The sequence below is a fragment of the Rhinolophus sinicus genome, chromosome 1 (assembly GCF_057876585.1).
Source record: "Rhinolophus sinicus isolate RSI-liver-muscle chromosome 1, RSI-T2T, whole genome shotgun sequence".
Lineage (NCBI taxonomy): Eukaryota > Metazoa > Chordata > Mammalia > Chiroptera > Rhinolophidae > Rhinolophus > Rhinolophus sinicus.
Window position 1 is genome coordinate 183,419,404 of NC_142501.1, and position 288,358 is coordinate 183,707,761.

At 34.9% G+C, this 288,358-nt stretch overlaps 3 protein-coding genes across 9 annotated transcripts; 1 reads left to right on the forward strand and 2 right to left on the reverse strand.

The window, feature by feature from the left end:
- Positions 1 to 2,789: 2,789 nt before the first annotated feature.
- TBCK (TBC1 domain containing kinase) lies at positions 2,790 to 181,919 on the reverse strand. Of its 5 annotated transcripts, none has more exons than XM_019738922.3 (26): positions 181,625 to 181,919; positions 174,059 to 174,279; positions 163,855 to 163,927; positions 133,939 to 134,053; positions 132,454 to 132,527; positions 127,446 to 127,587; positions 121,992 to 122,052; positions 120,835 to 120,896; positions 120,537 to 120,598; positions 119,321 to 119,469; positions 118,016 to 118,154; positions 115,763 to 115,862; positions 110,183 to 110,232; positions 109,876 to 110,005; positions 108,779 to 108,877; positions 106,726 to 106,788; positions 106,104 to 106,230; positions 104,490 to 104,540; positions 103,045 to 103,128; positions 94,246 to 94,331; positions 78,416 to 78,452; positions 77,193 to 77,354; positions 62,314 to 62,489; positions 38,578 to 38,753; positions 27,407 to 27,566; positions 2,790 to 7,354 (listed from the first exon to the last, which is right to left on the reverse strand). In XM_019738922.3, exons 2-26 carry the CDS (start codon positions 174,249 to 174,251, stop codon positions 7,244 to 7,246), a joined length of 2,682 nt encoding a protein of 893 aa, XP_019594481.3. In that variant the 5' UTR covers positions 174,252 to 174,279; positions 181,625 to 181,919; the 3' UTR covers positions 2,790 to 7,243. The 5 variants fall into 5 exon arrangements, with proteins under 5 accessions (XP_019594481.3, XP_019594479.3, XP_019594480.3 ...); XM_019738920.3 differs by having other exon boundaries at positions 7,092 to 7,354; positions 119,315 to 119,469; positions 181,625 to 181,764; XM_019738921.3 differs by having other exon boundaries at positions 7,092 to 7,354; positions 119,315 to 119,469; positions 181,621 to 181,746.
- A 198-nt stretch (positions 181,920 to 182,117) lies between these two features.
- On the forward strand, positions 182,118 to 216,422 carry AIMP1 (aminoacyl tRNA synthetase complex interacting multifunctional protein 1). 2 transcript variants are annotated; one of them, XM_088792346.1, is made up of 7 exons: positions 182,118 to 182,251; positions 191,227 to 191,360; positions 193,397 to 193,510; positions 195,383 to 195,544; positions 198,514 to 198,725; positions 206,665 to 206,833; positions 215,512 to 216,422. In XM_088792346.1, coding segments are annotated over exons 1-7 (960 nt in total). In that variant the 5' UTR covers positions 182,118 to 182,249; the 3' UTR covers positions 215,679 to 216,422. The 2 variants fall into 2 exon arrangements, with proteins under 2 accessions (XP_088648472.1, XP_088648473.1); XM_088792347.1 differs by having other exon boundaries at positions 195,491 to 195,544.
- A 3,628-nt stretch (positions 216,423 to 220,050) lies between these two features.
- GIMD1 (GIMAP family P-loop NTPase domain containing 1) lies at positions 220,051 to 234,792 on the reverse strand. 2 transcript variants are annotated; one of them, XM_019738885.3, is made up of 3 exons: positions 234,678 to 234,792; positions 233,019 to 233,413; positions 222,367 to 224,028 (listed from the first exon to the last, which is right to left on the reverse strand). In XM_019738885.3, the coding sequence occupies exons 2-3, from the start codon at positions 233,409 to 233,411 to the stop codon at positions 223,768 to 223,770; spliced, it is 654 nt and encodes a 217-aa protein (XP_019594444.2). In that variant the 5' UTR covers positions 233,412 to 233,413; positions 234,678 to 234,792; the 3' UTR covers positions 222,367 to 223,767. The 2 variants fall into 2 exon arrangements, with proteins under 2 accessions (XP_074178820.1, XP_019594444.2); XM_074322719.2 differs by lacking the exon at positions 234,678 to 234,792 and having other exon boundaries at positions 220,051 to 224,028; positions 233,019 to 233,438.
- Positions 234,793 to 288,358: the final 53,566 nt, after the last annotated feature.

Below are 288,358 nucleotides of genomic sequence, written 5' to 3' on the forward strand. Positions count from 1 at the left end.
ATACACATGCCATTTGAGGGGAAAGGCATCAGGGAGGAGTTAAGGTTTCACCTGCCCCTGTGATAGCTGATAGCTGAATCTCTCCTGTGCTCTGAGAGCAACAAAAACATGACCTGGGGCCAAGGCGTGTACTAGGAAGAGGGTCCGTGTTGGGAATGACAGCCTTTGAAGTTGTCAGTGGGACCCTTTTATGATTTATTGGTTTTCCTTGGTTATTTTTATACAACTAATTTGTACCAGATATTTAATTTAGCATTTTGTTCAGATCCTAAAAATCATCTTTCTGTTCTAGCTGGTAAGTATTCAAATACACACCCAATAATACACTCATAAAATTTCAAACAGGCTTTACAACAGATGCCTAGCAGCTTTCTAATGTGCTGGGCAGGACTAGCTACTGGAAGGGCTAAATAATTGCAATAAATAATTTCCTATTAATTTATTCTTCTTGATTTAATAGAATTAATTTGGCTGATAATAATGAACTTTAATTTAAGTTTTGATACTACTTCACTTAATTGAAAAAGACAGTTTTAAATTCATTTCAGAATGTCATACCATTATTTCTAGGACACTTAACATAGTCAGCTTTTGCTTGAGCTATTGCCATTTTATGGGATAGTTTCTGTAAAAGTATGTAACATCTTGCTGTATGTAAGTTATGTAAGTCACCACTGAAATTGGTGCATGGAATTCATATTAAAGATGATATTTCCAGAATTCATAGTAAATGAGTGGATTAAGATGGAAATTATTAAAATCATCTCCAAATTGTTTCATTCACTTACACATATACAGTTTTAAAAATGTGTGATTTATAAGTAAACATATTTTGGAATACGTGCTTAAATGCCCAGGCAGCACATTTCATGTCCAATAGGTTTTGTAAAATATTAGTTAACCAGCAGTCAGATAAATATCTACAGGTATATTTACTTCTGAAATATGAACTAGTCCTTCTCTATTACCAGGGATGCTTTTAGACTCAACCTGGTTAGGATTCACACTAGTTAATGTAATGTAAAAGGGGGGAGGGACATTTTAGAAAATTACCTTGTTACCAGGAAAACATTCATCTTGTACCTTTTTTAGGTGCCAATTAGTGGCATAAATCAAACAACTATTTGACATTAACAATAAGACATGTTGATATTTAAAAAAAATGTTACAAACACAGATAAACAACAATTTAGGGGGACTGTACAGCATTGAGTTGTAGTAGCTCCCATATAAGGTTGAAAACTGACTGTGGAAAAGTAAATAACTGAAACTTATCTCCTAGCTCTGAATCTGTATTTTGTGATAACTTTTTCTAAACAGAGGTAAATGGATAAATCCCTGGAAATGGATTCTACCTGATTATAGCAGTAGCTCAGGGTAGGTGTTCATCCCAAGGCAAATCTCAGGAAGGCCTATGCAGAACAGTCATGCTAGGGTAGGTGGGGGACAGGTGTTAGGTGCTTTACTCTGTCATCTTGTATTGTTATGTGTAATTAATAACGTGTGAGTGCAGAGGTTGTTTTTAATCTTCACTCTTCATAAAAATAAAACAAAAGGTTCTCCTTCTTGGTGGCACATCACTAGGCAAATGACCCTCTGCATCCTTTGGCCTCCATCCAGTAGTCCTGTCCTCACATGCCTTTTAGATCCTTAATGACCGACTGACCCTACCTGGAGTCCATGGTAATGCATGCAGGGCACATGGAATTATTAATGATCTTAAAGATAATTTTAAAAAAGATATGCTATCTGACAGGTAATAAATTATCAGGATAGTTTATCACAGAGCATATAAATAATTTTGTTAAGTTAGCAAAGGAACTCAATGTCCTCTCTTTCTTCTATTTTATGACAAATAGCCCTAGAAACCAGCTACCCCCCTCCCACCTCCTGCTAGTTTTCCCCCTCGGCTTTCCACAGAGAACGGGAAGGCTGACATGAGGACTTCCCCAATCCTTAGAGCCCAGCCCCTGACTAAGACGAAGAAGACAAAGGTAAAAGGCCCACTTTGACCCTGCATGCCAAGGATTTGACTTGTAGACTGAGACAACATGGTTCTCTACCAGGCAGGTGTTTTCTGGATAATGTTGTCTTAGAGGTGAAGAAGTAGCTCAATCCATAGCAAAAGATCCTGAGAACAGTGGTTCTCCCCGTAGAATGGATATTAACCACATTGGTTTTTGGAAATCTTTACTTTATGGGAGAAATGGTAGGGTGGTAAGAGGGTCATCTGCTAGGAACCGATATGAAGTGGCACCTCTACATCATAGAGTGAACGGTGAGCTTAACCAACATTTTCAGTGCTTTGCTTTTGTACCATACACATCAGAGAACACAGGGACTGACAAAGTTGACCTGTAATAAATGTGCAATAGCTTGAAATTGGTGTCGTTTACCTTCTCTATCTGTATGTGGAAAGCAGAGAAATAGACTAGGAATCAGGAAAGCAGAATTACAATTTTGGATCCTTTACTAGCTTTGCGGTATTGGCAAAATTATTTAACTGTTACTGTTTGGAATAATGAAGTTTGGATTAGATGAACTTTAAAATTCCTTTTACCTTCATGATTTGTACATCCGCTCCCAGCTCCCAACACACAGACAGTAGTACTATTTTCAAAAGTTGAGTCTTTTAGTGTGGCAGGAAGCAATATTTAGAATCTGATCTAATGCTTTAAATGCATTTGTTATAGCTCCAAATTTAGTCTTAAGCCAGGACAGGACAGTGGTTTAACCTCCACCGCCCAGGGGATTAATACATAATATCCGGGAATGTTGGCGAGACGTGCCTTGGTACCCATCCATGCAGTGTTTATTGGTCATAGTGAGCATTAGAACAGAGCAGTATTACTGAAATGCTGCAAACAATGTACACTGAAAATAGGTCCTCTGAAAGGGATTAGAAAGGATATTAAAGAATATCAATCCAGGAGGAGACATTAGGCCTAAAAGTCACAGTAGAAGTTACAAATACCAAAATCTATCTATAGAGTCCTGAATTTGCCAACATCCAAATTTACACTTCATGCGACAAGAACTTTTCATAAGACATTAATAAGAAAATTAGTCAGAAAAGATATAAATACATACAGCTTTTTAAAAATATGGGTAAAATTTTACATAGCTTATTTACAATATGCACTACTTCTAATATTAAATGAGATAAAACTGGATGACAAAATCTAATGGTTGTGTGAGAGTAATTGCATGTGCTCAATTTCTAGTGTCAGATAGTTAAGGTTTGTAACAATTCCTTGTTATTTTTCCACATGAAATCTAAGTTGTTAGTTGTAAAGGGCATTTGGTCTTGTGACTAATCACCCAAACAAAAATTTATCATAAATATTGTTTTGCTTCCACTCTTTGGCTTAATGAATGTTCATCCAGAAAAATGCATTATTTGGTTAACAGTAGGCACATGTAGAAGCAGCATGTACCCTAATGAGATGACTATTTATGATTCCAATAGAGTGAAACACCCACCAACCCTACGGCTGTCAAGGCAGCAGGACGTCTTTCCCCGTATAGTGGATTTCACCGGTGAGACCACCGCCTAAGATCCTTTAGAGAGGCTGTATCATACTATTGATATTAATCTCTAAAGAAGTATTTTTTTAGTAACTATTTGGAGCAGGAAACAGAGGAGTCCAAAAAAGATTGGGCATCACCTGTGCTTTCCAAAAGTTCTCATTTTTAAATAGCCAGATGAACACCTACCCTAAAGCCTGTTCTAATTTGGAGACTTACCCCAGCCTTTCCCTTGAACATCTATGTCTGTCTTCAAGAGATTTGTCTTCCTTCACTCAGAACACCAGGTCATGACAATCTCCCCTGTAGCTTTCCTGATTTGGTGGGAAATTCTTCCTAGTCATTTCATGGAGCAGAGTTTTTTGTGAATGTCACTTTGTAAAGTAGTCTTAATACCTTCTCCCGACTGGAAGGCCCAAAGCTGTGTCTTCCATACCTACTCGTATGTGCTGTTCAAACCTCAGCTCCTAGAGCCAGTGTTGAGATCTGATACCCAATGGGCCTGACGGTGTTTCAGTTCCTCTTCATATCTGACATCAAGGAATTTATTTCTCTCAACTTTGGTAAAGTATTAGACATTTTTAATATTCTTTTTGAATCTAATGTTTCTGTTTTGGAAAAGCAATGCAACTAACTTAGCTTACCCTGTTGCTGAAAGTTATTTGTTCCCACAACTAGGATTATAGAATTTTAAAGCTGGGTGAACATTAGAGATCCTTTCTTCCCTCAGGGAACTGAGATTTCAATTTTTTTATATTATCATCGGGTGCCAGATAAGTGTGGCACTTGAAGAATAATTACCTGGGTTGTTTTAATTTTTTTCTATTCATACAGATTCTAAAATCTCTAAGCTAGAGATTTAACTCAATTTGACATTTATCAAACATATTCAGTGCAGTGGGTTGCTGAAGATAACAAGTTATAAATTATGGTCTCTGACCTTAAAGGAGCTCCTATGTTAATATGGGGCCCAAATGTGAACAGAAAATTGCAAAATGATGCAATTAGTCTATAATTACAAGTATGAATGGAATGGTTTGCTGGAGTTGAGGCTCTTACTGCAGCACAGGGAAGTCAGAGGCTGGAGGAGATGCCACTGGTGTTGGATTATGAAGGATTTGTGTGTGTGTGTGTGTGTGTCTGTGTGTGTGTGTAGGGCTGGTAGTGGTAGTAATAGCATTCCAGGCAGAGGGGAGAGACTGGAGATGCCAGAAACAAACAGTGCTGATAGTGATAGTGTAAGAGTCAATGCTATAATAAAAGGACCTCTACAAATCATGGGTTATATAGGGTTTTGTTCTTTTTTATAGAGAGAGGTTTAATTCAATAAATAGTTGTTGACTTCAACTTTGTTGAAACCACCTGCCATCGACTAACACGCCCTGCCTGTAAACATGGCAGTGATCGTATGCTCTTTCTTATTTTACTGTTGAGAAGATTTTACTGTTGAGTAGTCACAATTTGAATGTTTATAGAGCTTCCATTTTTTTCCAAAAGCCTAACTGTATCAAGTTTTGAGAAAGACAAAATGCAAAATTGTGATGGAGGCTGCCTACTATTATCTTCTCGGAACACTCAGGTCTTCATCCTCTTCTACTATCTAATTACCACCCTGTTCAATCCAGATCCCCGCCCCTCCATCCTTCCCTGCTTCCTCAGTAAGGCAGAGTTAAAACTCAGAGCCACTGTTTCCAAATGATCATCAGAACTGCATTATGACTATGAAGTAGATAAGTTATCAAGGATTAAAGGAAAGGGCAGGAGGATTTAATAATATTTCCCTAACCAGGGTAGATAATGGTCCAAAGATGTTAGAGACACTGTGGTAAAATTTTGTTTTCTCATTAATTATCACATTTTTTCTTTATATGTTGTTTGTATGGGGTTCATAGAATGACATAACTACTGAGTATGTTAGTGTCTTGCACATAGTAGGTATTCAAAACATATTTGGTGAATGACTACAATTTAATTGAGCAAAACAAAACAACGCTGCCCCTGGGACAGCTTGGTATCCACATGAAAGAATAAAGCTGGCTACCCATCTCATTCAACATACAAAATTTAAGTCACAGACCTTAGGAGAGGTTAATAGGGAATGACTGCTTATAGGAACAGAATTTCTTTTTTGGTGATGAAAACGTTCTGGAATTAGAGTGATGATTGCACAATCTTATGAATATAGTAAAAACCACTGAATTGTACATTTTAAAAGATGAATTTTGTGGTATGTAAATTATATGACAATTAAAAAATAGATGCAAAACCCCCAAACAAACAACAACAAAACCAGAGCCCAGAAAGTTGAACTGAGGCTCTTACTGAGATGTTCTGCCTATGTAGCCCCAGCACTGAAGAGGAATGGATAGACCCTGTTTTAGTTAAAATAAAAGTGAATAAAAGATGTACTGTTTTTCAATAATTCTAAGACGAATATTTTTTTCACATTTCTGAAATAGGAATGCATCTTATAACTGATGAGTCATAGTTTATTTGGCTGCACTTCTTCCTTCAGTACATAAAATTGTGGTATGTCTTAGATTCAATGAAGTACAGTATTTTAAAAATAACGTGGCAGAGGCTGCTAGCTATCCTTCAATACACACAGTAATAATTTTTTTTCAGAAAGACTGTATTCCTAGTTTTCCTTAGAGCTAGGTGTGGCCATCTGTCTAAGTTCTGGCCAATGGTATGTAAGCAGAAGTAATATGTTTAACTTCTGGTTTGTGCCCTTAAGGAGAAGAAGCATGTCCTCCCTTCTCTTCCATCTTTCCTTCTTCCTTATATTTCATTCCTTTCTTCCCCACCCCCTCCTCCTTCATTTCCTTCCTTCTAAATTGCACATGTGATGGTAGGAGCTGAGCAGCCATCTTGATCCATGAGACGGAAACCATGTGTTGAGGGTGGTAAAGCAAGGAGAAAAGATACCTGAGTTCTTAACGATTACAAAACCAATACACTAGCTCTAGAGTGACTATGCAAACTTTTAAGTGAGAGAGAAAGTTCTAGTTTGTCTAAGTCACTCTTATTTTGTGTTTCTCTGCTACAGGAGCTGAACAAATATTCTAATCTGAATGATTTCATGCTTTCATTTTTCTGGAAGTAGACTATTATACTTTCTTCAATGGGCTAAATTCTTCTCCCTCTACACACACACACCCTTGTCTGGGCCAAAAATGAGTTACCAAATGTAGCATTTACCTATAAGGAATGCATTGTGAGTAGCTTTTCACTTTTCATTACCATGGAAAGATGATTTTAGTCCACATATAATCTATATTTCTAAATAATACCTTTGTTGGGACTGTCTGTTCAGAGCAATGGAAGACAGCTTTCTCAGTGCAAGTGAGATTTCTTGATAACGCTAAATCTGCCGTGTCAGCTGAATTCCTCTGGCTTTGTGTTGCAGTGTGCTAAAAATACATGATCGGATTTCACTGTTAAGAAAATTCTTTCAGCACTACATGTACAGTCAAGTTTGTTGCCTGAATAGCTGAACATTTGGGTCATGAGACTTAAAATGTGTCATGACAATGCTTCATGGAAATGCAACCGTCTGGAAGTCTGGTTCTGTCTTAGAGTGGAAGGCTGTGGGGAGCTGTGCCATGGAGAACTGTGCCGTGGGGTGCTGTGCCATGGGGAGCTGTGCCGTGGGGAGCTGTGCTGTGGAGAGCTGATGCCCTTTTGTCCCTCTGGCAGCCATACTCTTGGTTCTTCATATTTGAGGAGATGGGACGGTGAGGAGGCCTGTTGGCTTGATCTTATTAATGCCACCATCTAGAATACAGATTCTTGGGTATTTCATCTTCACAAGATGAGATGCAAACTGAAACAAAAAAAAAAAAAAAAAAAAAAAGGCCAAATTTGTAGAGGCTATACAAAATTTGTATTTCTCCAATCCCATAATTTCTCAAGCTGTGTGTGGAAAACATGACTGCTTCAATGATAATATTGCTGACACGGTTTCATCAGTGAATTGTTAATTTGATTTTTAATAGAAATTAAATCACTCATATTGTTGACAAACAACTCTTGATGCTAGGAAATAAATGTGTCTCTTTGGTTCTCTTTTAAGCTTGTTTGAATAGGCAACACATATACATGGTAAACAATTCAAACAGTATGAAAGAGCATATAGTGAGAAGTAGATTACTCCTACCTCTGTTCTCGGTCTCCCTCTGGAGAGGTCATTATCATTCCTATTTTTCATGTACCCTTCCAATGATAGTCAAAATATTCTCAAATCTACATTGAACCACTTTTGATATTATTGCCAACGTATTAGTTATTACAATGCCATTACAATGTCCCAGCGAGGGCCTATGAACTGGTCGTCATATGTTTTGGAGCAGCACAATGTACAATTTGAGACCATGACTTGGAAGGAATTTGAAAGCCTGATCCAAGAAGTCTTCTAGATGTCTAGCAAAACAGGACTGTGAAGAGTTACCGAGACATACACATATCTCCCTGACCTGGTCCCTGTCCACCCACCCAGGCTCACGGACTATCCAATCCTTTCTCCATTACTTGTACTTTATGACAAAGCTGCTATGCCCCTGATAAATGGATCACTTTAGGATTCAGGGCCTCTGGTTGTGCAGGTCACCCTCCACTGGGAACATGCTCCATTTCCCATCAGCTCCTGGGCCCCCTTTAGTTCCTTCTCAAAAGCCCCCTGAACCCCCAACCCCATCTGCCTAATTTCTACTTATTTCCCTACTCAGGTACTTCCTTCTCTGGGAGCTAAGTCTCAATCAGGAACCCCTCTTCTCAGCTCCCCCAAATTTCTATGCATAGCCCTACCTTTGGCTGACCACACATATGTAAATTGCCCATTTAAGGGTCTGCTTCCTCTACCAAACTGTAAACTCCCCTAGGACTGTGAACGTGTTCTCTTTCTTTTCACCCCTACTGATGGACACATGACAGGGGCTCAATATACGCTTGTTGAACTGAACTGTGACAAACGACATATAACCTGGGGCAAAAGCATGAAGCAAGGAAGGTTTCCTTTGGCTCTGGCCATTCTGTCTCTATTCCCTCCCCTTGGTGGTATCCTTTTCCTCCCCTTGGGTATTGTGTCCTCACGTTCTTCGCGATAACTTCCTCATAATATGACCTCAGATTCTTCATAAAAAATGACGAATATCTGCTCACAGTGCTCTTGCACCTTGAGAATATTTGAAGCCTAATACTCGGTGAAGTCTCAAGGCAGCAATCTAGACTTTATGGCTCAAAAGAATTAGCTGGGTGGTTTGGTCAGGATATGTTCTAGGCCTCGGCCCCAGAGATTCTGCTTTATTGTTCTGGGGCTCAGGAATGTGGTACTTTTTCGATTGTTGGTTTTCCATAAACACCGCTAGATGATTCTAAAGCAGGTAGTCCATGGACAGTATTTTTGAAAGGTCTTAAGCCAAAAAAATAAAAGTCTTAGCATACAGGTGGGATAGACGTTGCAGCACTGGGATCTCAGCACTCTTGCAAACAACTCACATAAATGGATCTCACTACTGTGTGACCCCACTTATCTTCTCCATCATTCTCTGCAGTGCCTTTACGGAGATTTAAAGGGCTATTCACATTTCAGATCCTATACTCTTTTCAAGCCACAGAAGGTGTCTTTAGTAGTAATTAATGTTGAAGAAAAATACGGCAGCTGTATTTCAAAAGGTATCAGGTAACCTAGAGTGCCAACGTGAGCTAGTCTTCTCCCTGTTCTTCTCGCTGATGCCTCTTTGAACCCTGGCCCTGAAGAACAGCGGCACCCATTCATCTGCCCGAGTCAAGTGCAGACGGCAGACTCTGGTACCGTGTGATTACCGAAACATCTTGGCTTCCTTCTCCCACAGGCGGCAATGCAATTACCATGTAGGCCGGAATGCTCAGATAAACTTACCACCACTCAGAAGGACTTGTGGATAAGCAGTCTTAGCGTTCAGTACATTCGAAACACTGTAGAAGTCAGAAAATGAGCAGGGAAGGACTTACTGTACATTTAACTAATCTCTCTTAAACTCTGCTGTGGAGCCAGAAACCGTTCCCACTGCTATTGCAAGGAGGGGCCGAACTACGAGCCTGCTGTGGAGCTGGAAAGTGGTCCAGGCAAAGCAGCACATAGAGCACCTTGGAAAAATCAGGGTGCTGCTATGTGCGGGGTCTGGGGGAGAAAGGAGAAATAGAGGACGAGGACATGACAAGTTTCGGTGCCTTGAAAAAAAACGCGCGGGCGTCCTTAAGTAAAGGAAGAGCAAACGATGGGTTTTCAGGTGAAGAGAGTTGCACTGCTCGTGTTTCCAACTGTCCCCATTAAATACTGGCCCCAAACGGTGCGCCTGTCTTTTCCACTCCAGAAGCAACTCTTCTCCATCTATTCGTTCATTCGCTCATTCATTCATCAATCAGACAGTTCCCTGAGTACCTACTACGTACCAGGCACTACTCTAGTTTTTGCAGGGCTTATAGTTCAGTGGAGGAAATAGTAACAAGCAATATCAAGTGGCATGGATGGTTATTCTGAATTTAATGGGGATTGTGGGAGCTCTTCCTACCTGTCCATCCTCTCTCACTGACACTGAAGGGAATGAGGACCAGATGTGATGGGCACAATTGTTTCATTGATCAGGTAGGGTTCTCCATGGCTATAGCTTGACACGTTAGGGAGGAAGAAAGGGATGGTTTCCAGCTTGTGAAAAAGGTCACATCGCTCCTGGAGAAGGTATGTGGTGGGACAGGGGATGACCGGGCATGAAGAGTTCAGGGTGTCATCCATCTTTTACTCTCCATCTGGCAGGGCTTCGGCAGTTTTATTGAGTAAACACACAGGGCGCTGGGCTTTGCTGGTTAAGGGCCTTGTGTAAGCTGCAGCTTTGGGAGAGGCCTGACCTCGAGGAGAAATCACAAACCTAGACTTCCTGAGCAATCTCCTTGCTGGAAGTGGCAGGATATCACATTGGCCCAGTGGTTATGAAGTCACCAGCATCATGGGTGCTTTTAGTAAACAGTGAAACTCAGGCCACTCCAGACAAGTAATAAGTGGAGTGTTTTAGGACGGAGCGCCCGGTTCAGGTTTTTTGTTTTTTCCTTTTTTTTAATCCTCCCAGGTGATTCTATTGTGTTGCTAACATTAAGAATCCTTTTATCAGATAATGGAATTTATTTGCTGGTCAGGTTTGTCTGGGCCCTCAAACTACACTTTTTATAGGCATAGCACTGTGTGGAGAGCAAGTTACTTTGTACAAAGAAGCTAACATGTTCCTAGGGCCGGGATTTGTGAGACCAAGTCCCATGTGGACAGCATGGGGTTCCTCAAGCTGCACAACCAACTGAGCCACAGGGCGATGCCCCACTGGAGCTGGCAGGATGTGGTTTGAGCTGGGACAGCATCTGGGGGCTCAGACTGCAGGGCAGCTGCACCACTGGTGGGTGGTACTCCTGGGTGTCTCCCGCGTGCAGCGGGCAAAGTGCTTGCATTTTTCATTCCTCTGGTCTGTAGGTTCTGTTGGGGCCTGGGTTGGCACATCTCAAAGCAGCACTGTCTGGCAGTGGCAGGCCCTCATGAGTGCCACTCCATCTTGTTCTCTCTTTACCTGGCACTTAGCCTGGACTAAGAGGCTGGCACGTTTGTCCAGAGGAAGTCAAGTTGTACGAGTGAGTGGAGGAAAAGGATTTTTGATCTGCCACAGAGCAGTGCAGGTTAACCTAAGCCAAGACATTCATGAAAGGCTGAGGATAGGTAAGGTTAGAGAGGAGCACACGACAAGATCACGCTGCTTGTCACTGGATGTCCTAGGACACAGGTTTGGCTAGAGCTCACAGTAGCAGCAGGAAGCTAAGGAAACGGGGCTTCTGCACGCCTCTGCAAGGAGCACACTACAGGACAGTCCATTTTCTTGATGTGAAGCTTTGGCCTTGTGAGTTTTAAGTTCATATCTGTGCCTGGACAGCTGGCATGAATTGGCTAGCACCTTGGCAAAGCTCCAACTGAGCTAGTCTTCTTCTTGCTTCCATTTATTTGTCCACTCCTTCCCCTGACCCACAACGGAAATACAGTATTACTTTTGGTTGGGCATGGAACCGAGTGAGGAAACTGGCAATTATCCTATAATAAGCAGCAGTAGTAGTTTCATTTTCTTGGTTTTATGGATGTGAGACTGATGCTGTATTAGTCTTAACTGTCCTCTTCTGTACTCATCTGGAATAGTGAAAATATGATGCACATTTAATAATTCTGACACTGTGTGGTTGGGGCTAGGCTGATACCTCATGCAAATTATGTACCTATTTCTAAGAGTTTGGCTAGGCAATTCAGACATGCGTATTTTAGATAAGAAATAGAATATGGGATGATTTCTCCATCTAGGCTACAGTGTGGCCGTGGGTTAATATAACTCAAGTGCTGTCTTGTCCTGATTATTTAAGAGATTTCTGGGGTCATTAATAAAGGTCTGGTTCATTTCAACTGCCCATCTCAGTGATTCCAATTAGAAACATAAGAGCTGTGACATAGATTAGTAGGAAAGAGGTAGGAATGATTTATGAAATATTCCACTGATCTCGTCCCTCGATTATCAAAATATAATTTTGAAATGTCATTTTTTCTTTCAATCTTTATTGTGTTCCTCCCATAACTGAGTACGTTTTTTTCTGTATTCAAATATTTTATAATTAACACACTGATGTTTATTTTCTTAAGAACATTACATAAGTTTATTTTCTTAAATCAACCACGTAAAGGAACCCTGGTGCACTGTTGGTAGGATTGCAAATTGGTTCAGCCTCTATGGAAAACACTATGGAGGCTCCTCGCAAAACTGAAAATAGAACTATCCTATGACCTAGCAATTCCACTTCTGGGTATTTATCCAAAAGAAATGACACTTGGATCTTGAAGAGATATCTGCACTCCCGTGTTCATTGCAGCATTATTCATAATAGCCAAGGCATGGAAACAACCTATGTCCATTAACGGATAATGGATAAATAAAATGTGAGACACACACACACACACACACACACACACACACACACACACACGTACACACACAAATATTATTCAACCTTAAAGAAGGAAATCCTACCACTGTGATCACATGGATGAAACTGGAGGACATTATGCTAAGTAAAATAAGCCAGACACATAAATACAAATACTGCATGATTTTACTAATATGTGGAAACAAAAATAATCAAACTTACAGAAGCCGAGGAGAATGGTGGTTGCCAGGAGCAAGGGGCCGAGGGGGAGGAGGTGGGCAGATGTTGGTCAAAGGGTACAAAGTTTCAGTTATGGAAGATGAGAAAGTTCTGGAGATCTAATGTACAGCATGGTGGCTACACTTACTATGCATAACAGGTAGAACAATACTGTATTGTATACTTGAAACATGCTAAGAAAAAAAGAAAGAAAATGGTAACTGTGAGTGAGTGATTGAATATGCCAATTAGATTGCTTGTGATTATTTCATAACGTATATGTACTCATATATGAAAACACAAAGTTGTATACCTTTAATATATACAATTCCTATATGTCAATTATACCGCTTTAATGCTGAATAACAGGTACTACATAAGGTGTGAGACCAGTTTTCGTAGTAGTAATATCTAATAACAGTCAGGCAGTGGCTGTCTTCCTGATTTCACTCACAGAAGTAAAAGCAGCAGCAAGGCAAAACCAGGAAGGTGAACACAAGGTCAGTGATCCTCTTACACCCTAACACAGGCACTTGTGAGTAGAAAGGAGCAGAACAGGTAAATATCTACACACTGGAAAACGGTTAATTATGCGATAACCACAACAATAAAATGGGAGGGTTTACAAAACAGTCATTATGTAGACCAGGCTTTCTGATCCATGTTTATTTTAAGGATAATTATTCTAATGGTGTGTGGGATATTCAGAATCCATGCTATGGTGTACATTAGTCTTCTACTCTTGGAACCAATCTTTGAAATTACGAAATTTGATAGTGTTAAGATTTTATCTTAAAAATATTTTTAACAGTTTGTGTAATGTAAGGGAATATATAAATAATTGTAGTGCACTAACTTAATGTGTTTTCTTGTTTTAATTTTTTGTTGCCTATAGTTTCTGTCTCCATTTCATCTCTTTCCATTCTCTTTTTACTAAAAAAATGTACATACACACACACACACACACACACAGACACACACACACACACACACACACACACACACACGAACACAGACAAGAATGGTATAATGAGCCATTAGGTAACTAACACCCAGCTTCAAAACTGTAACTCGTAGCCAATTTATTTCCTTTATTCCTCCCACCAACTCCTCTCAACCACATTTATAGTTTTGATGTAAATCCCATGTACTATTTAATATATCAATATGTATCTTTCAAATAATAAAAAGACTTTAAAAAATATATCCACAGTACTATTATCATACCTAGAAAATATTAACAATAATCCCTTAATATAATTAGATATTTAGTATGAGTTCAAATTTCCAATTACTTCACAAACATCATCTATCCATCCACCCATCATTCAATTTTCTATATTTACAATTTATTTATTTTCATCAGGATTCAAACAAGGTCCACACACTGTGACTGATGGATGGATGTCTTTTAAGTCTCCTTTAATCTACGGGTTTGTGCTTTCTATCTCTTTTCATTTCTATTCCCAGGTCTATTCACCACACAATGTGAGTGATCCTTTAAAAATGAAAGATCACCTAACCTCTCTTTTCAAAGCCCCTTAATGGCCTTTCATTTTATTCAGAATAAAATCTAAAGGTCTTTCCATGGTCTATGAGGTCTCACATGATTTGCAAATCTACAAACCCTTCTTTCATCCTCAACCTCTCTCATCTCATCTCCTGGTCTAAGCTACTCTCACCTCTTACTTACAAGAAGATTATTGCAGTACCTTCTTGTCTGATTGCTTTATCCTTGTGCCCTACAGTATTTCTCTACACGGCAACCAGAATGATTCTCTTAAAAAGTCAGATCATATAAAACCCTTTGTTCCCCATATTCTAGTGGCTTTAAATCTCACTCGGAATCAGGACTTCACTGATCACGTTATAAAGAAAATAAGCCACCAGAGCTCTTTTCCCTCATCCTACCTTACTTTTCATTTTAGCTTTTATCACCACTTGATGTATGTGTTTTCTTGACTGTCTCTCCCAGTGTACTGTAAGCTCCATGCAACCAGGGACTGTGGTTTACTTATTACTGTTCCTACAATGCCCAGAACACTGTCTACTACATAGTATTTGTTCTAACATCTGCTCAATCACTGGGTCATTCGTTGAACAAATACTTTTTGAGCATTTACTGGGTGTCAGGCAGTATGGTAGGCACAGGTGAATCAGCCTTACTCCCAGTGGAGGAGGTGGGAAGGACTTTAGGGCAAATAGGAAGGGATCTATCTCACTGGTGCTGGTAACAGTCAAGTGCTATCTTCTTTTAACCTTTACTAACAGGGCCTTCACTCAACTCGTAGGAGTTGAAAGAGGTAAGATGAATTTTCAAAATGATGTTTTTAAATGTCATCTATAAAAAAACCCACATTTACACAAAAAAGTATTGATGATGAAGCTGATAAATATAGAAATAAAAAATAATAAAGTGTGATAATTTTAATGTAGAAGTCCACAGCGCAGCCAGAGGAGAGACGTTCTCTGCAGTTCATTTCCACCGTTAAAGAACTGAAGGAGCCGAAAGACTTGGAAGAGGATGCAGTGAAAGTTTCACTTCTACTCTTGGTAATTTTTAGTGGTATGTGGGCCACTCAGGAGGTATGTAAAAAAAGATAAATTAATATTTTAATGTGCGATATAAATTTATCTTGTCTCTTCTAGTGTACTCTCTTATGTGTAATTCTAACAAAATGTCATGACAATTAAAGGAAGAGGATTTAAATTTTTTAAAGTATATTTTTTGAATAAAAATAGCAAGAAAAATAAAGATGATATCTGCACATGATATCCCAGCATAATATAAGTCCGTGCAACTTGTATTCAATTTTTTGTTTTGTTGAAGTCCTAATAATAAATATTTTTCCTTACATGTCAAAATGGTGTTTTCCTTTCCTTCCTCTTCCATTTTCCTTAGACCTCTAGTTTTTTTTGTTGACTTCCTCTACCAATCATTTGCCCTAAAGCACTTTTTCTTATTATAAGCTAGTTTATAATGGAGACAATGGCTTTTTACAATTTATTGAAGCAAGTATGTTATATCTTTTAATGGTCTTTCTATAATCTCTTGCTGAGGCTATCACCTGGAATTTGTCTTCCTTTCTAGAATAATGCCTTTATAAGCTCTTACATTTAATTATAACAAAGAAAGACCCTACATCATTTTTCTGTATTGTAGAATACTAAGTGTTCATTTCATAACTAAAGGATTCTATGTATACACATCTAGTTTTAACTCTCCTTTGAATGCTAGTCTGAACCTCTAAATGCTTGACTGACATTTTATATTGAGGTCCCATTAGCACTTCAAACTCAGTATGTCCAAAATTCATCATATTCCCTACAAATCTACTTTATTTTCCTCTTCCTTATCTCTGTTAAAGGTATCAGCAACCTCCGCCCAAACATAATCTGGGAACTTCAAGGTTATCTTTGAGTTAAAACAAACAAACAAACAAACAAACAAACAAAACACCTCTTGTAGTTTCACATTCAATTAGGCACCAAGCCGTGCCAGTTCTCTCCGTGATTTGTCTTGGATCCATTCTTTCTTTTCCTTCCTTTGTTCCTATTCCATATGAGACCCTGATTACTCTTGAATTAATTCCTAAGTGGTTCCTGTGCTTTTAGTTTTTCCCTTTCCATTTTACCTGGCACTCTGCTGCCTACATGGTAACGTCATGGAAGACCCTCAGGAAATCCTGAGACCTCAGTTACTGTTGTATAAAGCTTTTTTTCCTTCAGAGGGCTATTATCGTTAAGCAAGGTGAGTCAAGATCTGTGGATCCCTTCCAAGGAATAGCTTGCTTATCTGGTCAGTAAGGACCTAATATATAGCACCTAAAAGCTCTTACTGAAAGTTTCATTTTGATAATATTAAGTCTAACATTTCTTTGCATTTTGAGGACAAAAGAAATTCTTTATTTTAGAACTATACTTGCTTATCTTTCTATAAATACCTGAATATAATGGTTAATAAGAAGGTTATCCTTTAGTGTCTCAAATAAGGTAAGAGACGATAGTGACAGGATGTTACTAGAGGCAAAAAGCAGTGGGGCCACTTCTCCAGTCTCCTTTTGCAAGTTGCAGAGCTTCAGCTATCAGCCTCAGACAAACCCCTTCTGTTGTCTTTTCCCCACAGCCCTCTGAGCTTTGCTAACTCTGGGGGCTTAGAAACTATTTAGAGTGGGAAATTGCAAGCTTGAGATAGAAGGTCAACATAAAGGTAGACTCTGGGAAGAATCTAGCATTGAAATAAACTGGGAATGTAGGGAGAGTACAATTCTTAAACTGGTCTCTGGTTCTTGGTATTTTAAAGTTTCTATTTCATTGGGATCAAGGACAAAAGAGAGGGAAGACACTTTCAAAGTAATTTTCCAAATGACTTTCTAAAATACAGCTGATTGTGTCACTTTCCTTCTTAAAAACCTTTAATAGCTCCCCACCACTAAAATGTGAACTCCGCAGCATGACATTCAAGGGCGTCTATAATCAGACTCTCCTATCTGGAAACAGCCCTATCTGCAGCTAAAATGCTGTTCCAAGAAGCCCTGTGCTTTCCAGTCAGCCTGTGCTACTTCCTTTGCCTGGACTGTTCCTTCCTATGGTCCTCCTCCCAACACTTTTCCTTACTGAAATTCTACCCATAATTCAAGGTCTAGGTCTATTATCACCTTCTCCATGAAGCTTTATTAATCTCTCATTTAACTGGAAGACATTTCTTCCTCTTCATTGATTTTCTAGAGCTTCAATTATAAATCTCATATAGCACATGCCACATTCTTCTTCGAGTTTTAATCAGTTGTACACATATCTTCTTAACTGCAGTGGAAGTATTATGAGGGCAACGGACTACGTCCTTGTCGTTTGTTTCCTCACAATAGATTACATCATGTAGGCACTCAGTGTTTGTGGTCTTGAATTAAACTAGTTGACACTAGTAGTTTTTTCTTTTGCCTTCCCCCTTTTACCAATTCCTGCAAACGCACAGTTGACTGCAAACTATTATTTTTCACGTGTTCATTCATTAACTTAGCCATGAATCCAACCATTAAATATTTACTGAGTGCTTACTACCCGAAAGGCCAGGGGCTGGGGGTACAACAGTGAATACAATACAATACAACACAATCCCTGAGTTTAGCTGGAGATGCAGATAAGAGAACAGGCCATCACAATGCCCTCTGACAAATACAACAGAGAACCATCTTATATGGTTGTGCAAATTGGGCTCTTGAGTGTGAGAACGGGAAGAGGGGGTAAGTGGAGCATGAAATGTAGCCCATCCTCTCCCCAAGCTTTGTGCCCTTACAAGGTGCTGTGTGCTTCCTAAGGAAGGATGGGTTATTGTCTAATGCACACAGAAGCTCTATGTATGATAGTGGTCCCAATGCAGAGGTTTTCTATGAGCACTTGAGAAGGGGACTTAGTCCCAGACGTGAGGAGTGAAGAAAGCGGCCTTTATAAAGAGTTCCATATAAAAGGCCTTTCAAGCAAATGGGAGTTACCCAGGTGAACAGAGTGGGAAGAATGCTCCAAATAGACAGAAGTACAGAACACAGTTTGTGCATAAGGAACTATAAGTAGTTAATTACGGCTGAAATCTAAGAGGGTGAGGGGAGAGCAGGGTGGGATGAGCTTGGAAAACAAAGCAGAGTCCAGATAATAAAAGGTCCTATAAACCATGATTAGGGTTTCTGTCTTCCTCCCTCCCTGGCTCTCTCCCTCTCTTCCTCTCTTTTTTTAAATATTTATTTATAAATTTATTGGGGTGACACTGGTTAGTAAAATTATATAGGTTTCAAGTGTACATTTCTATAATATATCATCTTAGGGTTTCAATTTTCTTTTTAAGGCAATGGGAAGTCAGAGAGGCATTTTGACAATGATCAGATTTACTTTTCAAGAAGTTCACTCTGATTGTAGGGTAGAACCGGGGGAGGGAAGGGGGCTGCAGGCAGGGACAGTGTACACTTGCAGTAAGACAGGCACAGATACTAGTGACCTGATGGAAGACATTTGGGAAGGGGGATGAGAGAAATTCAGACCTAGTTAACAGGGTGATAAGACAAACAATGCTTTCTATATAATGTGTTGCTAATAGTTAAGAAGATGAGAGAATCCACTATTTCAAACAGCCTGGGTGGTATGGAAGAAAGCATAGGAACTTTGTAGTTAGACCGCACAGCGTTTGAATCAGGGTTCTGTCACTGGTTAGCTGTGAGATCTTTGGTAAGTCACTTAGCACTTTTGGCCTTAGGTTCTTCACCTGTTAAATGTGTACTAATAATGCACTTGAATGGTACACTGAAAGTGGTGTTGGGAGGATTCAACTAGATATCATGTAGAAGAGCGTGACTCATTGTAAATCCTTACTATAGGTAAGTTTCCTTTTTTCTTCTCTTCCTCCTCTTTCCTTTCTCCAATTGATCCTTCAATAGGAGAGCCATTTACAACGCCTTGCCATTGCAGAGATTCAAATTTAAAAGGCAGCTGTGTTCCCAATGGGATGTAAAGTAGGGCTTTACAGTGTTCATGGTAAAATACAGGGGGTGCCAAAAATGTATACACATTTTAAAAAAGGAAAAAAACAACCCATATTAATTGTAATACTCAATATATACCGATAACAAGAAATGAATGCAAGTCATGCTTGACTTATGCCATTACAAGAGGTGCTCAAAGTGGTTACCATCAGCGTCCAGACACTTCTTATTGCAGCGAACTACTGCTTGATCATAGATAACATCTCTTAAAATGTGTATACGTTTTTTTGGCATCCCCAGTATTTATAATGGAGCAGTGACATATACTACTGAGTCTTACAGTTGACTGAGTCACATATACTTTTGGCAATCAGATGAAAGGTAAGAAGTGTCCTCTGTCAAAAAAATGGCAAATACGAACAATACTTTATATATAATTTTAATTAATTCAGAGACCTTCTAAAACTCATGATGGACTCTAGGTTAAAAATGTTTTCCTTTATACTAATTCATTTAATATTAAAATTTATGGTAGTTGATAGTGACCTAGTGTTTATGCATGTGGCAACTGGGATCTTCCTGTAGATTTACAGATTAGTGTTTAACAATAGCATATAGTGTCAACAAGTCCTCCCAGGAATGGCTACCTGGAAATTTTTTAAAGTCGACGTTAAAAAAATAGGAGAAAGCAATTTTAGATATCACATAAAATGTGTTTGAAAATAGTTGTTATTCTAATAAAAAAGTATACTGGCTCATATTAAAGGATAGCCTCTTTGATAAAATTCCACCATTTAATACCATCAGGCATCAGGAGCTCGAAAGAGCCCCCTGGTACATTTTCCTTTGATCTGTGATAGTTGGGACTAGAATAGCAGCAACAATCATTCATTAACTTCTGTTTACACTAGACAACCGAGAACAGTAAACCCATACTGTGTCCAAGCCACTAGTCCTATTACATACAGTATACTATGCTCTGAAAAGAATGTATACAATAAAAACTCAGATTCAAAACAGTTAGAGCTGTGATGGATCACAGCCAAGTCCAAACCTCTGTAGGTCAAGCCGGAGGGTGTCTGTGGTTCGTTTTTTATCAGCCACAAACATTCCTGTGGTAAGTAGTAATTAATTACATGGTGGGCTGTGGAGGGCAGGGTGGGTATGAAGAATAACACGTACTGAGACAAAATAACTTTCATCCAGTGACAAGTCACCAGTAGAGGTGCCAGAGATCACAGGATTGAGGCGACAACTTGGCAGTTTTTCCGGGAAATTGGAAATGAGCTCTCTCCATCTTTTAAAAAACTGCTTATATACAAAACACCTCTCGTAAACATGTTAAAGAACAGACAACCAAAGTCCAGATTCGGTGTTTTAAAGTCCCCTTTACTACAACTCCTACCCCGATTTTTATTTCACGTAACTTTTGAAAAGCTATGAGAATAGGGACTCTCTGGGACAGGTTTTAGTTCATGAGTCTGTAAGTTATTCCCCATCACTTACCAAATGCAGTTATGTAGAATTTTCCCTGTTATGCCTCATATGATGTCTAGTGTGCTCAAGTTGCATTAATGTCTAAAATGTTTTCTTATAATCTGACATAAACCCACAGACCAAAACATTTGCTGACAAGAAGGCGAGGAGAAGTCAGGAAGAAAGCCAAGTTTCACCACAGCCAGTGCTTATAGGTCTAACAAGATAGGGAAAGAATTCCTTGTATATTTGGAACTCATAAAGGACATTCAGTTCCCATTATCAAAATGCTGAAGGTACAATTATAAAGAGGCCTAATACATTTTCTGACAGGTAAAAGATCACATAAAGAGTGCTTTAAAAGTACTATTAATCTGAAGAACTAGGCAGGTACTATCTGCAGCCCAAGAAGTGTACTATAGGGACGACACATACAAGTATGCTGGATTGGTTTAAAAGTGTTTTCAGAGTCATTTGGTTCCCTTTGAGCACATGGAGTAGGACAATCTCTGAAGCCTGAGACCAAAAGCTAGAGAAAGAGCTTGAGCAAAGAGAGGAAGGAGACAGGACTAGAGAGAGAAAAGGGACGGAGAAAAGGGATCCAGGGAGTGAGGGGTGGGACGAGAGAGTGGAAGCCCCACATGACTGCATGCAATACAAATTAACTTGCAATCTAACATCCAACAGGCTAAATAACTTGGGCCTCTAGGGGAGTGTCAATAAACATAACTAGACTATAATTTTAAAAAATAGCTGCAATGTCATGATTTGCCTATATAAATCTGATTATTTTCAGTTGAAAATCAGATGTAGCACCTGGGTACTACATTTTAAATTTAATTCTTACATGCCATGTGTAGAAAGCATCAGCCACTCACATTCTTTAGTCACAGAATCTTCACAAAAATTGTCTCTTGTCTAGGTTTCTGAATCAAATGTTAATCAGAAATATATATGCTTTGCTCTTTTTTATTTTTGTTTTTTGTCTTTTTTGGAGGTGGTTTGCTTTGTTTTGTTTTAAAGGAAAGAATAATAACACCCATGGATTATTACTTGCCATTGGCTCTTATGTTTTCAGATGAATATTTATTTTAATGACATAAAAGTACTGAGTTAACGTCAAGAATATTAACATTTTAAGGGTAAAATCATCTGTTCCTAATATTTTCCAAAGAACTGACAAGACAAAGTGAAAGTCAAAAATTCCTTCAATTTCTTTCCTTCATGATAAGCTATCGAATGTGACACTGGCCGAGACGAAATCTAAGTGATCTGATAACCACAAAGTATAATATAGATAGAGATTTTTAAAGTCTTATGAGTTTCAGTGACTAACAAAGCAATATGATGTTTAGTTACAGTTTTTCTTAAGGACTCACTAAAGGTAGAGAAACACCAGTTGGAGTTTCATTTTGTTCTGGTGTGTGTTATTGGCCATTTTCCCGTCTGAGAACCATCACTAGCTCTAGAGATGGATCCCACTACATTATTTTCCTACAGGGGAGACAAAATAACTAACACATTAAAGCATGCTATGGTGCTAAGTCATCATTCTTGCTAAACATGATAATTTACTTCTAGGAAAGAGGGGAATTCACGATGGTGTTTTGTCAATCTGAGATATATGACACTTTGACCTTAGCTTGGAAGTAGGGTAGTGTGAGTAATGGTTGCCACGAGTATCAAAACAAACCACACATTTCCCGCTAGACAGTAGTTGATTAATGTTAAAAATCAAAATTTCCTTTAAATCTGAGTCTGCTGCTCAAGGAATAACAACCCTTTTATGGGGTCATGATATGGATAGTAGACTATGTCTGCCCCCCCATTGATCTGAATCATTGTGGCCTTCTGTTCAGATTTATACACTTGCTCTCTGAGATTAACTCAGCACAGTTCAGTTTTGTAAGATTTTTTTGTTTGTTTGTTTTTAATGAAGCTTTCTGTATATATCATGCTGGCAGGTTTTCTTTCTATGCCCTGGTGATCTAATTCAGTTTAGCAATTGAAGATGCAGTGTCTCATGTGAGTTTTAAAAAGGTGATTGTCTGTAATGAGACAAGAGTGAGACCCTGACATGCTTTTCATTTAAAATGTGACACAAAGCTTGAACTTACTTTATCCTTGTTTCGACACAAAGGTCATCCTACTCCCATCAGCCCTACCAACAGATGCAGTCTATATTTGTGTGGCTTGTCAAGTTAAACTTGGTCATACAGCAGCAAGGATCAGCACAAAATCTGATCCGCCCTGGAGCAGGAGTACGCATTTCAGAGACTCAGGACTCCACTCACTCGGTACTATCTGACCGTCATTGATGCTTATATAACTTTGGTCACAAAATATCTGGATATGTTTGATTATGTAACAGCTCACTATTTAACCTGTCGGATAAGGTGAAATAAAGATTAACTGACAAGTGATATTTAGAACTTAATTCTGGCACAGGGAAGCATCTACATGGGACCCTAATTAAACTAAAATCTTTGTAGTCCTCCTTTCTTTGTATTTGGCCCTATTCTGGGAGGAAACAATGTTTCATCTCAATAAGAAATAGCAGATTCTAAAGATTTTCTGATGTATTTAATGGGGAAGCTAGGCCAAATACAAAAGCCTTGTGAAGGTAATTGTAAAGAAACCATCTTATAGCAATAAATTGCTAATCAATTGTACTTACAGGAAATAGTTAATGAATACATAATTAAAACGGTATCATATATCTTCTGATTATCATTATTCAGGTACATGAATAAGCAGTATTTCTCAGATCTGTTCTGTATGCTGTGTGATTTTAGGCAATATATTCAATACAATTCAATACATCTGGTCATTGTAGAGTATATCTTTCATATTTGTATTACAAAAGTCACTCAGGTCCTAATTTGTATGTCACATGGGAGACTTTAATACTGTCTCATACCAGACAAGTGGTTCATTGACTCTTCCTTGAAGTTGTTCAATGATATTTTACTACTTGTTAAATTCAATACTGAGAGCCGTTTTGTTTTATTGAGTTGTATGCTATTTTATTTAATATTTTAATTTGTTGGATTTTCAGTAGCTCATTTCCCAGGTATCAAGAAGATGTAAAACTAGAAAAATTACAATCAGTGCTGACTGTTTTGAAAACAAAAAATTCCCAAGTCCAAATATGAGTTTGAAATAAAAATCATCAACATCTGCAAAGATAATTTGTAAATGTACTGACTAGAATTGGCACCTCTGCTTTCTTTCACAGCATTCAACTGTGGCTTTCTTAGTCTTTTCAAAATAGGACTCTGCCAGCTGCAATGCACAGATTTCAACTTAGAAGAAAAACTGCTACCTGTCTGGAAACAATGTTTTTTGTTGTTTGTTTTTGCCTTTTTTTTTGTTTAAATACCCACATGGGAAAAAGATGAGACCTGATCAGAACTGCCCTTATGAAAGATTTTCCATTACAATCTGACCAAAAATTGTAGAGCTCAAATGAACTGGGGAAAGTGAGGTAGTCTGAACACATCAAACCCTGTAACTTTAAAAATATCAGGGTAAAATATATATAACATGAAACTTGCAATTTTAACAATTTTTATGTACACAATCCAGTGCCATTGAGTACACTCACAATGTTGTACCACCATCACTACTAGTTATTTACTAAATTTATCATCCCAAACAGAAACTCTGTACCCATTAAACAAAAAAACTCCCATTCCACCCACCGCCCAGCCCCTAACAGCACTAATTTACTTTCTGTCCCAATGAATTTGCCTATTCTCAGTATTTTATATAAGTTGAATCATAGAATATTTGTCCTTTGTGTTTGGTATATTTCAACTTAGCATGTTTTCAAGGTTCATCCACATTGTAGCATATATCAAAATTCCATTCTTTTTATGGCTGAGTAGTATATACCACATTTTGTTTATTCATCTGTTGAGAGACATTTGCATCGTTTCCACTTTTTGACTATTGTAAATAATGCTGCTATGAACACTGGCATACAAGTATCTGTTTGAAACCTTGTTTTCAATTCTTTTGGTTATTTACCTAAGAGTGAAATTGCTGGCTATATGATAATTCTATGTTTGCATGTTGAAGGAATTGCCAAACTGCTAAACTATTTTCTATAAAAGTTGCATCATTTTACACTCCCCTCAGCCATGCACCTGGGAGGTTCTAATTTCTACACATCCTTGCCAATACTTGGGTATGAAGTGGTAGCTCACTGTGGTTTTGATTTGCATTTCCCTAATGACTAGTGATGTGAAGTATCTTTTCATGTGCTTTTTGGCCATTTGTGTATCTTCAGAGAAATGTCTTAAATGTCTAAATAGTTTCCCAATTTAAACTTTGCTGTCTTTCTGTTGTTGAGTTGTAGAAGTTCTTAGTGAAGAGATACATAACTAATCTTTGTGTGTTAATTTTGTATTCTGATATTAAATCCTTATCAGATACATAGTTTACAAATATTTTCTCCTACTGTGTGGGTGACAAGGATTGCTGGCCACCACCAGAAGCTGGGAAAAGGCTGGGAAAGATTCTACCTAGAACTGCAGAGGAAGCATGGCCCTATTAACACCCTGATTTCAAATTCGCAGCCTCCAGAACTATGAGAATAAATTTCTGTTGTTTAAGTCACCCAGTTTGTGTTACCTTTTACTGGAGCTCTGGGATATTAATGCATGTTCCAATTGTGATATCTTTTATTTCTTTTTCTCGCCTAATTGCTTTGGCTAGAATTGCCACCAATCCTTCTCAAACTCTTCCAACAAATTGAAGAGCAGGGTACACTTCCTAATGCATGCTATGAGGTCAGTATTATTCTTATACCAAAGCCAGACCTTGACAGAAGAAAACTGTAGACAAATATCCCTGATGAATATTGATCCAAAAATCCTCAACAAAATACTAGCAAACTGAATTTAGGAACACAGAATTACACACAATGACTAAGTGGTATTTATGCTAGGAATGCAAGGGTAGTTAAACATATGAAAATAAATCAATATACCACATTCATAGAAAGGAGGGGAAAAAACACATAATCATCTCAGTTGGTACAGAAAAAGCTTTTGACAAAATTCAACACCACTCCATGATAAAAACATTCAATAAACTAAGAAAAATAATTTCCTCAACATGACAAAAGGGACATACGAAAAAATCCAACCAACAATACTCAGTGGTGAAAGACTGAAAGCTTTTCCCCTAAGGACAGGAAGAAGACAAAGATGTCTGCTTTTGCAGCTTTCATTCACATAGTACAGTTTCTACTTGCTTTCAATGTTTCTGTGAATGAATGGGATATTAGAGCTGCCTACTCTGCCATTCTGCTGATGCTACTCCCAAACTCTAGAACTTTGATACTATCATCACACATAAAATAATACTTAAAATTCACATTTTATACTATTGTCATACATAAAGTAGTACTGGAAAATAAATTATTGTTATTTAATAAATTACATCAAGATATTTAGATACCATGGCTTTAATTCTAAAATGTTCTCATTTACTTAAAATTGAACATTAGTCATTTATTATATAGACTTTCTCTGAAATGAGTGCATTTAGATTGTACTGTCAGACACTAGATATAGTTATATAAAAGAGGGGTGAGAGAATTACGACTTATAAGTAATATCATTAAATAATATGATAAATTAAATGTCATCAGCCAGGATGACCTTCATTTGGTGTCAAAAGCCAATGCTATACCGTTAGCCCTGTACTTCTCAGACAAGGATTACTAGATGCTTAAAATGGCCCAAAGTATTAAAGTAATCATCTGACTACATTTCTGGATTATTCTATTTATATAGACATAAAGGAATATACACATTTTCTCTCCACTGCTGATTTCTTTGAGTACATTTTTCAAAGTTTATTTCTTACCTTTCTTTTTTGTCCCTGTATTTACTCTGCCCTGGGAAGTGGAGTGATTTATTTCATTGGTAAATTTGGAAAGGCTCAGTCCTGCCATTCTTTCTCTTGGGAATAAGCTTCCTGCAGGGAGAAAACCACCCCTGTTCCTTTTCCAGGAGCACATTCTCACCTCCTTTAGAAAAAGGGCTGTGCTTGTTCAGTGTTGCCTAAATCTAGATATGTTCTTTAATTCTGGGGCATTTGGGAGCAAACCCATATGGCTCCCATATGAAACCATATTCTCCAACTTGTCTTTTATTAAAAAATGAAGGTGATATTTTTGACCTCCATATGCTATTCTTTGTTTTATTTTTCAATTTGCTTAGAACATAGCCAGGGAAGAGGGAAGCCAACTCATTCTTTCATATACTCCTCCCATCTGAAAGTTGATATCCTTCCTGAATTCTCTATTATCAAAAAGCTTTGAGTCTACAGTAAACAAAACCCCCAAATCCAACAAATGCCACCATGACCAGCTTTCAGAGTCTCTAATGAAGCCCCACTGTTTTTATCAGATAGAGGGAATTGACATTACTTCTTTGCAATTAAGGAAAGCAGTTAAAAAATAAAAAGAACACCTTAGGCTCTTAGGCTATTATTTGGATTTTTCTAAGCTCACTATTGATCTTGATGCTGCACACTGAGGAAGAAAACCTGAATCCTTTTACTGGGAAAAGGTGGACAGGCTCTTCTATGTAAGAATGTAGACAGATCTGCAAAGCTCATTTGTGGCCGACTTCTGAAGAAATAAACTTTTAGACCACCTGTTACGGTAGGCAGGTGATAATGCATCATTCCGTGTCTAGGACACTTCTGAGGACACTTACCTCTGCTGTGTGCTTGGCCACGTGCCCCACGATGACAATGACCTTCCCTTTGAAGCTCTGGAGCATAGCCGTGTAAGGGCCCTGGGTGAGCTCCCCTTCTGTGGTGAATGCAGTGCTGAATGGAATATTGATGCTGCCTGAAATGTGGCCCCGAATAAAACTGGGAAGGAACGTTTAAGGAAAACATTTATTTGTGTGCAGACTTGAGCGTAAGAGGGAAACTCACAGGGGTAATTGATTCCCAGAAGATAGTACCATTAAAATCAAACACAAATGGAGACCAGACTTGAAAATTCCCTGAGCAGACAAAACCAGTGTAGTCCTACAAGTGAAGCTTATTTAGCTTCTTTTCCAAGACAAGTGAGGCTAACTTGACCTGGGTCACTTCTTGCTTATGCCTCTGAAAATCAGAAGGGAAACTTAAATTGTTCCCCAAACTGATAGGAGGTAACCACTAACCAATTCCTTTTCATTTAAGAAAATTCTAATCCTGTGACCAAACACTGTGAAAAATAAAGTCACTGTCTTCACACTATATAAGCTGCTTGTAACAATATGCTTCTGACCCTCATTCCATGCTTTGGTTTGCAAAGTGTCTTTTTGGTGTTTGCACAATAAACTTTTACTAATTACTATGCCAGTAATTCACTGGTTTTATTTCTGGTTTTCTTCTGAACTTTTAACATTTCTAAACAACTTTCCATGCTCACATGAATATTTTAGCTACACAAAATAAGGCACTTTTAAGGAAAAAACCCAAACAGTTAAATGTGAAAATGTAATGGAAAAGCGAAAGGAAGAAGACTGCCCAAAGATGTGAGGAAGACTTTCTTGATCAAATGAAGTATTGTGAAAGTGGTCAGGATGCAGCAAATCAATGGCAATCTCATTGGTTGCACAACATTCATGCTTTGCAGTTCATTACTACTATGATTATCCTAAAGCTCTCAAAGTAATGTAGCCAAATGGATATTTTCAGATATAATCTGATACTGCAAAAGCCTATCGACTTTGGGCAAGCAATTGCTAAATGGGGCTCTATTTAGAACTGTTAGAGGTCAACAGCACTGATTGGAAACACTTCGGTTGTTGGTTTATTTCTCAAGTCAACTTAGCTGACATTTCCATTCTTTTCAATTTTATGGTCTCTAAAGGGAGCGATGTTTTATTATATTTGCACTTTAGAAGCACTCTGATGTGTTTTTTTCACTATTGCTTTTAATTTTGGAATGAAAAGCATGTATTAGCTTAAAATATTTAGAGCTATCTTAAGATCTTAAAGAAATAAAAAAAAATATGCCCTCCAAAGTAATTAAACAGATGATTATAGAGTCTATTAAAAGGAAGACATTCTTAAATATTATTATTTATCAAATAACTTAAACAAAATAACAACAGTGAAAACGGTTCTAAAAGAGATGTATTCATTTGGGGAGGACAGGGAAGATTTTCACTGAAAAAGAAAGTGATGGCCAAGTAAAAATTTGAAGAATTAATAAAAGTTAATTAGGTAAAGGGATGGAATGGAGGTGGGATAAGGTGGTGGAAAGAACAAACATTTCGGGTAGAAATGTTAGGCTTATATTGGAAAGTCACACGACCAATAAGGAGACATGAGTGAAGGCTACTGCCAGAGGAATTTAGAGAGCAGAGTGGCATGAGATAAGACGAGCCTGGAAATGGATGCAGAGGTCAGACCATGCAGGGCCCTATAGATCATGCTGCCAATATTGGTATTTCTCCTAGAACAATGAAAATCAGAAAGTGTTTTAAACAGAGAAGTAACAGATCACATTTGCACTTGGGCAACAATGTAGAGAAAGGCTAGAAAGGGAGTAAAGACTAGTTTATACTAAGTCTGGGCACCTCCCTTAACAATCACTAACGATGACCACGAAGGGATGCTTATGTGTTCAACAAAGGTATTTCCCCTTAAATTTTCACTCTAGATCCATTCTTTAAAAAATGGAAAAGTCATAGAATTTTAAAAGCAAGCAACTAATATTCTTTCCTCAAACTCATCAGTCGTCACTGTAGAAGGGGGAACATTATAATTATGTATCGATACTATGACAGTTTCTTAACTGCCCCAATTTGTAGGTTGATCTTCAGAGTACTACATCCCTCTTTCTGTTTCTCTTTCTCTGTCCTTAATGGAGACAGGAGAAATTTGAGGCGCCTACTCTCAAGAATGATGGTGGAGATCGATCACATATATTTAAAATTTTCTAGTCAGCTGCTGCTTCATCATTTTTTCCTTTAAAACATTTGGCATTAATAAAGGACTACAGACGTTCTGAAAAATGAAAAGAGAGCTAGGATAAACATTAGCATCCCAGTGTACATTGTTCAGTTAGAGCCTTTTAGAACAGACAGAGAATTTATGATCACGGGCAGATCATCCTTGGATTTCATCAGCACTAGTTTCTCAAACATTTACAATTATTCAGTATTTTCAACCGCAGTTTTCATGACCAGTAATAACTTCGTTCTCAGCATATAATTACTCTGGTGGTACTTTTATTTTCAGTAAGAATATACTTTAAAATGAAAAAAATTTGATACCACAAAGAGCGTAACAACTCAAATATTCTCAGCAAATGTATCTACATCTGCCTGTCGGAATCAGTTTCCGGAGAGTTTCTGTGTTTATAAAAGTCCTTATCAACTGTGAACATTTTTTTCTTTCTAGTGTTTTCACAGTAGCAAAAGCAATACAAACCTATCCTAGTTAAACGCTATAGCAGACATGTTTTGGTTGCCTGCCCACCGTCAACTAATGACTGACCTAGATGAAAGGGTGGCCCAGGCTGTCATGTTTGTATCAGATAATCCTGCTGCAAACATGACTGACAGCACAGCAGGGAGTGGGAGGGTGAAGGTGGATATCTGATGCAGGCTGAGCCAATCAGGTTCTCTTCTTTGAAAATCAGAAATAAAAGAGAAAAGGCAATGCTTAGACTGTTTTAAGCTTTACAATGTAAAGTCACATTTGAGTGTCTCTATATATGATGTGTTCAGCCACATACTGGAAAATTAGTGACTATGGAATAATAGTAGTTATAAAAGCACGAAAGCAGCCAGTTAATATGGCAGTCACCTGGTCAGGTGTTGGAACAGAGCTGTTTACTACCCTGACAGCACTCTGTGATATATGCTACTAAACACGACTTTTCTCTGGGAACTTGTGACCTAACCCTGTCTTGCAGTAAGCTGTTCCCCTTCCCAGAAACATACCACGCAATCCAACATTCCATTTGGCAGATATTACCAAAAGCATTCAAGCGCGCTCTTGTAACAGAAATAAATGTTCACATTAAACAAAATCTGGTAGCTCAATGTACAAATAGATCAGAAAAAGTACACTTTAAAATTTTTGTGACAAAAGTTGGACTATTAGAACAATATTAACTGGTTGGGATGATGTGTATTATCGTCTAGGTTTCTAAAATATGAAGACTTTCCTATATTCATATGTCAGTCTCCATAACAATACTGCCAGTACCGTGTGTCTCCAAAAGCAAGACCTAACCTGACCATCAGCTCTAATGCGTCTTTTGGAGCAAAAATTAATATAAAACCCAATATTATATTATATTATATTATATTATATTATATTATATTATATTATATTATATTATACACTATATTATTATTATTATTATTATATAAGACCTGCTCTTATATTATATTAAAATAAGGCCAGTGTTATATAATATTATATTATAAAAGACCCTGTCTTATATTATATTAGAATAGACGGGGTCTTACACTAATTTTTGCTCCAAAAGACACATTAGAGCTGATGGTCCGGCTAGATCTTATTTTCAGGGAAACACAGTAGATGCACCATACTATAATCAAGCAGACAGAAGAAATATCAGTTCTAAGAATAATATAGGTACATTGTACAGGCAAATTACATAGGTAAATGTTCATATTCCAGATAGATTCTTTACTTTACAAAAATATTTTAAAATTCTATTAAAATATTTGATGGCTCAAAATTCAACAAAGAAACAATCTCCTGTTTTTTCTAAATCATAAGAGGACATAGCATATTTGTTGGGTACCACATTTAGTAACATCATACCTCTAGATACAAAGCACACCAGCATTTTACCAGACCACTTAAGAAGGTATCACACCTTGTTTGCTATGTTAACTAATTATAATTAGTGGAATAGAGCCAGTGGAATAGAGTTTTTAATTCTAAAGACTATACCTTTAGAATTATCAATAGCCACAAGGGAATGGGGAATTAAACCCATGGTTTCCTCATATATAATGCAACTAAATAGCATTAATTGATATAAAAATTATATCTCTAGATATTATTTTTCTTTGCTAAATCTATCATTCCTTTCTTTGAATGGCATCATCATCCCCCAAATCAGTCTAAAACTTCATTTTTGTCATCTCACCAGTAGCAAGGCCTAACATTCTACGGCACACATTCTACGGCATCTTCCTGTCTCTATTCCCGTTACCACTAGCCTATTTCAGACACTCGTTATCTTGAGCTTTGATTATTATAGCAGCTTTCTGTTTTCTCCATTCTTATCTTTTCCCCTGGAAGTCTATTTTATTCACAATACTGCTAGATTAAAAATTTAAAAACAAAGTTCTGATTATCACATCCCTGTTGAGAAACGTGTCTATAGGACAGAGTCCAAATTTCTCAGTTCAGCCCTCTTGAATAGGACCTAACTACTTTAATTTCAATCAAACTGAATCACCAACTGTTGCCAGTGTATGTTCTGCCTCCCTCCTATAGTTTTCTCTGCTTAAATACCTTTTCTCCATAATTGAGTGTTCAAATATTATCTATCCTTCGCGTATTTCCTCCATAAGTTTCCCTTCCCACAGTATACGTACATCTCTGATGGCAGCAATTTGATCTTCTATAAAACATACTAATATACATAACTTCCACCAAGACTTAAAACAATTTATAAGAAGGACCTGTATTTATCTCTTCTATGAAACTTTTACAATGTGTATGTAATATAGTGCCTAGAATACATCTTACATTTTGGCTGAGTAAATGAATTTCAGAACTGTGCCAAAGCCAGAGTAACTTGTGTCTGTGACAATGACGTTAAACGCCTCCTGGCCTTCCAAGCTGCTGGCGCCACTACCTATCAACCTATCAATACTTGAAGCGCCACGATATAGAGTTCTCTTTTGTCAATGCATAGTAAGAGAAAAGGGAAAGAAACAGCAAAAACAAAACAAAACAAAAAAAACAAGTCATTTCTCTGGGTTTTTCTCCAGCAGAGGTACTGACCCAAAGGGCCCAGTAAAAATGGTTAATTTTAGGGCAAGTCTAGAGACCTCACTCTTTGTGAGTAAATATGAAGGGATGTTTATGCACATTTAATCTCTGGGTGATTCCAGCCTTCCGGTCTTGCCTGCACTGTTAGCACCACTCTCATCCTTCCTCCACACTGCACTGATCTAAAACACAAATCTGAGGATGCCGCTTGCCTAATTCAAATTCTTTAATACTTTCTCACAGCCCTTGGAATAAAAGCCAAACTTGTGAGCATGTAAACATGGAGAATGTTCCCATTCTCCATGCAGCTGCCTTTGCCTTCTCTAGTCTCACTTCCCACACGCTAATACTCCAGCAATGCACATCCAGTGCTTGTAATTCCTTAATGTGTGCTCCTCACCCTGTCTGTGCACCCAGACAGTATGTTTTTTTTCAGTCTGAAATGTCCTCTCTCTCTTCACTGCTGGGGTAACTTCTACTTGTCTTTCAAGGTGCACATCGAGCATCACCTGGCTTAGGTGCCTTTCCGTACATTCCCAGGGCCCTCTGGGTATGCCACACAGGACATTTCACACTGTATTGTGATGATCTATGCAATGTGTCTACGTCAGCCACAAGACTGTAAGCTCCCGGTGAGCAAGTCTCTGATTTAACTTTGTTTCTCCAAGGTCTGGCACAGCCGGTCCTCAAACAGGCACTCAGGACCTGGGCTACAGATGGGTTTCGGAGCAAACAGGAGCTCTTTAACAGTGACTGTACTTCTCACAACTATTAGTCCAAACAGAGGAGACATTCCTAGCAGTGGCTATTCAACATGCCCACATTATACCAGATCCATTCAAATATGGGAATACAACTGAACAGAAATTTTAATTCTGGTTTCAATGTAGACCCAAATGGGATGGAAAAAAATCTCACGAAACCTCCTTATCTATCCTGTTCTGAACCCTATCTCTCAATTATTTTGAAGAAGTTTTTAGAAATTAATTCTTTAGGACACAGACAAGAGCAGTATTAGCACTTACTAAGGATGAAAACGGGGTACAATAATGAAAACTCCTGAGTGTGTGTTTTTCAAATTTAAAAATTTAAGCCTGAGGTTGTCATTCCTACAGCTTCTATTATTAAGGAAAAGTAGGAATTTTACAAAAAAAGGTGCAAAAACTCAACCTTGATTTCAAGCAAATGAGAATAACATCCCTTCCACGTATTTGTTTACAGATAACATCAGTTAGACCTATATTTATATGACTAAGAGCACTCTTAATATGAACTTCAGGCGATTTGAAACATTTAGAACTATTAAAGAAAACAACACTTTGGCTTTTATACTGTCTTTGAAACTATTAATATTAACATTACTGATGAAATTTATGTCACAATAAGAGAACTATTTTTATTGCCTCTTTAAAATATACAATTATACATTGTTTGTTCTGAAATCCTTGTAATGTATTGAAGAACAAACATAAACTGATTTTACTTCTACCTAGATTAACACTTCATATTTCTTTCTTATAAAACAAAAATAAGATCTCAACAAAACCTTTGCTTATAAACTGTTCAGCTCTAAAGAAAGAAAAAAAGGTGTTACAGAGTTTCTTTTTTTTTTTTTTCCTCTACTGTATAGGACTACATTTTATTAGCAAGGGAGACATGAAATCATTTAAAAAATATGCTAGTATTAAATATTTATTCATTACTTAGACAGGTAAAGTCACATAATATCAGAGTTTAATTGCAAAGATTTACCTTGGTCAGAATTAAGAGTTACTCTACAAAAATGATTCCTTTAAAAAAATATTATGAGGATTTCAATAGGCTTTAATTTGTTAAGTTTTAAAACACCAGCATCTTAATGATACTTTTTGGGAAATTTTAATAAAAAAATTTTTTTGAATGTAGTCATTCAAAAGAAAGAACATTTCTAACATGCTTCCTTCCTCACAGTATTCCAACTTTGTTTTCAAAAATTTAACATAGTTCAATTTTCCTTAAGTCTTGGCTGTGTCTGTGTAAAGACAACTGTTGGTAGATTTGTTCACTTGGGATTAGAACCCCTATATATTCAGGCACTGAAAGTAATAGCTGTTTGTGTGTAAGACTTGAAGGAATGTGTACAGCCTCTGAACACACAGTTTGGAATCAATACATGTCTCATTCAGTCACTAATTTATATTAACTAATTTGTCTCAATTTTGTTCATGCTTAACAGCGCTATGCAGAAACAAAATAGCCACTTGCATAAAGCTTAGGAGGGCGTGCTTGGATCTACCAACTGACAGTCGCACAGCCTTGGACAAATTGCTCAGCCTTTTTAAGCCTCAGTTTCTTCATCAGTAAAATAGCGATATTAATAGCATATCTTAGGGCTAGCACCATGCTTGGCCCACTGTGCTTAATGATAGCTATTATTAGAAGTCAATTCAAGTAAGGCATAACACTACGCCATATACATTTGCATTTTCAACAGGACAGTAGAAAGTCTTAAGTCAACAGCGTAAATCTCTAACTGTAGATTTTCAGGAAGTAGTGATTATAGGTATCTGAGGAATTAATGGCATGTTTTATTAGTGACTCTAAAATCACACTGCAGAGCTTTCTGACCATCGCATACGTCCTGTTGGCTTCAGTGACTTTATTGCTCCTGACTGCGTCTCCTTTTGCACTGGTCTCCTTCCTGGTGCAAAACGGCCAAGCACGTTCATGCACGATGGTCTTTGCCCTCGCTCCTCCTTCTGCCTAGAACGCTCCTCCCTGCATCATTCAGCGCCTACCTCTGTACATCATTCAGCTCTGCTGCAATATCACCTTTTCTCAGAGGCCTGGTTGGAGTGCTTTATCAAACCTGGCCACTCTCTATCCTTTACCCTGCTTTATTTTCATGTATAGCACTTATTGCTATTAAAGATCATGATTGATACAGTTACCTCTCTAATGAAAATGTAATTTCCATGAGTGTAAGCAATCTGTCATTTCGCTCACCAACAAACCCTCAAAATCTAGTACACCAACTACTGACCAGCACGTACTAAGACAGCCAGTAAATACTTGTTGAACGAACAGATGTTAGATTAGATGAATGCTTGTAACTCTAAATTCTGATTCTATTGATTTCTTTCAAGTACTGTGTTGCATCTGGGTTTAAAGGAGAAGCCTCAGAAGTCACTGGATCACTTACAGAATGCCAAAGGGCTTCCATATTGCCAACTGTCTTTCTGTTATGACTGTGAATAGCGCAGGTAAGAGAGCGTGGGGCCCTGTGTCTGCCATCCTGCTTTTCTCCTGATACAAATACTTTCTGGGAACTTCCTCAGTGCCACCCTGCTGCTGGGGCTACAAAGATGAAAGGACATGAGCCCTATCCCTACCTTGCTTCTCTTAACCAGAGATTAGTCCCCTTGCTGATGCATTGTTTGTAACAGACATTTGGCATGTAATACATACTTGTAATGTCTTTACTATTCATTTATTTTCCAGATAAAGTATTTTTATGTTTTATAGTCCTTATACGAAAAGGAACTTAGTGAATAAGAACTATATATTTATATCTTCTTCTTAAAAAATTATCCATGGCACTGTTGAGAGTAATATTTATTATTTGGTCTTAATGATTATGACATCTAAAAAAAATCAAACATCACATTCTAACATATTAATTTGAAGCACTAAAGTTATTTATCTCTTCATTACTATGCATAACTTTTTAATTCTCCAGCTTTTAATTCCTGGAGAACAGGATTTAAGATTAATAGAGTTAGAAAGAAATGTTACTTATTTCCTCATAATATAATTGAATGAAAGAGACCATGAAAGGTCTATGAGGTTTCCAGCTTTCGAAGGCCATAGGTAGGTAGTTCAGATACATCAGTCAAAAGGGATGTTAGAACCCACAGCTCTCTATTCTTGATACTAGAAGAGACTTAATGATAACTGATGACCCTTGGAAAAGAATTTAGCTTGTGGATTCTCTTAAAGCATTATGATTGATAAACAGGTACTAACATTTGCTATCTAGACCAAAGTAGATATGTGGCAAAATAAGAAGATACTGGAAGGAAAAAGTTAGGAATGTTGTGAGGATAAATGGCCCAACTTTAAGAATACTGTGGTTTTAAAGCAGGCTTTCAAAAGGGGATTTAACAAATTTCACACGTTGGGTTCTTCAGAGAGTCACAAAAGGTAAATGACTTCATTTTCCTTTCTTCATTCCCTTGGACTCACTCCAATTCTAAAGTAGCACGGAGCAATACTGATTCTCTCATTTAGCCTGCAACTGGAGATAGTAAAACTACCAAGGCAGACCTCTGCCTGGTTCCAACTGCGAACCAAGTATTGTGGAATGACATAAAGACACTCCTTTGTTAGGTGACTCATGCACACGCCTCAGAAAACAAAGCTGGGGCTAGCAGCTTTGCTTTCTACTGATCTATTTATATTTATCATGAAGAAAATAAGGAGAGCATAACAAAAAATCTGACTATGAGATTTAGAAAAGCTTGGATTAAATGGCACTTTCTATTGTGTGTATTTTAAAATTTCAAATAGTTATTTCTTTGAAAGAAAATATCAAAAGAGTGGTGAGTACATGAACTATTTTAATTTTTTAGCAATAGTCTTTAAAATTAAAATAGGACACTATAATACTACGCTTTTTTGATGGTTTTATGATAAACTATGACTCAAGGTTTAATAAAAAGAAACATAAAGTTAAAAATGAAAAGTATTTTAAGCTCTTGAAGTAACAGATAAAAACTTCTAGAGCAGAGGTCCCTGATCCGTCAACTGGAATTTAATACTTCTTTTGGGAGTCCACTCACCTATTCTGCTAAGGAACTTCCAGTATCCCTGAAGCCCTAACAACCAGAGATATGAACGTTTATACTCTGTCTAAACTCAGGGCTTGTATAGCTTAGTTAAAATAGAAAGCACTAACTTTTCACAAAAAGGTGGTGATATATCATTTGAAACAGTGGACTCTCAAATTGTATTCTCAGTAATCTAAAATTCTATGAATTGCTTCAGGAGTTTTGTAAATGTACAGTTTGAATTTCGTTTCAATATTGTGATTAAAAATATGCACATGGGAATTTACAGCCAATTTAGCATATATAAGTAAAACCACCAACCAGTGAACCCTCATTTATAGTTAGTAAATGCTATAAATGTTAACTTGTGAAAATTAATTATAAAAGTCTTCATTTATATTTCATATATTGAATTTCAAAGAAAAAATTATTTTTAAAGAGAGTTGCTCTGTTAAAAACAAATCTGAAAATCTGACAGATGATGAAAATAAAAGAAGACCATTTTGTACCTGTTTATATTTTACTGCCAAGCAAAATTGCCAGAAACTACAGTACATATAATAGTAAAATGTCAGTAAAAAATACTTTAACATGTTCTCAATAAGCCAATATTTTGAAAATTGTAACAAATACAAGTTTAATGTTAAGATGTGGCAAACTCTCTCTAGTCTATGAGGTAGACCAGGTAAGTACTTCTCATCTTTGCCAAAATTGTATCTACAGCAGGAAGGATTCAAATGCCTCCAAGAACAATATATACAAAAACCAAGAAAATATCCCAATATTCTGGTTTTGTTTGGAAAACATTTTAAGGTCTCTTGTATGTAATGTTATTAGGTTGGTGCAAAAGTAATTGCAGTTTAGAAGGTTAAAAATAATTGCAAAACTGCAATTACTTTTGCACCAACCTTATATTTTATGAAACACTATGCAAGTCTTTTCTGGCATCCAGTTTGAGAGTTACCAATTTGAATTTAGAGGAATCTCAGATATGTTCACTATTTTTACCACATGTCCTTTAAAAGGAAAGGAAGCAATATGAATACGGCAGTACCACCCTTTAAAACCACACGTGTAAAGGATACTCTTCACTATTCCGGATGTCAACTACCAGGAGCTTTGGTTTACTGGACTTTGTCTTCTTGGTGGGTGTTTTGAAGTGGCCTGTCACTGTGAGCTCACACAAGTCAATCAGATCTTCTGCTGAAATCCGGGGTGAAACCTCTGACTTTAGGTCATTTAATGGGATGGATTCTCTTGACTGAAAGAAATGTATAAACAACACAAAAATTGAGAATATTACAGAGGACAAATTTTAGACAGTATAAAATAGCTTCAGGCTCTTCATTCACATCAATCACTATAGCATAAGGGAGAACAGGAAACTATCTTGCAGTCTACTGTGGAACTGTATTCCTTACTATTGAGGTTTACTTTTTGTACCAGTTGCACATATAGGAAAGCATTATTCTTGTGCCTACTACAAGCTCCTGGCTCAAGTGTGATAGAAACATCTGAGAAAGATTTTTCCTTATGAGGGTACTGTGTATCTTTAAAAACAGCTCTTTTAAGCACATTTATTTATTATTTTTTTAAAGTATAATCACTGTTGTCATGAATCACATTAATTACACTCTGGCAATATGACAAATTGCACTGTAGCTCAGTATACATACTAACTAAAGAAACTGGTTCTAATACATGTATTGGACTTCTATACAATAATTTATGTTATAAATAAATGGTTGAGTGGAAATTAGATTGTCAGAGATGAATGAAGAGCAACATAATGCTTTCTCGGATAGTAAACCAAATTGATATGAATCTTAAGCTGTGCAGGAGGTAAAATCAGACTCCAGACTATCAAACCGGTGTGCTAGTCTAATGTGTCTGTTATCATGTTTCCCCGAAAATAAGACCTAATCGGACCATCAGCTCTAATGCGTCTTTTGGAGCAAAAATTAATATAAGACCTGGTTTTATATTACATAAGACCTGATCTTTATATTGTATTGTATTGTATTGTATTGTATTGTATTGTATCGTATCGTATCGTATCGTATCGTATCGTATCGTACCGTACCGTACCGTACCGTATCACATCACATCACATCACATCACATCACATCACATCACATCATATTATATTATATTATATTATGTTATACCTGGTCTTGTATTCAAATAAGATTGGGTTTTATATTAATTTTTGCTCCAAATGACACATTATTGCTGATGGTCCAGCTAGGTCTTATTTTGGGGGAAACACAGTATATGGCATAAGACTGATTCAGACTAAGGCCTGTTTACAGTTATTCTCCATGTTATTTAGTAGGCAGAAATGTTTTCTCCCCATAAAAGGCTAGGTAACACAACTCAACTCAATTCAACATAGATTTGTTGAGAACCAGTAGTCACAATTGAAAACTTATTTAACATAATTTGAGAATTAAAAACTTTTAAAATTCATTTGATTGAAAACATGGGGATTCAAAAGAAAAAAATTATATAGTTAATAAGTTTTCAAAATTGAGTTTAACTATCTCATTTACTCATTTTCTCTCTTTTCTAAATTCCATTGTAGAATTCCACATTTAGAATTTTCAATTTAGAATTTCTAGGCAGGAGAGAATAAAGCATATGAATCACTAATCAAACATACTTATTTTGAAAAAAAAATGTTTTCAGTTGGAGTTTGAATGTTAGCTCTTATCCTTCAGATTTCCCCTATGCCATAAATTCCTTGGTGGTAAAGCACTTGTTCTCTCACTTCATTATCTTTAAATAGAAATGGACATTGCAAAGCTTTCTGGGTTTTGGCACTTAATAAAAAAAATAGGCATTACGAATTTTAATTTTTTTCATATTAGGAATTAAAGCTACTTAAACATTCTGAAATTAAAAGTGCTTCAGAAAGCTTACAGAGCTTTCAAATCAGCAAGGAATGCAACCAATGCTTCCATCTCCTTTTTCATTAGGTTACAATCTCTATAGGTATTTTTCCCAGCCTTCACACCAAGTCGTACATTTAGGAAGATAAAATAAAGAATTTCTGATTACCCTAGTTCTGTTTTAATCATTCAGTGATGAATGCACATTTCAAACAGAGGTTTCATTTGAATGAAAGGTGTGCCATAGCTGATGAAGAGGATTTGACCAAAGTATCATTTATGAAGAACTGATTTAAGAAAGATTTGACCTTGGCATTGGTTCCAATCAAAGGCATCATAAATGAAGAGTTTTTCAAAGAAGAGAGCAATTGCTATGTAAATGGTAAGAACAGAAGGAGGGAGGGATCACTGACAAATCCATAACTTTCCAAACTTTTTCCAAACTTTTGCAAGTATGCATCAGTAAAGAATTTTAATGTAATGCATACACGATCCTCTGCAAATTTTAGGATATTAGTAAATTAGATTTTGGACAAATCTTACTACTTTGCTGTATGAAGACAATAATGTTAAAAACTACAAAATGTAGTTTTTCTTTCAATAGTTTGATATGTGATTTTACTATTGATTGTATAAGTTTCACTTAGAGGCATAAAAATAAAACTTTCTTTGTACAAATTTTATCTCATTTAGCACCACTGATATTGACATTTTCCCATGTGATGCGGCTTTCATATTCATGGAACTTTATGGACAATTTAGAATATAACTATAGAACGACTCTGAAAACATTATTAATTTACCAACTCTGCCCAAAAACCTTTATATACAATGCATATTAAGTTTAGATGTCCGAGTATTAGAACCAATTTGTCTGAGAAGTCCTTTTTTTAAAAAATCATATTCCATTGCCAACTTAGAGTCAGAACTTATTTAGCAGTGTTACTGACAAAAATCATTTCCCAGTAGAATGGGCGCTCTGAATGACTATCTGGATGTATTAGTGAGAATACTAACCAAGCACGCAAACTTTGGTAAGAAGTCAGACATTTTGCTGTGTCCACTAAACTATTGGGAGAATAATTCTGTTATGATTCTTAAGAGTGTGAAATTGTAGACTTTTAATGAGAATATGCCTGTATACCCTTATGCTGCATATGTAACCAACAACTATAAGGGTCTAACTATATATACACTTATGTTTCATATGTAAAATCCCCTAAATAACTATAAAGGCATTTTAACTGTGAGAATGCACGGCTGACATCTAGAACATTTCTCCCATATTTTCTGTCATGGATTCTGGCACTAACTAACTTCAACCTAGTTACCCAAGACAGAAATCTGAAAATCATCACAGACACTTCCTTCTTCCTTATTTCCATCTAACATAGCCCCAAGTTCCAGCAAAACATCTCTCAAATCTATTTCCTGAATCACTGCCCTATTTCAGGGCTTTATCATCTCTTACATGAACTATAGAAGCTGTCTGTTGCTCTCTCCATCCCTTTATCTCTGCTTCTCTCTCTACCTCAAGTCATCCTTCTAATCTATCTTCCAAATGCCATTTGAGTTAAAAATAAAAATCTGGTCAAGTAACTTTTATAATTAGAAACACCTCAGTGGTTTCTAGGCAATGACAGAATGAAATCCCAATTCCTTAGTACAGCACAGAAAACCTTTTATGGACTGATCTATGTCTACCGCCGGCAGGAGATCAGAGGCTTTACAGTCAGACTACCTGGACCCAAAGCTTGGCCACCCCACTTATCACGGTGTGACTCTGGGTATGGTATGTAACCTCTCTGTCTCATTTCTTCATCTGTAAAGTGGGGGAACAGTTACATGAACCCTCCTGGGCTTGTAAGGATTAAATGAGTTAATCTATATGAAGTATTTAGATTGGTGTCTCTCACACTGCAAGAGTTCAGTGAGTGCTTGCTATCTTCACCTCTATTCTCGCCCCTCACCACCTTGTATTGTATGATTCGGCATTAGCAGACTACTTGCCTTCCCACAGCACAGTGCCTTGTCCGTGTTATTTTCTTTGCTTAGGATGCAACACCTTGTCCATATTAGGAATCCCCGCTCACCTTTCAAGCATCAGCTCAAACATTATTCTCTGCAAACAAAGCCTTTATTTTTAACTCCTGACAGACTCATTTAGTTTCTCTTCTGTGTCCCCACAGGTATCTGTACACATGTTTATTATAACGGGATTATTCGTGTCCCATTAGACTGAAGGCTCCTCAAGGAAAAGGAAAATGGCCTTTACTCCTATTATTTCCCCAGGACCCAGCACACTACCACACACATAAAAGGTATTAAAATATATTTGTTGAATATAAATGAATTAAAATAATATTTATAAATCTTCTATTACTTTTCTTGAATAACTTTGTGGTATGGGGTATGTATGTACTCCCAAAACAACTTATGTATACTTCCATCATAGTAATTATTATATTTGTGATATATTGTCTGTTTCTCCATTTGACTTACAATCTCCCTGAATGCAGGTTCTGTGCCTTTTCACCTCTTTATCTCCAAAAGCTAGCACAACGTCTGGCACAGAGACTGTTAATAGCTATTTAAATGTGTGGGTAAGTAAAATAAAATGAATGAATGAATGAAAATATGATTAAATATTGCTACAGAGCAGAATCTATTCTTATGTCTGGATTATTAGACTAAGTCTTCAAGGAGGGCAACACATCAGATTCTCTCTAGCCTCTGGGCACTGTGACGGTTAACCAAGAACACTGAAATCTGTATCTGCCTCAGTAATTTTTCACAGTCATCTTCCCTTTCCTTAGCTGAAAATTGAAGATGACAGTTGCTACTATATAAAGCTTGCAAAATATACTCTAATTAATTGAAAGAAGTTAGGTGAATATAAAGAAGGCAAAAACTAAACAAACACAAAAACAAACTATCCTTAGGAAAATAGACAAAATCATTTAGTGATAATAAATATATTAATGAAAGGAAAAATAGACAAACACTAGAGTTGACGTTTTGGGGAAAATCAATAAAACTGGAAAATCTGTATATGAACTATATTATGCGTGATTAGAAATGAGAAATGAGTATAAACATGCTTTTACATTCTTTTTCTTTCCCATTTCTAATTATACATAAAGAATATAAGCATGTAAAATATTTGAAAATAATAATATAATACTATGTACAAGTCTATATTATTAAATTGATTCTATATATTCCCAAGAGTAGAAAATCTGAATATACTTGTATATCTATAGAACTAAGTTGAACTGAAAAGAATGATATGTGGTGTGTGTACGACTATTTAAAAGTCACAGAAAATCTGAATAGACTTTGTAAACACAAGTAAAATTTTTAAATTTTCAAATGATTACTTTGAAGAAAGGTGCCCAATACATTTTTTTCCCCTAATTTTTATGTCACTTTCAAAAACAGGGAATCCTTATGCTATATTAACTATTCCAAGGCAAAGAAAACACTGAAAAGTGCCCCAGGCCATTTTATGAAACTACCTTAACCTAATACTTAAATCTGACAAAGATAGCACTAAACACACACACACCCCCCCCAATATTCCATGACTATAGAATGAAATAGCAATTTAAAAAAAATGAAATACTATGACAAAGTAGAGCATAGTCTAGGAATACGGATGGTTCAATATTGGGACAATTTAAAAAATAATTAATCATCTTTAATCAGTCAAAAGGTACAAAGTATGTAATCATCACTATAGGTGACATAAAGCCATATATAATAAAACTTTACATTTATTCCCAATTTTAGAAAAAGAAAAACTCACGGTAAAAATCAGAAGGAAAGTTAATTAGAATGGTGAAAGATGTTCTTTAAGACAGATTTTCTTTGTCTCAAATATTTGGCATTCTACTTGATGAACCACAGAGGCAGACTTATTAAAATAAAAATGCAGAAATATAGGTATCAGCATTATTATTTATTATCGTTATGGAAGTTGCTATGGAAACAAAAAGAAAAATAAATAAGGGTATAAATACCGGAGAAGAAGAAATAAGTTATTATTTACTTTTAGATGATATAATAGTGTTAGAAAATACAAAATAATGGGGAAAAATCCAATGAAACTCGTAGGAATTTGGTAAGGTTTTAGTTACAACATACATACAACAAAGTCATTAGCTTTTCTATATGGCAGTAGTAGCAAGTCTGAAAACACAATGGACAAAAAAGCTTTCACTCATAACATAAAAATATTCCTCCAAAATAAAATATTTAGAAATAAGTGGATTACATTTAAAGAAAACAAAATATTTTTGTGGTGCACATTTGAAAAACTGAGAGACCTAAGATGTTATGTGGAAAGATTCAATATTACAAGAACTTTATTTTCACTCAGAGCAATGTATTAATACATTACAATTTTATGAAACTCCTGAAAAGGATCTTTTTTTTCCCCACAATTTTGAAATATAAATTCTGAAGTTCATTTGATACATTAAATAGGTGAAAATATAAGAAAAATATTGAAAAATAATAAAATACATCATAATATATCAAAACTATAAAATTAACACTGTACGGTACTGTGCCTGAAGAGACTAAAAGATTAACAGGACCGAATAGGATGCACAGAAACAGACTCAAAAACATACAATGTATTTGATAAGAGAATAGGTACGACGCCATGTCAAATCACTAGGGGAAAGGATTTATTATTTACACGATAGTGTTGGAGTAACTTCTTAACTGAAAGAAAATAAAATTATGTTTCTACCTTACACTATACAGCAAAATGATTTATAGGTGTAACAAAGAATTATGTGTAAAAAGTGGAATCACAAAAGGATGAGAAAATGTATTGTTGTTTAGAAATATTTATAAACATACAGGAAAAGGTGAACTTTTAAATAAGATTTATATATGTGAAAAATAAAAACTTAAGATCCATTTATACAGAGGGTGTAAAAAACTGTATACATATTTTAAGAAAGGAAAAACATGTTAAAATAGTAATACTCAATATATATATCGATAACAAAAGATGAATACAAGTTATGTTTTACTTCTGCAATTACAAGAGGTGCTCAAAGTGGTTACCATCAGCGTAATTTTAATACAGTTTTTTTCCCTTCTTAAAATGTGTATACATTATTTTGGCACCCTCTGTATATAAAGAGCTTTTAATCAATGAGATAAATCAATAAGAAAAAACATCTGCTTAGTTAAAAAACAATGGAGGAGATGTTAGCATATACTTAACAAAAGAAACAAAACTAGGTAATAATGCTTTTTTTTTTACCTCACTAATAATCACAGAAATATAGAAACATATTCACAATCACAGATATACTACAAGGAGGTAAGTGTTCTGATGGCTTCTGTTTGCCCTTCCAGATTCACTCTCCACTGCTTTCCACCTTGCTCTCTGCTCTAAGAGGCAATCTTTGGACTCCATCCAGAGGGACCCTAGGAGCTCTGGCTTTCAAGTGGGTACAAACAATAGGGGCATTGAAGACCTTTATTTCCCTAGCTCCCTACCTGAGAGGTCACCTTGGCCTGGCTGTATTTGTTGATCAAAGGTTCCTCTCAAAATGGCCTTCTCTACCTGCTTCTCTTTATGTTCCGGTAACCTCTTTCCGCCTCATCCCTTTCGGCCTTTGGGTAAATATAGGGCTGTAACTACTAATAGCTATAATTTGCTGCATTATCTCTTGTATTTTTGCCAACATTCCACTATTATCTATGTAGTTATATTTTTCTGTAAATAAAACATTCTTGAATTATCCTACTTTAAGTGTACCACCTTTTGCTGTTGGTTGAATACCGACAGTAAGGGTGTAGGGAAGAACTCTAAAATACACATTTTAAATATTTGAATCAAAATAAACTTTCTGGAGAAGCAAATGGTAACATGTATTAAAAACTTTCAAATATGCACAGCTTTGTGTAAATATGCACAGAACTTGTGGCATATTCACTATTATAAGTAATCAGATGTGGCACTGGAAAACATGTAGTGATGTTAAAGAAAAGCAATCAAATCACTATTATTCTTAAATTAAGATAAAACTTAAAAATTATAAAAAAGAGATCAGCAAGCGGGTAGGCTTTCATGCATTAAAGTTTGGAAAGGTGACACACAAAAGTTAATACAGACAATTGGATAAACATTTTTGATATTCACTGAAATGTTTCATTGGTAAGGACGCCTCTCCCTTTTGCATGAAGAAATATTTGAATAAACTTGTTTGTTCATCTCTTCATCAAATATACTAAGAATTTAGAGAAAAGGGCCAGTTGGCTACATGGAAAATATTTAATATACTTTTCCAAACTTCTAGTAACACAAATGTAAATTGCGTCATCATCACTAAATAATTATAATATTTTTTCCTAGTTTAACATAAAAGTGAAAATCATTTAGTAGATTACTGCCTAAAATGGCTGGTATTTTTCTTAGCAATAATTTTGTTTATGAGTAATATATTTTGATCCTGCATTCAGAATCAACTCCATATGTGATCATACTTGTAATATATGCACATCAGTAGGTTAAAAATAAAACAACAAACATCCCTCCTTATGGATGAAAGCAGTTTTCATATAATATGCTAGTGTGTGTGTGTGTGTGTGTGTGTGTGTGTGTGTGTGTGCATGCATGCATTTAGGGGTAAATGAAAGAGAGAGAAAAAAATCTTAATATAAAAAATTACCTCTTTAAGGCCATTTGGAAATCAAGGATTCCAAAATATATTTACAGTGCACCTTGGCATGAAGAAGGCCAGTGTGGGGCCTTCGGGAGATACATCATAGATTTGATAGTTTCTGGCAGCTTTTGAGTGTTTTTCCCAGGGACAGGATGACCTCGGAATGTCTATACAATAGGTTCTTTGCATGAATTTAAACTCTCTTCACTTTAGAAATAACGTAACATTTATTAAATATCTACTTTACAATTCAGGAACTTAAAATAAAGCAGCACAGACAGTGACATACATTGTATGTATTTTTTATAGAGAGGGATCTATTTGAATTTTGAGCAAAACTAATTTTAAACACTATTAAATTTCACTGAATAATCGGAATCAGAACACTAAGTGGAATACTTAAAAATAATCTAAAAGAAAGGTGGAATATGAATCAGAAAGTATAAAAAACAAAAGTAGGCTGCTTACGAGGCAGGGAAGATCACAGGACTAACCATGCATTAAATAATGTGTGCTTTAACACAATAAATGTACGCTTTCTCTTGAGGATAACTTGTGAAATTCAAATATGTCTTTCAAGTGACATATGTTTCTAGGAGGGGGTTTAGATCAATGTAAACATGCAGATAACTCAGAGCCAGGTACATCAACAGCTTAAATTTCTTACTTTCTCTTGTATCTAACATAGCAAGCAATAGAGCCTTGCCCAGAGAAAGTCCTCAAGTGTTTGAGAACTAATACATGCATGTGTAACAGGATGCTGAGTGATGCTGTGCCTGTGTTGAGACAAAAAGGCTCTAATATGCTACCAAATAATAGAAGCTACCAACAAATCTCCAGCAACTCCTCCAAGACTAACTGAGAAGGGACAGAAGTGACTCTACTACTTCCAACTATCACCCCACCATCCCCTTTCCTCTCAGCCTATGAAAGGACTTTAGTAGGGGGTGGGTATCAACTCTATAGGGAATAGTGCTCAAGACAAAATGTATCTCCCTTCCCATCCCATGGGGTAGAGGAGCAAGTGTTCCAGGACACTCAAATGTCCCCCTCACAAGGCACATAAAGGGGCATGCCCAAGACAATCATACGCAGAGACTGGGCATACCTCCAAGAAGGCGTGGCCAACATTCGTTTGGAAGTACAATGTATGTCTGCTTACACAGAAGACTAATTCATCTGTTGTGTACTTCTCTGAGCAGGAAAGAAGTCGGCAGACATGGCAATGCTGACAGAGCGGGGAGTAGACACTTACCTTCTCTGACCTTAAGTTCTTAAGTTATGTAGTGAGAATAATGACACTTGCCTCATTTACCTCATAAATTTACTCTGAGGATCAATTGGTATAATAGATATAAAAGTGTAGACTGTAGATCTTTATATCTTTATATAAAATAAGTTGTCATGAAAAGTCGGCTCCTTTGTGAAGCAACTTCAATTTCTTGATAAAGTCATCTTATCATGGTCTAAATTTCGAATAAATCATCAATTAATGAGTATTTAATGAACTAGCCTGTGCTGGCCATCTCTAGAGAGGTAAAATATCAAAAGTGCACAATCTGGTTGGAAAGGCAAGACTAAAATAAACAAACCGGTAATAAACCTATACAATAACAACAGAAAAGATTATGTAGTGCTTACCATGTGCACTTGACATACATGAATTCAAAATTTAAGTCTCACAACAATCCCAGGATGTAGGTTTCATTATTTTGCTTATCTTATAGGTGAGGAATCCAGGCACAGAGAGGTTCAATAACTTACCAAAGGCCATATATCAGTAATTAACTGAGCCAGGGTTCAAATTTGGTCAGTCAGGCTCTGGAGTATGAGCTCCTAACCATATTATTATACTGCCCCTATTGTAAGAGTTCACGTACGGAATCGCAGGTACATACTATGATAATTCAGAGAAAGGAAGAAAAGAATATGGGCAGAAGTAGGTAGCAAAACATAGGTGGAGTAAGTGGGACTTGATTCAGAAAAATCAGTAGGGTTTAGAAAAGTCGAAAAGAGAAAGAAGTGTGTTGCATAAGTGGATTATTGTAAAAGTCCTGAAGTGTGAATGCTGAGCAAGGAAACACTGCACAAAAATTATTGAATACCTACTAGGTACCGTGCATTGTGCGTGGGACACGATCATGAACAAAACAAACATGTTCTTGTAGAACTCACAGTCAGAGGGTGTGAGAGAGATAATGGAGAGTATTCTTACTGAGCTGAGTACCTACCCAGGGATTGGAGGGAAGTAGCACTGAGCAGGTAACGGGACACATCATGAGGCTCTGAAAGACAGAGAAGCTCGAGGATGTAAGAAACAGAGAAGTACTGTAGGATTTTTGAAGGAATGTGTTGCATGGGAGTAGCAGTATCTTAGAAAGATTACTTTGCTGTATCTTAAAGGATGAACTAGAGATGGGGAAAATGACAAACAGAAAGACTTGTTAGAAAGTAAATTTTATGAAGATCTAGATTAAGTGACAACACTGGAAATTGAGAGCTTTGCTCTATTCATTATCTTCTTTTTTCCTTCGGTCTTTCCCTTTCCATGATTTTTCTTTCGCTTACAAATACATCTAATATTCTCCCATCCACAGTGAAAGATAAATTAAAACAATAAATAGTAAATAATAAAATTACTCTCCCAGGGGTGGGCGCTTCCCTAGCTGCTATGCCTCTACCTTCTCATCTCTACATTCTTCTTCCAATTCACTCCTGAACCCACTGCAACTTGATCTCTGTCATGATACAGAAGAAGGAGTAGATCATTGTCCAGGAGAAGGTAGACAATTTCCAAAGACTTCTTTGAAAAGGTAACGTCTGAGTTGACCATAAATGGATGAATAGGAAGGAGTTTGCCAAGTAAAGCCCTGGAGTTTTCATGCATATTCTGTGGGAAGAAATTCTGTCAAACACACTGGAAAGTTGTTTTGATTCTACTTCTAGGTACGCTTCATAAAGCCTCTCATTTAAAATCCTTTCCACTTTTTTTCAATTCACCCTGGTATGAATGAGACAGAAATTTTGGTCATATTATTCTCTATTTGAAAGAATTTCTAAACGTTTAGTTTCTCAGGTTAATAGCTCTTGTTCCATACTGATACTGGTCTCTTCCAATACATCATGAACAGGAAGTAGGACTTGTTTGTATGTACACTTCCTCTGCCTAGCAGTCTAGAACTCAGTAGCTATTCAGTCAAATTGGGTGTATTAAGGAAAGTTAACAGAAGAAAGAAAGACAAAAGACAGGGATGAGAAAATGAAGAACATGGATGACTAGGGGGAAAAGAAGATAGTAACCGTGACAGACAGTAGATAAAGGGAAGACAAGTTCAGATTTAGATACGAGTATGTGAAACTGAGGTTACATAAGGGCTACCAAGTGGAAGTGTTGAGAGTGCAGTTAGAGACAGGAACTGGTATTTCGGAGAAGTCCAGACTACAGGATCATATTTTTGGAATTATCAGCATAGTAATTGCAGTTTAAGTCATGAAAAAGAATAAACAATTTGAAGAAAAAGGAAAAAAATCCTCATTTTAGTCAGCAAATCCATATATTATGCTGAGAAAAATCTTAAATTATGTAAACTAACTGTGTTTCCCTGAAAATAAGACCTAGCTGGACCATCAGCTCTAATGCGTCTTTTGAAGCAAAAATTAATATAAGACCCGGTATTATACAATATATTATATTATACCCAGCATTTTATATTACATTACATTATATTATATTATACCCGGTCTTATATTAAAATAAGATCGGGTCTTATATTAATTTTTGCTCCAAAAGATGCATTAGAGCTGATGGTCTGGCTAGGTCTTATTTTTGGGGAAACACAGTATTAACAAGGCTTGGGAATATATAAAGTTCAGAGCATTTAGGGCAAAATCCATCAATTCTCATTTTTCCACACGTCTATAATAAATCGACTCTTATTTCTTAGCTAGATATTTCAAGCTCATGTATGAGGGCCAGGCTTTTGCAAATAGCACAGACTAGACATTAACTATCATTCTCAAGGGAGTTTTAACAAAGAAAAACTACCTTGAAAAACTACCAATTTAGAAAAACATTTTTATCCATATAAATAGTCTCAGTGGCATTTTGATGTTTTCATTTCTGCCTCTTGTTTTTAGAGAGAATAGGGAGAGGTCGCTATTTCTAACATATAGAAATATGGCATCTAAAATGGAGTTTGAAATAAAACCGTCATGCTCTGGAAGCTGCATACTACAGCTCTCACACCAGAGAGTATTTTTCTCCCTCAAATATAAGAGAGATAATGTATATGAATATGAAACCCAAGGAGTGGTGATAGAAGTTTTTTTCAGTGATTAGGCATTTTATGCTAAAATTTTCACAGATGTGCCCCAGAAAAACTGTGTAAGCTAAATTTCTGTAAGACAGTAATTTTTCTCTTTGGTATACAATATCATTTTGGAGATATTTCATCTCTCTAGGCCTCAATTATCTCACGTATAAAAGGAAGGGGCTCAGGTAGATATCTTATGTTTATTTTAGCTCCAGAACTCTATGACCTTATTTCTGATTAATTTTTTTCAACTGGCAATAGGTCCCAAAACTCTTGCTTACCTCCTGGGACAAAAGTCAGAAATCTGTACATAATGCTTAATGACACCAGAAGAGTTTCTACTTAAAGAGACTGAAGAGTGATTCTAACTGTGAGGTGTAGCAAAGCGTTGTTCATAAAGCATGACATGCTTAAATAAACTTAGATCAATAAGAACTTATGCGTTTCAAAGACAAGTAGCTGGAAAATATTTCATAGTTTAAATTGGTTGAAGTAAGAGCAGAAGAGATGGAGGTTACAGTAAGTGAATCACTCTCATATCAGTGATTTATGGGGCAAACACAGGGTCAACAAGGCAATGCATGTGGGGAATGGTGGAGGATGCTACTGTAAGTTTCTGGAAATAATTTTCGAAATAAAACCAGAACCTGATAAATTTCCTAGGCTGAGTAAACAAGATGAAAAAGTTAAGACAGCAGCTCCGCTCAGCTGAACTCCTAAAGATATAATTTGTGGTACCTTCCTTCTGGAACATAATAGAGCTGCTATTCCACATAGAGAGCTATGATCAGCTTTCAACAGCAGAGATACAGGGAGTAGAGTCAGCTGGTGGCTAAGAGGTCACAGTATTGTAGTTAGTCCACTTGATATTTTCATCTCAAACTGTAACTTTCCAAGGTCCAGTTCTTATTTGAATTGGGTTGCTGACTTCATTACCATTCTCTCTCACCCTTACCCTTCTCCTCATACACTGAAGTGATAAGCACTACCATTTCTGCTCAGGTGGTCCTTGTCACTTGGGAAATTCTCCCATCACTCCCCTCACTATATAACAAGAGGATGTCAAATAAACAACCAAAATATTCTCCGGCTGGAAGCTTCAGTGAATCCCTGAGGAAGAAAGTCTGGAGTTCTCCCTCTCTCATCCTTATTGCTGTGCCAACGACAAGGTAAGCTCTTTAAAGAGCTTGTGATATTAACTGCTATTACGATGATTAATATCTGGTGGAATGTTCAGCTAATCCCATGCACCAGCCAACCATTTTTATTTTACTTTGACTCAGATGTCCCAAGTGAAGGGAAATTCTGTTTCTGCTAGGAAGATAGAAGACTATTTAAAATCAAATGATGAAGATTCAATTGTCTCTAATATGGAATCATTTATTTTAATATACTATACACCATCTCAGACAATTCTTAAAATGATAAAGATACTGAAGTATCAATGTCCATAATGTATTTAGTTGTATTTCAAACTTCTTTCACATAAATGAAGAGATTCTGATTTTAATGAAATCAGAAAGGTTATATACATGACACAATCAACTTACAGCCAGAGATCATGTAGATGTACTTAAGTTTATAATACAAAATACATATTATGGAATATGAACTGATAAATCTGAATGGATCCTTTCCACAATGTTTAATTGGTTAGTACCTTTTTTTTCAGATTTTCTCATTGAAAATAAAAGCATTTGAGGGATGAACTAATTTTTCAATTCATGTAAGATCTGACTGGAGTTTTGGATTCTGAAACATAAATTGAACATGAAGAAATATAGATTTTTTTATAAGAAAATGTAATCAATTATTTTATGTACAAGAAGTCTGTTAATTGTGACAGCAATTACAACTAAAATCACCTATTATACAATACATAAATTACTGTAATATTTTTTTCTAGATATATTCTATTTTAAGCTTGTTAAATTTTAAAAAATGTCTTTATATACTCCTTTGGCTTAACATAACTTAATATGCAATAATAACAGTACTCTAAGAAAAGGGAAAATATTCAATAAAGGAGTTATAGGCAATATTTCTTGTGGTGAGGTAAATCCTTAAAATACTATACAGTGACTATAAATGTACAGATATATTTAAACAATTATATACCGTATTATATGCCAGGTGTACTCAAAAGTTTTGTTTGCATAGAAAAAAAAAATAGATATTCTATTGCAAATCCAGTTGATAAATTTATTGGTTAAAACACATGAGGCTACTTTAATTGAAATGATAATAATGCTATAAATGGTAACAATATCATAAAAAATCAAGAATTAACAAACAAATAACAAATGAATATAAAGCTACAGTTGGTACCAGCCTTTCAGGAAAGGTAATTTAAAAAGTTGCTTATATATTATTAGAAATAATTATCTCTTTTCCAGTCAATAAAGATACAAAGAATTTCTGGGTATTTTAAATTCAACTAAAATTTATTTTTTTAACTTTGCCTGGTAAATTCTCAGTAAGGTTTCATTGCTCTTCAAGTCTAGTCAATTTTTTTCTTAACCCCTTCTCAGAATCACAGGATTGCCCATTCTATGAATTCTTGAGATATTCCTTCCCATGGGAGCAACGACTTTAAATACAACTCTGGCTTAAACTAAAATTTGGCAGTTTCTGATAGAAGTGATACCCTCTGCATAAATAGAAATTAGGACAGAGCCGAGATTTAGAGCTGGTTCCAAAGCTGAAACATAATAAAAAGACAGACCTCAGGAGTCATGGCTTATTTTAACTTTCTACTGAATATCAGAACAACATGTTGAAAAGACTGATAAAACTTTTTGAAATCAGAATGTAGGATACTTATCTCTCAAGTCAAAAGAGAGAAAACATTAGAGACAATCTAAGTATATGATAAGGATGTGCACCATTACCATTGTGATTTAACACCGTTATGGAAATTATGTAGGTGAATCAAGTAAATAATAGAAAGATATAAAATGTACAAAATTGGAAAAAAGGCAAAATTATCAAAAATTTGCAATTGATATATAACTGGAAAATCTGAATAAACTGGAAATCTATTACAAACAATGAGAACAATAATGTGGCGATGATAATGATAATGAAAACTTGCAGAGTGTTTAGTATGTCTCAGCAGTGTTCTACATATATTATTAATTCACTTAATCCTCACAATCATACTATGAAGTATTTAATATTATAATATCTATTCTATGAACAACAAGGAAACCGATCACATAGCTGGTGTGGCAGAGGAGAGATTAAAAAATTCACATCTGCATTCTTAATCACAACACCCAATTGCTTGCAAAATCAACAATCTATCTATCTATTTATCTATCTACCTATCTAGCTAGCTTTTTCCAGTCAATAAAGATACAAAGAATTTCTGGGTATTTTAAATTCAACTAAAATTTATTTTATAGCTAGCTAGCTATAAAACATGTAAATATATTGAAATAAAATATCCCAATAATAATAGCAACAGAAAGGTTAAAATAGGAATAATCCTAACAAGAAATATGCAAGAAAACTATAAAACGCTACAGAGGAACTTAAAAAGAAGATATGAATAAACAGAAAGACATACGCTGTTTTGGAAAAACATGAAACTCAATATCATATGTCAATTCCACCTAGTTATTAGTAAATTGAATTCAGTAACACTATATATACCAACATTTTTTTTTTTTCAGGGACGAGAAGAAAAGGACTAATTCTATAATTCATGTAAAAACATAGTACCAAATGTATGATATAATCATAATTTTAACAATCTCTTTGTAGTAGAAAGGAAATAAACTGAAACAGATGAATATAACTAAAAAAAGAATTCAGACGAATATAAACACGTGAGGGTCTAGTTTATCGTAACAGCGTATCTAGAATCAATGGGAACCATTTAATTTATTCAAGAAAACCAACTTTTTTTTTAATTTTTAATTTTACACTCCCGGATGGGAATATTTCTATCCCTGCTGGGTAAAAACCAACATTTTATTAATCTTAAACTAATCCAAATATTTTTTGATAAGTATAAATGTTTAAATTCTATTAAGTTGTCTGTAGGACTCTACTTGCCTACTCTTTGCTAAGTGTTTTACTTCATTTTTAATTTCTTCAGGATTTCTGAACAATAATCTGTAATTGAGATTTGATGTATTTTGGAATTATTCCAATTTAGTAAGGCTATTTGCTCATTTGGGCTTTGGGAGGAACGAAGAAAGAAATAACCTTTAGCAATGATTCCCTAGAAAGTGTGAGAATGCTGCAGATAAAAGCTGTCTTTTCTTTTTTCATTATGCACCTGTCTTTGTTAAATTCTGTGTTAGCCCCTGTATAAATCAGGTTAACAAACTGAATTTTTAGTAATAGGTTTATTTCTCAAAAAGCATGGCTTATTTATTTATTTATTTAGTATATTTTATGGGGTATCCCGGGAGAAGGGTTGGAGTAAACAGGACGTTTATACTTTGAGACTGTGAAAGTTATCAGACTCACTGAATCCTGTGTATAAGAACTGTGTCTGTTGTTGCTAGCCTTTGTGTAGAACTGTGCCAGAATCCATTTCTCCTTAAATGTCACGGAATGTCACCGGTACATGAAATGACATCCCTGAACTTTGAGGTTGCATAAGGGAGATCTCAGTACAAGACCCCAGATATTCATTAGCAAGTTGGAATTGTGCTATCTGTGCCCATCGGTGTTCACAAAGAAAATATATTCTATAGACTTACTGGTGAAAAAACACTGCTACAGGAGCTATCTCAAATCAATAATGAATTAAATCAGGCTGCAAAGGAATAAAAGCTGTCACCAGCATAACCTTCCTAGCAACTGCAATGTGGATATGCTAATGCTGTGTCAAAGCAGAGTCTGATGTCTGTAGGGACCTGCATTGTCTTAGATCAGTTCAGCTGCTAGCTTGGGCCAACCCTAAATAGGATACTCTACCCTATATCATGAAAATTGTTATTTTCTCCAACGATGACAAGAACTCATATTTATTTTCTTCTTTTGTGTTTCCCATCAAGAACTCTATCCCTAACATCCTCCTACCCAAAACTTTTAAAACCTCTCTTCTCCTTCCCAGGACCACCCTGTACCCCCCACCCCCAAATCTTCCTCAATACAACACTCTAGAAATTTTCCAGTGTTCATTCAGTTGTTACTCAATTTTTGTCTGGCTCTGGGTATTTTTCTGCCTGTTTTACTTGCTGTGTTTACAGGGAACTGCTCATTTCAGAACAAACTTGTGCATGACTGAAATCTGTTCATTCAGAATAATAGCATTTACTGATTTGATGATTTAGGATAAGAAGACCCAGGGATTTCTATCACTCAGAGGAAGAAAACATCTTAATGTGCAACTATGAATTTTGATTTGCCAGAATAACTTCAGAAAAAAAGGGGTAATAGTAAATGTTTAAAAATATAGTGACAAGATATATAACATGTAAATGTTTCAGGCTTCACATAGCTCAAGTGAAACAATTAGATTTTTTAAATGAGAAAAATATGAAGGGACACAGAAAAAGCAAGGATAAACATGCATCACTAATTTACAGTTTCTTGACCTGGAAATAAAGCATTACCCTTGAGTGATTATATTCCATTTATGTATTTATATTATTTCATTCTACAAAGGATTTGAGATTTTGGTTCAGTTTACCCTTCCAAACAATCTAAAATATATTTTTCTCCCTTCCCGATACATTATTTCCATTTGCCAAAATAGTTTTCTGGCATGTTGAATTAAATTATACCTAAAATTTGGAACTGATATACTGTGGGGAAGGAAGTTTATATAAAATGACAACAATTTTGCTAACTCTGGACTTCAGGGGCTGTTTTAAGTGACATTTGAGAGTAGGAAATGAACAGCACGGTGGTAATGGCACAAGGCTGGGGCAGTGCAGGTTTTCTTTCCCTTCGTTTGAACCAAAGCTCTGTTCCCAGCACCTTTCCTCAAGAACCCTCCATTAGCAACGTAGGAAGAAGCAGTTCAAACACACACTGAGGACTGAAACCTCTCTGTAACTGTAAAGCCCTGAACAAATTAAATTACCATGGAGCAGGTGCTCAATAAATGTTTTCTGAATGAATAAAACTTAGTGAAAATTCTCTTAAAATGATGAGAAAAGGTGAAAAGGAAAATTAAAGTTTTTTAAAATCATTATATTGCTCTTGTGTTTCCTTAATCTCTACCAACATTTCTCTCGCTTCTTTACATTATTTTCTCTTGAAGCAAAATTGTTCATATTTTTAAGTTTTCAGGAGGGACAACAGTATTTTACTTTCAAGTCCTGATGCTTTCCATGTTCTATGACAACTGTTTATATTCACATGTACTCATATATTAACACCCTGTAATTATTACTTAGACACTACATATATTCTGGGTTGATTTAATAGGGTTAACTTTTACTGATTTCAAAAGAGAAAACATCATAAAATGTTAGAAGGGAACATAAGTTTTTGAATCCTGGATTAATTTCTCACTCTAATTTATTTCCATATGAATGAATAGCTGTTGAAATTCCAGTGTTCAAAGTCAGTATTTCTGATTAAGAACAGCTTCCACTGTGGTTTTTATTTGCATTTCTCTAATGATTAGTGAGGTTGAGCATTTTTTCATATGTCTGTTGGCCATCTGTATGCCCTCTTTAGAAAAATGTCCCTTCATGTCTTCTGCCTATTTTTCAATTGGGTTATTTGGGGGTTTTTTTTGGTGTTGAGTTGAATGAGTTTTTTATAAATTTTGGATATTAACCCCTTATCAGATGTATCATTGACAAATACCTTCACCCATTCAGTAGGATGCCTTTTTGTTTTACTGATGGTTTCCTTTGCTGTGAAAAAACTTTTTAGTTTAATGTAATCCCATATGTGCCACAGGGATACGTAAGATGGTTTGGGGAATATAATCAATAACATTGTAAAGATTTTGTAGGGCATCAGATGGGCACTTGTCTTATTAGGGAGACCACTTTATGGACAGTGTAGATGCCTGACCACTGCACTGTACATCTGAAGCTGAATAATAGCGAATGGCAACTGTAATTCTTTATATATAAAGAATTACAGTTGACATTCGCTATTATTGTCACAGGATGTATCCTGTATGGTCACAGGATGTGGAGTACAGCATAGGGAATAGAGTCAATGGAATTGTAACAGCTGTATATGATGTCAGAGGGGTAGTAGATTGGGGAAGGGGGGTTAACACTTTGTGAGGGGTGTAAATGTCTACTACATTGTTTTGTACACCTGAAACTAAAAAAAAAAAATAAAATCATGGAATAAAGAAAAAGGAACTGTTTTCACAAAGCAGAACAAGAAGAGATGGGGGAGCCAGGGAGAGAGATTTACAAGAGGGCTGGCCCTTGGCAGTAAAGACAAAAGTAGAGGCTCAGAGAGCGAGCAGGTGAGAGTGCTGATTAGTCAAATAGGTGGTGGTTTGGGTTCATGAAAGGAACTTGCTGATAAAGGTTAATGATAATTAATAACTACAAAACAAGTACATTTGTATAAAAATACACAAAGAAATAATACGCAAGGGATGAACACAAAAAATAACAATATAACCATAAATATGAATGTGTTATCATTGAGTTCCCCACCCCTCATTAATAAAAGAATCACCCTAGGACCTTAGGAAAAACACAGATTCCAGGACCAAATCCTCAGAGACTGAGTTACTAGATATGTTTGTGGAGTCTCAATTACGCATTTTTAGTAAGTATTACAGGACATTTTAAAGATCATTTTTCAGATATATTGCTTTATAGGAAATAAAGTAAAACACTGATTAACTAGAATTAGTTTTTCGTTAATTCATTCAATCAATATTTATTGATTACTAGGTACTAGAAGATGGCCATGTGGCTAGAATGATGCCTTTACAAGTTAAGGAACTGCAAGGATTGTTGGCAAACACCAGAAGGTAGAAGAAGTAAAGAAGGATTCTCCTCGTCAGCCATCAAGGAATGCATGGCTCTGCCAACATCTTGATTTAAAACTTTTAGCCTCCAGAAGTGTGAGACACTAAATTACTGCTGTTTTAAGTAAAGAAATAAAAATGATTATGCTAGCCGAAGTTTGAAGAATGGATTAGGGAAGAACAGGAATTGACGTAGAAAACTGTTGTAGGAAAGCAGGCAAGACAGGACCGAAGTGATGGCATCAAAGACAGAGAGAAGTGGGCAGATTTATAAATATGGCCTTTTGATTGATTGAATATGGATGGAGAGGCAGGAGTCAAGGATGAATCGAGATCCTGACTCGAATAAGTGGGGGAATGATGGTGGTGCTTACTGATACAGGGAACGCTGGAGGAGCAACAGCTTTAGAGAGGAAAGAACATAAATTCTTTTGGACATGTTGAATTAGGGGTTGCCTGTGAAACAGCCAAGTGGAGTGTTATGTAGGGATCTCCTAGAGCTAAGAGAAGTTTGAGCTGGAGCTAATAACTGGAAGCCATGGCAGCTGTATGATGCAAGGCATACAGCACCGACTAATACCTGTCTTGTGAGAGAACAGAAGGCGTACACAGGACCCTGAGGAATGCTATATTTAATGACATAGAAGGGCAGGTGAAGACAGTAAAAGATATTGAGTAGAGGTAACAGAGAGTAAAGAAGAAGGATTGGGGTGTACCAAAACCCCAGGAAAAATAATGTTTGAAAACGAGAGACTAGTTAGCTGTTCTGGATTCCCAAGAGATCAAGGGAGAGCATGATTGAAAAGAACAATTTCTGACCTTTGTCAGAGGAATGGAGGAAGTAAAATACAAAGTGAAGTAAGTTTATGTGTACAGATAATAGAATGACTTAGTCATGTAAACAAAAACCTACTGTAGAATGATGATATTCTCTGTTTATATTTACATGTAATTGAGACAATAATGTGATATTCTTGCAATCACCTATTCCCGTTTTAAGGATGCAGGGATACTTATCACCAAGAATTTAAGAATTTGTTTTGGAAATTTTAATGCAGGTCTCAGAGATGAACAGCGAACTGAATAATCTGGTAACCTCATGATCATGGGAACTGGATGAAAATTATAATGGCAGGCTATTATAAATGATAAACAGAAGGTAAATTATATGCAAAGAAAACAATCAGCTATACTATTAAACACTAAAAAAAATGACAAGTAGTATGAATTTAAAAACAGTAATCCTTTTCCTACAAAACTTCATTTTCCTTAATATGTTAATAGATACAGCTTTTCCATATGATTTTAACCCAGCCAGTCCTTAATGAAGTGTCTGATTCTGACAAAGTACTCAATATCAGCTGTTTGCTTCCTGAACTTTCGAAACAAGTTCTCATCAGCTCTCTCCAACTTGGAGGACTTCTCTGTCTCACAGAAATAAAAAACCTGACTTAGCTTAGAGAAAGATCAAATATATTCTCCTCTGAGGATCAGCTCTGCGTAGGAATGACTGTTCAGAGCAAGATTCCTTTTTTAACATTAGAAAGACTCCAGAAATCTTGCTTGTGTAGTTATTTACTGTCCTCTCAATCAACCAAGTTATTTCCTGCCAGATTCAGACTTCCACTAACACCGTTCTTCTAAGTATAAGGACTCATAATTAATGAAAATAACAGAACTAAGAAAATCAACTCAAGTTCATAGAGTTTAATAATATGCCACCCTGGCCTTGCCATTTCTTTTGATCATTTGTTCTGCTCTCTTCCTTCAACTACTTACATAGCCTCATTTTATAAATACGAAGTCATATTTTTTCCCCATGATATTTACTGTAGAGTACAACATATTTTTGAAAGCGCTAAACTCATCATTTAAATAAAATGTCAGAAAACATAGATTAAAATTGCACACACAATATGTTGATATCACTAACAAGAAGAAAAGATCGCTGGTAGGCTTAGACTGTAGATCTCAAGAAAGGTATATTCAAAGTAAAAGATAATTAAATGCATGATTAGAATAACTACATTAAGTTACTTAAAATATAATTACAGGTGTATTTTAGAACTCCTTTATTTTATTGTGAATAATTACAACTACCTAGGTTCTTTCAACTTTTTAAGTACTTAATATGCACAGTCACAAGCCAGGTGTTATCACAGATCTTAGCGCCTGCATACCTAACACAGCAGAACGTTAACAGTGGAATTCCAGAGTGTGGCAAGTTCCCTAATTAGCAGAGGAAATGTGACCTATTCTAGTGAACGGGCTCGTAACCAAGCACAGTATGCATTGGAAAGAGCAATTAAAACAAAATTAGATGAATATGCAATATTATTTTTATTTTCCATACATTTTTTATTAGGGTGGTGTCGACATTGCTCATGGTGATGAAAAAGAAATTATTAACCTCCTTTACTTATCTATATCCTATCTATCTTTCAACTGTTAGTTGAAATAAAATGACTTAATAAAGACAATAAATATCTAGTATGTGTAGGGCACTGTAAAAGTGATGGAAGCTTAACTTATTAAATGTAAGGCATCTAAAAATTCTATATACATATTAATTGAAATTCAATTTAATGGAAATATTATAGTAATATCAGAATGTTTGAAATATATGAATTATTATAGCTGAAAGCTTAGGTGACCATATATATAAAGCCATATTTTTAGAAAAAATAATATTGCTAAAAAACATGAATGGCATAGTTTTTCAAAATGCTATTTCTTCTCTCAACCAACAACCAGTAAAGTGCACATTCGTATTCTATTAACAACTCAGTCTTTCTCTGTTTTTATAATTCTTCCCTTGCTTCTTTAATTCTCTCAACATGTGACAAGTTGATATATAAACAGATACTACAATTGCATAGAAAAAAGCTATGTTAAAAGGACATAAGTGGTGATATTATTATGAGAAATGATACTAGAGTATATATCCATTTTAACATCTACCTTCTTTTAGAGTTTGTAAATGAAATCTGCAAATACATACCAGATCTGTTTTAGGAGTATCTGGACACTCGGTAGAGAAGTAAGGTGTTGAACTTCTGACTCCACTGTTCTCAGAAGTTGGCTTTGGAGGTTGAGCATGCTGTCGGTAAGTAGCACTTTTAGGAGTCCAACAAAACAGGTTGATAGATTCTCGCACACAGCGTTCAATGTCAATTTCTAGATAAAAAAATTTTAAAAAGTACACATGTATATGGAATTTGGATTGCTATGTTTATGAAAAAACAAACAAACAAACAAAAACCACAATCTTTCCTACATGCATATAGTCAAATATGGCAAGGATGGTAACTAATTAGTAAAGGTGCCAGTAAAAAAAATAATGGAGCGATCACAGAAAGGTAGTAAAAATTCAGTAACTTGACCAGGATGAAGGTGTTTATCATGGACTAGCTTTTCCTTATTTATATTCTTAAAATTAATAAATGGCAGACATTCTTGTTTCCTCTGCAAGAGTCCAAGTGTGTCAGCTCAGATAAACAATGGAGAAAAACATTCTACGTGCTTTAAATTACAAAATGATAAGCTCCCAATTTCTCTTTTTGAACTGAGGAGCTTATACATAAAAGGGAGAAGGTAATAGGCATTTAAGTGCATTCTGTGGATGGTTCATGAGTCATGCACTTAGAGTAGTCTGCCTTTTGTAAGGAGGACAATCCTTGGGGAACAGAAGGAGAATGGATGCTTGCTGAGCATCTATTACGTGACAGGCCTTAACTCATTTAGTTATTACAATGACTCTTGTAAACAGGATTGTATCCTCCCTCATTTCTGTTGAAGAAACTAAGACATATGGAAGCTGAGTGATGTAATATGTTCAGTGTGTTATTAGGAGTATAATGTCTGAAGTTACTAAAGGGTATAAGACATCTTTTATTTCCCAGTTCATTTAGATTTGGGGTATGGCCAGCAGGTCTGGAATGGTGAGTTACTCAAGTACGCATTCCTTTATATGGTATTAGTGACATTTGTCAGCTTCACAGTTGGTTACTTCCATGGCTACACAGAAGTCAGATTTCATCCCCCCACATGCTATTCCTAACATACTGTGCTTCCCTGAAAATAAGACCTAGCCGGACAATCAGCTCTAATGCGTCTTTTGGAGCAAAACTTAACCGGTTCTTATATAATATGATATTATATAAGATCAGGTCTTACATTAATTTTTGCTCCAAAAGACGCGTTAGAGCTCATTGTCTGGCTAGGTCTTATTTTCGGGGAAACACAGTAGTACTTAAAACAGAGTTAAACACGTTTGAGACATGGGTCTATTTATTTGAGCAATGGCCAACAGAGTGAAATGCATTTTTTTAAAAGCTCTGTAACATTATCCACTTGATATTCCACAGAAAGGACACAGACATCAAGTAGAAGGACAATTAAATTTTAAGATAGGTTCCTTTACTCCACTTAAGAAGGAAGAGACATTCTCACTTCATTTTAGAAAATTTCCAATTAATATGGTTAAGGTAAAAATTTGCAGCTAAAATGAGAAAATACTATCGTCTTAAAAAACATTTTTCTATTTAACACTTAATGTAAAATCTCCAAATGAAAAGAATTTTGGACCACAGATTTTGCACCTACAGTGCTCAAATCAGTTTGATACATCTGTCACCCAGTAAAAACCTGAAGTCAAGTTAATGGTCCAGATCAGAAGTTGTAGTTCAGTCCTTAAATCACTGGCAGGGAGAGAAGTCATTTGTATTTGCTTCCAAAACACCCTACTGATACCATAAAAGGTTTACAGTGAATCTTGAGAATTTACTGGCGTCCACCCCAATTGCACCCTGATTATTAGTACTGGCAGATATCCCACACTCTATTCGCTTTACCCATGCCACCTCTCTATCTCTAAATCCTTTCACAGCACTTCATCATAACCAAAATATTATGCAAAAGTATTGCGTAAACTGTACATTAAATATGCAATAATTCATTAAAAGCAATCTCGTGCTGGGGCACTACTGTTTTCTATCTTGCATTATAATTTTGACAAAATGCACTGTGAATAAAGCATGTACCCTAGATTATGGTTTCCTAGGTTTAATTTTACACTCCATGAAGTACTTTGTGACTCTGATAGAAACAATGTCTCTAAATTTTGGTTTCTTTATCCTCATCTATTACTATCCTAACTCTCAGGAATAGTGATAATAAACACTCTGAAGAATAGTGATAAAATAATAAAACATACACCGTATTTCATTTGGGCACAAATAAGTGGGAAAGATGTCTCTCCTGAAGCCCTCTGTTCTCTTGTTTTAATGGCTCTGACTGCTTTCTTGATCTAGTGAAGAGCTGTTGTCCATCTCTCTTCACCATCACCTAATTCCTTTTGGCTGTCTCCTATATTTGATCTTTAATTTTGGTAAGACATTATTTACGACTTCTTGATTTACTCCAACATTTTGGTGAAATACATTTTCCAGCAACTTTGAAGAAAGCATATACAGATGGCAAATTACTTTGGAATTTTCCATGTGTTTTAATATATTTTTTTCTGCCCTGGAGAGCTAAACTAGTCCTAGCATTCTAGGGTTGAATTTGTTATGAAAGGCAGTGCACCATTGTCTTCCTCTGACAATCTGATACAATTCTGATTTGAGATCAGATATATGTGATTTCCCCCTTTCTGCACAATTTTAGGATCCCTGGTCTTCTGAAACTTCATAGTGATGTACGTAAGCATATATCACTTTATGTGCTAGGCATCTGAGGGTCCTTTTGTAATCCTTCAGTTAAAGAAAAGTTTTTGTTTGACGTCTGTGATTTTTTTTCTCACTGTTCTCTCTTCTATTAGAAAAATCTTGAAATACTGAATTAATTTTCCAATAATTTTGCTGTTTCCTATTACTTTCCATATGTAATTTTGTTCTATTCTCTGAGGTATTTCCTAAACTTTATCATCCAACTCTTTTATTATAAAATTTCCACATCTTTTTTGATTTCCAGTACATCTTTTTTGTTGTTACTTAAAAAAAAAATCAGATTTTTTCTTAATTGTAGTATCTTCTCATAATTATGTTTCTGAGGATGTTTATTTATTTAGTTTGTCCTGGTCTGCGTGTTTTAGTGGAAGGCTTTCATTATAGGTTTGGTATTCTATAACTCTACATATTTAAAAGAATAGCACTAAAAATTATATTGGAAGTTTTGTATATATGGGCAGGGCTTGTTGACTGGTGGATTGATTCACTACAGAGTAACTTGGGGACATGGTCATTTGTTAGAGGACCCCAAGTAAATTTCTCCTTCTAGGGACATTCCATCTCTCCAGAGAATAACTCTCTGATTTGTCTAAACTAATCCTTGTCAGCATTCTGGGAACTGGCCACGGATGGGTCTGAGGTCGGAACTATACATCTCCTCCCTCCTGTTCTCTGCTCTGCTGTTGATTCCAGGTCTCAAGACTCTTAATTATATAACTCCAAAGAATACCCCTCCAAATGTACTGTTACCCTTGGTCATGTTTTAGTAACACTTGTAAAAGTAAAGATATTTAAGCCACAATCATGAAGACTGCCGTCGTTTCTTTCGACCAATTTGCTTACTGATGTAATTGCTTTCTACCTTCCAAATATTTGGTGGCATTTCTTGTCCATTAGTGCTAGTCTTGCATTCTTTATTCTTAGAATTATACTTTTTTTCATTTCTTGTCACTTCAATGATGTTTCAGAAGGGAGCAGAGATAAACATAGGTGAATAATTTGTCATTCTTAATTAGAAAGGTTTCAAACATTAGAGAGTCTGGTTCAAAAGGGGTGGGAGTGAAGTTAGGTGATATGTGTGGTAGGCTTGAAGCCTCACCCCCTTTTTCTAGCTCTTGGTCTGCAAAGTGGCCAAAATATTTGCTCAGAAAGCAGTATAACAGTGACAGACTGTAAAATAACAATGACACACTGGAAAGAACATTGACCTGGGAGACAGCATGGTCCTGGTTTGAATTTCAGTTCAATTACTTATGAGTTGTATAGTTTGGGGCAACTCATTTTTCTGCATCTCTCTTCTCAATCATAAAATAGGGTTAATATGACTTAATTCCTGCTAATGTTATGAGGTATAAATAAGACTATTCCAACACATAGTAGGAACAAACACAAGGTTTTACAAACTTACAGATATACAAAACACATGAAATATTTTAGCATTTCAATTGGAAAAAAACAAAAAAAGCAAAAGCTTTAGGAGCCCCTCAGTCTTCCTTCTTATCTTAAACACACTCGGAATATAGGCTCATTTTCTATTTTGCACTTGGTAGATTTCTCTTTAGAAAGAGATTGTCTTTTAAAAAACATTCTTTTCTACCTTTCAAACTCCAAATATTTCTACTATTTTTCAGCAATGAAAACTAATGAGCTATAGAATTATGAGCAGGGATGGAGGAAAAGGTTTGAAAAGGCTACATACTCTATGATTCTACCTATATAACATTATGGAAAAGGCAAAATTATAAAGTAAAAAGATCACTGGTTACCAGGGTTCAAAGGGTGACGGGAGGGGGGAAGAGGAATGAATAGTTCAAATACAGGACATTTTTAGGGTGGTGAAACTGTTCTGGACAATACTGTAGGGGTGAAGACATGATGTTACTATGCATTTGTCAAAACCTACAGAACTGTTTAACATAAAGAGTGAACCTTAATGCAAACTACGGACCTTCGTTAATAATAGTGTATCAATATTGGTTTGACAAATGTAACAAATTAAAGCAAAATGTTAAATATAGGGTAAATTATGAGCAGGGAAGAGGAAAATATGGGAACACTCTGTACTACTATAGCATATGCTCAGTTTTTCTGTAAACTTAAAACTGTCTCCCACAAAATAAAGTCTATTAATTAAAGAAACAAAAAACAGGAACAGGAGTGACATCAGGAGAAATGGCAGAGTAAATAGCTCCAAAGGCACTTCTTTTTAAAGAAATATTTTTTTTTCTTTCTTAAAGAACTAGTGAAAGACGTTAAAAATCTGAAATCTGTAATCATATCATCCCTGTATTATACTTGATTTACCTCTTGACTGGGATAACAAATAATGTTTTTTCATCCACATGCAAAACAAACTCCATTGTCAAAAAATACTATCTATAAAAAAAAATCCTCTTGCATTTTACTGAACATAAAATAGAAATAGAAATGGATTTGGAAGAATGAAAGTATTAATAATTTTATCCTCAATCTGTAATCATGTAACAAGAGGAGCCACTGAAGCCATTTTGGAATATCTTAGTTTACACAGGACGTTTAACATATTGGGCAATTTGACTGAAACATTTCCTTTCCCATCTAAAACTCTCATCTGTAGTTAACAATAGTACGATATTGTTTCATACTACCATTGGGATAATAAGGTGATGGCTGTTTTTGTGAGTCAGTAGGGAATAAGCGACCAAGAGAACTCTTAAAGATAGGAAATAAATGATTTTGTATATCCAAACCACAACCATAAAACATGACTTGCTTAAATAAGAGAAGATAAGTTGTAGAGATGGTTTTATATTTAAAATGAGTTAAATTTGTTTTTTAAGAGTCAAGTTTATTTGCTGTTCACTGATAGGGGACTCACACATGTATTAAAAGAAATGGCCGGTATTTCACTTGAGGGTTTTATCTAACATCAGGAATTGTTATTTTTGTAGTTAAAAATGAGCTTCCCAGGAAATCAGAACTGAACTGATGAAGCTACTAGACTGAACCACTTGAAACTGCTCATGTGGAACTGTTTTGACCTACAAAAAACTACTTTTGTAAACAAATAATACATTCTCCTATATAGTAAAAAGTACTGGATTTGAACTCAAATGCCCGTTACTAACTTATATAATGATAAGCATTCAAAAACATCACTGTGTCTCAGTTATTTCAAGAGCAAAATTGAGATAAGAAAATCTACTTAACATAGTTGTGATATTTATTCAAGATAAAAAATGTAATAACCTTTGTAAACTCTAAAAGTGATTCAGAGTTGTTATAACTAGAGATTACCTATATTGCCCATTTACTGGGGTTTAGTCTTACGGACACTGTTATTAATTTAGATAATACTTTTTGGATGAATTGTCCTTGTTATAAGCTCCTTTTCAGATTCTTAGTTCAATTCATACTTTAAACATCATAAAGATCACACACACACACACACACACACACACACACACACACACACACACACAATCTCCTTGTGCTTCCAGCAGGGAGAGTGAAAAAGTAGCCATTTTAAAATATGCCCAGATAATTCTGTTCTCCCTAACAAGGCCTGCCCTCAAGGGAAACTATTTTACCAGAGCCTAAGTGACCTGGGGGACTGGAAATACTTAATTCCAGACTCCTCTAGCCTTCCTGTCTCACAGGCACTAAGAAGCACTTGTGAAGGTTACAACCCAGGTACACAGGGTTGATAAAAGACTGAGACCTAATCATAGGATAATAGAACACTTTCCCTTCCCTACACTGTACTTACACATCAATAGGGCTCCCGTATAACAGTGGAATATAACTGAAAGAAATGCATGTCTCTGACCTTATTTAAGAAGGAATCTCTAGGGAAACCCAAAGATAACAGGGGAGACAAAAAGAAGGATATCAGAGGAAATTTTAGTCTCTGAATAACCTTCAAATTATATTTATCATTTCATCACTCAAAATCTCTCAGCTTCTCAATCTAGGTACCCATAAATATCTTAAGCACACATATATAAAACTTCACTCACTATCTTTCCTAGTACCATGTCCACTCACCTATTCGCTAACTTGCTCCCAATCCCTACCTAACATCCCACTGGATTCCAAATACTCTTGATTCTACAGGGGAATTCTGAGAGGGAAGTTGAATTTCCTCACTCAAAAAGTTAAAGAAGCCAGTCAAGTAACTTACTAGAACCAGGAGGTAATACCACATATAATTAAGATAACCCAAGTTACAAGTGTCGGCCACAATTACAGGATACTATTGGATCACCTTCAAATAATTATGCATGAATGCTCTGGGCCAGAACAAAAAATGATACACCAGCAATAAGATGAATTATTAACTATACACATACATACACATACACTTATTATACACACATTCCTAGTAGGAAGTCAATAAATATTTGTTGAATACGTGAATGGATATACTTTAAAAACACAATCTTGGTTATGTAGTCTAAAGGGGAAAGGGTAGTACAGTATGTTACTGGCTCCTACTTTAATTCACTCAGCCTTTCAAATCCATGATATGTGCATGACATTACTGGCACATTTTGCTAAGCACCTATCATCTCTGCTCTTTAATGCCTCTCACAATGAAATGAGAAATAAATAGGAAATGCAATAAGCCTCACGATATATGGGTACAGTTTTCTATTCTTAACATAATGGTCTTCATCATTTAGCAGCTGAGCCTGTAGATACTAGATGCAAAGCAGCTGCTGTTGATAACCACACACAGCGCACTTCAGAAAACAGAAAAATGCAGCAGCTTGGAAGGTTTAGCACCAGGTCAGTAGCAGCCATCATTTCTTGTTTTTTCTTTTACACTTAATGGTGAATCAGAAACAAAGCAGGAGTCTGATTTATTTATTTATTTATTTATTTATTTATTTATTTATTTATTTATTTATTTTTGGCAACTAGAACCTTGTGATCAAGTTCAATAAGGATTTTTATTATGACTGATAAATATTTGTATTGAAGGACTGAAATAGTTTGAAGTTTTCAAAGTAATTAAATGCATTTTTTTGGTAATAAAATCCTAGTTATTTGCTTTATGTTACATAATATTTACTAACTAGCCTATAAATACACAGGCATATTATCCATCTTCTTTTCCTCTAGTCTGTTCTATGAGTTTGTTTTTTATTGTTTTGACTCAGCACACTCGCTGCACACTTAGAGGGGACATGTGGTAAGAAGTGTTATTTTTCATTCTGTTGAAGATCACTATTTAAGATAGGCAGTACATCAGATGATTTTCAGTTTTCTATAAACTTATAGGGCTAGGTAGAGGAGGAAGAAGAAATGGTACCCATGAGTATTATACATTATTAAAATACAAACTGAATATCAAAAAAATATGTTAAATGTCACTTTTAAGTATATTTTGGTTTTTATATTGTAAACTTGCACTATACATCAGCAATATGTGTAGGGGAATTTTAAACATAGTTTCTGACTTTTAAAGGATTTTGAGGTTGATTATTTTAACATACTTCAAAAGTGAAACATTGTTTGTATATTTTAGGTGTTTTATAAACCTAAGACACATATAAACACTCAACAAACAAAATAAACAAATCCCATCATTGGTATCTTGAAATTCCAATACTTAATAACTGATCTATAATAACGATAGATAATTTTTTAAGTGCTGGAAAAATTCGGAAAGCAGAAACCCTTGTCAATCACGAAGCCAGCAGCTGTCCTACAGAGAAGAGCCTTCATATCAGATTCCGGAAACCTTGGGACCAGGTTTAGGATGTCTCAGTACTCTAATCTCCTCTCAATTTTCAAGGTAATTCTGATCGACCCTGACCTTACTTTGCATTACCCTTCCCAGTTCATATGAAATCTTTCCTTTAACTTTATAAACTATTTACACATTGCAAAATTAGTGGTATGCTTAAGATCAACAACTAGATCAGTGTTGTGAGAATTCTTCCAGCTTCTTAGAATTATCTCACAACTTGAGTCTTTACCATTCTACTGGCTTTGTGTTTTCCATGAACATTTACTTTTGGCATGGAAGTCATATATTCTCACATCTGTTTTTAAAATTTCCCCTTTTCCATAAGATATGCAGTATCGCTGTGCCTTACCCCAAACAAGGCTGACATAAACTAACGAGATTTTGAAAATCGATTTTCACAGCTTTTACTTCAGTGACTATACAATCATGGCAATAAAAACAAATGAACTACTCTCTTACCTATCCTTAACCAATTTTGAACTATTAGTTATTTAATATTGCATCTAAATTTTAATGTTAACATAATTTTATGGGATTGGTGGGGGAAAGGAAGACCATAGCTAAAATCTCCATATTTAATTTCCATAACGACTGTCCTTTTGCAATTCCATGAAGATACACTTAGAAATAGATATGCATTAACATTCTATAGGTACAAGCTGAAAATGTGAATAATTGACGGATTCTCGGCTTCAGGAAAAATGGTATCAAATCTCACAGGACTGAAAATAAAAACCTTCATGGAACAACTGTGTACTATTGCTGTTCTACTCTTTCACCAAATCAGCTCTCCACTCTACATCTGGCTAAAGGCAGAAAAAAGGAATCATGGGCAACTACTGGGGGCACTTATATTAACTTTGCTTTGCTCATGAGAGGGCTCCTTGAAAGTAATGAACAGAAACCAAAATGCTCAACAAATATCAATATATCATTTGTATTTTGGAACCTGATGTTATTTTCAGCGATACTTTTCATTATCTCAAAAACATTGAAAAGAAAAGAAAATATCTCTACAAAGCTATTTTTTAAAGTATCACTAATGTGGATGAAAGATCCTACGTGATTACTCTCTGTCTACCTCTCCATTCTCTTTTCTAGCCATGTTCCCCTTTGCTCTAAGTACTCCGCTCCAGTTCCTTGAGTTGTTTGGCAGTTTTAAACATTTTCTTCCCTCTGTTTAGAAGAGTCTCCCGTTTCTCCACTCCCCAGTGTCACTTAATTAACTTTCGCTATTACATCACTTACTTAGGGAGGTTATCTAATTCCCCCAGACTCAGCGGGCGACCCAGTTATAAAGTCCTATTGCTTTATGTAGTACTCATTACCATTACAACTAGTTATTTAAAAAGGGGTCGCAAAGTATAGCCTACTGGCTATAGTCAATTATGCTTGGCTCAAGTTTTACAGTTTTCAAAAATCAGGGCCACTGTTTACAATTGGGAGATTATAATATATATTATGGTAACCCTATTTCATTTATATTTATCCCTAAATGATAGAAAGAAACTGTTCATTGAAAACTCAGGTCACTTCTCACCACCCTTTTCTCCTTTGCCACCCCAGGGATTATCAATGTACCTTAAAAATCTATGGAATTTTATAAATTGAATTGAATTTCTTCCTCATTCTCTCATCAATTTCCAATTCCAATAATGAGGGATGGCTTTAAAGAGTTTGCCCATTTTAGTACTTTGCTCTGTTTCTTAGTTTTTATACCTTGCCTCATCTTCCTTCAGTCCTAACATATGTGTATATTTTTTTTGGGGAAAAAAAATGACCTGTATTTCTTATTACAGATCTTAGGCAATGTGGCACATAACTGTGTTGCTCAAAAAATGTACTGCTTTCATAAAATATTCCATGCTATGCTAAATAATGAGAAAGACTACATTACAAAAGTGCAGCCAGAACAGATAAGTATATTTTCCTAGCTACTTATGGCACTAAGACAATATTTTTGACGAACCTGTGAAGTGTTACATACTAGTGAGATGCTACCAGTGTGTTTCATGTATATTGAAAATGATTCCTATTGTAACACATGCAGGTGACACTGAAATAAAACCTTCTAAAACTTTATTTAAAACTTTTAATTTCAATTAAGCATCTGTAATGAAACATACATCACACTAATATACATTAAACTAAGATTTTTCAGCCAAATGCTAATTTCCTACTACAAACAGGATTTGAAACCTTTCATATGTTGGAGTCCCTTCAGTATACTCAAGATTTCCTTCTAATATAGTTTATATATACATATTTCTGTCTCTTAGTGTTAAGTAACTATTTTAATCTATAATAATAAATTAAGTGTTCTTCCACACAGATTTCCCACTTTCTTTCTATAGGTTCTCTAAGAAAAACTTCCCTCCTGCTTTTAAATATCCTTATTTTTGAAGATGCTCAGGGATACAAAGATAATCATTCTAAGAATTTATTTCAAGCATCTATAAGAACATAAATATTTAATTAATTTTCAACTGTACAAAGGAAATGCACCAACAAAACAAAAAAGCATTTAAACATTTCAAATGCTATTACAAATCCACTCTAAAATTATTACCATTTTGATTTTACTCAGATTATCATACTCATCTTTAAAACTGCTTGGATGTAGGCTCAAAAAATAAAAATAAAGAATTAGCCACATGGACACTACAGCAGTAATATCACAGACAGCAGGCTGAAGGCTCACAGACCTCATCCTGCAATTAGACTTAAAGGGTGGTAACCTTGGAAAAATGTTCTCTTGACACCAGTGGCCAACATCCAGTATTGGATGGTGCTATGAAAAACTCAATATTTTTTCTAAAATACCCTGCCATTATTTTTAGATTGAGAAATGCCAAGTGTACTGCTCTCAGAGTTATTTCCTCTAGTACTAAAATGACACACATACCAATACATGTCAAGAAGTTTTAAAAAAATTTTGTAGCACTACTTGTACTTCCTTGGAATGTAACATCACACTATATCATCTACAAGGGAACAGATGTTGGGAACAATTTTTGGCAAAAATAATGCCATTCTGTGTATTCTCTCTTCAAGAATTAAAGGGTTAGCATAAAATGAAGAAAAGGAGGAAGGAAGGAGAGGGAACTTATAAAGACTGAATGTTACACATTCTTTACATACTTAAAATATTAAACACTACAGGTACTTTGAAAAAATAGTTATGAATACTTGGTACCAAGTTTTGTGTCAGGTGCACTATGTATATTATCTGTAGTGCGCCCCATAACACTAAAGCAGCTATTATCTCCGTTTTACTGAAACTTTCATAATGTGTAAGATTCTCTTTCCAGTGAGATTAAAAACTTGTCCAAGTTTACAGTGATACTCTGTGCCAGAGCTGGGATGTGAACTCCCATCTATCTCACTCTACAGGCGACTCTTTTAGCAGCAGAACGACACTGACTGTTTCCGCATTCACGCAATGAAAAGAGAGATTCTTCTTAGTCATAATCTACTCTTATCATTGAAGGCTTACTGAGGTAATTCCTCAATCGCTTTTGCTAACAAGGCAATCAATATGATTGATATCTACCCATTTCTATAATTTATAGAAAAAGCCAATGGGGTGATTGCCATATTTTTGCTACCAACAGGAAAGCATGTCACGATAGAATGGAAAAGGTGAGGAAAAGCATAAAAATAATGATGATGATGACATTAATGATCACTTACACAGCATTTGGTCCCTGCCTGGCACTGCTCTAAGTTATTTAGATGTATTGGTTTATTTAACGCAACAACCCTACAAGGTAGGTACTATTATCATTCTCCTATAATCAGAGTTAAGGAAACAGACACAAAGACGTGGAGTTATGTGCCTAAGGTCACACAGCTGCAAGTGACAGAACCAGGATCTGAAACTCAGGTGATCTGGCTCCTCATTCCATGTTCTTAACCACTCGGCTACTGGGTCTCTCTTTGTAGAAAGAAACACCTAGAAAGGGCATCTTTTCAAAAAGCAAGCCTATTCTGTTCACAAGGTTACCAACAGTGGTCTCCATCATATTACTGTCAATAGATGTTTTGAACAGTGAATTTGCAATCTACTTCAGCAAAGAATTTAGTTAAATTTGTTCTGATTGTTTACTGATGTTGTTAAACTCAGTTAAGTGGGGATTTCAGTAAAGTAGATCAGATTCATTGAATGCAAAATTGATGTCTAATCCTAACCTATCTTTATCTACAAAGACTGAAGAATTAAAGTGAAATATAGACTTAATCTATCATTTTTTTTTTTGTAGATTTAAAACATCAGCTTTTTTCTTCCAAATTATGTCCCAAGAATATGTCACATAATGCTTTGCTTAGAAAAGGCACATTTAGTAAGTATGCTTGCATGTGTATTAATCTGGATTCACTTTTTAGGACTTCCCATGACCACTTCCCAGTTCCTTGGGCATCAAGCACAGTTAGGAGACTCAATATGATGAAAAAAGACATCTCTTTAAATCTATTTGGGAAAAATAACCCAAATAAGTGCACTTTGGTTAAAAAAAACAAAACAAAAAACAGATGTACTTAAGGGCAAAGTTTGCATTAAAAACCTTTTTTTGTTGTTGTTTTTTTGTTTTGTTTTGTTTTGTTTTTTAAAGTCACATTTTTCTTATAAACTTTTTCCTTCCCCAACAGGAATCGTATGTAGTGATCAAGTAAGTGAGGAGCCAGAATAATGGCACTGAGCATCAAGGCAATTCACATCAATAGAAAGCATCCTACTGTCAAAAGTACATAGACTTTACCTTTTCAATGAATAAGTCCTAAAAAACATATATTCTTATTTCTGATTTGATAAATAATGATTTATTTTAATGAACAAGCAGAGTTATCACTAATCTGTCTATAGAATACAAAAACAGATTCCCTCACCAATGTTTAATTGGAGTATTTATGTACAAAATTGAAAAGGCATTAAATCTGTTTGACTTGAAAATGCACAATCAGAATTCCTAATATATATATTTTTAGAACTGACCAGAAAAATTATTTTAATGCTAATAAATCATTCTCTGTTTACTTTGACAAGTTGGAAATAACAGGAAAACATGTGCAGGGAACAGACAGTATTCTTAGTTTAGAAAACTAACTTCTTTGTTACTGTTCAACACAAAAAGAAAAAAAAAAAAGAACTTGATTTTCATAAAGAATCTCCCAGAAAAAAGTAATATGAGAACTAAACTATTATTTGTTCATACAAACATAATTTAATTTAATTTAAATTTGATAAGACAGAAAGCTGATGGTGGTACTTTTAATTTGGGGGAAGAGGGAAGACGTTTTAAGTAAATCTAAGCATTTTTGTTATTTCCCCAAAAAGGATGATTTTTAACAACAGAGAATGATGGAGTACCAGATGGAGATAATCCACTAAAAATAAAAATTGGGGTAGGCTGCAGGTTTATCATTCCTCTTGAGAGTGCTTAATAAATATATAATCTTAATGTACCTTTCTTTTGTTCTTTGGCTTTTAGGCAAATTTATCTTTAGATGATTTTAGTGTGTTTATTATCAGCAGTCACTTGTGCCTGCCTGAAAATATAGAGAACAGCAATGAACTCAACAAAAGGGTTGGAACCAATGAAATTCTGTTTGAAGAAAATACAATTCTTCTACCTGAAAAACACTTTGGTTTTTGTAAAATGTAGTTTAGTTTTTTTCTTCCATAGATTGCTATATCCTAGGTAACCATGTTGCTTTCATCTTTCCAAGTTGAAGCTTAGACCATAGTTGCATTCCACATTTCTGTATGTAAGCATTCAACCCCTAGATTTACAAGTTTCTCACTTGTGAATACAATGCATAGCTTAACTTACTATCCTGCAGTATAGGATGTTGAGTGTCCCTGGAGTATGAAACACCCTTCCAAGACAGTGTTTCCTTTTCTCAAACTGTCAAGTTGTTATCAAGGAGTTATGGCTTGGAGAAAGCAAAGTTCCATGGCAATTACACCTTTGTATGAAAATAGATTCTCAAACAGTTTCCCAAGTGGCCTATATTTACTATTAGCTGAAGATAAACAGGTCCGTCCTAAGCAAAATGGCAAACATGGCACTGCCCCTAGCTCGTGCACCCTTTTGGTGGCATCACTGACATGAAAGTAAACCACAGTGACCTAGAATGACCCAGTTTTGTATTTATTAGGTTGGTACAAAAGTAACCGGTTTAAAAGCTTAAAAATTATTGCAAAACCCGCAATTACTTTTGCACTAACCTAATACAATGCTGGGGCAGCAGAAGAGGCAGTATTCAAAGGAGGGAATCCAGAGAGGAATGATGAGGCTCAAGCAGAAGAGATTCTGAGGGCTTGGATGATTATTTGTGCAAATTGCAGTAAGAATGTCTCATTATCTTATAATAAATTTCACTTAGTGATTCTATTTATTTATATATCAATACCTGGTAAATCAGAGAAGAGAAGAATGCACTCATTAAAGCCATTAGCCAAAAGCCGGTCCCGTAGCTGCTGAAGAATTGCTACTCCGATACAGAATGGGAAAGAGGAATTCCCAAGTAGCAAGGTATCCCAGAGGTGGAAAATTTTGTGCAGTGGAAATACATCTGTGAAATGACAAAATATACAATTACAATAAAAAGTGCTCGCTTTGGCAGCACATACAATAATTACAATAAAAAACAAAATAATAAAAATTAAAACAATAAACAAGCTGCTTTATTACACAAATGACAATTACGTTATGATCAAAACTATTATTTAAGAAAAATGCTACCAAACTGTTTTTAGAAAATGTTTCTTTGTCTTTGTAAAAATATTGCTTTCTTAAGCCATCTTAAAAAAACTGATAATCAGATTGGTCACAGAGAGGACATTTTCTAACCTCCATTATGAATTTTGGTATAGTTGTTCCTTTGATTTATTCCTAGAATTTTCCAGTTATATTATTGTCATAAGTTTATTTACGTAGATGAACTTTAGTATTGTTTCAGATTTGGTACTGTTGCATTTCTATTGCACACTCTAAATAATTGCTTTATTAAACTCACATAAAAATCTAATTAGCAATTTTCTATTTTTTGCAGCTTTCTTTCATTTAACAATACATAGATATCTTTCCAGGCTAATGCATAAGAATCTACTTCAAATATTGTATTCCATTTAGCATGTGTATATATTTAAGCAGGATGACCACACGTGTTAGTATTTATAACTGATTAAAGTATTACACATTCATATAATCTGTGTAATTTCTAGAAGGATTCTACTTTAGGAAATAACAAATGTATTAGTTATTAGAGAATCTCTCAAAATTAAGCCCAATTTGGTTGTAAAAGTTACCTTCTAAAACTTCATACTATAAAGTTTTACTATACTATACTATAAAGTAAATACTATAGTTAATGTTAATTTCTTTTTTGATAGAGGACAGAGATTTTATGAATGTCACAACATGTAAGATAGCTTTTCATCCTATATAATACTCTTTTTGATATTCAGCAGTCAAAACAATTGAAATTCTTTTCTACCCAACTCTATTACATTAGAATTATATAAGGATGCTTATGTAATTAAACCTGCTGATACTATTGTAAATATAATATACTGGGAAACAATGGAGCTGTCCTTTTGCTAATATCAAAAGAAAAGGGAAAATTATACTTACGAGTAAACATAGTGAGAAACCAAGGGATGGCATAGAGCTATGAGAAGAAAAAGGGATAAAGAGGAGATAAAAGCGAATTAGAATCATTATATATAAACATAATAGTAAAGAAAGGTCTATGTTTTGATCTACTCCATTGATTAAAACATAAGAGAATGTAGATAATTATAACTATTATCACATATACTCTATTAAATAATGATACCTATTACGAATGCCGAAGATGACTCTTACGCCAAGGATTATTCAACAAAATGTCTTCATTTCATCACAGGATACACTCAAGATTATGCCTAATCCAAACACAATACAAGCATGCTAATTTCAAGGGTGCACTTTTCAGGTTGTACAAAAATATTCCTGAGATTTAAGTGGTCCTCATTAGTGTTAAGTTACCGTTACTAAATATTTTTTAGATTTGGTGAGATGATAATAAGTGTCCAAAATGTCTCAAAAAAGGTGTAATGAAGCATATGCTTTCTGCTACCACTTTCTATTAATAAATTAAGAATCTTCTTTAATAGACTAAAAGTAATAAGATCTAGGAGTGAAATAATTTGGTCCGTTATCTGACCGACAAATTTATTTTCCTAAGTTTACTGTCTAGGAATAAAAAATACACACACACGCGCACACACACACACACACATACACACACTTTCAATTAATTTTGTGAAATTATGGAAGCAAGAAATCATTCTTAATTTATAAAAGTAGAGTAAACATCTTTGTCAATAGCAAGTATCAAAAATCAATAGTAACTTATGGAAAAAATCTGAAAAAGCTCTAATTTTATTGTATTTTCAGTGTCGACATAGGCTATTATTAAATAAAGATATCTGTACTACCTATAGGGTTTAGACATATTCTTTCAGCATTTGTCAATTATGAATTTATGAGTAGAACTGCATATGTCTTTTCATTGCACACAATTTAGTATTTATATCTAAATGCCAGTCAAGAACCGTTAAGTAGAAATATTAGGTTGATGCAAAAGTAATTGTGTTTTTTCAATTATTTTTAACCTTTTAAACTGCAATTACTTTTGCACCAACCTAATACTTTATTCAAACCTAAGTACTGTATGTGAAATAAAGCCCATTGCTCTTCACAAGATCATTTATATATGTTGATACATTGACAGTCCCTTCAAGTGACATTAAAAATGGGAAAACTGAGGAGTACAAAGATATATGTCTTCCCTGTAAACAGTATGGACTGTAGAAAATAATAAAATACAACAAAATTCAAACTTTTCAGCCTAATTTAAGTTTAAAAATAAAGTCAGTAGACATTAGTTTCACCACTAATATTCAACTTTTATTTCTTTTAAGGACATATAATCAATCACATTTCTCTCTACCCTTCTGATCAAAGCCAATTGTTTGTCATTAAGAGTCTTTCTCAATTATTTCATCAACTAGCTAACAATTCATTTTTCCATATACCGAAGAAGACATGTACATAAGGAAACTACACACAGAGGGGAAAGAACCACTTGAAAGAATCAGAGGAAAATCTTGTCAGGCTCACACAAAAATAGGAACAGTTTATCTTGCCACAGGCCAGGATGAAAAACAAACAAACAAAACAAACAAACAAACAAACAAAATATCCCCAGTAATAAACAAGGTATCAGTGTACTCAAAGGGTATTTCCTTAGGAATGGGGCTATGTTATGCTCTGAAATTATGCTGCCCTGGTGTCACTTAATAAAACTTAAAAACAAGCCTTGAAAAGATCAAACTATGTCAACGTGAGTTAACTGCATCGGAAAATAAAGCCTAAGAATACTTGTGCGAATATAAAAATATCCAGTACTCAACAAAGTAAAATTCCCAATGACTAGAATCCAATAAAACATACCAGTAGTACAAAGCAGCAGGAAGAAAAATGACCCAAAGTGAGGGCTAAAATCATTCAATCAAAATGAACAGAGAACTGACATACATATTTATAATTGTAGGCAAGACCATTAAAATACTTTTATATCTGTATTCCATACATTCAAAAGCTAAGTAATGATTGAACATGTTAAGCAGACATAGCAGACACAAAATAAAAACCAAATCAACCTTCTAGAAATGAAAAATGTAATGTTTGAGATAAAAAAAACACTGAATGGGATTAAGAGCATAGCAGACATTGAGGAAGAAAAGATTAGTGAACTTGAAAACAAAGCAATAGAAAGTATCCAAAATAAAACAAAGACAGAAAAACAACAAAGGAAAAAACAACAACAACACGTCCTGTGCATCAGTAAGCAACTTCAAGCAGCTAAATATATGTTATTGGAGGTTCCAAAGGAGAGAAGTTGGGAGAGGGAACTGAAAAATGAAGAAATAATACCTGAACATTTTCTTAATTTGAAGAAAACGATATACTACTAGATCCTCAAATCTCAAGAACCAGAAGCACAAGAACCATGAGGAAAACTACACTAAGACACATAATGCTTAAATTTATAAAAATCAGTGTGGTAAACACAACAATCTTATAATGTAGCTAGAGGAAAAAAGACATCAATGAAAAGAATGTTTTCTTGTTGAAAACAGTGCACAACAAATGACAGTGGAGCAAAAATTTTAAGTATTAAAAAACCCTCAAATCTTTCAACTTAGATTGTATGCCCAGCAAAAATATCTTTCAGAGACAAAGGTAAAATAAAGACTCTTTTGCACACACAAAAGCTGAAAGAATTCATCACCAGCAGTTTCCACACTACAAGAAATGCTGAAGGAAGTCCTTCAGGCAAAAAGAAAACTATGAGATGAAAATCTGGATCTACATAGACGAATGAAGAGACTCAGGAATTATAAATATGTGGTTAAACAGAAAATACTTTTATTTTTAAAAAATCTTAAAAACTTGACTCTTCAAAGCAAAAAATAATTTATTGTGGGGCTTATAACACTTGTAGAAATAAAATATAGGACAACAATAACACAAATGCCAGGAGGTGAAAATGAAGGTACACTGTTGTATTTATACTATACATAAAGTGGTAAACTACTACTTGAAAGCAGACTGTTACGACTTGAAGAAGTATAGTGTAAACCATAATTTCTTAACCTCAAAACTATTCACATTTTGGGTTAGATAACTCTTTTTGGCAGGAGGGGGGGAGTGGTCATTGCACTTGGCACTTTTAAGATTTTTTTTGTAGCAACCCAGCCTCTACCCACTAGATGCCAGGAGCACTCGCCTTGTTTTGTCAAAAATGTTTCCAGACATTGCCAAAACTCCCCTGGGAGTCAAAATTGCCTGTTCAAGGACCACTGTATAAATCCTAAAGAAATCAGTAAGAAAATACAACAAAGAGTTATAGCTTACATGCTAACAAAGGAGGTAAAATAGAATCGTACACACAAAAATATACAGTGAATCCAAAGAAGGCAGATAAAAAGGAAAAAAGAGAACAAAGAACTGATGGGGCAGATAGGATAAAAATAACCAAGGGCAGATTTAAAGGCAACCATGTCAATAACCACAATGGTTCTGTGGCGGGTGATTTCCAGTGTCAACCTGACCAAGCCAAGGGGATGCCCAGATATTTAGTTAAACATTATTCTGGGTGTGTCTCTGAGGATGCTTCTGGATGAAATCAACATGTGAAGCAGATGACCCTCTCTAATGTGAGTGGGCCTCATGCAGTTTGGTGGAGGACCACTATACATATCCTAAAGAAATCACTAAGAAATTACAACAAAGAGTTATAGCTAATAGGCTAACAAAGGAGATAAAATAAAATTTGATGGAGGACTGCACAGAATAAAAGGTGGAGTAAAGGAGAATTCACGCTCCCTGCCTGACTGCTGGATATAGCAGAGAACAAAGCAGTTTCAGCCTGTAAGGTGCTTACACTTCATTAAGAGCAGTAGATGTTCATTACATGTTCTCTCAGTCCACTCCAATTTGATCCTTGCCTTCCACCTCACCACCCAAACTGCTCTTATTTTGGTCATCGAAGATTTCCATGTTGCTAAATCTAATGGCCAATTCTCATTCTTAACCTTTGTTTATCAATCAGCAGAGTTTGACATAGTTGACGACTCTCACCTCCTTAAAACATGCTTTCCCTTCAATTAGCTTCTGAGACATCACATTCATCTCATTTTCTTCTTACCTTTCTGACTGCTCCTTCTCTTTTGTTGGTTCCGCTTCATCTCCCTGACTTAAACACTGGTGTGCCCCGTGTTCGGTGCTTGGACCTTTTCTTATTTTCTCCAACTGATTCACAGTGTGAAAACTCCCATATTTATAGCACCATCCAGACCTCCACCCGAATTCCAAACTCATTATGTCCAAATGCCTGCTCGACATCTTCACTTGTATGTCTGACATATACATGACACGCCCCAAACTGAGCTCCTGAGACTTCCAAAATCTGTGCCTCCAAGTATAGTCTTCCACATCTCAGTTAAGAGCAACTCTATTCTTCCAGTTGCTCAGGTGAAAAATGCTGTGATCATTCTTGACACTTCTGTCTCCTGCATTGTCCATTTGTCACCAACAGTCCTGCTGGCTTTATCTTCAAAGTATATCCAGAATATGAAAACTTCTCACCACCCCTGCTCTCAACTTCCTGATTCAAGCCACCATCATCTCTTGCCTAGATTATTTTACAAAAGCCCATTACTAGCCTTCCCAATTCCATAGTTACTCTCCTTGGGTTTCTTTTGTCATAGATGCCAGAGTGATCTTGTGAAAATATTTAGATCTCAATGTGTCACTTCTCTGCTCAATACCATTCAGTGGCTTTCTGTCACTGACCCTGAAAGCTAAATCTGCCCTGTAAAACTCTATGCAACCTGGCCCTGCAATGACCTCTTTGACCTCATCTCCTTGTTTACTGGGCTCCAATCACACTGTCTCCTGGCTGCTCCTTCCACATCACTGTCATGCTTCTACCTCACGGCTGCGGCACTTGCTGTTGCTTCTGCTTGGATGGCTCTCTTCCTCAGTCCCTTAAGCATTTTTTCAAAAGTCATTTTTTTCTGTGAGGCTTTCCTAGGCTACCTTACATAAAATTAAATTCCTCCTTCACCTGAGCACTTAACATCCATCTCGCTGCTTTAGTTTTTTGTTTTCTCTTTAGTACTTACCACTCACTACCTAACATAGCATGTAGTATACTTATCTTCTTTATGGTTTATTCCCCAGTAGATTTTAGATCCAACGAGGATAGAGATATTGTCTGTCTTTTCACTGATGCACCTGGGGTCTAGGAAAATGCCTGGCATATAATAAGCACTCAAACATTTGTTGAAAGAATGAGTGAAATGTATAATCTACCCAAAGGGATAGATTAAAAGAGTCAATAGTCATGAGCTTCTACACTTTCATGAAGAGTTTTCAAAAACTATCAAATAATGAGAAACTTAGTTAATTTTCCTCACTTAATACATGTTTAAAAATGCTTCATATTAGTCAAAAGTATTGAAAAAATCAAACTTAAATTTTAAATGAAAAAAAATAAATTATATACCAATACTTTGACAATTATGAAAAAAGTTATTAAAAACAAGTAAAATGAAGCATATTCAATGATATTTGAAAATAATTCTCATTAAATTAATTTATTTAATACAAAAACTCCCTGGTGATCATCAGCACCAGTCACTTCTTAAATTAAAGTCAGACCAATAAATGGTAATATGTTCTGTGAGACTGTAATGGCGGTTTTATTCTTTCTATATTTCTCCCTTTTAAAATTTTAAGTGATGTTTTCATCTTAAATAATTTCTTGGAATATTGGTACATCTCTATAATACAGTCTGCTACACAAAAAAAAAACCCAGCAAAATAAGATAACATTGAATACTACTAGGCTGGTTCAGGTTTTAATTTTTAAAATAGCAATTAAATAATGAAATATTTTATTACAAATACAAAATATATAAAAGCATCTTATCAAATTAGAGACATTATCAACTATTTTCTGATTTAAAGTTAGAAACTTTAAATGAAAAGAAATCATACATGCTTTGACTATTTTCTCCAGATCATGAAATTATGTATGCTTGATTTGGCCTACTGCTAGTGTGCTAAAAGAGTCAGCTGAGTAAATACTGCCCCCTAGCAATATCAAAAAAGAATAATGATTTTATGAGGTCTTTCCCTGTGGGTTGGTAATGTCAAAATTAGAAATATCAAGGAAAAACAAAGGCAGGAGGCTTGCTAATTTGATTGTGAAAAGCAGAAAATTATGGCTCAAAAACTTGTCTATAAAAATGAAAAAGATTAAAACAGGAAATATTTCTTACAAACTCTAGATGAGTCTCGTGTCAAATGGATTTTTATTTACAAACATATTGTGCTCTCTTTCTCTCTATATACATATAATTATTATTACAAAATTATTGTAATAATACAAATATTACAGGAACTGAAAGTCAATCAGTTCGTTCTGATTGACTTTCTTAATCTACCTTCTTATGAGCGTACTATATTTTCTGTTTACCTCAAGTCACATGTTATTTCTATATTTTAATTACTATAAGCCACCTCTGTAAAATACATATTAACCATTAGTTTGATGCCTTGCAATGATTCCCTGCATTAAGGAAATGTACATCTAGCCATTCCAGAAAAGGATGCCTGAAAACCAGCACGTTTTCAAAGCAGTAGAGACCATCGTATATTTTTGCAAAACTTGAAACTCTGGATTTTGTGATCTGGTAGTTATATAACTCTTTTAACCTTTAGGATAGTTGTAAAGATTATTTAATGGATCTAAAACACTTGGCAGAAGATGTGGCACACATCAGACGTAAGTATATGAGTTACAATTATCATTCTTAATAACAATCCAGAAGATTCTGTAATAGCAAAGTATTTTAACAACCCAAAGTTCTGAGGTAACCTCATGAAGCCATCTAACAAAAAATACATAAGTGTTGTCAAAGTAAGGAGGGTAGGGATAGAAGGTAAAAAGAAGAGAAAGTTCAAAGTGTGAGTGCTCAGATGGTATCTTAGATGAATTGCCTCAAACACAAGAATCAGAGTAAACAATAAGTTAGCCATTCAGTGGGAAAGACCTCATCACACAATATTTTGTAACATAAACCTAAACCATCCTGTTTTGCTAAAAGATGTTGAGAGTAATCTTTAAATAATATTTCTGCAACAAAATTTTATACAATTTAAGTGGAAAAATGCCACAGGTAGGTGTGTTTACAGTGATGGAAGGAAACCGATTGGTTAGAATGAAAAAAAAAATCAATAGATTTATCATTCTAATTTGTATCCATAAATCTAAAAATGAAAATATTTTACAATTATGGGACAAAAAAGACAGCTCTTTTCCAACAAAGTTACGAGCCCTGTCAACGTTTTGTTTTGACCATGCAAATATAAGAACCAGAAATAAATCAGAACCTATTAGAGAATAGGTATCTGAAATATGGAATCAGTCTTTACAAGATAGGTATGCTCCAGGTTTATGCATGAAGATGCGCAGTAAGTTCAAAGGATATTGAACATTTTACATATATCTACTTTCAAAAAGAAGAATGTATAGAATAAAATTTTCAGTTTGCTATGTTTAAATTCTTACTAAAATTTTTAATAAAGTTAGTTTTGACCATGCATTTTACTAATTCTACAAATTATTTTAAAAAATGACTTAAACATATAAAAATAATTAAAATGATCCATTGGCCCAGATGGTAAATGGCTAATTTTCTTTTCCTTGTATATAAAAGGTTATATTAATTACATTTTTTGCAAAACAGTAATTTCCCTAAAAGGACAAAAAGGAATGAAATAAAAAAAAATAAGTGAACTGCATAAATATCTTTCTCTTTTATTCTTGACTTATACTATTGAACTGAAAAACCATAAAATAGAAATTAGTAATAAAATCAGTTGGATAATTTAATGGTTCTGAGATCCATGATCATTTTGGGGAAGAATTAGCTACACTTCCAGAGTACCTTTCAATTATCTCACTGAACAAAAAAAAAAAAAAAAAAAAAAACTTTTCAAAATTTTCAAAAAAAAATTTTTAATGTAATTTACTTTGCATAAGAGACTGTAAAATATACTATGTAGCGCTTTCTGAGAGATCGAAAAGTATCTTAAACAAGCAAATAAAAAAGGTTAAAATTTAAAGTCGTGAGTGATAATCTTACCAACTCAGACAAACAAGAAAGTCTTTATCGTTAATAGTATCATATCTCCTCCCACAAAGTATTCATTAACTGTGGAAGCAAAATAATATATCCATTAGAGCTTGTGATATAATGCTTTTCTAAATGTAAATCATATTAATGTAACCAAATAAATAGTGCAATATGATCAGACTCTAGTAAGTAAAATAACACCAATAATGGTTAACCCCTTAACACTTACTGTATACTTGGAATTGCATTGAACAGGTTGTATGTATTATTTCATTTAATCATCACAATAATCCTATGAGATAAGATTTATTACAATCAACATTAACAATAAGAGGACTGTGGATAAGAGAAATTAACTTAAGTATTTAGCTAGTAAGCTGAGAGTCAGGATTAGAACGCTGGCCCATTTGACACCAGTGTATAGAGAGTGCTTACTCTCTATACCTGCTTTCCCAAATCGTGGTCAGAGATCCTTGGAGATCCTCAAGACCTTTCAGGGATCCATGAATTCAAAGCTATTTTCATAATAAAACTAAGATGTTTTTTGCTCTTTTTTTATTATATTAACATTTGTGCTAATGCTGCAAAAACACTGGTGGATAAAACTGTTGGCACCTTATTGCAAATCAAGGCAGTGGCACTAAAGTCATATCCTTGTGAAGAAGTAAAAAATATTAATGTCACTAATATCTCTTTAATGTTTCATGAGACAAAATGGGAAGAATGCATAAAGCACTTGTGCTGTGTACTGAAGTACAATGGTTGGTTGTCTTGAGAAAAAGCCCTTGGACAATCATTTGAACTATGAGTCAATGTAGGTACTTTGTCAAGAAATAGCATTTTTTATTTGAAAGAATGACATATAAACAATGATATTTTTTCAGGCTTGAATATTTGGCCAACATTTCTAAAAAAAAAAAAATGAAGTTAGTCTATCATTTCAAGAAAAATTGCTAGCTGTCAGATGAAGATCGGAATTTTGGAAAAGTGTATCTGCCACTGAGCTTGGCAGCTTCCCAATACTTAATGACTTTTTGGATGAGATCAGTGTTGATATTAATGAATGTGATTTTTTGACATTGTATAATGAAATATTTCATAGTTGAAAGATCTACATAATTCAGTGAACAAATATTTCCCAAATAACCAATGCATGACATCACAAAAGTATGCATGAGTAAAAGAGCCATTCAAAGTGCAAGATAAACTGATGGATTTGAGTGTAATAGACTATGAAAATTTCCCTGATATGTATGACTTTAGATTGTACATTGCAAACAGGCTTTAAGAAATTACCATTGTGTGAAAAGGCCCTATGCAACTACATGTCTATATAAAGCCAGATTTTCTACATACACTTCAACCAAAAGTGTATTACAACAGATTGAATTCTGAACCAAATGAGAATCCAGCTTTCTCCCATTAAGTAGAGATTGCAAAAATATAAGACAATATCACTTTTCCATTACTTTTTGTTTTGAAAAACAATTTTTTTTTCAGAAAAATATGTTATTTTGTTTGGCATACAATGGTTTTATTATTGTCATTTTAAATACATAAATCTTGTTAAATGTCTCAGTAAATTTTTAGAGATACCGTGTTTCCCTGAAAATAAGACCTAGCCGGACCATCAGCTCTAATGCGTCTTTTGGAGCAAAAATTAATATAAGACCCGGTATTATATAATATATTATACCCAGCATTTTATATTACATTGCATTATATTATATTATATTACACCCGGTCTTATATTAAAATAAGATTGGGTCTTATATTAATTTTTGCTCCAAAAGACGCATTAGAGCTGATGGTCCGGCTAGGTCTTATTTTCGGGGAAACACGGTATAATCCACACAAACAAAAACTCCTTGGGATCTTTGATAATTAAAAATGTAAAGATGTATTAAGACCAGAAAGTTTCAGAACCACTGTATAATGCTATACTTCCTTTCACTTGTCTCTCAACCAGTATAAGGATGGATGCATTTGATTGGAAATAGAGTGGGGGGCATTCATTCAAGTAAGGAGTCACTGAATCGGGAAACTTGCCGGATTATTTAATTTGAATGTATGTGTTCTTAGAAAAAAAGGTACCAAATATTACTTTATCACCTCTGTGGAATTAGTCAGCCTTTGGTTTCTAAGATTTGGGCCCTTTTTGAAAGGTAATTAAGCTCTACTGTAAGAAAGAGAGCTCAAGAAGCCATATGTACTCAAGAGCCTTACAGAATTCAAAGTGAGTGGAATGGGGCTAGGACTGATGTCAGGGACAGCAGAGCAGCAGCAGACAGGACAGATGCTAGTGCTCCGCAGATGGGCTAGGAGAGGTTAGCGGGGACTCCTGTTATGGTAGGTTTTAAATAGGGTGCACTTTCCTAATGTATCCTGTAACTACATCTTGATAAAATCTGTAAAGCTCATTCATTGTCAGCGGTCTCCTCTTTAGATTAGAAGCTAAAATTTCTTTATGTAACAATAACATGAAGGCCAGGAATGAATGAACAAATGAACAAATGAATAAACAAGACAAACAAATAAATACATACATATTTCTGAGCAATCCTTTCACATTTTCTGTTAGTACAAACTCAGCTGAATGTAAGTTTTGAAAATGATAGTGATCAGCTTTTAAGCAATGAGAAAAGCAGCAGTATAGGCTCCATTAAGACTGCAGTTAAAGGACAATGATTTTGCCAGCATACTTGCTTATCACTGAATTTGTTAGCTTTATCTTTAGCAGTGACAGTAGGTTAATAAAGCACATAAGAGTACTGAGATACAGCCCTTATCATTTCTCTTAAGGGGCAGCTGACAACTTTTCATAATTTGCAAGTTGAATGCTATTCATAGCCTTTCAGGAAAAGTCTCTTTAAGAATGAAGCAGCATACTTTCCTGTTCCTATCTCAAAGGCCTAGTATATTTTCAGAGGCAGAAAGATACACCAAGACAAAAATGATGAAAATCACCCTGGCCTCAATTTTGCCCAATACACATTACTCACCCTATTTACACGTAAATCACATAACTACCATGACACATACAATCTAAGCATCACATCAGTGCACAATATTCCTAACTATTCAAGCTTCAGCAATGTTCACTATTCAGAGTTCTGTGACCCAGAACTAATGGAAAGGAGCCAGAAAACACAATCTTTCTCCTGCAATGGGAGCCTGCATTTCAATGATGGAAGACTAAGGAGGATTTACTTTGATATGATTATTTTACTGAGCAGGAAATTCAGTTTGGGATCTTATTACCAAAGTGCCCACCCTTCCCATTGATGAGTCATTACTCGTATTGTTAGTGATACAGAATGTCCCCTAAACAATTATTTTCAAGGTAGACAATGAAGACACCAATTCAAGGCAAGGAGGGGGAAATAGGAACACTGCACATACAGACTAACGAAATGTTATAAAAATATATGATTACAGAGTAAGAACAATGTTTGAAAAATTCTCCATTTCTTCACCCTCTCACTTTCATCACACTCTCACACTATTGTCAACAATCTCTATATTAAAAAATAAAATCTGTTTTCAAAATTAAATTTAAAAAGTTTCAACATTTTCGTATCATCCAGACTTGAGGAATAGGCTAACAAAACAATAAAACAAACAGAACACAGGATGAAAGATTTTCAAAAAGCAATCTTCCTATTAACAATTTAACTTTCTTTGTTAAATATCTTTCATTTGCCCATTCTCCGTGACAAGAGAATAGCTGTAGAAAAGGGAATTTTCTCCAAGTTAAGATATACTTTCAGTTCCTTCATTTCTCTTTGTTTATTCTAGGATTTTCAATAGTGACAGAACCATTCCCTAGAGAGTGTTTGGAACTATATGTAGAATCATTTTTCAGAAACACATACAAGCATTTGATTATTACAATGATTAGGGGATTACTGCAGGCAATCAGTGTGGGGGTGGGAAGGCATGGATGCTCAGAATTTGCCCTGTACTGAGCATTCGCATCCCACAGGCAACTGTCCCCCATCCCACATGACTTCTGAATTCTCATAAGACTAACCACACTACATATAAAAACCAGTATTACTTTAATAGTAATACCAGTATTAAAGAGTTTTTACAAGAAGTTACACAAAAATGTCACAGAAATTATAGGAGGGATCATAACAGAGTGACGCATAAATACAATAAGACATTCTATCAAAATTATTGAATAATTAACTCACCTTGTGTAGCAGTACATTTAACAAATGTATTCTCCACCCAGATTTAACAAACATTTTGCCACAATTGCTTCAAAAAATTTAAAATCAAAATGATATATTATCAGTAGAATAGAAGGCTCCTTTGCAGCACTCCTCAATTTAAATTCTTTCTTTGTAAAATTTATGTTGCACTTTCTATAACTTCTGTAAGAATTCTTTTCTAGGTGGAAATTATAAATATTACATTCCACATTTACTTCTTCGTCAATCTAGGATTTATTTTTATGTTTGGTGTGGGATTGAGCTTTGATTCCCACTTCTTCTCCATAGAGTTATCTAATTGTATCAGGGCTATTTATTCAATAATCCTTTCTTTACAGATCCTTGATTTATAGAGCCGTCTCTGTCACATACCAAGTTCCATATATATGAGGGGGGGTATTTTGTGTTTTCTGTTTTATTGGTTTATATTAATATTGCTATATTAATTTTCTTTTGATTAATATTTACCTGACATATGTTTATCTCCTTTCTGGCCAATATCTTTACATTTTTATGTTTATCTTTTATATATAGCATATAGACAGAGTTTTAAAAATATCTGAAAATTTCCTTTATTAGGCAATCTAACTAGCTTACATTCTTTCTATGTTCTTTCTGTTTTTACAGGATTGGTTGACTTTTCTTTGTTCCACATATACCCCTTGTTCTATTGGTTTAAAAGTTATAGATTATCTTTCTATTCTTTTAGTGATTACCATTAAAATTTTAAAATGCATTCTTGTACTTCTGCATTTCTTATGAGCAGAGACACTCACTGCCCTTTCTTCTGGATTATTTTGTCAAATATGATTTGAATAAAAATAGGTTTGGAAAAAAATAATCTCCTTTTGCAGCAAAGGACAGGTTTACTTACAGCTTGGAATAAAAAGATTGTGTTTTTCTCTCTTCATGGCAAATGGAAGGCATGCTTACTGTCAATTTTTTTAAAATTCAAATTTTCTAAGCTCAGCATTTGTCTCCTATAATGTAATCCACTGCATATGCAGGTATCATCTGAACCCTTACTTTGTCTTCATGGGATTTGGGGGCAAGGGGAACCAATACAAATATGTTTACGTTCATGCTGCTTGCTGTGCTGTGGTTAATAAGTCCTTTGTCTATCACCCAGGAGTCTCGTGTTTTCTGCCAGTGCCCACAAAACAGTAACAGGCTCATTTATGAGCTTTTAAGGAAGGTAAAATCCAGTCCCAGATCTGAAAGGACTCCTGACTTGATGTCTAATTAAAATGAGCATATTGACTTTACCCTTACACAATGAAAAAAACATTAGCACACTAATATGGGATACTGAGTTTATTTCCATCTTGCTATTAGCTTTTCCCAAATCAATTTTACATAGAAATATTAAATAGTCATTGTTTAATTAGATTCACAGACTTCTCAGGATTAGATGAGTGGTTTATTTAAAGAGGGTGGAGCAGCGCTTGGCACATAGTAAACACTTGATATGTGTTCACATTACTGTATTTTAAAAATGTTTTTTGCTCACTGCTGCTTCTTCCACCATTCAATTTTTATGAATAACTAAAGCAAAGATAAATTATTTTTCCTTTTGTGATTCCTTTCTTAATGCCATCTGTATTCATGAATATGTCTAAGGATTTAACAGACTGTCTTTATAATTCTATACATATTTTTCTACATAAATGTTTTCTGTCAATCTATAATATTGACTGAACCAATGTACTTTTCTGTTGATCACTGAACACAATTAGGTGCTTTCAAAAAATTTTTTTAAAGTAATCTAACCATTACCAACTCAGCAGTTGGCACCTCTATAATTTCTTCAACTCTAACCATAAGATTTAATAAAATATTATCTTGGATTATATCTCACATTTATAACACAAAACAAGAAAGTTGCGAATATATAAAAATGAATACTTTATAGGAAAATATGTATACTGGTTAAACTTTTTACAAGGTTTTCATCTGTATCCATAATTATAATAGGGCTTATCCTTATTTGGTATCTGTTTGTTTTGCAATCTGTATACATTCTTCTTGGAGCCTTCATTGAATAAACCATGTATTAAAATAAAAGGTGTTTCTCCATAACCTTAGGAGCAAATGACAGTATATATGTTAAGGATGGTTACTTTAGGCCTGATGGTCACATCACAGAGAGTTATAGCAGTGAGTAATGAACTAGGAATAAGCACACCTATGTTTTAGTCTCCATTTTCCCAATGGAAAAATGAACCAGACTGGAGGCAGAGGGTTGTCAAATGATTTAAATTAAATTTTGAGTTTTGTGACTAACTACTTTTGTTATCTTCTCAAACACTAAATTTCTTATCTATTAAACAATGAAATTATCTGCTTCATACACCATACAAATTGGTTTTGAAAATCACATGAAATAACATCTATGAAAATATTTTTAACTTCAAAGAACTCTGCAAGTATTTATACTGTGTTACTGTTAACGATTTAAATGTATTAATGGAATATTAATATTAACACTTTTCAGCCTTAATCTTGACCATTGATATACCCATCTCTGGATATAAGCCTGAAGAGGAAAGGCATGATGAGGAAGCATAGAAGGTTAAGAGGGAGTAAGGAGCTCTCTATCTCAAAAAACATTTTTGAGGTTTACAAAAAAATTACTGGAATAATTACTATATTCCACCTTCCCCTGAAAAAAGGCTTGATTCTGCAGATGAGTAACAGGCTAAGCTGCACCCCGGCTAACCTTTGCAAGTCAATCTGACTTTTAGCTTAATATGGACTATAGAGATGCTAATAAAGTAAGCCAAAGTCTGGCAAAGCTCCCAAGGTAACACATCAAGCAAGCAAAATACAGAAGAAGCTACTTAACAATTTACTAAGTTCAAATTTCCTAACTTCTTCAAACATAGGCCCGAGTATCATAAAACCCAAGTGAAAACCCACAGCACAGTTTAATATCACACTAACCTTGATGGGTTTTCCAAAATAATTTGATCGTATCAAGTATGTTAAGAAAAATAAGGCATTTTCCCTTTACTTAAAGGGAGAATATGGAAGGTATTCACACAGACTTTATAACAGAAGGCTGTAATTACCCTGTTTGCCCAAAAATAAGACCTAGCTGGACAATCAGCTCTAATGAGTCTTTTGGAGCAAAAATGAATATAAAACCCAGTCTTATTTTACTATAAGACTGGGTCTTAATATAATATATCATATCATATCATATCATATCATATCATATCATCATATCATATAAATATAATGTAATATAATTAATATAATACAATATAATATAATATACTGGGTCTTATATTAATTTTTGCTCCAAAAGACGCACTAGAGCTGATTGTCTGGCTAGGTCTTATTTCCAGGTAAACAGGGTAGTAGCAGGAACTTGTTTTAATATGGACATCTTATGACAACAAAGCTAAAAACAGCACTCTTTTGTGCTGCCAATTACTGCCTTATTTTTTATTTCATGTTAATTAATGCACCAAGTACTTACATCTGGAATAAATCCAATCTCATTGAGATGATTGCTCAGCTCTGGGTCATGGAATGCAATCATCTGAGAGAACACAGTCAGATACTCTGAAATGACAATGAAGTTTAAGACCATTATTTTTACACAATACCTCAAATATGGACATTAAATTCACAGAGAATAGTTTTATTTACATTTTGAGAGAAATTTAATTTCTCCATGAAGAAAATATGCTTTAATAGGTAGTGCTCTGCTTTGTTACCATTTTAATCACTTACTGCTAATTATTAAACAAATATGCCAACAAACTAGGATGCAACTTATTTTCTACCTTCAGAGTTATCAGTACATTTCTTAAATCAAAATTATACACATGATAAATGAATGAATGTTTTCCTATTAATTTCCATAAATACATTTTTTCTAGTGATATTAAATCTTGTATTTATTTTACGTTCAGAAAGTGTAACAGAAGGAACACTTTATTAGCAGTCACAAATAAAATAACTATGCCTCAAATTTATTTATATATAAATGTATTTGTTCCAGTTCTAACTTATTTCCATCTAAGACTCTGTATTTGGCATATTAGAAATAAGAATTAGCATCACGTTAGTCAGAAAATAGGCATACAGTATGTAATTAAATATTGTTGATTCTAATCCTGTTCTAATTAATAGGGTTCAGTTGGAATATGGGGAATATTTTCTTATTTTTTCCATTCTTTCAACAATTTACTATTATTGTCAATTTACTCACTATATAGTAAACAATATACCTATAATAATCTACTCAGGGGCAAGTAGCCATCACTTTTTACATATTAAAAAATTAAAACGTATTTCAATAAGCCAACTTTTTATCTTTTTGAGACTGAAATGACAATAACCCAAAGAAAGTTTTCCCTTAATTAATAATTTTAACTCCTTCCTTCAATAAAGTTATAGATCTATTTTTTCAAAGCAATTATTTGGTGAAAATAACCTCCAATGTCTGACTTTTTTAGTTTTTAAAGTTCTTTATTTGTAATATTTCAAGAAATAGTATAAAATCCTCGACAATCTGTTAGTACAAGTAGCCTTCCCCTATTTTCCTCAATTAAAACTTTGCTTCTAATGACCACAATGTATTTTATAATTATTTACCTATAAGCAATGCCACATATTTTACAAAGAGGAACATCAAATTAAAAAAAAAAAAAAAAAGATAAGGAGATACTGTATCCAATACGGCAACAAAACTCCATGTATTCATTGTCTCACCTTTTCCTCCAAGACCGAAAAAAGGTACAATTTACATCAGCTTCAAGAGTTACAATTAAAGTGAAGACCCAGGACAGATTCCAAGGCCCCAGGAAACTTTGGGGTTTAACTTTACTTTTATTTCTCCTTCCAATTAGTGATGGTATGTTTTGATGTTATGTTTATGATCATAATTTACCTAGAAGTCAGAGGTATGTAACAGCAACATTCCTAAGAATTCAACTTTGTGTTGATGAAAGCATATAGTTATTCACTTTTAAGGCTTGATTTTAAACCAGAAAAGCATGGCTCAGGCCATTTTCCACCGCTATAAGTAGTAGGAGGAACTTGTTCAGATATGGACTTCAGCTCCAGTTTACTAAACATCATTCTTATTTGAGCCTGATAAAAGAGAATTACTACGTGGGATCACATGGCCAATTAAGGATCCACTGAAGAAACTTAATCCATCACAAAAGCATTTTCTTTGTGTTCTGCCGAAAACTGATGGCTGGATTTAAATATGTGTTATAAATAACACACAAATAAATATGTGTATACATTTATTTTATATATTATTATATACCATATGTTATTTAACATATGTAAATGTAAGTTAAAAGACTGGCATAAGTTTTGGCTGCTCAGGCTAGGCTTTAGGATGACTTATAGTATGGCTTGTTATATTCAGGAAAAAACCTTACTTTAAGGAGGGATAAAATAGAACCGAGGAAAACAGCACTATGTCATATTTCATTGTCATTTCAAAAGTGCATATAAAAATTCCCTAGAATAAGTTAAAAAAATGACATGCATACGTCCTTTGATTTGTAAACCAACCTTATAGAATTTAAGCTACAGAATAAAAGACCAGTAGTCAGAATAAAACAAAGGATTCTAGAGCTATTACACTGACTCTTTTAAGATGTTCACAAAACACTTTAATTGTGATTTATAATAAAGATATGCATAGGGAGTATTTGAGATCTTACTCCCTGGCATATGTTGCCAGTTTGGCTCAAATGAACTCTTTTAAAAAAAATCAATCAATCAATCAGTCAATCAATAAAAAGATATGTATCTAGAGCCATAAAATAACCCCCAAAATAATATTTTCTAACTTATAGGTGATCTATGTAAGGTTAAATGCTAGTTGTAGTTGTTTTTTTAAATCAAAGTCTTTATGCAATATCCCCTTAAACCTCAAGTGAAGCTTAATGCTGCACTACTGTGCAAAAGCATGTCTAATGTAAATTTCTTTGTTTCAATGACACTGTATACCTTTTAATTTTTTGCAATGAAACATAAAGTGAAAATAAATTTTATTTTTTCCTTCTAGTCTCTCAGTATTAAAAAATCTATTCCTCTCTTTTAAAACAGTATCTTTATTTATTACATATTTTAAAACAACAATCCCCAAATAATTCAGTGTAAGGATTTCATATGACATTATCATATTTTTGTGCAGCTACTTATAAATAAGGCATCTGTTTGTATTTCAAAAAAAAAAAAAATCATAAAAAAATAGAGAGAGGGAATTTCAGAAAGTGCCACATATGGGTATCCTTATTTTTTCCTTTCTGGCCAGTCTTTCTGCTTTCATTTTCTTAGTTGGGGAAAGGTGGAGATGAAGGCTGATGGTCAACACATTTAAAGCAAAAGCTTTCCTTTGCTCACAAATCAGAAATGGCAGTCTCAGTTCTATATTTATTATTTTCCATCAGGCTGATACTTTATCCTGAAGATAGGGAGTATAAATAAGTATGCAGAGTCATACATCGCTTGTCAACTAAACTGTGCCCCAAACAAACCATTTGGTGACATTTACTCAAAGCACTCAAAAGAAGTCAGTTATTTTATTCTAAATGAACCCAAATTAGATTATTTTCCATTACAAGGTTTGTCTGCTATAAAATTTGGCTATTGTCTAAAGCCACAAGAGCAAGCATCAACCTTTATATCAACATGGGAAGAGGGGGTTTCAAAAGAAGAGAAAGGAAAGAGAAACAAATCTTTAGGGCTACGTTTGTGAGCCATTTTCTTTTTGGCTGACATACCCTGCTCTGGTAAAAAAAAAAAATCTGCAAGCATATTCACTAAGTACTTCTCATAATATTTCTAGTAAAGGTAACAAAACATTTTCTGTCTCAGGAACAATCTTAGTCACATGATACAAGACATTCTTGAAAATGGCAAGACTGTACATTCAATGCATTCCCTACCATTTCCCAATATCCTACCATGAAAGTCATTCATGACAAAGATGTGCATCAAACTGGAAATGTATAATGCACGGCTTTTCCAAATACATAACCCTTACAGGGAAGTTGCATATTTTCCCTCTCTCTTTGTGACCATTATATGAGGAAGGCGTTTTGTATTATACTCACATTTGACAACTGGACTTTAGATTTTGATGCCTGTTCTCCTTTCTCCCTTCCCCTCAAAGGTGTATTGAATGTCTATACGTAGTGTGACCATACATCCATGTTTACCTGGCAGAGTTCCAGCTGCCACCTATAGACTCATTGCCTGATGAAGTCAGTGTCCCTTTTAACTCTCAAAAATAATCATATTTAGTTTTATAGTCATCCTAGGTATAGGTGGCACTACATTAAATGGAACATCATGGTGAAGAAGACGCTGCCCTTGGCCTCAAAAGAATTAGATATGCAGGTAAACAAAAACTTGCAGAAATTTTCACCCATTTTATTTCCCATTTTATATGGTATCTCCCTCTATCTTTCCCTTTCTGACTTATAGCCACCATATTTTCCAATGGTCCAAATGTGAATATGATTTGGTTTTATAAACAGTACAAGAATATGTTTAATGTTGTGCCAAAATTCCAATGGTTGCTTTGGTGAACAAAACACAGTAGAATATCTTCAAAGAACCATGTAAAAGTTTTACAGGTCAGTTTTCTGGATTGCTCCCTTCTTAAGTGCAAAATGATGTTAAAGTACAATTGGGTTTTCCACAAAGGATTAGTTCCCTTTCATAATAACTAAATGGCTGCCTCTTTCTTCACTGTCCTAAAGCTGCCTTTTCTTTCTTCAGTAGCATAAAGTATGTCTCTCCTGCAAGTTACAAGCCAATTTTCCAATCTCCGTATTCAATATATTCCTTTCAAATCCCTCCATCTTTTTAAATCTGGTACATCTTTTTAAAATGGTACCCTAAGGTTCTGAATCTTAGAATAATTTTAGTAATCTTAGGTAATTGGGAAGCTAAAACCCTGAATTCTTTAATTAGTATGTTATTTTTTAAAGTTCCTGAGTGGTGGTACTTCATCAACTCAATAGCAACACTGTAAGGTATAAGTTAATAGTGACAACAACAATGAATATTAATTTAGGCCAGAAGTAATTAAGTTTATTATTTTCTATAAAATGTCTGCAGATAACAAGTAAATAGCACCATGGTTTAAAAAAAAAACAAAAAACAAAAAACAAACAAACCCAGGATATCTTCATTAAATAGATAATTTTTCTCTCATCAAAAGAGGCAAAGCAGTTTAGAGCCTTATAAATATGCAAATCCTATATTTTATGAGACTTTAAAATAAAAAAAATAAAGTTCTATTAGTGTATAATTATACAACTTATTTTTTCAAAGAAAATTTAAAGTTACTATTGAATAAAGAAACTTTTGATTTCTGTAAAGACAATTATTTGGACTAAATCAATATGCAATTCTATAATTAGCTATTAATCAGTTTCATAGGGTATACAAGTTTTCCAAAACTTGGGGGGAAAAGTGCACATGTTTTATTTATGTCAATCAAAATTAATATTACTTTGAAATTTAAACCTTAAAATGCCATTAAACAAAATGGTGGAGAAGGACAAAGAGGGAAACAATAAAATGAAAGCTGAATATTTCTAATTCCAAGCCTAAAACAAACATTTTGAAGAAAAACAAACCACTGTTCTTCAATAGTGAGTGCACTGTTTCAGCTCCTTCAGTAATCCATCCCTCTCTTTCCAACTCTGTGCACCAGATTAGACTACTGGCTGTTTTATCAACTCACTTTCATGTTTTTACTGCAGTCCTTGTCCTTGTTCTCTGTCTTAAAAATGTTATTCTCCCAATTTCTCCAAATTCCTGCTCAAATTTCAAATTCACCAGTATCTTCTCTCTTATGAAACCTTTCCAGACATGCTACTTATTCCCTTTGCCTCCAACAAAAGTAAAAGAAAACCAAAATCAGCTCTTCCCACTTCTTTCTCTGTGCTAATCCAGTAATATGTCTACTTATCTCACTGACTTATAGTTATTTTCACATTTATTTCTATGAAATCCCTTGGAAAAGGATTGAATGTTATTTACCTTAAGAACCTTGATTCCTTACGCAGTGCCTGGCACAGTCAGCATAGAACAATTATTTATTGAAAGACAAAATTATTGAAACTATGCTTTTTTTTTTTCTTATAGAACATATAGTGTCAATGTAAAAACCGAACAAGTGATTTAAAATACCATGTCTATTGTTTCTTGGGAAAATATGCATGCAATGGTTTTCATCATAATATCAAAGAACATTTATTATGGCTTAAAAAAGTTTAAAAACTAATTACCAATTCAAAATTTTAAACACGAATTTACAAATGTTATAACTGATAAAGTTATTAATACTTAGAAAAATAAAACTTAAATAAATTGGAGAGGTATTTTAGTTATAATATTGAATATTTAAAATGCATTGCTGATTAATCAATCAAAGTAAAAAGAGTCCTTTTTTCTCACAAATTAAACAAGATCTTATCTTGTTTATTTGCATATTAACCCTTTTAATAGTGTACTAAAGAAGTTTGTAATTATTTTTAAAAAGTGTGAAAACTCATCTTTTTCATGTTGAAATAATAGACATCCATCTGCAATGTGAAACAATTATTGGAAAAATAAAACTTTTAAGAGGTAAATCATTACTGAATTTTAAATTAGGCTAGGCACTATGCTTTACTAGGGGCCTGACAAATTTGGAAAAAGGTTATTTCCAGGCTTTTATATATGAAAGTTCAATTAATACTACTAATTCATATTAGCTTTAAAAATAACAGCATTATGTTGCTGGCATATTTAACAGAGGATTAAGGAATCACCTTTTGTGTTGCACAAATAGTAATGTGATTATTTTCTACCTCTAATCTTTTCAGTTTGTCTTTGGTCACTATTTGATAGATTATTTACATTGCACATAGCCTTTGAAATCTCCTGGTATCATCCAAGGTGTAATTAAATCTACTCATTTATATTTTATCAGCACAAATAGTTTACTGCAAACTCTCTAATATCATGCAATAATGGGCTTGACAATTCACTCAAGGGCATTCTGATATGGGGGCAGAAGGTAGGACACGTAATAAAAGTGGAGCATGTGAAGACAGGTTGCTGAGGGGCAGACTTCATGTTGTAGCATACTGGTGACCAATCTTAATCAACTAAGCTACCTTAGGCAGGAAGGAACTGGGCCAGGCCACGAACCCTCAATTCTCCTGTTGCCAGCATACCCCAGGTATCTGGTCCTCCCCATGGGGGTGAAGGAGGTGTGGGGAGGTAAGAAGCTCTCTAGCTGCCAGGCTTGCAGGTGCTACGAACTGAGCATGGGGTCCCCACTCCAGCCCTTGGCTGGTTAAGGCCTACAAGAACTTGGGCCTTCATTGCAGTATCCTCAGACAGGAATTACTGGAATCTTAGAATATACTATTCATTCTATGATAAACATCACTGATAAGCACCATAAGGAAACTATGAATAAGTATGGAACACATCCCTACTAGCAAGATGCAAGACACACTCTTATAGGGCATCACTTCATAAATTCTTAGAAGATAACATTGCATGACTCTTGAAATTGGATGGCTTTACAAAATTAACCTGCAAGCAAGAACAACTTCCTCCCTAGAAAACATATTCATCCTTGATTATAAAAAGTCAAAGCAAAATATTGTTGCCCTCTGAAAAAATTCTTCAGTTAATCCTAACTTTATATAAGTACATATTCTAGGAGAGTGCAGGAAATTACGCATATTCATTTCAAACCAATCTTTCAAAATACAAATATAAATCAATAGCACTTATGTTTCAAAACCAACAGAGACACTGGTTATTTCTATTTCTCGCACCTATCTACATTGTAGACACAAAGAACTGTGAACATGCCTTGATGTGCTTATAAACACAAACACAACATTTTAAAAACAGTTTTAATTATTTTTCTCTATACTTCAATGTAAACGATGCTGGAAATAAAAATGTTTTTATGTGCTGAGCTATTTATTCATATTCTTTTCCTCCCAGCCTCTTTATCTTTTTCGTCTCCATTTCCATTTCTACTTCCTTTCTAGTTATTTTCCCATTATATTGACCTCTGATACTCTAATTTTATACTCATTTCTAACTAAGTAAAAATATTGCTAATTGAAACCTCCCTTATTCAGAATGTTAGATAAATCAGACATAGCCTAGTTTTCCTGCTTCATCCATAATGATGTAAATATAAATAAAACAAAGCACTAGCTTAAAGTTGTTGAAAATTTAGAATTAATAAGACATAAATGTATAAATAAAAAGTCTATATTTTACTTCATTAAAATGAAAGTAATATCTGAAAAGTGTCATAAAATTGGTAAATGGGGAGACTGCATGACCAGCTTTGTGGTCTGTTCCAAAAGAAATACAAAAGTATAAGAAAATTTTCTGCCCTCAAAACATTTAGATTCTTGTTGAAAGACATAAAACAACATATAATGTCATGATAATAATATTAGCAAAACAACTGCAATGATAGCAAAAAAAAATAGTAATGAAAATAAAATAGTAATTATTATTGAATGTTTCTATGTATCATGCATTTACATATTTTATGTTTAACTTTTACAAAAATCTTTATTTTAGATAGTAGAAAAATTATACCTAGCAAATTTAAGTTACTTGCCCAAGATTACACAATAAGTAACAAAGCTTAAATCTGAAACTAAGTTTGCTTGATTCAAAAGTGTATATTATTAATGTTGTTACACTACTTCCAAAAAATAGTTCAGAAAATTATACTAAAAGTTTGTGGCTAAAGTGTCCTGCAAATTCAAAAAAGGGTCATGCTATGACTTAGATTCTAAAGGAGGAAGGATATTTTAGGAAAGTAGAAGACAGAGGAAGAATATATTGGGTGTTCAAACATGAGAAATGAGATGAATGAGAAGTGTTTTTAATATCCTATTAATTTACACAATTAAACATTGTTTAAACTTTTTTACTAATTCATAATAGGCTTGCTCCATGGTGAAGCTTTTTGTGGGCAATTTTAATTGTGAGAGACAAATAGCAGGACTTATGTTTTCTTAAAGTAGCACACCTAAATTTGAACTGAACTGAGATCAGATATTAAAACAGTCATTAGAAAAATACCATAATTCTTTGTGGACTTGGAGGAAAGACTAAACTTAATGATCTCTTCATTGGTTTTAGTGAGGATGATCACCATATTTTATTGGGTCAAAATTGTAAATTCAATTGAATATTGGTTATTTGACATAAGTACTTTCCCTTAAAAAGACAAGGAAAGACGTTTGCTTACCTTGTATTACATGTGAGTTGTCTTTCAAGAAGAAGTTATACAGGTATTTGGGAATAAAAGCAGACATACACGCATAAGCCAAGGCTAAGAAAGAATAAGGCAAAGGTATGTAACAAATTAGTTAATGGGGTACATGACCAGTAGTCATTCACTCACTTATTACACATTGTTTGACTCTACTATTAAACAAGAGTTATGTTAATAAATGCTGGGAACACAAAATTAAGGGAAAAAACAGCCTGCTCTTTAAAACAGAAAATATTTTGGACAATAAAAGATAATCACCAACTAATTTTTAAATTTCAAACTACTGCAGAAATCATTATCTCACAATAATAAAAACCTTTACTAGCTGAACTTTATAATTTTTTAAATCTCTAAACATGGTCATTATTAACGTGTTATATAAACCTCAAGATTCTTAATTTTTGTTGCTGCAAAGAAAGAGTCTCAGAACTTGGATTTAGGAACACCAGTCATAAATTGTTCTTTCAAATACAGATTGCTTACTCTTCTTGAATCAGTATGCGTGGTAACAGACTATGCCTAATTAAACATAGCAAATTCCAGTCTAGATAATAAGCAATGATATATAGAACAGTGCATTTTTAAACCAATTCAAATTGTAAAATTTTAGTTATCTGGAATTATGCTATCTGTACCCATTTCCAGAAATTTATGCAAAATCTGACATGAAACAGAATTTGAAAAAAAAAATGGAGATTCTGAAATTGAAGCTTCTAAAGATTCATACTACGTATGGTAAATACTTTCTATATGTGATGTCATTAGAGATTTGAGTCAGTTAAGTTTAACAAATATTTACTGAAAAATCAACTATAAAAAAAGACATCATAACAGGGGAATAAAAAAAATAATCTTTTAAAAAAATACCATAAAAAAGCTGCTAACCAAAAAGAGGGTTCTATATTAGTATATAACTAGAATATAAAATACAAGTATACAAAACATTAATACATTCATGAATACAAAGTGATGGGTTTAGGAGGGAGAATAAGAAAATTTTTTAGTACAGAAATAGTGGTTGAAATTATAGGCTTTGGAGATACAAGACCAACAGCAATTTCTTTATAAATTGTTTACAGTGTATACATAGACTAAAACTAATCTCTAAAGATGTCAAAGTTTTCTCCAATGTTTCATAAAAATGGTCACCAAAGTAGACAAATGTATTAGAATAATCAATTGTATTGTCCACAAATTTCTAGTCATTGGTTGTTCACAACTGAAACGCTCCAATAATTAATTCTTCACATCCTCTAAAATTAGTCTAACAGATTATTTCACAGAAATTGTATACTCCCTAGGAGTATATCCTAGGAAGAAAGCAAGAACCTTATAACAAACAGAAAAACCTTTCATGTTTTAATAAAATATTTTAGAATAATATGTACCATGATTATTTAAATGATAAATAGGCTTACCTTCATTATTGAAATTTAAATATAGGAATGGAGCACAAAGTGAGTCAAGACCTGACGGGAGGGAGAGGTTGTTAAAATAATTTAAATAAACATAATTCAATTGAATTGTGGATGTATACCTTATTCAGTTCTGTGCACTACCTTTATATAGATTAAGCATGATAAACACTACTCATCCAGAAATATATTCTCATGGCTTATTGTGGGGAGTAACTGACAATGAATGGCACATAGTACATGCCCAATACAAATCAGCTATTATTATCATCAATATTATTAAGAGTTAAAGAGAGAAACGTATTAAGAGTTAAAGAGAGAAACGTATTAACAGAAAAATGTAAAAATTATAGAAGGTTTGGGACATAGTCCCATCTCTGACCCAGTGTGCTTTGGCAATCACTTAACACCTCCAGGCATATTTCCTCATCTGAGAGGAGATTTGTCTTAGATGTTTTTTTGGTATCATGAAAAAAATCCTTTAAAAATTGTGAAGTGAAATATAAATATATGACATATGCCTTTTATTAATAATACTGCTCATATGTTGTCACGTTGAAAGAAAATACTTAAATCTATCTATATTTGTTAGGAAGATATAGAACTATAAAATGGACAGAGCTAGGAAAAATAATAGCTTCAACTTAAGTTTAGCCAGAAATAGAGAATTAAAATATTTTTTAAAATACTGTTCATTACAACAAATTCAAATATAGGACTGGTGGAATGAGTTTCTCATTCATGGATCTATCAATGACCACAAAAGTAATGAGAAAGATAAAAATCAAGGGTATGGAACATTAAAAATATATTTTTTTATAGATAATAAATAAACAGTTTAGGGTGGTATCCTATTCCCTAATTTCTAATAAACATGTTAAGCATAAACTGTAAATCATTAAATGGTGAGAATATTAACTAGGCCCAAATTATTTATGGTATAAAATTATTTTATTATTTTTATAAGCACTGAAAAAAATGTACCCACAAAAATTACAATCACACAAAATACTCTTCCTACTTTTCTAATCAATGTAATGACAAATTGTCTCTTTAAATATCATGCATTTAAATGATACCTACTAGGCATTTAGACCAAGTTTAAAAAAAGTTCTCATATAAACCTCTCAAAAATGGATCATAGCTTTAGCGTTGACTTTCTGAAAGCCAAGGGTGTTCTGATATTTTGTTTTACCGTATATCCCTGAAAATAAGATCTAGCAGACAATCAGCTCCAATGCGTCTTTTGGAGCAAAAATTAATATAAGATTCGATCTTATATTACATTATATTATATTATATTATATTATATTATATTATATTATATTATATTATATTATAGAAGACCGGGTCGTATAGTAAAATAAGACCGGATATTATATTATATTATATTAATTATATTATAAATTATACTGGGTCTTACACTAAAATAATACTGGGTCTTACAGTAAAATAAGACTGGGTCTTATGTTAATTTTTGCTCCAAAAGACGCATTAGAGCTTAATGTCCAGCTAGGTCTTATTTTCAATGAAACACGGTAATTTTTAAAACTGTTAGTCATGCAACATGCTCCTAATACTTCAAAAGGAGTCTTAAAAATTGGAAAGTAAAGTTACCTTGCCAGTACACAAGATCAGGATGGGATACTACCCAGGCTTTTAATACCCGCCTAAATTTTGCATGACCTTCTGGTGACGATAACAGTTCATCATACTGATGGCACCGAGGAATATCCACTTCAATCTGTAAAATAGCAAAACAATAAGGTAGAACTGTAATAATAGAGATTGTAATAGAGTGATCGCCAATAAACCCAATGTAAGGAAAAGGAGAGACTGTATTATAAATTTCAGAATAGACAACCTAAATAATTCTGATGTTTTATTAATACTATGCAAACAACAAAAAGTTGTATACTTAAACAAGGAAAACAGACCATTTCTTTTGAAAAGGTATGTATTAATAGTTTCCAAAAAAACTTCCTTTACAACCAGGTCTAAATAAAGGGCAAATTCTTCAGTTAAAAAAGTACAATTATTAAGAAAAGCTACTTGGCCTAAATTCCTTTAAGGAACAGTTCTAACTCACTAATTTATCAGTACAAGAATCATGCTGATACGATATGCATATGATAGCTGCTGAGTATTAATAATAAAAGGAAAAAAATTCCTCTTCCCTTTCTAAAATGTAATATTTAGCAAAATTATCTTAAGCTGTTTAAGAAAATTTAAGCCATACTTGTCTATCTGTAGGAATTGGAGTATCTTTATCTATTGCATCATACTTGGCATGAATAGCCCCCTGCAAAAAATAAGAAAGGATAATATTAATTCATGACATCTTGGATAAATTATTAATTTAGGCAAAATATATTTATTATAAATCCACCCAATTATTGATAGACACATTAAAACCCAAAGTACGGGTGGCCAGATGGCTCAGTTGGTTAGAGCGTGAGCTCTCAACAACAAGGTTGCCGTTTCAATTCCCCCATGGGATGGTGGGCTGCGCCCCCTGCAACGAAAGACTGAAAATGGCGACTGGACTTGGAGCTGAGCTGCACCCTCCACAACTAGATTGAAGCACAATGACTCGCAGCTGATAGGCCCTGGAGAAATACATTGTTCTCCAATATTCCCCAATAAAAGTTAATGGAAAAAAAAAGAATCTTATATGGAAAAAGATGTCTATTATTGACTCATATTTCATACAAAAAAAAAAAAAAACCCCAAAAAAACAAAAACACCCAAAGTATACCTCTTAAAAAAAAATTTTCTACATTTATCTGTGATGAAAGTCTGTGACAATTTGGCATTTTGTTGAGGCAGACATTTGAATTATACACACCAGAAGACAAATGTGTTGGATGAGTCACTTAGCTAATGAGTATGCTTAGCCAAAGCACATAGCCTCTGCAGTACAACACAGCCGTATTGCTCCCTATTCGCATTATCTCAAGCATCGTAAATTTCATGAGGAAATTAAGAGAAAAAAAATTGAGGGGGAAACAGAAAGAGCTATGCCACAATAAATTTTCCTGTTAAAGTTGGTAATGAAAGCAAAAATAAAATGGGATTGTTTAAGGAGTGGTAGGTCAGCACTGGGAAGCAGAAGTTTGAAATAAATGAAAGAGTGGAATATCATGTAGTTACGGAATCAGGGGACTAAAGGAATCATTTACAGTTATACTGTTACAGAAGGAATAACTGAATAAACTACTTCAGATTTTAGACATGTTCAATAGGGCTAAGCATGGAATAATTCTTATTACTCTGGTTTCATAACGATGTAGAAAGAGTCAGGAATTTGGGGTTCAAACTGTGTCATTACTTGCTGTATCAGCTTCTCTGGTACATCTACTTCATGACAGATTTGGACAACCTGAACTCAGTCCTCCTGAACTTCAGCATTACATGGTTCTAGAATTCTAACTATTAACGTATGGGATGGAACAACAGGCATTCTTCTAAAGCAACCACCAAATCAAAGATGTTTGTAAACTCTCATCAAAGGAATCAAGAATAAAGAACATTTTTTAACAAGGAGTTGAAAAGGATTAAAAATAGTTGAGGGAATTCAGGAAAAAAAATGCCTGATGGATATACACAAGATATTGATAAGAGAATATGTGACGGCAGGGTGACAAAGAAATTTGAAATGAAAAAATCTGGCCAGGATTCGGCCTATTATCATGACTGTTGTCACCAGAGTTCTCTGTTAGCACTGCAAGTCACCCTAATGATTTTGTGACCCTTCTGCTTTCCTCGCTGCCACAGATTAGGTGTTGTAGAAGACAAGTAGCTGTTTGTCTTGGTAGCATGGTTCTTGTGGGATAGATGTGCTAAAAAGCACAAAATTATATTCATGAATTTTGACAAGGCTCAAATTAGAGTGGAAGGTTTATCTAAACATAGACAGAACTACTTATGAATAGGCAATCCTACTTCTAAATAAACACACTTTATAGGCAGGATAATACACATATAACTAGTATATATATATATATATAGTTAAGATATTCTGATATGAAAATTAGTAATCAAGATAATTTTTATGAGCCCCATTTAAATGAAACATTAAATAATATAAATCTAAGAAGCCTTCAATTATATTTTCCTATTATTTTCCTCTATTCCTTTCACTTAAAATTGCCAAATATTCTTAATGCTCATTTTTTCCTGTGCTATTGTCTAACAACTTAAAAATATATATTTTGAAAGCACTTTCCTTCTTTTTCTTTCTTTCTTAGCACCACCATGTCCAACTTCCAACCTTCTCTTTTTTTTCTTACCTCAACTCCCAGGAGAGCAGCCCAGGTTAAACCTCTCATAAGTGGAGGAATGTCAACTCTTGCTTCTTTCCAGATTTGATTTTTTTTATACGGATAAGCCTACATATGAAAAAAACATGAAAAAATGTCTCAAATTACCAAGTACTATCTTTTAGTTTGGAAAGTCCTGAATATACACCAGTGATAAAATTGAAGGTGATCTTCAATAAATTTCTAAGTATCTGAAATTACTTTGGTGTTAGTAATACCTGTAAGTTGGCAGTAGAATGGTTCCCTATAGTCTATAAATCTTGTATACAACAAAAGAGAGGAGCTGTTTCTACTGTTTCTAATCATTCCTCTCTATTTTGTGCTTTGAAAGAATTATGAATGAGTCATTTGGAGAATAATATTACCAGCCTCATATTGGTTAAATAATGTATGTATAGCACTTTGTAATATATCTGGAAATGTAGAAATTATTCAATAAATATGTTATAATTATGGCTACTTCTATATTTTTGCACATAAAGGTGTCCTTTTATAAATTTGTACTTAAGGAGAGAGTTCTACAAAAGAATTATTAGGACAAAGGGTGTGGATGCTGTTACAGCTTTTGATATACACTTCCAAACTGCTTTTTACAATGTTTCAATCACTTTACACTCATTCCAAAGGAATGAGAGTTCCAATCTTAATACACCTTTGCTCACTTTACTAATTTGGTTATCAAAAAAGCCTATTTAATTATTTTTGATTCCTAGTGAGGATAAATATTTTGAATAGATTTACTGACTAGTTCTATTTCTCTTAGGTTCCTTATCCATTTTTCTGTTTCAGTATTAGTGTTTTTCCTGTTGATTTTTAAGTGTTCTTTAAACAGTAAGGATATTAATCTTTTGTGTAATATGATTGTGCATATGTTCCTGCATCTTGTTTTTACTTTTTAATTTTATGTACTATGAACACGTATCATTTTTATAATTACACGTTAATCAGAAAAGATAGGTCATAAGAATTACTCTTTTTATGATATCAAGATTCCCAAAGAATTAACAAGGCAATATAATAAGGATGTACGTGGGCTCTTGTAACACTTCATATTTCGGAATCCCTACCTTTAGCAGCCTGTCAAAGAGAATTATTCTGTTCAGTTGGTACTCTGTGTCCCTCTCTCGGATGATTAAAGGGAGGGTGGCAGCTGCAGACAACTCATTATTGCTATTCGAATGAGGTAAATTAGACTGGCTGTAAAAGAGAAACAAAAGCAGAAAAATTGACAAAATGTACAAAATTTTTTTAAAAACACCATGTTACATGTTCTTTTTAGAAAGTACTTTCCAAAGAAAATAGTTAAGCTTCTTACCAATCTGACATAAACAGAAAAGGAATATAAGTGTAAAAGGAGACTATATATATACTTACTCATCTTCAAGTAGTGGGTAAAATGCTTCTCCACCGACATCTTTCAATCTCTGTGAATTTAAAGAGAAAATATTTATGTATGGGGATTTGAGACAGAAACACCGATCTGTATTTAAAAGGAAAAATAATGTAAAAATCATGAATGTATAAAGGTACCAAGAAAAGTATAAAATACAATTTAAAATTCATTCCTGTTATAAACATGCAAATATACTATACCATTAGTGATTAAATTTAGCTGTGAAGACTAGATTTTTGTATTTTGATTTTTTTTCACTTGCAGGTGTCTCTTGTAAATGAATGTCAGACACCTACTATGATATTTTCCAAATACAATTCAGAATTACTAAAATTAGTATAAAATTTAATAAATAGATAAAATATTTTTAAATTACATGTTAAAAATGTACTTTTTAAATACATATCGCTTAATTTAAAGCTCAAGTTAGACTTATTTTTACTTCAACATTAATACAAATTAAGACAGTAAGGTGCTAATAAAAAGGATTCAAAGAAACTTCTCACATCATACTTTGAAATGTATGATTCAAATGCCTAATAAACGATTGATAAAGCTCAATTCTCTTAATTACTTTTTTTCACAATGTCATTATAATCAATGTTGCTCCAATAATAACTTTGCCAGGATAATAAGTACTATTTAAAAACAAAAGAAGGCAGGCAGTCATAAAGTAACATCTTAGAACATCCTAAGCAGGGTATTCATTTAAGCAGGGTGGTTAAAGTTAATGCTATCTGGCCTGCTGCTCTGCTCTTCGGTTCACCTTCCAACTTGGAGGCAGAGCATCTTTTCCTGTGGGAACTGACACTGAAGTTCAAGTTGTGTGTATAGCGAGCACTGATCTATTGATTAGAGTCATTGTGCACTCATCCATGAGTTAGTCCAGAATTTTTAAAAGCCAAAGAAAAATCTTACCCAACAATAAAATCTGGCAAACACTGGATTTCTGCTTGGCTTCTCTCTAAAATTTGACATGCACTTATCCTATTTTGCTTTAAACCGTTATTTCTTTCATGGATTAAAATTCTAAGCAGAAAAATAATGTTCCCCCAAGTTTCACTGTATAATTAATATACATACATTTTTTAAAGTTTGGGTTTTACTATCTTGAAAGTCATAAATATTAACTTTAAGTATCTAGTCTGCTTTTTTACTAATTAAAAATTTAGCATATTATGGGCAAAAAAGCAAAATACTTATACAGAAAAGTATATGGTAAAAATGGATACTTGGTTTCCATATTATTTTTAAAATCAGCAACATTAACATTTTTTCCTTAATATTTATAGGAAAAATATTTTAAATTTCAAGTGAAAATATAAAACAGTTGAGTAAGTTAAATTAAAGCCTTGTTTTCATTTAACTTGTATTCACATAATTTGGATTATATTTAAGTTAAAGAAACAAATTAAGAGTAAAATCAAATCAGTTAAAACTGTATATTTTAGATGTAATTTACTGTTTGTTGCCTTGTATTGCTATTTATTTTTTCCACTATACACATTCTTTCTCTTTAATGAGATTATAAGTTCAATGTATTATGTAGTAATAATTACATATATTATTTTCTATTGCTGGCATTATGACAGATAAAAGAGATTCTAATACCCTCCTACTATACAACATGAAATATCAAATGACAGAAAAAGCCTTAAAAAGTAAGGAAAATACAACTATCTGAGACACAAAGCTGGGCTTAGACAGAAAGGAGGTAAGCCAGCACTAAAGCACACGGATAACCATGCCTAAGGTTTTAAAGCACCATGGGACTAAGCTTTGGACACCTGATTAACAGGTAGACAGACAGGGGGACACCATGTTAAATCCAGGTAAAGAAAGAAAGGTGTGTTTATATATATTTAATTATAGTTGACATCCAATATTATTCTACTTCAGCTTCATGTATATAGAGCAGTGGTCAGACATGTACACAATCTATGAAGTGATCCCCCTGATAAGTCCAGTGCCCATCTGGCCCCCTATGTGATCTTTACAACATTATTGATTATATTCCTCATACTGTATTTCACATCCCCATGATTACCAATCTGTACTTTATAATCCCTTCACCTTTCCCCCCTTCTAGTCTTTGATGTGGGGAAGAGAAATACTCAATTTCAGCTCCTCCTAGCCTTCCTGTCTCACCTAAGAAGATAGGGAGGGAAATGAGAAACATATGTGAAGGTCACAGCTCAGAGACACAGGCTCACGAAAAGACTGAGATCTAATCACAGGATTAAAGAACACTTTCCCTCCCCTAAATTACCTCCCTATCAATAGGGCTCCTGTGTAATAACAGGGGAGTATAGCTAAAAGAACAACAAGCCTCAGACTCTACTTAAAAAAGTCTCTAGAGAAACTCAAAGACAACAGGGGAGACAAGAACAAGAACACTTGAGGAAATTTCAGTCTCTGCCAGAAAAGCTACATGAACACTAACTAAACAGCTAGGTGAACAGACAATCTTGAACTAAAGGCCTATTTACCACAGTTCCTTTTACTGATACATCATGCCAGGTTTACAACAAAAAAATTGTAAGGCATGCTAAAATGCAAAAAACGATATTCTAAAGCGACAAGGCAAGCTTTAGAACCAGATTCACATATGGCAAAAATTTTGGAATTATCAGACCAGGAACTTAACTATGATTAATATGCCAAGGGCTCTAGGAGAAAAAGTAAGCAGCTTGCAAGAACAGGTGGGTAATATAACAGAGAAATGAAAATTGTAAAAAAGAGTCAAAAGGAAATGCCAGAAGTGAAAAAAAAAAAAAAAAAAAAAAGACATGAATCTCTCTGATGGATTCATCAGTAGACTAGATATGTGAAGGAAAGAGTCAATGAGTTTGAAGATACGTCAATAGAAATTTTCTGAACTGAAATACAAAGAGGAAAAAGAATGAAAAAAGTAACAATATCCAAGAAGGATGAAGCAATTAAAAAAGATGCAACCTATGTAACAGGAATACCAGAAGGGGGAGAGAGAAAGAAACAGAAGAAATATTTGAAGTAATAATGACAGAAATTATCAAAATTAAACAAACACCAGAAAGCTCAGAGAACACCATGAAGAATAAATACCAAAACAAATAAACAACCCCCCCAAACCAAGGCATATTATATTCAAACTATAGAAAATCAAATATGGAAAGAAGTAAGAGCTGGGGGAGGGAAAAGGAGTGGTGGGGTAAACCTTACCTATAGATGAACAAAGATACAAATTACACTGGACTGTTCTTCAGAAACCATGCAAGTTAAGAGAATAAAGTGAAATGTTTAAAGTACTGAAAGAAAAAAAAAAACAAGCAAACAAGAATTCTGTATCCAACAAAATTACCCTTCAAAAGTGGAGAAATACATTATTTGTTGGACAACAAAAATTGAGGGAATTTGTTGCCAGTAGACCTGCCTTGAAAGAAATGTTAAAAGAAGCTCTTCAGAGAGCTTGAAAACACATAAAGAAAGGAAGAATGTTAGAGAAAGAATAAATGAGTGCAAGATATCTTTTATTTTTCTTATTGTTAATTGATCTAAAAATAACAGTTTGTTCAAAATAATAAATCAATGTATTTGTTGAAAAGCCTATGGATAAGTGAAATGACTGACAGCAATGTAATACGGGATGGAAAGAAGGAAACAGAAATACAGTGATAAAAAACACCTACCCTGCATTACCCAGGAAGTAGTATAGTGTTATTTGAAAGTGAACTTCTATTAGGTGTGAATGTATACTGCAAATTTCAAGGAAACCACTAATTTTATTTTGTTTCTTTTTTGCTTTTTTCCCCCCCTATTAGTTTCAGGTGTACAAAACAATGTAATAGTTACAAATTTATATCCATCACAAAATAATAAACCCTCCCCCCAATCTACCACCGCTCTGACATTGTATATATCTGCTACAATTCCATTGACTATATTCCATATGTTGTACTCCACGTTTTTTAAAAGAAGTATAATTGCTATGGTAAAGATGAGAGAAAATGGACTCATATAAAATAGTCAATTAAAACCTGAGAAAGCAGAAAAAGAAGTGAGAGAGAGAGAGATAGAGAGAGAGAAAAAACAAATAGGAGAGCAAGGAATTCAGAACCAGTTACACACATGGCAGATATCAATCTAACTATATCAGTAACTAGTTTAAATGGGAATGGTCTAAATCCACCAATTAAAAGACAGAAATAGTCAGTGTGCATGAAAAAAAAAATAGGATCCAACTCTATGTTGTCTATAATAAACACGCTTTGAAGTCATAGATAAGTTAAAGGTAAAGAGACTGAGTAAGACATACCATGGTAACATTAATTAAAAGATAATGGAATAGCTGTGCTAATTTCAAACAAATCTGACTTCAGAGCAAGAAACATCATATATACACATACACACATTCTATTTATATGAGCAACAATAACATATCTCAGGAATAAATTTGATAACTGATATATAAACATTAAAAAGAAAATCATGATATAAAATGAAGTAGTAATTCTATATCATGTTCAAGAAATAGGACTCCATATGTTAAAGGTATTAATTTTCTACATTTAACCAAGAAATTTTCAATGCATTTCCAATCAAAATCCTATTTTTTTATGAAACTTGATAAGATGATTATAAAAATCATAGAAGAGCAAGATGCTAGAGCCCCTTGTCCATCTTGAAGAGAACAAATTGGGGATCTTTTCTTGCTAGACATCAAGACCTCATATAAAACTATGAAGTAAGAGGGTGTTCAGAACAGAAAGTCCAGAATCATACCCATGCATATATGAAAGAGTTGATACTGTAGATAAAAAAAGCAGAGTAAATTATTTAATATGTGGTGCTGAGACAACGAATTATTTCTTATGAATGAAAAATGATATTAGCTACCTACCTCACCTCTTACTAAAAAAGAAAAATAAAAGTCCAGGAGGATTAATGGACTAAATATGAAAAAAATAATATCTTTAAATCTTTCAGAAGAAAATATAGAAATACATTACAGAAAATATATTTATAACCTTGGTATAACTTTAAATAAGTTACAATAAGCAAAATATATCACATAAAACATATTTAACTATAAAGAAAAACACTGATAAAATTAAGAATTCTATTCACTAAAAACACCAACAAAAAGTTAAAGGAAAAGTCACAGATTACAAAGATATTTGCACTACACATAGCCAACAGAGACTAATGTATCTGGAATACATTTTCAAAAGTCCTCAAATCAGTGAGAAATCACTCAATAAAAAATTGGCAAAAGATATGAACTAGTCATGTGAAGAACAGGTAGCAAACAGACAAAAAAATATGAAAGAACTCACAACTGCACTATAATAAGGGAATTAAAAATTGGTATTATAGCAAAATACCCTTCCATACCTTTTAGAGAAATAATTTTTGGAAAATTTGATACTATGTGTTACCAAGTATACGGAGAAATGAAAACCTTTATCCAATGATTGTAAAAAGATAAACCAATAAAACCACTTTTGTGAACAATGAAATAATGCATACATAAAAAAAACAAAAACAGATTTGAAGCAAATTTGCCAAAATACCATTCTTACATTTCTTAGCTGGCATAATGACAATGTCACAGTGGTATCATCTAATAATGAGCTTCTATCTCGACCTTGTCCAAAGCTTTCACCATCTTCAAAGAGAAAACTGAAAAGATTTTTAAAAATATTATTCAATGAGCATACAAAATCTGATACAGTGTTTCTTTTAGAAAATAAAACTGTATTCTAAATCCTCAATCACTTCATTAAAGAAATAAATTTCATGATGAATGAGTTAACAAAAAATACATAGCTGCTGGCTGAAAATTCTCTAAACAATTCTCATTTTAAAATATATGCTGATTTGATAAGAATATAGTATATAAGCATAAAGCATTTTGGAAATACAAGAGTAGAATTTACACTCTATTCAGGCAGTTTCAATGCAAGAATAACTCTCTTGACACAATGTACGAGGTATAATCAAACAATAAGGTGAATGTTTAAATAAAAAAAAGATTATCACAGTGAAAGACACATTGCCATCAATACTCCTCAAAATACTCTCTTGCTTCAAACACACTTATCTCATTGTCCTTGCCACTTTCTGAAGCAGTTCTGGAAATCTTTCGTGAGTGTCTTTAGTTGTGCTGCCTCGATGTCCTGAATCCTTTTGACTTTGGGGAAGAGCCAGAATTTGCATGGTGCCAGATCTGGTGAATAAGGTGGATGAGGACACACCTTAATGTTTTAATTTGACAGAAATTGCCATACCAGAAGCGATGTGTGACACGGAGCATTGTCATGATGGAGGATGATTTATGCCACACTTTAAAACATGCTTTCTCTCAACCATAGCTCACACCCAACTGACTGCACCAAACAAGTTGAAATTTGTCACACACTGGTGCTAAGGTTCCATGTGCCGTTTCCTGTATTGAAAGTCCCTACCTTTCTACTGTGGTTTGTGATCAAAACGGGAAAGGCTCCGTGTTACACATCGCTTCTGGTACAGCAATTTCTGTCAAATAAAAACATTACGGTGTGTCCTCATCTATCTTATTCAGTGGATCTGGCACTGTGCAAATTCTGGCTCTTCCCCAAAGTCAAAATGACCATGAAAGGTAAATGTTTTGAATCGATTCAGGACATCGAGGCAGCCATGACAGCGCAATTAAAGACACTCACAAAAGAGGACTTCCAGAACTGCTTCATAAAGTGGCAAGGACGGGATAAGTGTGTTCAAAGAGAGGGGGAGTGTTTTGTGGGAGATTAATGGCAATGTGTCTTTTACCGTAATACATTTTTTAAAATTTAAACATTCACCATAGTTTTTTATCACACCTCATAAAAGTGATCCTGAGAATGTTCAGATGAGTGAAGAATGAGAAAATCAGGAAGAAAAATTATAATGATGGTAACTTCTCAGGAGAAAGAATATTGAATAATGCATGAAGTTTACTTAGTATTTCAGAAAATTACTTTTGAGAATTTATATATCCTTCAAACCATTTATTCTTGGAATTTCCATCATCTTACTTCCTGATTTTCTACTTAATTCAATATGTGAGCAGTCCAACTAAAGTTAATACTTAAAAATTAGTTTAAGGCGAAAAAAGTAGATAACCAATGGTCTATACAAATCATTAACCACCAAATTTAACATATGATGAGCAGATTATTTCTAGTTAACTATAATACACAAATCTAATGCAAAAATCTAAAATTAAAATTATAAAGTATTGGTGGAAACTAGAGATTCAGGTTCATTTCTTTATGAATAAATATAAAGAACAATGGAACAGGAAAAACTTTGTCCCTTAGGGCTGTATTGTTATTTAACTTCCAATCCAACTTATAGGATGATGTCCAGGATCTTACACAGTTCTGTAGATTTTTCTCAACAGTGACTTAGCTGCAGAATGAGCTCTAGGACAAGCAATGAGACCATACAATACACTTACATTTACAAATATAATTGGAAATAGAACATGTTTTTCCTTAATAGGCACACTAGTTGATTAAGTCTCTTGAATATTACTATTCTTTCTGACTTTTACATTTTTAATTTACTGAACATCAATTATTACAAGATATTCCAAAATAATAATTTTACTTCAAATAGAGGATAAAGCAAATTATAAAAAATAATGTTTAATACAAATATTGATGGGAATTCTGCAATTTGATATTTCAACTAAAAATGTAAGGCATTAACTTCCTCATTGCTTGCATAATCACTTAGTTGAAATGTCTACCAAAATTTTTTTTTAAATTATTACTAGATATTTTTCGTTTCCAAAATTTTTCTTTGCTTACTTGGGAAGTGTGCAGATAGGTGGTTTGGATCGAATGATTTCCTTGTTGACAAGTTCTTTTTCCAAGTCACCTCCAGCTAAACACCAAAGGTAATACACTTCTTCAATAGATCTTTCCGCCAAGTAATCGCTGTTTATATCTATTAATGGCAAATTAAAGAGAATCATAGCTATCTCACTTTCTGTTTTTATTAAAAGGCAACAGACAATAGCTGATAATCTAAAAAGGTAAAAACTGAAAAACATGGTAAGATATCCTTTACAATATTCATACTATAAAATGCACTGAGGATGAAATGCAGATATATATATATATATATATATATATATATATATATATATATATATATATATTGGATATACATTCAGTTTCTTTGAGGAAAAGTTAAATTTTTACAATTTAGGTAAAAGATACATGGGAGGTGTGTGTGTGTGTGTGTGTGTGTGTGTGTGTGTGTGTGTGTGTATCAGGCTCTATGGGAAAGGAATAGGGCAGAAAAAAGCACATGGGTGGGCAATCAACACAAACTGTCTCGTCCTTCATGTCTTAAGTTACTTGCTGCCTCTTCTGAAAAGTCTTTCTTGATGTCTCAGGCAGGCTATGCTTCCACTGTGCTATGTCCATACTGACCTCCATTAGTAGTAATTGTGTGACTAAATCTCTGTCTGCCTCCCCATTTGGCATGAATGTTACTTGAAGATACAGTGTGTGGAACATAGTAGGAACTCAATAAATATCTGACTGACTGAATGTTTAGTCACCACTTCCTGCCATGACTTAACTCATAACTTTTTAGTGTAAGAGTAACTTACTGGTGTCACTAAAACACACATTCTGAGAGTTGTAATTTTCATGGAGAAATAAAAAAAAAATTGATATTCTCTTAAAATGTGGAGTATAATAGTATTATAATACTTCCTATCAATAGTATTATTTTTAGAGATCATTTATAATAAATTATATATAATGCAATAAAAATGTTGATGTAACGAAGAGCTGATTTAAGCATTAAGATTTGAGATCAAAATAGGACTTTGCTTTACATCATAATTTTTTTTGTGGTGCTACTTCTCTTTGATTCTTAAAGTTCTTGCTCTGAAGTAATTTAAATTTAAAGGATTAACATGTTAGGTTCGCTATATTTTAAGCACATCCAGAATTATCTTTTAATTCCAAGATAAGTGTCCATAAAGTCATACTAATGTATTATATATATTGTTGATAAATTCCAAACTGAAACTAGGATAACGGTACTTCCTTTAAACACAAAGCTTACATTATTGCCTATGCTTCACGTACCATTACCTTTACACAGCTGACTGATATCCTCAGGCAGAGTTAAATCAGCACATCTCAGAGAAGAAGAAAACAGACTGGCAGGTTTGATAAACGGAGTGTATAAAGGTGCCACTTCACTGAACACATTGTCCTGCATTAATTCATCTGGGGTTGGCCTTGACAAACACATTTGAAATACAGAGCACGAATGAAAGTCATTAAAAATGTCCTAGAATAATAACACAGATTCAAGTGGACAATTAAAAATATTAAATATCTCATTAGCAAGGAATATAATATAGCTCTCTTTGGCAGAGTCTAGGAGAGTTTCTATAACCATCAAGTGACTGTAAGTAGTAAGATGAATTTTTTCGCTCTGTTGTGCTTTTTGCACCTTATGATCTATCAAAATTATTACATATGAGCAGCTTCATTTTTTTTTTTTACTTTTAGCTTGACAACCACGTACCCATTTTACTAAATATCTTAAATAATAAAATTGAAAACTAATTATACCTCTTGGCTTTCTTCCTATTCTTTTAATTTAGTGTAGCATATTTACCCCAAACTATGCTTTTAGTATCATTGTCCTGTTCCTAACACGCATTGGTAAAGATGTTTGTCTAAGGACAGATTAGAACACATTATCTTCAAATATTATACATTTAAGGGAGTTCAGGGCCAACATATGGCTAACAGTGACATAATCAAATGAAAATAAATAATAAAACTCCTAAGAAATCCTTTTACAATCAACAATTGTTAGCTTACCTCACCACTTATTCAAGTTCTTTGCTAGAATACATATTGTCAAAAAACTTGTTTTCATTTCTATTCAATTCTTTGAGTCTGGGAGGAATATGTACATCCACTCCACAGTTGAGCTAAGTTTTTAATTGGAAGCTAGGAAATGAGTTAGTGACTTCTTTTGGTATATTCCAGTTTTCTCACTACGATTTACTTATTTTTTTCTTCTTTTATTAACATACGTTAAAGCTATTAGGTTGATGCAAAAGTAATTGTGGTTTTTACAATTATTTTTAACCTTTTAAACCGCAATTACTTTTGTACCAACCTAACGTAACTACCAGTTATGATACTGAGGTCAATTATATAGTACTATATATATATATATATATATATTCTTATTTAATCCTTTACTATTATAACTAACTAGGAAAAAAAATCAGCTACTTATATGTTAAAGATCTCAGTGTAATCCCAAACTGTTAATAATATTGACCTCTTGGAAGGGTGGAAGGTGAGGCACTTCTTCAAAAGATCTATCACATTTTCAGGTAGCTCCTGGTAAATAAAGAGAGAAAAAAGCTAAAGTGATCCATTTTAAAAATATGTTTTACTCAAATGATTGCTAATCTAGGGTGTTTTGATTTTTCAAAAAGTCTTTATTTGGACTTTATCCAAATTTATATTAGTGTTTCACTTTGTGAAAAAGAAATAAACACAGCTTTAACATAACCTGCTATTGGATTCCCAAAAGGGAAAATAAACAAATTTTCAATAACAGATTAATAACAAACCTTTATAATGTCCAGACAACCATGCTCTTCAGCCAGAACTATTATATTGTCATCTACACAGTCTATAAAACAGAAAAATTTTATGATTAATGCTCCTTTTTTAATTTATCAGACTAACTGGGTACTGAACTCTGATAATTTTTTTAAAATTGTGTAATGCAGTTTGGGAACTTCTAATATTAAAAAGCTTGTGACTTTTTAAACTTTCCTTATGTATTTTGATAAAAATAAATACTTTAAACACTAAATACTAATTGAATCACAGATACTGAAAGATAGCAGCTTAAATTTAAGTAAGATAAAGCAGCAATTCAAGGAGGTAGATTGGTACTCTATACATATATTACTCTTTAAAAAGACTGATTTTTTCAAGATTATTAATTTATTTTTATTATATACAATTAGGGGAATGTACACATATTTCTCTGAGGATTTAAAGTGCAAATAGTCCGTAGACCACATTTAGAAATCCCTGAGACTCTTCCACAGAGCTAGTATCAATCAATGTTATGCAATTTCATTTATAATTCATTATTAGTTAATATTAATTAATACTATTCTCTATATATTCTTACTTGCAAACCATATTCTCCTATACACCAATCTGTCATTCTCTTACATGAAGTGCTCTATCAGTGTTTTTCTGTCCTTTTTTACCACACATGCTTAATTTATTCCACTCTGAAGTAGATTACACAAATTTTTATAAATTTGAATTATAGATATTTGGATCTAACATACATGTAAAATATGTGAGCTTTTTATAAGGAAAAATAAAACATTCTTCCTCAGTCATAGTCAAACAAGTCATTAAACAGAAAGCTCAAAAGTTAAAATATATTGTCTGAAGGTAAACTGCTACAGAGAAGTATAATTTCACATTCTCATATTTTGATGTCACAAGTTTAGTTGGCTAGATCATGAAACTAATTTTATATCCATCCATGTTATTCCGTGGTGAATAAGGAAAGCTCCATTATAATACTTCAGAAGTCACTTAAGTTGTCCTATTAATGCTTACCACTGATCATGAGAAAATTGAAGAGTGAGGATATTTCAGTGTATTCACTATTTTAGACACATTCTTAGTGTGTATGATTACTAACAGTCACTAAAGATTATATTTATAGTTGAAAGATAAACTGTGTGACACTTACCCAAGGTAAGCAAGAATTTTAATCTTTCAGAAATATCCAAGCTCTGAAATAATTTTCTTCCCTAAATCAAATGGGAAAATAATTCAAGTTAACATTTGCATCTTTTTTCTAGGGAGATTTTTCCCCCCAGAGCTGAAAATGATTTTATCAGGTACTTCTACTTATTTTCAGAGGTTTTATAAGATTTTTTAAAGTTAGTTCCACTAAAGAGAAATTATTGGTGACGTAATGTTTTTTTTCAAATGTTGCATAATATTTCAATTTAAACATTTCATATATCTATGGATGATTACATTTTAGTTTGACACCAAACATTGCTACTTTTAAATAAATGACTCATTTTTTTCAATTATAGCTGACATTCAATATTATATTAGTTTCAAGAGTAGAGTATAGTAGTTAAGACATTCATATAACTTCCTAAATGATCTCCTGATAACTCCAGTACCCATCCAGCTCCACACATAGTTATTACCATATTATTGACTGTATTCCCTATGCTGTACTTTACATCCCTGTGACTATTTTGTAAGCATGTTAGTTTTAGACCCACATCCTTGAATGTCTAGAGGGATTCCAGGGTAGCAGGACTTATTTGATTAGCAGTCCAAGATTCTTTCTGGGAAAGATTCGTATTACCCTTTCATCTACCCAACTAACTCTTACTTACATATTATGATCCAGGCAATCTGTCATCTCTATTGAGAAACATTCCATGAACTCCTTCCTCCTCTCACAATGTCTCAGATAGCCATACTTTGTGCTCCCATAACACCTGGCTTATTTCTTTATTTTAAGACACGCATACTGTATTTTAATTGTTTCCTAATTAGTGGGCTTCAGATAGCTGGCTCCATGGAATGAAGTCTTGAATCAAACACTTATAACTTCAATGATTATGTGTTGAGCAACTATCGTATGTGCCAAATTTCATTTTCTACCACCATTTATATAATTTGGGCAAATTACTTAACCAATTTGAGCCTCACTTTACTCATGTACAAATGTGGAATATTAACTGTACATGCCACATAGGTTGCAGTGAGGGTTATTTAATGTATTAAAAAATGCTTAGCATTTTTTTGCACATAGAAAATGCTTCATAAATGTTGAATATTATGTTTCCCTTGTTATAAATTAAACTTATATGATCCTTCAAATAGACTTAGAATGAGAAAGCTTAAGAAGATAGGCCGGTCTTTATGTAGAGAAAAAGAGACTCTGATTTTTTTTTTTTAATAAAAAGAAAAGAAATAAACTTTCTCAAAGACTTAAGAAATTAGAACTACAGGTAAAGATGATTGAAAAAAGTTTCCCTTCTCTCTTCTCAATCTCTTACACTGTCATATTGTCTAAAAAATTACAATCTTCTAAAAGATCAATATATTAATCTTCTAAAAATTTTGATTTCAACAATACTTGTATCGTGCTTAAAATTTTAAATGGCCCCAATATTTTATATGACTAAATGTAAACTCAACTTAGTATTTAAAGTCTCCTAGGTTATGGCTTCAACACATCTTTTCAGTCTAAAGGCTTATTTACTATTTATCTCCCCTGTGGTGAACACAGCACACACATGCTGTAGTTAAATTTGATTACTTGCAATACAGTGAACACACTCTGCCTTTTCAGGCTTATAGGCTTTGAGTCAGGTTATTTCCCTACCAGTGATTTTTATTCATGTCTATCAAAATTCTATGTATCATTTCATTTTCACTCCTGAATGTCAATTTTGTGAGTTAAAGCATTCAAAATTCAAAATTACTTTCTCCCAGCACTTCATTGGCATTGTCCCACTGTTTTCTTGCTTCTACTCTGCTAAGAAGTTAAGTGCCAATCTAATTCTCATTCCTCCTAGGCAGTATATCTTTTCACTCTGAGAGCTTTTAAAATTTTCTCATTAACACTGATAAAGACATCAGCACTTCGTAAAGGCAATTTAGTGTTTTGGTTAAGAGTACAGCTTTGGATGCAAATTAATAGGTACAAATTTGCTCAACTACTTACTATTATGAAATAGATAGGTTGCTTAACCTCTCTGTACCTCAATTTCCTAATCAATTTCCTTAATTTCTTTGTTTTTGTAAACTAAAACAAAACTAATTAGATAAACTTCATAAGACTGGTGTGATAATTGATTGAGATAATAGGTGAAAACATATTAGAAAAATACCTGCCTCTTGATAAGTGCTCATTAAACGCTACCTATTGTTTTATTATTGGTTAGCTCTTAAAAGTTTAGAATAGGACTTGTAGATATTGGTTTTTGTTGTTGTTTGTTTTTTTTTCATTCCCTTTGCAAGGTAATTAGGGGGTTCTTTCAAACCATGGACTTTACTCTCTACTTCTGATATTACTGTAAGACAGGTAATAGAACATCTGAATCTATCTTCCCTGTCTTTTAAAATTTCTTTTATATGTTCAAATTCTTTATCTCTTTGTGTCATATTCTAGGAGAATTACTCAATTTCATCTTCTATGTTCAGTCTGTCCAGCTTACTATGATCTCTCTATTTACTTCTTTATTTCAGTAGTATATTTCTCTCTTAAAACTCTTAGCTGGTTGTTGTTCTTTTCAGTAAATATTATTGATTCATAGTTTCTATACTTGTTTCATGAATGGAATTGTTTCTTTTATCTCTTAAAGAACATGTATATTTTAAAGTCTTCTCAATGGTATAAATTCTTCTTTTGTTTATTTTTTATTGTAGAGTTCATCTTTAGATGTTTGGTGTTTTTTAGAAATGTACTCAGTTTTTAATTCATTTTTTAACACATCTTTTGGACAATGGAAACTTCTGGGTGGCAGAGTGGCTGTACTGACTTTCTGGTGATATGCCAAGAGCTTCCTAGCAAAATTGTCTTGGTAAAGCTTTTCACCTAGTTCCTTAGAATGTCTAGTGAACCCAAAGTTTGCTGTGTTAGTATTTTATACAAATCTAAGGGTTTGATGAGGGAGAGGGAAATTTAGGCTTATGTTCAATTTGCTATCCTTAAATGAGATTGTTTAAACTTTGAGTACCACTTAAAATATCATGAAGCCATGTGACGGAATTAATATTTCCTTTCTTGGTATTCCACAGCTCTCCGTTTATCTTCAAAGTTTATGGATCTGAATTAAATTATAAGTTCTTTCACAATGTGTTTATCCCTTGTTGCATTTGTCATGATGTTCTACATACATTTGTTGAATTGAATTACTCATATAAGACATACGCAGATCATTAGTAAAAAGTTGAGGTGTGGAGCCGGCCCGGTGGCTCAGGCAGTTGGAGCTCTATGCTCCTAACTCCAAAGGCTGCCGGTTCGATTCCCACATAGGCTAGTGGGCTCTCAACCACAAGGTTGCGGGTTCAACTCCTCGAGTCCCGCAAGGGATGGTGGGCAGTGCCCCCTGCAACTAAGATCGAACACAGCACCTTGCGCTGAGCTGCCACTGAGCTCCTGGATGGCTCAGTTGGTTGGAGAGCGTCCTCTCAACCACAAGGTTGCAGGTTCGATTCCTCGAGTCCCGCAAGGGATGGTGGGCTGCGCCCCCTGCAACTGGCACCTGGACCTGGAGCTGAGCTGCACTCTTCACGACTAAGACTGAAGGGACAACAACTTGAAGCTGAACTGCACCCTCCACAACTAAGATTGAAAGGACAACAACTTGACTTGGAAAAAAAGTCCTGGAAGTACACACTGTTCCCCAATAAAGTCCTGTTTCCCTTCCCCAATAAAATCTTAAAAAAAAAAAAAGTTTAGATATAGGTGATGGTAATAAAAAGGAAAAGCTCTATTCTTCACATTTACACTTAGGTATACTTCACATTCACATTCCAATATAATTTTTCATTTAGGCTATGATCATAAACAAAAATGAGATTTATTACCATTTCATACCAATGAAAAGTAAGATGGTCTAGACAAAGGATAGCAAAGAATAAAAAAATCTGGCATTTTCTATTAGAAAAAGCAGTGCCAATATGTAAACTACAAATGTTATTATGAATAGCTTATTAATCATAAAAGCTAACATTTATGAACTGTTCTCTTATAACACCCTGTATTAAGTACCTTACATAAATTATTTCATTTAATTTTTCCAACTACTTTACAATATAGACACTATTACCATTTATAGAAGTGGAACACAGGCCTTGAGAAGTTAGGCTAGCTACCCTAAGTCACAGTTATACTTTGCAGCATCAGAATTCAAACCCAGTTCTTTGTGACTACAGAAGCTTGTTTCTTAACTATTATGCTTTACTACCTCTGATGTTGAATTAATTCTTAAATACACAAAATGAGAAAAATAGTGTCAATTATTATTACCAATTCTTAGATATGGTAAAAATTAATGATTTAATAGGTTCAAAGTATTTTTAAAATACATTGGAAGACAGAAACAATAGATAAATTAAAATTTCTGCTACAAAGTAAAGTAGACAAATTTGAGAAATGCTATAAGAGGAGAGGAGAGCAAAGAAGACAGGGACCTGGGACTGGCAGGTATTTGGAGGTAGGCTCAACAGACTGTTAGTTGTCCCTCCAAAATTACTGTCATCTTGGACATGACAGATTGTTCGCTGTCCCTCCAATTCTACTCAACTTTTTTCTCAATATTTAGGTGTCCTGCTAAAGACTACATTTCATAATCTCTCTTTTACCTATATGTGGCCACATGAGTAAGTTGTCACCCAAGAAAAGTAGAGTTGATGATTGGAACTTTTCGATCATATTCTTAAAGACAGTTACCATGAACTCACGCTTCTCCTTTCCTTATGGCTAAAAAAAGGTGCTAAAGAGAGAATTCTGGAAACCAGATGTTGAGAATGGTGGAGCCATCCCTGGTAGCCTAGGTTTCTGCACGGCATTACGGAATAAAGCCCACACTACCTTCGCTGGGCAATTACATGTGGGAGAAAAAAAATCTATGTTCTTTAAGCTATTGAATTTTTAATTCCTTTGTTTTTAATAGCAGTTTGTCTTTACCTTAATAAATACAAGTATAGAAGGTATCTGGGGAAGGCCTCAAAAAGCCAACATACAAAATGAGTTTTATGGGAAACATAAGAGGAGAGGAGAAGGTATTTAAGACTACCACAGAAGGGCGCAACAGCATGAACATGTCAAAGAATGTAAGTTAATAATTAGTACAGTGTAAATGTTTTATACTTAATGTAAGTGCAAATATTTCTAGAGACATCAAAATGATATTTACACTTGGTAAAATTTACATTTATAATAAGTAAAAGTGTATACATTTCTAGAAATACCAAAATAATAGGCAAATTCTCAAACAGGATTTTTTTAAAAGTCCAACTGAGAACTGAGCTGTTTCTCTTCAGATCTAGTCAATTTGCAAAGCAAAATCTTATTATTACTAAGTAGTTTTCCTATCCAAAAATATTATTCTAGTAAACACACAATTTTATTTCTATTAGTTTAATATTTACTTATACATACCACACAAAGCTCAAATAAAATGATTCCAAGAGACCATACATCTGATTTGGGGCCAGAAGGCAATGGTTTTTCACTTGGCACATGATTAGTGGTTTTGAAAATTCCTTGTGCAATTACCTCAGGTGCCAAGTATGATGGATACCTATAATGATATGTTAGAAAGATAAATAATTACTATGAACTACAAAGGGGGTAAGAAGTAGTAGTGCATTTTATCTTAGAAAATATTACTTATTACTTTGAGTAGCAGGAATATCAAAATCTATAAAAATATATAAACTGAAAAGACTCTCTCATTTCTGTATTCCAGTCACTCACAGATACTTCTGTATATATAAACTTGACCACCCATCACCAGTGTCCCACAGGCAGCATACCGTTTGCATTACTCTGTACACCTTCTTTTCACTTAAAAGTATGTTTTAGAACTCATTTTATAGAAATAAGTATAGATTTGCCTAATTCTTTTTGAAAACTGCTAATAATTTTATTGTTTTGATGAACTTAATTTATTTGACCAAACTTCAATGAAGAACATTTTGGAAGTTCCATTCTTTCACTACTACAAACAATGCTGAAATTAACATGTTATAAACATTTCGTGTCCCACAAATTTATGTATAGATGACAAATTCCTAGATGTGGCACTACAAAGTCATAAGGTATATGCATTTTAAATTTTGATATATATATCTCCAAGTTGCCCTTTCAGGTGGCATCAATTTATATCCTCATAAGCAATACATGAGAGTGACTATTTCCCTGTATCTTCACCAATGTAAGTTTTTTGAAAATTGCTTTAGTAGATATTGAGTAAACACAAAAGAAAGACTATTAAATATGAATAAGGTATAAAGAATAACGTTTCAATGAATACCCATGTACCTACTGAGTAGTTTACATAAAGAACATCTTATTATCACTAAAGGTCTGTCTGTGCTTCTCCTTAATTGTGTCTCCCTGATATCCCCCCAAAGGAACAGACAGTTGGAATTTTTGTATTTATAACTTCCTTCTATTTCATTATAGTTTTATTGCCATGTGTTTGTATCCCTAAAAAGCAAACTGTTTAGTCAAACATATTTCTGAACTTTATGTTATTGGAGAGAATTCTTTTGTGATTTGCTTTTTTAAAATCAGCCATCACTTATTTGAAAGAATCATCCATATTGTTGCAGATAGCTGTAAGTCATTAATATTTACTTCTTTTCAGGAATATATCATATTCATTTATCCATTCTAATGTATTTAAGTTGTTTGGTATTTTTTATTTTATTAACAGTGTTGCTCAGAATACTACGTAGAAAGAAACAAAATCTGAAAAGAACCTAAACACTCCTGAAGAGAAATTAAAGGGTCTGTGTGTGTGTTGGGAGGGCTGGTCTTAGCAATCATCAGTAATTATTATATGATGTTACAGACTTATAATAGGATGATAATGTTCAATAATTGGAACAGGGCACAATTGCTTATCCTACAGCCACCTCTTCACACTATAACAGCCAATACTTCTTATTTACATGTCAAGTACAAGTCAATTAAATCAGAGCGTATAACTTAAATTAAAATGGGCAAATTAGGCTTTTTAATTCCTTTTCATTTTAATCCAATAATGAGGGTGATCTTAATATCTTCTTTTAATTTGTCCATGTATTTTTCTCATACACAAATTTGTATTATGTCATTTTACCCTAAGTTATCATACTGCTCTTCTAAATGAATGTGTGATATCTCTGGAAATGGTTGAAATCTACTGGGAAGAGCAATGGACTTGATATTTTTACTAATGTTCTAATTTCAGTTCTACTGCATGTTCTATATATCATTTGGGTTTCTTAATCTGTAAAATAATGCCGACCTCATAAAACTGTTGTAAATACTAGTGAATACACATACATTTAATAAAAGTGGAAAATGTGACACAAATGCAATGCTGTACTTTTATCATCACCATGATACATCCAGAAAGAAAACTGTTCATTTTTAATCCTGATTTCCAGCACATCTAACCCCCAAAAATGTTAGCATGAGTAGTAAAAAGTAAAGCAACACTATCGGTAAATTGTTACATCTAAAACTTCTGACTGGTGATCTCTAGAAACATAGAGGTAACCCTTGCTCCCAAAATTATAATGTCTTGTCCAATCAAGGACTGATTATGTTAATAAAAACAATAAGCCCTTGGATTGTTTTTCTAATGTAGATTATCTCCTTTTAACATGTGTCTCTTTTTTAGCAGAGCATTTTAACACTCAAAGAAAATTACCAGAACCTTGCTCTATGACTGGTGAGGTAAATATAAGTGACTTTCATCATCTGTTTGATGTTTTAACAAGGTATTAAGCTACTGGCCCGCTAAAATGAAATGTACAATTTCTAACTCTACAATATTTTGAAACAGATGTTAACATTTTACTTTGTTGTTCCTTAATATTTGTCTTTTGAATCAACTACAAGCTTCTTCTGGTGTAAATATTTTCTTTCATGCCTTAGCTGTTTGATCACTTTATTTTTCCTGGCTAATGTTTCACATTTTGCTCTTTGATACTTTCTGGTCAGACCCTTTGGGTCTAAGACTTCAAAGTAAGCCAAACCAAATGGCAACATAAGACCAATTCTATCCAAGCATTTTAAATTCAAACCTAGTTCTTCAAAAATGCTTGATGTGCTTTAAGAAAAATCACTTCCTTTCTTCTATTTATCACCAAAACCTAATGTACCTTTAAATAAAATGTAAAAATTAAAGTAATTCTTGTTTATATTATGTTTTCGGAGTTCTCTCTCATACAAATTGATTTAGATAAAATGAAGAAGCAGCAGCAATCACATGTACTACAGCTCCTTAAAAGCTATTTCAAAAGGCAATTATCACATATGATGAAGATATTAGAGCTTTACTATGAACTTATTTTAATTGTATTCAAAAGTTTTTTTGAATCAAATTGTATAGTCTATTTTTTTATATAAAATATTGTTTTAGTGGTTGTGAAAAAAACTGTTTATTGCCTAGGACCACAAGTTTTGGATATGCAAAACTTTAAGATTATGAATTTATCTACCTTAACAAACAGGACATCAAAACAAAAAAATTCCCATTAAACCATGAGCTTCTTAAACACAGGAACCACCTTATCTATTTTTGTATAGATAAGCAACCAGAAGAGAAGCTGTTCAATAAATGTTCTCTTAATAAATAAAGGAACCATCAGTTTTTCCTCTATATCTCTGAGACTATTTCTGTTTACTTTGCTCATTTATTCAGTTCTTTAGATTCCACATATAAATGAGATCATATGGTTTTTGTCTGGGAGGGAGGTGGGGATGAGGGAGAAGGTGAGGTGATTAGAAAGTACAAATCGGTAACCACAAGATTTCCACGGGATACGAAAGATAGTTTGGAGAATATAATCAGTAGTGTTGTAAAGATTTTGTGGGGTATTTGATGGGCACTTGTCTTATTAGGGAGACCACTTCATGGATGGTGTAGGTACCTGACCACTGCAGTATACCCCTGAAGCTGAAGCTGAATAATAATGAATGTCAACTATAATTTAATATATGTATATATGGTCATAGGATGTGGAGTACAGCGTAGGGAATAGTCAATGGTATTGTAACAGCTATATACGATATCAGAGGTGTAATAGATTTGGGGGTTATCACTTTGTGAGGGGTGTAAATGTCTATTACAGTGTTTTGTACACCTGACATTAATTTAAAACACACACACACACACACAAAATAGAGGAAGGAAGGGAGGAAGGAAGAAAGGAAAGAAGGAAAGACTTAAACAATTAAGACATTAGCTATGTCCTAACAAACAAAATATTTAGGTAAGAAACCTACAATCTAACTTACAAAGATAAAAGGATAATTTGTAAATGAGGCCTTTTTTAAACATCTAATTAAGTTTTTAAGCAATGTTCTACTACAGAAACACACTCCATGATTCCAAACCACAATTCTCAGTAATGGTGTGATAGAACTGATTTTAGAACAGCCCAAGCAGCAAAACACAAATGGATATTACTGAAAACAGCCACACAACAATTGAAATATCTGATTAAGGGCTCTAGATTAGATAATGGTATTGTATCAGTTTTAATTTCCTGGTTTTGATAATTGTTTTGTGGTTAAGTAAGATAATTCCTTACCTTAGGAAATACAACCTGGAGTATTTAGGGGTACAGGCCATTATATGCACTAATTACTTTTAAATGATTCAAAAATATATATTTATACACACATACATATACTCATATGTATGTATAAGAGAAATGAAAGAGATAAATGCTAACATTTGGGGAATCTGTGTGAAGGTTGTACAGGAATTCTTTGTGCTATTTTGTAATTTCTATGTATGTAAAATAATGTCAAAATTAAAAACTCAAAAATTAAAAGAATCATAATATTAAAATGTTTAAAAAGCAACTACACAATAAATATAACACAAAAATTTACATCAAAAGCATACATTTGAATACAGGATGAAAAACACTTTCATTCCTTTCTTGGAGGCCAATATAAACTGGATTTACATATCAGAAGTGAACAAATAAACCTCTCAAACACAGACGTTCAGGTATAGCATCCATCCCATTACCTCTGAAATCTACAGTGACTCAACTTGAGTCTTAATATACAGTTATAACTCAGAGAACAGGGAATAAAACTCAGAAACAAAGATAAATAATATGAGAGTGATTTTTCTCAGCCTTTTGAGGAACACCCAAAAATTAATTAGTAAGCAATATAAGGTGAACAAGAGCAATAATCTGTCAGTCTCTTTGCCAATTCAATGAAAGATCAACATCAGGGAACTTTTAGATGCTGGGAAAAAGTCATTGTCTACTATTTTAAAAGTATACAAAAAATGAAGGTATGTTAATAAAGAAAAGTTAGTTGTATGTCAAAAAGTAGTATCACTAACAATTAACAAAACATGCACTTTATCAAAAATTACAAAGTTTAAGACAGAACTCAGAAAAAAAAGAAAACATATAATCACCCAATTGGGAAATCAACATCATCTCCGTGGGCTGTCATGTGATAAAGTCCAAATTTAGCCAATTTAACATGTCCCTACAAAAATAAAGGAAAAAAAACCACTATGAAATATTTTAATGTTAATGGCAGGGAAATTATCATTGCACATTTTATAAGTAAAGAAACCATCACATACTCAGATACATTAAAATATATATAGATATATTAATTTACCATAATTTTGTTAACAACTATTTGCCAATGTCTGAAGTCCACTTTATACTTATGATAAATGCATATGTGCGTATACATATATATATGTATATGCCCACATATATGTATGTTTGTATATATATACATACACACATAAAAATTGTTTGCTGCTTATATTTTCCAAGCTTTCTGACAAAGGAGAAATAAAAAAAATTTTCCTTGAATCCTTGCTTAGAATATTTTGCCATAATATTCACAAAACATTTTTTTTTCAGGGAGTTGCAACCCCATTGATAATGTCATAATTTAATTCTGACGTAAGAGTTCTTAACTTTAAAAGATCAGTTCCCAAATCATCAAAATGTAACTAAATCTGTAGATGTCCAACAATTATGGATATTGAGAACAACCATAATTACCACAAAAGTGAGATTTTTCATAAAAGGTAAATGTAAATTTTATAAGTCTTAATGTTTTCCCTTTTTAGATGTTTAAGAGTAAAAAATTTAAGTTGATTTTAAAATTGGTTTTGTTTTCTTTTTCTCAGAAATTTATTTCTCAGCATTATAAAACATTTATATTTTAAAACAATTCAGACTGGTTAGATACTCTACTACCATTAATATGAAATTAATGAGCACCATATTGTCTTTTATGATTTTTAATATCTTAGGGTAACTGTACTAAAAGTCTGGAAGAATAAACCTACTAACAAAAAATAATTCCCCAGAAAATATTCCCTCAAAACCATTTTTGTATGTTTATGAAAAAGAATAAAATTATCATTATTCCTGAAAACATACCACCTTGAAAGGAAGTAGGTGTTAACAGCTGGGGAATAAAGAAGATAAGAAAATGAATGGGGAACAAAATAAGAGGAAAGAAGGAAGAAGAGAATAAAGAAGGGAAAAGACAATGCAGTTGTGCTATGAGACAAATATTCTCTACAAGTAGAGCAGCTTTCTTAAGATGAAAGCAGATTCAGAGAGGTGGATTAAGAAGCTACAATACATATCTTTTAGAAAATGAGTGAAAGAAAAAACAAAACATGATGTTATAAAATGACTGTTGGGGAAAAAAAGAATAATGCATGTAAAAAAATATGGATTTATATAATTAAAGATACTTGTTTTGTCCTAACAACCACAAGTATATTACTTTCGTAAAGTCTTTTCATTAAGAATATTCTTAAAACATATTCTTATCCTTTTATCCCTCTGATTAAGGGGCCTGCTTTCAGTAGCTTTCAACTTCAAATAACAAACAAATATTTAATGTGTTACTTGGCAATTACCTTTCGGTCCAAAAGGATATTATGAGGAGAGAGTGCCCGATGCACTATACCATGTTTGTTCATATATTGCAAGCCTTGGAGGATCTCAAACGCTATGCACAAAACTTTTGAAGAGCTTCAAAAAAAACACAAAATGTCACAGATCAATCACAAAGCCAATACAGAACCTATTTTAATAAATGAAATAAGGTTTTGTGACAAAATTCAGTATAGACAGTGTGCCAAAAAATGTATACACATTTTCAGAAAGGAAAAAACTATTAAAAAACTGTAATATTCAATATATATACCAATAACAAAAGATGAACACAAGTTACATTTGACTTCTGCAATTATAAGAGGTGTTCAAAGTGGTTACCATCAGTGTCCAGACACTGTTGGTTACGGCGAACTACTGCTTAAGCAACATTGACCAAAGTGTCCACTTGTACACATTTTTTTAGCACCCCCAGTATTTTTACTGTTCCTCTTTTATTCAGAGAAAATAGAGTCTATACATTTTCTAAAATACACACTTATACATATTTTAGGTTTTATGATTACAACAGATTTGATCAAACAAAGATTCTACAGTTTCCAAAAAGCTACTCTAATAGTATATTTGTTCTTTCCAGGACAAGAGTTTAATTTTGGTGGTATGCAACTGGCTATACGTTTGGCTTTACCAAATTATCAGGAAAGTTTTGGATATATGGCAGAACTAAGTCAATGAAAACCATTTATTTTGCTTAAGACAAAAATACCTACACCCCCTGAAAAATAGCTACATTTTATAGTAGATAGACATGATCTTACTTTCTATATCAATCCATAAAGCAACCTACGGTGATTTATGATTAATCAAACGTTTCTCTGTAACTCTATCCTATTCCCTCCAAGCTACCTTCCACAGGGCTGCCCCATTTCTTTCTTTCTCTTTCTCCCTCGTTCTCCCTCTCTCCATTTTTTATTTTTTAATCAAACATCATTCATGTAGGGAATTTGGAATAATACAACAGAAAAGTACAGGAGACTAATTCAAATCCAACTGCCTTCCCACCAATAATAACATTCTGGTATAGATTTTTTTCTACATATTTTTTGATATTTTAAATTAAGACATTTAAAAATTAAATTAATATTTGCAGGGGACCATTAAAAGTAATTTTTAAAAGACATACAAATAACAAGACAATACTGGATATAAAATGGAATTACTAAAAAAGTCCATTCAAAAGCAGGCAGAATAAAGGAAAAAAGAACAAAACAAATGGAACAACTAGAAAACAACTAACAGATTTTAATTCAGATGTATCAAGCATTATATTAAATATAAATTATGTAAACTCTCCAATTAAAAGATAAGGATTATCAGAATGGGTAAGAATTAAGACTCATTTACATTTAGGCTAAAAGAAATCCAAATGAAAAGATATAAATTAAAACTAAAAAGATGGGATAATAGATCACTAATTCTCATGGGCTTGGGTAGGGGGATGGGTTGACTACAAAGGAATAGGAGGAAGTTGTGCATAATGGAACTTCTGTTCTTGATTTTGATGATAGGTACATGACCACATTTGTGCAACTGACTTTCTGCAGGTTTGAACTGTATATCAAAAGGATAAACTTTAAGGTATATAAATTACACCTCAGTGAACCTGCTCTTTAAAAAAGTAGGCTGAATAACATTTTTTTTTTTTAAGTTGCAATATGACTCCCTCCTCTCCTGTCATCCTACTTGGCCTTTCCAGAGGTGACCACCATTAGCAGTTTCTGATTTCATTTATTCTGGTGGTTAGACTTTTATTTAACATAACTAACTTCACTATGCATAATGATATAACTAACATACTTTTACAAGTTTCCCATGTTCCTTTCCCAACTTCTGATTCTGTTTGTTATGTTATTTTTAAATTATCAAATTTTGTAAGTGAGGTAAAAGAAACCTGCACTTCTTTCTTGAAGGCTAAACAAATAAGTAAATACATAATATGACATATAATGATTAAGTGCTAAGGAGAAAAAGGAAGGAACAGAAGAGACAATTTGGGGTAGCAGTTGGCTATTATATAGTATATATAGTATGATCCAACAAGGCCTCACAGAGAAGGTAGTATTTGTGCAAACATCTAAAGGAAGTGAAAAAGACATGCAGCTCTCTGGAAATGTATGAGTCAGGTAAGTGAAGGGTGAGAATGCACAGCAGTTCAAAAGAGCACAATGAGGCCACTAGGAGATGAGGACAGAGAGGTATCAAGGTGCCAGATCTCGTAAGGTCACTTAGGCCACTGTAAAGCCTTTGGCTTTTACTCTGAGACACATGGGAAGTGACTGGTACATTGATGTCCTACAATTAGTAAATATTCACTGTAGAACTAAGCAGAGAAGAAAATATAAACCATAGCTCTCAAATGTCTCAGTGATCAGGATTTTCATGGACACAATAACTTTAACTATTCATGAATATTATTTTTTTATATCACATTCTATTGGTGTGTTTTTTATTTAGCTAGAATACATCCATGAGAAAGTTTTGCATGGCGTGAGGGGAATGAATAGGACATTTTTAAGTATGGCATGTCTTCAAATGTCTTATTCTTGCCCTTAAACTTGGAAAGAATTTCCCCATTGTCTTTGAATGCTCGTTATTAAGGGTGAAAAGTCTAATAACATCAGTCTGATTCTAATTTTGTTGTAGATACCATGTAATTCCTCTCTGGAGGCTTTCAGAATTGTTTTTTACTTATTTGTAGACATAAAATTTTAGCCTAGTATGTCTATCATGTGTGGGCATTTGTGCAAATAAGCATCAGCATTAACACAGAAACACAACTAAGTTGATTTGTTATGTCTTTCATTTTCTCCTTCTACTGTATCTTTTAGTTGGAACTCTTGGTGGACAGATGAAAATTGGATCTATTTTCTAGATCAACTTTCTGTTTTATTTTCTATGAACATGGTCTTTAGCCCTATGTATTCTATTATTTAATCTCCAGAATCTCTCTTCTGTTCTCTACTTGTTCCTTTTAACAGATCCGGTTCTTTGGTTATGGATATTATTCTTTGGAGTTTCTCTGAGGATAGGTATTAGAATTCTTTTAATTCAGGAAGTAAAAAAGTAAGTTATCTTCATTTCCTTTGGGTGTTTTTTTTTTTCCTCCCTTGGCTCTCTTTCAAACTATTTTTTTCCCCCTCAATTTTCTGGTAATCCCTGATTGGCAGTCACATTACTATTCATAAAGATGCTTATTGAAAATGACCTATAAACTATTCCTTTTGATCAAATAGTTTCTCCCATATTAAATAAAGTGCCACATACACAACAGCCAGTTTTAAGCAAACTGGAAATGTGTGAAACAAGAGCAATTTGGAATTAACAGTTTTTATTAACATTCTCAAAAAAAATGAATCAACCATGTAAAGGAAAATATTCCAAAGTTAAAAACAACTATAATTACATTGATAAACGTGGATATGAAAGAGTGCGAACCCTTTCCTTATTAAAAACAAAGAAAACTTTCCTTGAGGTTGATTAACGAATAAAATATAAGCACCCAGTTTTTTTTAGCTCATTTGGCTCTATGGTATGAATCAACTCTAAAGTAGTAATTTTTCTTGTCCTTGTTTTCTTGTGTTCTCTCTCTCTCTCTCTCTCTCTCTCTCTCTCTCTCTCTCTCTCTCTCTGTCTCTCTGTCTCTGACACACACACTTCACAAAAATCTTATAAGCTGATGTCATATTCAGTCGTGACACTAGAGGGCCTCAGTTGCACACTACTTCAATACAGAAGTTTTTCTTATGAAAATTAAAACCAAACTTTTAAAGCAATTTTTCCATCAAATCAGTTCTGGGATAGCTGAACACAGAAGATTACATGTTCTACTTTCTCTACTTGTTTTTGCTAATTGACTATAAGATATAATTGGAAGATATTTGCATGTCAAACAGCACATTTATGCTACTATCGAGCTAATGAGGATATACATTGCAATAATTTTTAAAACTTTAAACAGAAAGCTGAAGCTCATGACATACCTTTTCTTAACTATTATTTGAGATGATATATAAATTATCATTAATGGACTCATACTCTTCAATTCAAATCAGACAGTAAATCAGATGTGCTTTCTGCCTTTTTGTACTTTTAATGTTTAATTTTAAATTTTAGTTTAAAACACAAGGTATAAAGAGGGGAAAAGATGTTATTTTCTACAATGAGAACAAGGAATCGGTATTTGTGGAATTTTACATGCTTATTTGTTTTTAAAGCTGTACTTTTTTTTCTATTGGGGAAGGGGTACAGGACTTTATTGGGGAACAGTGTTTACTTCCAGGACTTTTTTCCAAGTCAAGTTGTTGTCCTTTCAATCTTAGTTGTGGAGGGCAAAGCTCAGCTCCAGGTTCAGTTGTCGTTGCTAGTTGCTAGTTGCTAGTTGCATGGAGCACAGCCCACCATCCCTTGTGGGAGTCGAACCAGCAACCTTGTGGTTGAGAGGATGCGCTCCAACCAACTGAGCCATCTGGGAGTTCAGCGGCAGCTCAGCTCAAGGTGCTGTGTTCAATCTTAGTTGCAGGGGACGCTGCCCACCATCCCTTGCGGGAGTCGAGGAATTGAACTGGCAACCTTGTGGTTGAGAGCCCACCGGCCCATGTAGGAATTGAACCGGCAGCCTTTGGAGTTAGGAGCATGGAGCTCTAACCGCCTGAGCCACCGGGCTGGCCCCTAAAGCTATATTGTTTAATACTGCAAAGAACTTGTATCATGAAATAATTTTAAGAATTATTTTGAAGTAGCTAATATAATTATAATGCAACAGCAAGGTAAAAGAATCATATGACTAGTAGTAGTTAGTATGTTACAGTTTAATTGAAAATGGACTCTAGAAGGAGAGTTAGGTTAAGAGGATGTAATTCACACAATTAAAAAGAAAAAACGATGTTAGCAGGGGACAAGAAGACTTTGTCCTACACAACTCACAAGTCAGTCTTGTTAATAGAGAAATCTGTCACTTACTTACCTGGAAAATGAAAATTCAACTTCAAGTCATAAAATATTCTCCTTTTCAAACACTTAGTTACTGTTGTTACTCACAGAGACTGAGAGGGTAGCATTTACTTTACCATTGTCCCTGACAGTCAGGAAAGTTTAATGAGCATAAGAATCTTTGGTGATTATAAATACCTAGATAAGACCAAAAGGCAGCTTTCAAAGCAATATGATTAATAAATTCTAATAAAGCGAGAACACATTTTAAGATACTTTTTCATTTATACTCAAACACATCAATTAAGTGTCTATTAGCTGCTTAGTATTGCATATCAGACCCCTGCATTTTGAGGCACCATGGATACAAACAGGAAGAATTGACCGCCACAATCTAAAAGCCTTTGGTGTAGTTGGTAAGACAGATTTACAAACTGATAATTTTAATACAATTAAATACAATAGAATTTCAATAGTTTTAGTTTAACAATTAAGTTAGCAGATAAGAATTAATCACCTTTTCTCTCTGTCTTATGAGGAAAAGAAAATATGAAAATTTATTACATTGGTGAGGCCAAAACAGACCTACAAAAGTCATAAATCTTGGGAAAGTAAGATTAAGAACTAAAAGAGAAAAAAAAAATCACTACCACCACCACCAGAAAGAACAAATGTTGATAATTTCTAGGCATGAGTCAGCTTGGTTGTATTTAGATTGTGAACATGAAGTTTGACTCTATTAGGTTAGTACAATACCAAGTATATTTTGCTTATCCCTTTCCACATGTATTTCAAAGGAAATTTACATTGTATGCTTCTGATTCAATCATCCCTAAATTATCTGTACTTGCTTAGCTTGCTTGGTTAAAACATATGGAGGCCAAAATCATGGGTTTAGTGTGTACAAGGGTTGATTAGCCTCACATGTTTATAGTCACAGATTTTCATCTAATTCCAGCAAACATCTTCAAATATAGATTGCCACAATGAGACATTGCTCAACCTCTCTTTACTTAAAATGTACTGATTTTAAACTACAATCCCCTGTGCTTCTTTGTTCCGCATTCCCGAGGACCTACCTGCTCTTTGTCTCAAGATCTTGAGACCCCTGTTCTGTAAGCCTCCTTTGTTATAACAACCAGCCCTTTTGTTTGACATCCTTCTTTATTCTAGAGCTATTCTATCATTTTCTTTTTCTTTCCTTTTCTTTTTTTTGAACCAGGATCCTTAATGGCTTGTCATTCAATGACTTTACCCCTGGTAGAATTGCACGTCTCTGCATTGTGGCAGGTAAAGGTTGATGGGCTTATTAATTTTATGGTAATAATTTCTGTACAGGTTCTTCTCTCACTACCTTGAAGCAGGCTCTAGCTTATTCAACTTAGAATCTCTATGCCTATGTATCAATAGCGCCTATTAGGTAGGTGTTCAATAAATATGAATCAAATAATAGGTGTTCAGTAAATGTATACAATGACATTATATGCTGATGCAAGAGGGTACAGATAATTAGATTAAATCCTTCACCACTAATGAAATAACAGCTCAAAAATGTATATCATACTAGCAATAAATCAAGAGTGTTAACTTTATTTATAATAGTACATAATCCTTTAGTAAGTCAAGAAAACATAAACTGCTCAAGTTCACACAATGGCTATCAAAAAAAAGTACTACTCATTTGCTGAAAACACACCTCTCCTTCTAGTCTCTCTTTTATACCAAACCATGGTATAATGGGTAAAAAGATAATCTTATTAATATCTGGCTAAACCTGTGAATTAGACTAAGTTGTTAAAGACAGACTCCTGAAATCTATTTTTCTAGCTCAAAGATACCAATAAATACTTGTTAGTATTTGGTATTTGAACTGCGTTCACATTAAATATAATCTAGGAAAACTTACAGCTTTATTGAGGTATAATTGATACACAAAAAACTGCACATGTTTAATGTACACAATTTGATTAACTTAGACATATGCATACACTCATTAAACCATTACCACAATCAAGGTAATAGACATATCCATCATCTCCAAAAGTTTACTGTGTCCCTTTTTGGTGTGTGTGGAAGAATAATGAATATTGCACATATATATATACACACACACACATATACACACACACGCACACATATATACATACACAAATATATATATGTGTGCATATATATATATGCACACATATATACACACACACGCACACAGATATACATACAAACATATATATATGTGCGTGTGTATATATATATGTATATATAAACACTAAGAAAAAAATCAGTGAGGGGGACTACTCTGTTAGATTTAAACCGCACCATACAGATTCTCTTTTACAACCCAAATGTCCACTGTCAGACGGATAAAGAAAATGTGATATATACATACAACAATATTGTTTGGCCTTAAAAAAAGAAAAAAAATCTTGCCATTTGCGACAACCTGGATGAACCTAGAAGATATTATGCTAAGTGAAATAAGCCAGGACAAATACTGCATGATTCCAATTACATGACGTATCTAAAATAGTCAAACTTACAGAAGCAGAGAATAAATAGCATGGTGGCTACCAGGGGTTGGGGAGAGAAGAAAATGAGAGTTATTCAATTGGTATAGATTCAGTTATGCAACACGAGTCAGTTCTAGCAATTGGCTATACAACATAGTGCCTACAGTTAACAACTGTGGACTATGCACTTACAAATTTGTTAAAAGGGTTCGCCTTATGTTAAGTGTTCTTATCACACGGAAAGATAAAAAAGGACACAAGAAAACTTTTGGAGGTGATGGACGTGTCTAACATCTTGATTGTGGTGATGTTTCATAGGGGAATGCACATGTCCAAAATCATCAAATTATGTACACATTAAATATTTGCAGTTTTCTGGTATTGTACCTCAAGAAAGATGTTAACAAAATAATGAGAATTCCTATCATCCTGAAGCCATCAGTTCTTTTTCAGTATTTGCAATGTTTCCAAGAAGAGATGTTATTCAGATTGTAAGATATAGAAGCCAAGAAAGAGAATGAGAGGTCAGGGTTGCTAAGATAGATTTGGAAGTCATTCACATATAGGTGGTAACTAAAACCACACATGCTATTTCCTCTGAGCTATAATCCATGATATTTCTAAGGGCCACTCCACAAGCCAAAATACCCACAGTGTCAGCAAACCAAGGGAGGAAACACAGTTCTGGATTCTATGAGTTCAAGATGTTCTTTCACCTTATAAAACATGATCACTCCCACAGAAATTTTCCTTTTGGTCTAAAACTTTTCTTGCTTGGTATCAGCCCGAGTTAAAATGTTAAGGGAGAAGAAATACAGACAAAATATAGTTAGCTACTGTGTGATTTAAGAAACGGAGAAAAAAAAAAGATTCATATTCAGATAATAATACAACTGTGTAACTGTCTTATCTACAACCTAAAATCTCCTCTATAACTTCAAGACAAAAGAGCTCAACTAGCATATAACTTTTAATGATTCTTTCATTCCAAAATTTGAGATGGGTATTTTCAGTGATGCACTAATAGCTTTGAGACTCTTAATTAGCCACTTATCACTTATTAAATATTGTTAAAATACCATAATATTTAACAGAGCAATTTTTTCTAAAGGAAAAGAAAAACAAGAAAGATTTCGGAATTCAAAAAGGAAACAAATAATTCATTTCACTACTGGGCACACATGTTTTAGCCTGAAAGCACACCCATCCATGCTAAATTTAGGAATTTATTTGCCTCAGATTCAGATGTTTTGAAATATAAGTTGCACTCATTAACTACTTACCTAAAGATTATTTTTCAATAGGTCTAAAAAAAAATCAGTGCAGCTATCTGTAAGTTGTGGAACTCGGTATATTTTACAGTTCAATTCTCACTACAAAATAACCAACATTGAAAGCTATAAATGTGTAATGTGGCTAATTCTCAATGGAATACAAATAAATTAGGTAATTAACTTCCCAACTTGAATACTAGATAACTTTCCTTTCTCAGCAAAAAATTAATTTGATAAATCAAAATACATATGGAAAGCATACTCTAGTGCTTTGAGGTTCAGACATAAAGCCAGGAGACTCTGCCACAGATTTGCTATGCTTAGAGAATGTTGCAACTTTATCCCACCTCAGTTTGCGAATTTATAGAGTGGGAAACATAACACCAAATGGGGCTAAATGGAGATCAATGAGTTATTTGTGGTGCACAGAATTCTAATCATCTTAAAAGCAAAACAACAAGCAAACAAAAAGTCCAAGCGCCCCCCTCAAAAAAAACAAGGTCTTTTAATAAACTGTATAATACAGTAAGTCCTCACTTAACATCAGTAGGTTCTTGGAAACTGTGACTTAAAGCAAAACGATGTAACAAAACCAATTTTCCCACAGGCTACTTGATATAAACAAGAGTTATTTCCTACAGCATATTTCTGGCCACAAAAACATCAGCAAACTTCTAAGTAAAGACCCAAAACACTTCTAATATTAAACATCAGAGGGGTAGTAGATTGGGGGAGGGGAGTTAGCACTTTGTGAGGAGTGTAAATGTCTGTGACATTGTCTTGTACACCTGAAAGTAATTAAAAAATATTGAATAAATGTGAGCTGTATATCCATTTAAGAAAGATTAATAAAAACAAGTAAGCTAATTATTTCCAACCCGCTTATTCCAGTGAAGGGTCACAGGTGGCAGGAGCCTGTCCCAGTAGCTCAGGGCACAAGGCAGGAACCAACCCTGGAAAGGATACCCTTTCATCCTTCTGTTTTTATTCTCTGTGAGAATAAAATCACCACTTGCTAAGTAGAATTAGAGGATCCTGGGGTAAACTGTGTATTTCTGCCTGATCAAAGTTTTCTTTTCCCAAGCAGTTTCAGTATCCTGGCACAGAAACTCCAAAACCATTTTTCACCATAGTTACTGACACTGGCAGTGCAAACGCACTGGGTAGTAAGTCCCACTTCCCATGTTCTGGCAGCATTTGGCTATCACTTTTCTCTAAAACAGAAACTATGATGGCTCACATTCGGTTGGATCTCTACCCTAACTCATGCCAAAGGTTTGTTTTTTTGTTTTTTAATTAAATGTATTTACATATTACTATATGAACAAAGAATGACCACATTTCTATTACTGCTCAGAATTTTGCTTTGAGAGCAATTCACATTTTGTTGAGTGGACCAGCACTTTATAATGTTTTAGGCTATTTGTCACTCTACCCCCAACCCATCACAACAAATGCTGAATGGGAGAGAGCCTGTAGTTTATTTACGTGTTTAGTACAGTGGTTGCGTGACATAGTGCAACCAAAAGTTTGTCAAATGGAAATGTACAGTTCAATAATGTATTGGTCTGTATTAAGCAAATTATAAGAAATATGACTGATGAAAATTCTCTACTTATACTTTCTATTCTGTTTACCAAAAGTTGGGGTAACACAGCGATCCATATATCAATCAAAGAATCCAAAAATATTCAAATGTTGTTCTTAACTAATTCTATTGACCTTGTAAGTTTCTATGATACATCTGTAGAGAAGGCAGAATAAGGGAAAATTTAACACTTTATTAGCTGGGGTTTTGTACCCAAACTTAACGTAGAACTTGGGAGTTTTGCTTACTTAACTACATAGTCACTTTTTTCCTAAGCCAGATCACCAGAATGAGGCAGTTCTGTCTATTTCTCCTAATCTTCAACTAGAGACAAAGGTTTTAAGACTATGATTCAAAGAAGATCAGCCATTTCACCAAGTTATAGAAAAAAGTAAGAAAAAACTTTTACCCATAGAATCCCATAATGATCCCAGAATACTGTTTATAATTTGAAGCACAGTAATCTTTTACAAAGTCACACAAACTATATTAATGAATAATAGTATTAGTTGATATACTAATATGTCCATAGCCTCATCCTTAGAACCTGTGAATATTACCTTATTTGGGAAAAGAGTCCTTGCCTATAAGGAGATTATCACGGATTATCCAGGCAGGCACAAATTCCAATGGCAAGTGTCCTTACAAGAGAGAGACGCACAGAGGAAAAGATACACACAGAGAAGATATAAAGGAGAAGATATAAAGATGGAGGCAGAGATTGGAGTGGTGTGGCCCCAAGACAAGGAAGCCAAGGAACGCTGACAACCACCAAAAACTGAAAAGTGTAAGGAAGAATTCTTCCCAGGAGTCTCCCAAGGAAGTGGGCCTTGCCAACTTCTGATTTCTGACTTCTGGTCTACAGAACTGTGAGGGAATACATTTCAGTCATTTAAAGCCACTCAATTTGTGGTAGTGTGTTGCAGCTGCCATAAGAAACTAGTACAGTTGGTTATAAAAATGCGCATGACATCAAGGTGGTTAGTTTTTCACCATCATGACATCATTATGACAGAGCAATTCTTCCTTCATATTTTCTTTAAATTATCTTTAGATATAAATTATGTACAAAATATACACTCATTTTACATGTACTAAGTTTTGACAATTGTATACATCAGTATAAGCACTGCTATGATAAAGAAACAGAAAACATTTCCATCATCTCAAAAAGGTTCTGTTTAAATAATCTTCTCTTCCCAGCCAATCCCCACATCCTACCGATGGCTTTAAGCAGTAATTGATCTGTTTTCTATCACTAAAGATTAAATCTGTCTTTTCAAGAATTTCAAATAAATGGGATGATGCAGCATTATTTTGTGTCTAGCTTTTGTTACTCGACGTTCTGAAGAGTCATCCATGTTGTTGCCTACATTATGAGTTGATTTTTTTTTTTCAGTGCTGAGCAATATTTCACTGAATGGATGCCATAATTTGTTAAAGGACATTTTCGCCTTCAGAATTTTAATAGCTAAACACAGTACAGTATTTTTACCAGAAAAGCTGTGGAGACATTTAAATTAAAATTCACAAGGAAATAAAGAATACAAAGTCCTGAATTTTGAGGAGTCTCATATTCTTAAAACTGTCATGATGGGAAAACAAATGAAAATTTGTGGGCATAAACTAATAAAAAAGGACATTAAAACATGAAAATCAGGATCTGGTCTTTGTCTAAAAGATATGTGGCAGATTTGGGAATGTACAATCATTACCATGGTGATTTTGAAGCACTTTGAATACAGATTTGACACTCAGGTAAATGCTGTAAAAAACAGATACAGTTGTTTTTCTTGTGGCCTATCACCTAAGAAAAACAAGACCAACAATGACAAAATGTCTAGCTAGTGAATAAACTAACATATAAATAGAGATAGTACAGCTAGATACTAATAGCATGCTCAAGTCAAATGCACTGACCAGACTGCTGTAGAAGAGAGCTAAAACTTTCACTGATTTAGATGATGACAGCAGAGAAAATCACTCTCTCTTCAAGGCAATCTCGGAGGAATTCGTAAGTAGGGTATCAGTCAGTCTTCACATGACCATTACTTTTTCATCCTAAGTCACTGTCTGAAATAGTAACCTATATTCAAGACTCATCGTCTTAAACAAGAGTGTCCCACTCCTACCCTTACAAACCATTTTATTAAGAAAATAGGGAGGGTACTCTCATTGCTCTCTGATGCATGTTTTTATACTTACCTTTCCAAGTTCACTTCCTCCACCTTTCCTCCCGTGAACACTCTGCCTCTGCTTTATTTATATGTTTGCATATCAATGACTTTTTATACATGCTGTTTTCTCTGCCCTTCTATCTGGTTCACTTGGTTGATACTTAGCCATCTTTTAAGATTCAACACAAGCATTATTTCCTTAGTAAAACTTTACTGGATTCTTCTGGCTATGATAACTCTGTCTACCAAGATAACTTGTATATACTTCTCATATGCACTTATTTAAAAATGCTATACTGTCTGTGTTTATGAGTTTTTGGTTCTTTGTTTGTCTTGCTCCTTTGTTGTTTTCAGCTTTAAATCCCACATGTCAGTGAACTCATACGATTTTTGAGTTTTTCTGTCTGATTTATTTCGCTTAGCATAAAAATCTCAAGATCCATCCATGTTGTCACAAACGGCACTATTTCCTCTTTTCTTATGGAACTTCATATTTTCATCTCCAGATTCAGTAATACCTAGCCCAGTGTCTGGAACATATACTATGTACTCAATGAAAAAGTATGGAATGACCGTTGAATAAATTAGTCATAATTTAAGTCGTAATTGGTCATCATAAAAAGGCTGCAAGTGTTCCACAGACAATGCTTATTGATAATAATATCCAATAATCACTACAGCAGTTATAACGACACTATTACCACTACTGCTACTAATAGGAAACACTTGGATAGCTTGTACTAACCAAGTGCTATTATAAATAATTCACATCTATTAGTTTATTAATTCTCCCCACTCTCCCAGAAAGTGAGAAACTGAAGCACAGAGGGGTTAAGTAATTTTCCCAAGTGAGTAAATGGAAGAGCTGAGATTCAAACCCAGCCAATTGGTCTTAGAGACCATGTCCTTAGCCTCTACACCATACTGCCTCTCAGTGTTTAACTGCATGGATGGTGAAGTCAAAGGAGATGACATGAGCTCTAGCTATAGCACTGTGACAAGTAATGATAAAGTAAATGCTCTAAGCCTCAGTTACCAGATCTGTAAAATGCAGTAGACATTTATTATTTCCCTCCCTGACATCCATGCTCCCTTCTTCCAATGATAACTTAATTTTACATTTCAGGTTTTCCATCTCTCTCCTACACACCTCAGCTCATATGTTCTGACTTTAGGAATGGAAATATGACTCAGGCCTTTGTCAATCACTTTCCCCTGGCTTTAGTAATTGTTCTTAAATTAGTCTGATTGAAAATCTTAGGACGTACATAGCAACCAACAAAAATGGCTTGCTCCTTTCTGGAACACTGAGGATAGGAAGTTAGAGTTGTTATGACTGCAAAATATTTTGCCATCATTAAAGGAGAATCTGAAACTCTTACAACTTACTAGTTGTATGACCAGGGAAAAATTACTTAACTTCTTAGATTCCTCATAGGAGCCTAAGATTCCTCACACATCAAATGGAAGTAACAGGAGTAAACTATATCATAGAGCTCTTATTAGGAAAAATAATACCGTATTTTGCTGTGTATAATGCACATTTTGCTCAAATTTGTGAGGGAAAAATAAAGATACACATTATACATGGGTAGTACTAATTCCATATCTATATGTTTTTAATTCTTTTATTTATGCTTATGAGTTAAAAGTGTAACTCTAGAAATCAATAACAATATCCGGATGCAAAATAATACCCTGGAATACGATCATCGGTTTTGTTGAACTTACCACAAACTTGCAACGATGAAGTGTTCTTGGCCTTCTATGATGCAGAAATATCGTAAATTTATTACCGGTACAAAAAATTTCTCGTACCTCGCATCTGCTCTTGTGTTTTGCAATTATTTGTTACATAACATTTCTTGTACCATAATATGCTAAAAAATAAATGCTAGGATTCCTTTATAATAAAAAAATACCTACACATAAAGAAATTTAAAAATATGAATTAAAAAACTAAAACAAGATTTTTTCCCCTGAAAGTTTGGGTGAAAAATGTGGGTGCGCATTATACACGGGAGTACATTATACACTGCTAAATACAGTAATCATTGTAGAATGCTTAGCACAAAGTTATTGCCACAAATTTTGGCAATTATATTGTTGTCATCATCATTATTTTTTTCAGTCCTTCCCCTTTGAGGTCCTGTATAATTTAAAGAAATCATTTCTAATTTAAACATTGTGTGTTTGCATAAATAATTGGAATAGGTGGCTGAAACGGCCAAGATGGAATAAGAACTCACGAATCCCAAGCATATTTTTGTGTACTATATGAAGTTTTCATTCCTCCACTCCAATTATCTTACAAGAGAACCCACTGTGCCATAAGTATAACAATAGATTTTGGTCATAATGAAACCAGTTTTCCTTGTTTCCTTGTCTGCCAAAATGAAAGGCCTGGGTTCTCTGGTTTCCAGTTTGATCAAGATGCCAGAAAACAAAGAAATCCTCACAAAGCCAGCAAGGTAGTCTGATAATTAATGACAAGACTCATTGAACTTGGAAATTTAAAGCAGCTCATCCTCTCAAAAGCCTATCTACTTTTTGAACAGCACCAACCACAAAGGCAGGTTCTGGAGTACTGGTACTCAAAGGCCACAGTGAGAAGAGGTCCTCAGACGCACGATTCACTGTTTATGCTATACCTTGGCCATGGCTCCTGACGTTCGAAGACAATTCCATGTTCTGGAAACCTGAGAGCACTCATTAACTAGGCCCACTAACCTTAAAGTTATGCGTGAAAAGCATGTGCCAAGTAACTAGAACATAGTATGTGTTTAATAAATACTGTGCCCCCTCCTTTTCTCTATCCCTTCTGTTTATGAATGATATGATTACATGTTTTAAATTTAAAAGTGTCCCACTTAAAGAATGTGCCAAAGCTCTTAAAATTGTGGCTAATGTCTTTAACTTAACTCCTCATATATCATTTCCTCACTTATTACCAAATGTGTAATAAATCCTATTAAAATATGTAGGGAGAACTCATTTAGATAAAAGAGCCCTTAACAAAAATTTGCCAATTAATTATAAACATAGTTTTAAAGGCTAACATTTAAAAAGAGAAGAGGAAAAGTTACAGATCTAACTACCATACCACTGACCATTGTCTTGATTAGTTTCTATTAAAGTTAGTCCAGTTCTGTTAACAAATCTTTTGACAGAATTTTTGACATGTCATCTGCTTTTGACACTACAGATAATAATCACTTATGTGCTAAACTATACAATGTAAGTATTACCTCAAGGCTTTTTAATATTCCTCAAAAAGCCTTTCAGGAAATATTATCATAGATTAACAATAAGCAAAAATGGGCCTCTCTGTCAAGACAAATAACTGCTTTGAGAAGAAGACACAAAAAGCCAGCAGTAGTCCTCCCTTCTTAGCCTGAATGCTTTTAAGTGAACTAGATATAGCCTTTCTGACATTGCAGAGAGAGGTCCTTTTACTTACTGATGACGTGACCTTCCATCCAGAAACAGCTTCAAGTTTGAAAGAACTTCTAACACTTAATTTTGCCAAAACCAAAATCATTTTGGATAGCACAGTGACAACCAGACAAATAATTGTAAAGAACACCTTTTGACAAGTTAACTCCTTTAGGTACCTGGGGGATAGTTTTGCTATTTTGACAAGTTCACACAGCAGACTTCTCAAATTTTAAAATTTTGTGGAGGACACATTTGGCTTAGTCTATGAAAGAGAAGGACAGTTGACAAGTTCCACTCTCAATTATGTTTTCAAACAAAGATAACTTTTCCCATGTTTTACTTTGCTTTCCACTGGAGCTCAAATCAAGTACTAATCCAAGCAATTGATGAGATACAGTCTTGCTCTTTCAAAAAAGTTTTGGCCTTTGCCAGCAATATGGCCGCAGCCTATCTATATCCATGCAGAGACAGGCTCACCCTCCAGTCAAAAATATCTGTCTTTGATTAAAACATTAAAGAAGTACTTATCATCCTTGAAAACATTGGCTATGTCAGTTTTCCAGCTATCTTGTCTGAGATGACCACTAGACAGATACACCTTTTCTGTAGCATAAGCCCCCAATTTGGTGATTTCTGGTACCTCGTCTACCTAAAACAGTTTCACATCTAAGTCATAGGGACTATAAGCTGGTGAATCCACTCTAGACCTTAATATTATTCAAAGACTATATTATATGGTCATTTTCTGCCTCATTGGATCACCTGATCTTCCAAGAGGGAGATTTAATCTAATACACTTAAGAAAAAAGATGGTAAGCAGTTTGGATGATTTACTGCTAAATAAGCAACATATTCTAATATTTTATTGCTGATATTTTTATATTGGCCTTTTTTTCTGTGACCTTGTTAAACTCACTTATTCTTTTAGATTCCTTAGGATTTTCTACATAAACAACCACATCATCATTGAATAGAAACAGGTTTGCAACTCCTCCTCCTCTCAATTCCTCCTCTTCTTATTCTTTCTCCTCTTCTTCTTCCTCCTTCCTCTGTTCCTTCTTATAGTCTTTATGCCTTATTTCTTTTTCTTGACCTATTTCATGCTGGTATTCTTATATTCTATATGCCTACGCTGCTTGCATTTTTATATACTAGCAGCAAACAGGAAATAAAACACAATTTTATCTAAAATTGTATCAAAACATAGGATACTCAGGAAAGGAATAAACTTAACAAAAGCAAGAACTTTACATTGTAAACTATAAAATATTGCAGAGAGGAATTTATAAAGACTTAAAAATTTGAAGAGAAACATGTCCATTTATTGGAAGACTCAATATCATTAAGATGTCAGTTATTCCCAAATTGATTCATAGATGCAATGCAATCCGAATACCAACAATTATTTTTAGAAACTGAGAAGCTTATTATAAAATTTATGTGTAGATGCAAACAACCAAGGATAGCTAAAGCAATCTTCAAACAAAATAGCAACATTGGAAAACTTGTATTTCCTGACTTCAAGATTTACAATAAAGCTAGAGTAATTAAGACACTATGGCACTGGCATAAAGAAAATAGATAAGTGAAACAAAACAGAAGGCAAGAAACAGACCTACACGTACGTGGCCATTAAAATTTTCAATAAAAGCACCAAAGCAATCCAATGGGAAAAGGAAAAGTCCTTTAAGCAAATAAAGCTGGAACAACTACATAGCCATATGGCAAAAACTGAACACGAGAACCACATACAAATATTAAATTGAAGGAGATCAAAGATCCAATATAAAATATAAGACTAGAAGGAAACATGGAAGAATATTTTCATGTCTTGGGAGGAGGCAAAAGTTTCTCAGAAATAATACAAAAAGCAATAACCATAAAAAACTGATATATTAAACTTCATCATAAATAATAACTTCTGCTCATCAAGATACACCTCAAAAAATGAACAGAGAAGCCAGATTGGCAGAAAATATTTGTAAAATAGATCTAGCAAAGTATGTGTATGGAGTATACAGAGAATATACAAAAATGCCTATAAATCAATCATAAAAAAATAACCCACTTAAAAATGGGACCGAAAAATTGAACAGCTATGTATGTCATGATATGAATGGCCAATAACTACTGAGCACTTAACATCTTTAGTCATCATGGAAATACAAATCAAATTTACAATGAGATACTACTACAAGGTGTGATAAAAAAAATATAGCGAATGTTTAAGTAAAAAAAAGTTTTACAGTAAAAGACACATTGCCATTTATCTCCCTCAAAATACTCCCCCTCTTTCTGAACACACTTATCCCATCATTCTTGCCACTTTCTGAAGCATTTCTGGAAGTCCTCTTTCGTGAGTGTCTACCCTGTTTCGCCGAAAATAAGACCTAGCTGGACAATCAACTCTAATGCGTCTTCTGGAGCAAAAATTAATATGACTCAGTCTTATTTTATGTTACATTATATTATATTATATTTATTATATTATATAAGACCTGGTCTTATATTATAGTAAAATAAGACCAGGTCTTATATTAATTTTTGTACATGGTAGTTGTTCTGTCATGGCTGCCTCGATGTCCTGAATCAATTCAAAACGTTTACCTTTCATGGTCATTTTGACTTCGGGGAAGAGCCAGAAGTCACATGGTGCCATCTGGTGAATAAAGTGGATGAGGACACACTGTAATGTTTTTATTTGACAGAAATTGCCATACCAGAAGCGAAGTGTGACAAGAATTGTCATGATGGAGGATGAAACCGTTTGCCCATTTCTCAGGCCATTTCCTACGCACATCATTTCTTAAATGCTCATAAAGACACTCATGACAGAGGACTTCCAGAACTGCTTCAGAAAGTGGTAAGAACAATGGGATAAGTGTGTTTGAAGCGAGGGGGAGTATTCTGAGGGGGATTAATGGCAATGTGTCTTTTACTCTAATAATTTTTTTAAAATTTAAACATTCATGATAGTGTTTGATTACACCTCATATATTGTCACTACAGTGGCTAAAAGAATGAAAACGTCAACTGCTGGTGAGAAAATTCAGGTAGAGCTCTCACACATTGTTAGTAGTAAGGCGAAAGGTACAATACTTAGAAAAAAGGTCTGGTGGTTTCTAATATTAATCATATACCTACCCTAAAAACTATCAATTCTGCTACATATTTACCCAGGGATACAAAAACATTTTGCTCACGAACACAAAAAAAAAGACTTACCAGAACTTGAATTATAATAGCTCAAATCCTGGAAATGTCCCAGATGTTCCTAAACAGAAAATCGCTAAAAAAACAAACTGGTACATTCATAAAATGAAACACACTTCAGCAATAAAAAGAAATGAGCTATATAATGCACAAAATCACATAAATGATTTCTAGAAACATTAGGGTGAGTGGAAGACGTCCTACACAAAACAGTATATACTGTATAATTCTAAATCTATAAAGTGCTAGAATAAGCTATACTAATCTAAGGTGAAAAAATAAGAAAAGTGGTTACTTCTGGGAGTTGGGAATGGGGTGAAGGATAAGGACTTACTGAGATGGGGCATGAAGGAAATATCTAGGATAATGGTTGTGATCTAATTTGATGTGTGTTTGTATTATACAGGTATACACATTTGTCAAAATTCATCAAATTATACATAATTCGTTACATATATTCCCTATCCCAAATCCAGTCTCCTTTTTTTCCTCACCCGAGCCAGCCCCATCTCTAAATATAGTGCATCTAATATTTCACTAAAATTTTCAATTGAGGATGCATTTGGCTAAAAACCCATGTCTCTACTGGAAAATAACAGGCCTTTTACATCAACATATATACAAGTTCTCTGATCATCTTTTTTGTACATGGACAGTGAAGTACTTCCCTCTCCCCAATGAGGATTTTATTTTAATAAACACAGAGTTTACTTTACTCTTGATAATTATTCTGGAAAATAGCATACAATAAAGTTTGAGTTTAAACTTCATTACATTTTGATTTTCTTTTCTGAAGATACCTGGCAATTTGAGTGACTCAGAAAAGTTTATGAATACAGAGGCTAAACATACTGGGGTTGCCAAGAAAAAAGTATGCACATGACTTGTATTCATCTTTTGTTATCGGTACATATTACTACAATTTTAATACAGATTTCCTTTCTTAAAATGTGTATACATTTTGTTTGGCATCCTCTGTACTTATAATTGTTGAAAGGGTTCACGTTGCTCAATTAATTATTTCTCTTTTTAGAAACTGAGGTATAATTAATAATTTGAAATGTAGATTTAAGTGATGAGAAAAGACTTTTTAGTACTTGCCTGTATAAAGAATGTGGAAGGCAGAATTCTAAAGCTGCCCTCCCAAGATTCCAGTCACTTGGGTGCTTAATCAATCACTAGCCTATACACTGCTATGAAGGGACTCTGCAGATGGAATTAGGTTGCTAGTAAGCTAACCTTGAAATAGGGAGATTACCCTGAGTTTTCCAGGTGGGCTCAATGTAATTACATGTGCCCTTAATATAGAAGAGCAAAGCAGAAGGATTAGTCAGAGAGTGACAGAAGAAAGGGCAGAGAGCTCAGAGATTCAAAGCATCAGACAGACTGGACCTCCTGCTACCAGCTTTAAAGATGAAGACGGGGGTCCACGAGCCAGGGAATGCTGGTGGCCTGTAGAAGCTAAGAACCACTCCTGGCCAACAGCCAGCTAGGAAATGGGTATTTCAGTCCTATAATCTCATGGAACTAAATTCTACCAACCAAAGTGAGCCTGGAGATAGGTTCTCCTCTGCTGTATCCAGAGGAAATGCTCACATCTTGATTTTAGCTTTGTTAAACCTAAAGCAGAGAAACCAGCCAAGCCCAATAGACCTCTGTCCTACAGAACTATCAGATAATATATTTATGTTGTTTTAAGCTGCTAAATTTGTGGCAGCAGAACATGATTCATGAATTGCTGGAAGTGGCTATAAAATCTACTTTAATACCTCCTCAAAAAAGAATCTCATGAGTTTCAAACCTTGCACATTCCCCAAAAGTGCCTATTGTCCTGATTGGTCCTTGTGGGCTCCTGGAAATCATGCTCTTGGAATGTTCTGATAAGAGGGTTTTGCCCATTTGAAACCTGAAACCACTCTGGCCTGTCTAGATAGTTTGTGCAAACAATGTGATATGCTGAACACTTGTTTTCCTTCTGGGTGGTCTGGAGCATCAGTAATTGCAGTCACACAAGCACTATGTGCCTTTGTCACCAACCCCCAGCAAAAACCCTTAACTCCCAGGCTCAGACAAGTTTCTCCAGTAGACCACCCTTCACACATGTCACAATTAGTTGCTGGAGGAATTAAGTACATCCTCTGCAACTCTCCTGGGAGAGGACGCTGGAAAACTTTATGCCTGCTTTTCTCCCTTCGGTGCCCCACTGTTTTCCCTTTGTTGAGTTTGCTTTGTACCCTTCTGCTATAATACAATGAGTATAATGTAACCACTTGTACTATGACGTCTGAGTCCTGTGAGTGCTTCTAGTGAATCCATGAAGCTGGAAGTGGTTTTAGTGACCCCGACACACTACAGTTCCCACCATCTCAGCCACAATGACTTAACTAATACAAACAAGAACACCAAATATCACACTTGTTACAGACTAAAAACTTTCCTAAATTTTTAGCAACCAAACTGTGGTAGGCAGAATTCTAAGATGGTTCCTAAAATCTTTGCTCCCTGACGTACACCTTGCATAATCCCCAAGACTAAGAATATGATGGGTTTTACTCCCACGATCACGTTATGTTATATGACACTGTTCCTTTAAGACAGGGAGGTTGTCTACGTGGACCTAGCTTTATCAACATGAATCCCTGAAATCTGGATCTAGACAGTGGAAATAAGAGATTCCTGGTATGAGGGGATGTGATGTGAGGGAGATTCTCCACTGCTGGCTCTGGAGATGCAGATAGCCTTCTAGGAACTGACAGCAGCCCTGATGGACAGCAATCAAGGAAATAGGGACCTCAGTCCTGCAGGTGCAAGGAACTGAATTCTGCCCAAAACCCAAATGAGCTTAGAAGTGGGTTCTTCCCCAGAGCCATGAGAATGAAGTAAAAAAATTTGTTTCCTCTAATCATTCTATTAAAAAAAAATATTTCCAAGGAAATAATTAACAAATTACAAAGACATTTGCCATCATACTTTCACCAAAACTTATTTGTCTGGGAAACAAAATTATGGCACATGCTTTAAAAGGAAAATAAAAGGGAAATAAAATTCAAACTGCATGACTAAACTAAAAACAATTATTGCATTCAACAGTTCATTTACAACACATTAACTACATGCAAACTCTTATATTTACAACTTTAGGAGATAGAAACATGAAAAATTACAGCCTACATATGAAAAAAGTATGGTTAATTAAGGAGAGGAAACCATAGCTCCCTTAATTTTATAATTGCAGACAAACAATTATAAGCTAGAAGGGGAAAGGTAACTTACAACTAGAGAGATACAATATAATGAAGGAATTTGGAGAAGAAAAATACAGTTTATGCTTTGGGTCAGTGGTATCGTATAGAGCAGGGAGGGGTGTCCAAACTGCGGCCAGCTGGCCAACTGCGGCCCGCAATCCATTGTTAATTGGCCCGCAGCAAATTCCAAAAATATATTTAGTTTACTTAAATAAACCAAGTGAAGCAATACGTACTTCACCTCGAGTGAGTGGCCCGGCTGTGTGTGTATTTTACTGCATATGGCCCTTGGTGAAAAACATTGAAAAAAGTTTGGACACCCTTGGTACAGAGGGATACAGAGGTAAGCGACCTACTTGAAGAAGTGCTATACCTTGTGCCAAAGAATGGAGATACACTTGGGGCAAAAAGCGCAGTCTTCTTGGGATATTTCAGTTCTCGGACACTCAATCTCCTCGACTATATATTGGTAACAATAAAAACTACTTGTACAATGTAGACACTATTTGGAAATAATTTAGAGAGCTAGATTGAAGTCATATCTTATGCTTACAAAATGCATTCCTCCACACACAGAACATGGAGAGCCACCAAATGCTTTTGAGCAAGGAATGGACTGATTTTTAAAAATATTTATATAGTAGCAGAAAGTAGGGGTGATTGGACTATGGAAAAACTAAAGGCAGGAAGACCAGTTAGGAGAATGTTGTTGCCATGCAACAGTCAAGGTGTTTGTTGATGAAGGCCTGAACTAAAGAATGCAGAGGACAGCAGAGATGCCAGAAGTATCACCAAGGCTGCGTTAATGATACTTGACAACTAACAGGATATAGGATACAGGAGAGGGAGAAAGCAAAAGATATCTGCAAAATTCCAAGACTGAGTGAAGAGCATCTTTTGGTGTTATTTTCCATCTTTAACAAAACAAGTAAAATATACATCAATTATGTAAATCTCTAAGTTACCTGACTACACTGTAATCCTTTCAAATGCACTTTGAACTAGGGTCCTTGAAGGCAGAAAATGCAGGAGTGCCTCAACTTCCACTGTCAGATGATTAATCTAAAATAAGAATACTACTGTCTTTCTGATGACTATGACCTGTGACTCGTTATCCTGCTCTGGACTGTATGCTACAACGTGTTCAAAATTCTTGGGAATACCTAATTCAGTGAGTAGGCAATCTTTTAATAGGGGCAAATAAAACTTACTCATCCGAGTTAAGTCAGATCCTGTTTTCCATCAAGCTAGTGAACAGCTGCAGACATAGCCTGCTTTCCATCAAAGTCTCCATGTATAATCTTGCATTGCTGATCGTTCTCTGGTAAATTTTCAAAACTATAACCCTAAAAACATGTGACAAACTACATTTTATTAAAGAAACATGCCTGCACTACTCACCCAATCTTCACTTGCAAATTTAAGGACAATGAAGAAACTTTACTGCATGTGCCAAAGTTCTGCTGAATATCTGTCCATGAACTACACTTGCTGGCACTTTCACAGATTAAGCAAAAGTACATGCTCTGAATAACACTAACACAAAAGGAAAATACTTTCCAAATAGCACCTAGACTTAAAAGGCAAACGATTTCCTCATGCTTGCTTTAATAGCAGTGATGAAGGTGAATCTCTTTTTTAACGTTCTCTGGAAAATGTTTCAGAGAGGAGTTGAGATTTAAATTTCTCCACTTTTCAGCATCTTGAACCTGGCTCTAGGGTAGCAATTAAGCAGATCCACAGGCACCGAATATGAGATGACTTCAAACAAATCTTCTAAACACTCTATTTTCTTAAAACCTACTGGTTATAGGAGTTAATTGAATTCCATGCCTCTTCGTTTCCAACAAATGATTTTGATCATTTAACTGAAACTGGAGAGAAATATTGGCAAGATCGAACTCTGGCACAAGTAGCATATAAAAGCCACTAAAAGGAGAAAAGCATTCTCCAAAAAACGAACTCCTCATATTCAGGCTTGAATAGGCTCAAAAAAAAGAAAAAGAAAAAAAAAATCAGTGAGAAGCTTTCTCTTTCAGACAGGTTAGCAAACTATCCACACGAATAACATTACTTTATAAAAGACTCAGTAATACCTCCAGGTCATCCATAATACAAAACTATTATTTTATTTGGCTAACATGAACTCTCGAAAGAGTTTTATGGCCATTAAAATTATAAAAAGAGAGAATGTTTAATTTTCTAGTAGGATCTGAAACTGCATGATAGTCTTAAGCTGTAATATATTTATAATACAAATTACTATGTTTTAGTACAATATTACTTACTTCAATGATATTAAATTTGTTATGAAAAAAAGTTAGTGAGTAAACTGACAGAAGAGTCCTCTGAGTTTCTCGTTTTTGTTCCTCTACTCCCCATCAAACCAATTTTACAAAAGATTTAAACCTTTCTTCAAAATAAACCCAGAAAGATACACACTTTTAATGATGTTTAAGCTCAAACAACTAACTGCAAATAACTACCAGACAACTAGCAACCTACAGTTCTGCAACAGTTAGAGACAGATACACAAGTAAAAATCATGGATCTCAAATTGCAACCCTATCTATACACATTTTCTGTTTACCTTGCATTGGCCTTTCTTACAGGTGTAGGGTGCTTACTTTTGGCAGTAGGGGAAATAACTGATTTACAAGCCATAAGAACATCTCACTTTCCATAAACAGGTTATAGAATTAACTAAAATTGCAGCACATCAACTCTGCACATGAAACTTGCTCTGTTACTGGAGATCAATGTAATCCAAACACGTGGAAATTCAAATAGTTTTCCACAAAGCTAATGTGGATGGATGGATCAGGTAACAACTTGGAACCGAACCGGACAGATTCATTTCTACTAAAGACAGTAAGTGCTGAATGTTATATTCTAAAACGAACAAGGAAAATACTGAATTTTAGTCTATTACCAGAATGATGAAAAAATAGAATTTATTTATAAAAATTCTTATATATCCTAATTGAAAACATATATATTATATATATATATATAAAATACATACTATATAGTACAGACTCATAAAAACTACTGTATGCTGTATTTTAAATAAGTGAAACACTATTACAAAATGTAAATGGCATAAAAGAAAACATGAAATTTACATTTATTCCCATTCATGTTCATCTTCCTGCTCAAAGAATATGCTTCCATCTATAACATTTTATCCCCATGAAGACATATACAAAGGCATTGCAGACAGGTGGCTTCTTTACACCTTTACACTACTGAAACTATTGGTGTTTCACTGCTGTGAGATTTATCATCTCTAAAACACAGATAAAGAATGATGATGAGCACAGAAAAATAAAACATTTCATGAGATAATGGGTTTAGTCTTATTGGCAAAGTAATATCAACTGTATTCTTATATAGTACGATTGAAAGTTAAAAAAACAAAATGCTAGAGTTGAGGTAAAATTGTGGTCACACAGCAGCCTAGCCATCTGGACCCCCAACCTTTCCCTAAGGAAAGAAGAAGTTGTGGGACTATGCCTCTCTGGGATTGAGTTTATAATATCCTGAGTCTCTCCATTTGGTCTTCAAGAGAAGGGTCTGCAGTCAACGATGAGTAAGATTCCTCTCGGAAGGGACAACTCCAGCCAGACAGGACCCCCGTTGAGACCCCAGTGAGCTGTTATAAGAAATAACAGGAGGGAGCCTTGCCCCTCCTTCCTCTTGTTCTTGTGGGAAGCTGCCGCTTGCCTCTGCTACTCCCTCTCACCTTATTGTGAGAGGGGCCCATTAGAGCAATAAGATCAAGCTCTTTCTGCTCAGCTCATGGGACAGTTTCACCGCGAGAGGCTCTCTCCCCCAGGGTGGTGCATACCGCGCCTTAGTCATTTTGGGACAATATGCTTCGGCTGCTTTGGGACAAATAATTGGGTTTTGAAATCATTTTTTTGAAATGGTGTAAGAGTTTCACAGACCCTGCCTCTAATCATGTGATACTCATTGTTTGTAATCAATAAATACTGTCAGTGACCTGATTCGGGGCTCTAGTCTCTTGAGGCTGCGAGTCCCTTGGTCCTTTGTGATTTAACTGTATATGAGTCTCTGTCTTTTTATTATAGTTTAACCCTCACCGCCTCCCTCGCCTTCCCACGGCTTGTGTTGTGCAGGTCGCAACATAAAATGATGAAAACTGAAATTTGTCTTTGGAGTTAACGCTTCTTTCCTGCTTCAGTTCTTTTAGTAAAGTAAAGGAGGGGCATATATGGGCAGAGAGGAAATGTTGAGATCAGAATGAAATCCTACAGTTAGACCACCCTGAGGACCAGAAAACTACTCTAGTTGTAGCTTAGAGTCCTTGGGAATGGCTGGAACATAAGAGCGTGTGTAACATCAATAGTTAGAATGTACAGCAATTCCGATAGCAGCACAGCTATGTCTACGAAAGGCCTATTTCACCTCTAATACTTGTGAGTATCCCCTTAATGATCTACCCTCTCTCTCTTCTTCCTTTCTTCTGCCCCAAATACCTTAAATGAATACTAAATAATTTTAAGAACTTATTTCTTACAGTAAGAAAAATTAGTAATTGTTTTTTCAGCTAGTGTTAATGTTGGCTTAGCATCTCACTCCTAGTTTTTTGAAGTACGTGTATGATCTCTAAGACCATACCTCTAAGACCAGCCTCTAATGGTCCCCAGAGACCCCTGATTCATGGGGTTCACATTCTTGTGTAGTCCCCTCCCACACTGAGTGGAGTTAATGGCTGGCCTGTATCCGGTAGGATACTGCATGAACTAGGATACTGCATGAACGACACTGTGTGGTTCCTGAGGCTCGGTCATAGAATGCATTGCAGCTTCCACCTTGCTTTCTTTTCACTCTAAGAAGCCAACCACCATGCTGTGAGGATGGCCAAAAGGCCTGTGGGAAGGCGCTCAGGCAGGGAGGAACTAAAGCCTCCTGTCAACAACTGGCATCACATGGCTGAGCTATCTTAGAAACAGAGCACCCAAGTAAGCTTTCGCATGACTACAGCCTCAGCTGACATATTGACTGCATCCTCAGATCCTGAGCTAGAACAAGGAAGCTAAGCCATTGCTGAGTTCCTGACCCAGAAAATCTGTGAGGAAATGCTTATTGTTGTTTTAAGCCATTAAGTGTTGAGGTGATTTGTTAAGAAGCAATAACTAACTCACACTATTTCTTCTTACAGGAACAAAGAAATGCAAAATATGCCACTGGATCAAGCTTCCTCATTAACACGCTAATATTGTTGGCACATAAGGAATTTACAACTCAAGCAAAGTAAATAACTCAACAGGCTTTTTAAATACTGAAGGTATAATTTACATAGGAGAAATGCATTTTATGTGTATATTTCAGTGAGATTTGACAAATTTTGCAAGAACATGCACCATGTAAGTAATACCTTGATCAGGATGTAAAAAATTTCCATTACCTCATACAAGTCCCTCACGGCTATTTTGAATCAGTTCTTGTATTACTCTTCCCCCCCAACCCAAATCAAGCACTGTTTTTATATCTACCATCATGGATGAGTTCTAGAACATCATGGATTGTTCCAGAACATCACATAAATGACTATAATCCTTGTGTCTGGCTTCTTTTGCTCAGCATATTTTTAAGGTTGGTCATGGTGTTGCATGTATCAGTATTGTTGATTTATATGCCCTGATCTGTTTACCCATTCTCCCACTGATGGGCATCCGCGTTCTTCCCATTTTGGAGCTACTGTGAATAATGTTTCTGGAAACATTATTGTGCAAATATTTTGGTGCACATGTATTTTTCCTTTCTGTTGGTTAAATACCAAGGCAGGGCTGGGACTAAAGTGAGACAAATGAGGTCAAAATTTGAGCAGGTCCTCTATCTAGGAGTGGGATTGTGGTATCATAAAAATAGATGTTTTTATAACAAGTTAGCCTTTTATACTAGAGCAGTGCAATTTTACACTACGATTTGTCATGGGTTCTCCTGTTAAGAAATCTACCATTTAAATAAAGGGCAATAGTAGGTTTATATATTAGTAGAAGAAACATAGAAATATATACTTATAAAAGCAATTGGTCAATATATTATCAGATACAATGCATATTAAATAAAATATAAACTTGAGAATTCCTTTAGACTGATACCTAGATCAAGTAAAACTCCTTGTTTTACAGATAAGGAAAACAATGAAGAGAATTGTCCAAACTGTGTCGTTAGTTAGTGACTTTTTCATCATACATACTAAATTATAAATCTTTTTACAAATTTAACCTAGGCTCAGTTAAAATTCCTAGATGAACCCATGGCTATAATTGGTTTCCAATCTTGATACAAACTTAACCTTGCCTAAATTAAAATAAAGTGTTTATTTTTCCATAAAGATATGGCTGAAATTGTTTTTCAATTTTAAGGTCACCTAGCTTTCACAGAAAATTGTTCACAGCATCAGTGGCATATCAAGTATAAACTTCTTTGGTGAGCAAAGAGTAATATGGTCTTAAAAAAATAAAATCAAAGATTTGTGACATGCAAAAACTACAATTATAAAAACATATTCACTAAATATAGAGAAAGTCACTTTTATTACCTATGTCAGATTAGACTTTTCTAAAAAAGGCAATGGTATACTTGATATCTGTATCTTTCATTTCAGAGACTACTTAAAACCACACCATTTAAAGTCGCAAGGAAAGCACTTTTATTCAATTTATTTGTTTTGCTTCCATTAAATTAATACTATTTAGTAAGATACACATTTGTTTTCTCCCATGGAAAAAATTTACTTTCATCTAGAATACAGCAGTGTTTAAAAAGTATTAACCGTCAGGAATATTTCTTTAAATTAGAACTGATATTTATAATCATATAAAGCCTCCTGGAAAGCAGTTTTCATTGGTTTGGTACTTTATTCATTAAAGAAATATTTTTGATGATTTTAAGATATTTTCAGAAAATATGTGAAGAAGCTAGCTCATTTAATAGAGTATTAGTAATAAAATTTAGAAACATGCTTTTATTGCCAAGAATGCCTAACATAGAAAATTAATTTACTGAGTCACTGAAATAACTGAATTTAAATTATATCATTAGCTCCCCCCCAAGCCATGCTTATTATTTTTTGCTCCTCTTCAACATGGCCTTTACTTAACACAGCTCACTGTGTCCCTGGGAATGCCAGTATCTTGTGATAAGTTACCAAGTACTCCTCTAAGGAAAATACTCTTAATGTCAGCTAGAAAAATGCTTAGTACTAAAAAGATTTCAAATTTTCACATATATCCTCTGTAGGAATTTTTTTTTATCTAGTATTTTGGAGAATGCCTACCTCACAAAAGTTGACAATGTCAGTGATGAATTTCTATGAGGCGCTTGAATTAAATTTCCTAAAATGAAAATTTGCACCTGTATTTTATCATTAAATGAGTAACAGAAGAAACAAAAAGCCTATAGTATCTAGTTAAAATGCCTTTTTGTTTGCCAATTTCTGCTTTTCATTTAAATTTCCTGTTATAACACAGTACCTCACAGGTTTCCTTTCTCGAAGTAAGTCTTCTAGACTCTGTTCACAGTGTTCGGCCACCACCACCAGTCTCTCTGAATAAAGAAAACAAATCCACTTTATATTTGATTAACACATTTTAATAACAAGATAATATACCCCACTAAAGATATTAACATACAGTACAAATGGTATTTTAGAAGAGCTTTTCAAACTCCATATTAATGACACAATTATCAAACATATCAATGTGTAATAGAACAAGACATTAAATAACAAGTTCTTTTCATCTTGTATTTTTCTGTAGAGATTCTCCCATGCACATGCAGAAAAACAGATGGAAATGCTTACCTTTGGAAAGAAGAACTCATTGTTTCTCTGACACAGGCTAGGAGAAGGAAAAGTTTGGATGAAGATATAAAGAATTTTGAAGGGAAGGGAAGGGAAATTGGGAGCTAGGGACAGACTGTCTTGACAGCCTGGGTCCAACACAAGGTCTGTGAAACTGAGTTCAGAAACTCGAGAAAAGCAGAAATGTTCTGAATCATGACTATGGACAAAGAACAGAAAATCAATTTGGGATTGTTTGCACCATCCTGGGCCTTTTTTTTAAACTAAATTTTATTGGGGTGACAATGATTCGTAAAATTACATAGGTTTCAAGTGTACAATTCTGAAATACATCATCTATGTATCACATTGTGTGTTCACCACCCAGTCAGTTCTCCTTCCATCACCATATATTTGACCCCCTTTACCCTCTCCTACCATCCTCCCTCTGCCTTTACCCTCTGGTAAACACTAAACTGTTGTCTGTGTCTATATGTTTTTGTTTCTTTGTCTTGTTCCTTTGTTGCTTTCAGTTTTATATCCCACATATCAGTGAAATCACATGGTTCTCAACTTTTTCTGTCTGACTTATTTCACTTAGCATAAGAATCTCAAGATCCATCCATGTTGTCACAAATGGCACTATTTCATCTTTTCCTATGGCCGAGTTCTATTCCATTGTGTATATATACCACATCTTCTTTAACCAATCATCTGTCGAAGGACATTTTGGTTGTTTACATGTCTTGGCCACCATACATAAGGCTGCAATGAACCTCGGAGCACATATAGCTTTACGGATGTTTTCAGATTTTTTGGGGGTATATACCTAGGAGAGGGATTGCTAGATCAGTTGGTAATTCTAGTCTTAATTTTTTGAGGAACCTCCACACTGCCATCCATAGGGGCTACAACCAATCTGCAATCCCACCAAGAAAGTCTGAGGGTTCTGTTTTCTCCACAGCCTCTCCAACACTTATTATTTGTCTTGTTGATGATAGCCGTTCTAATCGGTGTGATGTGATATCTCATTGTGATTATTTGCATTTCTCGGATGATTAATGATGTTGAGCATCTTTTCATATGTCTATTGGCCATCCGTATGTCCTCTTTGGAGAAATGTCTATTCAGGTCCTCTGCCAATTTTTTAATTGAATTGTTTGGTTTTTTTGTTGTTGAGTTGTATGAATTGCAAAAATTTTCTCCCATTCGGTTGGTTGCCTCTGTGTTTTGTCGATGGTTTCTTTGGTTGTGCAGAAGCTTTTTAGTTCATTCAAGTTTTACTTCCCTTGCCTTCGAGGTCAAATTCAACAAATCTTCTTTGAACCCAAGGTCCGTAAGTTTAGTACCTGTTTTCTTCTATGCAGTTTATTGTTTTAGGTTTTAGGTTTAGGTCTTTGATCCATTTTGAGTTAATTTTGGTACATGGTGACAGACAACAGTCTGGTTTCATTTTTTCGCACATGGCTTTCCAATTCTCCCAGCACCATTTATTAAAGAGGCTGTCTTTTCTCCATTGTATGTTTTTTGCTTCTTTGTCAAAAATTATCTGTCCATATTTATGTGGGTTTATTTTTGGGTTTTCAATTCTGTTCCATTGGTCTGTGTGTCTGTTTTCCTGCCAATACAACGCTGTTTTGATTATTGTTGCTCTGTATTACAAGCTGATGTCAGGGAGTGTGATACCTGCAGCATTATTCTTTTTATTTAGAATTGCCTTGGCTATTCAGGGCCCTTTGTGGTTCCCAGAACAAATCTGATTATTTTTTTGTTCTATTTCTTTAAAAAATGCCATTGGGATTTTGATGGGGATTGCATTACATCTGTGTAATACGGCTTTGAGTATACGGCCATTTCAGCTATATTGATTCTTCCAATCCATGAACACGGAATGTCTTTCCATTTCTTTGTGTCTTCTTCAATTTCTTTTAAAAATCTCTTATAGTTTTCAGTGTATAGGTCCTTCACATCCTTGGTTAAGTGTATTCCTAGGTATCTTATTCTTTTTGTTGCAACTATAAAAGGAATTGTTCTATTTCTTTTTCTGAAATTTCACTGTTAGTATATAGGAATGCAATGGGTTTTTGTACATTGATTTTATAGCTGGCAACTTTACTGTATTATTTTATTGTTTCTAATAGCTTTTTGATGGAGTCTTTAGGGTTTTCTATACATAGCATTATGTCATCTGCAAAAAGTGACAATTTATCTTCATCCTTCCCAATTCGGATGCCTTCTATTTCTTTCTCTTGCCTGATTGCTCTGGCTAGGACTTCCAGTACTACGTTGAATAGTAGTGCTGATAAGGGACAACCCTGTCTTATCCCTGAAAGTAGGGTGAAGGGCTTCAGATTTTCACCATTAATTATAATATTAGCTGAGGGTTTGTCATATATGGTTTTTGTTATGTTAGGGTTATTTTCCTTCTGTACCCATTTTATTAAGCGTTTTAATTATTTGACAAGATACAACATCCATTTATGATCATAACACTTAATAAAATGGGGCCTTCTAAGATTAAGTAATAATATAAAATTTTGGTGGGCACAATCAATATTATGATGTAATGTTTATTTTCCAACAGATCAACCATCTATGAATAAGACAGCACAGTTCTAAGGGTCAGTCTATACTTTTTTTCCTCATCAGTTATCCGTAGTGACCAACACATTGTCTGACACAGCAACAGAAGTGTGTGTGTGTGTGTGTGTGTGTGTGTATTTACACATATACAAAAGGATGAATGGAAGAGGAGCAAGAGAAAAGTACAACTGGGCTTACAAGTGGTTGGGGATTTGATAAGGTTATTTCAAGAGAGACAAAGGGTTTAAAAAATTGGGGTACTATGAATATCCATGCAAAGTGGTTTCTAGATTAGATAAGGAAGACGGTTAACACAAAATATATAGATGGTAGCCAAGACAAAGAAGTGAAGGAGCAATGAGATTGGGAATAGTGATAACTACAAAGAGGTCTGGTGAAAATGGAAAGTTAGCAAAGGTAGAAAAATTGGACAGCTGCAGATGGAAAAGGAGAATTTCAGAGCCGGAGAGCCAGTAAAAGGAACACCTCGGTAATGACTAGACCAAGGCATGGTCTTGCATAACGGAGTAGAGATGAAAGACAATGGCCTACAGGCCGTCATGTGAGGTGTGAGGGCAGGATATTATATGGGTCACATCTTAGAAGCTGAAACTGTCTATACAGAATGATCTGAAACACGAAAATTAAAAAATGCTCCAAATAAAAAGCTATCAGTTTAAAATGAAAGACTCCAAGTGATCTGAACAGAAACTTGAAAATTAAATTTGAAAGAACACTTAGTGAGAAAAAAGAAAAAAGAGAACAGTAAAGAAAATCATGAAATAAAAGGTCGAGTTTTTCAATTAAATAAAGAGCATACAAAGTTGAACTCCAAGCAGTTTAGTACTACTGTAAAGTTCTAGAAGGAAAAAGCAAATAGTACTATCAGAAAACCAAAACGGGAAGCTGCATTCCTGTGATTTCTATCTTACCACCTTTTGTAAGTTTTCCTTACAGTTATCTGGCTACCTCTCCTCAGTGTTCTCTGTAGATTGGCCCCTATTCCACTTTAGTTTTAAATATTTCTAGTTCTTCCACCTTTGATTCTGGGTCTTCATATTGCATTTTCTTCTCATTTACTCCCAAGGGTGAAAAACTCTCAAATTTTATTTCAAGCCCAGAACTCTCTTCTGAATTCCAGGCTTTTATAGACAATTTCTCACTTTAATATAAAAGTTACCTCAAACTCAACAGAACCCAAACTGAACATATAGTTTGCTCCTTAAGCCTATTTCCCTTAGTACAACTAATTTCAGTAAATGGTTCCACTATCCTGGCAGCTGATCCAGCTAGAAACTTAGGAGCAATCTCCCTTTCTCAAATCTAAACAAATGTCCTGTTATTTCCATCTTCCTACTGTTTCCAGAATCTATACAGCTTGCTCCATCTGACACAATCTGGGTCCAAACATCATCTCTTATTACTGCAACAATCTCTTAACTGAGCTTCTCACATTCTTATTGCCTTTCAATATTTTTTCACACTGAAGTCTAAGTGATAAAATAATAATTAATAAATCTGAACATATAACTTCCTCTTTAATTTCATTTTATTTTACCTCTCGGTCACTAACTTCCAGTCACACTGGCCTTCCTTCCCCTTTCCTGCATTAAGGTATTAGCACATGGCTTCCCACTGCCTAAAATGATCTCCCCTATTCCCTTCTCCCAGTTAGTTCCTATTATAAAACATAGTAGTTAAGAGCTCAGACACTTTTGTCTAGGCTGAAACCTCAGGTTTAATACTCATTAACACTGTAATTTTGGGAAGTTTGTTAACCTGTCTATGCCCTAGTGCACTCTTCTGTAAAATGAATAAAGCAATAGCACTGTCTCACAGAGTTGTTCTGAGGGTGAAATGAGTTAATATTAATATATAATAAGAGCCTAGAATAGTGCCTGACACATAGCAATCACTATCTAAGTTTTAGCTATTATTAGCATTCATTCCTCAGTCAAATGTGACTTGCTCAAGGAACATTTTTCTGGTCCCCCCAAATCAATTTCCTCCTCCTATATTATAAACTATGCTACATTGTACTTTCCTTTTGTATCACTTATTTCAGCTCTAAAGATTTGTATATTTTTTTATTTAATGTCGTTGTTCTCCACTAGATAATACATTTCATAATGGCAGGAACAATGCCAATCTTGTTCAAAATGTATCACCAGTGTCTAGAATGGCACCCCAAATATATAAGCAATAAATATAAAAATACTTGTTAAATGAGTTAACTTGAGCAAAGGCATGATGTGGCCATTAGAAACGAGTAAGAATTCCGTACGACGACAGTCATTATCTAAACAGAAATCTGTCCCGAGTAGAAATGCATATACTTACGTTGTAAACGAGGCATAATAATACCTCAATAGCGCTGATTTTAATATAAAACAAAAACATCAGAATTTATTAAAACGCACATACTCCATTAACTAATAATTTTAAATTAGATATTCATAAGTCTCCATATCCATGAGAGATTTCCAAAGTGTTTGGCATTAGCCTAAAATTTGTCAGGCTTAAAATGATTTAGGAAAAAAAATGTTGTCAGTCTCCTTCTGGAAACTCCTTCAAAATATCATAAACCAGAGTTTGCCAAGCTTCAGGATCCTATGAAATTTTGAAGCATTATTTTAATGCAGCAGAGCCACAATCCTTGGTAGACTATCAGTCTATCCCAGAGGTAATGGCATATATAACTAAACAGTGTTTCCAATACAAACTTTGTAAAAACAAAGTTTTTACAAGAAATCATTAGAGAGTCTTCATCCTGAAACTCTGGACCACTGTTTGAAAATAACTTCTGTTTGTTATAAAACAATATAGTTTCACAGAATGAAATATGACAAAAATATTTAGGAAACATAATGTGCCAAATATAAGTCAACAATGTACTGGCATCATTTATTAAAAAAAACAAATGTGACACTAAGATGAAGTTTAAAGAGTAGAAGATATAAGAACTGTGAAATAATCTTTCTAACAAATATCTGATAAATACCAAGTATCACCGTAGTGTACACACAACCTGAATTGTATGTTTTAAATCAAAGCTAAGAAATTGAAGACAGTACATTAAGCAAGAAGATAATAAAAGAGTTGAATAAGGAGAGGGACTAAAAGAAAAACCAATTTTTCTTTTTTACAGAGAGGTAATTAGTGAATGTGGTAAGGTAATCTGAAAGATTATTAGAATACAGCTACTACATTATTCTTTGGTTATCCACAATAAAAATTCAGATTAACTCATCACCTTTTAAATATAAAAAATAAATACTTATACAATAAAACTAATAAAGAAAATGTCTGGGCTTATGTGGGGATGGAGTCCCAGAGAGCAGTTCCCAAGTTCTGGGCCTCGCGTGGGGGGTGCTGGCTCAGGTGGTAGTTGGCCGTTGGTGTAGCCAGTTGGCCAATTGGCTGCTGATAAAGCTGCCGTGACTGCATTGGTTGGTTGGTTGGTTGGCAGGCAGAAAGGTGGACAGCAGACTGCGGATTGTGTGGATCCTACTTCGTGTGTCTCGCCCGGCCGCCAGCGAGAATATAGTGGTATGACTCCCGTATCTCTGGCTCCCTGGGTGTTCCTTTTTGGCCTCACCATATCCTGCGTTCTTACGTGGGGAGCGGGAGCTGAGACCCCACATGAAATACTGCACGACAGCTTAAAAAATAGTATTGTTAGTAGGTCACTGTGAAGGTCAGTTTTATGACTCAATATGGCTAGGCTATCGACTCCAGTTATTCAAACGCTAACCTAGGTGTTACCGTGCAGATATTTTATAAGTGATTAAAATCTATAACCAGTTTACTTCAAGTAAAGATTATCCTAGATAACTTGGGTGATTGTGACTCAATCAGTTGTAAAGGCCTTAAGAGCAAAAGCTTCTCTGAAGAAGAAATTCTACCCAGGGACTGCAGCTCAGCTCTTGTCCAAGAGTTCAGTGTCCTTGATGTCCTGCCTATGACTTGCTGACCCAGCCTCCACCATAACATAAGCCAATTCCTAAAAATTAATATCTATATCTATATCTATCTATATATATACACATATATATATCTCCATCCTACTGTTTCTATTTCTTTGATGGAAGTCTGTGATCTGATATAGAACTTCGGTTGAAATTATATGCAGCTAGAGATATACAATAAATTACCTTATATAGGTCCTTAACAATTCTATTATTAGTGCACATAATTTTGTTCTTGATTTCACTATCAATAACCAAAAGATTTCTGGGTAATTGATACCAAAGAAAAAAAAAGGGGGGGGGGATGCATTACAATTTACAAACTTCACTCTGCTTCTAAACACTGCGGAGCTTTGCAGCTCAAAAGAAAAAGATTAAATTTGTTAACTTCAGTAGTTTTAAGCTTTATTTGCCTTTTTTATTGTAAAGATATTTTCTTCAACTTTTCTTTTCATAAACCAAGATCTCAAATCCTAATAAAATGTCCACTAATACTTCATCCTGCTGAGTTAGCAAGAAGCTAACATCATGTTGAATCAGTTTTGAATGATCTGTAGAAAGCTAATACATGTGAAAACATAATGTTACTAAAACAGACCACATGTCACACATAACTCCAAATAAGAAGGGGAAGGTGGGGGTGGAGAGTAAGATAAGATGTAAGATATCTGAATAACAAGAACAGAATAAAAGGGGGAAAAGAACCAAAACTCAAAATTGTTTGAGAAGACAAGTAGAGTCCAAACCAAAATCATGTGTGGTTATACCATTGAGAAATGTGTGTTGTTCAGTAAGGAAACTGTTGAGTAGAAACTTTTCAAATTTTTCAAACTAAATGCAACTGAAATGACTGGGATTCTTTGGAACAAACAGACCCTTATAAAAACATGTATAATAATTCAGTTATTTCTTATGCATACAACTTTTAAAGACAATGAGCACTGCCAATTTAAACAAATTCCCTGACTTTTTGACAATCGCTGACATTTGCATTTCAGGCAGCCAAACTGAAACCATATTAATTTTATACCTATCCATGACCTATGTTACCCTAGAAGAGGGTCTGCTGAGATCTAGGAGCAGGGCAAGCAGAGGAAACAGAGTAACTAGCCATATGGTGGACAGGCCTAAAAGGACTACTGAGATTGCTGAGCTGGCTTCAACACTACCAGAGTCTAACAGTGTCTAAGGAGATCAGTTTCTGACACTGAAAACTAAAAGGAAGGTTCCCATGCAAAGTCAGCAATAGTGTTCCCAGAGGGATTATATTAGGTTGGTGCAAAAGTAATTGCGGTTTAAAAGGTTATAAACAATTCCAAAAATCTACAAATACTTTTGCACCTAATATAAGGTTTTTCCAGCTTCAGTGTTTATATAGGGGTCATTTATGTAGAGGGTAAAAAGAAGGAGCTCAAGAAATATCTAACAATTGAGTCAATTATCCTGAGAAAAGAAAGCCTAGGGAAAACAGAACAGAGAATAGACTCCAGTTATATGAAGTGAAGCTCCAAACAGGCTTCCAGACACAGTGGAAAGAAATCAAGGGCACTTTAGGATACGAAAATCAAGAAGTCCTAAAAACTGAGGAAAGTGGCAAGTATTTGGGAAGATAGGCATACTTCAAATTTGCTGATGTAACACAGCAAGACTAATTACAGTCCCAGCTACAGATGATAAAGAGTATCTACTATATTGCCAATGGTTTTGGAACTGGGCCAATGTGACAATTGAAAATTCTTCAGAATTTGTAATTGGATGGGGGGAGAGGTATTTGAGGCATTCAGGGATTGACAATATCTATCAATTTTTCAGTGATGTAAATAGCCCCAAATAATTTTCATCAGTTTTAAACATTTAATGTCATCGAAGCCACTTATCAAATAAAAACTTTAGCAGAAAGTTTTTCTTTTAACAAAAACAACAAACTTGACAAAATTTCCTAGATTAGTTACTTCATTGATCTGTACCTCAACTCCCTTATCCGGAAAATGAGAACAATAATAGTTTCTACATCAAAATAATGTTGAGGATTAAATTAATTAAAATATATAAAGCACTTAGAATACTGCCTAATACATAATAAGCACTCAATAAATACTAGCCATTAATAACATTACACAAAACATTTTCTACTCAAAGTCATAAAACTTCCAGAGAAAATATTTTTAAGACATAATTCAGACTTAAAAAGTAGTATTTAACATATTTTTCAGGAAAACAATAAAGAAAATGTAGTTTGTGTTCTTGAGAGCCTTTTTAGGTCAAAACACATGAAAATGCCATTTTTATAGGGGAAAAAAGCAGTTCAATATCAGCAAATATATAGGATTAATTTTACAAATTATTTTGTTTGTTAGAAAAATTAAATACATTTCACTGAAATGCGTCTAACATAATTTTAAAAAATGGAACCTCAAAAATAGTTTTAAAATATTGCCATCACAAACATCTTTAGGAGTGCTATAGATTAAATATCTGTGTATCCCCTAAAATCATATGTTGACACCAAATCCCCAGTGTGATGGTGCTTGGGGTGAGGAATTTGGGAGGTGATTAGGTCATGAGTGCAGAATGTTCATAAATTTGATTAGTGCTCTTATAAAAGAGGCCTGAGAGAATTCCTTTGCCCCTCCTACCATGTTGAGGTTAGAGTGAGAAGATGGCTATTAGTAAAGAAGTGGGCCTCACTAGACATGGAATCTGCTGGTGCCTTGATCTTGGGCTTCCCAGCCTCGGGAACTTTAGAAATTAATGATGGTTGTTTATTAGCTACTCAGTTTATGGTGTTGTGCTATAGAAACCATAAAGACTAGGACATGAGATATAGAAGAACCTGACTATACTACTGAAAAAGCAGTAAACATCCTCTCGGTGAAACACTGACTGTTTAACTAATAGGGTTCAACTTTTCTATTTCAGTTCTCTAAATGGAATCCTGTATAAAATGATTACTGCAGCTCAAAAAGAATATTAGTGACTTCCTTTTCACTCGAAGAGACTTAGTCTAAATTATTACTTTCAATCATAAGAAACATTCCAACAGACAATTCTAAAGTTTCTAACATTAGAACTTTCATTTCCTTTTAACAGAGGTGAAGAAATATGCTTAAGGGATAGTGGTTTCCTTGAAAAAGAAAATTAAAAATCCTGATTCTCAGATCTGAGAAACATGAATCATTCAAACATAGTCAGAAAAACTCAAATGACTGGAGTTTTGGCTGCAGTGAAGGGTGAAGGCATGCATGCACACACATAATGGTTTCCTCACATAGTCACTGTATATTTATAACCTAATCAAGGTAACAGAGTAGAGAACACAAAATAGAGAAAACTGTAACAACTCACCATGTTTTCCCCTAGAAATATCCACATACTGGCACAGCCTTGGGTGGGTGATGGTCTTAAGGATTTGAAAGCGCCCTAAAATTTTGATGGAATTTGGTGTGAGAGGAAGCCCGTTGCTTCCACAAACATCATGTGGCAGAGCTGAGGCAAAGAAGGTAAAGGCACCCATTTCAGCATCCTTCAAGGGAAACATCTCGGAGTCCTAGACCTCCCAAGATAATCTGGAAAAGAAGTTTTTGGAAGATCAACCAAACATTAAGGCAGTGTTTTCTCACCTTAAACAGGATGAACAATATATGACTTGGAGGATATGCCAATCTGAACACTTTAAAGTAAAAAATACCAAGTTTAAAAATTCCAAGATAATATCAAAGATGAAAAAAAAATCACCCAATCATAAATTTATATCGCAGCTCTAAATCAAAATCAAAGATTTTCAATGGCATATAAAGAAAAGATAGAACATTACCTCTTCAATGACGCCTGACAGCTTTAAGAATTTAAAGGAATATGCTTTCCAATAAGGCTCTTCTGATTACCTAAAGCTTGAATAATCCACAGATTATCAAGAACTTTTCCTTTTTACAGAGTGAGGGAAGTCAAAAAAAAGGAAATAATAGATTCCAACCAGAAACTTTAAATAATCAGGGACTCTATTTATAGTTGTAAAAATTAAACAAGATAACAGAAGTTACTATAATGTTACTTAAATGACTAATCAAGTTTTGTTTTTGTATTAAGTGTTTTACATGTGATGTTTTAATCCCCTCATCTGTTTTAATCCCCATCTTGAAAGATGTTATTGCCTGCAAGTTAGAGATAGATGTTCCATGTGTAGATCCTGAGGGGTCCTATTAGCACAGACTCCACGCAAATCGTGCCTCAGAGTGTGTAATAGAGCAGCCTGGAGATTAAGAAACTTGCTCCAAAATCAATCTGACTCAGATTAAAAAGTCAACCACAATGCCCAGGTGTGTAGCTAAAAAGACATTCCATTTGTCAATCACTGAATTCTTCCCTTCTCAGCTTCCACAATAAAAATATGGAATTCTAAATTAAAGAATAGGGCACTTTTCATGTCTGCCCAGAAACCTCATTCATCAAAATGTTTTAAAATGTGAAATTCATACCAAGGAAGAGAACGGAAAAAGGCCACGAGCTGATGAAAGATCTCAATAAATTACTGTAAAGTATTTTGCATATGGAAGAGTATTGTCACAAGAAACAGAAAGAAGGAAGCTGTAATACAGTCAAGAGATTTGCTCAGCCACTTTAATACTCAGAGGCTTCAGATTCAGAGAAAGCAGGAACAAAAGTGCAGAGAAGTCAGAAGAGGGTTTGAAATGAGAAAGATAATTTGAAGGGCTGAGGAACAGAAAAGTTAACTTTGCCATTAGCCCCTAAGTGGGCAGTTATTTATCCTCCAAGCCAAAATTGGTGAGGCTCTTCCCTAAAGAAATTAAACAAATTGTGTGAAAATTATAGTAAACAGCTGCTATGGGCACTGGTGACAAAAGCAAACTCCTCAATTCTGGAATATTTAGAACCCCAGATAAGATCTGGCCCCCTTACCCTGCCATCCTAAAATAGATATGCTAATCAACAAGCCTGTCTAGATGTTCAAAGCTCCTAGACAGCCATTCTTAACTCTGAAATAATGAACTGTCCAGGGACCATCAGTTGACAAATGACTATAGTATAAAAAGCAAAGAATAAAATAAACAACAAAAAAATCTGCCCTGGAGGCAACTGAAATAACTTATGGAAAACAACACCAGAAAAAATCCTCTAATATACTTGGGAAGATTTGAGAAGACATTACATCCATTACATAAGACAGAAAGTATGGAAAAAAAATACTTCACAAGAGTAAAAAGAAATTGCATATATATATATATATATATATATATATATATATATATATATATACATACACGTATATATATACACACGTGTATATATGTGTGTATATATATATACATATATACACATATATAATATAATATATAAGGTTATGTATGGAGATAAATAACCTTATTAACATTCAAGGAATTGCTCATTAAAGTCACATGAACATTTGTATTGGCCAGAGAGTAACAATGAACGAATCTGATAATACGTATTAGGAGAATATGGAGAAATAGAATGTAAATTGGTACAACCACTTTGGAAAACAGTTTGACACTATTTTCCTACTACATTCCTCCATGAACTCCTACACACATATACAGAGGATACATACAAGAAATATCAGATATCAGGATGGTATTGTTTCTATTATCCCCAAACTGGATACTACTTACATATATCTGAACACGTGACAATGGTTAAATAAATTGTGGTACATCCATCTGATGGAAGAGCATACAGGATGGAAAATAAGCAAAATATAGAAACATTTTTAGCAGTATAGATGAATCTTAGAAATATAGAGTAGGAAAACAGTCACACAAAACTTATGTCATTATTCATAAAATTCAAAAATAAGAAAGGCTAAGTAATAAGTAATTTAGGTATACTTACCGATCAGGTAAGAATAAATTCAAAAAGGAATAAAAAAAGACCCGCTTGAGGGTAGGGTTACCACTATATGAAAAGCAGGGGTGAGATTAGGGAAGAAGCTACAAAAGCTTCAAAAATCTTGAGTAATATCCTAGTACTTAATTGGCGGGTTAATGGATGTTCATATGATTATGCTTCATAATTTCTATATTACATATCTCTACCTATCTATCTGCCTATCTATCTATCTATCTATCTATCTATCTATCTATCTATCTATCTGTGTGCTATATACCACATTATTTCATAAATTTTAAAAAATTAATTGAAATTTAAATGAAAAAAAATTTTTAAATATAATGAATTGATTTTCAACAAAGGCTAAGAAATTCAATAGAAAAAGAACAGTCTTTTTTAAGAAATGATTCTAGGACAAGATACCCATATAGAAAAAAAATTAACCTCAACTCCTACTGTTACATCTACAAACATTTGAGATAGATTATAGACCTAAATGTAAAAGCTAAAACTATTAGTCTTCTACAAGAGAATATCTTTGCAACTTTAGTCCAAGCAAAGATTTCTTAGGTAGAATAAGAACACCACTAATAAAAGATGAACTTGATAAAGTGGACTTCATCAAAATTAAAAGTATCTGCACATCAAAAAGTGCCCTTGAGAAAATGAAAATCCAAGACAAAGATAAGGAAAATATTATATATATGACATTTATATCAAATATATCCATGTATATGTATGTAAGTATGTATGTATGACAAGAGACCTGTATCTAGAATATATAAAGAATGGCTAAAATTAAAACAAGTCCATACAAAAATAGGCAAAAGTCTGAAACACACACTTTCACAAAGGACAGCACACACAGACTAAAAGCATTGGAAAAAGTTTTCAATAGCATTAATTAGGGAAACGCAAATTAAAACTACAACATACCACTTCACAACTACTAGAATGGCTAGAATTTGAATGATTGGCAATACAAGTATTCAGGAAAATGTGGAACTGGAGCTGATATGTGCTGCTGGTGGGAATATAAAATGACACAAGGACTTGTAAAATTGTTTAGAAAACTGTTCTAAAGTTAAACAGTATCTTGAGTTTATGACGCAGCAGTCCCACTCTTACAAGGAAGAAAAATGAAAATATGTATCCATAAAAATACTTATATGAGAATGTTCACATTAATTTTACTCATAAGTCAAAGAAAAAAACTGGAAGCAATGTAAATATTACACAAGTAAATGGATAAATAAGTTGTGGCATATTCATCCAACGGAATTCTATTCAACAACAAAGGAACAAACATGCTAAAATATGTATATACCAAAAACATGCTGTTGATGAATGAGACACAGAAAAGTTCATATCTTATGGCTCTATTTAAGCACTGTTTCAGAACTTCAGATCTAACTGTAGTGATAAATATGAGAACATAGTGCCTTGAGTGGGAAGAATGGGATTGGACAAGGAAACAGAAACATTTTGGAGTAGTGCAAATGTTCTCAATTTTGATTGGAGTAGTGTTTATCACATGGATGTTTACATGTATCAAAATGCATCAAACTGGTTACTTAAAATCAGTGAATTTTAATGTATGTAACTTTCATCTGATAAAAAATGAAACAATTAAGAGACTGTGAGAAATGAATAATTAAAAGAATGAGTGCTTGAAGTGATTAACAAATTAGATAAAAGTGTTGGAAAATAAAGTTGACACAATTGCTCAGAACATGGAGCAAAAAGGTAAATAGATAAAAGCATAGGAGAAAAGACAATAAACATAGTGAATCAAGCCAAGAATCCAACAATCACCTTAAAGAGTTTCAAAAAAAGAGAAGAGAAAATAAAGGAGAATTATGAAAAACAGAATATGAGAAAATTCCCTATGGATGAAGGGAAACATGTATCTTCAAGTTATAGTCTTATAAGGAGGATAAATGAAAAAAAGACTCACACTGAGACATTTGTCCTAGCACTTTTGTGCTCATTGCAGGAATAAGCTCACATGAACACATCATCATAAATTTTCAAAGCGTCAAGCATAACTAAAAATTTTAATAATTTCTGAGAGAAAACAAACAATTCAGTCACCAGCAAATTAAGATTAGACTGGAATTCTCATCTTCTCATGAGCAACAATGGAAGTTAGAAGATGCTGAAGTCTTTAGATTTGAAGAAACATAATTTTATTTCTATACCCAGCAAAACTATTCATCATAACAGCAAAATAATCCACAGCCATGCAAACATTAAAAAGTAAAATTATCATCCATATACCTTTTATGAATAAGTTTCTTTAGGATGTATTCTATTCTACCAAAACAGAGGAAAAAACCAAATAACAGAAGATGTTGGGTTAAGAAACAATGTAACTTACCCAAGACTTCAACAAATACAACCCAGGATAGAAACTGTACAAAAGGACTAGAATGTGATCTATTCAAATTGAACAGAAAGTGACTGGGATCCAAGGGGAACATCTTCGAGCAGAGAAACGAGATGGAAGATTTTCATATAAAGAATGAGAGGACATGGTGAAGAAAGCACGTGATGGCAGGACTTGGTGAAGAAATCACATGCACCTTTTCTCATAAATAAAGGGATGAGACAGGCAGAGTTAACAGGAGCAAGCTTGTGAGTTAGCAGGAACAAGCTTAAAAACTAACCACTTTGTTCTGAATCCCCCGGCTAGCACTACATTTGCAAGCTGATAAGCACCTTACATCCATCATAGATGGGAACAGAACAGTTCCCAGGAGAGGCCATGGCAAAGGCAACCCCCTGTAAGCTAACAAACACACATTATAGATGGGAACAGAATGGTTCCTGGAAGAAGCCCCCTGCAAGCTGACAAGCACCCTGAATCCATCAGGGATGGGAACAGGACAGTTCCCGTAAGAAGCCAACTGTAACAACAGCCCCCTGCAAGCTGACAAGCACCCTACATCATGCATAGAAAAATACAAAACCCTAGCTATACAGAAACTCGCTGCAGCTGTGTACTTCAGAATCTGCCCCTGGCAACTCCTCTGCTGGTGCCTCTGTCCTTTACCATCTATTCCTTGGGCAGCTGTCTATTTAACACTCTGCACCCGGCAACTCTTCTCCTTGTGCTTCTCTCTTTTCTAAACAGAAATCTGCAGCAGCCATCTTCTCCAGACACTGCCACAGGCATCCTTGCTGCCCGACTTTCAATAAACCTTTTCTTGTTTTCCTACTTTTCTGAGTCTCGTGAATTCTTTCATGTTCTGCGAATGACCAGAGGTATCCAAAAATAACACAGAAAGCAGAAAGTCCTTTGTGAAAGCGAGGAGGGTTAAAAACTACATAGGAAGAATATGGTTCAAAAACTAAAGCACACATAATGATGGCATAATTTTATTTTTGAAAGTGGAGAGGAAAAAATAAGGATCAATTTGACAATATTACAAATCTCCTAGTGTAGCACAGGAATTGTCAAATTAAAACATTGGGAAGGAAATGTATCACAGCATACTTGTTGGTTCTACACTGAAGAATATTTACAAAGCCATAATATGGTAACATTTTGTTGGTTTTTATAGCACATAAACAAAGCAAAAAAATTGTAATTAAGAAATATAGTGTAAATATTACTAAACAACAACGTATAAGTAAAGGTGCAGCTAAGGGAAGGTGGGAGTGGATTTGGTTTCTGCAGTGGTAAAGGAAAAGGTACAGTCACTACTTTCATCATTTTACTAAATAAGGAGCCAAAATATATTTTCAAAAGTTGACGTGAAAACAATAGAGGTTAAATATATTATTTAGAAGTTATAAAACTAATCAATATATAAACTAAAAATTATAACTATTCAAAAATTTGGAGAAGAAAGGTTGTGGATGGTGTGGACTATCTTAAGTCAATTTAAAAAAAGAGAACTAGCAGTTTAACTTATTATTCAATATACAGACCTAAAATTAGGCAAGATTAAAAGTTAACTCTGAAGAACAGGACTGAGAGGAGGAAGGCAGACAGTGAACTGTTGCATTTTATTATTCAATCCTTCTAAACTATACTATTGATTTCAATTAGATGCCTCTATCTCTTGGACAACTAAAAATCCGACAACCAAATAAAGAAAATGCAAATGATTCAGAAAGATACAACACTAGTTGGCATAAAACACTTCATCAGTGTTCCGCTTCAACTACCTCTTAGACCAGTGCACGTAAAGGATCACACACACAAAAATACACATAGATTTGCTCAGTTGGTGAGTGGAAAAAAACTAGTTAAAAAAAAACAGCTGAGGTGAGAGGTTAGTTGAGGAAAAACAACAATGTAAGCCATTAGGTTTGAAAATTCATTCACTCAACAAATTATCTTGAAGATTCTATTGTTTAAGTCTGGTGTTTTTCCAGCGGTCAGGCCTAATGACAGTGAACAAGACACAATCTGGTGCCCTCAAAGAACTTGGAGTTGAAATGATTGAAATGGGGGGGAAAGGGTAAAAAATGGAAAAGGGGAAAATGGAAAAGATGCTGATTTCATCATGAATAAAACAGTTTACACGTTTCTTCAATGGGCGAATAAAACTAGTTCATTTATATACTTTCCCTTGAAAAGTGTTTTCTGACCCAAATGAAAACAGGGACAATGGTCCTTGTAAAATCAATCAGTGGCAATTCTAAAGTAACTTCCACTTGTTCACTTTCTTCCACTCCACAAGGAAATTACATCTCAACAATGAGTAGACCTTTGCAAAGCACAAAAAAAAACGAAGCAAAAGTTCGCATCTGTGGGGAGCAATGGAGAGCCGATTCCACATTCTCTAACCTTCTCTTTATGTAATGCTTTGAAGCAGTGATGCTGTGATCACTTTCAGAGGATTCAGGTAAACGTGTGTAGGCGGAAGGCAGGTTGCAGCTAGGGATGGGGACACTAGGAACAGCAAGCAGTCCCAAGATTGGCTCTACCTTTCACTGCAGACAGGCAGGGCCACTCGCTGCACCTACCTTTCTTCTACCTCCCACCAGCCCCACCCACTACGACAAATACAAGTGGGAAACCCAAATACCTGCCTTAGAGTCTGGGGACGCAGGCGGACACAAAGACAAGGGGATGGAGATTCTACACAGGGCCCCAGGGCTGGCGCTGTGGCTGGTGCTGCCGCTACTGCTTGTGCACCAGGCCGGGCATTTCGGATACTGCTACCAATGAGGTAGCTCCTGCAACGGCCGGAGCCCAGACACTGCCCTTTGCCTGCGAGCTGAGTCAGCCGAAGCGCCCAGCTCAGAATACAGCCGAGAGCGCGAGCCCGGCCCGCTCCACTGACAGATCCCAGCTCTCCACGCCCACACCCCACTCGGCCCGGTCGTTTCCTCTGACCTCACAGCTCCCGCGCCACAACATTGAGGAAAGACCCCGACGTCCAGTGTCTTGCCCCTTGCCCAACCTGGCGACGGAATATCGCGACCGAGGACGAGGCGCAGGGGGTTGGCGTTTATTGGCTGAGGGAATGGAAGACGGGAAGCGCGCTGTGGCCGCGCACAGGAAGAGGGAACAGATTTGGAGTTGAATCGGGGAAACCCTCAGGCGTCCTGTACGGACACCTCGATGGGACCTTTCTCAGTGCCGTCGTGTGCGAGAGGCCTGTCCCTACTTGCTTCGGGCTGAGGCTTTTAAGGTGCCACTGTCCGCCGATTCATGTGAGTGGCGTCCTTGGAGGGTCCTGGGGTGGGCGGACTGTGGTCGTAGGTGTTATCTTTCCCTTACTTGCCCTCGGGAGATGAGACCTGGCCTGCGAGTACGAGTGGGAAGCCCGCTTGCACCAGCACTAATCGGGGCATGAGGAAGTAGGGAAGAGCTTGGGACCTTTTGAAGGAGCCAAGTTTGAGAGATGGGATGCGGAGTGGAGGGAAAGGATGCTACTGGAAAAGATATATTCATACATGTGTTTACGTGGAGAGGGGGGCAGGAATTCATTTCGCAAGTAGTTATTAAGTGCCCACTATGTACCTGGCACTGTTTCCGGCCTTGGGGAAAGAGCAGTGAACAAAACACCAAATTCCTGCCTCCCTGTAGTTCACAGTTTACTGAGGAATACACATATTAAACAGAAAAAGACATCCCATTTTAGGTCGTAATGAGTGTTGAAGAGAAAAATTAAAAAGCAGAGAAGGAGGATATAGGTTGGAATTTTAGTGGGGCCTGGAAAGGTCTCACTGAAAAAAATGACTTTCGAGTAGAGAGCTGACAGAAGTGAGAGAACTAACCACACAGACGTCTTGGAGAAGTGCAGTCAGGCAGAGCGACCAGCCATTGCAAAAGCTGTGAAGGAGCAACTGCCTGAACAGCAAGAAACCTGTTATAGAGTTGAGTGAAGTGATGAAAGCTGGAGACAAAAGTCAGAGAAAGCAGGAGCAGGTTGGCAAGAGTCTTGAGGACACCTAAGCTATTGGAGGGGTTGGAGCAGTGGAGTGTTATACATCTGACTTTTTAAAAGCCTCTCTGGCTGTTGTCGAGATAGACTGAAAGGGGCAGGTTGGAAGAAAAGAACATTTAGGAGGTTTTTGCAGTAACACAGAGAAGACATGTTAGTGGCTTACCGGAGAGGTGGTAAGAAATAGCCAATCATATTCTTAGTGTTCTTAATTATGACTTGTAAGAGTATTAGTGGATGGTGAGTTAATTTCCTCTCATTAGGTTTGGGGAAGGCTTTAAAAATGAGTTGTAGTGTGAGTTTTGGAGTCACAAACACAAGTTCAAATTATGGCTTTTCCATTTAGTGTTTGAATGGATTTAGACAAGTCAGGTTTCTCTGAGTTTATTTATAAAATGGAAATATTATCTCACAAAGTTGTCAAGGTTAGATGACAATGTATGCTGTCTCTGAGTCACTAGAGTAGTGGCTATTAGCTGTGTTTTTGGATAAAAAATGGGAGAAAGATAATGAGTGTACCTGTGGGTGGAAAGAGGTGGTTAAATCCCATTGAAGAAAATCTGAAGCAGGTAAAAGAGCGTTTTGTATGGCAATAGGGCCATCGGAGACCTAGACATACCCCTCTTAAAATTTTATGCGTATTTCACTGGTTTTCTATGTTAATAGCCATAGTATCTGAAATGTATGGACTGTCCTCTCATAGCCATCCTTTAAAACCTCCAGGACTCCTCGTGTCCTCAATATAAAGGGGAAGAAGGCAAATATCCAGTTATAAAATAATTAAGTAATGGGGATGTACAGCATGGTCAATAATACTGTAGTTAACTGTTGTTAATAATACTGTGTTAAATATTTGAAAGTCACTAGGAGAGTGGATCTGGAAAGTTCATATTAGAAAAAAAAAACGTGTAACTGTGGTGAAAGATGTTAACTGATCTTTTGTGGTGATCATTTTACAATAGACTGTACAAATATTGAATCATGCTGTACATCTGAAACTAATATAGTTTTATCTGTCAATTACACCTCAATAAAAAAAATTAAAAATTAAAGTTTTAAAAAAGTCATACAGCTAATGAGTAGCAGAGCTAGAATTTGAATTCATTTCCTCTCCACACACTAAAATAAATAAGAAAGAGCTTTCACAGAAAGCATAGTTTTATATCTTTCTATGTTTTGGCAAAGGTTGCTATAAGACTCCTGGGATTATTGGCAGTTGCCTCTGTTACGTATTTTGAGTGTCTCTGGGATGCGTTGTTCTCAGAATATTTAATTTTATTACTTACCTTTTAAAATTGTGACTTTTGACTCATTTTAAATACTAGCATGAGTAATCTAGTTCTAAAAAGTACTATATTGTGTAGCACTGTAATAAGGATGTTCTCAGGGTGAGGTAACTTGGCGATTAGATTGCAAAGCAAATGGAAAAAAGAAATTTGGAAAGTAAGACTAGAGATGATGGTAGAAGAAAGGAAAAAAGTGATTAAAATACCATAGTTTGGCTATTCTGATACCTCCTTTTTTCATATTTACACCTCTGAAATACGGTATATTTTATAATTGTTGATGTCTTAAAAGCACTATAGACTAAGTGGTAGTTGTGAGTTATTTGTCAGTGCCCGCACTTACGTATACTTGGTCATAACTGTTACTGTCATCAGTTCAATTGACTTATGTGTACTGTTTATCTATGCTTGTAGATTTTAATCTCCATTTTCAGTATCATTTAAAAGATTAATTAGCATTAAAATGAAAAGTTATGTATGCTAAATACAGAAAACAAAAGAGTGATACAAAAATAGGGCTAAATTTAAAACAGATCTTTCAATAAATGATAACAGGTATGACTACGTGATAAGAAAGCATTGGATTAATCAGCAGTTTTTTTTTTAAATGATACATAAAATAATAGAGCATCTTGTGATTGGAGTCTTTTTACAATTGATAGCGTCTTAGAGTTGATGAAATACAGTGCTTAGAGTATCTAAGAAGATTTTTTTAGCTAATTGCAGTTCTGAAACAGTGAAATCAGATGTTTTGGGAAGTAGACACTTTCAAATTTCTGTGCAATTCCTACACTATAAAGTAAAATTTTAACTCTGCACTTAAAACTTCCATTTCAAAGCAATAGCTTACTTGTTTATATTTGGTTCCTATCATTGAGAGCCTGGGGCAGGGAATTTATTAAAAGAAATTACCAGGTATTTAGAATCAGAGTGGGGGAGACTACCTAGGAAATTGCTGAGGTAAAGGGAAGCCATTTAGAAATGATAGGAATTTCAGAAATAATCTATTATATGTGTGTTTTAACAGTTAAGATGTACTCTGAATTCGTGTATTTGATAAAATCAGCTTCAGCTTTTATGAAGTTTTTATGTTTAGAGGCATCTTACAATAGCATTTTCGGTTTAATGGAATATGATTATGAATGTTGAACAAAATGTGAAGAGGCAGAATAATTCAGATAATACTTTTCAGAAGTAGTTTTGAAGACTCATAAACATATGTTCATTTTGTTTTTTTCAATTTAGTAAAGAAAAAAAAGTCTCCACTTTCACTGTCCAAGTACAATTAGCATTCTCTTGTACTGTTCTCTGTGTCTTTTTTCCTTTAAATATTTTATATTTTTAATTACTGTGCATGCAGTTAAGTATCATATCTATTTTAATCTCATAATCTCTTTTATTTTAGCACAGACTAAGCCAGCATTCCCAAACTGTTTTAGACAATACCAGCTCGAATAAATATTACTAATAGGTCTTCTTTGGTTAGGACTCCGTGGTTAAATACACTGGGGAATGCTTCATAATTACATCCTGTAGAGAAATTATAGCTTGAGCATTAAAAGAGGTGACTTCAGAATCAGACCTCAGTTTTAATTCTCATTTAGAAACTAGACACATGACCTGGTGCAAATTAATTTTAATTCAAGTTTCCGTCTCTGTTTAATGGAGATAATTACACTATTTAACATACAGGTGATCTATTTAAAGTATTTAGCCAGCCCATAATAAATGCTCTACAAGTGTTACCTATTATTAACATTATCATATATGAGAAACCCACTGCACATTAGCATATTAAAAGCTCTGAAGAGACTAAGGAAACTTTCAAAGTTTTGAAATTCAGTGAGTACCCAATGTAAAATTGAAAATCGTGTGGAGCAGTTGGCACAAAATAATGAAATGAGCACTGAGTTAAAGGTAAAAGATTCGGATTTGTCTGAGCCTTAAGCAGTCTTGTTAAACTAGCACAGTTGCTTTAAACAACCTCATTTTTTTTCAAGTTCTCCAATTTACTGTTTTTCCCCCATATGTGTGAAAGCTTAGTGAGTAAGAACATGTTTAAATTTGCTGTCAACTTTGACTCCAGCACATGGTTCAAAATCACAGACTATAAGTAAAGTTAAGGTCATGAACTTCGTAGAGATTTGGCAGGTAACTTAAATAGCTGACAGCAGGGGGTGGTGAAGTCCGTTTTGCTTTGCTTAGAGGCATTTGCATTCAGTTAAAACACTTAACCCTGGAACAACAGTGGCGTCTCTGATCTGTGTGGTTATCAGTTGTGATCCCCAGAAGAAACTAGGGATCGGGAACAAACCCCCGAAGAGTATCAACATACAAATCAAGAAAAAGGAACTCTAAAAGGAGATGCCAAGAAAGTAGAAGGTGAAATCAAATAATAAGTATCCTCATTTTATAAATTAAGAAGATGAAGCATAGAGAAATTAAGTAACTTTACCAAGTCTCACACAGCCTGTCAAGTATGTGATTCCAGCAACATTTGTTGGTATAAATACTTTAAAAAAACCCACTATATTCTTCTACCAGTATTAGTGATTGTTATCTGCATATTACTAGAAACACACTGTAAACTTACGCATGCTACTTATATTTTTGAAAAATCGAAATGACAGTTAATCAGCAAGTACTAGGAAACCTGTTTCCAGAACTTCTAATTCTAAAAAAAATAAATAGCTTAGTATTTGAGAAGTTTTGTCAACACAGACTTGATAAGAAACTAACCCGAAATATCTCACAAAAATTATTTTTAGTATTGGCATCATGAATAATATTGCCGGTATAACCAGTTATCTAGGAGTAGAGAAAAAGTAGACACTGGTTGGTAGCTACTGTGTTTTATAGTCATTCCTAAGTTTTATTTGCTTCAAAAATTTGATTATTGCCAGAGAAATGACTGTCCTAAGAAAAGATACTTTCCTCTTTGAATGAGAGTTAAATAGCTTTTCTTTTTTAGAGCAGTTTTAGTTGCACAGCGAAATTGAGCATAATACAGTCAGTGAATTTTTTTTTCCTTCCCTTAAACCAAAACAATTTATATCTTTCTCATAAAACGTTTCTCTTGATATTCTTGGCCAGTTGTGTGCCTTTGGCAAATTGGTATGTATGGCTTCTGGATTGCTTTGCCTTCTGAGCTAGAGCTGAGATCTATTATATGCCAGTTCTTAGAAGACCTTCACAAGGCGTTCAAATGAAATCTGCTATATGCCTTTGAGTGTTACTTCTTTGTGTACCATTTGTTTAAATAATCTCAAGTCTGTTATCTTTGAGTTTCCAGTTATGACAGTATCTATTTGTAGGGAGAAGTGTGCAAGATGCTCAATTAGCTATTGTTTAATTGTATTCCTGAGGACAGGAATCATTTGATATCTTGCATGTTATAAACATAACATTTATAATTAATATAAATATATTAATATTTATTACCTCCATGGCTTATATACATTCACAAATAAATGAACAGGCAGCTAAGACAAATTAAGTATATTTTTAATGTCAATCTCTGTAATTTAGTTTTTATGTTCTTAATCCTTAATCCTTAAAAAAACAAAACAACAAAAAAGTCATTCCTAGTGATCTAGAAATTACCGCGACATAGGTAACCCACTATAGTATGAGCTTCTTGAAGTTGGGGATGCGTGAGAGTGTGTGTGTGTGTCTCTGTGTGTGTATGTGTGTGTGTGTGTGTGTATTCTATCTTTTTGTGTTTTCTAAAATTTTGCTAGTGCCTGGCATAGTATATTACCTATGTGTCAAAAATCTTAAGTATTACTCATGGTATCTCATTTAGGCCCACATCAGCACTATGAGATATAGTAAATCATCTCTATTCCACAAATGAGAAAACTGAGTCTCAGAGAGGCTAAGGAAGTTGTTAAACGTCACACAGCTATTAAGTAGCAGATCCAAGGTCTGTGTGATTTCCAAGTCCATGTTCTTTTTTATTAAATTACTTTTATTACTCTTGTAATAAGTTCTTAATATTCTAAATAAAAGAGGGAGTGATAATAGTATGTACCTCATGGTATTGTAGTGATTAAATAAGTTAATCCTGTGATGTGCTTCGAAAAGGACCTGGCAGTTACTAAAGACAAAATAACTACTAGGCATTATCATGACCTAATAATACCTATCAGGAAATTTGAAATGGCTTCTAATATTATCCATAATTACTTTCTATATGAATGGTTGAGTAGGATCACTCATCCCTCTCCATTCTCAATATTTTAAAATTTAATGGCCTAAATATGTGGTTTCCACTAACATTTCTCTGTTGCTAACATATTATCTTTTTTTCCCTTTATTTATCATGTTTTGTCTAATCATTGTGTTAGAAATAAATCAATTTTTACTGAATATTTCTGGTGATACACCTTTCTCAGTCCTAGTTTGCAATTTAAAACTACATTAACCTAAGTAAGTATTTGTAAACTTATAGCCAAGTATATAAATTATACTTACTTTATAATATGCTTATGTATTATAATTAAACAAACATGTAAAATATACATATATAGCATATTTGTGTCCTAAAGAATTTAAAGTCAAAAAAGTATAAGAATTAATCTAAAAGTTGGATGATTTTTACATGCTTTTTTTGTATTTGTAGGAGAGACAGGTATGTACATTGGACTTACTATTCCGTAACCTATTGTTAGGTATGTTTCTTATTGAACGTTTTATTGAAAAAAAAAATGTACGTAGTTTATTTATAAAGATGTTCAAACTGATATTTATTAGCTAGCTTCTGCCAAGCTGGAATTATTACCTAGTCTTAACTAGCAGTAATCCTTTCTGTGTTTTCAGTTTGTGATAATACTTTGCTTTTACAAAAAATTGGATTTTACATTTCCTGATGTCTTAACACCTTCAGAAAACTGATTTTTGAGGACTTTTCTGATACCTCTCATTTATAGTTTTTATAAATATTCAAAGTTTTATCATTTCCCTTTGTTATATTGTTTCCTCTTACACAGCACATTGATGTGTATATATGTTTAATATAGTCAGCTTATTTGTGTTTCTGTGTTTTAAAACATGGAATTCTTTCTTCCAAAACTTATGCCAGTGCTTCAGTATGTACTATAAAAGTCTTATTTTATTTAACTTATTTTGTAACTGTGTTTTGCAGATACTTATTCAGTTTGTCAACTCAGTAAAATTGTATATCTTTTTTCTGTTGGTATAGGATCTATAATCTCTGTTTTGCAAATTATTGTTAGTCTTTTTAAACTTTTTGTGTCAGTTGTCATGAGTTTCATGTTTTGTTCTATCAGGCAGCAACTTGGCTGATATTTGTGAGATGACTTTCTCAGACTGCTGGTGAATTCATGAAAACTACTTTACACCTACTACTTCACACTTTGTTTTTTATCAGTTAAGATACTAGTTTGCTAGGTTGTTTTCTGAAGTCTATCAACTAATTTTACATTCATCTTACAGTTACTCATTAAATTTTTTCTTTGCCAGAGAAGTAAAAGTTACAAATCATGTCAAATCAAATACTCATTATTTCACTTGTGTGAGATAGCTATATTTCACCTATTGAATATATTTGATCATAGCTTATCATAGACTAAAATAGAAAGACGTTAAACTATAACAATGCTGTAGCTTAGATACTAAAAGTTCAGAAGAACGTAGCTTTTTTACTGTACCTTTCTTCATATGTCAGTTTGCATTTTTCTCTAAAATTTTGGCTTTGCAAATATTTGAGGAACAACAACAGGATATTCTGTGTTTATTTTGTGAAAAATTGGCAGAATTTAAAAGGTGATATCTTTATTTTCAGTTTTATAACTATTTTCCCTCTGTATTTTTCTAAACTGTTATATAATAAAATGGACAGTTTTCTGTGTCTTTTCCAGGTTAACCCCCATTTATATTTTCTTCATTTACTAGCAACTTTTATTTTTACAGGGTTTTTTAATTGCTTCTATATCATAAATTGTCAACTTTAGCATGAAGGTTTTTGAGGGTTTTCTTTTTATAAAAAAAGCTAAACATTTCAGAATGTTCTTTATAGAATGGATATTGCATAATAATTTGAAATTTTAAAACAATCTTGTATTTGTTCATTAGAAAATTTTTAAAATAAAAATTTCACCATTTATTGAGTGCATCATTTATTTAAAATCAGAATTATTTCAGCAATGCTCATGTCATTGTTACACTTTGGATTATAAATTGGTATACTTTGAATTATATGATCAGGTAAAAAAGAACAATTCGTAGTTTCGTTCATGATTAACCCTGTCTTTTATTAAGTTGAAATATTGGTCAGTTTAAACTTTAGCATGATGAATTAATCTTGGAATGTTTGCTTATATTTTTCTGCACATGACAGGATGTTATCTATGAATTATTATAAAATTAAAATTCTAATAATTTTGTTTTACAAAGGACACAGTATATATATTATTACTTCTGAGTAGGCATATGATTAATATTGATGTTTTCCTAATTTTTAATCTTTTGTTTTTAATATTTCATAATCACATGTTCCTCCTTAGACTTGTACATAATTAAATAAACAGTAGAAATATCCGACATACTAAAGTAACGTATAAAGAAGGAATTCAGCAATTTTTACTTTGGAACCCAGGTGTGGTACTCAGTTATAACTTAGTTAAGGTTGTTATTCTTTTCCCTTAGCGTTCCCATTTTTGTCATAATACTCATGGTATTTTAAAGCTTTCTTCAAAACTTTCCAACCTGAAATATGGTTAAATAACATGTTTTCTACACTTAGGAGAAAAATTGATTTCCTCTTCCAGATTCAGGGATTAATTTATTTAACATTCTGCCTTTGGTTGTTTGTAGGAAAAGAGTTTTTCTAACACATTGATCTGTTAGAGTAGAAAATGTTTTTCTTTTCAGTATCCTATACAATAAATTTATTCCTTTCACAGTATAATTTATCACTTATTTTTTCACTTAGGATTGTCTGCCGTTTCTTGGCAAAAATGGCAAACAATGATGCTGTTCTGAAGAGACTGGAACAGAAGGGAGCAGAGGCAGATCAAATTATTGAGTATCTTAAGCAGCAAGTTGCTCTTCTTAAAGAAAAAGCAAGTAAGAAAATTTTAAATTTCCTAAGGAGATACTTAAAATGAATTCATGAATTAACAGACGAAAAAAAAATGTGTTTACCACAAATTATTACTTCATCTTGATAACTTAGATTCCTTTAATATTTCAATTTTGAGTGAAATAATAGTCTAAGATAAATTAGAATTGTTATATAATAAACGTATGATACGAGGTGATATGTAGAGAAAACAATGTATTTCAAGTTACTGAAGTTAAATTAATGTTTAAAATAGAATTAAACATTAAAAATGAAGAAAATTTGGGTCAAATCAAATATGAACTGAAATATCTCGTCTAAGTTGGTATAGAAGAGAATGTATACTCATATACTTTCATATTATTCTCTACTAAGGTATTTTCTGAAATGATTTTTAAAATCTTCCTAGTACTTCTTTGGTTTACTTAGAAATTGCTGTGATTATATGTATAAAAATATTAAATCTGAATTTCTGCTTTTAGGATTTAGGTTGATTTTTGATTTATTTAATTATATTTTATTTTTCAATAGCTAATGTTAATATTGTAATGAAAATTCCAAAATCTTTTACCATTACTAATGAAAACAAATGAATGGCTCACAGAATCCTACATTTTTTACTATCCAAAATTTTTCCCTTTATCAATTCTTTTTTCTTCTTAATTTTATAATACTCTTAATTATTTTATAATGTTTTATGACATTTTTTCTTGCTATTCTGAATTTTTTTCTTAAAATTCTTAATATTTTTTTCCCATTAGTAAGATGAAGAGACTAGAGATGATCAGTGCTTCTGTGTAATAATAATGTATGTTATAAACTTAATTTTTTTCTCAGGTGGGTGGCATTTAGTATCTTGACTTGGCATTTCAATTTTGCTAATTAAAGGAAAAAAGAACCTTTCTACATTTGTTGCATGTTTATTCTTCACCTTTATCATTTTTTTGTCAGCGTACCTTGGTGGGTCTCAGTCCTGTTGCTCCAATTTTACAATAAATATTTTTTAAATCTCTTAATATCTTGTAAAGAAAATATTTCTCATAGATACAATAACCCACATATACTCATAATCTCAAAACATACATTAACCCTGTATGTAGCATAGAGGAGAATTAAAAAGAGAGTAATTTATAAGTAGTAGTAATAATAAAAATGTTTATTTCAGTAAGTAAATACTTAGGAGTGTATGTTTAGGATTACTTCGTGTTTATATACAAAAAATAGGATCTAAGCTCAAATAATTAACAGTATTTTAAGCTATATAAATATACAATAGGTCACTGGAATATGCTGTGGGATATGAGACAATTCTTCATTTTGCAGGAATATCTAGGATATTGGAGAACATCTGGCATCCCTGGCCTCTGCCCAGTTAATGCCAGTATTGATTCCTACGTGTATTATTTGCGACAACCAAAAGTACTCCCTCAGCTTTTCAAAATCCTACCTAGGGAGCAGTACCAAACCCACTGAAAATCATTGTTTTCCTCTTATATTTTTGTATACCCTGTCGCTCACCTTTAACACACATACTATATTTTGAGTAACTCCTTGAAGTTATTTCACTCATTGAATGTTTGACCAGCTTAACTTCTGAGACATTAGGAATAAAAGATTATTCAGCTAATTTTACAAAGTAATGACAAAAAAATGAGAATAGGTATTTATTGTTTGACTTCATTATTAGATCTTATACTTTAAAAAAAATAATATACTCATACTTTCTTACAGTTTTATCTGTCATTGACACTTAGAGCCAAGTTTTTATGTTGTCATAAGTATCTTTATCAAAGCTAGGAAAATGATTCATAAATAAAACGTTTTATGCTCCACTATTATTTCGCAGATTTTCTCCCTGTCTCTCTTTCAAATATCATATTTTAATAAATAGTAAGATGTGATATAAAGGAACTGCCTAAATATTTGGTTATTAGTGTTATCCTAGCTATGTTTATACTGGCTATGCTCTTTTTTCAAGTAGCATTTATTAGAAACCTTTTAGAAAACACAGCTATACTTAACTGGATTTTCTTGATTCTAGTTTTACAAGCAACTTTGAGAGAAGAGAAGAAACTTCGAGTTGAAAATGCTAAACTGAAGAAAGAAATTGAAGAATTGAAGCAAGAGCTAATTCAGGCAGAAATTAAAAACGGAGGTGATTAAATGTAGAAATGATAGGTTGTTTTCATTTATGATAGTATTTATCATTTATTGTTTAATAAGTTAGGTATTATGCTTGGTTTCTCATCTCACCCTCACAGCAGCTCTTTTTGTGCATTACTCCCCCTTTACAGACGAGAAAGTGGAGACAGAAAAGGCAAATGATCTTGTTATGCAAAAAATGGTTTTTGAAACCTATGCTTTTAATTTCTGTACTATACTTCAACTTGATAATCACAGTTTCCTATTGAATAGTTATTGAAAATAAGCCATAATAATATTTAGTTAACATTTATTGAGTTTTACTATTTGACAGGTACTGTGTGCCAAGTGCTTCACATACATTGTGTCTGTTATCCTTATATTATGTATATACAAATGCCCTTGTTTTGTACATGAGGAAATTGAAGCTTAGAGATCTAAAGTATGAAATTGTATAATTTTTATATTACCAAGTTGGCAGATAATTATTTCAAATACTGTGTTAAATAAAATTAAATTTTTTGAAAATTATTTTAAGGGCATCCAAATAATTTTACATTATTATGAAATAATAATAATAGTTCTGTTACTACTTCAAAGTTTCACGCAGAAAAGCATTTGATTATATTGGAGAAAATCCTTCCTAGGTGAGTTAAGGAGGCCCAAGTAGACTAACTACTTCCTTTTGACCATTATTCATTCAGTGAATTATTTTGAATGCTGTAGTATGAACTCTACTCTAGTGAGCTAAATAAAAACAAGGAAAAATCAATATGTATACTTAAAACTATCAATCAACTAGAGAAAGTATCAATGGAAAATTTGAGGCTAGTTGTTTTACAAGACTAGGAGGTTTGGAATATAAGTACAGAATTAGATAAACAGTTGAAATATTAGCAATATAAAGCAACTTTTTATTTCTCCCAGTTTTAGAAGATTGCCCTGAACCATTAGACTATACAACTCTGATCATATTGAAATGCTAAAATAAGTCAAGTGTGAATTGAAGTATTCTGTCTAAAGGTAAAACATAAAATAGGGATCAATAAAGCTACATTACTGAAAAAAGCAACAGCCTCCACGGATATTTAAAAAATACCTCAGAAAAGTGGTCTGAATATTGGCCAGAATTTAAGAGACATCAAAATCCCTCTCAAGATAACATTTTTCCATGTTTGATAGTCAGAATCATTCAATGATAGATAGTATCATTGAAGGAATTTTCTTTGCTTTTTTGAAAAGTTGTTTTTTGAAATAGAATCATGGACAAGTAATGCTATCTCTCCATTAATTCTGACATAGAAATGACTATTATTAAGACTTCTTTCCAGTTGATTGTTTAATATAAAAGAAGACCTGCGTTAAAAACATGTCACTTTGCCAAACCATGAGAGTATATAGTCTCTGGAGATGGACTGCCTGAGTATAAATTCTTATTTCCTGGCTCACTGTGTGTGTGGTGTGCTAATTTCTTGACTTCTGTATGGCTCAGGTAGATCATCCATAAATGGAGTTATGAATAGAACTCACTGCTTAGGGTGTTTATGAGCATTACGTGAGTTAATAAATATAAAGCATTTTGAAAAGTGTCTGGGACATAGTAAGTCCATAATAAATATTAGCTACTACTGTTGCTATCTGTAATTTTCTCTGGTTAGTAATTAGTGATTAAATGAGAATTGTGCATTTATTCTTTTATCATGGTTAAAACATACTTAATTTCTTGGCAGCCTTTTCACAATTTCAGACAGTAGAGACTTGATAATGCTCATATGCGGTGAATTTGTCTTTTAAAAAGAGCTCATATTTGTGATTCACATTTTCATGGTTTTCATCTTGTTTGTTGGTTAAATATAAATGATATCTATTTCATTTTCTGTGTCAGTGAAACAAATACCATTTCCATCTGGTACTCTACTGCAAGCTAATTCTACGGTTTCTGAAAATGTGATACAATCTGTACCATTAACAACCATATCTTCTGGTGCTAAAGAACAGATAAAAGGAGGAGAAGAAAAGAAGGTGAAAGAGAAAATTGAAAAGAAAGGTATTTTACTTTAAGGTTATTTGGCTCTTTACTGTTTTATCAGATCTTAGCATTTTTGATAATAGTAATGATGTCAAAAAGAGTTCAAACTTTTATGACTAGAATAAAGTTAGGGACAATATGATATTGGAACATAGAGGCTGGGCCCTAAAAAATGTGTGAAGGTTGACCAGGTCGACAGATATGTGGCATTTAAGGTAGAAGGACCAGCATAACTAGACAGTCACAAGTAGAGATTAAGTTTAGATGCCCATGTGTAGTTTGGTATGACTAAATTTTGGTGTATGTTTTGGGGACAGTTTCAGAGAAGTCACAGGTAGAAAGTTAGCTTACGGCCAGTTATGAAGATAGGAAAAGGATATTCTAGTCAAACGAGAATGTCTAAACTAAGGCAATGGGTGTTGAAGTTTTAGGAACCCATGAAAACTGAGATAGAAGATATATCACCATCCACTTAGGCAACCAGACTAGAAATCTTTACATCAACCTTAACCTGCCCCATTCCCTCAATTTTCATATCTAATTGGCCACCGAAGGCTATAATTCCTATCACTAAAACAGAACCCAGCTCTGTTCCTCCTTTTTGTTAGGCATTGCCTTAGTTCAAGTGCTCCATCTCTCACCTGAATTAACATTAAAACCTCACCTTTTCTAGTTTATCTGTACCTTGCTGCTAAAGCTATATTTCTATTCATAAATCTGATTCCTTTGTTCTACTTTCTAGACTTCACATTTTCCCAGGCGTATCTAAAAATGCTTTTATAATTCATTATAAATACCTCTCATAATACTTACACTCGTTTAAAATTTTTCGGAAAATATAAAATGGCTGAGGAATTTGTGAACCTAAGCTAATTTAGCATCTAATATTTGTTCTTTTTGATAAACATCTGTAGCCTCGTTTAGTTAGAAGTAGATAGGGGCTGTATATCTCCGACACAACTTCATCACTAGGTGGTAAAGTTACAATGAAAGCAAGTCAGACTAATTTTTCCACTTTGTAAAATTTATTAACAAGTAGGCACAAAACAGTTATACAGCCTGTTGTAAGTTTGGTACAGTCCATACTCAAAGAAGTTGCATTGTTACTGTGACTACAGAATCAGTCAACCTTTACTCAGATGTGATCGCAGAGTCCTCCTTTGTGGGAGGAGGGAGTCACAGACCAAATGGAGCTCTTGGTCTAGAAAGCGTCTGTCCAAGGGAAGTTTTGTGATGATGGAGCTGCCTTATCGTAGGCAATAGCCACACCTAGCTATTCAATATTTGGACTGAGTTTTTAATTGTTTTAAATTTAAATGTAAATAGCTACATGTGGTTGGCAGCTACTATATTGAGCACTGCTGGGATAGAAGGCTGTTCCATAGGGTTTGGCGGTTAGGATTGCCAGATTTCACAGTTTGCTCATGCAAGGACTGTGGTGTCCACATAATCTTTCAAGACTGCCACATATAAACATAACTCATTTGTCAGTGAAATATTTCTAAAATCCCTTATGATGACTATTTCTTGGTATAGATTTTAATATTTGTAATCACCTCTGGAATGTGGATTCCTGATAAAGGTATTTCAAATGCCTACGAAATGGATTGAATTTAAAAAACATATGTGGACATAGGTATATTGTTGTACTGCAGTATTTCAAAGTAAATATATAGTTTATCACTAAAAAATAACTACCTAGATTTTTGATATATTCTAGTAATTTTTTATATATATTTTCTATCACGTTTGGGATTATACCATAAAAAAAAAATCTTTGCTAATATGGAAAATGGTATTTTTAATAATTTGCTAATACGATTAAAAGTTGTCCATTGTTTTGAACTAGCTCTCCCTTCTCTTTTATAAACTTTCTGTATAAATTGTGAATGTCATTTACACAAAATTGTCTTTTCCTACACCAGGCAGAATTACTCTTCTCTGCTTCTATATTTCTTTGTGTATGTATTGTTTATCACATATTCATTAACATATCTGTCTTTCTTAGAAGAGATTTTCAGTGCCTTCATAGCATGGGCTACTCACCTTAATATTTTTAGTGTCTTAGATCTCATTAAATATTTGTTCAAAGATTAAACAAAGGTATAGTTGAGAGAGAATGCTTCCAAGCTACATACCTTATCTCTACCCTGCAGATTTAAAGGTAAATAAGTTTTATTTTGTTTACATTTTTTTCTTCTAGAGCAGCTAACTGGGAACTCTTTACAGGTTGCATTTTGGCACAGTGGTTAAAATAATCATATGCTAATAAAAGCATATAAATAAAAGCAGAATTTTTACAATATGACCAGAATAAAATATTGTCTTCTGCTCAAATAGTTGCGGTGTATAAACCTAAAGCTCTAGTGAGTCTTCAGGGAAATAGTAAGAAATGGAGAAATTCATTGTATAGTTAACTGGTATGTATGACTGACAAGAGAAACATTTTATCAATGAAATTATATTCCGTTGTAGTTCACTCTGTCAGTTGGCTACGGACTGTGTTCTTTCTAAATACAGGATTTTTTATTTTCCAAAGAGTCACAGTAAAAATTTTAAAGGATTTTCTACAGCTCTGTTTCAGGGAAAGGCAAACTTTCTCTGTAAAGGGGCATTTAGTAAATATGTTAAGCTTTACAGACTGTAAAGACTTTGTCACAACTATTCAGCTCTGCTGTAGTGCAAAAGCTCCCGTGGACAATATGGAAATGAACAAACATGGATGTGTTTTAGAAAGAGTGTGCTGGATTTGGCCCATTTTTACCAGCCTCTGCTCTGTATCTTTAACTAGAGATAGAGGCAGTTACTTAACAGTGAATTAGCTAAAACAGGGTTCAAGCTGCTATGTCTTGCATAATTCTTTCTTCTGTTATTTAAATGGAGATAGGAGATAAACACTTTTAAGCTCATCAGTATCAATGTTATGGAGTTTTTCAAAGTAGTTTTGTTTTCCTTCTGATGTTTACCCATTCATATATATTTTTTAGGAGAGAAAAAGGAGAAGAAGCAGCAGTCTATACCAGGAAGTGCTGACTCTAAGCCAATAGATGTTTCCCGTCTGGATCTTCGAATTGGTCGTATCATCACTGCCAGAAAACATCCTGATGCAGATTCTTTGTATGTAGAAGAAGTAGATGTTGGAGAAGTAGCCCCAAGAACAGTCGTCAGTGGCCTGGTGAACCATGTTCCTCTCGAACAGGTAATTTGTACTAAAGTTACTTCTGACAGTAACACGTGTTACTTTCATTTCCTGTTCCTTTTATGTTTTTCTACATAATTTTGTATCTGATGACCAAACAAGGAGCTAATATTTATTAGTTCAGTTGATTAGTATGAGTGTGATGAATTCTACCAAAAAAGTGCATAAAACTATCAAAACCTTGAAAAAGATGTGTATATTAGGATTGGATTCATAAGGATGAGGGGAGGGGAGATGTATTTTTAGTTTTGTATTATACATATATATACACACACGTGTGTGTTTGTGTAAATCATTGTTCCATCATGGAATTTTATTATTCCTTTTTAAAAAAATCACTATTATATAAATCCAGAAAGTACCAATCTAAAAGTAAGAGAATAAGTTTTATTTCTTTATAACTAAAGAAACATTTTCATTCTTTAAGAAGAAAGAAAAGGGGATCATGGAGATTAAAGTGTAATTTTAATTGTATTCCTTTAGTTATTAAAAATTGGGTGTTTTGTATTTTATTACTTGGGTATTTAAAACTAAAAAATATGTATGTGTATATATATATATATAGAGAGAGAGAGAGAGAGAGAGAGAGAGAGAGAGAGAGAGAGAGGTGTATTTCCAGCGACAGTGGATTAAAGAGAGTAATAGTATTTATTTGCTCTTTCAAGATGACTTCTATAGTAATTTCAGTCATCCTCTGCCCCATGATACTTCAGAGATTTTGCAGACTGTAGACTTCAGCATTGAGATAGTTCTGCCTACCTGTTCATTGCCAGCTCTGTTGCTTATTGGCTTTGTGAACTTGGACAAATCTCTACTTTTATTCATTCATATTCCAGATGCAAGTATTCATAGAGCACCTGTGGTATACCAAGAACTGTTCTAGACAAGGGATATAGTAGTTGAATTAAATGATAGATTTGTTTTTTTACCATAAAAAAGCCTTGCCTTTGTGAAGCTCACATTCCTATAGGGTAGTCAGAAAATCATAATAGTGTAGTATGGTAAATAGTGATAAATAACAAGAAAAAAAATAAAATAGGGAAGAATCTAGAAAGTACTAAGGTTAGGGTGATAGTGTCATTTTATATAAAGTAGTTCTTTAAGGCCTCATAAAGAAAGTGACATTTAAGTAAAGACCTAAGAAAATGAAGAAAACAAGTCGTGTGTTTTTCTGGTGAAAGAGTATTTCAGGCAGTTGTATCATGGATACCTGAAATGCAGGAGTCGGTGTCACTATGGCAGAGTGAACAGGAATGTCATGGAAGATGTAGTAAGAAATAAGCTTGCCAAATAACATAGGATGTTACGGATCACTGTAAAGACTTTGGCTTTTATTCTGAGTGAGGCGAAAGCCACAAGAGGCTTTTTAAGCTAAGAAGTAACATAGCTGGCCTCATATGAATGAGATCATCTGGCTGCTCTGTTGAGGGGAGAAAGATGGAATTAAGGGGGTCAGTGAAGAAGTTTCAGTTACCTATGAAAAAAATACATAAATTTGGCATGTGTAGGTGCTTTTTTTCTTTTTAAACATTCATCATGTATCGGACCAGGACTTCTTCATAAGTACTTATGAAGGTAGGTTAACAAGGAGTCTTGGAGAAAAGAACCATCTGATCTTAAGTCAGTTAAACTGGAAAAACGCTTCCTCCTCGAGGCTTCCTCTTTGTTCTCACAAGTTGCAGGCTGTTTTTTTCTCTTCCAAAAGTTGTCATTCACAGCCATAAGCAAAATTGTTTATATACACATTTGTTTCTAACCCATCAAGGCAGTACTAGTAAGCAATCTATAAAGCAGGGACATTGAGCCCCCAAAACAGCACACAAAATTTTGTACATTTGTGTATTCTAAGGTAAAAGTCCACAGATACCATCTGATCCTTAAAAGAGTGCATCTAGCTAACCCTGTTGTTTTTCTTAGACATAATTGCTGTACCTTTTTTTTAAGTTCTCATATATGTGGGATTTTCAAGTTATTGAAGAACTGATTCATGAAAGACCTCCAAAAAAGGGGCGCCTTTTGAATTTGAAACTTAGGCCTATTTTTTTGTTTGTTTTTAAGTATAGTTGACATACAATATTATATTAGTTTCAGGTGTACAACATAGTGATTCCACGTTTATATGCCTTACCATGTGATCACCATGATAAGTCTAGTAACCATCTCTCTCTGTACAAAGTTACTACAATAGTATTGACTATACGAGGTCGGACAATTAAGTTTGCGAACTCATCCTAGAAAAAGTGCTACATACCTCATTGCTGAATATCACTATGGTCGCCTTCGAAGTACTCCCCTTGGGAAGCTATGCACCGATGCCAGCGCCTAGCCCACCCTTCAAAGCAATTTTGGAACTCTTTTTCTGGAATGGCCATCAGACCTGTCATTGTATTACCCTTGGTGTCCTGAATGTCATCAAAATGTCTTCCTTTCAATATTTCCTTTATCTTCAGGTAAAGAAAGAAGTCACTGGGGGCCAGCTCAGGAGAGTAGGGAGGGTGTTCCAATACCGTTACTTGTACTGGCTAAAAACTCCCTCACATACAGTGCTGTGTGAGCTGGTACATTGTCGTGATGCAAGATCTTGAATTGTTGTGAAAAGTTCAAGTCGTCTAACTTGGACGCACCCTTTTTAGCACTTCCAAGTGGTAAACTTGGTTAACTGTTTGTCCAGTTGGTACAAATTCATAATGGATAATCCCTCTGATATCAAAAAAGGTTAGCAACATCATTGCAACAAGTTCCCGAACTTAATTGTCAGACTGCGTATTCCCTGTGCTGTATGTTATGTACCCATGACTTATTCTTAACTAGAAGTTTGTACTTACTCCCCTTCACCCATCCCTCCGCTCACTTTTCTCTGGCAACCATCAGTTTTTTCCTTTGTTTCTATGAGTCTCTTCTGTTTTGTTTGTTCATTTGTTTTGATTTTTTAGATTCCACACCTAAGTGAAATCACATGGTATTTTTCTGTCTTACTTACTTATCATACCCTCCAGATTCATCCATATTGTCACAAATGGCAATGTTTCATTTTTTTTATTGTTGAATAATATTCCATTGTATATAAATACCACATCTTCTTTATCCATTCATCTATTGATGGGCATTCATCTTAGGTTGTTTCCATATCTTGACTATTGTAAATAATGCTGCAGTGAACATGGTGGTATATATATCTTTTCAAATTAATGTTCTTGTTTTCTTCAGATAAATACCCAGAAGTGGTATTTCTGCATCATATGGTAGTTCTATTTTTAATTTTTTTCAGGAACCTCCAAACTATTTTCCATAGTGGCTGCACCATTTTACATTCCCACCAACAGTGTAGGAGGGTTACCATTTTTCCACGTTCTCCCCAGCACTTATTATTAGTTGGCTTTTTGATAATAGCTATTCTGACAGGTATGAGGTGATACCTCATGTGGTTTTGATTGGCATTTCCCTGATGATTAGTGAGGTTGAGCATCTTTTCATAATCTGTTGGCCTTCTGTACGTCCTCTTGCAACAAATGTCTATTCAGGTCATCTGCCCATTTTTTAATTGAAATGTTTGTTTTTTTGATGTTGAGTTGTATGAGTTCTTTATATATTTTGGATATTTAACTCCCTTATCAAATATGTCATTGCAAATATCTTCTCTTATTTAGTAGGTTGTTTTTTCATTTTGTTGATGGTTTCCTTCACTGTGCAAAAGCTTTTTAGTTTGATATAGTCCCATTTGTTTATTTTTGCTTTTATTACCCTTGCCCAGGAGACATACTCAACAAAATATTGTTAGGACCAATGTGAAAACACTTACTGCCTATGTTTTCTTCTAGGAGTTTTATGGTTTCAGGGCTTACAGTTAAGTCTTTAATCCATTTTGAGTTTATTTTTGTATATGGTATAACAGAGCGGCCCAGGTTCATTTTTTTCACATACCTATCCAGTTTTTTCAACACCATTTATTGAAGAGACTATCATTTCATCCAATTGTATATTTTTTCCTCCCTTATCCTAGATGAACTGACCAGATATCATGAGTTTATTTCTTGGTTGTCTATACAGTTACATCGATCTATGTGTTTGTTTTTGTACCAGTACCATACTATTCTGTTTACTATAATTTTGTAATATACTTTGCCATCATGGAGGGTGATACCTCCAACTTTGTTCTTTCTCAAGATTATTTGATAATTCAAGGTATTTTGTGGTTCCACATAAATTTTAGTACCATTTTTTTTAGTTCTGAGGAAAATGGCATTGGCATTTTGATAGGGACGGCATTAAATCTGCAGATTGCTTTGGGTAGTAAGGATATTATTAACAGTATTAATCCTTCCAATACATGAGCACAGTATATCATTTCATTTTTTTATGTTGTCTTCAGTTACTTTTATCCGTGTTTTAAAGTTTTCAGACTACAAGTGTTTCACCTTAGTTATTTTTATTGCTAGATACTCCTTTTGATGCAGTAGTACATGGGATTGTTTTCTTGCTTTCTTTTTCTCATAGCTCCCTTTTAGTACATAGAAATGCAATAGATTTCTGTATATTAATTTTGTATCCTTCAACTTGAATCAATTTATTTTAAAATTTTCTGTGCAGTCCTTAAGGTTTTCTACAAATAGTATCTTGCCATCTGCAAATAGTGACCGTTTCACCTGTTTTTTCCTAGTAGGGTGCCTTTTATTTATTTTTCTTGTCTGATTGCTCTAGCTAGGACTTCCAATACTGTGTTGAATAAAAGTACTGAGAGTGGGCATCTTGTCCTGTTCATGATCTTAGAGGAAAATCCTTTAGGTTTTCATGTTTAATAAAATGTGGATTTGTCATACAGCCTTTTATTATGTTGGGTATATTTCCTCTATATCGACTTTGTTCAGAGTTTTTAATCATAGATGGATGTTGGAATTTTGTCAAATGCTTTTTTGGCATCTGTTGAGATGATGATATTTTATCCTTGGTTTTGTTAATAGGAATAGGATGTATCACATTGATTGATTTGTGGATATTGCACCATCTTTGCATCCTCAGAATAAATCCCACTTGATCATGGTGTATGATCCTTTTAATGTATGGTTAAATTTGGTTTTCTAATATTTTGTTGAGAATTTTTACATCTTTGTTCATCGGGGGTATTGGCCTGTAATTTTCTTTTTTCTTTTTTTTTTTTTTTTGGTAGTGTCTTTGTTTTTTGGTTTTGGTATCAGGATGATGCTGGACTTGTAGTATATGTTTGGAAGCATTCCTTCCTCTTGAATTTTTTGCAATAGTTTAATATGGGTAGGTCTTAATTCTCTTTTTAAAAAGTTTGCTAGAATTCAATGGGGAAGCTGTCTGGTCGTGGATGTTTGGTGGGACTTTTTTTGATTACTGATTCAATTTTGTTGCTAGTAATCAGTCTATTCAGATTTTTTTCTTTCTTTGGTTCTTGGAAGTCTGTACATTTCTAGAAATTCATCCAATTTCCTAGCTTGTCCAATTTGTTAATGTAGAGTTGTTCATAGCATTCTTTCATGATACTTTGTATATCTGTAGTGTCAGCTGTAACTTCACTTTTATTTTTTATTTTATTTGGACCCTCTCTTTCTTGATGAATTTGGTTAACGGTATATCATTTTTTATCTTTTCAAAGGACCAGCCCTTAGTTTCATTGAACTTTTCTATATATAATTTTTAAGTGCTGTTTTGTTTATTTTGTTACTCTGATCTTTATTATTTCCTTCCTTCTACTAACTTTGGGTTTTGTTTGTTCTTTTTCTGGTTCCTCACGTGTAAAGTTAGAATGTTTATTGGGATTTTTCTTGTTTCTTGAGGTATGCCTGAATTGCTATGATCTGTCCTCTTAGAACTGATTTTCCTGCGTCTTACAGGTTTTGGAGAGTTTCATTTCCATGTTCATGTCTCAAGATATTTTTTTATTTCCTCTTTAATTTCTTGTTTGACTCATTGGTTGTTTAGTAGAATGTTATTTTGTCTCCACATTTGTATTTATTTCACAGTTTTTTCCTTGTAATTTCGAGTTTCGTATCATTGTGGTTAGAAAAATGCTTGCTATGATGTCAGTCTCCTTGAATTTATTGAGTCTTATTTTGTGGCCTAACGTGATCTACCCTGGAGAATGTTCCATGTGCACTTAAAAAGAATGTGTGGTCTGCAGTTTGGGGATGAAATAAGTTCATCTGATCTAATATGTACTTTAAGGCAAATATTTTCTCACTTGATTTTTTTCTGTCCAGATAACCTAATTACCAATGTAAGTGAGATGTTGATGTCCCCTATTATTATTGTAATACTGTCAGTTTTTCCCTTTATGTCTGTTAATATTTGCTTAATATATTTAGGTGCTCCTATGTTGGGTGTGTAAATATTTCCGAATGTTGTATCGTCTTCTTGTATTGACCCTTTATCATTATGTTATGTCCTTCTTTGTCTCTTTTTGCAGTCTTTGTTTTAAAGTCTGCTTTGTCTGATATGAATATTGGTACTTCAGATTTCTCTTTGTTTCCATTTGCATGGAATACCTTTTTCTATCCCTTCAGTTTTCAGTCTGTGTGTCTCTTTCGATCTGAGGTGAGTCTCTTATAGGCAGCATACTGATGGTCTTGTGTTTTTTATCCATTCAGCCACCTCATGTCTTTTTATTGGAGTATTTCATTCATTAATATGTAATTTTTCATAGGTATGTATTTATTTCCATTTTGTTCATTGTTTTTTGGTTGTTTTTGTAGTTCTATGTTCTTACTTCTCTTGGTTTCTTCCTTTGTGCTTTCTGGTTTTATTTAGTGTTATGTTTGATTTTCTTTATTTTTTGTGTATCTTTTAGAGGTCTTTGGTTTATGGTTACCATGAGGTTCATAGATATAGACCTATATTATAGTAAGTAGTCTATTATAAGCTGATAGATGTTTAAGTTCAGTGTATTTTTAAAATGTTTGTTTTTACTCCCCCTTCCACACTTTGTTTTTGAAATCATATTTTAGATCTTTTTGTTTTGTGTATCCCCAGGCTATTTACTGTATTTATATTTGATTTTGCTACTTTTGTCTTTTTAACCTTTGCATTGATTTTTTAAGTGGCTGCTGTCTTTATCAAGCAAATATATATATTTGAGATCTTTTCTTTCATGTATTTTTTTCTTGGTATGACCTTTTTTCCCACCTCTTAAAGATGACCCTTTAACCTTTATTGTAAAGCTGGTTTAGTTGTGATGAAATACTTTATTTTTTTGCCTGTCTGGGAAACATTTTCTCTCTCAATTCTGAATTACGACCTTTTGGGGTAGACTTTTCTGGGTTGTAGTTTCCTTCCTTTCAGCATTTTAAATATATCCTGCAACTCCATTCTGGCTTATAAAGTTTCTGGTGAGAAATTAGTTATAGCCTTATGGTGTTTCCCTTGTATATGACTAGTTGTTTTCCTTTTGGTGCCTTCAAGATTCTCTCTTTATTTTTAACTTTTGCCATTTTAATGCAATATATGTTGGTTTGGGTTTTTGGATTCATCTTGTTTGGAACTCTGTGTGCTTCCTGGACCTGGATTTCTGTTTCATTCCAGGTTAGGAAAGTTTTCAGCCATTGTTTCTCCAAATAAGCTGTCTGCCCTTTTTTCTCTCTGGATCCCGTAATGAGAATGTTAGTGTGTTTGATCTTGTCCCACAGGTCCCTTAAACTGTCCTCATTTGTTTAACTTACTTTTTTTAATTCATTTCTTTAAATATTTGTAAAGCTTTGCCTCTTGTCTTTCTACTATAATGTACTGTCACGTTGTAGAATTTTTTTTCACGTTTGTATAAGGCTTTATAACAACAATAAAAGGTTTTGGACACACAGAAACAAAGATACATTCACAAAAATAGAACATGCTATATTTAGCATATTAGATGTACCTTAATATATTCTAGGTATGATCATTCTAAGTTCTATATGTCTTAATCACCTATTTGTGCTCCATATAGATGCAAAATCGGATGGCGATTTTACTTTGTAACCTAAAACCTGCAAAGATGAGGGGAGTGCTATCTCAAGCAATGGTGATGTGTGCTAGTTCACCAGAAAAAGTTGAAATCTTGGCACCTCCTAACGGGTCTATTCCTGGAGACAGAATTACTTTTGATGCTTTTCCTGGTAAGTATTTAATATTCATTATTTAAAATAGTTTGGGAATTATTCACAAAGTGGTGCTTATAAAGTTTAAGTTTAAAATCAATCCTGAGTATGACTCACTAGTCTTTACATTACCTGATCATTATTATTGAGATTATTGCCATTGGCTCAAGGTGGCATATTAAACATAATCAGCTAACCCTGCCTCTCCTCAAGAGTGTACAACTTACATAAAACACCGGAGAGAGTTTTGCCTTAGGTAAAATACTAGATATAATCCCTACTTAGCAGAAGAGTGATATGAGTAGAGAATAAATTAATTTGCTGTAAAATCATTTAAGCTGTAGATTATTTCAGAATGCAACACAGAAATACAAAGAGATGAAAAGTGCAGACGTGGGGGGCAGGGGAGGACATACAATTCTCCGAGTCCATCTAATAATATACTGGCATATGCTTTTACTTGACTTTAGGATACAGAGAAAATCTCTCTAAGTTAAAACATATTTATTTTAATAATCTAAAAGGAAGTTTCATTTCATACTGCTTGTTTTTTTCCAGTAAAATGCTCCTGAGACAGATGAAGCTTCATAATGCATGAGAAAGTTTCTTCAAATAGTTCTTTGAAGCAAAAGAGAAAGGATGCTTGGCAGATGTAGAATAAATTTCTTTTATAAAAAGGAAAGGACCTCATAAGAGGAAAATAGTTAGAAATTAAAAGACTGCATTTATTTAAGGGATATTCATTTGACTAGAATAATGGGAAAAGCAGGAATACGTTAGGTAACAAGTAGAATTAGGTTTAAAAGTCAGAATTGACTTGGAGACATATTTGTTGAAACAGCTGAATTTTAGTGTAACAGCAAGGCTGCTGTGATTTTCTAGGTCTGTTTTTTTAATCCTATATTAATTAAGTTTGACGAAGTACCAGTATATGAAGAATTTTAACATTGGAATAAGATAGAAAATGTGGATGAAAGCATAGGAGGTTAATTTCCTTGAAACTCATCACCCTACTCCTAATCGGAAGTAAAGTAATATTTAAAAAAAAGGTGATTGTTTAACAAGTATCTGTGACTTTGAATGCATGTGTATGTTGAACCTTGGTAGATTCAAAACCACAATGGTCTGTGCTTTTTTTAGTAAATTAGATTGGGAAAGTCCAAGTCTGAATCATTTTTCAAAGCATTATGAAGGCTTTAGGTTCTAAGAGCGTATGATTGCCACTCTTCTGCCACAGTATCATAAAACTTCCCCGAACTTCACATTTTGGAGTAAGTGATCATGTGTATACGGGACAAACCTGAAATTCTATTTAGAAGTCCCATTCACTAAATTGGAATAAAACAACAATAAAAGTGAACTTTTTCTTTAAGATTCAATATTCATTGGGGAAAAAAAAATCTTGATTTACCTTTCCAGATTAACATTTGCCTTCCTTTTCATTTAAATACTAAAGATTTAGTACATTTTTTTAAGTTGTATTTTTTGATATAAATTATGGAGTCACATGTTTAGAAATGAAGTAAATTTACTTTAACCCACTATTTTATAAATTTGGAAATTGAGGCCTGGCAAAATTTATTAACTTGCTTAAGGTTATCTAGAGTTAATAGCAGGACAAACAGTAGATATACCTGAATCTCTATACTATAGCATTTTTGTTTGTTGATTGTTGCTTGCTGTGAATTAATATGGACTATTTCAATAAGAAAGGCACATAGTTCTTTTATTTCTATAACAGCTTTCATTCCCTTACCTCATAGAATTAACAGGTAAATATTTCAGCAGTTGAGGCATTGTTATTATCTGGATGTTTCTGTTAAGTAAATCGAAAGGAAGTTTTTCTTTAGTTACTCTTTGACGTAGCACTAGACACAATAATAGCCCCATATTGATTTCTTGCCTTTACTATGTTCTTCAGTCTCTTAGTTTGGCTTTTGGCTTATATTTACATTGTTCCAAATTCTGATATTTCTTCCAAATTTATAGTTTTCCTTTGTGACTTAGCACATGAAAATGTAAAGAAGGTACAAAAAATATGTGTAAAGTGAAAGAAGGGAAAACCTAACTTTAAAATGGCCCATGAGGTTTCTTGAATTATTTTCTTGTCATTTATAATAGGCTTAACCAAGCTGAATAGCACTGAATAATTGATAAATTTGGGGATATAAGGTCTGTTAATACTCATCTTGCTTATGCTTCCACATCAGTTACTGCTTCTGTAGCAGTTAATCTGAAAGGAAATAACAGTTAATATTACACAACACACCATTAGTCTTATTGTTTTTTCTTTTTCTAAAGAGAACCATGATTTATCAGTGCTTTATTTTTCAGCATCTGTTTTACATTTTAAAGCTTAAAGTATCTGCTGGTCCATTTTGATGTTTACTTGATGTGCTCAATGTCTAGAGATTTACATCTCATGATATATATATTAAGTGTGGTATAGAAATTGGATTGGGGCTCAAACCTTTGATTTGCTCTTTGGCCTTGGAAAGACTTTACACTTAACTTTTTTCTTCAACTACAGAACTGAAAACTTTCATAGTGTTTAGAAGGTGCCAGATAATATTTTTATAACATAGCTGAAAACCGTCCCCACCCAATACTTTTTTTAAATCCTCAATGTGTGAAGCTATAAATTTTAGTGTTTAAATGTGGTAACTGGTCCCTAAAGCACCAAGCAAAAATAACATGAAAATAATATTACAGCTAGGAGACAAAGGCAGCGACAGCCTTTTAAGGAGAATACACTGATTTTGGTCTAAAAGTAAATGTTAATTTGCATTTAGACTTGCATTAACTTCTAAGACAATGCTTGTTTCAATTGATACTGAGCCTTATTAATAAATATAAAAGCATGTGTGCACTTTTGGATCCATTTATTCTTTAAAAACAAAATGCTTATCTATATTTAATTCTCTCTAAAACTCATTTCAATCAGTTTTCTCTCTGTTATTCTCCCAGAACTACTCTGGTCAAGATCACTAATTACTCTCTAAATATCTCTAGCTATATGTCCATGGGTAGCTCTCAGTCCTTTTTATTGTTACTATTATTTGTTTTCAGGTGTACAGAACAATGGAATAGACATTTATACCCCTCACAAAGTGATAACCCCTCCCCCAATTTACTACCCATCTAATATCATATAGAGCTGTTACAATTCCAGTGACCCTTCCCTGTGCTGTACTCCACTTCCCGTGACTTCCTTTTCTTGACTTCTGGCATCACACTTTCCTGGTGATCCACCTGCTTCACTGGCTTCCCTTCTCATCCCCTTTACTGATTCTTCCTCACCTACCTGACCTCTGTTAAGGAGTGCCACAGATCTTACCTCTTCTCTTTTTCTTTCTACACTTGGTTGGTCTCTCTCTCTCCCCTTCCCCATGCCGCCCCACCCCCTTTTTCTCTCACATTATTCTTTTGGCTGTTTTATCCAGTCACTTACCTAGCTGCCTAACATGTCCCAGGGAACAATACATATACCAATATTTTCCCTATAATTCCCCTTTTCCATAGTAATTTCATCTCATCTGACTGGAACTCTATTGTCCCAGTTGCTATTTATTTTCTCCTGCAGGTTCTCCCTCAGAAAATCATAGTGGCCGTACCTCCTGAACATCCCTAGAATCATTGTCATCATCTCCACCACCACCGCTTTGGTCCTGGCGCCAACATCCCTTAGCTAGACAATCGGAAAAGCCTTCTACCTGATCTCCCAGCGTTTCCCCGTACCCTTCTTCTGTTTTCAGTTATAGTAGACAGAGTGCTATAGATCAGATGCTATTACTCTTCTGCTCAAAACTGTTAAGAAACTTTCCATCTGAGCCCGAGGACAAGTCCAAGGCCTTACAGTGGCCTCCCATTATCTCATTAACGGCAAGTACTCCCGCTCTTCCTCAGTCACTTCAATGGAGCCAATGGCTTTTTCACCAGAGATCCATTGCTTGATCCTTCATCATACTCAGATCTTTCAAATGTCATCTTTGTTTTATTTGTCTACAAAACACTTATCTAATATAATGTACATTATTTATTGTCCACCCATACAAATATGTAAACATCATGAAATCAAGACTTTTGTTGTTATTCACTGCTATATTTCTGTCATCTAGAAAAATGCCTGGTATAGAGTAGGAGCTCAATAAGTTAATGAGTAAATAGAAAGAAACATACTAGTAAAACATGTTAAAAAAAACAAAAAACACGCATTTGAAAACAAGCCTGAGTATCTGCCTTCATTATTGCCAAGATCATTCCTATCAAAGCACCAAACCATTCCTCTAATTAGCTTTGTAAAATTAATTTTCCCCTGCTTGCAAAGGTATACTTTGTGCCGCATATAATTATAATTATTGTAGTTTAAAAACTCAGTTAATCAAACGTAAGTGTTAGGCACAGTCGGAGGAATGAGGCACAGGAGACCAAAATTGGTCTGTTATAATTTATTTGGCGTGTTCAAGCTGTGGGAGGTCAAGCTAACCATAACCTCCCCGAGCAAAAACAGATACGAGCAAAAACAGATACGGAGTTTTATAGGAGGAGGTAAATGAGGCTGTCCCCCCTTCAATGCTTCAGAGGGTTTTCGTTGCGTTGTCTCTAGCAGCAAAGGGTTTTGGGGCCATGACCAAGGCCTCTGGCTCCACACCCTGGCCTGCAGGCCTCTGTCCTGACAGCCCAGGCCCCCAGATCAAGAGCCCCTAGGAGATACACAGGATAAGACAGGATAAGATGTTTTCTACATTCCTGGTGGCTTCTCCAGGCCTAAGGCAAACACAAGTGGGCAGGTAAAAAGTACTAAGGAAGACAAGGTGGCTTTTGAGATAAGAAGGTTCCTGTTCCTGGCCTAACAATAAGTGCTAGGGGTTTTTTTTTGTTTGTTTGTTTTTTTTTTTGTGTTTTTTTTTTGCCTTGTCAGATATCAAAGCTGATGATCAGTGAGCATTCTATGCAAAGGAATAGCCCAATTAAAATGAAGTTTCTGGTTCTTATTCTAGACTTCCGAGTGCCTGGGACTCTGGAATTTGTATTTATTGCTTTTTGTTGGTTTTAAATGCTAAGAAGGTGGTCACAGCTTTTTACATCTATACAGACTCCTCTCTGAACTAGCTCCTATACCCTGTGTATTTTGTTAGAATGAGTTGGCCTAAAATAATCTCTAAATGATTAGTTCTCTTACAGTATCTGTAACCATTTCCAAATGGTGATTATTGGCATGTGTTTAGCAATTTCAGAGGCTCTGCAGTTTTTAGCTTTAAGAATTTTTATTGATATCATCACTTACCTTCTTTGCATAACCATGCCAAAAAAAAAAAAAAAGAGAGAGAGAGAGAGAGAGAGAGAGAAAGAAAGGAAAGAAAATAAGGAAAATAAGACGTAAAAGAAGGATATAACACAGGAATGGTGAAAGACTTCTCTGGAAAATATAGTTCATTAAAAAAAATTGTTTAAAATATTAAGTATGTTCTCCATGGGAGGTGAGTTAAACTTTTCAAACTAGCGTTATACCTTACGAAATAGTATACTGTTCACACATCAGAAACATACTCAGTAAGCCAGAAGGTTAACACTGCATCGAAGACTTTCTACTCTGACTTACATTCAGTGACCATAATGATGAAGAAACTTCTGTGAGTGCTGGGATCGTGGTCTTGCGAAATCTAAGAATGGAAGCACGGACCAGGGAGAGGCAAGGAGTTGCAAAAGAGGATTGTTTATTCTCTGAACGAGAGGGGGTCCCTGACTGGGGTGCCCAGTGACTGAGGCAAAAGCTCTTTTATATTTTCCCTTGCCTGCTTAGAGAAGGGAGCTGGCTCCTTTTAATGGAATTTGTCTGTCGGGTTTGTTCTGTTTGCTCATCCTGAAGGGATTAGCGAATAACCCATTCCTATCTATCAGATCTGCTCCAGTTTGTCAGGCCAAAAGGGATTTACACAATAATTTATTAACCTCAGGGCGTCGTTACATTTTTGTCTTGGAGTGAATGAGCCATTTCAGAACTTGGAGTTTCAGGATATGGCTGTCTTTGTTTATTCCACCAGGGACGTTTCTGTCTACCCAACAACATGTTAACTAATCTATCTCAATGATGTGACAGGTTTTAATCTCAAATTTTAGTCGTCTAAATCATTGTTTCATTTATTGAATTGTTAAAGTCTTGGAAATGCAGAGTGTGGAGGTATTGTCTTGTGTGTTAAAAATGAAAGTTAAGCTTTGGAGATTCCTGTTATTAAATGTTTGTTCCTTGAAAATTAGTATAGTCTTATACAGGAAGTTTAAAACTTTCAGATATTGGCTTCAAAAATGCTCGGTGACCTGGAACCTTTCTGAGCCCCAGCTTTGTCATCTACAAGAAGGTTTAGTTTTTTTGTTTTTTTTTTCTTTTCTTACATATTAGTAATATTTTCTTTATTATCAATAAATGTGCATTTCAGACTATTTTGAGTTGCTGAAGACTACTTCTTGGTAAGAAGGGTTTTAATGGTGTCTGTTTCATATGGGTCTTGTGAGATTTCACTTTTGAAACACTTAGCTGCCTGCCTGGTATGTTAAGTTCTTAGCTGTAACTGTTGTGCCTCAATTTCCTCATCTATAAATTAGAGGTAATGAGTTGTTGTTATATAGTGTCCTGAAAGGATTAGGTAATTTAATATATGTAAGACACTTAAGCAATGACTGGCACATAGTAGGCACTGTGTTATATATATCATGAATACTACTTTGTATACTTTCCAGTATCTTTCTAGATCTAAGAAGCTTAATTTTCTGCTGTGCCTCAATTTTTTGTTTTGTGGCTTATATCTGTATTCAGCAGGAATTTACCACACAATCTGTGCTCTTGATAAGAAGCTTGTACACATACCTGGGACACTGCTTCTTGATTTAATTCATTATCAGTTAGGCAACATCATTTTTTGAGCGGCGGGTGGGGGGGGGAGTGGGGATGGTGGATATATTTATACTCAGGCCTCCCTGAATAGTATCTCTGCCTCCATCTTTTCAGAATTTTGGAATGCCATTTCCCCACATGATCTATGCAAAGTAGGATTATGTTCTTAGACTAGGAATCGTTTAGAAGCAAAAAATAAAAATCTTGTAGATGCTTTATATATTGGTTTTTTTTTTTCCTATTCTGTTTATTGGTTAATAATAATTAATGTCCAGTCAAATGCTCTTAAAGGAATATGAGAAATCTTCACTTGTATTCTAATCGGTCTTTTGAGATTTAGTTTCATTGCATGTTCTTCTACTGTAAATACATCATTCAATTAACTCTCTGTCATCTCTGAAAACCTACATATCAGGACATTTTTGTATGTTCTTGCCAGTTTCGTGGCAGTTTCATGAAGGACTAACAAAGAACAAAGCCACCATGACCAACCAGTTTACTTTGTTTTGTTGTTCCTATGTATGTGTGAGTGGAGAATAAACACTAGATGATAAGATGTAATCAGAATATAGAATATAATTAGTTCCAGTAAATGTTTAAGCAATCCTTTTTAAAGTAATTCCAAAAGATTTCAGCTCTGGGGTCAGTTAAAAAAAAGATCTAGAAAGTTATATTTCTATCATTACCGAATTATACTTCAGTAATATTCTTTTTTTTACCTCCAAGAAAATCATTTTTCATTTGAAGCTAATGCTTAAGAGATAATGTGACCTTTTTTTCGTTGTTTCTTGAATTGATTCGTCATTCCAAGTGTTACTAAATATCTCTAGCTACTAAAATGTTGTTATATTAAACTTTGCTTTGTGCTTCCTTATCATTCATTAAGAAAAGGGTTTGCTTATTATATTGGTGGTCTTTAAGCCTAGACAGATATATTCTACAGTGCATTTTTCTTTTATTGATAGTAAACTTTATAGTGAGAATTACTCTAAAGAGAGGGGACAGGGCATTATCCACTCGTAAGGGTGTTGTTATTCATTTCTTTTCTAAAGCATAGTTTATCAGGAGGCAAGGTGCATTTTTGCTAGCCGAACAGAGGTTTTGGTATCAAATCCTGACTCCACTTGTTGATTGTGTGACTTTGAACAACTTACCTTCTCTGAGCCCCAGTTTCTCTATATTTAAAACTAAAGTCAGTGAATTACATGCAAAAACATGTATTCCTGGTTCTTAGAAAATGCTTGTCCTTGTCTGTCCTTACTACCCCTTTCTGTCTCTTTCTATCTCACCACCTGGGATGGGCAGCAAATGAAACCCAGAGTAGTTAAATTTTGCTACATAATCCCAACATTTAAGCCATTTTCCAGTATTTATAAGAAATCTTTAAGCACTATAGCTGTAGCTAGTCATTTATTTTGTATGTTGAAACATATAGTAAAGCATAAGCTGCTTTTGCTACATGTAAAACAACACATCAAATCATGCTCTCCTCTTTTCACTATTTTTCTTTATGAGTATCTTATATTTGTATCTTAATAATTTGGGGATTGAGCTTTATTACCTACAAAAATGTTTATTAGAGTGAAAAAGAATATCTTTAATATTTGTAAGGAAATTACAAAATATTTTACGAATCAAGAATATAAATTGCTGATGTCATAAAAATAAAGTAAATGTTGCAAGTAAATGTTAAAACTCTGATCAGGTCTAAAGATCAGAAAGTACTGCCAAGACCGTTCACTAGAAATGTCTATGGGCAGTTTACATAATACGTTAACGATGTAACTTTATTTTTCCCTGACAGGAGAGCCTGACAAGGAGCTGAATCCTAAGAAGAAGATTTGGGAGCAGATCCAGCCTGATCTTTACACTAATGATGAGTGTGTGGCTACATACAAAGGAGCTCCCTTCGAGGTGAAAGGGAAGGGAGTGTGTAGGGCTCAGACTATGTCCAACAGTGGAATAAAATAATACTAAATTAGAATGCTTCAGTTACTGAACTACATTGGGAAAAACTTCAATAACAATAAAAGGAAATATGTTTGTCACTTATTCCTAAAATATAACTGGCTCATTTTTGTTACTTCTCTTCTAGACTTGACTAGTCTTCTACCTGGTACATATTATTTGCAATTGATGAGAGAAACACTATGTTTTTGCCCATGATTTTTGATCCTGTATAATGTAGAGAAGAAATGGCCTATGTTTTGTGATGATTTATTTGTTAGCAGGGATATTGGTTAGCAGATTGATAGTTCTTTCTTTATGCATTTTTAGATAACTTGAAGTAGATTAACAGTTTGTTTCTTATTTGTAGGCACATAATACTTGAAATTTCAAGCCCTTGGATTTTTAGTATATCGTATGTCTGTTACAAATGTCTTCTCCTCTTCAAAAATGATGTTAGAATTTTTGTAAGGTTTATCAACTAGTCATACTGTAATAATACTAAACATGAACAACTGTTGATTCTAAAGAGCCAAGCATCATAAAAGCTAGGAGATGTGGCATTTGAATATTACTGCTATTGCTTGCCAAAGTAACCCAGACTTGTATATTTAAGGCAACTCTTTTGAAAGACTGAAATTTTCAACTGTGTATTGAACTTTTCTTTCCATTTAGCAAAGTAATTAGTAATAAATTTTGACTGTGAAGCATAAACACGTTGCAAAGTGTTGCCAATGTAGTTTTCCAATAAATGGACCATTAAATGCAGCAGTCTTACTTTTTTATTCTGGCTGACTTTAAAGACTTTTTGGGTACCTAAGAAAAGATTATTTATAACTTACTGTTTTTAGAAGAGCTTTTAAGGTTGATATAGTTTGCTTTTTCATGTACCATCATACTGTGAATATATTAAAAGAAATGGTAGCCAAAAACTTAATATACACTAAGGTATCAAATGCCCATTTTCACTCATCGTCCAGATATTCCAGGGACACTGAAAATTAACTTAAGAGTTATTATTTTCAAGTTCACCAGCCTTGAGATGATGACTGATGAGTTGGGCTACCAAAAGAAATGCATCTATGGAGGTAGGAGTATAGATATTATTTGAACAAAAAAAAAATTCTAGCACTGTAGCTATTTATAGCCTCCAATAAAGAGCAGAGGCAAAACAAACAAACAAACAAAAAAATTAAAACCCTGCATGCCGAGTTATGAAAGGCGTAAGTAAAATTCATTTATTTAAGTCCATGGAATTCTGGTAGGCCAGGACATGGTACTTTAATAGAATTTTATCTTCTTTCTGAAAAACTGAGTAACAGAGCTTTGTTAACATGCGTTGATAACTAAACAAATGAATTTCCAAAGTTATTTTTCACTCAAGATCCATTATTCTTTTGGGAATAAAGACTGTGGCAAAGTCTTTCATAATTCTGTATTTTCCCAAGTATATCAGATTTCTTTAAATAATTCTAATATAATTTAAAGAATATTTTAACTACTTACATAGTTGAAATATGTATTCCAAATTCTTCAAGTTACATAAAAGTATTGCTCAATCAAGGCATCACTTTAGCTCCATTCAGTTGTCATTTGTTAAGAAAACTTAATTCTGTCTCATTTGTATTGCTGGGATCAGGGAGCTTACGGAGTCAACAACAAAAATGGCATTGTTAGTGAACCTGGCGTAACTCTTCTGCCTTTTGAATGGTAGTCGGCTCTTTGAGGATTTTAACAGTAGGAGATAGTGTTAGGTCACACAGGCTAAACAGTTGGTGCCTCTTGACATCTATTTATGTATTGCAAAGGAAACCAGAACAAAAAGCTGACCGTCCCCCAAGATACTTTCTCATGAAGGTTGGCCCACTATTATACATGAATATTGGGAGTACTAACTTTTCTTATATTTAGAAATCCCATGTTTTCTTGTGAGATGAAGTCATTTTCAGGATATGCCGATTTTAATATAAAATTGGAAATTTTTTTCCTTCTTTGCTTTTACTAAGAACATTAAGTACGTTACAGTTACAAGAACTTTAAATGCTCACCAAGTGGATAATTGGTTGTTGCTTTTTAAAATTATGTAAATTCCCACTTAAAATATTTACAAAATATTCAAAGTAACTCATGGAAGTTTAATAGGAAGCATGTCAGCAAGATAGAAGGTGTGAATAGGGCCTCATAGGGCAACATTAGTGAGTTTAACCAGGTCCCAGTGCCTGGATCTTAGCTTTGCAGGTCCAAAAACCTGCATTTATAGATGCTAAGAAATCCATGGAGCCTAGTAGTATTAGATTTGAGGCCAGATTACCTAGTAATTTTGATTGCTGGCTATACAATTTAACTGCCTGTGTGACTTGGGGCAACTCTTCAGCCTTTATATATTTTACTTCCCTCATCTGGAAGATGGATATAATAACGGTACTTGCCTTGTACACTTGTGAAGATTGTGTGGGTTAGTACCCATAGAGTACTTAACACAATGCCTGGAATGTAGTAGGTGTATATCATGTTGATAGGCGTTTATGATAGGGATGTTCCTTTCCTACCTATTTCCATCCCCTTTCCTGGTATCATATTTCCTGAGAAGTTGAATTCTTGTTGAGAAGATTAGTTTGTGTATATGAAATGAACAGAGCATCTTAAGGATACTTCATAGGCTGTGACCCTGTCTTTCAGCAGAGCTGATTATTCCTCTATACCAGATGTGGTATCTTTCCCTCGCTAGAGATGTTCATTACTGAAACTTTCTCTTCCCTCCATGAACTCCCATGGCAATACATTTTTTAGATATTAAATGCTGGCCATCCCTGCTCATTGATGCCCTTTCAATGGTTTAATATTATTGATAAAGTTTCAAATGTTTTTGCAATGTTTTTTTAGACTAGGAAGGAAGGTAGTGTTTTTAACTATTGTGTTTAACATAAATAGATGTAATCATATTTTCAGGTTCTTGGTGGGTGACGGAGCACCTCACTAGTACTTATAATAAGGGCATTAAAGAGGCACGCATATACCTCACGTTTCCAGAGAAATTGTATCTTGTACCTTTAAGAATATAAAAATATCAGAAGTGCACAATATTAGCTGTGTACTTTACATAAATTGTGACACAAGTCCTAGTTCTAAGTTCTGTGCAATGATAAAACAAATTGTATTGCCAAGGTACCAAATGAAAACTAGGGAGGCAAATTAATGTAACTCAACTAACAATAATATTGCAAATCGCTGTTGCGTTGAGAAAGCTTTCCCTCTAAAATTTTAGTTAAGGAATAACTATGCCCTTCTCTAACAAAGGTTACTGTCTACTGTTATGAATATCTGTCCACTGTCATGAATTTCATTATAGAATTATTAAGATATTTAATGTTTTATAGCTAACAAATTACTTTCATATGTCTTACCAACGTCTTAACTCCCTGGAGGTAGACCAGCCATTTTACCTGAAAGAAGCACCAGAAAAGTTAAATGCCAGTGCTAAGAGGCATAACTAGCTGAAACCTAGATCTTCCAATTCTTACTAATTCTGTGCTCTTCTCCATTACAATACCCTTTGTTCCATATCAGTTAAATAGTAACATGGTTTATTTTACTTAAATGAGAGTTAAACATTTGTTTATACTGTAGGGAAGGATAGTAATAAGTGAAAAAACCTAAGCTCTAGTAATTCATGAAAGGAGATTCAGGTAGCTCCTTTAGTAGAGTAGTTAAGAGATTCTAAGGGGAGCCATGAGGTCTTTAAATACTCCTTTGGAATGGTTACAAAAAATTATCATTTTTTCCTTTTTGTACTGAAGTTCTTGGGAAGAATTATTTGGCAAAACCAGGCTGCTGCTGCTAGCAGCAGTTGCCTTTCTAAAGACCCAAGTGCCTTGATTCTTTGAGGTTGTTTAATCACTGTTGCTGTACTGACAGTTCATCGCAAAACCACCTGTGAGGGAAGTCACCAAGTTCCAGTTAGATAGATAGGTAGGTGATAGATAGATAGATAGATAGATAGATAGATAGATAGATAGATAGATAGATAGATAGATAGATACGTACGTACATACAAACATACATACATACATACATACATAGATAACTTTTAACCAGGAACAACCCTTTACACTTACACTACTACTTGGATGATAACCCTAAAATTTGCAACAATGATGAAGAAGATAAGATGATTGCTGATGGCTAATAGGCCTCAAAAACTGGATCTTTTTCAAATACCAACTTGTTGGAATGGAAAAGTTAGTGACATGCTTGCTTTTTGCACATTTTACAGTTGAGGTTTTTTCCTTTAGGTAAGTCTTAGCAGAGATAATTCATAGAAGTATAACACCAAAAATTTTGGAGAAAGAACCCAAAACAACGAAATAATTGAAGATTTGAAAGTGAGCCATCTGGAATTTCAGAGTGTGAATTAATTATTGTATATTGTATTTTTTCATCCTTAGGTATTCCCCTGTTTCTTTGTTTTCCTCCTCCTGCCTTACTCCCACCCCTCTCCTAACACACACTATTCCCAGTTCTCTGGATTTTCGAGTAAAATATGTGTGTCAGTGTTATTTTATATCTTCATCAGCATCATTTCCTATCTGGCAGGCTGTTATCCTTAGCAACGGCCGCAAAAACAAGCCTGGGGCTCAATAATTGCAAGAAAAGAAATAAACCATTTTAATGAAGGAGCTAACTGCTCTTCTTGCCTTTCCCATTGTGACATATGCCTACAGAATTGTTCAAATAGCAATTATTAATGTCTGCTTATTGCTACAATGGCATTTACATGATGACTTCATGTGAAGCCTGATCTGACAAAGTTTTACATTTGTTTTTGTAAATTGCTTCATTAGAATATCATATATCCCAGTAGAGAAATGCCTTAATATATGTATCCATTAACTTTTCAGCCCTAACATTACATATTTGGCTGATACTTGTTAATTTAAAACCTACTTAGCTTTTCACACCTGGGGAATTTGGAAAGAACGGTGCATGAGTCATCCAGAATCAACACAAAAATTTGATTTCTCTTTGAAAAAGATTAATGAAAAATGCAAACTAAAAGTCATTTACTGTAAGTTTAGCAAAAGAATGATTTTGGTAGAAACAACTTTTTCATAACCTTCAGTTTTCACATTTTCTCTCAAAACAGCACATACACTGAAAACAAAAATTTCAGATGCCTGTGAAAAGAGACTTATTTCTTAAAGTTTGAGTGAGAATCTGGGAAATAGTAATGCCACTTAAAACATTAGCCTTTTCTAAAAGAATTTTGATATGCCTAAGGAAGTCTGAGATTGCTAGTTGAGGTACTATAGCTAGAAAAAAACAACCTGGTTAGGGTCAGACCTGACAGTGTTAGTGGTGAATCACTAATGCTCCAAGATGGTATGTGCTTGATGAGACGCTAACCCCAGCTGCACACATATATCAAGTAGGCTTCCCCTCTTTAATATTCAAAACTTTCAAATATAAAGTTTAGTAGAGATTTTTGTCTTCCAGGTGAGAATAGCATACAGATGGAATATCTGGAGGGACACGAGGAAAGATTGAAACTCATAGATTAATGGAAAAGGTGGCAGGATACCAAAGGTGAACTTTCTGGACATTTATTTTACCTAGAGCTAATTCTGGTCACATGGGTCTTTTGTTGCAAGTTGTAATTATCTTCAATAATAGTTTATTCAATGGATCCACATACTATCATCCAGAAAAAGCTGAACAACCCAGCGTCAGGTGGAGCACAGCACAAGATGTTCACTTCAGTGCCTCACCATTATATTATGATTCAACTATTTCATTACCAGCTATCAAATCATTTTCCTATGTCCGCTGATTATAAGTGAGGAGCTAGGATGGCGTAATGGTGCGTGGAAGAGCATATTTGGAATTTAATGCTTCTTGGATACTATGCTAGAATTCAGAGTATATTAGGAAAATACACTAACCAGAAAGATGAGGGAAGATGAAGAGAAAACTGGTGAGAAATGGACTTTCTAATATTTGTATATTAAGTTAAAAGAGATAATGATAAACTATCAAGTGTGCTCAATGCAAATGGTAAAAGAGGACTTTTGAAACAGACGGGGCAATATGTAAGGGGAAGTCTTGAATTAGTTAAAACTATCTCAGCAAAAACTAGTAATATGGGGAAAGGAAAGGCATTCCAAAGACCTCTTCCCTAGGGAGGATGGGGGAAGGAGAAAGAAAAGGATAGGGAGGAGATTATAGTGTTCTTACAGTCTTATTTTAATGGTTGAGGGAATGATGCAATGGAGAGTGAAAGTGCTTGGTTAGAGAAATAGTTATTACCTTGTTATCAAATAGTGGAGAAGTATGTACTTGATTTCTGAATTCAGGAAGAAGGGAATACTCCTTAATGGGTGGAAATTAAAGTAGAACTTCCAAATATCAAGGAGAAAAATTAATAGCAACTTTATAAAATCAAAACTAAAGAAAAGTAAGAAATACAGTAATATAAAATAAATAATAGATATAAAGTAATATGGAGAAACATTCTGTATGCTTTCCTGGGAGGATTTAATATCACAAAATGTCATTTGTCACAAAAACACACTACAAGAGAATTTTTTGTGAAATTAGAAAAAAAAGATCTGAAAGTATATATAAAAATGAATGTCTGAGAGTAGCCAGAAAAACTTGGGGAAAAAAACAAGTGAAACTTAATTCTCCTAGATACCAAACAATGACATAAAACCACTTTAATTCTGGTATTTACAGTAATATTAATAAAATTGTTAATGGGAAAAAATTAAGAATCTAGAATAGATCCAGGAATAAAGGAGATATATATCTATATATCTACTTACCTACCTACCTACCTCAGTCGCTACCTTCAGTAGGAAAAAAATGAATTATTTAACAAATACAGCAAATACAACTGGTGACACATCTGAAAGGAAATGAAACAAACCTTATCTCGTATCGTGTAGAGAAATATGTGACAATGAGAAAATTCACAAATTTAGTTTGAACAAAGTTAAAGGATAAATAATAGAATTGAAAAGCATTGCATTGTGAAGGACAGATAGAGGGCTAATGTTTGTAATATACATAAAGCTCTTCTAATTTGCCAAGCAGGAAGTGTTGAAGAAAAAAAATGACACTTGTTAAGATGGTAAGGCAGACTTCATGGTAATTCAGGTCCATTGATACAGGTATAGGAACCACTGCAATGGGATTTTGCTGTGGGGAGAGGAATTGAGCCCAACTCCGAATACAGGATGGGCAAGTGGGAATGGATAGCCCAGGAGCAGGATGGGGATCTGTGGATAGAAAATTACTAAGAGGAAGCATCAGGGTCAGGAGGAGCCTGGCTGAACCCGCCTAATGTGATCTTTGCCAAAGACAGGCCAAGGTGATCAGACATTACCTGGGGGATAATAAAGGGTGAGGAACCTGATCAGAAAAAGGATGGTGGAGGATTCTGGTCAAACTGGGTTCTTGCTAAAACTACATTTTACAAGGCACAAATTGGCCTAGGAGAAGTTCTAGGAGGCTGTCTAAAAGCTTTAGTCAAGCAAAGATCTTTGTGAGAAGTAATCCAATAGAAAAATGATAAAAGACAACGAATGGGAAGAGGCATTTCACAGAAGAGCAAATCTAAATGACCAAATGCTTATAAAAAGATGCTCCAATTCAGTAGTAGTCTGGGAAATGAACATTAAGGCAACAGTAAGATAATGACTTTACATTTATCAAACTGGTGTTAGCAATAGATGTTTAAAATCGTAACACCAACTAATGACATGAATATAGGAAAAGGTATTCAAACGTTGAAAATCAAGTTTGTTACAACATTTATGGACATGTACTCATGTTTGGCTTTCTTTTTTCAACTTTGTGTTTGGGCAATTCATTGATATTGTTAAGTGCAGTTGTAGCTTCTTCATTCTCATCACCGTACAACATTCCGTTGTGTGAATAGACAGTTTACTTACCCATTCTACAGTTAATAGACCTTAGTATAATTTTGAAAGTGTACCAGTGTATACTCTCATTTGCAGGATACAGAAATACTTGTGGTCCATTCTAACAAAGGTACTTTTGAAACCATGTTTCTGACATTAAAACTCAATGCCCTTTTCCTTTTATGTAAATTTTATTTAAAGGTAAGAACTTGATAACGGTTTTCTCTTATAAATTCCATAAGTCTTGCTAAGATTTTTATTCTTTGTTCATTAAGTGAGGTTCCTTTTTTATACTGGAAAATATATCTGTGCTGAACGGAACTTAGGAGGGTTAGCAGTGTATCAGAAGCCTCATGTAAGTATTCGTCTTCACTGAACCCAGCCTCTTCTATTTTTTCTGCATGGGTAAAAAGAATGGCGGTATAATTCTTCCAACCTTGTCCCAGAAGTTCCTAAAAGAGAGAAGAAGTTAAATGGCTATTTTTCTCGGACTATATTCATACTCCAAAGCCAGTAAGGGAGTTACTATGGTCTAACATAAGCAATCAACAGATCTGTATGTCATGTTTCTGACAGCTGATAGATGTACCATGTTTCCCTGAAAATAAGACCTAGCCGGACAATCAGTGTTAATGCAATCTTTTGGAGCAAAAATTAGTATAAGACCCAGTCTTATTTTACTATAACACTGGGTCTTATCTAACATAATATAATATAATGTAATATAATAATATACTACTCGGTCTTATATTAATTTTTGCTCCAAAATCCACATTAGAGCTAATTGTCTGGCTAGGTCTTATTTTCAGGGAAACACGGTAATGGGAAGTGAAGATGGGGTCAAATAATGTAAACAAATGGAGAGAGATGTGTGGGCTTTCTATAAAAAAAGGCTTTAGTTCTTCATTTTGATTGACTATTATAACTTAGGAATACACAACCTCAAAACTGCATATTATCAATGCTGCATATGATACACAGGAGTCTCCTTTTACCTGCTGTTTCACTTTCCGCGGTTTCAGTTACCTGCGGTCAACCCTGGTCCCAAAAGATCTACGTAATTCACCTCATTTATTACATCACATAGGCATTGCATCATCTCACATCATCACAAGAAGGGTGAGTACAGTCCAATATGGTGTTTTGTAAGAAATGACATTCACATTAACTTTTATTTTTTTATTATTGTTAATTTCTTACTGTGCCTAATTTACAAATTAAACTCTCATAGGTATACATGTATAGGGAAAAACATAGTATATGTAGGGTTCGGTACTGTTGTGGTTTCAGGCATCGACTGGGGGTCTTGGAACATACCCCCATGGATAAAGGGGGCTCTTGTATTTACATTTACAACATTCAACAGTCACTCATATTTACCTGTCCACCTGAATCTGTTAGAACCACTTAAATTCTTTAAGTTAAAGAACCTTGACCAAGGGAATTGTTGCATCTTTTTTTTTGTTGGAATGTTGTGTTATCAATAAAAGCATCTTCTAAGGATTTATAATTACATAATCTGGTTATAATCTATTAATCAGATGACATGTAATGGAAAATCTAAGATCAAAATACATTTGGTGATTTGGAACAACTACAAAATATTACTGTGATTCGCATCCTCTTCACATGCTTAGAATCAAACAATTCATCGGATGACTTCTTCTAATGTGGTTGAAAAACACAGAAGACTGGTGTTCCTTTGTTTAGTAATATGTGGAAGTTGGTTATGTAATAAATTCTTGTTTGATTAGTGAAAATAAGCAGATATAAAGCAGAAGTAACAGCATGTGGCAAATTGTTCATGCAATATGAAAGGCATCTAGAAATAACCATGTAACTTTTTGGATATTTCCAAAGTTATATGAAATCATGACAATATGACAGTAAAATAACATTTTCTTCATTCCAAACACTGCCATTACCAAAATATTTCCAAAGCCACTGCAGTTTATAATAGCAAGAAAAATATAAAATGCTTAGGAATAAAACGATGACCTCCCATAATCAGAAGAAAGAAAGAAGGGGAGATCAACTAATATTTAGTGCCAGATGTTATGATAAGCACTTTACATCTTTCTTTTGAAGCTCAACATAATGCTTTGTGTTATGCTTCATTATCTCCATTATGATATGGAGAAACTGACGTATAGACAAGTTAGCACAAATCCATAGAGAGGTATTAGCACAAATTCTGTTTTTAAGAAAAACTTGAAAAAATTGAAAGACAGTTTGGGAAATGTCTTTGTATGTATATCAATGTATATATAAAGGATATATGGTTAGTATTTATAATATAGAAAAACGTAAAAATAGAGAAAAGGAGAGAGGGAGGAAGGAAGGAAGAATCAGGGTATGTAAATTTAATATTAAAATACGGGAATTATGGGACAATATATTTAAAATTAGAAACATCTTGAGACTGTGGTTACCAATTATAACTCTTAATACAGTCTGGCTTTTATCAGAGTTATTTATTTACATATCCATCTCTATAATGTGACCGTGAGCTCTTTGAAGGTAAGGTCTGTGTCTTCATATATTCGATCAAACTCTCATATTCAATTGTAAACTCCCAATATCTTTTATATTAATTTGGAATTTAGACCCTCACCATCATCTCACATAGAAGGTTTAGGGTTTTATTTACTTTATTACTCTTCAGTTTTAAAGCTTAATCTTTGGTACACAAAATTGTACTCTACTATAAAGCTCCTATTTTTTTTCTCTGTAGTTCATTATCATGGATTTGCCTATAGTGTGCACTTTCTATTTTGTGTTCAGAGGGACTCTGTCAAAGAATAGGTCCAGAATTTTTCCTCATATCTCTTCAAAATTTGGCTGCCTGTGCCATAGAATAATTGTATATTTCGTTCTAAAAATGCTCTGCTTTCAAGAAAATCTAAATTGAAGTTTCAAGATCTGTACGTGGGAATGATTATTTTAACAGAAAGATTCTAAACTTTACAAAAGAATTTTTCAGAGATACGTTGGCATATTCTTATGTGCCTTTAAAACATAAATTAGCAAAATTTTAACCCAAGTTTTGAAGAACATAGCTCTTGTGTAAATCTAAGTAAATGTGTAATATCAACATCACATTTTACCTAATAACATAGCAAAATTAGCAGACGTCTTCAGAGTTTGTCATCTATTCAGTATATAGTAACATGTCTCTCCATGGAAGAGAGTGAGAGGGTTGTTGCAGATGTAATAGGTTAAGATAAGGTCATAGGGTGGCCTCTAATCTGTTACGATTGGTGTCCTTGTAAAACACATTTGGGCAAAAACAAGCATACAGGGAGAATGCCATGTGAAACAAGATAGCCATCTATTGGCCAAGGAGAGAATCCTTGGACAGCTAAATCCCTCACTCACAACCCCCAGAAGGGACTAACCTAACTAACATCTATTTTGTATTCCCGGCCTTCAAAACAGAAAGAATAAATTTCTGTAGCTTAAGCCATCAATCAAGTAGTACGTACTTATGGCAGCCTTAGCAAATTAATATAGATGGCTGAAAAACTTAATGAAGTTAAGATAAATAGATCTAGGTGCTAGGAATAAAATGATTCCTGGTCCATTTACATAAGAATCACTTTTGATGCTTGCTAAAAATGCATCAGAATCTTTACGATGGAACCTGGGAATTTGAATTTTAAAAAGCACGCCAGCAGATTTATTCTTTCTGCAAATAATTATTGAGGGTCTACTTTGTTTCAGGGACACAGTGGAATCAGACAGATACATGTCCTGCTTATATCAAGTGGAGATTCTTCTGTATTAACACCTAGAGCTGAGGAAGACAGACAGAAAAAAAAATTTTCAATTTGTTGTAATTGCAAGTGTTGTGCTAGAAAATATATTGGCGCTATAGGGGCAGACATTTAGCCCCGTTTGGGGTGGGAGTGGGAAGTGAGAATAAAGGGAGAAATCAGGAAAGTTTGTCACATGTGATGATGCTTTGAGCATAAGAATTAACAAGAGAATTATCAGGCAATAAAGACATACCAAGCAAGAGAGTGAGCATTATAGGGGTTTATATAGTATTGGGATTTTCTTTCTGTCCAGCTACTGATGTTTCTTCATTCTTTATAAGTTTCTCAAATTTGAGCTACATCTGATATTCACCCAGTACATTATTGATGTGTTCATATTGCATAATATTGAAACATGACAGACAAGTTAACAAATAGTGACTGCCCTTAACCTCTTGAGTGCTACCCCAAAATCCACACTCTCAGTATTGGTTTATGCATGGACAATATTTGCCATTAAATATTTTCAGAACATCACTATAATAAAAATGTGTGCAAACAAATTGTTTGACTCAAGTGGTCCTTCCCTGAATTATATATTACAACAGAATTCTTCTCTTACTAGGTTAGTACTTGCTGCATTAAATGATATAACTTTCACAGTATGTCTTTCTTTAGTTCCTGGTTTTCTGCCCTGTAACAGTAACATGTTCCCTACGTGTCTCCAACATATACTTTAATATGATTCAGGAATAATGAGTTAAAGCACCTAAGGATAATAGATTTGCAAGCTCAACACCACTTATGAGTCCATATGTTCAGCCGTTGGGAAGTTTTTACATGTTGATAATTATTTATGAAATCATGCTCATGTCCTGAACTGTGAGAGAAATTGCACTTTTGAATTACTGCCCAAAATAGAAGAGAGTGGTTGATTTAGCTTATAATCTTTAGATTGATTTTTGGCCGGAAAATAGTTGAATATTTGAAAGTAGTGTCGCTTGGTGTATAGTCATCATGTTAGTGGCCAAACGTGTTCTCTACGGACCCAGGGAAACAATCGCAGTTGATTGATACCTCACATAAAAATCCAAGAGCAAGATAAGTTAATGTAAGTTATCTGGTGTTAATAATTTAAATATAGTACTAAGCTAGATGGAAAATTTACAATCAATCATGAATTGTTTGGTTTCAGACTGCTAATGGGTATGAGTCCATCTAGTCCTTTTGGGACAACTAGTTAGGATATAAACTTTGTTTTCCAGGAATTATGTTCATTTTCCCAGGACCTCACCAGCCCTGCCCCATTTGTTTGTGGTTGATGAAATCATAGCATCTGGACTTTTTAGGGGGAAACTTTAAAAAAAGCCAACTATTACATCAACTGAGAAAAAAAAAAGTTATCATGGAACAGGAGGACAGTAAGGACCATTCTTTATAGTTTATGCTATTCCCTTACTCTCATCACACTTAAAACGCCACATTTTCCTTCTCAGAGAGCCAAAGCTGAATTTGATAAGACCTCGTTAGTCAAATTCAGAGAATTTTCAACCTTTGAGATTATTTGTCCAAATTACCTTATTTTACAAATGATGATATTGAAGCCTTGCAATGTGAAGTGGCTCGGCCAAAGCCACATGGCTGGCTGTTGGCAGGCCTGGCCTGTAGCATAGGTCCCTGGCCTGCCAGGCCCATGTCCTTCCCACTAACTTGGGGCTTCTCAGTTTAGCTTTACTAAGCCAGTGAATTTTCTTCCCAGAGTTTTTTTCTAAATAAGGAAGTTCTTATAAATCAGGGCGATGGAAGTTTGATTTCACTCTTAACTTTCTTCTGAAGCCTGGCAAAATAGTCCAAAAGAAGTCTACAAATAATATGTCCTAATTTTAGGATAAGACAAATTCTAACAATAAAATAATCATGACCATAGCAAATATTGATTGTACACTTGCCATGTGCCAGTGCCTGAGTTAATTTACTATTATGTGAATATGACATTAATCCCAAAAGTAACCCAGTAGACACTATTATCTTTCCCAATTTACCAATGAAGAGATTGAAATTACATGCCCAAAGTCACAAGGCAAGTAAGCAGCTAAACAGGAACTTGAACACAGGTATAACTTACTCCAGAACCCATGCTCTTAACCTCTGTAATTGTTGCTTGTATGTAATATGTTGCTCATATCTAGTAGTTCATTTGAATGGTACTCAGCACAATCTGGGTAGTGATGGCAATAAAAACCATAGTCATTTTCTGTGAACCCACTGTGAACCTACTGTAAGCTCAGGCATGATGACAAGCACATTATATTTACTCAATACAACCCTCAGAACTCTTTGCATAGGTAAAATTATCTCCATTTTATAAGTGAGGAACCGAAGCCGAGAAAGTCTTAGTAACATTTATAGTCATATACCTAGAATTATACAGCAAGGCTTATTTTTCAACTAAATTCTATCAAACAACTATGAGAAAGCTGATGACCTTTGTTTAATATTTTGCAGACCTTGCATTGGCTTTTCTAAGCCTTTTGATACCCGTCCACCTATAACATCAACAGTCGAGTTGTTCATTCTAAATAATAAAAAAAAAATACATGTTTGAGGCCTGATTGTATACAGGAACAACACCTGATACCCTGATAGTGGGAAGAACGTGGATTTGAGTCAATTCCCGATTCAGTCCCTAATGTTGTTTGGCTGTGTGCTAGCACTTTCCTTAAGGTGGCATTATATCTGCCCTGATCCATTATTTGTGGATTTTTTTGAACATTCAAATGTTACTCAGATAACATTCAGATGAATCATTTCCTTTTCCTCCCCCAATTTTGGAGAGACTCTTCACTGTCATCTCTACCATTTTGCTGTAAATTAATTAAAGTCCTAGCCTAAATAAAAAGTGAACATTTAGAGAAGTGTTTCAGTTATCACAGCTGACATCATGTAATGCCTCTGTAAAATATTAGAGCACAAATTGAGAGAGATATTTAAAAGGACAGCTGGGAGGTACAGGAAACAAGGGGTCACTTCTCAAGCATGGACTTTACAGACGTCTTCTATGGCACACATCTGTACCCCCAGAAAAGGGGAAAGGAAAGAGGTGAAGGCAGACGTTCTGTTCGCCATTTTGCATGAGCCAGGAAAAAAAAAATCCAGGGTGTGTCTGAAACAAGAGGACCTTAACAACTCTTTGCTCCTTCCTAACAGCTGTGGGTCCTGTTGAATATTTAGACGTTCTGCAGCTGCTCCCAATCTGTGAGCACATCCAGATGGCTGCCACCAATATCCGAGGCACCTTCAGGAAGAAGGTCATAAACAGCCAGTCTGTGCTTACTAAGGTGATGTTCAACCAAAGAGCATGGTGAAGCCCAAAATAGGACTGCAGTGTCCCCAGGGGTAGTGAGCCCCTCAGTGTTACTAAGTATTGGCTGCTGCGTTCTCCTGGGAGAGAACTTATTTACTCTCAAAAAACATATAAGGCATCTGAGTTTGGCCCTAGCTCGTCTCCTCTCTGCCTTCAACTCCTGAATTGGACACTACTTAAGGAAGGCAGCCATAAGAGAAAGCTGTGTGTCAGACGCCATTTTTAAAAGATCATAGATATATAGGAATCAAATTCACTTCTATAAAAAAATATCGGGATTGTAAAATTGTTCTATATCCTAAAACTGGAAAAATCTATTTTCAAAGTGTATGTCTTTTAAATACCCTTTTTGGCTCAGCATAGGACTAGCACAGAGAAAAATTGGGAGACATATGGAAAGAGTCAAGTTAGTTTGAGAAATATTTGTTTATGCGTTTACTGAATTTACTGAACTACATCCATCTATAGCTTAAACTAAATGTTTACTATCAGCTTCAAATGAGTTTTAAAAACTATTTAAAAATTACACTGATGGAAAACTGCAGATTTCTCACCAGAAATATTGTTTGAAATGCCAGGCTTTAATAGTTTGGGGAGGTTTATGGGTTTTCTTAGATTCCACATTGTTTCTTAATTGCAATCATCTTCTCTTTTTCTTTGCCTTTGTACAGCATGTCCTTGATTTTTCAAGAGTTGATGAGGATTATTTTTCATATACTTGTCACCCTAATTTTTTCCACTAGTTTCTTGTGATTACACATATGGCTTGTTTTTTGTTTTTCTCTGTGTTGTTTTTTTTTCCCCATTTTTAGAAACATGCACAGTTACTGAAAAATAAAACGCGTGTCATTTAAAACAATCTTATGCCTTTACTACTTAAAGAGAAAAATACCTTTCTTTAAAGCAAAGTATGCTGTCCTTCTAAGTGAAACAGATCCCACATCAGCATGATTAGAGACTAGACCAAAAACAGAGTAGCATTTAGAAAAATTCTTCTTCAGTGAAAAATGTCTACTATCTATTCTCCTTGTAGTTTACCTATGGAGCTTCTAGTAGAAATGAGTTCTCTGAGCTCAGTGACTTAATGAGGCTACTGAGTAATACTGGTCACATCGAGCACTTAAATTTGGGTGGCCCCAGACTAGAGAATCAAGAAATTGAACAGAATGGAGCAGATCAATGAGTAGTTTCCAGGAACTGGTGGTGGTATATGGGCCTTGCTCATGTATGTATACATACTATATGCAGGTATTACTCCCTCCATCTCCTAGCTGGGGCCATATCCAGGACCTTTGCCCTCTCCCCATCTTTCTTAGACTGGCTGAATAAGCCTCCAACTTAGGGACTTAGAATAAATGAACAAACAACAGGGATGGACCACTCAACAAAGATGACATGTATCATTCAGGCTCACTCTGAGGTTCCTGTGGTTTTCTCATGGTTGGAATGGATCAGTTACTGACCCTACAGACGAGGCAAGCAAAGCATCTGAAATTCCTGATTTCTTTCCTATAAATAAAGCTGAGATCTCTCCTCACTGTTTCCCATGATGGAAGTCTCAGTGGAGTCTCCTTTCCCCCTAGTCACACATTACACTGCATTGGCACTTAAAGCATTGTCTTATATTTGTCTCTTCTAGACTCTAAGCGTTTTGAGGGCAGGGTCATATTATTCTCAATCATGAAGGTGTGTGCAGGTACTTTTTACCGTGGTCAATGACTGAATCAGTGAATGAACACCTATTTGTTGGTGAACTGTAAGAGCTTTTCTTCTTGATGTTGAATGGATGCAAGTCAGTATTTTACTTCAGTGTTTCTGAAACTTGACTGCTTTTAAGAAATACGTGGAAAGTTTATGCAAATGCAGATATGTAGGCTTCACTCTTAAAGTGCAGATTCATCCAAGTCCTACTGTAGGTTTCAATAGGACTTGGATGAATCTGCACTTTTAAAAAGTCCAATTGATTCTGATGCCGATAGTCTGGGGACCACATTTACAAACTTATTCAGGCTCACGGTTCTTAGGAGTTTGAAACTTAGTTAACCTCTGAAGTTTAGTGCCTCATTTCTTTTTTTCTTTTTCAGTGACCCAATTGTAAAATTGAATGACTGAATTCCTCTAAAGAAATTTGTAAAAATGATTCAGATTCTTGGTGGGAAAATCAAGTAATTTTTACCAACTATTGCTATGTGACTGACACTTGTTTCAGATGACTTGTTTTAAATGTGCTTTAAACATGAAAAATTTTAAGCAGTTTTTTCAGAATAATGTCCTCCAAATGGGCATGACAGCACTCATGTCATTGCCATTTTTGTATTACCTGGATCAGCCGCACTGGGGATGATATCTCCTCTCCGCAGAGAGGCACGTCTGCTCTCTGCACCAGCAGTGCGAGATGGAGACCTTCTTGCCCAAAGTGCCGTGCCAGGGCCTCCTTGACCGTCTGTTTCACATGGTCCTCGCTCAGCCTGCTGTGTGGACAACCTGGAGTGTCCAACACCTGGACCTGCAGGGTGACCTCTTGCCCCGCTCGACGCATGAAGCCATGGAGGTGAGAACTGCGGCCCAGACTGCAATCTTTGGTCACAGAACCTGGAGCAAAGCTGCTGTGGAAGTCAGTGCTTCCCAGAAGAATGTTCCCAGCAGAACTTTTTCCACTCTGAGTCAGGCCAAACAGGGCCAAGTTGATGATCATCTTGTTGGAGTCCGTCATGGCTGTTGGTAAACAAAAGCTCAGCATAAGCATGTGGGCTTCGAAGTTCACCCCATGAAAAGCTTCTTACCTGGTCTGGAGCGTTCTAGGCATTACCTGTAATCTGTTTTCCCCTTGCAGTGACCAAAGCATGGAGGAGTGTTTCACTAACGTGGAGACACCCCAGTGACAGAGGGGAGATTGAAATAATATCTCTAGTTGCAATGGGAGAGGAGAGAGAAGTCTGATACAGATAAGGAAGGGAGGAAGAAGCAAGAATTGCAGGAAAATGAGGGGCAGGGGGGGACAAATTACGTGAAGATAATGTAAACCATGTTTAGGAGGAATATGGTAAATCATCAGTGTGGTAGGTGAGTTGGTTTAGGAATGGGTGCTGAGCTTCCAGAGTTCAAAGCTAGCAGCAGTATTTCAAAATTATTCTCTCTTGGCAAAGTAAGAACAGAACAGTGGGAGAAACAGCCCTTCCTGCATTTTAAACAATGTCTCCCACCTCCCCGTCTTTACACTGCTTCAATACACAAGTGGCATCTGCAAAAAATCATCTTGCCTGATTTCCTGAGTGCTTCTCTTCTCTAAAACATGAATAATGTTAAAGAAGACTTCTGTTTCCGTTTACTTTTTTTTTTAATAACCAGGCAACATTCTGATGCAAATGAGAACTACTTGTAATTTGTTTTGAAATAATTATTAAATCATCTCCATGGCACACCACGGTAAAGAATTAAGTCCAGGATATTGTGCAGCTCAGGAGGGAGGAGAGCCTTGGGAGACTCTATGCCATTCACAATACCCCTGAATTGTAGTCAGTCTTTTGTGCAAAGCATAAGCCCCTTCGAGCAGTATAAGGTCATCGATCATTTTCATTAGATCAATTAGACAGTGCTACTGGCCAATTGCTAAAAGTGCTCAACTGCTGATTGAGAAACAAAGACATGTAATACTGCATATTTGTTATTTTTCCTTATAACTTGTACTTTTATTATATAGATGCATGTACCTCTGGCCTTTCTTGTCCTCTAATGTCCCTCACCCCAGTATCCCTAGACCCTAACATGAACACCTTGAAGGAGCCTCACACCCCCATACAAAAATAACTCATTTTCGGGGTCGCTCAAGGTGACCCCAGCTCACCCACCTAATTCAGCTGTGTCAGTTGTACCTTAGTCACTCAGATTTTGTTTTGTTTTGTTTTTAATCCTGACTCGGATGCGTGATTGAAAAAATAATAATTATGGACTCCCAATCCATTTGCTGTATGTTACATACCTTTTCCAATGTTAAAAATTCTTTTTCCACAAAAGACTTCCCTCAAGCTGGTGCAGTTGTTCTTTAGTACGAACTTTAGCCTTTTGATGTCATTGTACCACTCTGGGACTGACACTGTATGTTATTTTATTTAGTTAATCTGTTACCAGAATCCTCTCTGTAAATGATTAGTTGTCTTTCTCTGATCAGCACTTAGTTTTTTATGTCACTTGACAGACCTGTAATTTCAATAAGTACTTCCTTAAACTTCTATTTCCAGGATTAAATTCTTTGTTTCAGGGCACAGTTAATAGATAACGATTTATGTTTCAGGGCATTGTTAATAGGTAACAATTTATAGCATAAAGTAATGCAATATTGGCAATAGTCTCATTTTTCCCGTTGTAATTGATGAACATCTTATCACTACTTCATGGAAAGTTTCAACAAATAGATATGTAATATACGTGAAATAAATATATTGACTTCATAATAATATTTAGTTCATAAATTCAAAAATTCTCTAAGAAAACTCTCTTGGTAATTTCCATGCAATCTAAATGTATGATCTTAATTGATGTAATCACTAGCGTGAATAAACAAGCACACCCAGTTTCTATACCAATTAATGATAGTACATTTATGGAGTACAATTAACTATAACTTGAAGCCAAATAAATTTTGCTTAAAAAAGAGGGTTTTATTTTGTTATTGAAAGCTTAAACTTGATTTGTTTTCCACTTCTTAGTATATAACCCATACTTTCCAAAATACTTTCTTGTGTGTAAGATGTAAACACCTTCATATGGTTATATTCTGGTTCATCTTCTCCTGTACCTCTCAAAAAGTCTGTGAAGTATGCATTTCTGCGTGAAGGAGTCTTGGAGACATCTGGAATGCCTTATGATTTCATGAGCAGAAAGTTAAAAAGTCATCTTCGTGTGTGGATATGATAAGGAAAACACGAACTGGATTCATTCATCTGACAAACACATTTGGCTTTTTTGAATGAAGCAGAAAGGAACTTCCCCCAGGTGGCAGTAGCAGCCTGTTTCCTAAGAAGCGATTTGAACCAGAATGTATTTTCATTTTCTTCGTCAAACCACAAACTGACGTCTTCAACTAGGCAGTCTATATCAACATATATTAATTATGTGGAAGATTTTTTGAATGAAGACAAAACTAAACCTTCTTTCCTGTTCCTTCTAGAAAGTGGCACATGTAGAATGTTCTTAGTTTTTAAACCCTCCACTTTGAAATCAGTTTAAATCATTTGCTAAATGCAACAGTTGACTCTCCAGAAAGTAAGGTTCAGAGTTCATATGTGTAGTCAAAATTCCAATGAGACTGCAAAATTTTAAAATAATTTCCAAGAGGTTTAATGGAGATTTTAGATCTGAGTCTGCTTAGAGGTCGTACAGAAGGGTACTCTATTAATATTAGATGATATCAAATGATGTTTATTTTTTTAATCAGCGTGAAAAAAACAACCTGAAAAATTACCTCACTCTTTTCAGTAACTTGGCTAAATATAATGTAGCAAGGATAAAGCTGTAACGTTAACAGCTGGTTCCAGGATTTCTCTGAGAAAGGGAACTGTCTCTGCTTGAGGAAATAGTTTGATTAGCAATTTAAGGTGGAATGGGGATTCTGAAAACATGAGCCAAACTCACAAAAAGTGATTGCCAAACTGCTGGGAGTGGGGGAAGGGCCAAGAAAAGAGAAGGGGAGATCAGGATATATAAAGGAGGGAGGGAGAGAGGAGAGAGGGGAGAGGAGTCAGGAGAGGAGAAGAAGTGGCAGGAGGAGATCTCCCACTTGTGAAAATGGCTAAGGGACTATGTTAGAGCAGAGATCACTAATGTTCAGTTTTAAGTTCTTTGCATTTCTCGGATCTAAAGTCTGCCATGTTCACAGTTATCTTACGTGAAGGTGATTTTTATTTTTGTTTTTAGATGTTGTTAGCATTTCACTTGACAGAAATTAATGAAAAGACCTGAGGTCCACCTAGGTTAGTGCAGGACAGGGAACACAAAAGTTGGAGATTGTGAAATGACTTCTGAACTGAATTCAGGAGAGGCAGGGGGTTGAAGCTAGAAGAACCGTAGTCCCTAGGAGCTTACAAGACTCTTTGGGAGGATTTCAGACTTTTCATAATATATGAAATTAGATATGTGGTAAGGGGACTCTAGCTGACTGAGTAACAATTATGTTTCAAATTACACACACACACAAACACACACACACACACACACACACAAACACACAGTATTAGTTTACTAGGTGCCATAACACAGTATCATAGACTGAGTAACTTAAACAACAGAAATTAATTTTCTCATAATTCTGGAGGCTGGAATTCGGAGATCAGGTGTCAGTGGGATTGGTTTCTCCTGAGGCCTTTCTCCTTGGTTTGGGAATTGCCATCGTCTTCCTATGTCTTCACATGGTCTTCCCTCTACAGAGAAAACCATTTGTCTGTGTCCAAATTTCCTCTTATAAGGACACCAGTCATATTGGATTAGGGCCCAACCTAATGACCTCATTTTAGCTCAATTATCTCTTGAAAGGCTTTATCTCCAAATACAGTCACATTCTGAGGTACCGGGGGTTAGAACTTCAGCATGAATTTTGGAGGGACACAATTCAGCCCAAAGCACACATTGATGGGTGTTACGCATATATGTATACATATAAAAATTATATAAACTATATGTCACTCAGTAAAACTCTCTATACTCCATAAAATTGAGATTTAATTTAGTATAAATAGTTCTTGAATTAACAGCAATTTGATTTAAAAGTACTACCACAGTTTTAGACAAATTCCAACTTGCATTGGCTTGAACTGTGACCCCCTTGCTCATATGTTATCTATTCGTAATAAATAAGACCCTTAGAGTAAAAACCAGATCCATATTTATAATGTCTAAATGACATTAACCTTGGCCAACACTGCTCCAAGTAGAGGGAAACAATCATAAGCTGGTTAAAGTTGATGGTGATTTGATTGACTCAGTCTGAGGTGGTCGTAGAATAAGACATCAGATCTCACCTTTCAAAATATTTTAGAGAACACTGGTCAGTAGGTTAAACTTGGGGGACAGATGGTCCTAATTTGAAGGCAGTTTAAAGGTTCTTGGAGCAATAAATAATGCCCATGTCTGGGCAGGAATATTGATGGAAATAGGAGAGCTTCACTCCAAACTTGGCTGGTTTCATATTTTAAAGACTACCAACCCCATCCCCACACAGGAACATTTAGGATGTTTCTGTTTGATGTGGCTGGGTTTCCGTTTTTTTGTTTTTTTTTTACTATTTACCAGCTTGTTCACTATTTTGTTTTCCTTCTGAGTATTTCTAATTAATTTCTTAGAATTATAAATGAAATACGTCTATTTCAAAGCATTTAGGAAATTCAGAAAAGAACAGAGAGGAAAATAGAATCATTCTTAAAACCTTTCTATCCTGGGGCCCATGGGACAGTGTCTCCTCTTGGTGTCTGACACAGTAAGTACATTTCTTTTCCAAACTACTCATTTCCTCTCCCTATTTACTCCTGCTCTTTAAGAACCACTACAGTCATGAGAGGCATTACTAATGGGATTATATTGAGCATATGAATTGTGTCAAGTCAAGAGTAATTGTTGACAAACAGGATATGGTATTTTGCTAAGGCACTGCATTCAATTTTCTAAGATTTATTTACAACGTTAGCAACTTTATTAATAGTGAGATTGGTTTATAGCTTTCTCTTTTTATCCTATATTTGTTAGGTTTTCAGATCAGGAATATGCTAACCTCTTAAAATGAATTAGGAAAATGTCTGTCTTTTATTGCGCTCTGTTATAACACCTTGACAATTAATACATCCCTAGAAAGTTTGAAGAAACTTTCAGGAAAACAGCTAAGCCCAGAAACTTTCTGGAAGTCATTCTAGAACAACTTTGAAAATTTCTGTCATGGTCATTGGACTCTTGTGTCAATTTTGGTGATTTATAGTATAATCAATATATAATTTACCCATATTTTAAATTGTTTAAAGTATAATTACCTCTATTTCTGGCACTAGACCCCCCTTCTTGTTTTGAGATGGCTTATATATTGGGATTGGCTTTGTATAATTAGTAAATGTTTGTGTGGGCATGCACATGTGTGTATGCAATTAATTTTTGTACTTTTATCGTTTGAAGTGGATTTCCATGAACATAAACAAAATTTATAATCTGATGCCTCTATAATGTAATGATTTGACTTACAAAACTAAACTTTTGGTCACCTAATCTGTGCCAGTCATTGACCAACAACTCTGAGCCATCATTGAAGAAATGCGTATAGTCTTGAAAGCAAGAGAAAAATCAGTGAAGTTTTAATTTTATACTTACTAAAGGAAATTGAATGTTGATGAAAAATGTCAGCACAACAAATGCTTACTGTAGTTTCTCAAAATTTGTCAAATGATCTCAAAGCTCCCAAGCCTTATTCCTGACAAAGTTATGCTAAATTTTATTCCTCTCATTTAGTTCCTGTTTGATAAAAGACCTTTTTTATTTACTTTTGAGAAATAAGATAAAGTATAATACAAAATGCCATCGAAGATATATAAAAATAATTTCATATGTCAAAGATTTTATATGTTTTATTCCTCTTACCTACAAAATAACATGCACTCAACCTGCATGGATACATATATTTTATTAGCCAAATGGCAGAAGTGAGAGTCTCATAATGATTACTAAAGCTATTAACCCCTTATCCTCTGAGACAAGATACTAGGCTGGCTTCAACTTCTCAGAGACTCTAGTTATGTCATGTACATTATTCAATTTCAAACATTTCTGAATTATAAATCCTTCTAATAGTGTCCTGGGAAGTTTTAGAAACTTCCTTTATCGTGGTATGAAGTATCATGAATGCCATGAATGGTAGTTAGAAGATTCCCCACTTGATTCCTCCTAGACTTGATGCCACAAAATCTTCCAGTGTATGGGAAACAGGTTTTTCTTTCTTTTTTTTCACAGTAATTGAGAATCTCGAGTTAATAAAAATAGACTCTGCATAATAATAACTGTAACTTACCTAATATATTTATAATCTTCTTAAGAACCTAGTTTTTCTTTTCTAAGAAAATATAATCTTTTTTTCCCCCTAGCAATAGTTAGTATGGAACTAACTTCCCAGATACTGTCACTAGAATTTGCTGATACCAAAATGTCTGAAACCCAGGAACCAACAAAAGATACTACTAATTAGTGAAAGGTCAAAAAATCCTCCAACTCCCTTAATATTTTTCCATTCAATATTGAGGTTGTGTGTGTGTGTGTGTGTGTGTGTGTGTGTGTGTGTGTGTGTGTGTGTTTTGTTTGCCCAGTGAAAGACTGTAACCATCAACTAAGCTATGCAAAAGACATCATTTGTGATAATAGGAAAATTTTATCAGGCTCCTATTAGTGTCAGCTACATGGGTGTTACACTCGTATTAAATTCAGGTCTTGAGTGTTTTCAGGGGATACAATATCAGATGGCAAAGCTCTACCACTAACAGCCATTTATTTAACTTTAAAAGATAAAACATCAGAGCACTAAATGTACTTCTGTGGCCTGAAACAGGAATTTGAGATTTCCAAATTCCTAACAATACTGAGGAGTGACAAAAATACTGACAAAAGGCTAATCAAATTAATATGATTCATTGTAGATTTCTATACCATGCAAATTCCTAAGAACACATTGCAGGAAGGTGGTTAGTGATGCATAAAAGGAAACCTGAGTTTTGTGTTTGTGTATGTGTACGTGCAATGTTACGTACAAGTTCAGCGTACTGAGGAAGCTAAGACTTTGTAGAACATGTACTAGGCATTGTTTATTAACTCATACAAAACCTCTGAGGTGGGTAGTATTGTTAACACTATTTTAAAGGACTCTGATGCACAGAGAGCTTAAGCAATTTGCTCATGGTCATGTAGTTGGTAAATGGCAGAGCTGGGGTTACTTTTTTTTTTTTTTTCAGAGTGCAATTGTTGGTACTCATCTGCTTAACCAGTTGCTATTTTCATTTCAACTGCAGCACTTGGCCAGAACAATAGGGTTGTATGCCAGAGTGTAGAGAAGGGACACTGGGAGGAAGCAAAGGGACATTGGGGAGTACAGTTTACCAGTATATATAAACTGGTACTTTGTTTTTATGCTTCTTTCCCTAAAAATGTTTTGGGAAAACATTGAAAATATAAAATCAAGAAATAGTGAATTTTATACATGATGTAATACAGAATTATATACCTGAAACCTACTGAAACTTTACTAACCATTGCCACCCCAATAAACTTTAATTAAAAAAAAAAAAGAAAGAAAGAAAAGAAATAGTGGATTTGCTAAAGGAAAAGTTAAAGTTATCCAAAGTTAGTTGAATTTTGTCAATAATGTGCTTTGCTTCTGTTTGGGGCCTAATCTTGTTTGATCGAAGTAGGCCATTTTAATCACAAAGACTCCTCTCAAAATCCCAACTCTGAAAACAAAAATAGTAACAAGAATGGTAGCAGCTATATTTTATGGGCAATTACTGTGAAGCAGGCATGTGCTAAGTGCTTTATGTGAATTTTTTCATGTAATCCTCGTAACAAAGTCTGTATTGACACAATTATTATCACTTTCCTAGTGAAGAAACTGAGACTCAGGAGAGGAATCCTCCCAAGGCCACACAGCTTAGAAGTAGCAGAGGGGGAATTCCAACACAGGTCTACCTGAGTCCAGAGACCTTATGCTTACATATTATATCATAAAATGAATATAAAAATAAAAGGAAAATATTAAGTGCTCTGCACAATTCTTTTGCTTATGTTCTGCTTAATTCTGGTCATACCCAATAGCTATCATAAATAACCGTGTTGTTAAAACCTTATAGTGACCTGGTATTGTACCTCTGTGATCATGGCCCTACACAGTACATCACATCCTGTTTGTCAGCCTAGTCGCCACAGAAATTAACAAGCATGATTTAAAAGTCAGAGGCAGAGAAGGCAAGAGAGTGGGTGGTTGGTTTTAAAAATGGCTCTCAGGTGCTCACCACATGAGCTAAGTGCAAAAAAGACAAATGCTAAGGTCGATACGTTGTGTGGTCTCTGAGAGATGAGGTCAGTAATGTAACACTGTAGTGGGAAATTTTGAAAAGAGACATATGATATTTACATAATTCCTAAAAGGTGGAATTAAATGGGTCTGGATAAGAGCCACTATCTGTGCCAAGCATGATTATATGAAATTGAAGTCATTGCTTTACAGTATTGCTATAAAATTGCTAGGCTAAAAAACAAACTGTAGCCCCACAGTATTTGGAGACATTCATCTGAAACATATTGTTGTAAGCTTAGATGTGGTGGAAGAGTTGAATTTGTTCTTCTGGCCAATTTGGGAAGGTATACAGGATATTACAAAATAGAATAAAGATCATGTTTACATAGTCCAATAGTAAGCCTAATTTGGCAAAAGAAATGGCAAGAAGTAGACTGCATATGTAAATGGCCCAAGGTGGTCCTTTGTATGATACTAATTTTATTTTTAGTCCTGTTTTATAATACTTTGTTTTTAAGAGCTAAGCCAGATAATCTTTACAGCAATTTCTAAATCCTGTGGTGTGCACAAATTTACAGTATAATCAAAAGGCAAAAGATAACAATTAGAAATGTTATGCTAAATAAATACATAGAAAGCACCACAATCTGGTGTGACAATAAGGTATCAGGAACAGTGTTTCCTCTTCTATAAAACAGACTCAATAAACCCTTGGGGGCTAGTGATATAATTCATATAAATTTACTATATGTAAAACAACTAGTGTAGTGCTTGACACATAGAAAGTACTCATGAATATTCCATGTGCTCCAAATGGAAATGGTTATATTTGCTCTAACGCAGTTTTCCTCTTCTGTTCTTTAGCTTTGTCAGTAGCACTCCAGTAGAAACCTGGAAGTCATGAATAATTTTTACCTTGATTTCAACCTAACCTCATCCAACTAGTGAAGAAATATTACTGATTTTCCCCTTTAAACATCTGTCCAATGCATCCATCCCTCTTCTCTGGCCCTAGTGTATGGTCTTACTTCAGGCTGTTTTGATCAACTGCTTGGATATAATGAGACAATTTCTGAAATGATGTTTCCACCTTCCTTTCAGTCTTCCAGTTTGTTTTTCATATTTCTGCTCGAAAGATCTTTCTAGAGTGAAATATGGTCATGTGGAAAAGTCTTTACAATCTCCACATTTCTATAGAGTAAAACTCAAACTCCTTAGTCCTAGACCTTACCTCTCTTTCCACCCCTACTGTGCTCCACAGTTGCTAATGATAGAGCTACAGCTGACTCCTTGTTCTTCCCCAGTGTGCTCATGGCATTCCTCCTGCACATGCCTACTTATGCCATTATTTCTATCTGGAATGCTCTTTGCTCCCCACTCCCACCTCATCTGAACACTTTTGTCTAGCTGGCAAATATTTCAAAACTCAAAAAATATTGATGGCATAAAGATAAACATGTCAAAATGTGGAATAGAATTGAGAGTTTATAACTACATTTTTACGTTTTTGGTAAAGTAATTTTCTACAAAGTAACAAGACAATTCAAAAGGGAAAGAATAGCTTTTTCAACAAATAGTGCTTGGACAACTAGATATCCACATGAAGAAAATGAAGTTGGACCCCAACCTTATGTCATATACAGAAATTAACTCAAAGTGGATCATTGACTAAATAAAATAGCTAAAACTATACAAATCTTAGGAGAAAACATAGGAGTAAATCTTAATGACTTTGGTTGTTTAAGGTAAGACACCAAAAGCATAAGTGACAAGGAAACGATAGATAAATTGGACATCATAAAAGTTAAAAACTTTTGTGCTTCAAAAACATCAAAAAAGTGAAAAGACAGCCCCCAGAATGCTAGAAAACATTTGCAACCCATTTATCTGACAAGGGACTTAACCAGAATATATTAAAAAACAAACAACCAAAAAAAACCAACACAAAACAACTCAATAATAATAGAAGGACAAACTAATTGAACGGTGGGCAAAGGATTTGAATAGACATTTCTCCAAAGAAGATATTCAAATGGCCAATATGCATATGAAAATATTCTCAACATCATTAGTCATTAGGGAAATGCAAATCAAATCCAAATTGAGATACCACTTCAAACTCACCTTGGTGGCTAAAATAAAAAGATGATAACAAGTGTTATTGAGGATGTGAAAAAATTGGAACCCTTATGCATTATTGGTGACGCAGCCACTTAAAATGCTAAATGTATAGAGTTACCTTATGACCCTCAAATTTTACTTGTTGAGAGTTTAGCTAAGCTACACCATGGAATTCCTGCTTTGGTATCCATTTTGTTTGGCCAAGTGGCCTGCAGGGACCTTAATCTGACACTCACCCCATCATGCAAATGCATATCCTGGATAACAGCCCGCAGTCACAAGTAAATGTAAGTTCCTGATATGACTTCCCCAACAGCCCTTGTGATTGTCTGCCCTGCCTGCCAGTGCCTCTTCCTTGTGCATCTCTTAGATAAGGCCCCTCTGGGTCTGACCAAAACTATGTTTTTTTAGTTTGAATTGACAATCTGGCCTTAGCCCAAGAGCCCCAAAGCATTAGGCCCATGGACCCTAATAAAGGCTTGTGCCCTACATTCATTCTCTCTCTCTCTCTCTCTCTCTCTCTCTCTCTCTCTCTCTGTCTCGCTCCCCGCCCCCCCTCCCCCACTCTGCCTTGATCTGTCTGTCTGTGTGGCCCTTTGAGTCATGCCAGATAATTCTTCAAGGACCTGTGAGTAATAAACTTCTATCTTTCAGGTTTTCTTGTATTCTGTTATTGAGCGAGACTCACCAGGCAGCACCCTGTGCTCCACTTAACAAGTGTTAATTTGACAGATTGCTACCACTCCTAGACATACTCATGAGCAATGAAAGTAGTTGTCCACACATAAACTTGTACATGACTATTTATAGTAACATTATTCATAATAGCTGAAAAGTGTAAACAGCCCAAATGTCATCAAGTAATTAATGGATAAATAAAATGTGGTATATTCATACAATGGAATACTATTCGGTAATAAAAACATATGAAGTACTGATACATGCTACAACGTGAATAAGCTTTGAAAACATTATGCTAAGTTAAAGAAGCCAGTAACACGGTTCACATATTGTATGATTCCCTTTACATGAACTGCCCAGAGTAAGCAAATCCACAGACATGGAAAGTAGATTAGGAATTTCCAGGAGGTGGGGTGAGTGGGGACATGGGGAATGACTGCTAATGAGTATCGGGTTTCTTTTGGCATGATGAAAATATTTTAAAATTAAATAGTAGTGATGGTTATACAACTCTGTGAACATACTAAAAGCCATGCAATTGCACGCTCTAAAAAGGTGAATTTAAAGGTATATGAATTATACCTCAATTTGTTATTAATAAAATTATAAGCCTTAAGGAAAAATCATTTATTTTTTAGTTTTTGCTTCAGTAGTCAACTCTGGTCACCTCCTCAATGGAGCCTTTCCCTCCGCCCTCCCAACCCTCTCCAGGATGCCTTAATGACAACTGTCTTTTTTTGTGTGCCCTCAGTAAGATGTGACAGGTGAAATTCTAATTTCCTTTGGAATGACATACTGAAGTTATTTATACATCTGCATCTCTCTGTTTGAACTTAAGCTCCTTGAAGGTAGGGCTAGTGTGTTATGAATTTTCATATTGCTATCGTGGAGCAGAGGGCCGAGCACCTAGTGGGGGGGGGGGACTTGATAAATGTTTGCTAAATAAATGGAAATATGAAACATTAATTCCTATGCTTCCTTTTCCATTCCACTTCACTATTAATCTTTTTCCATTGTGTCCTTGGATATATTTGATCATTTATTATGAACATTTATTTCGTTAAATAACTATGCATTTTGACTTGCTTTTTACTATGCAATGGGTATTTATTGGTTTGCCTTTTGGGACTATCAGAGATGGTACATACATGAGAGAGTGTAATGAATTTTAAAGAACATTGACTTTGGAATAGAAGACCCATATTTCAGTACTAATTCTGCCACTTACAAGCTCTGGCATTTTGGGCAATTTACATAGCATTTTTGAACATTGATTTTCTCATCTGTAAAATAGGTGTACTAACAAACAAGGGTACTTTTTTTTGCTATGTTATGGCAGTTGAATTAGTATATTATGGAAAGCACTTAGCTCAGTGCCTTTACACATGTGTTCATAAATGCTTTAAACTGTTTTGTTGGATATACTACATACCTACACATACCATATTTGATAATATTCCTTAAGGTAAGTGGACATATATACCAACAGACACACATACACACTTGCTTATCAAACACACTAGCCTTTTGTATTATTTTTTCAGTTATAAGCTAAGAAATATACTTTTGCAGTTCTGTATAATACTTCAAAGTTTTAAATTTTTTTCATTATTTCAATTAATTTACAAGTTGTATAAAAATATTATTCACAGCAATATCTCTTCAGTTTTATTTCCTTTTTAAAGTTCACTTGGGGAAACTGGGGATTTTGATCCCATGGTTATATTACTTATGTGTCACAAACAATAATGCAATGAGTGGAATGAAAGCAGTGCAAATTGTTTCATGAAGCAGTCAGCTTTTTTTTTTTTTTATCAAAGAGATGTGTTGCATTTCTATTTAAATGCAAATGCTGCTGCTAGAAATTTTCCCATAAATCAGTAATCTCCAATTGGTTCTTAAACAAGACCATCAACGCCTGGGCAATATGTAGGAATCCATTCTCAATTGAATGGAATATAACCAGGTCTTCCACTGTGCGGATCTTCCACTGTGCCATCTCCATCTCTCATCCTGTGATCTGGAGATGTGAATGGATCATTTCACCTGATCTCTGTGAGAAAAAACTTCTCAGGCTTCTTTTTTTGTTCCCTGTTTCTTGTTTGTTTATTTATTTCAAGATGCAACTAAGATGGTAAAATGAGCTGAAAGCTGACTGCACAGTTTTTTGTTCAGCCACTCAAAAAAATGTTCCCAATCTTGCCTTCTGTAGGATATCAAAGATAATTCTAAAAATGGGGACTTTTGTCTATTACTTTAAACACCTGACAATCTAGTTTAGGGCTTTCATATTCCTGGAATGATTAGAAACAAAGATGTCCAAGGCAGAGGAGAGAAAAACATGACTTCTAAGGAAGTTTTTGAAAAAGGATTCTGAGATCACATCAGAGCTCAGTGAGAACAAGTCCCACAATCAATTATTGATGTTTGCCATGGTTGTGGTGAAGAAATGGCAGAGGGACTTAAGCCATTTCTTTATTTTCCATCTTAAGAAGTAGGCCTTAGGTCTTCTATATACAATCGGTGCCTTTGGAATTAACTGATTCTTGTTTAGTAATTGAAGAAAGAGTCGGAGTGAAAGGGATGGGAAAGGAACTTGCGTTTATTAAACATGTATTATGTGCCGGGCACTATTAAGGCATTTCATATTTAATCCTCACAATGAATGACCCTTTGGAGTAGATATTATCCCACTACAAAAGTTTAACACTCTCATGTAACTTGCCTCAGTTTAGTTGGTAAGTTTTTATTTGTACCCTTGCTTTATATTCGGAATGCCATGTACTTTCTACTTAATTAGATCAGAATCCAGCAGGAAATAGATGGTATATACAAATGGGGTAACTGAAGAGAGTTAATAAGGGGACTATTTATAAAGGTGTGGGCATTGATGAGAGAAACCAACAAAGATAAGATAGTACTCTAGGGCTAGCATGAGTGAGAGGGGTTAAGGAAGGAAGTGGTCATGAGAGATTAGTTGTTACCTGATAGGAACTATAGTTTCCAGCAGAAGGATAAAGGAAATCCCAGCTCATGATGACTCAGGGAAGGGAGAGGAGGGAGTAAGTATCCACCCTCACTCTCTTCCCATTTTCTTCTCTCTCGCTGGTGACTCCCATTGACTGAAACGAACTGGAAGCCTCAGGACAAGGGAGTCCATTGAGGAAGTCCATAAAGGTCAGTCTTTTGGCAAATAGAGAAGGACGGAGTAGAAAGGTCAGAGGATCTAGAAGGCAAACAAACTATAGCAAAATGTCCCATTATTCATAAGAATAATGTTAAATGGCAATGTTAAATGGTGGTTCTATGTGCTTTCTTTGGACTCACATACTGACAAAATAACTGATCCACAAGCCCAGCTGATTCCTTCGGGGTAAAGGGAAAACTAAAACAGCAGCAGCTTAAGAATTGAAAACATTTAATTATCTGACTTTAGCAGAAGACTGGATGTCAGGAATCGAGGGCTGATCCAGTGGCTCAGTGATTTGTCAAGAACATCGTCTCTCTTTCCGTCTTTTCTCTCTGCAGTTCCTGCTGTGTTTTTCTTCCTGTTTATAGCATATCATTGCCATGTTACAATGTGCTCACCATGTTATAATAGCCCAGGTCACATTAATGTATTTATCAGAAATCCAGAGCAAAAAGGCACAGGCTTTCTCTTTATGCATCTTTGTCTTCCATGCATGAAGCAAAATCTTGACCAGAACACTCAGGAGGACATAACCTTATATCTTATTGGTCAGAATGGGGTCATGTGCACACTCCTACAGAAATGGGATTTGAGAAATCAAGTATGTGCCAAAGGGAATTGGAGCCTTTATTATCAGCCTTGGGCCTCAGCAACTGAAGGATAATAGAAAATATCCTACTCACCTCTCTCTCACACACATTTCATAAATTAAAAAAAGGGGGGAGCTCAGAAATATGAGACACTTTATCCAGAGTCACATGACTAGTATTTGAAAAAACTAGGGTTTCAATCCTATACTGTTTGACTTAAAAGCCTTTGTCTAATCTTTAATATTATATTAGTATTCCAAAGAGATGATTTCTCTCTGTGAAAATGTAAAGAAAAAAGAACAGAGGACTGAGAGCTATGTTACATATTTAATATTATTTCTCTCTATTTTGTCCGGTTCCAGTGGCTAAACTATTCATTTAGCTTACCTTGACCTCAAGACACTGAAAACAATGAACAATGGGAGTCAGAGAGTGAAGGGAAGCATCTCATAAACTTTTCACAGGAATTCCTTTAAAAAATATTTAATCGTTCACTCGCTAATAAATCTGAGAATTGTATGGGAAGTTTCCATTTTCCAACAGAAGAAGATGAGACATTGAGTAAAGCTGAGATTGGCAATGGAGAACAGAAGTCACAGTGTCCCAGAAGAACTGAACTTCTTAAAGAATCTCTAATGCTAGGCTCCCAAGAGTCACCAATTACGTTGTCAATTCAGTCCTTCTACATACTACATATACCTATCAATTTTATACATTTTCAGAAGCCCACTTTTATTCTAAGGCTAGTGAGAATTCTAATATACAAAATCATTGCATGCTTTTCTCTAGCTTTAAAAAAATGAACATTTTATTATCTTGAGAAAAAATGTCATTCTATCTGCTTCTAGACGTCCTCACATCTGTCTTTCTGGAAACCATATTTTGTCTGTCCTAATTTGAAGAACTCATTAAGAAAAGAAGCTATGAGTAACTGATTACAGTCAACTTCTCATAATTTGTAACATTTTAATTTGTGATCCAGCTATAGAAGAAAACTACTTTCTGTCTCAACTTTGGATGGTTGACTAGTGACTTAATGTGCCAATTAAGTGATTTGACAGTGATTGTCAAAAAATTTCCATCATATTGATGATTAAAGTAGCAAGGGACAACTTTTAATTTAATCTCTCCTTTACAAACTGTTAATTACAGTAGCTATTTCTGATTTTCCCAAAAATAGGTGGGAAATGCTCCCCATTTCCCTGTTGTTTAAGTATTATTGCAATAGTTCTAAGAGGATGTTTGTAGAGCTTTTTATATGACACCCTACCATGATTTGAATAGTGATTAATATTTGTGTATGCTTATCATTCCTCCTCTTTTAGTTATATCACCACTTAATAGATCCCACTAAAGCAATATGAGAACTAAGTACTGTTAGAATATCTACTATATCTAGTTATTCCACTAGTTATAGTTAGCATCCTAAGCCTTGTTCTTGAATTACTTATTTAAAGCCAAAGTGTTCCATTTTCTTCAGTTTTATAGTGTAGCACAGATGCCAGAAGTTCTGGGTTCTAGACATGGTGTTACTAACAAGCTCTGTAAACTGAAGCAAATCAGCTGACTTTTCTGGGTTTGATTTTCCCTAATAAGGAACGTGAGAAAGATAGAATAGATATTTCTAAAATTATTTCAAGCTTTAGAATTACAATTCCAGTATTATAGACAGAAAGTGATTATCGAAATTCAGGCTCAGAAATTACCAGAGTTTGGCTGGTTTTAGCTGTAATAAATTGCAGAGTCTGAGATTAATGAACATGTATCTACACTAGGTATATGGAGGAAATCCTGATTCCCACAAGAATGTAACTTATACTCTAAATTGATACCAATACCTATTAAATAGAGGAGAAAGGGAGATGTCTTTCTCCATATTGGAAAATGATGGAGGAGACGAAACCTATAAACTGTTTCTTGGGTTTTCTCCATCCTCCTCCATTTGGCCTCCTCTCTCCCACCCACCTCCCTGGGGCACCATGATGATGTAGAACTGTCAGCTGCTGGGAGTTAGTGGCAAAGCTGGGGTTTTGCAAATTACTTCACCTTGTTTTGAATTTCTGTTTTTCATCTGCTTTTGGCAAACATTGCTGCATTTTTAATAAGTCAATCTACTTTTACTATAATTGATGAGCATTCCATGCTCTTTCCAGTGCAATACTGAGATTGTTTTATATTGAGTAACAAGGAAGCCTGACTTCCTTTCCCATAGGGTCCCCCGGCCCCTGCTGCCATTCATAAAAGAACTCTGTAATTTACTTTCTCCTTTATCCCCCCACTCCCCACTAAGGCAGCATAAACTTTTTTTTTTTTTTTGTGGTCCTTTTTTCGGTTTGCAGAATATCTCTTCCCTCTCCTTGCTCCCCTCCCCACCTTCTCTAGTTCTGGTCTTTGTTATAGAATCAAAGATGTATGTAAGCCACAGAGCCCTCACCAATTGTCTCCTTGAGGACAGGTTGTACAGGGGGCTGGCATGGGCCAAGTGTAGTCAACCTCATTTGGGGATCTCTCTGGCCCCTCTCCCCTCTGCTTCTCCCTGTAGTTAGGAGAAAGAACCAGTTTTAGTCATTATCTCAGGGATTCTCCCTGGAGGGTTGTGGGGTGTGTGTGTGTGTGTGTGTGTGTGTGTGTGTGTGTGTGTGTGTGTGTGTTGGGGAGTGGGGAGGTACTGAAAGTTCCAACCTTTGAATCACATGGTTGGCTCCACTGGCAACTAGCCTCAATCTTTAGGTGATGTCCAAAAGTCACGTCACAACACATCAAAAATCATCTTTATCTCCCTCACGACTTAGGAAATTCCAGTGGCTTTAGGAGCCCTATGCCAGGAAAGGGACAAAAACAAAATTTTTATTTCTTATTATATATCACAACATCACAGTTGCACTTGCTTTTAGAAAGTTTTGCTACATACCATCCCCATGACCCCTACACTAACTAACTTGAAATTTTTAAGGACAATGACATTTTTTGTTTGTTTGTTTTTTTGTATTCTCCTTACGGCCTGCCTAATATTTGGCCTGGCAGATAGTAAGTGCTAATAAAGTTACGTATATATGCACAATGAGGTTGATTTCTCTTTATCTAGCCTCTTCCCCCACATCTCCCACATCTGATTAGCAAGTGGTGTTTCACCTAATGTCTCTTAAATCTGTCCATGCTTCTTCTTACAGCCTGAAAGCCTTCCTTTCTCTTTGTTCAGTAAAATCCCACTTACCCTTCAAGTAACCTCTGCTGGGAATGGTTTTCTCACACCTTTTCGCCCGTACTCCCAGTCAGGTAAAGTTCCTCTCCTAAGTACTTCTATTACACTTGGCATAGACCCCTCAAGGCACTGACTACTTTGTGCTCTGCTTTGTACTGTGTTGATTTCCCTGTCCAGCTCTCCCTCAGATCCTGAGCTCCATGAAGGCAGATGTGCAGCCCTTGGCAATATAGTAGGCACTCATTAAGTGGTGGTTGAATGAATGAAAATGAATCTATGTTAAGAGGTGGAACCATGAAAAACTCAGATATTTTATTACCCAAAGTGTATCCAAAACTAAATTCTGTTACATGTTGCATTATGGCCCTGACAATTTATCGATAATGTTTTAATTTAAATAACCAAGAGTTTCCCTAGACAATGCCCTGCCATGGTTTGATTACTTCACATTTGATTTTCATTATCACTCTTGCCTTCATTGGGAAAGATCATTCCTTCTTCTCTCCAGAGAGCATACAATGAGTAACTTTATGCCATTCTGATAAACTTACACAGTTTATGGGAAGACAATTCTAGTTAGAAATTTAAGAAGCCCAAACCAAGAATTTCATAACCCACAGGGTAACATTTCTCAGAGAGAACAAGGTAGATTGCTGTGTACTAATTAATTTTGCTGCTCCAAAGAAAACTATTTGCTCTGAGTGGTGATCATTTTCTGAAATGGAATGGAATGGAAAACACACATAAGAAAAGCAAAGAAGATCTGAGAAACACTCCCTTTTTTCTATTTTTCTATATCAAAATATCTTTATTTTAATCACTGTATCCCCATGAAAGTTTTGCTTTACAAATTATCTTATTTTGAGTCTAGTAGAAATTAGTTGAATGATATGAATATCTAATGGCCAAAACATATGCTGAAGAAATATGAAAACAATTTCTTGTATGTGTTCTCACTTTTAGTTACTTGTTCTTGTAAAGTGAGCAAATAAAACGAGTTGGAGGGGAATATATATATATATATATATATATATATATATATTATCACATTTTGTTTGTCCATTCATCAATTAATGAACATTTGGGTTGCTTCTACATCTTAGTTATTGTTAATAATGCTGCTGTGAACGTGGGTGTAAAATATTTCTTTGAGACCCACTTTACTTTCTTTTTTGTATTTAGTCTATTTTTTGGAGTTATTTTTTAATTGCCTTCTCATTTCCTTTTTTGTATCTTTTACAACTATTTTCTTTGTGATTACCTTGGGGATCACATCCTAAAATTACAACACTTTAATTTGAATTTATACCAGTTTAACTTCAATGATATACACAAATCTGTACTTGTTGGCAGCTCTGTCCCCACCGCTTTCAGTTACTGATGTTATAAAATTATATGTTTATATACTGAGTATCCAAAACCATAAGCTAATAATTTTTTTAATCCATTAGCCTCTAAAATTATGAAGAATTATATTTATAATATTACAATATTTTGTAATTGCCCATTTTTTTTTTTACCTTTACTCAGATCTTTATTTCTTTATAAAGCTTTTACTGTCCTTCCATTTCAATCTGCATAACTCACTTTAGGATTTCTTGCAGGGCAGGTCTAGATGTAACTAATTTCCTCAGCCTCTGTTTATCTGGGAATGTCTTATGTTTGAACAACATTTTTGGTGGTTATAGAATTCTTGGTTGACAGTATTTTCTTTTAGGACTTTGAATATGTCAACTTAATGCCTTCTGGCCTTCGAAGTTTCTGGTGAGAAATCTTCTCATTATCTTACTTAGGATCTCTTACAGGTGATGAGTCACTTTTCTCTTGCTGTTTTCAGGGTTGGTTCTTTGTCTTTGTCTTTTGGCAGCTTTATTATAATATGTCTCTATGTGGGTCTATTTGAGTTCATTTTATTTGGTATTTGTTGAGCTTTTTGGATGTTTATATTCATGTTTTTCACAAATTTGATATGTTTTCAGCCATTATCTTCTCAAATAATCTCTCTACCCCTTTCCCTCTCACGCCTCCTTCTGGGGGCTCCCACAATGCATAAGTTGGTTTTATTAACAGTGTTCCACAGGTGCCTTAGACTCTGTTAACTTTTCATCAATCTTTTTCTTTCATTTCTTCTGTTGACCTTAATAAACAAAAAAGGCAGTTATTTAACCAACAAAATGGCTCTATTTGGGACTAGAAAAGGAATAGCAATTTGAGACAAGCAAGCCATAGGCAAGTCCAAAGAACAGAGGAGAGAGGCTTGCTTTTATAGGGAAAAGAAGAAAGTTGGGAGGGGCTATTTCAAAGAATTCAGGGTGGTCGTGGCTTTTTATTGGCTGAGTGTGGCAGTTTATCATTGTCTGAACTGTAACTGGGAGCCCAAACCTGAAGTCAACCAGCTAAAATGATTTAGGTGATGACTGATAAAGGTAGAGATGTTTTGCTGGGCAAGGAGAAATTTTTCCTTCTTCCAACTGTGATATGTCTTCCTGTTGGGGGTTGGGTAGCAGTGCATGACAGCTCCTCCTTCAGGGCTCCCCAACTCCATTTTAAATGAGATTTTCTTTATTTATTTTTGACATTTTCCCCTTTTGATCAAGATTTGTCCTCTAGAGCATCACTGATCAAGAGTCAAATAGTTTTCATATTTAGTGGTTTTATCCCTCGGTGCCAAAAAGGACCTTAATATAGCACCCTGAACCATTTATGCAAATTATAGCATATTTTAGGAAACCATAAAGAGATTAATAAAAAGGATGAGTAAATTCTCTGGGGTTCAGAGCCATAGTTGCTCTTTAGGTGTAAGAAGTTAATAAATATGTTGATTTTTAAATTTATTTATAGGTTTATGGATTCCTAAAGTACTATAGGATAAACTTAGTTAGATCAGTCATCCAGTCAGTAATCACTTAGACAATATCCTTAACAGAGGATTATCCATGATAATCCTCTTTTTCTTACATTGATCCAAAAACTGCTTCTATGTAATTTTCATTGATAATGGAATTTCATGAGTTTGTAAGAGTTTGAAATAAACATTAATTACTTTCTTCCTGGTATGAGCCATTTAAAAATAACATTTGAAACCTATTGTTAATTTACCATCTTCCAAAATAAAGAACTATGACTCACAAGCTGTTATATCATGGAGCTCTACTATCTGCCTATATGAAACCCATGACACAGGAGAAGTGTTTCCCTGAGATTTGGGGTTGTGCTGGGACAATAATTCAAATACAAGTACCTGACCATCCTGAGATAGGAAGAAGAGATATTTGAGAAAGTCATAGGGTGTTTTGCCCCCCCTAATCCCAACCCTTGCTTATCATGTTGTGTTCCTCTGTTAACATACATGCTGTAGGCTAATTAACCTAATCCAGTCTCATTTTTACTCTCACCATTAAAAAAGCCTTTCATATTGGTATTTTGTATTTCCCTACCCTACTATAATTTAAGAACATGTCAAACCAATTTCCTCTTGTTTGGTTCTCAACGGAGAAGAATAGCTAATTAAAAGCTTCTGAGCAACAATTCATTAAATTTCCTTTTCCATGGTAAATAATAGAGTGTGACTTTGTTTCATTCATGTCTTAACCAACAGGAATTTCCTGCCTATTTCATAAGGATATTGGAAGTATTCACCAATTAATGTACATAAGATTCTTTAAGCTCCATAGAAGAAATGTGTTACACATAAACATAAAATTTTACCAGGAATAGAAATTAAGAAGAGAATGCCTCTTTTTTACCGTGCTTACACTGTCAATTTTAGATGTCAAAGTTATGGGCTCTACTTTTATTTTTCTGAATAAGGCTCTCTAGAAAATAGAAATGGTGGATTAAACAAGAGTGCAATAAAGCCTGTAGTTCTCTGTGCCCTCGGTGGGTAATATTCATATTGATTTCTATATTTTAAATGATACACACATATTTTTCCCTCTCAGGCATAATGCAGTCTCATTTCTTATAATAAGAAATGTTATCTCAGATACACAAAATTTGAAACATGTGCTTTAGGACTAATAGTATTGCCATTCTATAAGGTCAGCTCCAAAGACTCTACATAAAGCTTGATTAATTTAAAATGAAATAGAAGCAGCTGTTGTAAGGAATGCAGTATATAAGCTCTCATCTAAGGTTATATTGCATTTCCTTTATTAATTTTAATTGTGTGTTTTCAGAGAAAGAATATATTAAAGAAATAAAATAAAACCTGAGTTTGCAAATGTTCTGTAACCATACTAAAATAGACAGTGCATGAAATCATAAAACTCAATTGAAGTATTTTTCTCTCCCTTTTACTAAAAAGAGCAAGGAATTTTTTGTTGTTGTTGTTTGCAATAAAGGTTATTATAAGATTTTTTTTCTTTACAGTAAATTACAAAAATAATTAAATACTAAGAATTATATTTCAAACCTTATGACTTCAAGATCGCTTTGGTAAACAGAAGAAAGCTACATCGCTTTTTATAAGTTTAGCACACTCTTTCCCATTACATGTGGCTGAGAACTTAATTACAAACACAATAAAGGCATGGACTAGCAGCACGTTATTTAGACAATTCTTCAACCAGATCTTCATTTTCTTGACTTCAAGTTATGATCTGTCTCAGGTTCTTTCTTTTTCCATTTTTTTCTTTGTTCTTATTTCTTTCAAAAAATTATCTTGATGTACTGCTGTTGAATGATTCTGGTATAATACATGAAACCCACCTCAATTTTTTTTTTTTAGAATTTTCCCACAATGAGAAGGTATTTCTTTTATAAGTAGAAAAAGTAAACATTAATATAACTGCTATACTGATATAGAAAATTCAGTTTGAAAGTGTGAGTGTGTGTGTGTTAATCATTTAATTATGGGAGGTCCCAAGATTTGGACTCGCTATGTACACATGATTAATTTTAATGTTTTGAAGAATATTTTCTGGGATATGAGTGGTAATATAACTCACAACACTATTATTATATTTCACATGTTGCATTGTTATCTGTGATGTACTTGTTGTAATAACTGATTCCTTCTGGAATGATATTTTGAAGATTGTAAACTCTCAATTAAAAAAGTGAATCAACAACAAATAGAGAAAATGTTATCATTCTATTTTACATTTTGTGTGAAATATAATTCAACTTGGAAGATGGTCTGTGGTTCGCCCTAGATTTCTCAAATGCTCATGAGATGACTGTATTTTCAAATCTAGAAATAAATATCAAGGACATGAGTTAGAATATATTACAGTGATTATGTAGAGTAAGTAATTATGCCCTGAGTAAAATCAAGGCATGCAGACAGATAAGTTTACTCAACTGATGTTCTAATAGGTCCAGGATGTATTGTTGTATGTAATTATGGAATCTACAACTAAGTACGTTATTTCCATGATCTTATTCCATGAATGTGGTATTCATGACACCCACATTCCTATGATGAAGTGCTGGGGTGTAGCCAAGAAACCAATAATAGGTGCAATCTCTTCTCATTGATCTCTTTCTGATTTTGGGAGCAATGTCACCGTTCCCTCTGCTCTTGATTACTTTGGGTGCCCTTTTGGTTTTTATAGTTGTAGTAAAAAATGTCCCTAAAAAATGGCATCAGACTGAATCATTGAATATAGTTTAAGCTATTTGGCAGGAGTTTGAACTTTAAGGGTGTTTGGGTTGATTTTCCGAAAGTAGATGGTAACTTTAGTTTCATATCTTCATAAGAAAAATATATTTCAAATATTTTATTTTAAGTCATTAAAATATAAATGTATATTATTTACTTATTATATATCATGCACTGTTCTGGGTACTAGGAAATTTAACAGTGAACAAAATTGCCCCAAATCTCTGTCCTAGTGGAGCTTACATACTAGTAGGGGATAAATGAGTCTGGAGTTTAGGTCAGTAAGCAAGACACTTAACATGGAAATATGTAAAGAAGATAATGTTAAATGTTGGGAGAGCAGGTTGCAATTTTAGATAAGATGATTAGGATGAGACTCATTGAGAAGTTGACATTTGGGCAAAGACTTGAAGAAAGTGATTTAAGTACACATCTATGGGAACTGCTTTCCAATGCCCTAAGCAAGGCTCTTGCTGTAGTGTTGGAGAAATAGCAAGGACACCAGTGGAGTAAAAGAGGGAAAGAGTGGAAGGAGATAAAGTCAGAGAGCTAATAGAAAAGAAGGGATAAATTATGTAGAGCCTGTCAGCCTCTCCATCATCTTCGTATAGAATAAAATGGCCTTATGTTATATCTAGAATATTCTAAGCACATTGGTTTATATAGCTTAGGGAAATGTTGAATCATTGAACAATTTTGAGTAGAGAAGTGATAAGATCTGACCTACATTTTTAAAAGATCACTGTATTTAGAAAAGGCATGGCATGGGGCAATTGTAGAAAAAGGGAAATTATTTGACAGTTTATCAACTAATCTAAGAGATAGATATGTTGACTCAGATTAGGGTTGTAGCAGAAGTGATAAGAAATGGTCAGATTCTGAATATATTTTGAAGACAGAAATAACAGGATTTCCTGAGACATTGATTATTGGCTGTAAAATGGGTAAGGCTAGGGGTGGTATGGGTTGATGAGGGAATAACAGTTCAATTATGAATATGTTAATTTTGAGAATATCTTTTAGATAGGTAAATAGAGACATCAAGTACTGAGTTGTGTGTGTGAATCTAGAGTTCTAGTGCAAACTCTGGATTGGAAAATTAAATTGGGAGTCATTGGCTTTTCTCGTTATGAACTAGATGAGATCACCAAAGGGGAGGTGGCGGTAGAGAAGAGAAAGGGGTCAACATTACGAAATCAGAAGAGAACAACCAACAAAGGAGTTTGAATAAGAGAGATAAGTTATGTAAGGAAGAAAATCAAGATCATGGTATATTAGAATTGAAGTGAAGATAATATATTAAAGAGGAGGGATTAGCAATGAAGTTAAATGACAGGTTCAGAAAGAAAAGAATGAGCAATGACCAATGGATATAGAATCATGGAGGTTGCATTAGTTAGGATTCTCCAGAGGAACAAAACCAATAGGATCTAGCAATCTATCATCTATCTATCTATCTATCTATCTATCTATCTATCTATCTATCTATCTATCTATCTATCTATCTATCTATCATCTATCATCTATTTATCTATCATCTGTCTATCACCTATCTGCATATATTGAGGGATTTATTTTAAGAAATTGGCTCCCTCAATTGTGGGGCTGACAAGTTTGAAATCTGCAGTGTAGGCCAAAAGGTTGGAGACCCAGGAAAGAGTTCATGTTTTAGTCTTGAACTCTAAAGGCAATTTGGAGGCAGAATTCCTTCTTCCTCCAGGGACATGAGTCTTTTAAGACCTTCAATTGATTGGATGAGCCCCACCCATACTATGGAGGGTGATCTACTTTACTCAAAATTTACTGATGTAAATTTAATCACAGTTAAAAATTACCTTCATATCAACATCTTCACAGTAACTGGTGTTAACTAAACAACTGGGTACCAAACCAAGCCAAGCTGACACATAAAATTAACCATCACAAAGGTCATTGATAAAAATCGAAAAGTTTCTATAGAGTACTATTCACTACTATACCCCAAAGTTTTAGCATAGTATTTAGCTCAATAAATATTTGCTGAATAAATGGATTTCTACTTATTTTTCCCTTATATAGTATATCCTCACTTGAAACAAATTAGATAAAGCATGCCAAAAGGAAAAAAAAATACTTTAACAAACATTTTTAAATTTTGATTTGTAAAATCACACAGAAATTGAGAAGTAGAAATTATTTAAAATTTGGTCAACCAAAAACCACAAAGATAATTCTATAGTCAAGTATGATGGGAAAATATATAATACAAATAGTCAAATAATTCTAAAATATTGTAAAGAGCAAAATTTTATATATTCTGGTTGCACTCCTATTCTACTAATTAGGATGTTCGGACTGCTTTTTACATATCCTCTATTTGAAAAGCTTGAAAATAAAGGTGATAACTACTGATACATTTCCAAATACTGGAGAAATGGTTCTAATTAAGTTCCATAGATATTTAAATGTTTTCATTGGTGACATCTAGGAGATTTAATTTTGTTTCACATTGTTTTTGCTATAGGTGTTAAGTTACTAGATAGAGAAATTTCACTTTTTAAAAATTTTTTTCTGAGTAATCACTGTCTGGTAACATCTGAATCACCAAAGTTATCTTTCTCATTGAGTGATCAGACTTCTGATAATATTTGGGTTTCTACATTGCAAGAGCTGCGCTTTCCACAATAATTTTCAGATTTTTAAAAAGCTCTTAAAATGAATATGACTATTTCCTTTTTTAATCTAATTATGTTTGGTTGAGTTGCCTGGTTTATTGGTTCAACATCGATTATTTTACCATATCCTAGATCAAAAGAGTGTTTATGGGTCACCATTAAAGTTTCTAAATTAGCTAGACTGAAGGTATGTGGTGAAGTAAAACTAGAGCACTTTAGACATTCCAGCCCTCAGTGCAGCTTAGTTTCATGATATAATTTGTCACAGTAAGTAAGCATAGGTTTTTCTCTAGGCAGTGTTGCTCCAAATTATATTTGTTTCTGCTACAATTATTTTATATACTATAAGAATATTTAGATCAGTTATTTCCACCATTCAAAAATGATTCAAAATAATATTCTACTCACAAATCATCAATTCAAAAGAAAAATCACAGGTGAAGTACAGTATGGGGAATATAGTCAATAATGTAAAAACTATGTATAATGTCAGTTCAGTACTAGACTTATCAGGGGGATTACTTCATAAATTATATAAATGCCTAACCACTATGCTGTACATCTGAAACTAATATAAAGTAATATTGAATGTCAACTCTAATTAAAAAAATATATATATAGTCACGGGATGTAAAATACAGCATAGGGAATACAGTCAGTGGTATTATAATGGCTATGTACGGTGTCAGATGGTTAGTAGACATGTTGGGATTATCACTTTGTGAGGTATGTAAATGTCTAATCACTATGTTGTTTTGTACAACTGAAACTAATAATTAAAGAAAGAAAAATCACAGTTTATCTATTGGTCATTTCTTAGGAAGAACAATTTTGACTCTAAAACCTATGTCTTATTGATCTTAGGTTAACCATTCTTTGTAGTGAAATAATACACAGTATTTTCCAAATTTTCAATTTGTCGCTAAATGTCCATTGGTAATATAGTTTTAAGATTTTAAACAAAACAAAACAAAAACTCTTCTAGATTATATCTATCTTCTGAGAAAAAAAAGATCAAAGATTTCTTTTATCACAGTTGTTTTTGCCAAGATCTTCAATACCCAGGACTAGGTCTTGTTGCATAGTATTTAGAATATATTAGCCATGAAATAGATGGTTATTGATTGAATGTGTGAGTAAGTGATTGAATAAATACAGTAATGATTTCGTTAAGCATTAAAATTGGCTTCAGACTTCTTGATAGTCAAGACAAAAAGGAAGCATGGTAGGCTATAAAGTATTCAGTGCATAATAGAAGGAAGACTATCAAGTGCAACTTCCTTCATGTTTCTCCCCTGACACATTCTGTTTCCATTTGCTTAAATTTCTCCTTCCCTCCCAAGTCAAAAGACCATGAGACTCTTTTGCTATGTGAAGGTTATTCTACTAAAGACTTAGACCATATTCACTCATATTTTGCTATGGTTGCCTAGCTTGTCTCCCTGCTTTCCTATAGTGCAATTTCAACACATTAGGGATTCTGTTAAAACATAAGCTGGGTCAAAGCATTCCTCCAATCAAAATATTTAAATGACTTTTTTTTCACCCAGAAAATAAAAAAAACAAAACCATAGACCTTACAATAGGGTACTCCTGCCCTCTGCCTTACCTCTGTCCTCTATGTCTCCTCTCATTACTTTATTTCTTCCCATTCTATACTTAACTCATTCTGCTCTAATCATGTTAGCTTCCTTCCTCAAACACACTAAGCCAATCAGTCCATCAGTTATGTTTTTTTCTTATGGATCCCCATAGATTTTTTTCCACTTGCTTCAGTTTTCTACTCAAATGTCACATTAGTTGTGAGTTTATTTAATGACAAGCATATATAAAATAGCTGCCCCCTCCCTTGTCAATCTCTATTCCATTTACCTCCTTTATTTTTAGCACAGCAGTTACCACCATGTAAACAATGAATGAGCTTCTACTTTTCAGCCGCTTCGCCCTCTCCATCTGTATCTTTAACTTATGCCTTTTTTCTAAAAGCATCTAAAAACACTAAAATCTTTCCCATTTCTTCCTGAGGACTCTGTGAACTCATTCAAGTAGTAGCCTACTTGTAGATGCTTTACCAGATGTGATACAGTATACTGCTAGAGAAGATTAATAAGGCTTCCAGCATGTGGTATAGGGCCATTGATTTGGCACAAGCATTGTTTTCTATTTTGATTTGAAAAGAGAATCAGAAGAGTTTTCATTTATGTAGAATTAACAAAAATATTCATTTACAGTTTTCCCTAAAAAAGTTTTCATAAAATATTCCAAGGAGATCTGGATTACTCTGATATATCACAGAACACTGATATATTACATTGATAATATGAAGATTTGATAGGATGAGCAAGAGGTGGATAGTATGTTTGAGGCCTTGGGAAGGTATATATATATATACCTTCTAAAGGCTGAGTTTTAGTTTAAGTTTCAGGGACCTGCCACTTCAGTGATGATTTTAGAGGTCCAATAGTCAGGACCATGCGAATATGCTCTCCAAAGTTAGACAAATTGCAGCATATTGCATCTCCTATAACAAAAAGGGAATGAAGTATCTAGTGGCTCTTTGCATTCTGGAGGCTGCACATTCCACACATAGAAATACTGTTTGGACCATATATCAGGTGGCATAGAATGCTACCGGCTTTGAGGGGGACTAGGGACAGTATAGGAATCTGCAGTAATCCAGGCTATGATGCAGGAAGCCCTGTTGCCTGGGCCTTATTATCCAATGGATTCCATGAAGTTGGGAGTGTTCATGTTAGAAAAAGAGGCAATGTGAGGTTTATGGCAAGCCTTAGTTAGAGAATCACAATGCAGGTATCTGGGGTTCTGGAGCAAAGCCATGCCATTCACAAAAGAGAATTATATGCCTTTTGAAAAATAGCTCCCGGCGTGTTACTTAGCCCTGGTAGATATAGAGCACTTGACCATGAGGTGCTAAGTGACCTTGTGTCCAAAACTACCTGTTGTGAGCTGGGGGTGTCAGACTTACAAAGTCATTAAGTGGGCTGGGTCCAGCAGCAGCCTATTGTAGGGTGGACATGGCACATCTGGGACCAAGTCAAAGTAGGACCAGAGGACACAAGCACACTACATGAACAAGGAGCCCAGATCCCCATGTTACCCCATTATAGTGCCCCAGTGCTCCTGCCCAGATCACTTCCATTTAAAAAGTCCTGTGTGACTAAGGAGAAAGAGAACAAAAAAGCCTGAGCTTTGTTAGTAGAAGGATCAGCTCAATGTATGGACGCCATCTGAAAATTAATAGTGGCTGCATTACAGTGACATTCACTATGGGACAGTGGTCTTGAAAGACCGTGAAGAGAGAAAATCTTCCCGATGTATGGGATTGTGAGTGGTGACACGGGTCATTCACTGTGTGAAATGAGAATGTCCCGAGGGTCTTGCTAATGACTCGGCCAGCTGGCCAAGAACCTAGTAGAAAAATGACTGCAAGATTGGAGTTAAGAAGAGGCAGGCAGATGGACATATGGGAGTTGGCGAGAAGTGTGAACATTTTTCTATCACAAGCTAATGTCTAGCAGAGAGCATCCACCACAAAAGAAGCACTAAATGACCAGTAGACAAAATGACTATAAGTACATTAATGAATGATTTTAGCCAGCCTTCATTATCAGCGACACAGGAACTTGCATGAAGGACACATGAATAGAGTAGCCGTACTGGCAGAGATGGAGGCTATATATCTGCAACTCCGGGATGAAGATCCTCGTCCCCAAAGAGGTTGCATTTTTATGGAACACTCATGAGTCTCTGAACTATAAGCTATGACGACCACCAGGGTACTTTGGATTTCTTGTATTCAGAAATTAACAGGCAAGAAGAGGAGTCACCATCTTGGCAGGGGTAATGGACACTGACAGCAAAGCAACACTCAGACCCCTTTAGGATCTAACTGCACCTTCCCTCCTTCTAGCTGTAGCTAGAATTGTGTCACAACTGATGTGTTAGGCGTGAGAGCAGATGTGCTGGGTCTTATAAAGGAAGGAAAAGGTTACACACTGAATGAGCTGCAGGACCAGCCAACATGTATTGGCAAGGGAAAGGAAGAGTGATACTAAAAATATGGTAATTAAACATACTAAATACACTACATATATTAAATATATGGTACTGAAATCTGAGGGTTTTGGAACAAGGGCTGTGGAACATAAAGTTGAGTAAGAAAGAATTTATTGATATGGGAGCACTCTTACATGATGAAATATTTATCACCCTGGCAAGGGCCCCAGGAGTTGGTACTAACATGCAATGAGAATGGTTCTTGGAAAAAATGATGGCCTGCTAGGTGACACAGAAATGGCAGAACTCCACAGCAGATGGCAGAAAGGATCAATAGGCTCATAAAAGTGGATATGTTTTAGTGGATACACAACCTAATACTGGAAAATCCACCAGCCTATCTATATTCTGTGGGAGAGCCCAGAAGATACTCTTTATAGCAAAGTGGTAAGGATGGTGCTGGTGAAGGTGAGGAGGGATAACTGTCCTCTGTAGGCCGAGGCTGATGATAGGAGATGCTGTTACCAAGCTGGCAATAGATACCCATGAGGCAATAGGGTCCTGAAATTAGGCCACATGGCAGCATTTAATGGTTAGGAGAAATATATGGACAATAATTATAAAAGGTGTCCAGGACCGAATAGCAGCCAGGGGACCTGATCCACAGATTGCTAAGGAGATGGTTAATAGAATAAGACATTTCTAGGGGCACGATAAATGGGCAATCAACAATGATGTTTCTCAATACATAAAATCAAATGAAGTCAAGGATGGATGAGGCTAAGGAGAGCCACCCAATAAAAAATCACAATTCCACACTTAGTTCTTGACCTCAGCCAGGTTTCATACCTGACCCACTGACTTCAGAGAGGTCTCTTTCTATTAGGAAGAATCCTAAAACATCAAGACAAGTGAATGTGGAAGTCATTCCCTAAGTCCTTTCCCAAAAAGATGTATGGTTGTTTTACTGTGAAAAGGGCTATGATACAGGATTCAAGTTGACAGTGACACCTGGGGACCTGGAAGACCTGAAAGGAGGTATCTGAGATAGTATGTATTTTTTCCTCTGGCTGTGTGAGGATTTCTTTTCTTTTTGTCTTTGTTTTTTAGAATTTTTTTTTTTTTTCTGTAATGCACCTACTTGTGATTGTGTTTGTGTGTGTTTATTTTGCTTATGTTTTACAGACATTTTACAATTCATCTATCAGTTTTGGATAATTCCTGACATTTGTCTTTCAAGTGTTAATTCTATCCCATTCTTTCTCCCTTTTTGTAATTCTAATTAAATATATACATTAGACTTCCAAACTTTTTCCATGTATCTGTTTATGCTTTCTTGTATTTTCTATCCTTTTATTTTCCAATGTTTCAGTATGGGTATCTCCTATTCTGTCAGTTTTGCTGACAAAATCTTAAAACTTATATATAGTGGGAACTCTATTGAATGAATGAAAAAAGAAAAGGATTGGAGTAACATAATTTTATTTTTTCCTCATGATTGTGGTGATATTTGCTGTTACTATTGAATTTTTACATTAAAAATATCGTGACGGAAGGAAATTGATTTTGGGTGGTGAACACAATGCAATATATAGATGATGTATTATAGAATTTTACACTTAAACCTATGTAATTTTGCTAAGCAATGTCACCCCTAAAAACTTAAAAAAAAAGTTTACAAAAAAAATCATGTTTCAAATAGTGCTACAAGCCCCATATTTCAGAATCCTTTACCAGAATCATTAGTTGCTGTGTCCTAGCAATGTAAACTCCCTAATTTTAAGCAAAAATTCTTGGACACACAGAACCCAAGTCTGAAGAGAATTTTAATTTAACCAAGTTAACAAGGCTTCCCCTAAAAAGCTTAGACTGATAACTGAAAAGTAACTTTAAAGCATTATGAGTAAACCACTCTTAAGAGTAGAAAGTATGTGAAAAACAGAAAGTAGATGTGGTATCTGTGCTAGTGGCTCATAGTTTCCATGGGAGGCAGCACACGAGGTATTCTTGCTTAGCTGACAAGATTTTTGCCTCCATCTGGCTTGCTGCCTTGCACACATTTGGGCACACAATGCCAGGTTTAAGGCTCAGTGTATTGAACAACTTCACAGAGCTGTTCCAGAAATATAGATAAGTTAAGCAGAGAATCATTCTGTTGCAAAGGTAGAAGCAGAATGAAATACAAAAACAAACAAACAAGAAAAGCAAAACCAATCTTTCAGTTGGCTATCTAGAAAAAGGGAAGTGTGGTAGACTCAATAGGGGCCTCTCAAGATAACCAAGTTCTAATCTCTGGAACCTGTGAATGTTCCAGAGATTACTTTATAATGCCAAAGAGACTTTGCAGGTGTGATTAAATTAAGGATTTTGAAATGAGATTATCCTTGATTATCTAAATACAATCGCAAATGTCCTTATAAGAGAAAAAGTTGAAATTTGACACAGAAGAGAAGAAGGTCATGTGACAGAAACTAAGGGAGGTAAAGCCAGAGAGAAATACACTATAATGCTAGCTGCAAAGATGGAGGAAGGAATACCAAGAATGCAGTTCTAGACACTGGAAAAGTAAGTGAAGGGATTCTTCCCTAAAGCCTCCAAAGGGGCACGGCTCTGCCAATACCTTGGTTTTAGCCTTGCCAGACTCATTTAGGACTTCTGGCCTCCAGGACAGTAAAATATTAAATTTGCATTGTTTTAAATGACTAAGCTTGTGGTGATTTTTTACAACAGCAATAGGAAACTACTAGACGGAGGTTCCTAATGATGCTAAATGTTTTCTAAGAAAAATGGTATCAATATAATACTACATAATACTTAGTGAAATATATTTTAGAATATCTATAAATTATATGATCATTATGATAGTTCCTAACTATGCTAAATGTTTTCTAAGAAAAGTGGTATCAATATAATACTACATAATACTTAGTGGAATATATTTTAAAATATCTGTAAGTTATATGATCATTATGGCCCAGGACTCCTCTAAACAAATGGTTATTTAAAAAGTCCTAAATGTATCCCTTTTTTTTTCCACATCCACTTAATAAGCAGAAACCTTGCTATTGATATCTATGACCCACAATCCATTTTACTTTAAAATATTATAGTCTTAGAACTTAAAGCTGGGAATAATTGTATCCCTTCTCATGCAGGAAACAGATCCTTGGAGATGAATAATGCAGGATTATTGAGGAACACCAAACATTTGTTACGTAATTTGTTTAAGGATGGAAAGATCACCTTAAAATTCAGTCCAACCACTCCTATAATTTGCCATTAGTTTTAGAAGATTAAGTGTTGCATGTAGATGGAAGCTTTATATAAAGGTAATTTTATACATATAATACAAAAATAACAACTTTTAGAAAGTTTGAATATGACAGAGATCTGTAGAGTACCACCTTGATTACTTTAAACAATAATTATGTAATTTTGGCGACAAGCTATTAATCCATTGATCTATCCATCCATGTATTCAATTATATGGTCATTCCTCAAACAACTGGTCTTTAGAGGTTTTAATAGACAAAAATGAGTTATGGATTTTTAATAGTAGCCCTTTTAAGTAGCATATCTAAGCATATTTGATCCCAGAACCTCTTTTTATGGATAATGTTCTGACACCAAGATTTGAAGTGATATCTTAAATGCAATCTATACCATCTTTAATATATACTTTAATAACATTATATATTTAGTAATATATGTCTTTAATAACACTCACCATCATATCTCTAACTCACTTGGCTATGCTCAGTTCCTTCTTTGTATTCTTCTGATATTTTCCAATGTTGCTCTTGCAGTCCTAATCCTCCCCCAAATCCTATCATCTTTATACTCATTAATTTCATGGTGGTAGTAGAGTGTTTTTGATAAGTTACAGATATAATCTCTCTCTCTCTCTCTCTCTCTCTCTCTCTCTCTCTCTCACACACACACACACACACACACACGCACACACACACAAACGTTGAATTAAATTCCTGAGTTATTTAACCAAGGATACAAACTCTTACCCCCACAGGATAGTTATTCGGAACAAATGTTATGTAGTATAGCTATTAGACTTTTATGTGTGTGTGTGTGTGTGTGTGTGTGTGTGTATGAAGTAGGCAGTTGGATGTGTAACGAATCTAGAAAATGGTGGAGAGGTCAGATCTAGAAATATGTAATTTTTGAAGTTATATGTATGTGAATTGTATTTGGAGCTATAGGACTGAATGAAATCACATATGAAGGATCGGACAAGAAGGTGTCTGATGATTCCTGGGTCACAGCAACATTTGGGTATTGGGCAAAAGAAGCGTCAGCAAAGAAAACAGCAGTTGTGTACACTGAGATAGGAAGAGAACTAGTAGAGTGTGGTGTCACAGAAACCAAGAAATGAGTGTTATAAGGAGTGTTTCGTCGCTGTCTTGAATTCTGTTGAGAGTTCAAGTAATAGAAACATACTTGGCCATCTAGAAGTGTTACTAATTGTGGAAGAAACTACTTTGTGATTTCCCTTTTTCCTCCCAGGCATACTTTATTTCCCAGGTTCCCTTGTAGTTAGATATGGCCATGTAAATAAGTTATACCCGGTGAACTCTCTCACAGTATGATTCTACTTCCCCATCTTCCATATGGGTGAAGATGGCTCCAGGGATCTGGAGAAGGATCCTGGGTCTTGAGTCTCTAAAGGCGAGAGATTCAGGAGACCTTTTGGTGAGGAACACCTGCTTTAGACTGCTGCATGAAACAGCAACAGACTTTTATTGGGCTAAACTGCTGGGATGTTGGGTCTGTTTGCTATATAGGAGAACCTATATGAAGTAATATATAATAGTCTACAATATATAATAGTCTTGACTATGGTAGACTGGTAAGAGTGATGGATTCTGAGTTCAGACTAGAGAGAGATGAGTGGAACAGCCAAAGACATTAGTGAACTCAGTTCTAATATCTAGTATGTGGAAGTGGCAGCTTATAGTTAGCTATTTTGAATGCTTTAATTTCCCCCATCGTTTGAAATAATGCATCTCTGTGAGTGGTCTAATCAAATATCAGCTAGACTAAATCTACCTAATTGTTTTTTCATACTTTCTCTTCCTCTTGACTAGTTTTGTATGGCAAATCTTAACAGCAGTTGGCCAGATAGTGCCAATACCAAGTAATCTGCTTGATAATAAGCACTCTAGCAAAGATAACTTCCCCAAATGACCTGATAGTCTACCAGGAGCAAAAGACTCCCTGATACCAGCCGGTGTGTTCAAACAGGTTCTGTTCAGATTGATGACAAGAGAGTTTCTCTTATCTCTTCTACCTTGAAGAACATCACTAAATTCCTTTCTCTTTCCAAGGTTCAGGCTATTTCAAGCCTCACAAGAAGGGATGGGAGAGGAGAAGAAAAAGTTTCTCAACACATTTTTTTCTTTCTTTTTTTTTTAATTAAAGTTTATTGGGGTGACAATTGTTAGTAAAGTTACATAGATACAACTCAAAAGAAAAAGATAAACCCACTCTATTTCATCCATTCTAAGATGCCCATTTGTCACATTTTAGCATAACTGAAACTGAGATGTCTCTTAACTCTCAATGTAGTTAGAAAGCATTATGTCATAATTCAATTGCCACTGATTTTTCTTTTTTACTTGCATTTAAAATATGGCCTTACAATGAGTTGAAAGTTTTTTTTTTCCCTCCTGTTCTTAGTTTTACTAAAAATAATGGTTTGTCTTACAATTGACAACGTCCTTGGTTTGGTGAAATATAGCTATTACTACATATATTCTAGATCAACAAACTGCCATTTATATTTACATATTAAACAAAATTTGCTGGGCTATTTTTTGTCCTAATACGTATAAGACATATTTTAAGATTATGTATTGTTTCAATATTGAGTTGACTTCTACATATTTAAAGTTCTAGTGTCTTTCCTACAATAGTGCAACCATTCCAGTGATTATTAAAATAGTATCAATAGTATTGAGGATTGCATTTTGGCTTCTAAATCTGTCATGTTTATTTAAAAAAAAAGAAAGAAAGTCCTCACCCAGATCATTTAATTCTTTTCTCCAAAAAGAAACAGATTTCCTGTTGTTGTTTCCTAGAAAATTCGTTTTGGAGTTTGACAATGTGATGACGTGACAAAAAGGAATAGCAGTGTTCTTAATGAGCTGAGACATGTGAAGTTACTCAGACAGCTTTAAAACCATTATTTCAAACTGTATGGTAAAGCGGGGTGGGATATTTCCTTTTTTCTACATTCTGACTGTATTCTCTTATAAGTACTGGGTCTATATGTAGTTTAACTCAGTGGGGAAGGTGTTTTATCCCTCCCAGAAAACCCTTTCATGCTTCAGCATTAAGGTCTGAAATGAAGGTGAGCCGTATCCACCTGCACAGAAGGTACATTCACATTTCAGTTATTATAAATGGTGAGCTTTTGACACTTGTATCATCTCTATTTTGAACATGAGAAAATAAATCATTTCATTGGAAGAGTCAGACTTCCCAAAGCTATACAACAAACCAGTGACAAAACAGACATAAGTAACCCATCTTTTTCTTTTTTCCTTTTCTTTTTTTTTTGTACTTACTCCCAGCTCATCAATCATATTTGCAAACTAGGATCTTCTTCTAGCTAAGATAGAACTCATATGATAACCTACAATACCCACTATTAGCTGCAGTCTTTTAGAAAGATTGAACAAAAATGGTTACAGAGGAAAAAAATCAAAAGTGGAAATTCAAATATATCAAGAAACTCTGGTGAAATAACATTTTGTATAACAAGGGCTTCTTACTTGAAAGATGAAAATGACAGCAGGGCAAGATGTTTAAAATACTGATTGGAAAGAAGAGGTATTAATCCAAATTATTCAATTTTAGTAGAAGTAAACTCATTTTCAGTTTATGTAGCGGCTGGAGGAAAAACATCTACATGTTTTATGTTAGTTATGGTTTCCTTAAAATATTTAGAATTTTGGCAGATGAATCTTTTTAAAATTCCATAAGTTTGCAAAATTTAGTAAAACCAGTTATAAAGAGGGGTAGAGAGAGTAGAGACAAGGAAAAGAGGAGACAGGATACAAGAACTGAAACACATGTCTAAACTGTAAGCTTTAGAGGCAAGCAGATATCTTAAAGACAACAGGGCACCAAAAAGGAAACTGCTTTGTGCCAAGAATTTGCAAGTTTAGTTCCAGATTAAAGAGTTTAAATGTGTATTGACTTGAAAACAGAATTCTGCATGAAAGCGACAACGTAACAGTGGCTGAAAGGGAAACATAATTTTACTTTTTCTGAAATACTCAGAGTGATTCTTAAAGAACTGTGTCCCTCTAAAATGGAACAAATATTTTAATGGTGCTTAGTGAACTTTTCTCATTGCTACTCGGTCCAATACATTTCCCCCTTTCAATAGACAGGATGGAAGTGAACATATTTAGGGCATATGCTAGAGCAGAGTTTCTCATCCTTGGCACTGTTGACATTTTGGGCCAGATAACCCTTTGTTGTGGGGGCTGTCTTGTGTCATGTAGATGTTTAGCAGCATCCCTGCTTTCTACCCTCTAGATCCCAGTAGCAGCCTCCTACAATTGTGACGATTGAACTGTGTCCACATATTGCCTGGGAGGAGGGGGACAAAGTCACTCCGGGATGACAACCATTATGCTAGAGGCAAGTCTAACAAAATTAGTGTATTTGTTGCCTTTAAAATTTCCCCATCATCTCCACTGCTGCTCATTTTCTTTTAAAATTGGAAACATACAAAAGGCTCTTCTGGCCATTGTTTTGTAGCTGCTCACACAAAGGATCTAAGTGTCTCAAGTTCACGCAGAAAGGAGACTGGAGAGTCCTGAAATGGGCACGCGTGGTAGGGACTGAATAGGTGAGGTGAGAGCTGGTTCATGCTTTCTCTTAAGGCTCTGGGGGAGAAGCTGTTCCACGTAATTTCTTAGCTTCTGCCGGCAATCCTTGATGCTCGTTGGCTTATAGATGCATCACTCCATTCTCTGCCTCGATTTTCACATGGTGTTTTCCCTGTGTCTGTCTATCTGTCTCACTCTCCTCTTCCTCCTCCTCCTCCACATCCTCCTCCTTTTCCTCCTCCTCCTCCGCCTTCTACTCTTCCTCTTCTTTCTTTTCTTCCTCTTCCTCCTCCTCCTCCTCCTCTTCCTCCTCCTCATCCTCTTCCTCCTCCTCCTCCTCCTCCTTGTCCTCTTCCTCCTCCTTCTCCTCCTCGTCCTCTTCCTCCTCCTCCTCCTCCTCGTCCTCTTCCCCCTCCTCCTCCTCCTCCTCCTCCTTCTCCTCCTCCTCCTTCTCCTCTTCCTCCTTCTCTTCCTCGTCTTCTAAGAACACCAGCCATATTGGATTAGGTTCCACTCTAATTGAATATGACCTCATTTTAACTTTATTATATCTGCAAATACTCTATTTTCAAATAAGGTCACATTTATATGTACTGAGGGTTAGGACTTCAGTATTTTCTGAGGGAGCAAAATTCAACCTATACAATAGGATCCAAAGGGGAGAGGTTTATTCTCAAATGGTTCCAAGAGAAATAGTCACTGTGAAGGCTTCAAAAGCATTAGTCAAAGGTCCAGGCCCATTGAGGAGATAGGTAGTTAATGAATAGAGTAAAAAACGACAATGCTGAAGCCTCATTTCATTATGGGATCTCTAGGAGTTGAAAGATACAACTTAAATCTTAAATTAAAGGATATTTTGTACTTCGTGACTTTTGTGTATATATGAGCAGCTAACGGGGAAGTTGTTTAATGATGGACAGTATCTCCTTCCTGTTCACCATTGGGGATGGCAGATTGAGGATACATAGGTAACAGATGGACATTTAAGTTAGAATAATTTGAGGGGACTTTTTTAAAAGTCTATAACAAGGGGGGAAAGAAGGGAGGGAGGCAGAGAGAAAGAGAGGGGGATGGGGGGAAAGAGAGCGAGAGAAAAGAAAAAAAAAAAAGGAGAGAGATTTGGAAGCCTTTGTGGATTTGGAAGCTTGAAGGAGACTTTGGGTCAAGCAGGGGATACAGCCATTTCATGGAACCCTGCATGGAGGCAGCCTGTGCTAATAAATATCTTGATCTCATCCTTCCCTCCCTCCTTCCAGTGCTACCCAGTTGGTCAAACCCAACCAAAAGCCAGAGGGCAACCTGCTGATACAGTGTATATCGCTCTCTGCCACTAGCTCTCAAGAAGACCCCTTCACTCCCATCAAACCAGCACATAAGCAAGTTTAAGAACAATGAAGAGTAGATTGGAGTCCAAATGACACCTACATAACACATATAAGAAATTTTAATATATTTTTCTCTATATTATTTTCTTTATTAAAAGGTAAAATTCAATTTTTATTAATCTGGACATATTTTGACATTTTTATTTGAAGAGGGTCTCCTGATTGGTTAATTTATTAGTCTTGGAATAAAAACAAGCAAAAAATCCCACAGTAAATCAGACCAGTGTTCAATACATAACAATGTCTATCTCTGGTTTTGGACATTTTGTAGAGACAACATTGTGGCATTTCCTGATGCTACTGCAATATTTAGGGGCTGCATCCCAAATAACGACAAGATAATAATTAGGAGACAGGAGATTTTGGGTAGGTCTAGCTCTACAGACAACTTGAGGAGTGATGTTCATGCAAGTCACTAAATTTCTTGGTTTTCAACTATAAATTAGGGAGTTGGTCATCTCTACTAGGTAGACAATTTTATTGCCTCTAACTTCCCTTATTCGGGATTTGTTATTTATGATCTTTCCACATTCATGAACATACTTGCCTTTATTATATGTTTTCCCAAAAAAAGACAAAAACAGCAATGCACAAAACCTTGTCAATTTTGAGACTGTGTAAAGAATGGTAAATGTAGCCAGATGTAGTTAGTAGTTTTCACAAAGAATTTTAGATGATTCAAGACAAAGAGGACAAACATATTCCAAAAGTCTCAACTTTCTAAATGGTTCAAGTTTTTTCTGACCTTAGAACCCTGTCCCGTGCTATTTTTTGTTTTGCAAAAGCTCCTCCACTGGAAACTCCTATTCTTCCCTCAGGTCACAGCTCAGCTCTCCGTCAGAGAAGCCTTCCTTGACCCTTCTCCCGCTTTCCCACCCTTTAAATAAGGTCCCCTCAGTTATTTTCATTCTTAGAATCTATTTCTTTTCATTTCTTGCACTTTTATAATTTGTATTTATGCAAAGGGTGCCAAAAAATGTATACACATTTTAAGAAAGGAAAACTGTATTAAAATTGTAATACTCAATATATGCCGATAACAAAAGATGAACCCAAGTCACGTTTGACTTCTGCAATTACAAGAGGTGCCCAAAGTGGTTACCATCAGTGTCCAGACACTTGTGATTACAGTGAACTACTGCTTGAGTAACGTTGACCAAAGTGTCCACTTATATACATTTTTTTGGCACCCACGGTATATTTGTTCGTGTATATTATTTGTTGTTGTTTCTTTGTTTACCTATTTTTTTTTTTGTTTTTTTGTTTTTTCTCTAGTTGACTGTAAATTCCTGGTGGCAAAGATCATATCTGGATTTAATTCTGTCGCCTCAGTGCTTATCATAGTGCCTTACCGAAATTAATTAGTCATTTTTCAAATGGTGAAATGAATAAACGGAGCTATGTTGTCACTGGACTTGTAATTACTATATCATGAGGAGGAATTTGGGCTTGTGATTCTTTGTGTAACTTAATATAGTATGTTATATTTATTGCCCAAGGGTTCATCAAAGAATACCTATTAGGGGCTGCATGGCCAGAGGGTGAAAGGTGGCCAACTTCCCCTGCTTAGGGCATAAGTGCCAAGGAGATAAAATATGTAAAATACATTTATAGAAAAGGCATGTTAAATATCATAAAATAATTAAAATAAAATGATGATTCAATAATAAATTAGCAAGACTACTCTAAAATGTTTATTATTCTAAAGCAGGGTTTCTCAACCTCTACACTATTGGACCAGATCATTCTTTGATGTGGGAAATGCCCTGTGCATTGTAAGATGTTTAACAGCATCCTTGGCTTCTACCCAGTCGATTCTGGTAATGCCCCTCCAGTGTGACAACCACAATTGTCTCCAGACATTGCTAAATGTCCCTTAGGAGACAAAATTGCCTCAGTTGAGAAACACTGCACCTCAGAACTAATAAACAAAATACCAAACCAAACCAAACAAAAAACAATAACTCTTACACTACATATTATCATTTCACTGTCCCAAGAGCCTTCAAAAACTTATAAGGCAGACTAGTGTTGTCTCCATTTCATATATAAAGAAAAGTAAAGAGGACAAATTAAGCGGTAACTTCAATGCCACACAGTAAGGGACAGAGTGAGGATTATGAATTTCAGCCTTTTAATTCCAGTGTGTGCTGCTCCCACAAATCTATTTTGCTACCTTAGTAAAAACGCCCGGTGGAAGGAAGGACTCCAGAGCAGAGATGAGCACCAGCCCCTGGCGACACTGAGGGTCCTGGGAGGTGACTGGGCTGCAACTATGTTGCACACCCTCATTTCCAGGGCTGAGTGTCACCTCCACGGGCCAAGGCCTAATTTGGCTTGCCTAGTGGCTGTCATCTGAGCCTGCCCAACTGCACATTCCTGAGCTTGATAAAAGAATTTCCAGAGCTTCCCTGACCCCTTCTTTTATAGGAGACACCTAGAAGAAAGAGATTCTGGTTTCCTTTTCTTTTTTTTTAATTAAAGTTTATTGGGATGAAATTATTAGTGAAGTTACATAGGTTTCAAGTGTATGATTCTGTATTACATCATCTATATATCATGTTGTGTGTTCACCACCCAGAGTCAGTTCTCCGTCCATCACCATATATTGGATCCCCTTTACCTTCATCTACCATCTCCCTCCACATACCCTCTGGTAAACACTGAACTATTGTCTGTGTCTATGAGTTTTTGTTTCTCATTTGTTTATCTTGTTCTTTTGTTGTTTTTGGTTTATGTCACACGGGGTGGTATGCGGGGTCTCTGGTCCCGCTCCCCACATAAGAATGCAGGATATTGTGAGGCCAAAAAGGAACACCCATGGAGCCATAGATAGGGGAGTCATACCACTGTAGTCTCGCTGGCAGCTGGGTTGGAGACACTGGAGGCAGGAGCCACATGATCCGCAACCACCATCCACTTGTCTCTGCCAACCAACCTCACTTGCTAGCTGCAATCTGCCGTGCTAACTGCTTGCTCAGCCACTGTCTTCTTGCTAGCCCCCATTTTTCTGCTAGCATAGCCACAGCAGTTATATTAGTGGCCAATGGCCCACTGGTTACAGCTGACGGTCAACTAGCCATAGCTGATGGCCATCCAATCACAGTTGATGGCCATTTACTACCCGAGTGAGCACCTTTCCACGTGAGAGTGAGAGCCTGGAAACTGCACTCCTGCCTCTGTCCCCACAGTTTATATACCACATATCAGTGAAATCATATGGTTCTCTGATTTTTCTGTCTTATTTTGCTTAGCGTTATTTTTAAGAGCAGAATTGGTGATAATATCAGTGGTTGATGTGTTTTTAGAAACATTAAATTTGTTTTATTTTCTGCTTGATCGGGAATGGTTTGGGGAAGAGGCAGGCAGGGAGAAATATTATCACAGAAAGAGAAACACACATAGTCACAGATGAAAAGAGATTGGAAGAAAGACAGAAACAAAGAGACGAAGACAGAGACACACTAAGACACACATGGAGCCATAGAAAGAGGCTCATTGACAGGAGCACATACAGAAGCAGAGAGAGACAGACACACAGACACACTAAGAGTCAGAAGGTAAATGAGAGATGGAGGCTTGGGGAGGGAGAAGCTGAGGGATGGAAATATGCCCTGGGATACAGGACCTGTGAGGAGAGAGTTGAAGAAATTGTGAAAGCGGGAGGAGACTGATTAATCTACTCTCCAAGGACTTGACCAAGTAACAGATCTGATTTCGGTAACGCTGCAGGTTTTACTGCTAAGCATATTGAGGATTTCTCTCATCCTGAGAAATGCAGTGAGTCTTCACATTGTACTGAAAGAACTCTCCGAGTTACCCAGATGATAACCCCTTGAGGACACAGGCTGTGAAGACCCCCGTTTCCTTCTCTCTCACTTTTCTGTCCCCTTCTCTATTTCCCTCTGGCCCCATAAATCCAAGAGCAGCTGACTTAAATATGTATCAGGAAAGGTTCAGCGCAGGTTCGGCAGACTACAAGCAGCTGTATGCAGCCTGGGTGGGGGCGGGGGCAGCTGTGAGCTCGACACTGGGGACAGCCTCAAAAGTTTGCTCCCCCTAGAGCATTCAGACCATCCTAGACTTCTAGATGGAAGCACACAGCTCTGAGACGGCTACAATCCAGTTTATAGCAACACAATTACAGTGGAAACCTGACGAGGCTGGGAAGGGCTTTAGTGCCTGATCCACATAATATTTGATACCTCCCTCTGGATCAGAAAGCCCCAAAGTCAACATTCAGGGTCCAAATAGTTTTTAACCGGCTTCTTAGCCGACAGCCAGAGCCAGCTATCAGAGGTTCGACCAGTCTGTGTGCAGCTGACAGACCACAGAACAGTTAACCTTCAGGTGAGAAATTGAGTTGACATTGAACATGGAGGAAGTAGTTGTCATATATTATGAGAAAAATAATTTCTGAGTCTATGGCTATGGCATTTGCCCCAAGTGATCCATGCCTCCTCTCAGTCAGAAAATGCTGAAATCAAAATATGTGTCAGGAGCATAATTGCCATTTGAAACAGAGATTTTGGGTTTAATTGTGACAGTTCACTGTTCTATGAAGTCCTAGAACCAGAAGGGCCTTTATGGTTTTCTAGTCTAATTGCTTACTTTACTCACGAGGTTAAGGGACAACTGAAGTTAAGGGACTTGTCTAAGATCATGCAATAATAGGCTTCTACTCTTCATTTTGTTATTTCTACTTACAGTACATAAATAAATAGTAATATTTTAAATAGAAATCGATGGTCTTTTTGAGAATTTCCAATTAATAGTCAAAGGAGTGTCAATGCATAGAATGCATGTTTAATGAGAATTAGAGGGTGTGGAGACAGAGCCAGGAGTGCAGTTTCCAGGCTCTCGGCCTCACGTGGAAAAGTGCTGGCTCAGGTACTAAATGGCCATCAACTGTGACTGCATGGCCATGAGCTGTAACCAGTGAGCCATTGGCCACTAATATAACTGCTGTGGCTATGCTAGCAGCGAATGGGGGCTAGCTGAAGATGGTGGCTGGCAAGCGCGGATTGCAGTTAGTTTGGCGGATTGCAATTAGCAAGGAGTCGGTCGGTTGTCAGGCAGAAAAGCAGACAGCAGGTCCCATGTCGTGTGAATACAGCCTCCAGTGAGATTATAGTGGTATGACTCCCCTACCTATGTCTCGTGGGTGTTCCTTTTTGGCCTAGCCACATCCTGCGTTCTTATGTGGGGAACAGGAGCTGAGACCTCGCAGACCGCCCCGCACAACAGAGGGAGAACTAAGAAAAAATATCCAGCATCTAGCCTTAAATGTGTGTCTGGGGACAGAGCCAGGAGTGCAGTTTCCAGGCTCTCGGCCTCACGTGGAGAGGTGCTGGCCCAAGTAGTAAATGGCCATCAACTGTGATTGGATGGCCATCAGCTGTGGCTACCTGGCCGTCAGCTGTAACCAGTGAGACATTGGCCATTAATATAACTACTGTGGCTACGCTACCAGCAAATGGGGGGCTAGCAAGAAGATGGTGGCTGAGCCTGCAAGCGGTGCAGTGATGGTTGCGAACAGTGTGGCTCCTGTTTCCTGTTTCTCCAACCCAGCCGCCAGCGTGAGTATAGTGGTATGACTCCCGTAGGTATGGCTCCGTGGGTGTTCCTTTTTGGCCTCACCATATCCTGCGTTCTTATGTGAGGAGTGGGACCAAAGACCCCGCATGACACCCTGCATGACAGTGCTCAAGAGATGAACAGGTGCACATCATACGTAAGTCCTGATTGAAGTACTTTCTCAGGAAATGTGAAGCTCCTCTGTTGTCCCTGCTCAGTCAGGCAAGTACTATTTCCCAAGTCTCTTTATTTTGGATTCTCTGCTGATGTAGAAAATCCTTCTTCCCTGTAAAATTCAACAGCATAGATGATAAAGCCAGGATTTCATAGGAATGTTGAGTTATTTGAGGAGAATTACCCTCCAGCCAGCACATCACTTAAATTGAACTTTTCATCAAATATTGCCAATAGCAAAATCAGGTAGGGGGCAGTGTTCCTCCTAGAAGTTGAAATACCATTGAAAGATTGAGCGAAGCAGATTATATGTCACATTTTTCAGATAACTAGATTCACTAGGGACTAAGAGGTGGTAATGGTTTAATAGGATCTCAATGAATCTGTCAGGGCTTCTTGTATTCCACTGTATTCTGACCACGGATCATGAAAAAGTTCATCAGATCAACTTGTCTCTCATCTGTGTTTGTGTCTTCAGACCGTCACTCTTGTTTAGCAAATCTCTGTGCAATGATCTATCTGCCTGTGCTTCCAGGTCACCTGAACATTGAGGCTGCTGTTCTGTTGCAGCTTCCCAAATGTCTTTTCTTTCCCGAGGCTACATCACACTGTCCTTCTGACATAATGGATGGACAGAGGTATTGCCAAACAGCTCTGTGGGCATCTCTATTTTGGGTTATAAATTGATAAGTGAACATAGAAGGCCAAGGATTTCCCATTACAACTGCTCTGTGTATTAGCACAAGCCAAAATATGCTTACCTGGGTCATTTTTGGCTAGTCTTAATGAATGAAAATTTCAATCCAATTAACTTAATATGTTAAATAAGTTTTTTTAAGGTAGTTCAGAAGAAACTAATTAACCATGTATTAAAGAGAGAGTGAAAATTTTAAATTACTAATAAACAAATTAAAGATTCCTCAGGGAATATTGTATATTTGGCAATAGATACTTTAAAGATTATTATGTTAAATGGTTTAAAAAAAACACATTTTAAAGCATGTGAATGTTCTAAATTTTTTTAAAACCTTACTTTTTTTTTCATATAGCACACAAACTAAACTTTAACAAGACTTTACCATGTGTTATACCAAGCTTAAAGCCATTAGAGAAAGGTACGAGTACATGCATATTAAAAATAAGAAATGTGTCCCAGAAAGATTAAGGGACTTGTCTCAAGACACAGGGTAAGAGAAATCTTCTAATACAAGCATTTAAGACATTAAAACTGTTTAAAAAGATATTTTCTAGCATATTATTTCTTAAATGCTTGATCCCTCAGCAAGCATCTAATGCTTTTTGAAAGGAAAATATGTATTTGTTAAATTATATAGGGTGGGAAATATATACTATTATGAAAATTGTATTCATGAATTCATAGACCGAAATCAGAAGACAAACTTGAAAGTAATGTATCTCTTTGCCATTTAATTATATTGCTTGTAAACCATCCCAGAAGATAAGAATTAATTTAAGATTTCAAAAAAAAAAAAAAAAAATTATTCACCTTATTTATTTCAACCATCTCGTTTCTGAACAAGTCTACTTAATTAAAATTCTTTGTTACAATTTAGAACTATTCACTTACGGAGAAGTGAAATATAAGTACTGAATGCAGTAACAGCATTGTTCTACAGATCAAGTTGAATACATATTTAAGGATTATGATTGTGGGACAGAGTCCCAGAGAGCAGTTTCCAGGCTCTCGGTCTCACGTGAAAAAGTGCTGGCTGGGGTAGTAGATGGCCATCAACTGTAACCAGTTAGCCGTTGGCCACTGATCTAACTGCTGTGGCTAAGCTAGCAAGCACGGATTGCAGTTAGCAAGGGGTTGCTTTGGTTGCTTTGGTTGCTTTGGTTGCTTTGGTTGCTTTGGTTGCTTGGTTGCTTGGTTGGCTGGCAGAAAAGCTGACGGTGGATTGCAGATCATGTGGATCCTACTTCCGGTGTCTCACCCAGCCGCCAGTAAAATGGGTGCAGGAAGACCCCCCTGTTGGGGTACTGGTGGATGTTTGCTTTTGTGTCTCAACTAGCCGCCATAGAGAATATAGTGGTATGACTCACCTGTGTGTGGCTTTGTTGTTGTTCCCTTTTGGCCTCATCATATCATGTGTTCTTGTGCAGGGAGTGGGACCAGAGACCCTACATGACAACCATTTTAAAATATTATTTTATTAGTCCACTGTCTGCAACCGTCATCTATACTGTTCCATCTTTTTGCTACTGCCATTCTTTCAAATCTTCAGGCATTTTTGTTCCCAGATACCTCTACTCTGTACTGTTCCTTAGTTCGCAGCAGTGGTTCTCACACTTTACCAAGTTTCAGAATCATCTAGAGGGCTTGATAAAACACAAGTTACTTGGTTCCATGTGTAGAGTGTTTAATTCAGTAGGTCTGGAAGAGGCCCCAGAACTTCATTTGGAATTGGTTCCCTGGTGATGCTGATGGTGCAGATCCAGGGCCCACATTCTGAGACCACATATTCTCTGTGTTTCTGGTTATTTCCATTTCTTTAGTTTGCCCTTTGGTGCATTGGACAGACAGAACTTTTGTAAAACTCTTTTTCTGTCAGTTTCAGTTATCCATGGGAACAGAATTTCATTCATTCGTTTGCCCTCAAGTAATACCATGGTCTAGTGGAGCTGTAAGGGCTGGTCACAGAGAAGAGATCCTTCCATAGGCCATTTATGATATAAGCTGCCTCCTTCCAAGGGTTATGCCTTGCCTCTGGAGACCTAGAAAGATATGGAAGAGCAGCTCCTCCTTCACTGAAGAACAGTTTCTAAACAAAATCAGGTGAGATGGCCAGAAATGTATCGGATCTTTGGTGCCCTGCCTGACTTTCACCTTTGTACATTCAGAAATATGTGATTAGTTTTGTTTCCACTATGGCCAGATGAGGTGTTATATAGGCAGAAAGCTATTGGAATTATTGGAATGGTTCCTCCTAGTGCCCACACTCCTAGTAATTTAAACTCTTTGGAAATAAAGTGATCATTTCAAGCCATTAAGCTACCCATTAAAGTAATGGAAGAAATGAATAAGGCACATCAGGCTGGGACTGGCTAGTGGAGCTGCAGTTATTCTTAATGCAATATCTGCACAGCTAGCTGCTTTTTCTTTGGTTATAGCAAGTCTTACTGATTTTTGTATTGAAAAGACTCTCGGCTTTGGATTTTATATGCTTTCTCTTGAATTATATGAAAGCAAAGTTTCTATAAAGAGTATTGACTATATTAACTGAGCCTAAAAGATATGGCTCCTGCCCCTGGGAACTGACATAAAATGTAGATATGGCAGGGCAACATTAGACATTTTTCTACATAATTAGAGGTACCTAGGGAAAGTGTAGTTCATCACACACTCTAGAAGATTCTTTGGCTAAGGCCCTTTCATAAGGGATTTTAACCTTCAGATGCATTCTCTTTCCTCCCACCAGATGTGTTTCTCTTAAAAACACTCCCAAATAATTCAATATTTTATATAGTGAAATAACTTCATAGGAGTAGAGAATCCTTTCTCTGTTCCCAAGGATTGATTTTTCTATGAAACACCTAGTCACAGGAGGTCAATATCCATATGTTTCTGTGGATGGTTAGAATCCCGTGAAAGAGGCAAATGAGGACCATCATGCAGGGCAGGGCGGCAGTCCTGGTAAAAATAAATAAAAATAGAGACAAAATAATTCTTTCTTCCAGTTCGTGCATTTGCTAAACTGTCAGCTATGTTTGCCGTATATGGGTCATTCATCTTTAAACACATCAATTATCACTGCTTTGACTGACTCCGTGGGATATTTACATGCTGTAAAAGTTCTGGTATTCTTCGCAAACACATACAGTGAAGGACCCCTTGGGCTCCAGTGCATTGCTTTTCCTTACCAAACATTTGTTCTTTTGCAAACCGTGAGCATGACCATTTTCCTGATACCACTCTCCTGTGTATGACAACGATAAAGCTACACACCCATGGGGAAAATAAAGTGTCTTCCCTCCATTCAGCATTATTACACTGTAATAGGTAAACCATGGGTCACTTTTGCATACTATCAAGAGCATCTTATTACCTCTCTGGAAGAGAGCCTCTTTGAACTTATTTACTCCCTTAATTAACATCACATCTGCAAGGCATATGTGTATTTTTTGCCACCATTGCAACCACTTTAGTCCTCAACATACTAAAAACCAACTCTACCACCTGTGACCACATTGAGGAGGTGTCTTCCATCTGAAGCTTACAGTGCATACTTACGGGCAAGCAGCCTGAAAGGAGAAGTGTGGGGGATGCTAACATGGTCCACATTTGTTAACAGGAACCTCCTTCTGGTGAATGAAGGAAGCCTAATCCCATGGAAGTATGGTTTCAATTTTTCATTGAAATTACAATCAAACAAGCTGCCAGCACACATTTTTCTGTGTCAGATGTTTCCCTTTATGGTAGATTTGGAATACCCCTGGGCCGGCTTATAAACCTTATCCCCTGCCAGGGTTGCTACAGACTCTTCTCTTTGTTTGCAAATCAATTTAGTCTTTTGCTCCAAGAGGTGGATGCATTTGATATACAGTAGTACCTGACAGGAAAATGTCTCTTCAACACTGACTTTTTGCAGAACTCTGATGGAAAGGATGACACATTACTGGCTCTTCTTCAGCTCTCTATAGGGAACTCGGTATGATAAAAATCACAAGAGCCAAGGGCCTGCAATTTCCTGATTTTCTAGCACTTATTAAAATCGTATTTATCAAGGTTGACTCTTGGCTGCTGGTTGAACTGGCTCTCCTGGAAGGAATGGCTTTTAGAGCTCTGCGTTGGGAGCAGGGGATCCTGTGAACACTATTGGACAAAATGGTCTTGGGAATGACTGTACTGTTTTCAGACTCATGAAACCACAAGCTTCTCAGGAGAAGTAAAACCCGGTTGGAAATCATTCACCTCCTTTTCTTTGAGCAAGCAGTGTCAGAGAGAACAAGCAAAGGATAATAAAGACCAGTTGTTTTGATCCCTGGTCCCAGAACTATGTCCCAAATGGGTGAGAATCTATATCAAAGAAACTATAATGACACTGAGGATGGACCATGTTTGTGTTTTCAGCCCGTCTCCAATCAAAGGTGTGATGGAATTGATTTGGCCTAAACCTCTGGCCATGTGAATCTTTTGGCAACTGCCAAATGTTACCATCTGGACCAAATCATTTCTTTCTGTATCTTTGCAGGTGTTATTTTCTAAGGTGACTGCTCTGCTTTAACTGGAGAGGAGGTGAGTCCTAAAATAGTGTAACCACTTTAATTTTATGTCTTACTGGAGGATTGTTCTAATAAGTACTTAATACCCCATATAAAAAAGACCCTTATGAACAGAAAGAAATGAGGTATATAAATCAAATTTGGCCTCATAAAGGGCCTTTCCTTGGTCAGAAAAGGAAGCCAGGATTAAATATCATCTATTCTGTCACTTGAAAAGTGGGAAGGATTTTGCTAGAACAAGAAAGGTGGCAATATAAGGAAGAGAAAAGGGATATTTTAGGCAAATAAAATAGTGTGTGCAAAGACAAAGGAACATAAAAGAAAGCGTAGTTTGTTCTAGAAACTGCTGAAGAGATCAATATGGTGGCGATATCACAGTAGATAAGTAAATCAAGAATGAGAAAGTGAAAATCCCTGCATGAGATCTTGCTATTATAGTAGAGTTCTATAGCATTTCAGTTTTAAAAGAATATTTTCATAAGGTTAAGAAGAAAAACTAGCACATCAGTCCTAACCTGATTCAGGGTACAGAATGCAAGCCTCGAAGGAATAATTTTTTTTTTCATTTTGCATATAAGATTCGATTATAAGGAATTCTTAAGTCATATTCAACTTTTTAAAGCATGAGAATTTTTTTCTTTTTTCTTTTGTTCTTTCTAATGAAAACCATATTTTTTATTTTTTTAAAAAACAGGAAATTTGGAAAGTGATTCACTCATAGTATGGTCTAATTATTTTCAGGTATATGGAAGCAAAATGTAGACGTAAGAGAAGGTACAACATCACAGTTTTTGTCACAGAAAAGGCAGGGGTGGTGGGTGGGAAGAGACCAGTTTGTTCCTTCAACTGTGTCCAGCCATGTGCTGCTCTACTAGATGCATTTTGGGAAATTTGCCCTGAGATCCATGGAAACGAATCCTTTGTGTTTGTGTGTGTGTGTGTGTGTGTGTGTGTGTGTGTGTGTGTGTGTGATGGATGCTTCAACAGAGGATTTAAGAACAACTGTTATATTTAAAGGCAGATGTGGAGAAATCTTTATGAAGGCAATTTCACTCACCTTTCATTCCTTGGTTCCAAATTGCCTCTTGAATTCCTATATTCATTCATTCAACAACAATTTTTTGATCCAGGAGTAAAAATATGAACAAGAAAGAATATTCTCTCTATAAGAGTTCATGGTCCAATAGAAGATTATCTATCTATCTATCTATCTATCTATCTATCTATCTATCTATCTATCTATCTATCTATAATCTCTCTCATCTGTATTTTGTTAAATAACAAAGCCACCATGTGCAAAAGTGCAGAGAGCAGAGAGGAAGGAGTGCCTACCTGGAAAAAGGTGGAGGCCAAAGAAAGTTAAAAAAGGTGAAGCCTCAGCTAAACGTTCAAGCAAATATTTGTCAGGTAGGGAAGACAGAGAACTTAGTCATTGAAACTCCTTGAGCGGTCATGGATGAGACTCTCAACATGAGCAGGAATGGCTGGCTTTCACAATATTGCCCCTAGGATTCACCTTAAAATTGGGCAATCATTCAACATTGTCCAGAGAAGAACACTTTTCTTCCTTCTTTCACCCTCAGACCCAAGTTGGACACATCAACTAACTCTTAATTGCTCACATCCCTGTAGACACCAGATAGCAATGATTAGGCTTTCCTAAAGATGTGGTGATAATGGCTTTTCAAATAGGGCATAGCCAGAAATTAAAAATGAAATAGTCTGTCTTGCTCCTTGGAGACCACTCAGCCTGCCCTATCCTTTTGCATTCCAGGGAGAGAACATACACAGCATCTCAATCTTTCTTTTCTAGGCTTCAGTAAAATCTTCCTTAATCTTTCTTAATATTGTGTCTAGCTATCCTGGAGGACTAAGGAAAGTGTTCTATGTTCAAGTTTGCAGGAGGGTAGTATTCTCCTAGCATAAGAAGCAGGAGGGTTGATCATTCCCAATATGGAATTACAACATAATATTGTGCTGGTGCTAGGTGACCAACTTGTTCCAGTCTCCTTGAGACTGTCTCAGTTGTTTTTTTTAATTGTAGAAAGCACGTAACATAATATTTAACATCACAACCATTTTTAAGTTTACAGTTCAGTAGTATTAAGTATATTCACATTGTTGTGAAATAAATCTCCAGAACTTTTTCATCTTTCAAATTTGAATCTCTATATCCATGAAGCTGTATGTCCTCTTTTCCACCTCTCTCCAATCCCTGCAACCACCATTCTACTTTTTGTTTCTATGAATTTCATTAGGTTGGTGCAAAAGTAATTGCGGTTTAAAAGGTTAAAAATAATTGTAAAAACCGCAATTACTTTTGCACTACCCTAATACTACTCTGAATCCCTCATGTAATTGGAATCACATGATATTTGCCTTTTTGTAATTGGTTTATTCACTTAGCATATCCTCAAGGCTTATCTATGAGTCTGACAATTAGTTTGCGAACTCATCCTAGAAAAAATGCTACAAACCTCATTGCTGACTATTACTACATTACCTTCGAAGTACCCCCCTTGGGAAGCTATGCACCAACACAGTGCCTTGTCCACCCTTTGAAGCCATTTTGGAACTCTTCTTCTGGAATGGCCATCAGAGCTGTCATCATATTGCCCTTGATGTGCTGAATGTCATCAAAATGTCTTTCAATATTTCCTTTATATTCAGGTAAAGAAAGAAGTCCTTGGGGGCTAGATCAGGTGATTATGGAGGGTGTTCCAATAGTTATTTGTTTACTGGCTAAAAATTCCCTTACAGACAATGTTATGTGAGTTGGTGCATTGCGGTGATGCAAGAGCCATGAATTGTTGGTGAAAAGTTCAGGTCGTCCAACTTTTTCACGCACCCTTTTCAGCACTCCCAAATAGTAAACTTGGTTAGCTGTTTGTCCAGTTGGTACAAATTCACAATGAATAATCCCTTTGATGTCAAAAATGGTTAGCAACAGCGTTGCAACAAGTTCGCAAACTTGATTGTCAGAGCTTGTGCATTGTAGCATGTGAGAGAATTCCCTTTTTAAAGGTTGAACAATATTCCATTGTATGTATATACCACATTTTGTTTAATCCACTCATCCCTTAGTAGCCATTTGTGGTGCTTCTACCTCTTGGCTATTGTGAATAGTACTGCTATGAACACAAGTATGCAAATATCTCTTCAAAACTCTGCTTTCGATTCTTTTGGATATATTCCCAGAACTAATATTGCTGGACTATATGGTAATTCTAGTTTTAATTTTTGAGGAACTTCCATATTGTTTTCCATAGCAATTGCATTGTTTTATAACCCCACCACCAGTGTACAACTGTTAGAATTTATCCCCATATACACCAACATCTGGTATTTTTGCTTTTTCGACAGTAGTCACCCTAACTGGTATGAGGTGATATGTCAGTGTTGTTTTGATTTCTCTGATGATTAGAGATGTTGAGCATTTTTCGTATGCTTATTGGACATTTGTATCACTTGTGGAGGAATGTTAAGTCCTTTGCCCATTTAAAATTGTTATTTGATTTTTCAATTGTTGAGTTATAGGAGTTTTTATATATTTTTTGTATTAAACCCTTATTAGATATATGAGTATATGATTTACAAATATTTTCTCACATTCCATAGGTTGCCTTTTCACTCTGTTGATTGTGTCCTTTGAGGTACAGGAGTTTTTAAGTTTGATGGAGTCCCATTTGTCTACTTTTTCTTTTGTTACCTATGCTTTTGGTGCCATATCCTTGAAATTATTGCCAAATTAAATGTCATGAAGTTTTTTCTTTATGTTTTGTTCTATTTCTGCAAAAAAAAAAAAAAGCCATTGTAATTTTGATAGGGATTGTGTTGAATCTGTAGATGACTTTGGGTAGTATGGACATCTTAATAATATTAAGTCTTCCTATGAACATGAGATTCTTTTTATTTATTTATGTCTTCTTTAATATCTTTCAGCCATGTTTTGTAGTTTCAGTATATAAGTCTTTCTCATCCTTTGTTGGATTTATTTCTAAGTATTTTATTATTTTTGATGCTAATGTAAATGGAATGGTTTCTTCATTTCCTTTTTAGGTAGTTTATCATTAATGTATAGAAATGCAACTGAGTTTTATATATTGAATTTATATCCTGCAACTTTGCTTAATTTGCTTATTAGAGCTAACAGGTTTTTTGTGTGTGGAATCTTTAGTGTTTTCTACATAGGAACTACCTGAGTTTATAAACAGAAAGTACTGTAACCTAGGAAATTCCTCAGTCCCAGGGAAATTGGGATGGTTGGTCCTTCTAGGTGTTGCTGGTGATGGTGGTGGAGGAACAGTGATGATTGGTATCAAGGTTGTGCTTTTT

Bases quoted from the DNA above. Each gene is read 5' to 3' on its own strand.
- TBCK (XM_019738920.3), bottom strand. From the start codon at position 174,251: ATGTTTCCCTTGAAGGATGCTGAAATGGGTGCCTTTACCTTCTTTGCC. The intron at 110,006-110,182 runs GTAAGTATATAT...TCTCTTTTACAG, and splicing joins TACCCACTACTTGAAGATGA to CCAGTCTAATTTACCTCATT. The intron at 94,332-103,044 runs GTAAGCAAACGT...TTGTCATTTCAG, and splicing joins CAACTCACATGTAATACAAG to AGTATCTGACTGTGTTCTCT.
- AIMP1 (XM_088792346.1), top strand. The intron at 191,361-193,396 runs GTAAGAAAATTT...TCTTGATTCTAG, and splicing joins TCTTCTTAAAGAAAAAGCAA to TTTTACAAGCAACTTTGAGA. The intron at 195,545-198,513 runs GTATTTTACTTT...TATATTTTTTAG, and splicing joins AGAGAAAATTGAAAAGAAAG to GAGAGAAAAAGGAGAAGAAG.
- GIMD1 (XM_074322719.2), bottom strand. From the start codon at position 233,438: ATGCTGAGCTTTTGTTTACCAACAGCCATGACGGACTCCAACAAGATG. The intron at 224,029-233,018 runs GTAATACAAAAA...TCTCTCTTTTAG, and splicing joins CCCCAGTGCGGCTGATCCAG to GAACTTCTGGGACAAGGTTG.